This window comes from Lissotriton vulgaris, chromosome 7, assembly GCF_964263255.1.
Source record: "Lissotriton vulgaris chromosome 7, aLisVul1.2, whole genome shotgun sequence".
Classification (NCBI taxonomy): Eukaryota; Metazoa; Chordata; class Amphibia; order Caudata; family Salamandridae; genus Lissotriton; species Lissotriton vulgaris.
This window is the reverse complement of record NC_141695.1, coordinates 1668143348-1668431705: the sequence shown is the minus strand read 5'-3', so window position 1 is coordinate 1668431705 and position 288358 is coordinate 1668143348. Positions and strand designations below refer to the sequence as shown.

The window sequence follows — 288358 nt, the reverse complement described above, 5'->3', positions numbered from 1 at the left end:
TATGCTTTGTTATGCTATGCTATGTTTTGCTCTCCTATGCTTTGTTATGCTATGCTATGTTTTGTTGTGTTTTATTATGCTGTGCTTTGTTTTGCTATGCTATGTTTTGTTATGCTATGCTATGTTTTGATGTGTTGGTATGCTATGCTGTGTTTTGCTATGCTATTATGTTTTGTTATGTTTTGTTCAGCCATGCTATGTTTTGTTTTGTTAAGCTATGCTGTTTTGTTGTGTTTTGTTATGCTATGTTTTGTTATGTTGTGCTATGTTTTGTTATGCTATGATATGTTTTGTTTTACCCTCATAGATGCTATTAAACATTCCTCCCCAGTGCTGCGCTGTCCATTGGAACTAGTGCTGAATGGACGTCCAATGGTCGTGCGCAGCACTGGGGAGGTAGTGCTGCCGTCGGCCAATGCACCGAGGCAGCACTTAAGGGGTTACTATCTGAAGCTTTGTTTTGTTATGCTATGCTATGTTTAGTTTTGCTATCCTATGCTTTGTTTTGTTACGCTATGCTATGTTTTGTTGTGTTTTGTTATGCTATGCTATGTTTTGTTATGCTATGTTTTGCTCTGCTATGCATTGTTCTGCTATGCTTGTTTATGCTATGTTTTGTTATGCTATGCTTTGTTGTGTTTTATTATGCTATGCTTTGTTTTGCTATGCTGTTTTGTTATGCTATGCTATGTTTTGCTGTGTTTGGTATGCTATGCTGTGTTTTGCTATGCTATTATATGTTTTGTTATGTTTTGTTAACCCCTTCGGTGCTGATGACGAACCCCAGCCGTCATGCACTACGGTGCACGTGTGCTGATGACGGCTGGGGTTCGTCACGGCCCGCCCCTGTTCGTGCTGTTTACAGCACACCAGGGGAATCGCGGCTGCATCGAAGGGGCTAAGCCATGCTATGTTTTGTTGTGTTTTGTTATGCTATGCTATGTTTTGTTGTGTTTTGCTAGGCTATGCTTTGTTATGAGATGTTTTGTTATGCTATGCTTTGTTATGCTATGCTTTGTTTTGGTATGCTATGTTTTGTTATGCTATGCTTTGTTATGCTATGTTTTGTTATGCTATGTTTTGTTATGCTATGCTAAGCTTTGTTTTGTTATGCTATGCTATGTTGTGTTTTGTTATGCTCAGACTGCACGCAATGACACACAAAGAATGCAAAGATTGTCTCACACCAAGAACGCAAAAGTGCATATATTCAGTCCAGACTAGAAAAAGAGAAACTCTAAAGGAACTGTGAGTAGTGATTGTGAAACACAGAGGGTAAGAAGCCATGCATGCTGCTTATTTATCGTGTACAACTAACAACCATTGACAAAGTCAATTGTCCTGACTTCTTGTAGGTGTGATATTACTTGCTGTATCATATATCTGGATACAAAGAAAGAATCAGCAAAATAAAAGTCGGACGGCGCACTATGCGAGCAACAGATTTTTAGCTTACATGTTCAAGCCACGCCTTTAATTACATTCGCCATGCCCCTTTGAGAGACCCCACCCAGTTTTTTCATCCCACTTAAAGCCCCGAGTAATATGATGATTCTTGTCGCACTTTGAGCCAAAAGGCTGTGGAAGAAACACAAATTATGTTAAAGCCTAAAAGGGAGAAAATGTTTTAGTGGAGACAAAAATCTGGTGATAGTAAGAAATGACGTAGAAGCACTGGCAGAGCTGATCAGTACAGCAGAGTCTAAATTGTGGAAACTGGCACCCATAGTCATCGGGTGTTATTTCCAGGATCGAAAAAGCTACAGGCAGAACATATTCACTGGAAAAGGTTAATTTCCTGCAAGGTTGTTGCACTGAGCATACAGTTTGTAAACAAATCAGTTTTGTAAGCGAGCGTTCAAATGCGGACAACAGAGGATAACCATTTCCATGATAATTGTGTTGCATTTCACACATCTAAAAAAAGATAACTCTAGTCGAAAGGTAAATGCAAATATCACACCGCGCAACCTACCTACAAGAGTGTCACACGACTCTAAAGTTGGTGAAAGAAAAGCTAATTTGTGAAACAAAAAGGAAGGAAAACAGTGGAACAGAAACAATGAGATGGTATACATCATTAATAATGCTGTTCGAATTATTAAGGAAAGCAGCATACAATGAACAAGAATAAAAGCACTTCTACTGGATGAGCTTCTAAAGAGTTGTTGCTACAGCGATGTACTAAGCAAACATTGCAGACTCTAGATCAACTACAAATACGTTGTAGGATTAAAAAACATGTCTTCAGAGGAGGGCTGATTCTGCAGAGCGCGTGAAGTGGCAAGCTCTGGCATTGCGCAGAGGGGGGCGGGGGAGAGCATTCCTTTGAAATCTGAAGCTCTCGGCATTGCTGTGGCGGGTCTGATGCGATGATGAGAGGCCGCTCGGGGAGCAAATGGCAAGCGCGTGCACGGGCACATGCATTCTGCGTAATCCACCTGCCAAAGCCCCTTGGTCAGCTTTCGTGATCCACCTCTATATGTCTCGAGCTGCAATGCGCTTGCACATTGGCAGGTCGAGACCTAAAAAGGGCCCACTTACACGCATCTGGGCACTCTTAAAGGGGCAAGGACACATTAGCGTCTACCCCTCACATGCAAATGCATACTCAGTCTGCCGACCAAATCCCTCGCGGGACATTTGGTTTCAGTGCTTAATTAAGAGATGATTTCTGAACCTTGTTCACCGGCATCGTGTAAAATGTAAATCACAAATTAGTAGGATTAAATGGCAGAGGACTCCCACAACAAGGACTATCATTTCTCTATCTGTATGCAGGGTGTTTTACGAAACTGCATAATTACAAGAATAATTAGTAGTACAGATGCACGTTGTTGCCACATGATGTTTACAGAGCAAGGCTCCATACGCCCACTCTCTCTGCGGGCACAGTGCAGGCTATGATTTGGAAAGTGCAGCATCACGGACGGGTGCTGCGCATCATGTTAATTTGTTTATGTTAGTTTTGCACGGGGCTGTAAGTGGCAGAGACAGACTCACACATATGCCACACTTTATCTTTAACATTGCTCGCTAAGCGGGCACGAGCTCATACACAGGCATTGTTAAAGATGAAGTGCAGCATATGTGTAAGGCTGTGTTGGCCCACGAAATGCCCACAATAAACAGCAAGCAGAATAAGTACCGATGCCTGCATTCTAACCACTAAAAACTGACTCCTCACCACAGTACTCCCTGCAGGACCCAGTTACCAACTCCAAGATCTTTGAAAGGTGATCCTCTGTGACCCTGAAACCCGACGCTGGAATTGTGGATGGGTCCAACATTTTTATAGCGCCCAGCACTTTTCTTTCGCTGACCCGCCTTTGTAAGCAAAGTTGCACAACGTGAATGGCACAACAGGCGCTTGTTAAACCAGGGCAGGTCGCCAGTCTCCAGCAGGCAAGCTCAGGGAAGCGCGAGAGCTCAGCCTGGAGAAAGCCAAACCAGGAAGTAATAAAAATAACCCTCTCACTGCAAAACATGTGGGGGGGGTGTCAAACATTTCTGCCTTAGAGAGAAGGCCGTGGACAGTGGGTAGGCCTCTGAGGGGTGCACAGTACTCCACACTTGCTACAAGGCCCTAAATATGCTCTTATTCAGTAGCACTGCCACACAGGCCACAGCACAATAACAAGCATTTACAATGCAATGGTCTCGGCAATATTATAGGTAGAGCTATTGGTATTGCTCATTATTTTTTTTATCTTTTTTGTATCCCTAAATAAATGGCATTGTCATTTCTATCGGCATTAGCTTTTTTTGCATATGTGATACCTATTGCATTAGCAGAGAGAGAGTGAGGTAGTGAGAGAGAGAGAGTGAGGTATTGAAATAGAGAGAGAGTGAGGTAGTGAGAGAGAGTGAGGTAGATAGAGAGTGAGGTAGTGAAAGAGTGAGGGAGGGAGAGGGATGTTGTGAGGTAGTGATATAAGCATAGAGTGATGTAGTGAGAGAGAGAGAGGTAGTGAAAGAGAGTGAAAGTGAGTTATGTTATTCTAAACTTTTTAAGCGCACAGACACCCAGGGGTTTCATGGCGAGTTAGTGAGATAGAAAGAGTGAGGTAGTGAGATAGAGAGTGATTGAGGTAGTGAGTTAGAGAGAGAGAGTGAAGTTGTGAGCTAGAGGGTGAGGTAGTAAGAGAGTGAGGTAGTAAGAGAGTGAGGTAGTGATGTTTTGAGAGAGAGAAGTTGTGAGATAGTGAGGTAGTGAGATAGAGTGGTGTAGTGAGGTAGAGAGAGTTATGTAATGAGAGAGGGGTAGATAGAGTGAGGTAGTGAGAGACAGAGACTGAGGTAGTGAAAGAGTGAGGTAGAGGGATGTTCAGAGGTAGTGAGATAGAAACAGGGAGTGAGTTTGTGAGGTAGTGAGATAGAGAGAGAGTGAGGTAGTGAAAGAGAGTGAAAGTGACTTAGTGAGATAGAAAGAGAGAGTGAGGTAGTGAGATAGAGAGAGAGTGAAGTTGTGAGGTAGTGAGATAGAGTGAGTTAGTGAGGGAGTGATGTAGTGAATTTTTGAGGGAGTGAGTCGTGATATACTGAGGTAGTGAGAGTGAGATTGAGATAGAAATAGAGTGAGCTAGTGAGATAGAGAGAGAGTGAGATAGAGAGTAAAGTTGTGAGGTAGTTGTGAGCCAAAAAGAGGGAGGGATAAAGCAGCCCTGGTTGTAATGCAGTGGTTGTAATGCATTCCTATATGAGCCACAGTATTGCCGCCTGATTGTCTGACTTTATATAAACTCTGCAGAAATAATCTGAAAACAAAGGGGAACTTATAGTAACGCATTCGTGGCTCAGTTTGTTCGTCACCAACAGACTGCTTTGTAGATAGATGACAGGGTTAAGGGACCTGTTGCACAGATCTAGTCTAGCTGCAGTAAGCTTCCGGGCACTGTACTGGGGAGGTATGTCCAGCGTTAATGGACTTGCTCTGGTACCACGTTTGAAACAACGTGAAGCAGCTCAGAGTGTTGATGTGCCTGTTGCGGGGGTCGTCTTGTGACCTGCAGGTGACACGTGCCAGGTGTGGTGAAGAAGCTCAGTGGGTGAAGCGCTCACTGCAGACAGCGGCACGTCACCTGTATGACATCATCCGAATTGCTGCTGGGTTTAAGTGCACCCGCGGTGTTGCCAATTCCGCTGCCAGTTGTCTTCCTGCACAACTCCGCAACAGACCTGCAGGAAATAAAAGGAAACTAATTACGGGCCGCCGGTGGCCCCGGATCTGTGCCTGCGGGAACCTTCGTCGCTGCTCAAATTGTTGATGCCATGGCTGGACATAGTCCACGGAGCAACCTGAAACAGAAAAATAAAATTATTTGGCCCCCAGCAGAGGGGAAAGGAGGGAGCCTGGGTGTCCTGTCTGTGAGCTGAGTGGCACAAGTGACGAGTTTTTGAAAAGAGCAGGGGAGTGGATTATCACTGGGAGGGTGGGGGGGAGTTAGGGAGACCCTCGGAGGAGGCTGCTGGGCACAGGGAGGGTGGCAGGCAGGTGGAGAGCGCGGAGCAGGCATTGGGCGGGGGTGAGTGAAGGAAGACAGGCAGGCATGCGAGAGAGAGAGAGAAAATATGAATGAATAAATCAGTAGTACTATAAGTGCTTAGAATTTACTGTGAGAATCTGAAAACTGAGGGAGAAGAGGGGTGGGGGGGGGGCTGCAGGGCGGAGCCAGGAAGGACGGTCATGAATGCAGGATTTATATAAACTCTGCAGAAAGAATCTGAAAACAAAGGGGAACTTATAATAACGCATTTGTGTTCGTCACCAACAGACTGCTTTGTAGATAGATGACAGGGTTAAGGCGCCTGTTGCACAGATCTAGTCTAGCTGCAGTAAGCTTCCGGGCACTGTACTGGGGAGGTATGTCCAGCGTTAATGGACTTGCTCTGGTACCACGTTTGAAACAACGTGAAGCAGCTCAGAGTGTTGATGTGCCTGCTGCAGGGGTCGTCTTGTGACCTGCAGGTGACACGTGCCAGGTGTGGTGAAGTAGCTCAGTGGGTGAAACGCTCACTGCAGACAGCGGCACGTCACCTGTATGACGTCAAGCAAACTAAATATGTCACACAGCAGGACACTACTTCTAAGCTTACATACACATTACTTAACTCAGTCGGTACAACTTGTACTAGAAGGTGTATTTGAATCAATTTAATAAAGCCAGTGTTTAAAAAAAATAAATAAAAGGACATATACTTGTTGAGGTGGGACGAAGTAAAAAAATATAAAGAGCATCCAAGCCAACACAAGTAAAAACTATAATGATGTATCGATACGCAAAGCGTAGCATTTTAAGATAAAAAAATAACAATGGCACATTGTACCATACTGTAGAAAAGAGTAGCATGGCAACCAGTCCATCCCGAAAGTTGTACTTGATAGCGCAATAAATGTGTTATTACATAGCATTCAGATTATTGCTAGATTGAAAAAAAGATTCTCAACCCCTGAATTATGATGCAACGCTCATAGTAGAGGTGAGCCTGCTATTTGTGCCAGCATCACAATCGAGGAGACACTCCACACGTCCATGCCCAGTGGTTGGTACCGCGTCCCAAAAGGACTGCATCACCATCATATGCTGGGGTGGGTGCTAGCTAGAGTGCAAGAGGAGCAGTTTTAAAATATGCCCTAGGACGACTCACTCAACATTTTTAGTGGACACTTCTCAGTGTTGGCAACTACTTTCTTGAACGTGTTTAGTTGAGAGCAGCTAGCATGACATTACTCCAAGGGGGGGGCAGAGCAGGACGACGGAGCTGCGGGCGGAGGGAAGGGGGGGCAGAGCAGGACGACGGAGCTGCGGGCGGAGTGAAGGGGGGCAGAGCAGGACGACGGAGCTGCGGGGGGAGGGAAGGGGGGGCAGAGCAGGACGACGGAGCTGCGGGCGGAGGGAAGGGGGGGGCAGAGCAGGACGACGGAGCTGCGGGCGGAGGGAAGGGGGGGCAGAGCAGGATGACGGAGCTGCGGGCGGAGGGAAGGGGGGGCAGAGCAGGACGACGGAGCTGCGGGCGGAGGGAAGGGGGGCAGAGCAGGACGACGGAGCTGCGGGCGGAGGGAAGGGGGGGGCAGAGCAGGACGACGGAGCTGCGGGCAGAGTGAGGGGGGGGGCAGAGCAGGACGAAGGAGCTGCGGAGGGAGGGGGGGAGCGGGACCGGGACGAAGAAGGGCTGCAGGCGGAGGGATGGGGGAGGGGGAGGGGGGCAGAGCTGGACGGAGCTGCGTGCGGAGGGAAGGGCAGAGCTGGACGAAGGAAAGCGGAGGGAAGGGGGGACGAGCAGAGCAGCTCAGAGCAGCTCTGGAAACCACCACCGTCTTTCTCCGAGGCAATGCAGAAATGCCTCGGAGAAAGCATGGTCATTTTCGCATTTGGGGGCGTGTGTTTTGCTGTTCTGAGTGACGGACAACGTCACTGTCTAAAGAACGCAAAAAATCACGCCCCCAAATCCGAAAAGGACGGGGCTACATTGGAGTGACTGATCTCTCCTCCAATGGCTGGCCTCCTTTTAGGAAGCCAGCCAATGGGGAGAGACAGTGCAGGGAGGCGGGTTCTGAAGCCCCACTAGAGGACATTAATTCTCTGACCGGAAGCTGCTTCACAGCTTCGTCCCGAGACCTAAAAACTAGTTCAGTACGTAGAGTGGTCAACTATGAATGCTTTCCCCGTTATTAAACTAGCAACATACGAAATGGACTGCCATTCAGGCACAGGAAAAGGTCAGTAGGTTGGATACATCAGCTTCTTTTTAGGCACGTTGTATGAGGAATTCTCGGTACCTCCTCTGTCAGGAAGATGGCTCAGTGAGTTACGTGCATGCTGCTGATAATCGCATACACCCTTGAGGGCTCACTTTCTTATCTGCATGTTCATGATGTACTGTCACGGAAAACTAATAGCTCATTGTAATGTGCCGGATGATTGTGTATTGGAGTGTTGCAATACGAACTATTTTGCCCCATTAAAAAATATATATATTTCCGGAGCCTCGCCTGAAATTTCCCTGGAGATAGTCGCGGGCTGCCTCGGATGAGTTTGTGTGCACTCCGTGACTCCCAGCATTTACAGCACGGGAAACAAGCTGCGTTTTATTTACAAGAAGCGGGAGTCATATTGCGCGCGTCAGCTAGATGACACAGATCTGCCTTAAACGCAGTGTGTTGGAGAAGAAGAAAGCGCCTCGTCCGGACTCGGTTATGCGCTTTCAAAGAGAAAACAACTCTGCCTCTGAACGCCTAGAGCGACGAAATTAAACTACCTCTGCGAGATGCTCTCCGTGGTCACTTCCAAATATCTTTTCTTCAGCAAGAATAAACTAGAAAAAAAACAAGTCACAGCATCGAATTCACATAGGAAGTGCCGTGAATCGATCTCGGAGCGGGGTGGGGAGACATAAAACAAGCATTGGCGGCCGCAAAAAAACGGCTGTGAAATGAAGAAACAAGCTTGAGGGCTCACTTTCTTATCTGCATGTTCATGATGTACTGTCACGGAAAACTAATAGATCATTGTAATGTGCCGGATGATTGTGTATTGGAGTGTTGCAATACGAACTATCTTGCCCCATTAAAAAAAATATATATTTCCGGAGCCTCGCCTGAAATTGCCCTGGAGATAGTCGCGGGCTGCCTCGGATGTGTTTGTGTGCACTCCGTGACTCCCAGCATTTACAGCACGGGAAACAAGCTGAGTTTTATTTACAAGAAGCGGGAGTCATATTGCGCACGCCAGCTAGATGACACAGATCTGCCTTAAACGCAGTGTGTAGGAGAAGAAGAAAGCTCCTCGTCCAGACTCGGTTATGCGCTTTCAAAGAGAAAACAACTCTGCCTCTGAACGCCTAGAGCGACGAAATTAAACTACCTCTGCGAGATGCTCTCCGTGGTCACTTACAAATATCTTTTCTTCAGCAAGAATAAACTAGAAAAAAAACAAGTCACAGCATCGAATTCGCATAGGAAGTGCCGTGAATCGATCTCGGAGCGGGGTGGGGAGACATAAAACAATCATTGGCGGCCGCAAAAAAAAGGGCGCGAAATGAAGAAACAAGTTTAAAACAAGCAGCAATATTGAGAGGTGGTGGGGGCAGGATGAAGGGTTAAGGGTAGGGAGAGAAGGCACAGGCTGGACAGGCTGTGATCTGGACGCTTTGATGTGGTGTGCGAGGCGGGCAGAAAGGACGGCCGTGGGAGGTGGGAGGAGAAGTATGGAGAGTGGTGCAGGCGGGGGGCGTGGAGCAAACCCTTTGAAGAGCGTTTGGCTGCCAGGGGGCGGAGAAGCAGATTGCCTTCAAGGCAGGAGGCAGGCAGAAGGCTCGGGCAAGCTCGTGCACGAGAGCACATGCACTCGTCAAAATCCGGATAGTAAAAAGGCAGCTTTGTGGATGGGCGGCAATAGGTCTCTCTACGAGACCTAAAAAGGAATTGATGGGTCCAGATAGCAGATGCACATGTAGGATCGGTTTGCAATGTAATTGCTTGCATATATTAATGGATTGTCAAATATTAGTACTCTAGTGAAAACAGTTTTTACGACCGATTTTCATAAAATATAGTATTAGGTCCCGTCTGCAAGCAATAGAGCTCCTCACTGATATGATTCAACTAGATATCGCCATAGCTGTGGAAAAGTTTATCCAGGCTGTTAAAAGGTTGTACATGGAATAGGGACTGGAGGGATAGATTGAGTAATGAGGAATAGAGATTTAAGGTTTATCCTTTTAACATTTTAAAAGAGGTTTTAGTGCAAGCGATTTTCATATAGGATAATTGAATGGAGGATATGAAAAATCATAGTTCTTAATGGAATGAGATGTTGTTGTAATTATTTTAAGAATTTTAAAAAATGTGTATTCTTTGTGGTTTAAAAATCAATGACCTAAAAAAACTTTATTCTGATTCTGATTCTGATTCGACAAGCGGGGGCTGAGAAAAAAGGGGGTCCCAAAATGTGTTTTCCCCATGTAATTTTCCATAGGAAACTTTAGACACAGCTAAAGCCCGAACTGATGAACGGAATTACATCATATTTGGCAGCAAGGTAGCCCTCGGTTCAGAAAGTTTTTTTTTTAAACCCTTTATTGGAAGAAAAAGCACGTGACATCTGTGGTGCATACACACATCTGGTGCATATACAGAGGCATTACATTTCAGTATTAGACGTTAACAAGCAGTTTTCCAGGACTGGTTAAATCACGATACAGACAAATGTAGGAATAGATATTCTGCAAACGAGCGGCGTACAACACATCAGTAGAGACCAGTTAGGAACCACAGTATTGTAGAACTTAAACACGCATACCACATTGTAGGTAACTAATGTCGATGTAGTTAGTGGTCCCCCATAGTTCGAACCTTGTCCGGCCGAGGTACCACTAGCATCCTTGACAAAGCACTCAGTTACTGATCACCATACCCGCAGTGACTAGACGTCGCCTACCCAGGCACTGTCCCAGCAGGGCAGAAGGTCAGCCCCACCCGTTGTGGCACATGCAATCCTACAGGTATAGCATATTTTCCGTACAGCAGTACACTTCTAACCAATCCCAACCCGATCTTCACTCTCCGATTCAGTATCCTGCACAGCCCTGGTCAGTAAGTAAACCTGCAACGGGCTCCAGAAATCCTTAGGCCTACAACGCACAGGCATCATTTTGGCATATACATTGGACTGATCCTGACAGTATATGACATCGTCCAACCACTCCTTGAATTTCGGCACTTTGCCCCGACCCCATCGACAGGCCACTCGCCGTTTTGCCAACAGTAGAACCACATCAACAAACCTACGATAAAGTGCCGGCACCTCCTTAGTGTATCCCAAAAGCATTACCACAGGGTCAAACAACACCGCATCTTCAGTCATGGCCTGCAGGGCGGCATGGACCTGCCCCCAGTACTCAAAAATGGCCCCACATTCCCATGCCAAGTGGAGGAAATCGGCCCCCGCCGCCCGGCAACGAACACACCTACCGTCCTCCGCCAAGCGGAACCTGAGTTTTCTGGCCGGAGTATAGTAGAATCTTTGTATGAACTTTTAATGTATGATTTTTAGACGGCAGCTAGACGAGATATTGGCAGTCACGCCGCTACAGTAGGCCCATTGCTCATCAGATATGTCGATTCCGAGCTCGAGGTTCCACTGTACGCGCACACGACTAGCCGGGGTAACCTGCTGTCTCCAGATGGTGCCGTACAGTTTAGAGACCAAGTGACGTCCGTCAGAAATTAACATCGCATGAAGCGGTAAAGCCACTCCCGGTTCCTTGGGGAATCCAGGCAGCAGCGTCCGGAGGCTCTGTCGCAGCCGAACATAATAAAACACCTCCAAAGGAGAAGGTTCCACTCTACCAAAAAATTGTTCACGAGTACGAAACGTGCTCTCGTGGAACAGATCACCCCATGTAAGCGTCCCAGTACGCTTGCACATGCGCTGAAACCCTGCCTCTTGCAGCAAGGACAGGGCAGGATGATAAGCTAGGGGTAGCACAGGCGAGTAAAGGAATGTGAGATCCAATGCCTTCGCAATACGTGTCCAAGCATTGATTGTGCAAGTCACTGTGGTCTGGTGTGTATCCACATCACCGACATTTCCCATTACCATGTCCTCCAATGGCAAAGGATGTGCAATCCATTGTTCGGCAGCTATCTGAGGCATAAATGGAGTGGGACGCATCCATTGATATGCATAATGTGCTTGAGCGCTCATATAATAAATTTCAAAGTCAGGGACGTCAAAGCCACCTCTATCATAGGGCAGTATTAAAGTAGACCATGCTAATCTCGGTTGTTTACCCCCCCAGAATAGGCGAAGCAGCTCCGAACTGAGACGTTTAAAAAAATACGCCCCCGGGTGATAGGGAATATTCTGAAATAAATACAGGAAGCGGGGTAGGATCACCATTTTCACCAGTGACGCTCTACCCGCCATAGACAGAGGCAAAGACATCCATCTGGTGACATTATCCGCCAGTCTAGTAATAGCGACGCCATAATTAAGCCTAATGGTTTCCTCCCTGTCTAGGGACACCAAATATCGTAGATCCGAATCACACCACTCCAGAGGGTAATCCAGTGGGAATCGGTGAACCGCTGCAGTGAGTGGGAAAAATTGAGATTTTTGCCAGTTTATGTGTATACCAGATATACCTCCGAAAGCAACAAGCTCTCGTAGTAGCGCATTGAGATTTGCCTGCGGATCTCTCACATACAACGTAACATCATCCGCATATAAGGAAATCCCTATTTGGCGCTAAAAACAATTAAACGCACTTTGTTTATGCAATTGACAAATTCTACAGGCAAGAGGCTCTATGGCAATAGCAAATAAAAGGGGAGAAAGCGGACAGCCCTGTCTGGTCCCTCGCGTGATGGAAAATTGGGGGGATAGCACACCATTCACAACCACCCTCGCCACCGGCTCAGTGTACAACACTTTGACCCATGAAATAAAGATCCAAGGAAAACCCATTCTACATAAAACATCTACTAGATAATTCCATTCCACAGAATAAAACGTTTTCGTAGCGTCTAGGAAGACAGCGGCTACAGGGAGGTCCGGAGCTATCGTCAGGATCAGAGAGAATAGAGTACGAAGGTTATGCGAGGTCGCCCGTCCAGGCACAAACCCGGACTGATCCGGCAGCACGATGGTGGGCATAAGCTCTGAGAGCCGCGCCGCCAGAACTTTCGCCAATATCTTGACGTCGCAGTTAAGTAGTGAGAGAGGCCGATAGGAATCTACGTCCAGGGGGTCCTTGCCCGGTTTAAGTAATGAGGTGATAGCCACCTCTCTCTTGGACCCCAGTAGTATCCCTACCTCCAGGGACTCCTCAAAGACCTCCCGGAGCACCTGAGCCATAATATCCACATAACATTTGTAAAATTCGGCAGGGAGCCCATCCAACCCCGTAGCTTTGCCATTATTCAAAGACATGATGGCGCCTCTGATCTCCTCCACCTCAAGGGGCCTACCGAGGAACGCCCTATGATCGTCCGATAGCCAGCACAACGCCAGATCATCTAGAAATCCCCCATATCGAACTTCTTCCACTTGTTGTGTAGTGTATAACTGCGTGTAGTGCTGCACAAATATCTCCTGAATTTCCTTCGTGTTCCGACACCGCGTACCATCCGGCAAGACCAATTCCAATACATCTGCACTAAACCTCTGGTGTCGCGTGAGCGCAGCAAGCACCTTCCCAGGCCTCTCACCTTCGCAGTACCTTCTCACAGTCCAGTATTTCCCCCTGTGCTTCACCTACCTGGCCGCCTCCTCTTCATACTCGGACAGTTTGTCCCTAAACTGACGCTGAAGTTCAGAGTCAGAGCTAGTCTGCATTCTATACGCCCCCGGGTGATAGGGAATATTCTGAAATAAATACAGGAAGCGGGGTAGGATCACCATTTTCACCAGTGACGCTCTACCCGCCATAGACAGAGGCAAAGACATCCATCTGGTGACATTATCCGCCAGTCTAGTAATAGCGACGCCATAATTAAGCCTAATGGTTTCCTCCCTGTCTAGGGACACCAAATATCGTAGATCCGAATCACACCACTCCAGAGGGTAATCCAGTGGGAATCGGTGAACCGCTGCAGTGAGTGGGAAAAATTGAGATTTTTGCCAGTTTATGTGTATACCAGATATACCTCCGAAAGCAACAAGCTCTCGTAGTAGCGCATTGAGATTTGCCTGCGGATCTCTCACATACAACGTAACATCATCCGCATATAAGGAAATCCCTATTTGGCGCTAAAAACAATTAAACGCACTTTGTTTATGCAATTGACAAATTCTACAGGCAAGAGGCTCTATGGCAATAGCAAATAAAAGGGGAGAAAGCGGACAGCCCTGTCTGGTCCCTCGCGTGATGGAAAATTGGGGGGATAGCACACCATTCACAACCACCCTCGCCACCGGCTCAGTGTACAACACTTTGACCCATGAAATAAAGATCCAAGGAAAACCCATTCTACATAAAACATCTACTAGATAATTCCATTCCACAGAATAAAACGTTTTCGTAGCGTCTAGGAAGACAGCGGCTACAGGGAGGTCCGGAGCTATCGTCAGGATCAGAGAGAATAGAGTACGAAGGTTATGCGAGGTCGCCCGTCCAGGCACAAACCCGGACTGATCCGGCAGCACGATGGTGGGCATAAGCTCTGAGAGCCGCGCCGCCAGAACTTTCGCCAATATCTTGACGTCGCAGTTAAGTAGTGAGAGAGGCCGATAGGAATCTACGTCCAGGGGGTCCTTGCCCGGTTTAAGTAATGAGGTGATAGCCACCTCTCTCTTGGACCCCAGTAGTATCCCTACCTCCAGGGACTCCTCAAAGACCTCCCGGAGCACCTGAGCCATAATATCCACATAACATTTGTAAAATTCGGCAGGGAGCCCATCCAACCCCGTAGCTTTGCCATTATTCAAAGACATGATGGCGCCTCTGATCTCCTCCACCTCAAGGGGCCTACCGAGGAACGCCCTATGATCGTCCGATAGCCAGCACAACGCCAGATCATCTAGAAATCCCCCATATCGAACTTCTTCCACTTGTTGTGTAGTGTATAACTGCGTGTAGTGCTGCACAAATATCTCCTGAATTTCCTTCGTGTTCCGACACCGCGTACCATCCGGCAAGACCAATTCCAATACATCTGCACTAAACCTCTGGTGTCGCGTGAGCGCAGCAAGCACCTTCCCAGGCCTCTCACCTTCGCAGTACCTTCTCACAGTCCAGTATTTCCCCCTGTGCTTCACCTACCTGGCCGCCTCCTCTTCATACTCGGACAGTTTGTCCCTAAACTGACGCTGAAGTTCAGAGTCAGAGCTAGTCTGCATTCTATTTTCTAGGAGCTTTAAGTCAGCCTCCAACCCTGCAAGAGTACGAACAATGGCCTTGAGTACACCACAGCTCCTGGAGATTGTGACACCCCGGATCGTCACCTTAAACGCCTCCCATATCATTTCCACACTGTCTACAGATCCCCTATTTCTTGGAAAAAAACGCCTCCACTTCCTCTCCAAGCTCTGCCTTAAATATGGGATCTAATAGGGCAGAAGGGAACAGCCTCCATGGTGGCCGCGGTCTATGAAGCCCTGGCACCAATAGTATAACCTTAACCGGACAATGGTCAGAGTATGTTCTGGGTAGATGTAACACCTCATGTATCCCTATTACAAGTCCCCTGGACAGGAACACATAAGCCCTCGGTTCAGAAAGTTACCTTTTTTAAATGGTGTAAATCTGTTCAGTAGTTCCTGAGAAATTTGAAAAAGAAAAAGTTTTGATATCTAGGGACATGGTGGAGTCGCGAACCCTCCCGAGCACGAGCTTCACTGTGATTGGCTGCCAACACTCCAAACCAGGAAGAGTTGGCAGCCCTCTTGTGACTCAGTAGAACCGAGTCACAAGAAAACAGTGAAAAAAATGTTTAAAAACAATTGCTATTCACTGCAATGCATTTCAATAGGGTGCTATCATGTATATTGGTCCCAAGATGGCTGCCAACACTTCCTGGTTGAAGTGTCGGCAGCCAATCAGACCCCACCATGAGATCTGTGCTTAGGCTCAGCCCAGATATGCAAATGTGGTTTTCTTTAATATCTCCAAAACTACTAAACTGATTTAGACTAAACAATAAAAAACGTGATCTCCGGAACAAAATCTACCTTTCTGCCAAATTTGGTGTAATTCCGTTTAGAGGTTTGGATTGCAGGCGTGTCTAAAATCGTAATGGGAATTAACATGGGAAATGCACTTTTTTGACCCCCCACGCCCTACTCCCCTTTTTCTCTGAACCAACTTGACACTTTTTTGGGAAAATTTCATGAAGATTTATTTTATTTTATTTTATTTTTTATTTGAAGGGTTTTATATAGCGCTAGCCAGACCTGAAGGTATCGGAGCACTTTATAGCCTCAAGTCATGTAGCAGTCGAGTACAGAGTAAAATACTTTGGAACAATAGTAAACATATTGATTGGTGACAAATCCTATTCAGGGAGGGGGGACAAATGTAGCAATCTAATACAGAGAAAAGCAGTAGAAAACACATTGATATGAGACGAATAATGATCAGGGAGAGGGGACAGAGGGGTGCGTCAAGAGGACCGTGATGTAAGAGTTTTCATTATCGACGTGATTATATACTCCAATGGGTAGGCTTGTGCGTTAGGCGGCAGCTATCCTTTCGGAGGAGTTCCGTTGAGGTACAGGACCTTTGAGCTGGGTTTTGAATTTTATGAAGGAGAGGTTTGTCCTGATGTGGACTGGGATGGCGTTCCAGATTTTCGGTGCATTTCCAGAGAAGGAGCGTGATAAAGTTTTTTTTGCGAGTTTTGGGAGGGATGAGAAGTAGAGTGTTCGTACTCCTGAGATTCCTTTTCTGACCAGCCTTGTTGAGTTTGGATGTCAGGTAGGCAGGTTTGCCAGTGTGCAGAGCTTTGTGTGTGAGACAGGCAGTTCTGAAGCTTGCATGCATTTTGATTGGGAGCCATTTTAACTCCTTGAGATCGTATTTCTTTACTTCCGGGACCATCCTGGCTGCTGCATTTAGAGTTGATCGGAAGGGAGCTAAGTGGGATTTTGCCGTGCCTATGAGGGTTGCATTTCCGTAGTCCAATCTGGACAGAACTAGGGATTGTGTGTTTGTTTGAGGTCATTGGGAGGGTTGAAGGGCTTTATTTTGTTGAGAAGTTTTAGGTTGAGGAAAGCGCTCTTTGCGGTGTGCTTGACATGTTTGATCATGTCCAAGTTAGAGTCCAAAGTGATACCCAGGGAATTTACTGAGTCAGCCGGGATGAGATTGTAGTTTAGAGCATCCATGGTTTTAATCCATTCTGTGATTGGGGGGGTCTGGTCTTTGTTGAAATTAGAAGGATTTCCGTCTTATCTTGTTTGAGTTTCAGGTGGTTGTGTAATAGCCATTGTTGAACTTCTATTAGAGTGTTGTTTAGTCTTTGAATGCCACCAATTGAGGAAGTTTCTAGGTAGCTCTGTGTATCGTCTGCATATAGGTGGAAGGGGATGCTGGCTTTTTTGAGTATGGTGGTGAGTGGCTCCATATAGATGTTGAACAGGGATGGGGAGAGAATTGATCCTTGGGGAACGCTTCTGCTTATGGGAAGAAGGTCAGACGTGAAGTTCTTAATTTTTATTCTTTGGGAGCGGTTCTGTAGAAGGAGGTAAACCACTGTAAGACCACCTCTTCCACTCCAACCCTATCTCGGAGTACATTAATGAGCAATTTGTGGTCTACCGTGTCGAAGGCTGCCAATAGGTCCAAGAGTATGAGTATACAGCATCCATCTGTATTGAGTGATTTGTGGACATCCTTTATGACATTCAGGATCGCGGTCTCCGTGCTGCAACCTTTTCTGAAGCCCGATTGGTGGGGGTCTAGAAGGGTGTTGCTTCGCAAGTGTTGGGTAAGTTGGAGGAGAACACATCTTTCGAGGATTTTGGCTAGGTATGGGAGATTGGCTACAAGTCTGAAGTTGTTGTGATCATTTGGGTCAGAGTCAGGTTTTGTTTAGAAGTGGCGTGACTTGGCCGATTTTGAGACAGTCTTGTATGGTTCCGGTTGTCAAGGAGCTAGGTATGATCTTGGTCCAGATCGGATCTAGGGTGTGTTTGAGCTTTTTAGCCAGTTGGGCCATGATGGGGTCCTCGAAGTGTGACGAAGGGTTGGATCTGGTAATCATTTCGATGATTTCCATTTCAGAGATGGGTTTGAACGCTTTCCAGTTGGTAGGGGGTTCCTGATTGGGTAGTTTCCTTCTGTTCTGTGGGGCGGGCTTTCGATGGGTGGACGGAGGTGGTCGTCCATGGGAGAGCTCGATTTTGGTGATTTTATCATTGAAGAAGTTGGCAAAGTTATCACATAGGTCTTTGGAAGCCTGCACTGAGGTTGAGGGGGGCTTGGTAGTTTGTTGCCTAATGAGATTAAAGAGCTCTTTGGGGCGGTTTTTAGCATTGTCTAGTGCCCCCTGGAAGAAGGAAGTTTCTTCATTTTTTATGTGTTTTTTTAATTCCTGCGTTCTGTTTTGAGTTGGTCGAGGTGGGTTCTGGACTGGTTGTTCCTCCAGAGTCTTTCTGCAGCTCTTAGTCTCCTTCTTTCATCAGACGGCGTCAAAGTTATAGGCAAGTCAAAAAAATGTTTTCGATGGAAACATGGTCTTAACTACAACTACCTCCCTTCGCCCCTTTAGGGTGCTCCATATGCCTCCATTTTTGTCGAAGACATAGTCGAGCAGTCCTGATTCCCTTGTAGCTGTATGTCGCTTTGTGAGGTTTGAGGGTGTCCCTTTAAGATGTGTGCAAAGTTTTTTTCTCTTGAAAACTACATGGAGTTCTAGAGAAATCTCAAAGTTTTGATATTTTACACTTTCCGACATTTGCATGAAAATCTTAATATTTTTGCACAGGCGTATGCGAGAAAAGATAAATGCACAGACACATTTTGTTCACAATTACAATACAGTTTCTACAAACATTGGGAAGTGATGGGGAAGAAGGATATGTAATTGAGACCGTTCTAAAAAGCACAATGTACATCAAATTCTCCATATTCACATTACATATATTTGCAATTTGAGGTATGAGGAAATTAAGTGATTTTATATGAATAATGTTTGGGAAATGCCAAAAGAGAATTGTACATCATGACATTTTGTTGCCAGGTCAACACTGTGACTACCTGACAACACCTGCATTTTATTTGCTCAGAGATGTATATCCTGTTACTGGAATAAAGCCAAAGCATAAAATACCCTTGTTGCAGTGGTCTCTGCCACCAGATTAAATAACTGCTACAATAGTTTTGCAGCTTTATGCGTGTTTGTATATTCTCATATTTTTTACGTTCGCGCCATCTAGTGGTTAGATCTAGAATATGTTTAAACGTTTGATAAAAAGATGTGTTGGATACAATCCCGACGCTGTGTCGGGATCTGGTTTGTAGGAGCTGATGCCCTGTAATTTAACAACCTCTTTGAACTTAAAAAAAAATCAGGTTTGGCCCTGTAATCTACAACTCAGATAATGTTTATTACTGCCTTTCAGAACACATTTTCAGCAAGAAATAAAACTAGGAAGACTGATATGGTGAGTTAGGTAGACAATGCGGTTGGTACATTACTGGATTTACAATTGATTGTTGTACTATTGCATTGTATTGTAGACTTATATAGCGCGTTCGGTCCCTGATGAAGCGCTTTGCGGGTGGATTGTCAGCTGCTTTGCGGATCCCAGTGGTTTCTTACAGCAAGCGAAAACCTGCGCAACCACAAAGTAAATACAGAACTGTAATAAATTCCTTGGTCTTGATTTACAGCAACAACAGAGGACAGTTGGTAAATGCAGCAATATTATTTATTGCGCCAGCCGACACGTGTTTCATTGGAGTGCACTACACTCCAAATCTTCAGGGCCCAATCCAAATGGACAAAAGCAGAATGATCCCCCACGACTGGTGATAATTCCAACCCAGTCCGGGTACTAGGATCTTCAGGTTGTAGTGTCCCCACTACAATAATACACGGACACGGGGATATGCATTCAACCCTTTATTCATGCGTCCACTCAGTTCCCCGTCCCTACTCTAACTAACCCCTTCCTGTACTGTCCCCACCTCTTCCCCTCTGCCCACCTAGCTCCGCCCACCCCAGCTACTGGACTGCTAACCTTTACACAGGTCAGGAGCGCCGGTTGCGTGTGGAATATGCTTGTCTTTTGGTTAAAAAAACTAGATTGGTTATTAGTGCTATTATCAGTATCACTATCACTGGTGGCTGGTTGATTAAGTGAGGTAGAGCTTGCAGAGGAAACGGAGGCTGTCTCAACTCTTACTGGTCCTTTGGGTTTGGGGTTAGTAGACACTATGGTGTCATATTTCTTCGCATAAGTGAAAACCCTCCCATTTCTATAGTCTGTCTCGTCCCGTTTCAATTGTCGTAATTTGCGTTCTTTAATTTCTCTTTGATGTATAGCTAGCATGTCCTTGAGAATGACATAGTTTTTCTCAGTGGCTTCCGGCAAGTTAAGATCTTTGATCTCACTCTCCAGAGTATTAATCTCTGTTTGTAATTTCGTTACCTTCCTGTCTGAACTCTCGATAAGGATGTCCATCAATGTAAAGGAATTGGTATTTAATGAGTCCTCCCATTTACTGAGGAGGTCCTCATCTAGTTCATCGTAGGTGGGTAAAATGTCAGTACTGTCTGGAACGATTTTAGGGAGGAAGGGTTGCAGCCCACATTGGATATTCACTTGACCTATTCAGTAAGGGAAGTTGGTTTACTTATCACTAAAACAGTGGAAGAGTAATTTCCGCTCTTTGTATTTGACAATGGACAGGGATAGAGAAGCCAATGAGCTTTTTGGTAACCTAACCCATGGTGCCTCTAATAGTAACCCCACATCAGGAGGAGCTAGTGGACGAAAAGAAGGCTTAAGAGACAAATTTCTCAAGCTAGAACATTTGAAAAAGACAGAGAATGCACGTTGGTGGGACGGCACCACCCTCAAACAGTATCTTCGATTGAAGAGAATACCAAGAGGGCTGAGGGCTGACATTTTACCCACCTACGATGAACTGGATGAGGACCTCCTCAGTAAATGGGAGGACCTATTAAATACCAATTCCTTTACAATGATGGACATCCTTATCGAGAGTTCAGACAGGAAGGTAACGAAATTACAAACCGAGATTAATACTCTGGAGAGTGAGATCAAAGATCTTAACTTGCCGGAAGCCACTGAGAAAAACTATGTCATTCTCAAGGACATGCTAGCTATACATCAAAGAGAAATTAAAGAACGCAAATTACGACAATTGAAACGGGACGAGACAGACTATAGAAATGGGAGGGTTTTCACTTATGCGAAGAAATATGACACCATAGTGTCTACTAACCCCAAACCCAAAGGACCAGTAAGAGTTGAGACAGCCTCCGTTTCCTCTGCAAGCTCTACCTCACTTAATCAACCAGCCACCAGTGATAGTGATACTGATAATAGCACTAATAACCAATCTAGTTTTTTTAACCAAAAGACAAGCATATTCCACACGCAACCGGCGCTCCTGACCTGAAGATCCTAGTACCCGGACTGGGTTGGAATTATCACCAGTCGTGGGGGATCATTCTGCTTTTGTCCATTTGGATTGGGCCCTGAAGATTTGGAGTGTAGTGCACTCCAATGAAACACGTGTTGGCTGGCGCAATAAATAATATTGCTGCATTTACCAACTGTCCTCTGTTGTTGCTGTAAATCAAGACCAAGGAATTTATTACAGTTCTGTATTTACTTTGTGGTTGCGCAGGTTTTCGCTTACTCAAATTATATGTAAATGTGTGTACTTTACATTGTTTAGGGGTTGTACAGGTCACCCCTTTTCCTAGCTGCACCACCTCTACACAATCATTGTCTAGACCATTCCAATCACCCAGTGGTGCGCATACTATCCCTTCAGCTAAGTACCTGTTCTGTGTCTGGAACGGTTTCTTACAGCGTTACTTGTAAGTGTTGAAATCCGTTGTATATTTGGCAGCAGTTTATACTGATTAGTTACCTGCCGTTTCTAGTGTACAGGATGTCGATGCGTTGTATACAGGATTTCCCCCAAAATGCCTTAATTCCCTTCATAATTTACATAATGTAGCTGGTCGTCTTATTAGAAGCCCCCCTCACCTGCAGCTCCGTAAACCTATTTATGCACTTAGACTAAGCCTGGGCGGAGTTCTACTCCAGCAGATCCGCAAAGTGCCAAAGAAAACTCCGCCGTGCTCTGCAGAGTTCCGCAAGTGGCAAGTTGCACTGCTCACACTGATTGTTAGCGCTGGGAGATTGTCCCGCGCTGTAAAATCAGCGCGAACTGAACCATCAGCCTGATTCATGAACGGTAATTGCGCTAGCAAAGGGCCAGATTCTCAGAATCTGGCCCTTTAGTGCAATTTTTGCATTTGGGATTCATCATCCCAAATGCAAAAATCGCTATTTAAGGACTCGCTAATTTGCGAGGATTAGCATTTAAGGAATCTCTATTAGAGATTCCTTAAATGCTATTCTTGAAACATTTAAAAATTGCGATTTCGCAATTTTGGGCTGCTATTTACCGCGTGGTCAAACCTTGTGGTAAATAGCGAAAACTTAGAAAAATGCTTTTAAAAGCATTTTTCTAAGTTGCATGTTACACACACACATGTCTTTTGGACATGTGTGTGTGTAACATCTGTGTAATTTGACATTTCATGGGTGTTACAGGGTGTCCTTTGGACACCCCTGCACCCTTGAAATCGCAATCTCATTTGCGATTATCTAATTGCTAATCGCAAATAAGGAATGACTCCCCATGCATTCCTATGGGCCTTTAGGCCCATTGGAATGCATGGGGAGTTATTCCTTATTTGCGATTAGCAATTAGCTAATCGCAAATAAGGAATCTGTAGGAATCGCAAGAAATATTGCGATTCCTACATGAATCCCGTTTTGCGAGTCTGGAATAGCGATTCCTTGTGATTCGCTATTTCAGACTCGCAAAACTTCACAATGATGAATCTGGCCGCATGTGCAGAACAAGAGGGCGCTGCTTCTTTCTGCCGCTCAAGTAGATGTTGTACTCGAGCGGCAGCTTCCTGAACGTGAGTGGCAGGTTTCTTAACGCAAGCGGTAGCGAACTGCCGCGACCGCCCGTGTTGAGAAATCTCGCCGGATCATATGATTTTTCTCGCTCGCGCTCACCAACTTAACATTGGCGAGTCACGCAAGTGGAAAACCTCCCCTCCGTGCTGCTTCAGTGAGTTTTTCGGAACTCTCCACGGAGTGGACAAAACTCTGCGAAATCCGCTGACGGAGCGGAATTCATCGCCCACTCCTACTCAGAACTTGACTTTGGTGTTTCAGTGTTGTTTGACAAGGAGCCCAACGCAAAGACTTTAAGACGAAATGCTGGTCTCATTCTTTCCTCTATGTCCATTGTGGGGTGAGTGATGTCATTCTGAACTAGGGATGCCACCTTTGCCAGAAGCAAAATCCAGAGTGTAAACCTTATCCACATGTAAGTGGCAGTTAATTTTACAGAATTTATTTATTTTAAAGTAAAAGTATATCCACACGCATATTTGGATCTTTACATATCACTAGCTCCCACACAGTCTTGCTGCCATCAAAATACATGCATGGGTGCATGGGAATGCCCATGCTGCACCCATGTAATACCTACCCGGTTCACACCAAGCAAAGCCACACTTACCCCTAGATGCATCATTGTAACATTTTGCGATTTCTTAATTGCGAAAATTAAGGAACCGCAATTAAGAAATCGCAAAATGCTATGCATCAAAAAAATCTCAAAATATTTTGCGAATCGGTAATTTTCCCAAATTGCGATTCACAATTTGCGAATCGCAATTAAGGAAAACCCTTCCCATTGATTCCTATTGGCCAAAAGGCAAAATGTGAATGCAATTTCAAGGGTGCAGGGGGGTTCAAAGAACCCCTCCCTGCACCCCTGAAATTGAACTGTAAGTGCAATTTACACACACACATGACCCAAGGACATGTGTGTGTGTAAATTAAAACTTTCAAATATGCAACTAGTGCATTTTTGAAAGTTTTCTGTAAATTAGCATGAAGTTCAACTTCATGCTAATTTACCCCTTCCAAATTGCGAATTCGCAATTCTAAATTAATCATGCATTGCATTTAAGAAATCGCAAAATTGCGATTTCTTAAATGCAATCGCACTTTAAGAAATCGCAATGAAATTGCGATTTCTTAAATTGCGAAAAAAGCAAAATGCTTCATGCATACCAAAAACGGGATTTGCATTCGCAAACGGCCGAATTTTGCGATTCGCACCGTTTGCGAATGCAAAATCCCTTGATGCATCTAGGCAAAAGTGACTGTGCGTGGTTTAGTTATCCCCAGATAAGGACTTGTGTTGCATTGCAACGACTTGGGTCAAGCAAGGACAATGCAAGTCTTTAGTAAATCTACCCATTAGTTTGCATTGTCGCAGAAATATCCAGCATCCTTTTGCCTGTACACTCCAAAGGGGACCCTAGGAATGCAAAGAAAATCAGAGAGCTTTGCTGTCCCGACAGGGCTATGAAGTGTGCGAGAAATCGTGCAATACAATACAAAACCCTATAAATGGCCATTTTAATATCATTATATACAAGTGACTGCACAATATGACCCATTTTTATTCATAAAGTGATTTGAATCAGCATGTTACTTTCCTTGCCTGTGTTGAAGAAATGCTGCAACATCTCTTGCAGTAACTGCTGATGATGAACATATTTTGTTCAGAAATGATGCATATTTTTTTTGACAACGTAAGGCTAGCACTCTTTCACATATGTTTATCTTTTGGCTAGCCACTGAGCACTGTGCGCATTCCTACTTCTCTCTCCTATCCCCTATGCAAGTTTTTGGCTGTGCTGATATCTCACAACTAGCCCAGAACTCACCTCTCACACAGACATGGCTGATAGCCCCTCTAGTGATGGAATTACTGAGTGAGTTGTAGATTCTTACAGATGTTCCTTTTGTAACTATGCAGCAGCGTAGCAAGGATGCCCTGGGCTCTGGTTCAAGCAAGGAGAATGGAGCCTTTGACTGGTTTTAGGCTAGCAAAATAGAGCATTGTCAGGCTCTAATGTGCTCGGTGCCACTGCACCTGCTGCACCAATGGTAGCTACAACCCTTTCTGAGGCCTGATGGGTATTCAAAAGCTTATCTGAGTCAAGTGGGAGTGACTATAAGAGGGGCAAAAGAACTGAAATCAGAGTAACTGGATTCCACAACATAAATAAGGCCCCTTCGGTTTCGGAATCCTCTGTATTTGTATCCCTTTTACAATTATAAATATGAATTTTATATTGTGATTTTACATTTTATATGCTTGTATGTAAAGTTACTATTAAAACCAAGTATATATATATACATGGAAGATGCTTGGTACCTCTTTGGCAGGGCTACCCAGATGGCTGGCACTTTGTTCTCCAAGCCAAGCATTGCCAGCTCAGATCAGAGCAGTCCAGTACACGAGAGAAATATAGAGAGAATGCCCTGAATCATGAGCAAGTCCTAAAATCCACCTTCACTCGTAGTATGTGAGAGAATCTGCATCAAAGGTGACCTGCACCTAGATTCTGACCCTTCTGGCCAAATCCAGATGTCGTCTCCTGAGGGCTGGTTTTCAAAATGTGTACTGTAAGGGAAACAAGTTTACCAGCGGATGAAATTCAGAGCAAGCATTAGCAATGCTAATAGGTCTGGCTTTAATGTGTTGCACCCTGAACTAAGCAAAGCATGTCAGTCGCTCTGCGTTCACATGGATACACCACTCATCCTGCACTTACAAAGACACTCCGTTCTTTTTTAATCACACATGCACACCACTCACCTCTTACTGTACACTCTTTAACTGTGCAGACTGCCATCATTCACCTCCACTTACCCTGCACTTACCCTGTAGCTGCACACTATGTCCCTTGCACTCCTACACCTCAAACTCTGCCCTCACCCACTTCTCACCCTGCACTCACCCACTTCTGACACAAACACTGGTCATCTTTGACCCTGGCATTACACACACACATTAAGCACTCACCAGGCTCGCACACACCATTCTTCCATCTCTCACACCACCCCCTGCACACACTCAGCACTCTCCCTACACACTCACTACTTTAGCTGTACATAGACACATTGCAAACACACCCGCTGTTCACAGCTCATCCTGCACACTCAGAAATTGCACACTCTACTCACACACTACGCACACTGCGCACAAACACATCACTTACCCTGTGCACTCACACACCACTAACCCTACACACCTCTCACTATTAACTGCCACCACTCACCCTGCAAACTCAAACACAACTGACTCTGCACATTGATCCTGCACTGATATCTCTTGTACTCAGATACCACTCAGATACCACTCACACACTGCTCAGCTTGCACTCATTCTGCTTATTCTACATACACTACTCATTCTGCACTTATACATTGCAGACCCTGCACTCAGACACCATTGGCATTCGTCTAACCCAGCACTCGCACACTTCTTCCCTGCATACTGAAAATAATACCAATCACCCTGCAGTTAAACAACTTTTATCCATCACTCATGTACCACTCACCCTTTACAGAGAGCAATCACACACTGCCTGCATTTCTCTCACCTTGCACTCACATTGCTCACCCTGGATTCACACACCTTTCACTAATACACATGTTCCCTTGCATTCACATATCTCTTAATTTGCACTCACACCACTCACCTTGTACTCACACTCCACTCATATGCCTCTCACCCAACAGTCACTCACTGCTCAACCAGCATTCACTCACTGTCCACCGTGCACTCACTCATCTCTCATTCTACACTCACCCACCAATCATCCTGGACAACCTTACAACTCATCCTGCACTCACACACCTTTCACCCTTCACTCACACACGTTCCATTCTACACTTACACACCACACATAACTTTCTGCTTGCACACACACACTGTTCACTTTGCACACACATAACTCTCACCTTCCACTCAGAGAGCACTCATTTTCAACTTAGTCAACAGTTCATCTTGCACTCAAGAACAGCTCCCTCTGCACTCATACACCACTATTTACCTTGAAGGCACTCACTGCTCACCCTGACCTCACACACTGGTTGATCAGAAAAAAACAGCAGGTGATTTCTAGGAGAGAGGTGACCCGCTGCTGCAGGGACAGGGTGGGTTCTTACCACAGCAGCACACCAGAAACTGTGAGGGCCACAGCCAGAGGCCGTGCATTTGATCCAGTACACAGTATTCCTGCAGCATCTCAAAACCATTGAACCGGAGTCTGGACCCAAAGTTTGGACACAGAAGCCATCGCACCAACTGAAATCAAAGCCTCCTGCCACTGTTCGATTAACTTTTTAAAAAATATCTCTGCTCCCTGCACCTTAAGTTAACAATGCTTGTTACTGCCCCCCACATGTGCTGTTAGCACATCGAGCACACTCGTAATCAGCATTGAATCACCTATGAAAGTATACAAAAGGAGATGGATAGAGTGCTTGAATTTATTTCAGCCACTAGTAATTACTCTGGGTTGCATTTTAGTCCATTGTTATTTGTGGTTGGTGATACCTCGAAACATGTCCAAGGATGCTTGTTTCTGGTCCAGGGAAGACATGGCCTGGCAGTTCGGGCTGGACTGTTCCCATGAGGCACAGGGTCAAGACTGATTTGCATATGGCTGGGTCCAAACTGGAATGGCATGGTAAGCAAAAAAACAACAGATTTATGCCCAGATCTCTGACTGGGGGTGAGTGTTTGACATTGTTCAGCATTCCGTCCATCAATTGTTCTTTTTGAATTTATCACCCCGAGTAGAAAGGGTATGCCAGACATGGGTCCTGTGCTTGCTATGCCACAGGATTCAAGCTATCCTGGCCGAAGAGGGGTGATAACCTGAAACCGGCCCCAGGATGCTTGTTTCCAGTCCAGGGAGGACCTGGCCGGGCAATTCGGGCTGGACCGTTCCCATGGGGAGCAGGGTCAAGACTAATTTCCATATTGCTGGGTCAAAACTGGATTGGTGTGATGAGCACAAAAGCAATGGATTTAGGTCCAGATCTCTGACGGGGGTGAGTGTTTGACATTGTTTAGTATTCCGTCCATCAATTGTTCTTTTAGCATTTGAATCACTCCCTGGCAGTCAAGTACAAGAACTCCTCTTATAGCTTTCTTTCTGCTTCGCATCTCAAAACTTATACCTATATATGGTAGGCAATCAATCCAACAATGTGGCTATACATTAGCAATATACGCTAGTAGCTAATACCAGCTGTCTGCTCTACAGGTATTCCTCCAGGATTTGTCCCAGCCACGTTGCATCCAGGTACCAACAATTAGGATTCAGGCTGCTCCTGGAATTGGAAATTGTTAGGAGTGTTAACTATTGACTATAATTGATAAATGACGGACAATAACTTGGCCCTCTCTGGCCCGCATACAGATGTCAACAGCTGGCTGAGCATCTTGCCAGCTATTTGTATAAAAAAATATTTGATTTTGTTGCTACTTGTTTCCTGTCACATAGTCTTCACGTTGTCTAACTCAAGTGGGAACGAATCAGTGAGCCAGTATTTCAGTTTTCGAATTATGTTTTTTTAAATTCACCAATTAACAAGAAAACACTGTGCCTTTTAATATAATCATTGGTTTGTTTTCATCCTGAATCTGCCTTCATCATGTTTACATCAGTAAAAACAAGATAGGAAACCATTCTCTTTCATTTAACTGACCTAAGAAGCTCCAAACCAACCTTATAATATTAGCTTTCAGAAAATCTCCACTCGGGGGGGGGGGGGCCCGTGTGCAGTGAGAGCTGCCAGCCCACACCTGGCTCAGCCAGGAGCTGGGTCACAGCACCCCTTGGCTGTCAGAGAAAGACACCGGTCTAGGGGCGCAGGGGAAGGCAGCATACTCACCAGCCCGGGATAGATGCTAAAAACGACTGCTGGTCACAGGGCTTCACTGCCTGGGCCACTTCCTGAGTTTCCTTTCTTCCTTCCAACGCAAATATTTGAATGCCCAGATCTCTGAGTGGGGAAATTGACAATTTCAGGTGGTACAAGAGCCACACAAAGCACAGAAAATCTTCTTTTGAAACCACAAAGATTCCACAAGAAAAAAACGTATAAACGCTCCTTCTCAGGGATGGCACCCAGGATCTGGAATGCCCTCCCTCCAGAAACCAGACTTATCTCTTCCACGGCATCTTTCAAAAAAGAAGTAAAATCGATCCTCCTGGCTGGATTCACATGAATATAGGCTGAGGAATTCTCGAGACTCATCATTTATCCTTTTACTATATTGTCTGGCCTGACTACCTATGTACCTTGTTGCCTTACATGGTTCTCCACTGATAACCTTCTGCTCCTCTTTGCACCAAACGCCTTGTTAATCACTCTTTTGTCTTCTTATCCCATATGTGTGTAAAGCGCTCTGATATCTGTAAGGATCTTGTTCGCGCTCTATAAAAATTTCTAAATAAAATAAAAAATAAACTAATATTAAACTGCGGTGAGCTTGCGCAGTTACAGACTCTGGCCTGCTTTTTAGGTCTTGCCTAGACAGCGCATGGGCTGTCTCAAAGAGACATGTTCCTTACAATTCAGTGGAGTTCAGCCTACCCATGGACTTATCATTTGTTTGCTCCATCATCACTCTTGTATCCTTCGTTCCTGTTTGTCCACGGCATGCATGCGTCATTCCTCTTCTTCTGTTTATCCCTCCCCCAGAGCATGGACCAAGTACTCTGTACATCCACTGCTCCCATTTTATGAGCTACTTTTTTCTTTGTGTTTGAGTACTCATGTATTTTGCTTCTTGCTCACCTGTACTGCCAACCTGCCAGAAAAAAAAGCACTATGACATGGCGCTAGTGCCGACCTCGTTATGGCGCTCTTTTTAAATATAACTTTAGTTTTAGTGTGCAACAATTTGACGACAGCACGAGAACACCATGCATCTTTTGGGCATCCAGGCCATTATGTTGCCCATCTTCAGTGGACCTGTCACTGATATAATTGTATACCCTTTCCCTGGAATGCCGTTCAAGTAGCTTCCACAAAAATATAACCTGAAGAAAGATTCTTCTCTAAATTTACCTCCCTTAAGTACTGATGCTTAAATTCTAGGTTGGGTAGGTCTGCGCACCCAGCTTCTGAACAGGTTTTCTTACTTGCACCAGCCACCAGCAGTGTCTCCTTCCAGCACACACATTCAGCGCTTTCCCTCTAGGAAGACTGGCTGTATTGTCCTGCCTATTAGAGTAGACCCCGATATTCTTGCATGGACCCCAGAGCGCCTATCAACATCTGAGCCTACACTTCCATAATTATCTGTTTAGATCTCTTAATCACAGACGTCAGTTCCATCCTTAAGTGCAGCATTAGATTCTTTCAACTTATTTTACTTATCAAACTAAGCGGTTTCCAGTTACATCTTCTAATATTTACATAGTTTTGTTCCCTGTTGTACTTCAAAAAAACGTAAGATGGCTATGCTTTGTGTTGTATGGTGTTTTGTTTTCGGACTTTATTTTGAGTAGTTGTTTTGTTTAGTTAGAGTGCATTGGCAATTTGTGGATTGAGTTACAAACTCAAACTACAAAATGTTCTTTCTGACGTTTTATTGTTTTACAAAGCCATGCAATGGGAGATAATATTGGTGCATCATACCTGGTATTTTTTTCAAGAGTTTATTTTTTTGTCGGGTTATTGTTTAAAACAACACTGCATGTGTAGTGCTTACCAAAAAACATTGATCAAAAATCCAATTTTTTGATTTTTATCTCACACACAAGCACCATGTTGGATAGTTCGGACACGTTTCACGTAATGTGGCCAAATGCTGTAAACAACAGGATTGTACTAAAGCTTGTTTCACAACTTGAACTCTTCAGGGTAGATTCACAAACATTTAGCGCTGGGTTGGCATCACAAAAGTCCCACTAACCAGCACAAACTGTTTTTTCCTAATTTACTTTCCAGTGCAAAACTAGTTTTGTGCTGGAAAGTATCCTAAAGGTAATGCAAAGCAGCGCGGAGCACTGCTTTGCGTTATTTAACGCCAAAGGGGTGTTACATGGGTGGTGCAAAGGCATTCCTATGTAGCCACCCATGCCTTTTGATGTAAACCCTATCTACAAACAATAGAAATGAAATGAAATGAAAAATTGCACTTATATAGCGCGTAACTACCCGGAGGCCTCGCAGCGTTTAGTGCAAAAGTTAAAGCCAATTGAAAGGAGGTGTTAAAAAGAGAAATGTTTTTATTTCTCCTTTCTTTTCCATCTTTGCATGCGTGCTGCTGTGTGAAGCACGCATCCAAAGTAAGACAAGCTTTAAAGTGTGTCTAAGCATAGTATTTTGTACTGGAAGGGACTCTCGCACGCACCCTAGCGCTACGGTGTGTAGATCTGGCGCTCTCCTGCTCTCTCCTTCTCACGCAGAGCAGCATTTTTGGAGGCCGCGCTGCGTTCTGTGATTTGTTTGGGAATCTTGGCCTTCAAGTGTTACAGCTTTACCAGTTGCTTTTGACCTGCAGATGATAGAAGACCCAGTGGGAACTCGTTTACATCACACACAGTATATAGTTCTTGTCTGTATGCTCTCTAGAACTCCCCAGTACCCATGGTCTGCTTTCCGTTTTGGGGAAGTGTTGAGAGAAGTGCATGGATTTGCCAAATTGAGCCACCCAGCGTGCAGCCACCACCTCTCTAGGGCTGTTGCTACAGAAATTCCCTCCCGGCACCTCATCGTAGCAGCAGATAAAGAATTGCCCGGCATGCATGTGGTCTGCGTTCTTTATGGGAGGTTGGTAGAGAAGAGTCTGCTACTTTTTAAAATCCCAGGAGAAGGTCTGTGTCTCCACAAATGTCATTGATTTCTTCACCGTAGTTCTTTCTCTATGTACGCACTTAAAGTATAGTGTGCCCTAGTGTTGCTAACAGTCACTATTGAGGCTTCAGGGATGATTGTTATTCATTATCTGCATTGGGTTTTACAGATCTTATACTCATACGTTTTTATTATTACACATCATTAAATTTGCAGCTGTACGGTTGTCTACTTGTGTAATTAAAGCTGACTTTAAAACACACCGTACAAAACAGAAAATAGACAAAAATAAAGGGGCAGATCAGAAAACAAGGATAAATCAAGGTTTCCCTGCTTAAATTGTGTGCTCTTAGGCTACATAGCTAAAAGACCTATTGGCTTTGCCAATGCTTGTTCTATTCTGTTTCCCTCTACCTCACCTCCTCGACGTGGCGGGGCGTGGCGTGGTGAAACCAGATGAGTGTGCCCATCCCCGAGGAGGAGAGTGTGGAAAACAAAAACAAGCGTTGACAAAGTCAGTAAGTCTCGCATATTCAGAAGCTATTTGCTTTGTCAATATATTTTAGTCATGTTCCACACAACGTAGCTGCTGTTCAGCATGGCTAAATGTTAGTGGGGTAAAGGAGAGTGGTGTGGAGGGCCTTAAAGTGGAGTCAACTACAGTGTTATAGAGTGGCATAGAGATTTGTGGAGTGGTGTTTAGTGATGTAAATTAGAGTTGAGTGGAGTGAAGTGGAGTGGAGTAGAGTAGATTGAAGTGGTGTAGAGTGTTGTGGAGTGTCATGGAGGGAGCAGAGTGTCACAGAGTGGAAGGGAATAGATTGGATTATAATTGAGTTTCGTAGAGTGTCAGAGTGGAGTAGAGTGTCTTAGAGAGGAGTGGTATAGAGTGTCGTGGAATTGTGTAGAGAAGAGTGGAATGGCATGGAGGGTGTTGCGTGGAGTGGAGTATTGTGTAGAGTAGAGTGGCGTAGAAAGGAGTAGATTATCAAAGGGAGGAGTGACAGAGTGGAGAAGTGTAAGAGAGTGAAATGCCATAGAGTGGAGTAAAGTGTTGTAAATTGGAGTGGCAAAGAGTGGAGTAGTGGAGTGGAGTGGTGTAGTTTGTCTTAGAACAGAGTTGAGTAAAGTGTCATCGAGTGGCATAGAGCGTTGTAGAGTGGAGCAGTGTCATACAGTGGCATAGAGTGAAGTAGAGTGTTGTTGAATTAAGTGACATAGAGTTTAATTGTAATTAGGATTTGTTAAAGTGCATTAAACCAAGAGGCATCAAACCGCTAAACCGGATAAGGCACCATGGGAAGAGGGAGGAAACCTAAACAGAGTAAGACATGCACACCTAAGCTACTCTTAAGGGTGGCCTAGTCAGAGAATAACCAAGTTTTCACCTGCCTACGATGAATCCGGTGCAAGTTTAAAATCCTAATCTGTTCCGGGAGGGAATTCCACAACCTGGCCACCGCACCGTGAAGTCTTGTCCCCCCACTCCCCCCATCTAACTTTCCTCCATCTAGGAACAATGACCTTGCTCCGTCCTACCGATCTCAGAGGTCTATTAGGGACATACTAATTAAAGGCAGTCCTAAGATAACCCGACCCTTGTAGATAGAGAGTTTTATGACCCACACAGAGGTCTTTGAAAGAATCCCACTTTTGCACTGACAACTTGTGGAGGGTTCTCAATCCTTCCCTGAGTAAGTTGTGTTTTGATAAGAGCCAGGACCAATCAAGTCGCCGCATTTTTGATAATTTGGAGCTTATTTAAGGAACGCTGATTAGCATTTGAATAGAGCGCATTACAGTAGTCAAAGTTAGACTTGATGACCGTGATGACCACTGACATCCTAAGCCCATTCAGAAGAAAAGGAAGAATTTTATTCAGTCTTAATCTAAAGGCAGCTGCTCACCGTTCTATTGACCTGGGTGTTCAAAGTCAAGGTATTATCAAAAATTACACCCAGAATTTTGGCTGCGGGCACCGGAACAGGTAAAATGTAAAAAGTTCCCGGCAACTAACAATTGGCCCAGATCAAGTTTTCCATACCAAAAAAGCACAATCTCAGACTTCTCCTCGTTTATCTTGGGCCAGTTCTCCCTCACCCACATGCAGATTTCAGGCATTCAAGCCCTAAATTTGTCCGCCACCCCTTCCCAGTCATCGGAGATTGACACGATGATCTGGGTTTCTTCCGCATAGGGCGATACCTGGAAGCCAAAAGATTGCACCAACTTCCCCAATGGGGCGACATACAAGTTAAATAAAGAAGGAATGAGGGAGGACCCCTGTGGAACCCCACAGGGAAGTTGCAAATGTTTGGCTCTAAAATCCCCACAGTTAACTGTAAAGGTCCTATCCAGTAGGAAGGACTCCCGCACGTCGAGAGAGACATCCTTCAGCCAAGCCTGGCGCAGTCATTGTCTTAACAAAGATGAAGAAATTGAGTTAAAGGCTGCAGACAGTCCCAACAACACCAGAATAGCCGCACTTCCCTGGTTGACTTGCCTGTGGAAGTTGTGGAGTAGAGTTGAATGGAGTAGCGTGTCATAGCGTTGGGTATCATGGAGTGGAGTATCATAGAGGGGAGTGTCGTAGACTAGAATAGAGTGACCTAGAGTGAAGTGGCGTAAAGTACAGTGGTGTAGAATAGATTGGCATAGAGTGCATTGGTATGAAGTAAAGTGACGCAGAGTAGAGTGGTGTAGAGGGCAGTAGCGTAGAGTGGTGCAGGGTAGACTGCAGTGGCATAGAGTGCAATGGCAGAGTGGAATGGTGCAGAGTAGAGTGGCAAAGACTGCAGTGGTTCAGAGTAAAGTGAAGTGGCATAGAGTGGAGTGTGCCGTGTACAGTGGAGCGGTACAGGGTAGAGTAGACTGGCATAGAGTAGAGTTGTGTAAAGCAGAGTGGTGTGTAGTGCAGTGGTGCAGAACAGATTAGAGTGCCATGGAGTGAAGTGATGAAGAATAGAGTAGAGTAGAAAATGGTGGAGTAAAGTTCATTGGCATAGAGTGGCGTAGAGTTGAGTGGTCTAGAGTAGAGTGCAGTGGCATAGAGTGTAGTGGTACAGAGTAGATTGGCGTTGATTTCACTGGGGGAGAGTATAGTCTTGTAGAGTCCAGTGGCATAGAGTGCTGTGGCATAGAGAGGTGCAGAGTAGAGTGGTGGAGAGAGCATAGTGGCGCAGAATATAGTCGTGCACAGCAGACCTGAGTAGCGTAAAGTGCAGTGACAGAGCGTAATGGTGTATAGTGGTGTAGCATGCAGTTGCCTACAGTAGAGTACAGTGGTGTAGAGGGCAGTAGTGCAAAGTAGTTAGTGTAGAGAGCGGATCACTGACAGAATATCGACAGTCAAAATGTCGACTTGCCAAAATATCGAGGTAAAAATATCGAATGCCAGAATATCGACTTCCTATCTACAAACAGGTAAGTACAAAAATATCGACTCCAAAATATCGATAGGAAAAAATAGAGACAGTCAAAATATCGAATTTTTTAAATATCTTAAAAGTAATTTGAAACTAATATAATAATAAATATAATTAATTTAAACATACTTAAAATACATTAAATTAATAAATAATTAATGTAACTTTGAAAAGAAAAAAATTTAATTTTAAAACAAATATATATATATAGGCAGGTGTAAGAGGAGCAATATATATATATATATATATATATATATATATATATATACATATTATTAACAAAACATATACAATATTTTTTCCGTAGGATGGCGAGAGGATTAAATTTACTATTCCCACTCCAGAGAGTGCAACAGTAGGGAAAGCGTTGGATAGCCGAGGGGTAAAAATTACTATTCCCACTCCAGTGAGCGCAACAGTAGGGAAAGCGTTGGATAGCGTAGGGGTAAAAATTACTATTCCCACTCCAGTGGGTGCAACAGTAGGGAAAGCGTTGGATAGCATAGGGGTCAAAATTACTATTCCAGTAGGGCAAGCGTTGGATAGTGAGAGGGTAAAAATTACTATTACCACTCCAGAGAGAGCAACAGTAGGGAAAGCGTTGGATAAAAATTACTATTCCCACTCCAGAGAGCGCAACAGTAGGGAAAGCATTGGATAGCGTAGGGGTAAAAATAACTATTCCCACTCCAGAGAGTGCAACAATAGGGAAAGTGTTGGATAGCGTAGGGGTAAAAATTACTATTCCCACTCCAGTGAGTGCAACAGTAGGGAAAGTGTTGGATAGCGTAGGGATAACAATTACTATTCCAACTCCAGAGAGTGCATCAGTAGGGAAAGCGTTGGATAGCGTAGGGGTAAAAATTACTATTCCCACTCCAGTGAGTGCAACAGTAGGGAAAGCGTTGGATAGCGTAGGGATAAAAATTACTATTCCTACTCCAGAGAGTGCAACAGTAGGGAAAGCGTTGGATAGCGTAGGGATAAAAATTACTATTCCCACTCCAGTGAGTGCAATAGTAGGGAAAGTAAATACTTCATATACAAATATAAATAACATAAATATTAATACCAATTACAGAATAATTAAAATATTTTACAATTTTATAAAATATATGAATTAATCAATTAAAATTACAAATAAAAATTAACTAATAATAAAAATGACCTACTAATGCTAATTATTTACCAATTACCAATACATTAATTTACAATATAAAAATAATAAAAAATTAGACACAAAAAAAATATTTTAAAAATGTAATTACTTAGAATTAAATTACTTCCCAAGCTATTCCCCTATAAACACACAACCCACAACAGAAAATAATGTAATAAAAGTAACATATTTATCAATTAATCAATTACAATAAATTACAAATTATATTTCAATTAATTACGAATTAATAATTACTTAACAATTAATTCTAAATAAATAACAATAAATAAAATAACATATTTAATTAATTATAATTAAATTACTTCCCACCCCATTCCCCTATAAACCCACAACCCGCTACAGAAAATAAATTACTAAAATTAACATATTTATCAATTAATCATTTAAAATGAATTACCAATATTTTAATTAATACCAATTAATAATTAATTACCAATTAATTCTAAATAAACACCAATAAATAAAATAACATATTTAATTAATTATAATTAAATTACTTCCCACCCTATTCCCCTATAAACCCACAACCCGCTACAGAAAATAAATTACTAAAATTAACATATTTATCAATTAATCATTTAAAATTAATTCAATTATATTGTAATTAATTACCAATCAATAATTAACAATTAATTCTAAATAAATACCAATAAATAAAATAACATATTTAATTAATTATAATTAAATTACTTCCCACCCTATTCCCCTATAAACCCACAACCCGCTTCAGAATTATATTACACAAAAATTAAAAATTAATATTAACTTACCTTAAATTCGATATTCTGTCTAGTCGATATTATGTTCATTCTATATTTTTGATTCGATATTATGTCCATTCTATTCGATATAAAAATTTTCTAGTCGATATTTTGGTAGTCTATATTCTGTCTAGTCGATATTATGTCTATTCTATATTTTTTACTCGATATTATGTCTAGTCGATAATAAAAACTCGATATTTTGACTCTATACCGTAGAGAGCAGCAGTCTAGAGTGCATTAGTTTTGAGTAAAGTGGTGTGGAGCGCATTAACGTAGAGTGTACTGGTTTAGAGTAAAGTGGCATTGAGTGCAGTGGCGTACAGTAGAGTGGTGTAGAGTAGAGTGGCGTAGAGTAGCACAGAGTAGATTACAGTGGCATAGAGGGGAGTCATGCAGAGTGGCATAGAGTGCAGTGGCTTAGAGTAGACTGTTTCAGAGTAGAGGGAAGTGACAGAGTGGAGTGGTGCAGAGTATAGTTCCGTGGTACAGAGTTGTGGATTAGAGGGCACTGGTGTACAGTACAGTGGCATAACATGCAGTTTTGCAGAGTAGAGTGGAGCAGTGTAGAGTGGAGACACCTTTGAGTAAAGTGACAGAGTGCAGTGGCGTAGAGTTCAATAGAGTAGTGTGTTGCAGGGTAGAGTATAGTAGCATACAGTGCAGTTAAATTGAGTGAGTGCAGCGGTATAGGGAGTATTGGTTTTGAGTAAAGTGGTATAGAGTGCAGTGGCATAGGGAGTATTGGTTTTGAGTAAAGTGGGATAGAGTGCAGTGGCATAGGGTGTATTGGTTTTGAGTAAAGTAGTGTGGATTTTGTTTTATATATGAAACGGGGGAGATAAAAGGTATTACAAAAGAGGGCTCTTTCTCCTTACTTGTGAAAGTATATAAAAAACAGGAGCCATACTCGAAACGTGTGGGTTGCTTTTTTTGAATGCCAATCTATTTCTACCCAAACCAAACCTTTTTACTAACATTAGGATAATGAAAGGCTGCAGGCAAGAGGACAAAAAAAACCAGGGGATCTAAATACACACCTCCTCTCATATACGACCTCCGCCCTCCCCTTTTATTGGTCCTTTTTTGTTTATTTTTTTTTCCAGAAAATTGTAAAGGAAACTTTTCTCCTTTAATACATTTTTCTTTACTTTAGTCAATTTTATCAGGCTTCACCATGGAGTGCACTTTAGGAAGCATATATAAGGCTAGTAATTGTATGGTAGGCTACAGTACTGCCTTGACAATAAATACTTCAGTTTCGGTCTTTAACGTATAATTTTCACCAAGACCATCCTCAGGACTATATGTTGCACAAGATATTGCACTGGTCTAGTCCACTCCAATTTTCGTCAATCACGGCTTCACAAGGAAGACCACAAAATACTCCTCTACAGCTATTCCCAAAGAGTAATAGTGCAAACGGGCTTGACTCCGATATTTGGTAGTATCGCATTCCATGTAAATCGTATGCTCTGCTAAGGACGGGAAAAACTCCTCGTCTGTCACAGACCCCTTTTACACGCAGAGTGAGACAACAGGCTCGCCACCGGAGGACCTATGAAAACATATTATTGCTTTGTATGTGTATGTAGTGCCACCTTTATGTATTGTATGTATTGTCCAGTATACCTGTTCTACGAGTGCTCAACCACAGGGGTTGTATCAATGATTATATTAGACGAGTTCACAAAAACACATCACTGAGAATGTTCTTTTTTAGATGCACGGGTAATAACCACATTAAGGTGTATTTTAAAGTGCATGACGCTCCATGACTGCTGCACTGTTGCGGAGTGCATGGTCTTTAGAATGTGCCCTCTACCATGGCAAGCGAATTCTCTTTTTATTTATTTCAGATAATTTCAGAACACAACACGAAATAGGTGTACAGTTTATTTATATTTGAATGCAGAGTGTGTGATGCCATAACACTTTGCAATTATTGTTCTAACTGGGAGTGGTCTCGGGAGTGAATGGTCCTACAGGGAAGCGTGGCAGAAACATGTAGACCGATTAGAAAGTAGGGTCATTAAATCCAAGAACCCTTTCTATTTTTCTTCCCATTTTTAACCATACCGCCTGGAAGAATGAATAATCATAGTTTCTGTTGTAGGGGATCTCTGTGTATAGTCATAATCTTGTGAATAGTCCCGCCCATGTGCAGGGACCCCGGAGCAATCGAAATAGTCTCTTAAGTTGTCTTCTTCTGCAGTCCTGCATAGACACTTAGGAGAAAATCAAAGACAAATAATGCAGCCTAAAACTACAAGGTTACATTAACCAGCATTTCATCTTGAAGTGAAAAAGAATAACCAAATAATATTTAATTATACACATTTTGTAAAGTTTCACACCGGGAGAAACTCCCCTTCACAAAAATCCTTTGTCATGATAGAGAGGAAGGGTTGGACAGACAAGCCCCATAGGCTGCCATTATGTGTCTGGAAAAGGGATACCGTGCCTTTAAGGAGCTCTCCAGAGACCCTCGGTATCCCAGGATGCACAGCCAAAGGCCTTTTACTTTCAGTTCTTTTTTCTGGCTCCTGCTAGCAGGACCATGGAGCATTGAGCTCTACCTTTTTGGGTATACCTTCAGTTTTTGGAGCTTTTCCAGTGTTTTGAGTGTTTCCCTCGACATCTGGGGTCTTCCTCTTCCAGTTGCTGGGTTATTTGACCAGTTTTACCACCTCTGTATTGTCAAATTGCCAGCTTTATTCGACAAGTGCCCTGAGTGTGAGGCTAAATCTGACCCCCACAGAGTGTTCATACTCTGTCTCCCTTCTAGACACGTCCCTGACTCCTGTGATATCTGTCACTCTTTCTCCAGGAGGACCCTGCGTGGCAGGGAGAAGATTAATCTCCAAGTCCTGGAGCAGAGGAGACATCAAGAACCAGGTGGGACGTCTGGGCATGGAGGGACTCTAACTTCATCCTCTGCTCGTGCATCGGCCTCTGGGGGGCTCCCCAGTCAAGAAAAGGCCTAGAAAAGGCACCGGTCGACGTCGGCGTCGAGAGGTATGACTACCATCTGCTCCCCGTCGACCCAGGGCTCTGGGTCGAAGTGACGTCGACGTTCGGCATCGAGGGGTAGGACGTCGAGACCTCGGACGAGGTCGACGTCGAGGACATCACCGGCGTCGACACACCATCAACGTCGTGATGAGTCCCGAAGAGACAGGCGCTCGCCGTCGAGGCGACACCGCCGTTTGCCATCGAGAAAAGAAACGTCGACGTCAAGGCAAAGGCACTCGACGTCAGGGAGTTCGTCGACGTCAAGAAGATCGACGTCGAGAAGAGATACATCAAAGAGGTCGACGTCGAGGAAGGATAAGTCGATGTTGAAGAGGAAGTCGAGGCCTGGAACAGTGTCTAGTGCCTCCGTGGTTCGTGTTTTCTCATCAGCGGCGAGTCACCGGTGGCGGCGGCGCCGGCGCTTGTCCTTAGAGAGATCTTCCTCCAGAGCATCCTCCCCGAGGCCTGATTGTAAGAAGAGGAGAGTTCGTAGGTCATCGGACTCTGATTATTGCAGGACCTATTCGCCCTCAAGGCCCAGGACACCTACGCCTCCTACTATTCCGCAACTTCCTCCACCACCTCCTCCTCCGCCTCCTCCCCCGCCGCCTCTCCTCCTCCTCCTCCTTCTCCTCCACCACCGCCTCGGCCTCCACAACCGCAGCCTTTGGTTCCGGCTCCAACTCTTCCGCTCCCGCAGCCTCCGGGGCCGGTGGCTCCTGCAAGACCCAGAAAGCCAAGGTCAAGATCCAGAGGGAGGCATCGCTCTCGTAGTGGGCATAGATCTTCAATGAGGTCACGTCATCCCCGGCGGAGGGAAAGGTCACGGTCCAGGTACAGGGACTCGTCCATTGACAGGAGATATTCTCTCACTTTGTCGGACTCTCCTCCTACGAGAGTTTCGCCTGTGGATGACATTGTGACAGGATGTGCTGCTGAGAGGGGCAGCGAAGTTGGAAATTACACGGACAGTGCCTACCCCTACCACCTCGGTGATATTTGAAACGTTGCAACGCAGGCACCTTTCTCGCCTGTTGCTGCAGTTGGTGTCAGGACTGGAGGAACCGGCCATGGAGCTGTCTCTGACACCGGCCTCGGTGAAGTCGGTGCCATCCAGGCTTCAAAAGAAGTATAGACCCCCGGATTCGGATCCAACGTTCCTAAGATCAGATCCGGTCCCTGATTCTGTTGTTGTGACAGCGGCCAAGAAGCAGCATTCTACTGCCCCTTCTTCTACGGTCCCTCCCGACAAGGAGAGACGTCAAATGTATTTGGCAGGGAGAAAGGTCTGCAGTACAGCTGCCACCTCTATGAAAGCGGCGAGTGCATCAGCGCTTTTGGGCCGGTATGACAGCGCCTTGTGGGAGTACCTGCAGCAGTTCATTGAGCTCCTCCCGAGGGACAGGAGAGAAGACATCCAGGAGATCTTGAATGAGGGCATGATGGTCTCGAATCAGTTCATCAGTTCGGCGGCAGACGCCTCTCTCCTGGCTGCTCATGGGTATTGTCATGGCATAAACTTGAGACGTCCCTCCTGGTTGCGCCTGACCTCTCTCAAGCCAGAGGCGCAGCAGCGGATTGCCAACTTGCCCTTTTCGGGATCTACTCTCTTTGGGGCTCATGCGGACGAAGAAATGGCCCGCATGAAGGCGGAAGTGGAAAAGCCTAAAGACGTAGGTTTGGAGAAACCAAAGGAGCAGCGAAAGTCCTTCCGCCGCTTCCAGAGGCGTTAGGAGAAACCAAAGGAGAAGCGAAAGTCCTTCTGCTACTTCCAGAGGCGGTATTCTTCCCAGAGATTTCAACTAGGGCAAGGTCGCCAAGCTGGCCAACAGCAGCAGCAACAACAGCAATACCAGCTGCAACACTTACAGAAGCGCCAGAGGCGGCCAGCAGGCCTTCTCGGCGAACAAGGGCCCGGCCGGGTCTAAGCCCTGAGGAGTTACTTACCCCTCATCAGTTACCCGCTCCGCTGGAGGGAAGCATACAGAATTACTTGGCAGAGTGGGGAAAAATTACTCAGGACAAGTGGGTGCTGAATATTGTTTGCAATGGATACAGTCTTCGTTTTGTCAGCCCTCCTCCAGCTATTCCACCGGTTCGTTCGCAATACCAGCTGCGCAAACTTCAGGAAGAGGCCCATACCCTGCTAAGAAAAAGGGCGATAGAAGACATCCCTCTGTCTCAAAGGGGAAAGGGTCTGTACTCAAGGTTCTTTCTGGTACGCAAGAAGGACTAAAACGAGTTCGGGCCCATTCTGGATTTGTGACAAGCAAACAAATGGATCCGCAGGGAGAAATTTCGCATGCTGTCCTTGCACCAGATTTATCCTCAGCTGCAACAAGGAGACTGGCTTTGCGCAATAGATCTGCAGGATGCGCACTTCCATGTGCCCATTGCACGGAAACACCGGAAGTTCCTGTGCTTCCTAGTAGGCGCCAATTACTATCAGTACACCGTTCTACCGTTTGGTCTGAAGTCGGCACCCAGGACTTTTTCAAAATGCATGGCTGTGGTGGCAGCTCACCTGAGAAAGAACAAGGTGTTTGTCTACCCGTACCTGGACGACTGGTGGATCAAAGCCTCCACCTTCCAGGAAGCACAATTGCATTTCAACAGGACCGCCGCTCTGCTGAATCAGCTGGGTTTGCACATCAACATGTCCAAGTCCGTTCCGACTCCTGTTCAGTACCTGCAGTACTTGGGAGCCTCCATCAATACTCTCAGAGCAAGCGTGTCTCCTTCGGAGGAGCGACGCTTATCAATCCTTCGGAAGGCTCAGGCTCTCATGTCCGTTCCATCAACGACAGTGAGGACGGTGTCCTCTCTTCTGGGGTCGATGGCCTCTTGCATCTTCCTCACGCCACATGCACGCCTCCACATGAGACTGCAGCAGGAGTGTCCGGAGGATCAATGGGACCAGAAAAGAGGGAGCTGGGATGACAGGATCCAACTGTCTCTACACGCACAACAGGCCCTGAGATGGTGGTATTCAGCAGAGATTCTCCTCAAAGGGGTTCCGTTCCACAAGGACATTCCCATACAGACTATTGTCACAGATGCTTCTCTCCACGGCTGGGGAGCGCATTCAGACCATCTACAGATTCAATGAACGTGGTCCCAGGCGGAATCCACGTATCACATCAATTTTCTGGAACTCGGAGCTGTTCATTTGGCGCTGAAGGCCTTTCATCCGTCCTTCCAGACCAACTCCTTGCTTGGACAGACGGACAATACGACCACAATGTATTACCTCAACAAGCAGGGGGGCTCGAGATCGCGCACACTGTCCCAGGAAGCGCAGGCGATCTGGCACTGGCTGTTAGCCAGAGGACTAACGATCATGGCTACCCATCTACCAGGTGTACAGAATGCGCAGGCGGTCGCACTCAGCAGACTGGTCTAGGAAAACCATGAGTGGGTCCTAAACGACGAGGTGCTAGGAGACATCTTCAAAAGATGGGGCACTCCAGAAATAGATCTGTTCGCCACCGCCGAAAACAGAAAATGCTGAGACTTCGCCTCCAGGTTCTACCAACCGGGGACTCTGGGGAATGCGCTATGGATCAGCCGGTCGAACAGCTTTCTGTATGCTTTTCCACCCATTCCCCTGATTCCGGCAGTACTCATCAAGCTGTCTCAATCCAGAGCACAAATGATCCTCATTTTTCCGGAGTGGCCTCGACAGCGGTGGTTCATGGACCTGCTTCACCGGTCTCTCCAATCCCATCTGCGGCTTCCATGTCGGCCGGACCTTCTCACGAAGTTCGGGGGGCAGATGGTGCACCCCAACCTCTCATCGTTGAGTTTGGCGGCAAGGCTCCTGAGATAGTTCAATATGGACACTTAAACTTGCCTGACAACTGCATGGAAATACTCAAGGAGGCTAAGAGACCTTCCACAAGGACTTCCTATGCCTACAAGTGGAAGAGGTTCTGCATCTGGTGCACGTCCAAGATTGCTGATCCTACCTCCTGCAAGGAAGATGTCATCCTTCAATACCTCTTGCATTTAGCTCAATCTGGCCTTAATTTTTATTCTATTAAGGTTCACCCCGGAGCATTAACTGCTTATAGGAAATGCCCTTCACAAACAACCTTCTTCCAGATTTCTGTAATTAAAGATTTTTTGGAGGGATTGAAAAAAGTATTACCCCCTGTTCGGCGCCCGTCGCCTTCATGGGAGCTGAATGTGGTGCTGCCCAGGTTGATGAAGGAGCCTCTTGAGCATATTCATAAGGCTTCTCTACAGCATGTATTCTGGAAGGCGGGTTTCCTTGTGGCTATAACATCAGCCCGCAGGGTGAGTGAAATTCAGGCTCTGTGTTGTCAGGAGCCATATAGAGTGTTTCATGCTTCCAAGGTTGTCATGAGGACTCACCCTAAGTTCCTTACGAAAGTAATTTCTGATTTCCATGTTAATCAGATGATACCTTTACCTACGTTTTTTCAACATCCTTCCTCTCCGGCGGAGAGGTCCCTTCTTTCCCTGGATGTAAGAAGGGTGTTGAAATTCTACTTAGATAAGACCAAGGACATTCGTAGGTCAGACCAATTGTTTGTCAATTATGGTTCGGTCAGGACTGGTATTGCCACCTCTAAACAGTCCATCTCTCGGTGGATTGTGTCCTGTATCCAGCTATTTTACCAAAAGGATAACAAGACCTTAGGGGGTAAGCCTAAGGCTCATTCCACCAGGGGCAAAGCGGCTACAACAGCTTTGCTACGTAATGTTCCCATTGCAGATATCTGTAGGGCTGCCACTTCGAAGTCGGTCCATACATTTGCCAAACACTACTGCCTGGACTCTGATGCCTGGGCAGACGCTCAGGTTGGGCAGGCTTCGTTGAGAAATCTGTTTGCACAGTAGTGGTTTTGTCTGTTTCCTCCACCGCTGGTTTGGTTCGTTGGGATGGGCTTGCCATTCTATTCACAAGATTATGACTATACACAGAGATCCCCTACTACAGAAGGAGTAGTTTCTTACCTGTAACTCCAGTTCTGTAGTAGGGGTATCTCTGTTATAGTCATAAGCGCCCTCCCTCCTCCACGGTGGATGGAACAATAATGTACTGAATGCTACAGGCCTGGCTTTATACACCTTCAAAAAGAACTGAAAATAAAAGGCCTTTGGCTGTGCATCCTGGGATACCGAGGGTCTCTGGAGAATTCCTTAAAGGCACAGTATCCTTTTTCCAGACACATAATGGCAGACTATGGGGCTTGTCTGTCCAACCCTTCCTCTCTATCATGACAAAGGATTTTTGTGAAGGGGAGTTTCTCTAGGTGTGAAACTTTACAAAATGTGTAAAATGTAATTTTATTTGGCTATTCTTTTTCACTTCAAGATGAAGTGCTGGCCAATGTAGCCTTGTAGTTTTAGGCTACATTATTTGTCTTTGATTTTCTCCTAAGTGTCTATGCAGGGCTGCAGAAGAAGACTACTTAAGAGACTATTTTGATTGCTCCGGGGTCCACGCACATGGGCGGGACTATTCACAAGATTATGACTATACACAGAGATCCCTCTACTACAGAACTGGAGAGTCTCAGCTTCTCAAAACCCAGCACCAAGTGCCGACCAGTATGGATGACAAGTGACCCGTGCACCCTGTAGTCCTCATTGTTTCATGAAACATTTTGTACATTGTGACTTGCACAATCATGGTTCAGTGTCTCTGTATGATGTGTAGGGGATGTAAAGTGCTATGACAGCCTGCACTGGTAAGAGTAGGGCTATTATACAAATTAAAAACATGTGAGATGGAAAGCTGTTGTCCGGGAATCCGTAGGGGAAGGTCATTTTGTGGGGCCAACCAAGAGTGTTACACCAGACGTCAGCAGTGCTAAAGCCAGTCATGTAGATAGGCTGTTGTTGTTTCAGAGGAATATGTTAACTTATTTTATTGTTGACAACACATGCGTCCATCAAATTGTATAAAAAGTAAGGGGCCTATGTACAACAGAATGAGGGAGGATTGCGTTAAGCTAACCCCACGCCATTCTGAAAACTCAGGGATGCGCCGTATTTACAAAGATAAGATGCACCCCTGCATTTCCCCTAGAGCTGGTGCTAAATTAAGCTGCCTAGCGCCAACGCAACGCCCTTACAATGGTCACACTTTTCATTTCCTCTCAACCCTCCCTTGGCTGGGGGGGAGGAGGAAAGTTTAATCATGATGGTAGTAACCCAGTATAGGCCTGTCAAAGAATAGGCTTATTGTGATAGTTCAGCCTTAAGGGAGACACCATTCATAGTGCACGGTAAAAGCAGTCTCCTTATGTGTCCCTAAGGTTTCCTTATAGGGTCCAACCTTACAACTACTAACTCACTCAGTAATGTCTCACTCATGACTATACATTCTGTGGCATTTATGTAGGTCTCCCTCTCCCTGTCCCAGCCATCATCACAAACTCACTACTTCAAAGTCACTGAATGACAAAAGTCAGCCTTCCAAAAGAAAATATTTTAATTATTTTTATCTCATTAGTACACCAGAAGGACTCTAAAGGAAAACATTTTACAACATTGTATAAAAATAAGGTAATGATAGACAGTAAGAGCCCTGGGCCCTTAAGGAGCACCAGGCTATTTCTGTGGCACTCACCACTCCCCGTCCCTTCCGGCCTAATCTCAACCCCTTTCCCTTTTCACACTATCGCCAATGACTAGATTTATTGTTATTAAATCACACATAGGTGTTGCTACTCTTCCCCATCACTATGGCTCAGCATCCTGCTCACACTGGGCCTTTCTCGTTGCGCAGCCCAGACAGCATGCAGCACACAGGTCACAGCTCTATCAAGCCGAAGTCAAACTAAATCTGCTCATGACACACGAAAGTCCATGAGCCAATTAGAGATCCCAGGATCACCAAGACCAAGCCAACCAAGCAAAAAGTGCATCCATGTTAAATAAGATGGGGCTTGGAGGTTTAAATGTCAAGGTCGTTCCGGTGTAGGTAGACTGGTCCAGCAGCGCAACAATCAAGCGATGTTCCTTGGGTCAATGCCCTGAATATTGTCCCAGGTGAAGCTGTTGGGTCTTCAAGACTGATACAGCTCCCTCAGGATCTTGATTATGCTGTCGGGGGCGCTGCTCTCACCCGGCTTTGCGCCGTTATGTAGCAACTGTGGATTAATCTGCTGGGCATGACGGAACAGTTCCCGGGCAAAGACAGGCTCAACCTGGAAGGAGGACAAAGGAGTCAGAGAGAAGTAGGAAGATGGTGAGAGACCAAAATGGATTTAGGATATTTGGAAGTTACATATAAACAATTTCTTGGCTTGATTTCAAGTGGAAAGCAATTATTCTTTGCTCTACTACTTGTTTTCCTTGGCTGATACTTTTTATCATCATCATATTCCTAGCTGCTTTTTGTTTAATTTTTTAATAACAAATTGTATCAAAGTTTTTAGTACATCTTCATCTTTAGTACATCTTTAGTACATTTTAGACTGACATCTTCCAGCCCTATACCCCTGGGCGCTCCTTGCGCTCCAGTAACCAACAACTACTGAAGGTACCTAGAGTTAAGAAGACCAGGCAAGGTGGCCGTGCGCTGGCTTATACCGGACCAAAACTCTGGAACTCATTGCCGCCGGAACTAAGGTCTCTCACCAGCCACATGATGTTTCGGAAAAACCTAAAAACTTACCTGTTCCCCAGTAACTAACTGTCTTTTTTCACATTGGACACACTATTATACCTCACCTCATTTGCAGCCACAGCGCGGAGATACCCCTTCGGGGGTCTATTCTGGCGCTTTATAAGCATATAAAATAAAATAAAATAAAAAATCAAGGCCTGGCCAGCCCTCACATAAATGCATATACATAAATGCAACAAGTCTCAATGATACTAGTATTACATAATCAAATAAAATGAGCGCAAACATGAAACTACCCCTCAGCTCCCTGTACATCAATAACGCAAAGACATATGTATTGTACAGGGAATAGGGACCGGTCACTGTAGCCTACGCCTATTTGATTGTACCTCCATCTCTATTAAGGCTGTACAGGCGGTAATGAATATGCTACTTACCAGTATGCATCTGTTCTTGGCATGTAGGGCTGCTAACATTCATATCTTTGCATTAGATCGCCACCTAGTGTTGGGTCCGGATGATCGCACATTGTTGTCCTGGAAGAGTCTTCGAAGTATCCTGAGATGGGTGGCTCCTCCCCTGGACTACAGTGCGCATGGGCATCGGCTCCATCCCCAGATTGTTTTTCGCCATTGTGGCAGAGGATGGAGTGGCAAGTATAAAGGATGTCCATGCTAATGATTGAATACAATAGTATATCTGCAGCTGCGACAGGCACCGGGGAGGAGGGCGGGCGATATGAATGTTAGCAGCCCTACATGCCAAGAACAGATGCATACTGGTAAGTAGCATATTCAGTTCGAGGCATGTGGGCTGCTAAATTCATATCTTTGCATAGAATACATAGCAGTCCCTCCATCAGCGGCGGTTGCCCGTGCCAGCTGCAGAAACCTGAAAAAGTGTCTTGAGAACAGCCTGCCCTACAGCCGCTTGCTGTTTGGAATGTACATCAACACAGTAGTGTTTTGTAAAGGTATGTGGTGTAACCCACGTGGCTGCTCTGCAAATATCCTCTAGAGGAATGTTACCAAGGAAAGCCATGGATGCCCCCAACTTGCGTGTGGAGTGTGCCTTTGGGGGTATTGTTAAAGTGCGCTTGGCTTTATGATAACAGATTTGGATGCACTTAACAATCCATCTGGCTATTCCTGCTTTGGAAATTGGGTTGCCTTTGTGTTGTGGTGAGAAGGCAACAAAGAGTTGTTTCGTCTTCCTAAAGTGTTGTGTCCTGTCTATGTAGTACATCAATGCCCTCCGTACGTCCAAGGTATGGAGCATCCTTTCCGCCACTGTTTGTGGGTTCTGGAAGAATGCAGGCAAATCGATAGTTTGGTTGAGATGAAAATGTGACACCACCTTTGGAAGGAATTTGGGGTTAGTACGTAGTACCACCCTATTTGGATGAATTTGGATGAAAGGCTCTTGTATCGTGAGTGCTTGCAACTCACTTACGCGTCTTAGTGACGTAATGGCAATTAGGAAAGCAACTTTCCACGTTAGGAATTGCAGTTCGCACGAGTGCATTGGCTCAAACGGTGGTCCCATCAGCCTGGTGAGGACCACATTGAGGTTCCACACGGGAGCTGGCGGTGTTCTTGGTGGAATGACTCGTTTCAGTCCTTCAAGAAACGCTTTAATTGCAGGCACCCTGAAGACTGAGAGATGCTGCCTATTTTGAAGGTAAGCTGCGATGGCGGATAGATGTATCCGAATAGAAGTGTACGCTAGTTTGCACTTGTAAAGGTGTAACAGATAGCAAATGATGTTAGGGATAGATGCATCTAGCGGGTTTATGTCATTGTTTGCACAGTAAATGACAAAACGCTTCCATTTTGCGGCATAGCATGCTCTGGTTGACGGCTTCCTCGCCTCCTTGATGATGTTCATGCATTCAGGAGGGAGGTTCAGGTATCCAAACTCTAAGACTTCAGGAGCCAGATCGCTAGGTTGAGCTGTTGCGGATCTGGATGCTGAATTTCTCCATGGTTCTGCGTCAGAAGTCTGGGCGTGAGGCGCAGTCTTTGATGCGGGACCACTGAGAGCTCGAGGAACGTGGTGTACCATGCTTGGCGCGCCCACGTTGGAGCAACTAGGATGAGTGTCATGGAGTGTTGCCGTAGTTTCCTCGCCACCAGTGGTATCAGGGGTGTCGGGGGAAAAGCGTAAGCAAATTTGCCTGACCAGTTCATCCATATCGCATTGCCCTGCGATTGGGGGTGTGGGAACCTGGCGGCGAAGCTTTGGCATTTTGCGTTTTCCCTTGTGGCGAACAGGTCTATGTCTGGACGCCCCCACCTTTGGAAGTACGGCTGGAGTACCGATGGATGTATCTCCCACTCGTGCATTTGATGACTGTATCTGCTGAGCAGATCCGCCATCTGATTGTCCTTCCCCGGGAGGTGTTCTGCCATGAGGAAGATGTTCCTCTGAATGGCCCACTTCCACATGCTCTGAGCCAGGTGAGACAGCTGTGGTGAGTGGGTGCCCCCCTGCTTTTGGATGTAGTACATCGCGGTCATGTTGTCCGTCCGGACTAACACCACTTTGTTGCACAGATGTACAATGAAGGACTTGAGCGCCATGAAGATCGCCATCAGTTCCAGATAGTTGATGTGCATCTTCTGTTGCTGCGTCGTCCATAGTCCCTGCACTGTGTAAGTGAGCAGGTGTGCTCCCCATCCCTGGAGAGATGCGTCCGTTGTCAGGATAACCTGTGGCACTGGCTCCTGGAACAGTCGGCCCTTGCAAAGGTTGTGTGGAGTCCACCAATGCAGAGAGTTGTATGCCCGACTGGTAACCAACACTAGGTCTGTTAATTGCCCCTGAGCCTGTGTCCACTGATTTGCTAAGCACTCCTGGAGCGGGCGCATATGCAACCGTGCGTGAGGGACTATGAAGATGCAGGAGGCCATCATGCCTATCAACTGCATGAACACTCTTGCTGGAAGCGAGTGTCCCGGTCTGAACTTCTGGATTAAGGACTGCATGCCGTCTATCCTGACCTGGTTTGGTCGTGCCGAGGCCGTCAGGGTATTGATCGTCGCACCCAGAAACTGCCGGACGTGTGCCGGCTGAAGGTGTGACTTCGGGTAATTCAACGAGAAACCCAGGTCGTGAAGGAGGTGAATGGTAGTCGACATGTCCGCGGCGCACTGCTGTTCCGATCTGGCTTGAACGAGCCAGTCGTCGAGGTAGGGGTAGACATGGATGTTCTGCCTCCTGAGGTGCGCTGCTACAGTCGCCAGACACTTGGTAAAGACCCTTGGGGCAGTCGTGACTCCGAAGGGTAGGACTTTGAACTGATAATGCGCGCCCTGGATAGTGAACCTGAGGTACTTTCTGTGGGACGGATGTAATGGAATGTGGAAATAAGCATCCTTGAGATCTAAGGTTGCTAAGAAGTCTCCTTTGTTTAACATAGGAAGAATCTGCTGCAGTGTAAGCATGTGGAAATGCTCTGACAGTATGTACAGATTGAGGGGATGGAGATCCAGAATTGGTCTGAGAGATCCGTCCTTCTTTGGAATGAGGAAGTACAGAGAATAAACCCCTGTGCCTTCCTCCCCCACTGGCACGAGCTCGATTGCCCCTTTTTGCAGCATCACCAACACTTCCTGCTGCAATAAGTGCAAGTGCTCTGCGGACATAGGTCTTTGCCTTGGCGGAATGTTGGGTGGAGTGGACTGTAACTCTAGACAATAACCGTACTGTATAAGTTGTCGCACCCACCTGTCTGTGGTGATGTTGGTCCAGACGGGCAGGAACTGCTGTATTCTCCCCCCGACAGGTGTTAAATGGTCGGGGGGCAGTGACAGAGAGTCACTGGTTGCTTGGGGCAGAGGAGCGTGAATTGTTGCCTCCTTTGCCACGTCCTTTGTTGCTGTTTCCCCTGTAGCCCCTCTTGTTTTGTTTGGGGTACGAGGACTGTGCTCCACCTCTAGGGAACTGTGACTGTTGACCCATCTGTCCTCTGGTGACTCCACGGGCACCTGAGCGACGAAAATTATTGCCCCGAAACTGCTGAGATTGTAGGGCCCCCATCGATTTAGCAGTTTCGGTGTCCTTTTTAATCTTTTCCAGGGTGGTGTCAACATCTGGACCAAACAGTCTATCTGGATTGACTGGTTGATTAAGTATGGTTGTTTGAATGTCAGGTTTGAACCCCGATATGCGGAGCCAAGCCTGTCTTCTGAGCATGACACTGGTGTTAACGGCCCTAGCGGCCGTGTCCGCGACATCAAGTGCGCACTTTATGGCCGCGTTGGAGATCAGTTGTCCCTCCTGTATAAGCATTTTGGTGCCCTCTTGAAACTGCGGAGGCAGGTGTTCTACAATTTGCTCTAGTGTGTCGTAATGTGATCGATCATAACGTGCCAGTAGTGCCTGTGTATTTGCAATACGCCAGAAATTGGCAGCCTGTGCAGCCACTCTTTTGCCTCCTGCCTCTAGCACTTTGGACTCCTTATCCGGGGGAGGAGCTTCACCCGTTGTTTGGGAGTTGGCCCTCTTGCGTGCGTTTGCTACCACCAAGGAGTCAAGCGGCAACTGTCCTCGAATGTATGCAGGGTCTGCAGGCGCTGGTCTGTACTTTTTTTCAATACGTGGGTTGACCACCCTTGCCCTGGTAGGCTCTTTAAAGATGTCCGCAGCGTGCTTGAGGACCCCTTTGAGCATAGGCAGTGTCTTTACATTTCTTTCTGAAACTGAAAAAGTGTCGAATAGAAAGTCTTCCTCAACTGGGTCAGCATGCATGTCCACGTCGTGATTAGCAGCTGCCCTCTCAATCAGTGCATGAAAACCTGCTGAATCCTCCGTAGGGGATGCACGTGTACTGAAGGACTGTGGGTCTTGCCCCACATCTTGGTTGCCTTGGTCCCCAATGCCATAATAAGAATCTGGCTGTGCATCAGGTTCATTTACTGGGAACGTGTATTGTTCATCTTCACCATAGTCCCCACTGTCAGAGTGGTCTGGAGACGGTGTTGGGCTCCTTCCCACAGGAGGTAGAATAGGTTCCATGAGGCCTGATGCGTCCTGTGGAACCTTCTTCTTCTTTAGGGGAATGATGTAGGATTCCACCGGCTGCGAAGTGATCTTCCTCTTATAAAGAGTTAACTTCCCCGTGTCCGCGTCTATAAAACACTCCGAATCCTCTTCAGGGTCGAGCACTTGACCCGAAGATGTCCCCGCCGTAGAGGAATCCGACTTCTTTGGCGTCGATTTCGAGGAAAAGGCCTTTGGCACCACTTTTGGCGGTAGAAGGAAAAGGAGCTTACTTGCCGGCTTGACCGGGACGTCTGCCGCCTTCTGCGTCGACGGCGTTGGCGTCGACGAGGAAAGAACCTTGTCCTTAATTCTTTGTAGTGAAGCAGCCACGAGAGATGCGTCGGTGACCGATGTCTTTGGCACCGATGAGGTGGCCTTGCCTTCGGATGCGACGTTCCGTTGGTCCTTTGGAGGGATGGACGGCGCCGACCCCGAGTCCCTGGATCGATGCGCAGATGTCCCCGATGGAGCCGGGGCAGTGTCGGTCGCCTTAGCTGGCTTCGCCGGCGCCGGCGCGCTTGTCTTGTGCGTGCCCCCCTTTTTAAAGGATCTCTCCTCCGGCGCCGATTTCGACCCCGTGGAATCGCCGTGCTTCTTCGACTTCTGCGGACCGGAGGTCGACGGAGTCGATAAGGCCGCCGGTTTATTTGTTTTCGCCGTTACGACCGCCATCTTAGGGACGTTCGAGTCCTTAACTTTCGGTTTCGGTTTCGGGTCGGCCATCTTAGGTGTAGTCGAGACCGTTGCTTTCAGTTTCGGTTTCGAAACCCTAGGCGCAGCAAGTATGTCCGTGGCCGGGCCGACAGGCGGGGCCGTGGCTTGCGCTACAGGGTCTTGGGTAAGGCCGACAGGCGATCCCGCGACCCCCTCCTGATGTTCTTCAACTTCGGGGCATAGCTCGTCCCCTGAGCTATCTTCCTCGGCCCCATAAACCATCACGTCGTCCCCTACCTCGTCGACGTATTCAAGGCCCTGACCCACGACTCCGTCGTCGTCATATTCCGGATCGGCCTCGACCTCCGTCTCAGGCGGGGAGATTTGAAGATGATGGCTCTGGTCTTCTTCTTCTTGGTCGCCGAAGATGTTATCCGGATCCGGGGCCGTCTGTTTGGCCACAAGGCGCACCGCGCGCCGAATCGTTAGAGTTTTCTTCGACCTGAACTTCGCACAGGCCCGGCAACTTCCTTCATCATGGTCTGGAGAAAGGCACTTATTGCAGACCGGGTGTACATCTACATGTGGGTATTTGGACCCACAGAGCGGACAGAGTTTAAACGGACTCCGCTCCATGTTGGGAACTTAGTGTCGAGTCGCGATGAGAAGGCCTCGATGTCCGAAGAGTAGTTAGAAACTCCGGTGATTCCGGCTCCGAGAGACGGAAGAAACTCGAGACCGAACGCAAACAATACCGACGTAAAGAAACCCAAAGCCTTTTGGCCGTAAAAAATGATGTTTATTCGGTTCCGACGGAGAGACGTCGAGACCGCATCCGAACCCAATGGCGGAAAAAAACAATCTGGGGATGGAGCCGATGCCCATGCGCACTGTAGTCCAGGGGAGGAGCCACCCATCTCAGGATACTTCGAAGACTCTTCCAGGACAACAATGTGCGATCATCCGGACCCAACACTAGGTGGCGATCTAATGCAAAGATATGAATTTAGCAGCCCACATGCCTCGAACTAGAATGCCTCGAACATTTCACCACCGCTGCCAGATCCTACCATGTTTCTGGGGGCCGCCCCTTGCCTGAAAAACTGCAATCTCCATCCCCATGCAACTATCCATAGCAGTCTTCCATACTCCCATCGAAGGCGGTGACTTCGCCTTCCAGTTCTGGGCTATGTCGCAACTGGCCAAGGTTAGTCCCAAAAACAAAAGATGCTGCTTCTATCAATTTCCCCCGATCGCCTCTGTATTTTGAAAGAGAATCAGTTTGGGGTCCAGAGGTACCTCCCACAACAAATCCCAGGCAAGGCAAGACGTGAGTACCTTCAAGAAATTTGGCAATGCTGCACAACTCCAGACTGTGTGGAGGAAGGCCCTCTCCTCCACACCGCATAAGAGAGACAAGGGGGGAAGATATCACACCCTTCCACCATAGGTGCTGTCTGTTATAAATGGCTCTATGTAGTCACTTGAATTAGATCAGATGGTGGCAAGAGGATATGGCTGCACCACAAGGGTCCGCCAAAGCCTCCGTCCAATCATCGTCGTCCATGCCCTCTATGTCTCCTCACCATATATCCGGCAAGGCTGTCCAGGTGTTGGGGCTAGGTGCAACCAAAGTCTAATAAATATGTGTAATCTTGTGGGCACCTAAATCTTCCATGAACAGCCTACCCTCCAATGGGCTAAACTCTGGCAATTCCTGTAGGTTCCTAATATTTGAGAGTAGACCATGTCGGGACTGTAGGTATTTGTAAAATTGGCTGCGGTGGAGTTGGTATTCGTCCTGTAATTGTCGAAGGATTTCAGAACAGTTCCTCTCATGACATCTTCCAACGTGGACAGAGCAATGATGTCCCAGTCCCGAAACCCCGGCAGAGCAGACACCTGTTGTAGGAAATTCCAGTGCCACAAAGGGGTTCCCCCGGTCAATCTCCCCCACCATCCCAACCAACGAAAAGTCTGCCTACATATATATACATAGACCTATCCAGGTTGCCGGGGGAAGATGCTCCATCCTCCTATATCTTTAGCTGCTTTGTTAAATGGGCAATGTTACTTGAATTCTATCTGAAACTTGCACCTGTATCTGAAGCTGTAATATATTTTATTAAACAGGAAATTTTATTTCACCAGCAACACACAAAAACCGGATCAATATATTTCTGTTTTACTTACACACAAAGGCAGTATTTCAGCAACTGAAACACCCAAAAAGGATAGAATTGTGCTGGGAGGGTTGGGGTGGGTGAGGTGCTTCGAGATGGATCGCACCCGATACGCGAGGGTCCAAATGGCAGACACAGGGTAAAAACATCCATCTAATTTCTTTAGGTGCCTCTTGCAGTAAAGCACCTGACACATTAGGATGGAGCCATGGACATTTAAAAGAGATGAGACCATTTACAATAGAGTCTGTGGAGATACTTTAATTGAATGAATATGTATGAGGCTGAAATACCACTGTATGTGGAGAGCTATGAGTGAAAATCTCCAGTCCTCCTCTTCCAGGACACCTACATTTTCCTCCCCGGCCTCTCATGGATGGGAACAAGTCCCGGAGTTAATGACAAGGGAGATAGGTCCACAATGTCATCTGCATCTTTTAAGTATGCAACAATGGCCTTACGCAGCTGAGGCTAACGAATAAACTGCGATTTGTTAAGGGCGGCTCCTTTTCAGTGGCTCCAGAGCATAGCCCTGCCACCTGTAAGCCCAAGGAGCCACTGCTAAATTAAATGATTACACTTGTAATAATTTAATTTAGCAGTGTTCATGCAAACACGACTTTCATGTTTACGTGGACTCTCTAGTGCGCAGGCCAGCTCTCTCGGCTTCTCCACCAGGCTCCTGATGACAGGACGATGAGGAGGCTGAACGATAATCCAGCTACAGACTGATGTTTGAAACTACAGCACTCTGTAGATGGATTGCGCATGTGAGGGGCGTAGTTCAACTACGATCCCCTAACACAGGCACAATCCTTTTTATTTAGAATACTTCAGGCAGCGCAGTACATATTCTAAAATGGGGCATTCCTGAGGCCAATGAGGGGACACTAAGAGCTGCAGGGGCAGGATCCCTACCACTGTCACGGCTTCTGGTAGGACTGTGCTTCAAGTCCTATCAAGATGCAGGGAGAGGGCTTGGGTGGGTCTTCCTCTGAAACCTGGCCCTGCTGCTCTGTCTGGCTCCTCATTAAGAACCATGCCTTGCTGGTTCCTAAGTCCAGCACCAGATTCCTCTGCTGCTGCCATGGAGCCTTCGAGTTGCCAGCAAAGGAAGAAAGGTAAATAAATAAATACAACATCTGTGTTGTTTTTCTGTGTATGTGTGAGTGAAAGTGTGTTTGTGAGTGATTGAAAGAGAATGAGATTGAATGAGAGGGTGTGTTGGTTTAATAGGATTGTAATTGTCAACGAGAATGAAAGAGTGAGAATCAATGAGTGAGAGTGAGTATAAATTAGGGAAAGTGAGGGAGTGTGTAAAGCAGTGTGGGTGAGTTAGAGTGAGTGAGTGATAGGGATACTATTAGAGCGAGCGGGAGGGAGTCAGGGGTGTCTCTATCAATGGTACAACAGGTGCAGTTGCACCAGGGCACAGAGGCCCTGGTGCAAATACACCTCTGGAGTATTCAAGCAAAACACCTGCACTGCAGGAGTTCAAATCGCAGCCCCTGTATACCAGTAGGTGTGTGAGTGAGGGTCAGTGATTGTGAAAGTGTGAGTGTGTGCAATTGTCTTTGAGAGTGAGAAACAGTGAGTGCAAGTGCATGGGTACATTTGTGGGTGAGGGAACCTAAAGCAAATTTTGAAAACAATGAGGGGAAACAGTGGCTAGTATTACACCCCACCACGTTCAGGGATCACCAGCTGCCACTGGATTTGTGGAGGGTAAACTAATTCTATAGGTTCATGAAAGACCGCAGGCTTGACTGGGTTAGCATGTCCCACAGCCACAAGATAACAATCTGGTCCCTCCCTGAGAAAACCTTGAGAGAAATCACCTTTGATAAGCAAATTCCCACCCACAAAACGGTCATTCTGGTCAGCCTATCTCCCATCCAATAGCATGCAACAAAACTATCCACGTCAATGACAAGCTTCGTGGCACGGAAATGCCCACTGGGCATTTGCTTTCCTATTTATAGTGTAAAGGAGAAGTATGACCCCTGATCTCTCTCTGTCTGGCAGCTGGATCACAGTGGAGGGCCAATGAGCCAATCATGTATTACCAGGAAATGTGAGGCATGGTAATTCAAGACAATATCACTTATTCCGAGCCTTCCATTGCAGGGAGCTCTGGCCGTGTCACACGTTCACTTGAAACCTCAAAATAGGGAGTTGAGGAGTTGAAAGAGGGAGCATGGGTACAGCTGGTTTTGAAGGATATAATACAGCTTTGGTAGAGATACCAGCTTGTCTATAATAACTAGGGGTGGGCGGAATTTGTGTAGTCGCGCTATGCAAAGCTCCGCGAAACGGTAAAAAATCTCCATGAGCAGTTAAAGTTCTGTGAACACGCGGAATTGCTTGTTCTGCCCGTTCGCAATGCTTTTTTCCTGTTCGCGAACGCAGTTTGCGTGCTCGGGGAGAAATATCTCGCGGACATGCATTTTGAAAGCGTAAACAAGCAAAAAATTCTGCGAAGCCGCGGATCGCGTAACTTTTGACAATTCCGCGTTCTCTATGGTACACGAAATTACCCAAATCTCGCGAATTCCGCGAGCGGAACAGAATTTACCACACAGGCCTAATAATAACAACGTTCCCCGTTACGTTTAGGGGAAGCGAAGACCAGCACTTCAGGCCCTACCACAGTGAATCGAGGAAGCGGGTGATATTCCCTGTCCAGCTCCTCAAGACTGAGACGGTAACATGCACTCCTAGATATGTAAAGCCATTTAATTTCAACTTGGGTTTCTGGCTTGAAAGCTCTTCCTCCATTGCAAAGAAAAAAGATTTGCCTTGGTTGACTTGTACGTCTGAAGTCCTTCCGAAGAGGTCCAGTTGCACCATTTATCAATGGGTTAATCATAAAAGCAAACTGTCTGCACTGAATGAGACTCCTTCAACACCATAGATCCACCAGAACCCACCAACAATCCTATCTGCTTTAATGGCATAGGCCCGCGGCGAAATGGCCAAGGCAAAAAATAAAAGCAAGGGAGCAGACCCTTGCCTTGAGCCCTATTCTATAGAGAACGAAGAGAGTAAAACCCCGTTGATGTGAATTTTGGTGGTGGGCTTTGTATAGAATATGTGGATTCATTATAAAAAAATCCTGGTCCAAAGTCTAGCATCACAAGAATGGCAAACAAATAATTCCAGTCAATGGAATCAAAAGCTTTTTCAAAATCAACCATCAGTAATGATAGCGGGTCCTGCAGGCGGGGGCGAGACCACAGGCGATGTTAAGGTACTGAATATCAAGCTAGGTGGATGGCTTCACATAAAACTATGTAGGTCAGCATGAACCAATGATTGAATACAAGGGAATAATCTGTTTATAAGGAATTTTGTGAGGACTTTGATTTCAATATTAATCAACAATACTGATCCGTAAGATTCGCTGAACCTTGCCAGGTATGAGCAGGACCATAAAAACCTCTTCCCTCAGATCTGGTGGTAGTGTCTGGTCCTCGGTGGCCCACTCCAACAAGTTACCCAAATGCGAAGACACCTTGAAGGACAAGCACTTCAAACAATTCTTCCACGAGACAGACCAGCTCCAGCATTTTCCCACAGATAGTTGGGAATTCTCATCTCCCACTTCCTTCCCTGAGATCAGCTGTTCAAGTCTTTCTAACTCTTCTGTTGATAATTATAGTAAAGGCATACTATGCGGGAAATTATTAAAATTTGTGCTGTGGGCCTTAGACGCTGGAGTTGGTCACAGTAGTTTGCAAATCTCTACGCTATTTTGAGGCGCCCATAATGGGGGCTTCCGTTTCAGAGCATATCTCACAGAGATGTCAGGAAACATCTTTCTGTAGCAAAACCTGAAGAGTAGTTTAAAGGTCCTATTGTGCTACTGGCACTTGTATACCCAGACGCCCCGCAGTGAAACAGGTTGAATTGTAGGTCCTCCATTGTGTTTCTAATGCATTCATCTACGGGCGCAACCTTGGCTGAGCAGAGCTAGGCAACAGCTATACCACTAACCATTGGTCACAGGGCTGGCACCTAGGCCATGCTGCCGTGTGATAATACCAGGTGGTCTCATCAGAATGACAATGGCCTATTTCTGGAAACGTGGAGCATTCCCACAAGCCGACGCTCTGGGGATATGAGCAACCACAGCTTCCTTAACTTCTTTCCCCATGTAATTTTCTCTCCAGCTCTTGACTCTACAAATACAAGTATCGATTAGAGACAACGAGCAACATTGCTTCGCTGTCCCTGCAGTCATCCTGGGCAGAATTCTGATAACACATGAGAACTGGAACAAGGAGTAGACTTTCACCTAGCTATAAACAGAAGCAATGCTAACAATCATTTGTCACTGGTAGCGGAGCCATCCCTTGCTTGGCTGCCAGATCCTTCACTCAGTGTAAACAACAGAGCTATCTCACCCTTGGCAGAGCAATCCCAAATTCCGTCTACTGATCCCTTCCTTGGCAGAGCAATTCCTAATTCTGTTTACTAATCATTCCCTTAGCAGAGCAATCCCTACTTAAGTTTATGACCCCTTGCCAGTGCAGGCAGCAGAGATAATTCTTTGTTGTCGGACAACAGTTAGGTGGCTTGCTCTGCTGATTCATCCCTCAATAGGTGGCAACTGTCTGTCTGACTATATGTCTATTTGTAAACCTCTGTCTACCTCTAGTAATATATTATTTGGAGACCTGGGACAGAGGACGCGAAGGACAAGAACTCTCCAGGGACAGTAGGGGACAGGATAATTTGGAAGAAGAGAGTCTGAGAGAGGAGTACTCTGCAGTGGAAGGGAAAACAAGAGACCAAGACATAAGAATAGGGAGATATTCACACCGAGCAACGTTAACACATCGCAGAGACTCTGTATGGAGAACAATCAAAAGAGTGCAAAAAAGGGACAGATCTAATTCAACTACAGGAAGATGTGGAAACAAGAAACCAGGGTAACATGTTTCCCATAGAGCCTAGATCAGGAACCTTACACCCCAGATGAAGAAGAGAGGAGCCAGAAACACTACACTAAGAATTCAAGTTACAGGCAACAATCTACGTCATTTGGAAGGGTACATGGTCGATTGCCATAGGTGGCCAGGGTTACAGAAGGATTGCAAAGTCAGCACCTTTCTGCGAAGACCCCGGCAAGGATAACCCAAGACATACCTCTCTCTCATTCTCACACTTACATGAAGGGTCACAGATCCTCCACTTCAAACAAAACACCCCTTTAAGGTCAACCCTTCTCTAATAACAATACCAAACTCACTTGCATGGGTTATGCAAAGGCCCAACTCCCATAGATATCCTAACAAAGTACCAAGAGGTCCAAGAATTGGTGAATGTTGCTCTATAAAAAGCTGCATGGCATAACGTAAAGGTATGAAAAAGAAACAATGACAAAGCTATTCATTTTTCATTCTGTATCGTCAAAAGGAAGAGGTACTATACTGAGAGCAGCAATGCAGTGGCGTCACTAGGGAGGTGCTGGAGGTGCGGACCGCACCGGGTGTCACCCCATCTGGGGTGACACCAATATGGTTAGTTACGCGCTGGCTGGCCTGGCTCGCTCTCGCTCAGCACTGCACAGTGGAGTGGAGTGGAGTGCAGCCTGAGCCTCGGCTCATCCTCGACCTCACCTGCTGCCAGTGCTGCTTTTTTTATTTATACTATAGTGCGGTGCGTGCAAGCTCCAACTAGCGCACACCACCACCATGGTACGCAGTTGCACAGCGCACCTGCTGCTTACAAATTAAAATTCTGCTGTGTCTGATACAACTGCCATCAGTGCAGTGAGTGAGTGTGTGCACTGCAGCCGCCACGTTGCCATGCACGCACGCACCGATGCATGTGATGATGGTGCTGGTGCGATGCGGATGCGCAGCTTACCCCCCAGTTTGTGGGTCCCAGGGCCGTCAATCTTTAGCGCTACCAATGACGGCCCTGGGACAGCCCCCGCGCGCTCCTCTGCTCTGACGCATCGCGGCGGTCACGCGTCAGGGAGAAGAGGAGACGAGACGGCAGCGCAGGGGAGTGCTGAGTCACGAGTGCTATAATAAATAATTAATTAGATGTCATCGTCTCCCTCTCCCCTTCAAATTTAGGACTGACTAACTTCTTGGGTCCGGACTCCGGAGGCAGGCAGTCGGTGAGAGAGAAATATTATCAGGTATATAATGATTATGAATGAACTAAGTTAGAAATTAATATGGCAGTGCAGTGGCACTAATGCAAAAGAAAAAACTTCAACGGTCATCTGTGTGTCCGATGGATTTTTTTTACAGCCTGGTCTCTGTGGTGCGCATCGGGCGCACAAACGAAAACACGCACCTCTCGAGTCTGGTGCACCTAATGCTTTCTTCCTTAATCCTTGGACAGTCACGATAGGCCTGGGGAGTGGGGACTGCGGTAATGGTTAAATAGAATGCCCTGTCCGGCCCGCCCTTCCAGCCTCCCAGGCTAGTCCTGACCCAGGCGTTCATGTGCTTGCAGTTGCACACGGCCGACGCCGGCCATAGCAACCAACCAAGTTCAGCGTGATTTTGTGCTGATGCTTCACCAATGAAACCCATGACACATAGCTCACTATTTCTCTCACTTGGCACTACACCTGTAACTATAGTGGTGTCACATAATTACAGTCCAATTACCAGGGCACGTGTTGCGCTCTTTCTTATTACACAAATTTCACTATACTGATCCACTAATCCTTTTTGGGATCCGAAATAGCGTGCTACGCGTTGAAAAGCGCTCTGTCACCTCATCAGGGTTCGTAAGCGCAATATAAATGCAATTACAGTACAATACAATAGAGATAGACTCAGTCTTAGTACAAATGCTTCAGCACACCTTTCTTGTGAGATCACATACCTTACAATACCTTGCAGCGCCTCCCTTGACTATGCAGATGGGACACTCTATAAAACTTCAAAGCCAGCAGTCAATTGCAGTGTATTAAAAAGTACAAAAGGTTTCCTAACATATATGCCTTCTGCCTCTCAATCAGAGGGTTGAGTCAAGTTCAAAGTTTCTTTCAACCTTTGCAAGGGTTTGTGGAAAACGTTGTGAAGCTGGCTAGCTTTTCCAATTCACGTTTGCAGACAAATTGCAACTTTTTGGACAATTTATTTGCATTTGTGTCAGACTAAAACAATGGTTGTGCTTAAGATATACTTTGCAAGACACTCGTAGAGGGTCGTGTAGACCTGAGAAAGGTTTACAGGCCACTGGTGCGGTACAAAACTCAACTCATCCTGACATATTTTGGTTACTTGCATCTCTGGCTCGACATGTAGGATTAAGTTGCACCAGTGATATAACTAACGCTCTTTCACCACTATGCCATGGTCAAATGCTCAACAATTCTTTTTTGTAAGTCGTGAAGGGGTGACACCATGAATTACCTGCACCGGGTGACACCAACCCTAGTGACGCCACTGCAGCAATGAAGTGTTTCTTCTCTCTGTTCCTCAAACATGTGCCGTGGACATAGCAAACAGTGTAGGGTGGTCCCTTTATTGTCATCCCCCCTCCCCACCTGGGTCCGGTAGCAGCCGCCATTGGGTGTAGGTTACAAACATATATATATATATCCTTTCTGAAACATTCTTTTTATTGAATCATTGCTTCTTGCACCTTTCAATATATCTGAGGCTCCCTGTTTTACTGATTTTTACAGATAAATACAGACAGAAAACCATTTATTTTCTTGTCTGCATTTGTGTTTAAATGTGGATAAAAACGGAAATTGGGTGCTATTTGAGGGATTCACTTTCCCATGACTGCCAGTGTAGATTGATAGGTAAGGGGGTTAAAAAAGAAAGGAATTTTAGTAAATAGGCTTAAACAGAAGTAGATCTGCACAAGGCTGATACTGAAATGTGCATAATTTCATTATGGGTTTATGGGTTACGGAGCAACGTGCTACTCGCCAAGAAAGTGCTTCAACACCCTATTAGGGGTAACAAGCGCTATATAAATGCAAACCTTTTTTTCCCTCTTCTATCCATTCGCTATCCTTCTCAATCCAAAACACTGACTAATATCCACCACTCAAATTAATTTCATATTTCACTATACTAATTCACCACTTATCCTTTATGGGTTCCGGAGTAGCGTGCTACTTGCCAAAAAAAGCGCGTTAACACCCCATCAGGGGTAACAAGCGCTATATAAATGCAAACCTTTTTCCCTCTTCTATCCCTCGACTATCCTTTTGAATCGAAATAACTGACTAACCTATCCACCACTCAAATTACCTATATATTTCACTAAACTAACTCAACACTAATCCTTCATGGGTTCCGGAGTAGCGTGCTACTCGCCGAAAAAGCACTTTGATGCCTCGTCAGTGGTAGTAAGCGCTATATAAATGCAATTACAATACAATACAATACTACTGGAGCAATGGACATGCCCTGGTGTCCCGAGAGCCTTCCAGGTACTGGGCAGTTTTTCTAACCATTTCAGGTTGTGCTTGTTCCCAGTCCACAACATGATGTGCCCCCTTCATGTCCCACGCCCAGTGCTTAATGTGTTAAAATAAATGTGCAGCAGCCTACCACCGGATCTGCCAAATGCCAGGGCTGCTGAATACCAAGGCGTTCTAGTCTTGATTCCACCTCATACCATTTTCTTCTGCGATCCTCCACTTTCTCCCTCTATTTCACTCTTGCAGGTTCTTTTTCATCCCTGAGGTCGCCCTTTGCCATATTTTTCTATCTTTCTATTTCTCCTCTCTCTTTTTTTCGTCTTACTCTATCTTGCTCTGGGTCAAAGTCTGACGAAGTCTGAAGTCCTGGTCCTCAAAGATAAGTGTTGGTGCCTACCACCTGCACACATTAAGCATTTAGGGGGTCATTATGATTGCGGTTTTTCCGCATCCTCGGGGCCGGCGGAAGCCACCGCCGGCCCCGAGGATGCGGAAAAACCGCAGCGGACTGACCAAAGACCCACCGCCACATTAGGATGGCTGGTGGGTCCTGGTTTCCGTTAGTTGGCAGGAAAGCTGGGTTGGATGAGGTGCTCTGCATATGCCAACCTCCAGACCAATGGGCACTGGCAGGTGGCCTGGCCTCTGGAGCATTTGGTTTGTCTTAGAAGTGATGGTAATCAGGATGCCAGCTCTCGGCCACCTTTCCAGCGCTTTGTGACTTCTATACACAGGACCCACTATTTAAAACACCACTGCCAAACCTTTCCTCCAGTTCATGCCAAAGCATGCAGTAAGTGTTTTTTATCAAGACGCCCTCCCTCCAAAAGTCAAAAATTATTTTAAAACCCATATTTTGAAGCTGTGAAATGTCGTGTATTAAATGAGAGCATAGAATCTACAAAAGACACATCAATATGAAAAAGCCATAGAATCAACACAAATAAGGCGTACAAAAACACCACAACATATGAACTGGATCTACTTGGCACAGAAGGTTATTCTAACAACGAAGCCTTTGCTTTATAATAAAACTTAGCTTTTTATTTGTGCACATTAATGTTTTGCTGCAGATCACTGAGTTCGTTTGGGTGGTAGCCTGCTTTAGTAAACGCAACACTGCATTATATATACTCTGCAAGGTTTGTGAAGTTACTATTTTGTTTCTCTTGGTCTTTTCATGCAGTAATAAATGTATCACCACTAAGATTTGGAGAGGTGTATTTTACAAAGTTCCCTACAAAGAATGTGTTTGCCCGCCACTGCAGGTTGGAGGCACCGCTTCCATCACACAATATGAGTTGTTATTTGAGAAGTGTACTTTTAATTACACAGAGACATTTGTTATTAACCGTGTGGCTCTTTAGGTGCTTTCCTTATAGTTGATCATTAACAGATTAGTTATACTGTACCAATACTTTTGGCAACCAACCCAGGGCTCTTTTGAAAAGATTGCATAACATTTCTGCTTTGATTCCGAAATGTAATCGCTTGTAATCTGGAATGTGCTTGTCTGAGGCCTGGCCATTCCCAGCCATTAATCTGAAGGTTTGTCACAACTGAGGGCCCTGCAAATCTGCGGCTGCAACTAACAAAACTGCAAAGTTGACTGAATTTAGCATTTATATTATAGATATACAGATTTGCTTTACTGAGCAGATTGTGTGTAATTATACAGAAGATAATCAAATAGCAAATACAGTGAAATAAATTAATGTTCCAAATTTTGAAAAATTAAAGGTCATACAACCAATAGCCATTGGAATCTCAGCCATGTTGGTTAGAAAGCACCCAGAACGAAAGCAGGAGATGCTCATCAGGTACAGTGCACTGCACAAAGTGTGGATACAAAATGGCACCCAAACCTAATAATATCTGAAAATCCCCCCTTAACTTGTAGGCCTGTTCCCAAAGAATAGTTAAATCTATGCACATACAACTTGCAAGGATTTCTACGCTTCTGACCGATTAACAAATTACAAACCTGATTTACAAAGAGCTCAAGTATACAATTTGTATGACTTTCCAGGAGTACATCTATGTCAATCCACTCTACGACTGTAGGTTTTCAGCACCGTGGACATGGTGCAGGTATAGGGTTAGTATGTTCGCAAACAGTATTAAGTTATATTCATTGCTTTTCCATTCATTTGATGGTAGCTTTCCCAAGTATTGGCTTCTCTTCCCTCCAAAAATGTATGCCAGTTTTTAAGCACATTCACACAAACCTTCTGGCATCTTTTAAGTTACACCCGAGTGGCCCAGAAGTACATATTGTACTATTCAGGTGAAGCTTTACCAAAACCTCCCATACCAACTGTGAACAAGCACTGGCAAATTCGAGATGTCTCACCATTGGGACCTACTGGCTTTGCCTTCTTTTTGATGTGCAGTATGGACAAAAGTTAAAAAATAAATAAATAAAAAGGAATGATGACATCGTCGGCCACATCATTTTGTGGGTGTGAGCATGCTTCGCTAGAAACGCACGCCAAGGAAATGACATGAATATTATAAACAGTTGGTTCATTTGGGTGCAACGTATTTCTTTTGCTATCTCATAAACATATGTAGCATTCAAACATCTCTTTACTTAAAAGTGTTTCCAGCAAAAAATGTTTTAAGAAACAGAATCCAAACCAGATCAGTATTCCTATAACGTTTTATAAATTGTAATCATTCATAAACACTGAAAATGTCTATCTTTTACAAAAAGGCTGAAAATTGAACAATAAGTGCAATTTGTGACTTTTAGTGCTCTGTGCTCTCGGCGCAAGTGTAACTAACAAAATATACAAACATTATTTACAAGGGGGACACAGGAAGGATTTATCGTGGCCTATACTATTTCTACTATCCAACTGTACACTGCAATTGTCAGTATTAAATACAGGATTTTCATATAATAGGTCCACTATATTGTTCGTCGACGTTTCGACACTCTGGAAGCGCACTTGGGGCGTCTAGGCGGGTCTTCCTCAGGACTGTGTGGGGCGGGGAGCACAGCCTAAGTGATTAAAGGAAGATGGCTTTAAGAATGGATTCTAATATTGGATACAGGCCACAAATTGCCTATGATCATTAAAAGACTCACCTTCTCTTAAACCCAGCAGTGGTGGTGAGAAAACTGTATAAATCAGTTCTGTTGGAAAAAGAAGCCTAATTAGTGCTTCATCAAGAATTTAAGGGCAAGTGTTGATGCTAAGGTTCCTTTCACAATGCTTACCTGTCGGTGCAACAGCAACTTGTGCCCCCGATGGTGGTCCTGCTTATTGATTCGCAGAAATTAATGAAAGCCAGTACTAGTTCCTGGCTGAAAAGGAAGAGGTCACGTGTTTAATAATAGAATACCTACCTTTTAAAATCGTCTAGTAACGATATCAATAACCGGATCCCTAGGCTCATCTTAATGGCGGTGTAATGAATCAACCAAACGATGCTCCGCAGGGATGCTCTGAACAAATAGTACTTGAGGGTTCACAGATTTCAAACACAATCTGTGCTGTTTCCCACTGTAAGGGTCAAGAGTCACATGTGTGTTAAAGGGTTATTCTATGAGGGCTGCTTGTTAATTTACAAATTTTAAAACCAGATTAAAAACGGACTTGTGTCCCAGATATGTAAGGGATACCCGGGATTTCTGGGTTCACCTTTGCCGACTGCCGAGTATTCAACAACGGATGCAAGGACCGGAGGAGAAATGTCTTCTTGATCGGCGTTGCTCCAGCATAGTTTTGCTCGCGACGACCGCAACACCGCTGATATTAGACAGCTGTAACAGGCGTGAAGACGTCGACGGCAAGAAGCGTCAGGTACCGAGCGTGACGCCGGTTGCTAGGCAACCATGAATGCTGGAACGCCCTGATAAACGCAGAAGCTTTGCAGACAACCAATCACACATGGATGTCTGTATGCGTCAGACGTTGTTGAGCATACTTCAATGGTGTCATTTGTTATTATCACGAAACCGACATACTCAACTTAAATTGTGGTGAATATAACTAGTGAATTGTATATGATGGACACAAGTGAATTCAGGAAAATAGTTCGAGATAAAAGCCATAATTACAAGATAGAGCTTAGTTAAACATCAAATAACCCACAATTTTTGGTTACATCATTGTTATGCGCAGTTTACTACGTTGTTTTGAAGTATTCTATCAAGTGGAGACAGGTGTATATTCGTATTTTAAATTAATCATGATCTCATTACTACAACTCCATAAGGTATATATATATCAAGGTATACCACCTATCGATCTTGCTAGTCTGTCTGATCTCTAGTAACAAAATATACGCGGGGATTCAGAGAGGACATTGTAAGACCACTTACAAACCTACAGTTGCCCCATTTGCCTGTTTGTTTCTTCAATTTCGTTCAGCCCATTCTTCAATGAATTTAAAGAGTGAATCCAACGACACTCTTTATATTTCAGGGAGTGTGAAGTGGAACCCCCTCTAGGATTAGTGTGTATTCTTTCTAGCACCCGCCACTTTATGTCTTGCGGGGTATGTTTTTGATTAAAGAAATGTTCCACAAGGGGTGCTCCTGGTGTATTGCATTTCACCCTACTCATGTTCTGTAGAATGCACGTTTCAATTTTCTGTGTGGTTTGGCCCACATATATTTTGGCACAAGGGCAAATAATTGCATAGATAAGATTAGTACTATTGCAATTACTAAAGTCATGGAGTTTGTAGGTCCTATTTTCATGTGTAAAAGTGTCACCTTCCTGGCAGAAGTCACAGGCCTTGCATGATCCACATTTATAGTGGCCAGTAATAGGTGGAAGGTTCAGCATGCTCCTAATGTCTGGTGGCTTTTGGGGTTCCAAATAGGCCTGTACCACTTCATCCCTCACATTCTTTCCCCTCTTGAATGCAAAGATAGGCTTCTCTGTAGTTTTTAGTTCGCCTGCAACCAAATTCCAATATTTTGATACAATTTTCTTCACATCATTGCTTTTGGTGTTAAAAGTAGTTACACACACAATGTTATTGGAGGAAATGACATGGGCATCAAATAGTAAAGCTGACAAAAGGAGGCACGTTGGCTTGTAGTGGAGGCCGTCCTAGTGACTTAGTGCAAAACAAACACAGGGAGTAAGTTCAGATGATTTTTAACAGGAGTGCTTATCAGCTGAGTGTGTTGCTGGCAAGAGGCTGAGTGCAGCAGCATAGCATTCTTCAAGGAGAAGCCCCTCTGTCGCTAATGTAAATATTCCACCTTTTTAGGTTTCGCTGGGGAACGGAGCCTTTAGGCTCCGCCTCCAGAGAAATCTCTTGATTACAGTAAGGACTCTGGAATACGCCCCCCTGTCCCATTGGCTAGCTCCATAAATGGAGGCTAGCCATTGGAACAGAGAGGCGTCCGTCATGGCCGGAGGAGACTCGGGGGCGTTCCCGAGATTCTTTGGCTTTTGGCGACGTCACGCGACGTCAGCCAAAAGCCGGGAACGCCCCCGAATCTGGTCCGGCCGGGCCGTGCTTGCTGCTGTCCTGGGCATCGTGAGTGTTTTTCCCCGGCACGTTTCCCGCCTCCCTCCCGCTGTTCGTGTTCTCTCCCGCCCCCCTCCCCCCTCACGCCCCCTGTGTCCTCTCCCGCCCCCTCCCGCCGTCCGTGTCCTCTCCCACCCCCCCCCCCCATCCTCGTAGGTGCTTGTCTTAAAGAAGCCGCACTGCACCCCATCGGATAAGAAAAACATGTGAGCCGCACTTTTTCGCGCACGCGTGCGCATCACTAACTCTATTGCACAATGGCTTCATTACTTCACTGCGCGGCGGACTCCAACGTTCCGTGTTTGTTTACCATTGGCAATAGCGCTACCCTATCAGCGCATGTCTTACTAAGATCACGTTCTTCGGCACCGTCACTGGTTCTTTTCTATGTGGTTTTCACTATTACCTTTTCAGGGTGACATTATCATCACTATGCAGCGAACGTCTATGCATCGTTATTTTCAGTTTTCACTGTTCTACAATGGCTTCATGACTTCACGACGCGGCGGACTACAACATTCCGTGTTTGTTTACCATTGACAATAGCACTAACCTATCAGCGCACGTCTTACTCAGCTCACGTATGTCCTTAGCCCCCCCCCCCCTGTCCTCGTAGGTGCTTGTTTTGACTCTCCTCTTCTCCCGCCCCCCGTCCGTGTCCTCTTCCGCCCCCCCCCCCTGTCCTCGTAGGTGCTTGTTTTGATTCTCCTCTTCTCCCGCCCCCCGTCCGTGTCCACTCCCGCCCCCTCTGGCCGTCCGTGTCCTCTTCCGCCCCCCCCCCCCTGTCCTCGTAGGTGCTTGTTTTGACTCTCCTCTTCTCCCGCCCCCCGTCCGTGTCCACTCCCGCCCCCTCTGGCCGTCCGTGTCCTCTTCCGCCCCCCCCTCCCCTCCCCCTGTCCTCGTAGGTGCTTGCTTTGACTCTCCTCTTCTCCCGCCCCCCCCCTGTCCACTCCCGCCCCCTCTGGCCGTCCGTGTCCTCTTCCGCCCCCCCCCCTCCCCTCCCCCTGTCCTCGTAGGTGCTTGTTTTGACTCTCCTCTTCTCCCGCCCCCCGTCCGTGTCCACTCCCGCCCCCTCTGGCCGTCCGTGTCCTCTTCCGCACCCCCCCCCCTGTCCTCGTAGGTGCTTGTTTTGACTCTCCTCTTCTCCCGCCCCCAGTCCGTGTCCACTCCCGCCCCCTCTGGCCGTCCGTGTCCTGTTCCGCCCCGCCCCCCTGTCCTCGTAGGTGCTTGAAGCAGGGGGGAGACCTGTTTGTCACCCAGCCCGCGAGCCCCCTACCCTCCCTCCCCGGACGTAAAAGCAGGGTTGATATCCGGACACCACGGGGAGGCCGGGCGGGCTCATCTGCCCGGAACCCCCAGGGTACAGTCTCCAAAAGAGGGCCGCGCCCCCCTACAACGGGGCCTTGGGCAAGAAATAGAATAGATCTTGGGATCTGACCGCGTAGAGGGTCCCGGCAAAAGGAGTAGCACAAGCCACCGGTGTCAGCGTTTCCAACCAGTTACCTGTCTGTTTCCACCACTCCGTAGGAACATGGCGAGCGCCTCTTACCATATCTCCAACCTGCTGGAGAAAATGACATCCAGCGACAAGGACTTCAGGTGAGTGTTGCGCCTCTTCTGTTTACTTGTCACTTGTATGGGCTGTAAAACACTATGACGAGAAACTCCCTCACACTACCCGCCAGCTTCTCAAACTCAAGGGCTGGCACTCCTGATTAAATCTACCTCTTCGTATCTACAAGTGCCATAGAGTACTCCCTATTATTGTAGCCCTACAAATCCATTGCCCTGGCCTCACTCCATCTCACTACATTGCGCCGTGTTATGAGAAGTCAAGAGATAATTGGTACCTTGGACAATGACCCAGTCTCCCTATTTTCAAGTCGCGTACTCCGAAGCACACCGCATCGTGTCTATCCCATACTATGGCAGATCCCACTAGAAACATAGTTCCTGAAACCTGCCACATTCGGGCATTGAACTTTCCTTTTATCTCCTAAACCAGAACCCCGCCCCACCTCCTGTTGGGGTTGATATATCATGGGATGGTTCAACCCCACTTAGCCGGCGCTCTTCTCCCCCTTCTATAAGGCAGCTTATATGAATTGCAAAAATACCCCGCTTATCTGTCCATCCCTGACACCTCCGCCCATAACCACTTTGTACCCTAAATCATCACAAAAACGGTATTGTCGTCCTCTGTTTGCACCTGTAAGCACGAGAAATTTGCATCACAGTAGCCAATGCTATCCGGTCCCATGTATACAACTACTTTACAGAAGTGATGTACACTTAAAATCCTGGTCATGTAGATCGTCGCAACCCCTCCTTCCATCGACTTAATGTCTCTTGTCAAAGACATACCTCCAGCTCCACAGGCAGGTCCCATGGTGAGGGTGTGGCCTGCTTAGCTTCGAATCATGCCATAAGGGAAATTGTGACAAAGACGGTGCTCTGCCTGCCTCCACTTTAACAATTTTTTTCGTCGACGAGTGCAGCTCATGAGGCATGCATCTACTTTTTTTTTTTTTTTAAACTCGCCTATTTTCATAGTGAGTTGTTGTAACTTCATTCATTTCATTGAGTGTTACTTCAGTATTACTGGTAAAAGTCATCATCACGTCGATTATGTCAGGTTAAAGTAGATTAGCCTTGCCTTTTTATGCAATATTGGGCGCAAACTCTTAGTTAGCTTTTTTTATATCTACTATTTTTGGCAGCCTTGTCATTTGGAATAGAAATGCTTTGCAGGTGCGCATTAGCAGTATAGAGTAACTTGGATTTCTAAGGGCATTCAATGCAAATCATATCGTGAGATTGCAATGTCCGTCTGTCTGTGTGCCTGCGGTGATCGGCTGTCTGCCTGCCTGCAGTGTCCGTGGTCCGTCTGTATGTCTGTGTGTGTGCGTGCAGTGTCCGAGGTCCGTCTGTCTGTGTGCCTGCAGTCTCTGTCTGTCTGTGTGCCTGCAGTGTCTAACGTCCGTCTTTCTGTGTGTGTGCTGCAATGCCAGCCTGTCTGTTCGTTCCCCCAGCAAAAAAAAAGTGAGCACCTACTGTCAAGGCAACCACAGTGTCATGGAGCAGCCCCTCTCCTATCTGTTCCTTCCTTCAACAAATCTCGCACCGGGTGAAACGCCGAAGATGCGCCACTCCGTGCCAGCAGGAATAAGAAACAACCCTTGTGTCTAGGTTTACAATGTCAACCGGCCAGGATACGGTGCCTGTCTGTGTGCCTGTAGTGTCCATCTGTCTGTGTGCCTGTAGTGTCCGTCTGTCTGTGTGCCTGTAGTGTCCGTCTGTCTGTGTGCCTGTAGTGTCCGTCTGTCTGTGTGCCTGTAGTGTCCGTCTGTCTGTGTGCCTGTAGTGTCTGTCTGTCTGTGTGCCTGTAGTGTCCCGCTGTCTCTGCGCCTGCAGTGTCCATCTGTCTGATTGCAATGTTCGTCTATCTGTGTGCCTGCGGTGATCGGCTGTCTGCCTGCCTGCAGTGTCCGTGGTCCGTCTGTCTGTGTGTGTGCCTGCAGTGTCCGTCTGTCTGTGTGCGTGCAATGTCAGCCTGTCTGTGTGTCTGCAGTGTCCGAGGTCCGTCTGTCTGTCTGTGTGCCTCCAGTGTCCGTCTATCTGTGTGCCTGCAGTCTCTGTCGGTCTGTGTGCCTGCAGTGTCTAAGGTCCGTCTTTCTGTGTGCGTGCTGCAATGTCAGCCTGTCTGTTCGTTCCCCCAGCAAAAAAAAGTGAGCAACCACTGTCAAGGAAACCACAGTGTCATGGAGCAGCCCCTCTCCTATCTGTTCCTTCCTTCAACAAATCTCGCACAGGGTGAAACGCCGAAGATGCACCACTCCGTGCCAGCAGGAATAAGAGGACTTTGCAAACAGCAAAAAAAAATGGAGCACATTAAAACTTGGCTGCGCAGCCATGTAAGAGGCAGGGCATGTCTGCGCTTGTGCAAAGTAGTATATTATAACCAGCCACGTAAGAGGGCCGATCTGCGCTTGCTCAGAGTCCCCATCTCCAGATCTCACACGCGTCACCCAGCATCACAGGCACTGGTCACGCTCGAACCCACGCCATCTTAAACCTTTGCACCTAGGATCTCCGTGCAAACCAGAGCGCTCCACAGCCCGGGGATGAAGTGCTGTGTAAATGTCACAGTGCAGTACATGGTATAGGCCAATTCTACTACAGTACCTGCTTCAGTGCACACTTGCACTGAGAGCAACTGCTGTGCTGTGAGAGCTGTGTGGGCTGTGAGAGCTGTGTGGGCTGTGAGAGCTGTGTGGGCTGTGAGGGCTGTGTGGGCTGTGAGGGCTGTGAGAGCTGTGTGGGCTGTGAGAGCTGTGTGGGCTGTGAGAGCTGTGTGGGCTGTGAGAGCTGTGAGAGCTGTGAGAGCTGTGTGGGCTGTGAGAGCTGTGTGGGCTGTGAGAGCTGTGTGGGCTGTGTGGGCTGTGAGAGCTGTGTGGGCTGTGTGGGCTGTGAGGGCTGTGTGGGCTGTGAGGGCTGTGTGGGCTGTGTGGGCTGTGAGGGCTGTGAGGGCTGTGAGAGCTGTGAGGGCTGTGAGGGCTGTGTGGGCTGAGAGAGCTGAGAGCTGTGTGGGCTGAGAGAGCTGAGAGCTGTGTTGGGCTGAGAGCTGTGTGGGCTGTGAGGGCTGTGTGGGCTGTGTGGGCTGTGTGGGCTGTGTGGGCTGTGAGGGCTGTGTGGGCTGTGTGGGCTGAGAGAGCTGAGAGCTGTGTGGGCTGAGAGAGCTGAGAGCTGTGTTGGGCTGAGAGCTGTGTGGGCTGTGTTGGGCTGAGAGCTGTGTGGGCTGTGTTGGGCTGAGAGCTGTGTGGGCTGTGTTGGGCTGAGAGCTGTGTGGGCTGTGTCGGCTGAGAGCTGTGTGGGCTGAGAGAGCTGTGTGGGCTGTGAGCTGTTGGCAATATAAATAACAATGCCATTTATTTATAAGTAAAAAAAAAAAAGTCATGAGCAATGCCAATAACTCTAACTTTTCCAAAGGCGAAACCATTGCATTGTAAATGCTTGTTTAATAAAGCCTGCACTGAATAATGAGGGAGGCGGGGTGCCATCTGCCTACACATGGAGCCCAGGCGTGGGTAGCTAAGAAGGAGGGTTCTGTCCACTGCATCTTAAGGGCATCCTTAGCAAGACCTGAGTAAGAACTTAGGGTAAAAAGGGGCAAGAGCTTAACTGCAATGTTTAAATATGTTTAGACATATTCAAACATTGCCAAGTCAGCAAAATAATTGCGAAAAAATTGAGCGGGCCCAAGGATTTTATTTTTTACATGGGGGTGCAGCATTAAGAAGTTTGAAGACCACTGCGACTAGTCCTTGAGGTTAAGGCGGTATCCTTAATTTAAGTTGCAATTTGCCCTCAGTGCTGAAGCCTTAGAGTAAAGGCTGTGCCCCAGTTACTCTGGTGGACAATATTACCAGTACATGTCAGGGTTACACCAGGTCATCGGATGCGCTGGCCCCTTATAGGTAACTATGGGGAACAACTAATTGGGTGATGTCGCACTTTGACACCTGTCCCCATTGCATAGCACGGAGGAAATTTGTGCTGAACTGAGACTCTTTCGCTCCCCAGTAAACTACAAGGTTCTTTACTAAGATGGAATCCTTGTGCAGGGTTTTTGGCAGCAAGTACTAGGAATTAAGCAGGTGGATACTTAGGTTGAAATGCCCAATGTTAAAGCCACAGTCAAGGACCACTGATTCAGGCCTTCAGACCGATTACAGTACAGTTGTTACATTGTGTGCTTTTTGCCATTCACCCTAGTCCAATTCACTGAGACTTTGTTAGTTTGTAGATATTGTAGTAAATTTCTAATTGACCTAAGCACAGACCTATAGGATAACATCTAGTAAATGGGACAACTTTATAGAAAATCTAGTAAGACTGTAAATGCTATACTTTGGTGGATATATCTCTGCCACAGAAGCTGCTTGCAAACTTCTGCTTTACCGATGTTTAGCATAATTCTAACCACTTTTTTTTACTTACCACCCAAGTCCTATTCTTCTTTGAACATATACCCTTTTGCTGCTCATGTAAAGCGCTCTGATACCTTCGGATCGAGTTAGCGCTAAATAAAACTCCCCCTCCCCACCGCCCCACAAAAAGTGCAGGAGTATCCTATCCTGACGATTTTGTCAGTCGACAGCAGTCTGGGTAGTCATGTGTAAAAATCCATCAACGTCGTGCAGTCCTCTAGCCCCGTACAATAAGCAGCAATCTGTAGCTAGAGAGCCCCTCCACCCAGCATATGTGGGCTTCCCTCTGGCACTGGGCAGCCCTTGGCATACTTAGGCAGCATAAATAGTATGGGGAGCAGCCAGCTGGCACATTGTAGAAGCCCAACTGGCATCAATGAAAAGTGCAGCTGACAATAATGTGAAGAAAACCCGTGGCATTCATGATAAGTACCACCTGAAAGGCATAGCATCATTAAGCTGCCCCTGACATGACTGAGCATCAGTGCTAGCATGGCAGAGGGACAATATTGAAATAGTTGAGCAGTACACTGGCACATTTGAGCAGCCCAGCAGAAATAGGATGCGGCAAACTGGAATACTTAAGCTGTTCACTGGCAAAATCGAGGTGCTCATGAAATTATCGAAACTGCTGTGTAGTATATGCACAACACCCAGAAAAGTTAGGGCAGCAGATTGCAAATGGTGCCAGATATGTCTGATGGTATTTTATTTGCTGGCAGAGGTAGGTTAGTTCGTTTTTATTTGTCATGGCAACTGTGATTGACATAGTATTTACAATTGTTTTTATTTCCATTGACACAGGATTGAATAATGGTCAAATTTTTCTGCTGGGGTGCACTGTGTCAGGCGGGCAGTACTTGTTCTGTGACACAAACATTTCTCTGCTGTGCCGTGACACCAACGTTTCTCTGCTGTGCCTCATGTGTCCACCTGACACACAATTTTCTGTAGAGCCACACAAATATATTTGCTGCAGGAGAATTGTGCTCCTCTCTACTGTGGCAGACCTTAAAGTACTGGAACATTTCAAGAGTTTCAATTTAGACATAAGTTTTAACCAATGTTTTTGGAACATATGTTCTTTCAAATGCACAGGTTAACAGGCTAATTTAACTTTTTTAAACTGTTCATGGATATATCTCAAATGTTCCCCTGAAAAGATCGGGCTCCTTCGCTAAGCGTGCTTGCTCATTGAGGAGAAGTTGTGGCCTAATGGCGAGAGATGCTGCCTTTGAAACTGGGGAACCAGGTTTGAGTCCCTGCATCAGCTCAACCTCCTGTGGTACTGCATAAATAACTTATTTATTTATTTTATTTATTTATTTAGTGTTTTATAGAGCGCGAACGTGACCCGTTAGGGTATCAGTGGCGCTTTACAGAGCTAAGCAGGATGTTTACAAAAATTCAGAACAGACGAAATCATGTGAATGTAAATCTCCAAATAATCTGACCTTGTGCAATGTAATATGGTGCTCACATAAAGGCGCTCTGATGCCTTTGGGCCAAACTAGCACTATATAAAACGTTAAAAAAATGCTGTCGCTGCTGGACACCGATAAGAGCATTTCCCAGGGATTTTGGTTACCTTTTCACCTCTGCTACTGTGAAAATCAATACTAAAGCTACAATCAGAGTATTGTTATCAATTCTGGAGGCCTGTAATCCTGGTGGATAAAAATAGACTAGTGACAGTCCAGAAACTGAAGCCCATAATGCGTAATAGGTTAAAAAAATACCTCATCCCGTCCCTCCACCACTTCCTCCTGTGAATTACAGACTTACATGTGCTGTGATCAGTTTTTTGGTGTTCTGTTGGGTAGTTTCTGGAAATTCTTCCCCAAAACAAAGTTGTATCTGGTATTTGGGTGCAGGCTTGCCATTCTTCATGAAATCTCGAAGCTCTGAAAGCAATCAGTACCAGTGAGACATCACTTCTCTAACCTTAGACAGGATTTATATCACATCAAGAGAGATCATCCACCATAAACAATCCAAAGAGGAGTCAGATGCTATACACCAAGAACAAGCATTCATTCACAGAGATGACAGTGCTCGAGAAAGGACTTTTTATAGATAGTATGCTGCAGACTACACACTGCTGCCCCTGAAATAATCCACCATCAGCCACCAGCTCTTCAGACTTACAGGTTCCAGGTAAACCTCTCAGATAGCCCTTGCTATCAACCGACCATACACCCTCCTATAAAGGGTTCTGTGTCTCGCCAGCCTATTCGAATGCCTTGACTTACCTTTCAGGAACTGCATTGTGTCTAGCAGTTTGTACGTCTTCTCCCTCTCCAATTTGTTAGGCTGGTCCTTGCTGGGAGCCATCGGGCCGCTCCAGTAGACACGCCCCTGGCACTGACGCTTTGCAAAGACACCTTCTCCGGCCACCCAAAGCAATACCCCTCGATCCAGGTGTGAAAGCAGGCGTTCGAGGACCACGATGAAATCAGGAAACCCACAGACACTCATGGCCCGAGGTGAAGGGAAAGGAAGCTGTTCAATGCAGGAAGGGCCATATAAGTGCTCATCATCTGCAGGTGTGAGTTGGTGTGTGATTCTGCAGCCTTCCACAGTGCGGGTCGTAAACTCCTTCACTAGGACATCCCGATAGTATAGGCGGATGTGGAGCCAGAAATCTGTAGGTGCAAGGAGAAAATAGGTCAGAGAAAGGCGGGACAAGATGAAGTCACAAGCAGATTATGAGAAAATAGTGTCAATCCAAAATAATCCTATTGTTCACAGGTGTTATGAAGCCATGTTTAGGGAACAAGTGGTTTTTGGTATGCAGGGCTTCGCCATGCTCAACCCTTCCTTCCTCTTAACTGTGTGCAGTACCCTGCTGCTATGTTTGTGCTATACAAATCTTAATAAATATTGTGATGGAGGCTGCTCTCTTGGAACGGGTGCCTTTATCACAACAGTTGTATTCCTCAGGGAACAAGAGAACAAGGTCTGTTGTAAACGGCATTGAAAAACACAGATACACATATTAAGACAAAGGGCCTTATTATGACTTTGGCAGTCTTGGAGCGGTGCCGCCACGTCGCTGCCCCATTCCAAGACTGCCAAAGCCATAAGAAAGCGCCCAACGGATTACATTATTTTGTCACTGGCAGGCGGTTCTTTGGCAGTCCCACTGTGGTGCCTACGAAAAAGGAGCCGCAACTGGAGCGTCAGACAGCTCCTGCATGACATGGATTGTGAAAGTCAAGCCCTGCAGGAACTGGGGGGTGCATGCATACAGGGGGGCACACCATGTGCTCCCCTGCATGCATCTCTGGCACAGAGGCAACAGGGGACGAGGTAGAGCCCCCTTGTTTCTTCACCTCCACAAATGTTATGGTGGGATCACCACCATGAAAACTAAACTATGGCAGGGAGGAAACTCCTAATATGTTTGGCGGTGCTGCAGAGGCACCACCAGCAGATTAGGAGCCTCCGACTGCTGCAAGACTGCCAGGGATTGCGGATCCCTGGCGGCAGCAGCTGTCCCATGGTGGTCAAATCACAATACTTGTAATAGTACGGTCGGACCACCAGTGCCATCGTGGTTTTGTTGGTCCATCGGACCGCCAAACTCATAATAAGGCCCTATAACTTCCATCAAATGGGTAGGTTCTGGTAGAAACCTCTCTCCATGCACATCGCAACATGTTACAATGAAATGCCAATCTGGGGGACACAAGTGACTATGGCATAGCACATGCACCCTTAGGCAGGAGACTGAGATACTGGCATGGGGCCTATGCCATTGCTTGTCTTGAAAGGAGCCCCCACCCCCCAAAAAAGTAAATCTGGTATATTTTTATGAAAATCTCTGTTCGGAACACGAAAAAAGCTGTGACAGAAGCCTCACGAAGCCTCAAGAAGAAAACGTGAAGATGCTGGTCACCTCTCTTCCAGTGCCCCTTTTAGCCCTTTTTAGGTCTTGCGCCTCATGTAGGGAGTTTGATAACAGAGTTAGGAATCGCACACGCTCGTGTGTGTGCTTTTCCTTTTGGGCCACACTATTGGCCTTTGCATGCGTCCTTTTATCAAAGACAGCACGTAATTGGCCAAAGGCAGGCGCATTGCTCCGCCCATGGCCTATTGGTGTCAGTTACACGCACCGCTGCCATGTGGTTTCAATTATCGTGGCCAGACACGGGCGAGATAATTGAAACCACATGTCTCGCTGTGGTGCGCACGCACCACTCGCGGGCTTCTTTTTTTTGATCCATTTCACAGGGAAGCAACTAAATAAAAGAAGGAAAGAGAGGTGGGCTGCTCGTGCGCACCACTCGTTTCCCGTTTCCTTCGGCTTTTGCTAGGTTTATTTTTTTGTATCATTATGGCATGGACCCTAATGCTACCTTGTTAAACACCTGTGGCATATACGCTACCATATTAGTGCAAAAGGGGAAATGATTTGCCCAGAATCACACAAATTGTTGAAGTGGGAAGCCGCGACCAAAGCCCACGTTTCACGTATGGTGCATGGGGGCCGCGCTCTCCGTCGCGGGCTGAGCAGCGCCGCCTCCTCTGGACAAGCGCGGTGCCTGGATGCTACTCTCTCTGCCTCGGACGAGCGAGCGGCTGCGTTAGCAACGCTATTGTTTAACCAAACAGGCTGAGCTCAAACAAGCGCCTTCAAAGAGCCCCGCCTCTCCCTTTCTTCTTCCAAATTTGAATCATTATGGGGATGCAGCGCCTTTGCCTGAAATGTTGAAGACAAAACCTGTTGTTTTCAAACTGGCCAAATCCTGCGCACGAGGGCGCTGGGCTTCTTTTGCGCGAAACTATTTTTGACCAGTTACTGAGCTCAGTGGGTTAAAGAGCAAGAGCTCTGCAATTCGTAACTCTGCAGGTCACAGTTTCGAATCTCAGGAATGTAGTCTTTCATCCTTAAGAGATTCATTACAAGCATTGAAAATGCAACAGGTCTCGTCTTTTGTTAAGTCAAAGCCATTTGCTTTGCTAATGGTATTGTATAGCAAAGCAAATGGCTTTAACTTAACAAAAGGCGAGACCTATTGCATTTTTAATGCTTGTTAGTCTTCTGCAACACTTTTTTTTTGTTTTTTTATAAGCGATTCAGTATTATTCCTGGACATGCAATGAGCTTTTTTACTTTTAACGCCAGCGCAGTGTGGGAAAAAGGATCATAGTAATGCCAAGAGGTAAAGAAACAAACAAGCAACTAAGGAAAGTTGAGTGTTGTAAGAGAAACCACAATACATCGGATGATTTGGCTGGCTGCTGAAAAAACCGATATTCACTGGTTTAATGATACATCGGTAATTGATAAAAAAATAACTATATATACTTTGCTATATAATACCATTAGCAAAGCAAATGGCTTTAACTTAACCAAAGGCCAGACCTGTTGCATTTTCAATGCTTGTTATTGTTAGACACGGGTAGATTGAGTGATTTGCCCAGAATCACAGTATGTTGAGCGTTCCTGCCGAGACTGGGACCCGGTTCCCCAGATTTGAGGTCAAGCGCCGTAGCCATTAGGCCAACTCCTCTCCCCTGTTTATTTAAATTTGTGCAGCTCAAAACATTGTACTGATTGCTAATACTCTGTGTATATTTAGCATATCTTCATATTGAAATGCTCTTGAATCATAAATGAATTTATAAAGGAACGAATATCTGGAAAATATAGAGCGAATGGGAGTCGTTTCGTCATGCTAAGTGTGCCAAAATGTGCCATAACCAAAGATCGCTAGGCACCTATTTACTTGAGAGAGAGAGAGAGACAAAGAGATGGAGAAAATGGGAAGGGGAGAGGAGACAAATGGAGAGAGAAAAAGAGGAAGATGAGAGATAGAAAAGTGGAGCGGAAAACAGTGTGAGATTGAGAGAAAGAAAAAGAGAGGAAGAACGAGAAAATGAGAATAAGCTAGAAATGGATGGAGTAAGGAGATGGATATATAGAAACGGAGCAAGTAAGATGAAGAGCGATAGAGAGGGGTGGGAGAGGGCAGTAGCAAGAAAGAAGATGTGAGAGAGGGAGATATATATGGAAGAAAAGATGAGAGAGGAGGAAGAGGGTTAGAGTGACAGGAAGAAAAGGCACAAGGGAGTTAAGGAGAACAAGCATTTGCAATGCAATAGGTCTCGCATTAGGAAAGATTGAGCTATTGGTCTTGTAAATGACACTTGGAGGGTGGAGTTGGGGTTGGAGGGTGGAGTTGGAGGGTGGAGTTGGAGGGTGGAGCTGGAGCTGGAGGGTGGAGTTGAAGGGTGAGGGTGGAGGGTGGAGTTGGAGGGTGGAGTTGGAGGGTGGAGTTGGAGGTTGGAGTTGGAGGGTGAGGGTGGAGGGTGGAGTTGGAGGGTGGAGGGTGGAGTTGGAGGGTGGAGTTGGAGGGTGGAGTTGGAGGGTGGAGTTGGAGGGTGGAGTTGGAGGGTGGAGTTGGAGGGTGGAGTTGGAGGGTGGAGTTGGAGGGTGGAGTTGGAGGGTGGAGTTGGAGGGTGGAGTTGGAGTTGGAGGGTGGAGTTGGAGGGTGGAGTTGGAGGGTGGAGTTGGAGGGTGGAGTTGGAGGGTGGAGTTGGAGGGTGGAGTTGGAGGGTGGAGTTGGAGGTGGAGTTGGAGGGTGGAGTTGGAGTTGGAGTGTGGAGTTAGAGTTGGATAGTGGAGTTGGAGTTGGAGGGTGGAGTTGGAGGGTGGAGTTGGAGTTGGAGGGTGGAGTGGGAGTTGGAGGTGGAGTTGGAGGGTGGGGTTGGAGTTGGAGGGTGGGGTTGGAGGGTGGAGTTGGAGTTGGGGGGTGGAGTTGGAGGGTGGGGTTGGAGTTGGAGGGTGGGGTTGGAGTTGGAGGGTGGAGTTGGAGTTGGAGGGTGGAGTTGGAGGGTGGAGTTGGAGTTGGAGGGTGGAGTTGGAGGGTGGAGTTGGAGGGTGGAGGGTGGAGTTGGAGGGTGGAGGTTGGAGGGTGGAGTTGGAGGGTGGAGTTGGAGGTTGGAGTTGGAGGGTGGAGTTGGAGGGTGGAGTTGGAGTTGGAGGTGGAGTTGGAGGGTGGAGTTGGAGGGTGGAGTTGGAGAGTGGAGTTGGAGGTGGAGTTGGAGGGTGGAGTTGGAGTTGGAGGGTGGAGTTGGAGTTGGAGGGTGGAGTTGGAGGGTGGAGTTGGAGTTGGAGGGTGGGGTTGGAGTTGGAGGGTGGGGTTGGAGGGTGGACTTGGAGTTGGGGGGTGGAGTTGGAGGGTGGAGTTGGAGGGTGGAGTTGGAGGGTGGAGTTGGAGTTGGAGAGTGGAGTTGGAGGGTGGAGTTGGAGTTGGAGAGTGGAGTTGGAGTTGGAGGGTGGAGTTGGAGGGTGGAGTTGGAGTTGGAGGGTGGAGTTGGAGGGTGGAGTTGGAGGGTGGAGTTGGAGGGTGGAGTTGGAGTTGGAGGGTGGAGTTGGAGGGTGGAGTTGGAGGGTGGAGTTGGAGTGTGGAGTTGGAGGGTGGAGTTGGAGTTGGAGGGTGGAGTTGGAGTGTGGAGTTGGAGGGTGGAGTTGGAGAGTGGAGTTGGAGGTGGAGTTGGAGGGTGGAGTTGGAGTTGGAGGGTGGAGTTGGAGTTGGAGGGTGGAGTTGGAGGGTGGAGTTGGAGTTGGAGGGTGGGGTTGGAGTTGGAGGGTGGGGTTGGAGTTGGAGGGTGGGGTTGGAGGGTGGAGTTGGAGTTGGGGGGTGGAGTTGGAGGGTGGGGGTGGAGTTGGAGTTGGAGGGTGGAGTTGGAGGGTGGAGTTGGAGTTTGGAGTTGGAGTTGGAGGGTGGAGTTGGAGGGTGGAGTTGGAGGGTGGAGTTGGAGTTGGAGAGTGGAGTTGGAGGGTGGAGTTGGAGTTGGAGAGTGGAGTTGGAGTTGGAGGGTGGAGTTGGAGGGTGGAGTTGGAGTTGGAGGGTGGAGTTGGAGTTGGAGGGTGGAGTTGGAGGGTGGAGTTGGAGGGTGGAGTTGGAGTTGGAGGGTGGAGTTGGAGGGTGGAGTTGGAGGGTGGAGTTGGAGTTGGAGGGTGGAGTTGGAGTGTGGAGTTGGAGGGTGGAGTTGGAGTTGGAGGGTGGAGTTGGAGTGTGGAGTTGGAGGGTGGAGTTGGAGTTGGAGGGTGGAGTTGGAGGGTGGAGTTGGAGTTGGAGGGTTGGAGTTGGAGGGTGGAGGGTGGAGTTGGTGTTGGAGGGTGGAGGGTGGCGTTGGAGGGTGGAGGGTGGCGTTGGACGGTGGGCAGCGTGTGAAATCAGACTGGGGTTGAAAGTGTGAAAGAAAGGTTAATTGATAGAAACATCCGAAAGGAAAACATTTTCACAGATAACATAAAAAAAATATTAGAACGCCTGACTGAATCGAACTTGTGCAGCTGAAAGAAGATGTGTTTCAATTGCAAGCGCATCAACAGATAAACCTTACACTTATGGTATGTGTAAAGTGCATTCACAGTTGGAGGTGCAGGTCAGCCACACGATCTGTGAAGGTGCAGAAAGCTTAAAAACTTGTTGGTATTAGGCGCTATAAAAATAAGCTGCACGCTTACATCATGCTCAGGGGTTAAATCTATAGAGCGTGGCTCCTTTCTCACCAAACAAAATACATTTAAATAGAAATTGGATTACCCTGCCAGGACATCACAAAACTGAAAATGATCAAACCAAAATACCACATATGTAAGGTGCTATTAAAACACATTACCAGGTCCCTTTTAATTTAGATGAGGCAGTAACAGAAGCTACAACCCGAACGACAATTAGGAGACTTGCTGGGCAACTCTGGATCAGGTTTGTTTCACCCAGAGATGTTAGTTCCCAAAAGCAGTTGATAGTTCTGAAAGCAGCTGAAATCTCTGCGTGAAACTACAGGGGGGATTCGGAATTGCCAATTCCCATGGTAACTTTATTTTTTTAGTGCAAGATCAGGGGTTAACCTGTGACCCCATTAACTCTGTGACAGTAATCCTATTTATTATCTGCACTTCACGACACTTGGGGAGGGGGTGAGCAGAATTAGCAGGAGGATTACCAGGGCACTGAATATAACTTGGCTCTATAGATGTGGTATCAGTATAGCGCAAACCCGATGAAAGGCTTCGGGGCGCTGTACAGAGGCACCAGGTAAACACACTGTTAGTGACTGAAGGGACAGCAGTGTTTTGAGAGTGGAAGTGGAGTGCTACTGCGCAATGATGAGAGTGTTTGACCGCGCTGTGAAATAGTGTTCTTTAAAAGGGTTCTAAGAGGTATGCATCCAGTTTTACAGGTTTAACAAGCATTTACAATGCAATGGTTTCGCCTTTGTTAAAGTTAGAGCTATTGGCATTGCTCTTGACATTATTTTTATTTGTTTTTTTTAACATAAATAAATGGCATTGTCATTTACAATGCCACTAGCTTTATCTCTCGCAAATGACACACAAAGAGCCCCCCCCACACACACCCACACAGAGCCCCCCACACACACAGCCACACAAAGCTCCCCACACACACAGCCGCACAAAGCTCCCCACACACACAGCCGCACAAAGCTCCCCACACACACAGCCACACAAAGCTCCCCACACACACAGCCACACAAAGCTCCCCACACACACAGCCACACAGAGCCCTCCACACACACCCACATGGCACAAGCAGGCAACAGGGGCACACTGAGGCACAAGCAGGCAACAGGGGCACACGGACGCACAAGCAGGCAACAGGGGCACACTGAGGCACAAGCAGGCAACAGGGGCACACTGAGGCACAAGCAGGCAACAGGGGCACACGGAGGCACAAGCAGGCAACAGGGGCACACGGAGGCACAAGCAGGCAACAGGGGCACACTGAGGCAGAAGCAGGCAACAGGGGCACACGGAGGCACAAGCAGGCAACAGGGGCACACGGAGGCACAAGCAGGCAACAGGGGCACAAGCAGGCACAAGCAGGCAACAGGGGCACAAGCAGGCAACAAGGGCACACGGAGGCACAAGCAGGCAACAGGGGCACACGGAGGCACAAGCAGGCAACAGGGGCACACGGAGGCACAAGCAGGCAACAGGGGCGCACAAGCAGGCAACAGGGGCACAAAAACTGAGGCACAAGCAGGCGACAGGGGCACACGGAGGCACAAGCAGGCAACAGGGGCACACGGAGGCACAAGCAGGCAACAGGGTCAGGAAAACAAGCACAAGCAGGCAAAAGGGTCACAAGCAGGAATTGTAATTTAGACGGGGCTGAAGTGGAGAACGGTCAGTAGGGAAGTAGTGTGGCTGGTGCAGTGGTACCAAGCCGAAAGGTGAGAGGGGCTGCCTGCACCCCATTTTGGACAGTTTCCACTATCTAACAGGGATTGGTGGGAGGGGGGCGTACTTCTTGCTTGCTTTAGGGCTGTTACTTCAGGGACGCAGTGCACGCTCCTGCCTGCTGCCGCCGGGACACGACAACAGGCAGGGAGAGGACAGGCTGGAAATTCTGGTGGAAATGCAAGAAGCTGTCACGTCTAGTTGCTCTCACCTTGTCCAATATCAAACAAGTCTCTGCCACAGCAAAGCCAGGTGGAATAAACACGGAGAAGGTGGTCTCAAAGTCGTAGACCCCCACTTCCGGAACCAACCAGAGCTATCCTCGCGAGATCAGCTTAACCACCTGGGGGGTGCAGTGAGCTCCTGCAGGGAGGGCTGTGAGGTGCAGTGAACTCCTGCAGGGAGGGCTGTGGGGTGCAGTGAGTTCCTGCAGGAAGGATTGTGAGGTGCAGTGAGCTCCTGCAGGGAGGGCTGTGAGGTGGAAGGAGGGCTGTGAGGTGGAAGGAGGGCTGTGAGGTGGATAGAGAGCTGTGAGGTGGATAGAGGGCTGTGAGGTGGATAGAGGGCTGTGAGGTGGATAGAGGGCTGTGAGGTGGATAGAGGGCTGTGAGGTGGATAGAGGGCTGTGAGGTGGATAGAGGGCTGTGAGGTGGATAGAGGGCTGTGAGGTTGATAGAGGGCTGTGAGGTTGATAGAGGGCTTTGAGGTGGATAGAGGGCTGTGAGGTTGATAGAGGGCTTTGAGGTGGATAGAGGGCTGTGAGGTGGGGAGTGCCACGATCAGATCATCAATGCCCCACAGCTTGATTATTATCTTGGAGGCTACATGGCCAGAGGACTACAGCCAAGTGCCACGTACTTTATGGGTATTACCTATGCATGCCTCTTCTAGCCTTTTCTTTAGGGAGAATGTGGTTTTTATCATAAAATGTCCTGTTGGCTTTTATATCCTGATTATTTTATTACTGGAAATGTAGTGTTTTTATATTGCCTTTTAAATCTTGTAAACATGTTAGATACACACTTTGGTCACGTTTATGGTTTTAATTAACTAATAAACTATATTAACCAATCAGTACTGGTGAGCCTATGATACACCAAGTATTGCTGTTGACGAATTAGCAACCGATTATCGTGTGAAGACAGTGAACACTTCTTCTGAAATAACTGATCGTGAGAGGCCGGTCATCTAGCACCCTGCATTTGCCTTTCTTCTACGGCAAGTGACCATGAGAGCCAGTAAATCCATATCCTCCATAATCTGCAATTCTTCAACTGAAGGCGATGCTGCGTGGCCTGTTTGTACTTATACCTTGTATCTGCTGCCCTTTTGTCTGAGAAAATAAGGGTAAACGGCCAACAAGGGGATCATTTACAAAAAGGTTTTCACTGAATACACGTATTTTGTGACTCAAAAAAGAGGACATTCCGACTCAATCATGCATTGTAACTCAACGAAGTGAAATAGAAGAACGGATTGGAACTTATCCAGGAAAAAACAGGCACATGTGGTATGAATGTACTTGAAATAAATTATTTTATGATACAAGTCGGGATTAAGAACAACACATGGGGTACATATTTGCAAAACGTCATGCAAAAATCATGCCTGGCATAGACAACTTATGTGAAAAATGTGAACCATGAATCTATGCATGACAAATTGACTCTTTCCTAAGGTAATATTTGTATCTGTATATTAATTCTGTCCAAACTTGTATTTATTGTTCATTAATGGAAAGCCTTTATTACGATGAGCCGTCTAAGGAAATGTTGTAACCTCAGACTGCACTAACAATGGTTCCAGAAAAAAAATGTGTACACATGGTGTATTTGCAAAACATAACTGCAGACAATGCGCCCTTCCCTGATCCATAATGTGGTACTGTAAACTGCCAGCCAAAGGCTTTGTGCTGCAGGGAATCCGCCAACTTGTCCCAAGGACACAACAAACATGAACTTTTATTGGCCTTGTTCTCAAACAATATGTGCTGGGAATCGGGCTTTAGGAATTAAACGCCTCTGTGGCATGCCAAAAACCATACAAAACGTTAAACCAGCAAACTAAAAAAATCATTGAATTATCAGAGGAAATTACCGCTTTTGGGTATTTTCCATCTATCTTCGATGTGTAGAGATGCGAAGTCTCAGGTATTTTAAGTGATGCATTCAGACAATTGTAGCTATAAAGTGGAAAGAAAATTGTACTTCTCGATTCTTTCCTTCTGTTATTTCAAATATAACCTTAAAAATGCTGCTAACTGAAAGGAAAAGAATGAGGACTGGGTAAATGTGCCCCAAATGACAAGACATACACTTCCCTGTGCATCCATAATGCAGAGGCTTTGATAGCCCTAATGCACTACACTCAGAATGCGCCACTTATGCTCTCATGGGGTCCACCGCCCTCCATCTGCGCTGATAGGGGGCCTAGGGTACAGTCTGTTGCACAGCACCCTGTTTTGCGTCAATGTACAGCACTGTGTCGTGAACTGCAAACCGGTATCCATCACTGCTGCTGTGTGCGCGTGGGAGCCGCAGGTTAATGAGAACAGTGTAACCTCTGCCCAGGCTTTGGGTGTGCTTGCGTACACGTACGCTGTGTCTCAGTGCAAGCACTATACAAAAGTCAAATCGATTGGTCAGTCTGTAGTATCAGACTAGTCAGCATCTTGGCCACATGTGGCCGTTTGCTACATGCCCTCCGTTGTGGGAAGCAGCAGACAATGGTGCTGCAGCTATACCAGTGGCCAGTCAGGGAAGGCCACCAGGTGAGGCAAAGGGTGTTACAATATTGTAATCTACAGGCGGACGTATGATCTCAAGCTAGGGCCCTTAACACAATGCTTCTCTACGGCACGTGCATCACATGGGATGCAGAGTCCGCCACAAGGGCAATGTCTCTTGGCCTTGTATCATTCCCTTTGTAACATAGCTCGCCAAGAAGTAACTCTTTGAAGACTGGCTTCGCAGCACTATAAACTGCGACCATCCAGAGGGCGGGCACACTTCAGCCTCATCATTCATCCATCACAGTGACCTTCACAAAGAACAACTTAGCAGGTACACTAACCCGCTGAGATATATTTGAACCGCACCAATAAACGAGCAGGTACATACACATATGCAGCAGGTGCATTAACCCCGAGTGCTCTTACCGTCTTGAAATGACGCCCACATTACCCAGTCCCTGGCACCGGCTCAATTCACGGACTTGGGAGCTCAGCTCGACTGCCATGAAGCTGAATAGATACGGCACATGCTCATCGCCCGGGCTACGCCACCATCGTTCCTACTGGCCACGTTCAGTGGCACCCCGCCCACACCTTCACGTGCCAGGAAAGAATACCAACGGAACGCTGGGAGTTGTGGTCTTGGAAGAAACGGGAACGTGGTTGAATGGCGGAGGGCGATCACAATAAAATCATGTGTGGAGTGGGTTGGGGCAATCCGCCTCCTGTAGCTATGTGCTTATGCCATACATTTCTTGTTAAATCCTTACACAATAGATCAGTGGGCTAATGCACTGATCGGTGGCCAGTACTGGTAAATCACGAACGGACGGCGGGGGGGGGGCTGGAGAGGACAGAGGGGGAGTTTAAGCGTGATGGGATAGTAATTAAAAAACAAGCACTGTAAAAACCAGCGAGCCGCACAGACTCCCAAATCCATGACCAGTGCAAAAAAAAACAAACAAGCACCTACGAGGACACGGGGGGGGGGGGGCTGAGAGGACACGGACGGCGGGAGGGGGCGGGAGAGGACACAGGGGGCGGGAGAGAACACGAACGGCGGGAGGGAGGCGGGAAACGTGCCGGGGAAAAACACTCACGATGCCTCCGCCCCAATACATCGGTCCCAATGCTGCTCTGGATGTGGTGCCTCGGGTGACACTGCTCTGAAACAAACAAGCACCTACGAGGACACGGGGGGGGGGCGGTAGAGGAACGGACGGCGGGAGGGGGGCTGGAGAGGACACAGAGGGAGTTTAAGCGTGATGGGATAGTAATTAAAAAACAAGCACTGTAAAAACCAGCGAGCCGCACGGACTACACTCTTACATAAACACACTTAAAACTGCCAGCACGCACACAACATACATATATATAAAAGCATTTTTCCCCTTACCTCAGCTGCGAGGGAAAAGCATTCACCAGCTATAAATATGGGGTCGTTGGAGCCCCCCTCTGGGGCTCGACATCCTGAAAAATGGCCCCTCTGAGCCTCAACAGGCTCTCTTCAGCGTTGGGGCGACCCACTGCCATCCGGGGCCGCCCTGACTCTCCATTTACTTCACCAAATGCCCCCCAGAGCCTCTCAGGGCTCTAAATACAAAAAATGGGGCGGGGAGCCTCTCCGGGCTCTGTGCACGTTGGGGCGACCCACTGCCAACCGGGGCCGCCCTTGAAGCCCTCGTGGCTTCACACACCCAAGGAACGCGAGCTCGCGCTACTGCGGGGGAGGGGCGGACACCGGCAATGTGTCCCGGCGCCCCTCCCTTTCGTCGGCTCACTCACCGGCCGGCGGCTCTCTCTTCACTCGGGGCTCTCCCTCCAGTCGGGGAGCCTCACGGGGGGGGGACAGGGGGGGGGGAGGCACCGGCAATGTGCTTCGCGCCCCCTCCGCTCGCTTCTGAAGGCCGCTCCTCTCGCTGCAGGGCTCCCTCCGCTCACGGGGGCCCTGCAGTCCAGCTGCCATCACTCTTCCTCCTCTTCTCCCCGGGCCCGGCGGTGATTACCCGGCACTTCGGAGATTCCCTCGGCGAGGACGGGGTCGAACGGCTGACTCGGCTTCCGGATCCTCGCTGGGGCGGCTCCACTGCTGCGGCCCAATCCGGTCGCGGCTCCTGCGTCGAGCCTCCATACACGCCCAGCTTCTGCGGGCAAGGCATCCAATCAGAGCGCGGCTCTCGGGACAGGCCTACTGCAAACGGCCAATCAGAGCGCGCCTCCTGTCAACAGAGGACCAATCAGGTCGCGGCCCCTTCGTTTCTCTCGCTTCAGCTTCTGATCACTTTCAGGCCCCCGGGCCGCAGCGGTGAGAACACGGGGCAATGCCGGGTGGGCACCGGCTCTTCAGTTAGTTAACAATCGAGGTGGCCACTCGATCGGGCCATAACAGGAGAGCGAGGAGGGGGGAGGGGGGACGGCGGGAGGAGGGACACAAGGCAGGACAGCAGCAAGCACGACCCGGCCGGACCAGATTCGGGGGCGTTCCCGGCTTTTGGCTGACGTAGCATGACGTAGCCAAAAGCCAAAGATTCTCGGGAACGCCCCCGAATCTGGTCCGGCCATGACGGACGCCTCTCTGTTCCAATGGCTAGCCTCCATTTATGGAGCTAGCCAATGAAACAGAGGGCGGGACTAAGAGTACACACTAAGAGACATAAGATTTCTCTGGGGGCGGAGCTAAAAGCTCCGTTCCCCAGTCGAAACCTAAAAAGGACGGTCTCCATGATGAAAAACAGAGTGACTGTGTGTGAAAGCAGCAGTAGCCCTTTAATAGACTAACCACAGAAAGATGAAAAGACGGCCCACTTCCGGTCACTGCCCTCGCTTTAGATAGAGTCCGTAAGCAGCTAACCCAGGCAGTGATGATCTCCCCTTTCCTCACACCCGTCAATTCCTGCTTTTGCCGCTGCTTCTGCGAGATTCCAAACTTTACATTCACAGATGCAGATTGTTTGACGTATGTTTGCAGATGGGGACAGTGATCAACTTAAGCACATGGCCCCAGGGCTTTAAGTGGGATTAAAAAACTGGGGGGACTCTCAAAGAGGCGTGGCAGAGTAATTAGGGGCGTGGCTTTAAAACACTTATGCTAAAAATCTGTGTTTAGCGTAGTGTGCCGCCCGACTTGTATTTTGCTGTTTCTGCCATTGCATCCAGGTATGTGATACAACAAGTAACCTCGTACCTACAACAAGTAAGGACTATTGGCTTTGTCAATTGTTATTAGTTGCATAAGATAAGTAAGCTGCAACTATGGTTTGTTACATATAATATTGAAAACGCTTCTAATTAAACCCTGGTGAACCTACCACAATGTTGCCGCTCTTGTATTTCAGAAAGAGAAGGGAAATCAATAAAGAAAATGTCTCTTTAAAAGGATTTCCCTTCCCCCACAACCCTCACCTGGCATGACGTCATGCCGTAACTTCTCTGCTAGTGAGGAGTGAGCAGTGTGAGAAGTGAGCAGCGCACATCGATGTGCCTGCTCTCTCGTAACGGGTCTCTATCGGGCTGTTTTGCACCCTGGCTCTTTTTTCCAGACTGCAGTGACAGCAAACTGCTGTCACTGCAGTCTGGAAAAAAATGGACCGTCTGTGCCAGCGCACAAAACAGAGCCCGATAGAGACCCGTTTCGAGGCCCCTTTTAAAAAACTGCCGGTGCTCAGACCCCTGGAGACCCGGCCCACTTAAAGCCCTGCATGGCCCTTCTCCTGAAAGCGCCTCACACTGCAAGATGGTCGGGCAATGGTTTCCATCTCACGTACTTACAGGAGTAATGTGCTCAAAACCGGATCACTGCACAAGCTTACATCAATGTGCACTACAACATGGTGCACAATATTGACACAATGTAGTGGTGCACAACCTGCAGCTTCACACACCCGGGCAGGCTGAACTTGTACATAGAGATGTAAAAGCAGACGGACAAGAGACAGCAACACGGATCAGGAAGGGGGAGAGAAGCACAGGAGGGACACAGCTGGGAAACATGCACACACTCTTGGATTGCTTATGGATTTGCAAGAGTTACAGCTATCGAGATGTTAAACATAATAGCCGGAGCCACAAAGAAACAAAGCGCGGCACCTGTCTATATAAATGTTATGGGCATGGCATGCGATAAGCAGGCGCCATGGCGATAAAAAAAATAAACATGAAAGCGGGTGCCGGCGTACTATAACATGAAGCATGACGTCCGTGTATAAAAAAAGTTATGCGCGCAGCGCATACATTAGTAGGAAATAAAATAAGCAACGTTTTAGAACATGAAAATGGGATAAAAAAAAACGGGAAATGTATTTTCTCCATTGATTTATTTAAAAGAAGAGGCAATTTTGGACTGGGGACAGCTGAAATAAAGCAGTTTTGGCTTGAAAAATCGTCAGCCATACTATCAAGAAACCTAAATAACAAGTGATTACAGTATAAGCAGGAGAAGGGCAGGGGGTTTCAAACTGCAATTGCAGTGTCACGCACGCTGTAAAAAACAAGCAGCACAGGGAAATCTGCTGGCGACGGCCCCAATGTAAAAGAAGGAGGGGGAAGCCTGCTGCCGATGGCTGTTTTACCTGAAGGTGGGAAGTGCAGGGCTGGTCGAGGTCGCACAATCATGGGAGGCCCCTGGGTGACCAGTGATGAAATAGAGGGGGGAGGAGAAATCCGAGTAAGGCTGTGTGCGGGGAGAGAGAGGGGAGGTGCTGGAGCTGGGGAACAGATGGCCGTGAAGCAGAGGGCGGGGCAGCGGAACCCTTTGATGTGGCCTGGCAGCCGTGAAAGGAGAAATGCTGCTGCCAGGGGGAAGGCTTGTGCATGAGAGCAGGTCACGTGATTGTGATTCACGTGAACTGTCCAAAATCCTCTGGAGGAGAGCCCTTGGCCTGAAGTAGTGGTTTAGCTGCATTAGGGCTTTTTCCTATTCCTGCGGAATAGGAAAGGGGAGAGCCCTAAAAAAGCAAGGATGGAGAAAGGCAGATAGTTGGCAGGACAAGGGGGCAAGGGCAGGGAGACAGAGAGGGGGAGGAAAAGGGGCAGATGTAAAGAGATTGCATAGGTTAAAGAAAGCATTCGTTTATATTGGGAGGAGGACCTGAATCCAAGTATTAAACATGTTGCAGGGAACTTTGTTTTTTACATTAAGTGGAAAGCAAGCCCCGTCATTGTTGCTACCGTTTGCTTCCTGGGGTTGCATGACTACTTGCAATTTTAGGTGTTTCGTGTTTAATTGCGTGAAATCGCGTTGTGTGTTTTTTTGGTTTTGATCGTGCCTATATTGGAGAATTCCAGAATTAAATAGTAAGTTGTAAATAAGATCGTAACTAGTGCCAACGTGATATATTATTCCTGGTCTCGTTGCGTAATTTATTCCAAAGTATTGCAAGTTTAAATTAAGTCCCTGTATTCTCTGTACTGGTGGTTGCAAATCCTTGACCGGTTCAATTGGATCATTCTTGACCCAGGGGCAGTTGGTAGACAGCTGTGCGGACCCTCTAATGAAATTTGAGAGCAGGAGTATGCGCGGTATTTTGAAGAGTACATTCTTTGCAAGGGACAAGTGCCGATTCAAGTGAGCGCTCAGCTGAGTTGTGCTGTTTTCAAGGGACAAGTGCCGATACAAGTGAGCGCTCAGCTGAGGTGTGCTGTTTTCAAGGGACAAGTGCCGATACAAGTGACCGCTCAGCTGAGGTGTGCTGTTTTCAAGGTGGGTGTATAAGAGTTACCCGTTATTGTGTAAAATCCGCTATCACAGGGAAAACGTATTATCGCGTGGGTTGCCTTTGGAGCTTTATTTTCTAAAAAAACAGCCGAAGGGCAGGAGATAAATAAATAAAACATGATTCTTAGGGAATACCAAATGATTCAAACAGGCACTGCTAATTATGTGCGAGTTGAGCGTCATTGAGCAGTTGTGCAGCTACAGTGGTGGATGGATTTTTACATCCAGACCCATCCCGTACTTGGCAGATTCTGGAAAGTCTTTGTACGTCACTGTTTCGTGACTATGTATCGATGTGAACGTGTTTTGTAGGTATTCCACTCAAATGTCTGTAAATTGGAATGACTGATTTCCTTCCCGATATTCACTTGTCACAAGGCTGTTTCCTTTAAAAGACTTTTGATACTGTATTCAACTAGTTCCTAGGTGCCTCTGTATCAGTGGCGTTTATTTCTGATTGGTGGTTGCTCACTATTCAGTCTTTTTTGTCTTCAGCAGTTTATGCCACTCATAGTTATGGTTGCAACCAGTGATTTAAACGGAAATATAGAAGTGCTGGAACTTAGTAACAACAGTGCCTATTTGCTCCTAAGAAGTGCTGGCATAAATGTATGCCGCCTATTCTAAGAAGTGCAGGTATTCTCTCTTTCAAATTGAAGAAGTGCCGGGACCCAGTACCTGCCCGTTTGAAGCACTTGTTGCAGCATTCAGTACCAGGAACCTCGGAGATCAGGAAATGTACAAATAGTGTTAACATTAGTTTATATTGGCAAATGTGTGTTTCATTTTTCCACTGAGGCCAAAATGCACTTTTCAAGGCTTTTCAAAATGCTTCAAACGGGGTAATAAATATCAGCCACAGACGCACGTCTTGCTGTGACATCTTAGTGCAAAGGGAACAAACTTATACTATTTATATGGTGCTTGCTAGCATATTTTGCTACTTGTGGGAGCTGTAAGAACAAGCATATAGCCAAATCCAACTCAATGGCAATTCGTCTGTCCCCCTCAGGAGGCTGAAAGTCTCAGTTGGCCCAGCCGTTCTTCTAATCAGCACATAGAGGTTGGACACATTTCTCGGCGGCGAGGCGAGCACTTAACTCACTGATTTAACATCTCAGCTTTGCCTAGCTACCAGCGCCTTTCGAAGGAGGAGAAGGAACCAGAGAGGTCCTCTTGCCAACCGATCTAAGTACACGTGCAATGGGAGCGCCTTCTGAGAGAATACAGACTTGTAAGGGCCTGGTCGTCACAAGACTAACTCTTCGGCAAGCCCTTTCACACCCAGGCCTCAGAGCTGGGAGGCCCGGCTTTACGTGTGAAAGCCATCAAAGTCCATCAATCGCACCTCGAGGGTAGGAGCGGAAGGTCCCGGCCCACTCAGCTGCCAGGTGGCAAATGACCCTTAACCTCCCAACGTTGACCCTGCAGATGGTACTTGCTAACGAAAAATACTTAGTAGGCACATGTAAGCTGACAGCAAGATGTAAGACATGTTGGTCCATCCGCACAGAGCCTGCTACACTTTCCTTTAACATAAACAGAGTAACGTGAAAAAAACAAGCGCTCGCCACGACTTTTCTGTTTTTCTGCCGTCCCACTTGGACGGCCTCGGCCTGCTGGCGTAAAAGGTTTATTATCTTCTTTATGGGGCCATCTGTTTGGACCCATAAAGAAGATAAGAAACCTTTTACGCCAGCAGTAAGTTGGGGCAGCCAGTCCAAGTGGGACGGCTCTAAAAGAGAAAACAGTACGTCACTATAAGCTCTTTTCCAATGGCTGGCCACCGTTTAGCATGAACGGTGACGCCAGCCAATAGAAAAGGGGGGCGGGGCTTAAAGCCCGTTAGTGAATCTCCCCAATCTCTCTAAATCTCGCCAGCGAGACTGCGCATGTGCGCAGTCTTACGCTAGGCTTCGACCTAAAAACCGAGTACCACTAAGGTAGATGTTATTAGGACATATTATTAAAGCATTAGAAAACAATACGTTTTGTGCCGTCACTGTTAGTTGTATAAAAGCATATCGGTAGGTAGCCCTGCCCCTGTGACACCGATATGGATCAAGCTGATGGCCAAAGACATTCTGCTTTATGGGACCAGAGGGTCTATGGTAATGATGGGAATGCGGAACTAAAAGTTCCAGAATGCAAAGTGTTAAGAGTTTAAAACAAAAGTGCTGGCTGAAGGTATCCAACTTGAGGCGTGGGCACTGCAGATGTACATTGGGTCAGTATTGCGTGAGAGTAAATCATTCCTGTGCAGTTTGGGGTATGTGGAAGCATTACCTGCCCAGCTGCTATGCAGACATCGATCTACATAATAAGTACCCCGGGGGCTTGTCGGCTCACTGGCATGGCTCTATGGCTGGGGCTTCTCGGATCTCGGAGGGCCTTTCATCCTCCTCCAGCCCGCCTTCAAAATATGCCTGCATGTCTAAACCTGCATCGCTGCTGCCCGGCAGCGGCAGGACGCATCCACTTCACCTGTCATGGCATCTGCGCCGCACCGGTGGGCTGGGCACGCTCCCCTGCCGCGCATGGCTTCCAGGCGCGGGCCCATGTGGGCGCAGGTCGGTGAGAGCTCGGGTGGGACCGAGTGGCAAAGTATGGGAGAGCAGAAGGTTCTGTCAGTACGTCAGGCCCACGAGACCGAAGCACCGAGAGAGCCCAGCCTGGCGCCCTTGAGTGCGAGGCCCCATGGTCGAAGTACTGGGAGAGCACACCACTGAGCCAGTCCTGTGGCCTGAAGTGAACAGAGAGCACAGCTCGGTGTCGAAGTGCCCGGCCCACGAGGCCATAGCACTCTGCACAGAGGCTGTCAGTGAGCGCCAGGCCTATGGACTGAAGTGAAGTGAGAGCACCGCCTGGTGTCAGGGAGTTCATTACTTGGTACCGTGGGGGCCCAACAAGGTGGGAATGTGGAACATTGGAAGCTTCAGCACGGGGTGGGGGCCCACAATAGCATTGGGTGGTCTCTCTTGGGCAGAATGTATATTTTCTATAAAGAAGTATGTTCAGGATGACTGTCTATTCATTGAACTGGAAATTAGGCTTCGGTGACAAACAGCGGATGAGGTGTCCCCACGCCAGTGCCAAGGCCTGGATTTGTGTGAGCAGGTACTGGGGACCCCTCTCCGTGGCCCCCGGAGCAGCCAATGTCGGCGCCTGGGTCTGCGTGAGCAGTTACTGGATACTCCCAACTACTACCCTCCATGGTCCCCCAGAGCAGCCAGTGTCGGGGCATGGGTGGGAACCACACCCTAATTAGTGTTTACAGCCTCGGAGTATCTACCTCCCTCAAAAAGCAACCCCGGATTCCCTTCCTGGCACCTGATGGCATCCCAATTCTGCCTCGCAGTCACTGGTCCTCCGGTTTGGTTTCTCTACTCTCTCACATAGAAATAGTTTTCTAGGTTGGAGGCTGTACAGGTGGACGATAAATGCACTGGGCACCTGGAACTGCAACGCGAGTCTTCCCTCCTCCTTTTTACCCTGTCCATGCTGTCCCTACAGTTCTATGTAGCGCCAACTTGACCCAAAGCTATCAGAGCGTTTTACAGGATCGCCACCTGCATTACAGATGGACACATTTATTTTTGGACCCGGGGAGATAGTCACTCAGCAGTAAGTGGCAGCTACTGTATCCTCTTTCATGATTATTTTTTCAAGCTCCTGATTTTATAACATTGATAATGATCACTGTGCACTTTTTTCTGTCCAAAGTTTGAAAACAAAAATACAACAGAGTATTGGGGGGTCCTAGGGGAGTTAGTTTATAGACAATGTGAGTACCTTGTCCCCCAACTACTACTACAAAAAACAAGAGAGGTACTGAGAGTCTGTGAAATGAAGAAATGACAGGACCAGGTTGTGTCCAGTATAAGTGTTCAGATCAAACCATTGATCTTGAGCACATGACACTATTATGTCATAGAGGTGAGGATAGGAAGATACAGGGTTTAGAAAGTAAGAACATAGTACCCATCCGCCCACTCATCAGTGGAATTTCGTCATCTGGGTTGGTGAAAAGAAAGGTGTCCTATGGGCTTCTCCTCAGGGAGAGTCTGAGGTAGCCAGATGTTGGACCCTTAAGAACCACATCCAACCAGCAGAGGATAGTTTGATGACATAAGAAGACTTTTATTCGGTGTGACCATCAAAGTGGTATCGTTAAAAACAGTAAGCTGATAGCATGTAAGGAATTGCTATCTATCACGTGTATTAATCGGTCGACATGTTTCAGCCTATACCGGCTTTCTTCAGGACCTATGATAAGCTACTGCAACATATACTTATCGTGAGTTGGAGCTTGAACATGAACAATCTCCAACAATTGAAGGTGTATCTCCTCCCCAATTGTAGGGAGAAAAAACCTCACCTCGCCTGGCAACAGCTCAGGTTGGAAGGAGGCCACGCACTCTCCGTCGTTACCTCGGGTAGAATCCTGAGCCGAGGGCTTACTGTTTTTAACGATACCACTTTGATGGTCACACCGAATAAAAGTCTTCTTATGTCATCAAAGTAGGTATTTTTAATCACTAGGATTAGTTTCCTTTTTCTTTTCTGAGCACTGCAAATTTATTTGCCCCTTCCACTCACACACTATCCTCTGCTGGTTGGATGTGGTTCTTAAGGGTCCAACATCTGGCTACCTCAGACTCTCCCTGAGGAGAAGCCCATAGGACACCTTTCTTTTCACCAACCCAGATGACGAAATTCCACTGATGAGTGGGCGGATGGGTACTATGTTCTTACTTTCTAAACCCTGTATCTTCCTATCCTCACCTCTATGACATAATAGTGTCATGTGCTCAAGATCAATGGTTTGATCTGAACACTTATACTGGACACAACCTGGTCCTGTCATTTCTTCATTTCACAGACTCTCAGTACAAAGTTTGAAAACTCCATGTTTTAGAATTTTCATCCTATAATATGGAGATTGGCAATTCTTTTAGCAGTTTACTATTATTCAGCGCCAAGGAACCTGAGTGGGACCGCATGTAAAGGTCATGGCGGCTGCCAGCGGCACACAGGCTATATTTTGAGTATCAGTGACCTAGCTAAATAAACTCTGTCACTTGACTTCATTCAGCTAACTGCTCATATTCCTGAATCAGACGGCATGACCCAGTGTGTAGTAATTGTATAGCCATTCAATCCCTGGCGACACAGCACCCAGGATAATATACTGCATTGCTAAACATTTATAAGGTCCCAAAGGCCACTGCACTGTAAAGGAAAGCACATAGGTAAAAGACATTGTCATTTACGCTGCCAATAGCTCTAACTCTATCAAATGCGAGACCTATTGCATTGCAAATGCTTGCTTTAACAGTGCCCGCCTTCTGCCATCCCAATCTTGGCAGAGTCTCATGTTAACACTGTTCTATCCCTCATAGTGCCCTGAGCCATTCTGTCTCTTCTATCATTCAGTGCGCCAAATACCCTTCCCTTCTTCACTTCCAGACTGGCCTTCCATACTTTTAACATAGTGCTTTACAGCTCAGAACACCTTTTTAGGGCAAGCCTATGGCAGCGCAAATGCGCTGCGTAGGAAATCGACCTCTTGGAAGCACTTCAGCTTGTGAAGAAGCTTGTGCATGTGGTGCTCACACGCGATTGGCCTTTGCGTCTGGCTTTAGTATGCAATTGGCCAAAGGCGTGTGGAGGTCCCAGCTTCTCGTGAAATTTTTACTCCCAGAGCGTTTTGCTCTCGGGAGCCAGCAGCGGCATGCAGGGGGCCATCTGTTTTTAATTAGCGTGCTGCGCTTGTCTCCCACGCAGTGTATCTCCCCCCTCCTGCAGGCTGTGGTTCTCGGACTTTCACTTTCCCAGAACGAACGCGCACACGTGTGTCTCAGCATACTGAAGCGGCGTAGACTCGACTCTGCACTGTATGAAGTCACTCTTTAAGCGATAGGTTACCTTTCATCATTATTACTTTAGCATTACCATTTGTTTGTGGCAGTTTGTAATTTTCGCCGCCACCGCCGCATGAGTAGTTCATCCTGCGCACTTTCTTCACGTCTGGGGGTCTCCGGAGAGGATGACTGGTGTAGGGGCCGCCGGAGGACACACACACAAACACAGGAGTCGCAGCAGTTTGTAATTTAGCCTAGAAGGGTTCAGTGCTTGTTATGTTATGTTATGTTATGTTATGTTAAGTATATTTTTGAGCGCACAGCTGCCCCAGCGAAGGGGCGTCCCGGCGCTATATCTGGAAAGAACATAACAAACAAGCAGAAATCAAATAGGAAGCTAATAGGGCAGGGGGAAAAGATAAGTTTTGACAGCTTTCCTAAAGGCGAGAAGGTTTTCTAAAGAACGAATGTGGACAGGAAGTGCATTCCACAGTTTGGCAGCCATCACCATAAACGATCGACCGCCCAATCTGCATTTATGGAATCGGGGAACAAGTGCCAGATTTAGGCTAGCAGAGCGCAGGCTACGCGAAGGAATATAAGGAGTCATAAGATTGTGGAGGATGGCGGGAGTGTCAGATTGTACTTTGCACACCAGGCGGGGTGCCCTTAGTTAGGTGAGCTCTCTGCCTTTCTACTTCTAATGCATACTCAATACTGTCTTTGCTTCTCTTTTCATGTGACTCAGCCCATTTGAAGTCAAAGAAGGTTCAGAGTGTGGGAACAAGAAAGTTCATGCCTTGGGTCCCGGTTTGGAAGTTGGAGTTGTTGGGAAATCGGCTGACTTTGTAGTGGAAGTAATCGGTGAGGACGTGAGCACTTTAGGTAAGTACTCAGAACAAATCTGTTACAATGCAACTTGCCGAACTAAGTGTCAGCAAAAGCATGTGTCTTCAGTACCCAGTATGGACTTGTCACCGATTAATGCTACTCGCATCAGCTCAGTTTTTTTGGGTGGTTGTTGCTGTAGGTTTCTTGGACAATTCTACACTCCTTCTTGATATTCCCCGGCGCCATGAAAAATGGTTCTCTGCATTGTTCGCATGCTAACTAAGTTATCTGCTTTGGGTTTGAAAGGCTTGTAATGCAACTAAGAGGTCTCAGGAGTCTCAGCAAAAACTAAGTTCTTTGTGCTGAAGACTGCATGAAGCAAACCTGCATCCAGAATAGATATGGGACTTAAATATTTTGTCTAGAAGTCGGATGTGATGGGCATTTAAACAACAACATGTCTGTGATCCTAGGTGAAAGTCTCAACTTGGGTCACTGTGACCTTCAGACTGACTACGCTGAAGAGGCTTCACTCGACAGACCTTGCATGAAATTTGTCAAATGAGTCAGTGTTTTTCTTCCCTTGGGAAGGTTACACCAGATAAGTGGCAATAGGTTTCATTAACAATAGTTTAACACAAGTGCTGCGTTACTGATTTCTGTTTGGAATGCATTCATGGACTAGCTTGTAGAAACCAACGGGAGCCTGAGACAGGTGAGTGATAGCCTGAAGAGGTGTCTGGTAGCCTGAGAGTTTATCAGATGGAGGTAGGCGAAAACAGGCTTGTTCCCTTTAGTCCTTTTCTCTTCCTAGAGGTGACTTCACTTTCTCTTCCATTGTACAGGTTTCTCAGTGGAAGGGCCATCGCAAGCCAAGATAGAATGCGACGACGAGGGAGATGGGCTATGTGGCGTCTGGTACTGGCCTTTAGAGGTCGGTGAATATGCAGTCCACGTTCTGTGCAACAACAAAGACATCAAACACAGCGCCTTTATGGCAGAGATCAAACCTGCACCAAAGGCTTTCTACCCAGAGAAGGTAACTGTGCGGTGTGAGTGGGTGGGTGTCATTAGTGGGGATTATAACTCCTAAACCAATACCTAGTCATCAGGTAGTGGAGCAAGCAGCACTTCATAGATGGGCTACTGATATCTGGTGTGTGCGCGTTAACTCTCTTAATACCAATATGTAAATGCACTGTGGAAGCCCCCTTCCTCCCTCAGCAGTAAATGGTCGCCAATGGTCTACCTTTCTGGCGGAGTAAGGGATTTATTCCGGCTCTGGGTACGGGGCGGACTCGTATACGTGATTGTGTTTACGAGCAGATTGCTCGTCACTGGGGAATTCTCTTTGCTTAGAGTGGAATAGTGATATTTTGGGGTTTTTACTTTCAACTGCGACTGAAATGAGGATTACAGTTTCACTCACTGTGCACCTGTCATAAAGTATACCTGGATGTGCGTGCTTCTCTGTGGTTGCATGCTGTGTGCTAATGGCGATGTTTGCGTGACGCTGTGTGTGTTTGCCGTGTGAGTGCCTTACAAGGGACGCGTGTGTGCGAAGCCTCATGCACACGTGTGCCTTCTGGTGCCTGCCTGCTTATCCACTCAAGCGTGTCTGCACATGTAGTCATGTTTTCTTCTGCCATGACATGTTTTATTGTGAGTTTATGTTATGGCGGACGTGGATTGCTGCCCGTGTGTGTGTCTATTTGAGGTGCTTCGAGTGTTGGTGTGCGTGTTACTGTCAATGATGCTGTGCAGGTGTTGGTATGTACATATACATGTAAGTGTGGCGGTGTGGTTGTGTGTAATGTACTGTGTTGTGTGCCCGTTAGTGATGCTGTGCCTGTGCTATTGCTCGGTATAATATCATGCAAGTTCTGTTATTGTTTGTAACGATCAGTTATGCTGTAAGCACATTGTTGTTTCGGTTTCAGTATCACTGTGTTGTGTAGCTGTGTCAAATGACGTGTGTTGGTGTATGAGATCCTGTGTGTAGGTGTGTCTGTAACACTTGTGTAGGTGTATTGCACAGTTGTATGTATTAGTGATGAGAGCGTGTGCACATTTCTTTGTCAGTGATGTATCTGGGTATGTCTGTATCAATGCAGGTTTTTGTGTTCTCTCGTATATCGGTGTTCTGTATCAGTGGCATATGTCTTTGTCGGTGGCACTTTTAGTGTTGTGTACCTCTCCGTCTTCTCTGTCAGTGACTCTGTGTGTTGGTGATTTTATGTGTGTATGTATGAGTGACAACACAGGTGTCAATGCAGTTCTATAAAATGCCTAATAAATATGTTAGCTTTCACCCACGATAATGTAAAGCATAACAAAAAATTATAAGATCCCAAAGGCGAGACCTATTGGCTATGCCAGTGCTAGTTTAAATATAGCACCTGCATATAAATACAATGCTATGACCGACCAACCGACACAGGCAGATACACAGCAGATCCAAAAACGTGAGTACATTTGGGGGAGTTTTTTTATATAGCGCAAACTAGACCCGAGAAATTGGGTATCAGAGCGCTTTACATAGCACCAGTTTCGTTACACAAGGACACATTCATTTTTCTTAGACACAGGGAGATTAAGTGATTTGCCCAGAATCACAGGATGTTAAGCGTTGTAGGTGAAACTCGAACCCAGTTCCCCCGCTCCGAGGTCACCCGCTTTAGCCGAAAGGCTACATCCTCTCCCAAATAATCCCAAGTAATCAAGTGGAAACATGATTAGATGCTGTGAGACATGTAAGGACCATTTCCAAGTTGTATGGTAATATTGGGTCCAGAATTACAGTTTGCAGTCAGTATTCCTACCTGGTACTGGGCAAATACAACTCTTCAGGTCTGGAATGAGGACTAACATGTGAGCTTCACAATTACCACATCCTTTTGATGATATCAAAGCCCCCCCTCGCCCTTGAGTGCTTCCCTAAGGTTGCGCTATCGGGTAATTCAAGAAGGTACCGGCAGAGATGTGCAGGCTGACGGTGATTCTCCTCTTCCTTGCCAAGTGCAGGGTTGCGATGAAATGGGGTCGACCTGCATTGCCGCTAGCACCTGATTGGCTTAAACATGAAGTGTTTTGCCAAGACCAACTTGCTGCTTTTTGGGAACTCATGCCCATACGCTCCCAGCCCAAGGATATATGGCTTCCTGTTGAACGGTATCTATACGCCCAAGCTGCTGCGGCGGAGTCTGTACAAACTGATGCAGAATCTGTGCCTGCAGCTACAGTGGGTACTGTGTATTTATACTATGTCTCCAACTGCCTTCTAACAGCTGTATTGTATATTTTATCGCATGATATGGTCCCCTGCTCAGCTAACATACTCGCCAATTATGTCTAACCCTGCGTGCTACTCTTTACTTTATTTCCTCAGATCCCTCAACCCCCCCTTTCCCCTCTCCTCTGTTTGGTCTTTATAGAGGACTGTTAAAACCAATTATTGATAATATATATGCAGTTCTGTACATCATTGCCAATATTGTACCTTTTGGGCTCTGTATAGTGCCCGTGTGTTTGTTATCGGAAAACTTAATGAAAATAATTCATAAAAATAGAATTATCACATCCTTTCTGCAAGTTCTTCACGAACTAGGAGCCTGTTTCATCACAATTTCCACAGAGTAAACGAAGAAGTACTTATGAAGTTTAAGTCCACACTTGATAAACATGTACTGGTGTGGGGTGGTGTCTCTGCAGTGATATCATTTCCCACAGCGTGTATTAGGGCCTCTAAAAATCTATGTACAGGGCAGTAAAGACAGCAACATACAAGATTGGTACAAGGCACACTCAGGCAAATACAGGCAGGAAGAGACATACTGAAAGAAGCAAGAGTATGCACACACACATATACTTTCCCTCTATCTCTCTGAACGTAGATACATGCAGTCAATGACACAAATGTGCAAAGACAGAATCACACTGACTTGTGAGTGACTTTAACTGATACCCACTGGCCTTTCAGAAGCATCAGCCTGCCAGGAAATCTCTCGATTTGCCATATAAAGTAATCTGCCTCTCAGAACTCAGGAAGTACTCTCACCCATAGTGACCCTAGCGCTGAGGAAATATATAGAGGGTGCAATATACAAGGATCGGTGAACACAACCATCAACACAATGAGTAGGTGGATCATAGTGATTCTCCTACAGACACCCACAGACTGGCACACACATATTAGTGCAGACAGACATGTACATACAGTTGGCAGTACACATACTGCAACACACAGACTCTTAAACAGAAACTTCAACACACATATGTACATGACACACAAAAACAATTATTCTTTACCTGAGACATTCCTAGATTTGCTCAAAAAACTGTAGCGCTCACACGGGTTTGCACTCTTGCTGACTGCTGTCCGATCGTAAGCAGGTCCCCTCACTCGACACACTATTCAGGAGAACAAATTACAACAGGTTAAGGAGGAAACAGGCAAGTAGTACTTTTTGGCACCTGTTAAATGATATTTTTTTAACTGAGATGGCCCCATGAACACACCCCCTAACCTGCCCCTGTAGACTCAAGGAGGAGAGGGTATCACTGGCACATGCCCACTGTGTCAGGGGAATATTTACTAAGACTCCAGTCATATTGACTGCAACTTATGAACCAAAGACATGTGTCCATCTCCACAGACGGCAAAGGGAGTATGAACTTCCTTGCTGAAATGTGATAAAGTCAGCTACGCTTGTTACATCCTCCAATAGCCAAGAATGTACTGACTGGCCTTATCTCTATGGGTCCCAGGGAAGAAAGAATGTGTTTTCCCTTCAAGTGTCTGCTGGAACCCATTGAATGCCTTCATCGCCTCATAGTCCAATGATATGAATACTGGTGGCCGCCATTTTCTAGGATCCAAAGAGATTCACAATAAATGCTCAGCAGTTCCATACTTACAATATCTGTGGAGGATGGAATCTGCTTTGTGTGGTGTTGTATCTTACCAGAAGAAGATGAGTGGCTTGCTCAGAGCGCTCAGAATTTAGACCAGCCAAGTAGCAGGTCTACCTAGGCAGAGTCAAGATAGGAGACCCTGATGCAGAGGTCTCTGCCCATGAGTTTGTAAATAGCATTTTGTAGCATGTGAGCAGTCCTGCTGTAGTACTAGATACATACTACAAAATGTAGTTTGTGAATATGGCTCTAAGCGTTTAATTACTAAATCAAATTATTAGGTTAAAAAAGTGGGAACAGGACCGGAGGCAAAGAGAGTCACAGTTTATTTTGCCGCTTTTCATATGAATCAAACAATAGCAAGGCAAAATGCATGTAGGTACAAACGAGGTGCCAGCTCTGATCTTGTGAAGCATGTTCCTGATTAAGGGCCTAATTCAGAGTTCGTCAGACCGATTACTTCGTCACAAAAGTGACGGATTGCAAGTGCCATTGGATATAATGCACCTGTAATACGGTGGACGGGATATCCATTATGTTTGTGACACAGTAAACCGTCCGCCAAACTATAAATCCGGCCCCAACTCTCCAAAGCTGCTGCCACTGACTGAAGACACTGGAAAGCAAATTACCTCCCGAGACTGAGCCTTTCATAAGTAAATCACAAACAAATGCAACAGGTTAAAACTGAAAGATCATTACACACTTCTATCTCCATAAGAGGGCAAAAATAACGTCACAGCAGAGCATGATTAATAAGAAATCTCTCATATTAAATAGTATTGCCTTGAAACAGTACCATATAGATTATCTCCATGCAGAGCAAATAATCATAAATAACCCTCAGTCCATTCATAGTTAACTTGCAGTGTGCATAGATCCATATTATCAATAGGGCTGTGCAATAGCAGAAAATAAAGAAATCTAGGAAGAGTGGCCTTAGAAGAGCCTGACCTGTACTTGAGTGTAGGAGTTATGTTATGTTATTTGGACTTATAAAGCGCACTATAACTCCACGGGTATCCTGGCACGGACTTACACTTACAATAGCCCTACTATACGCATATGTTACTATGAGGATATCACTAGCTAGAGATGAAGATCTGAAGTATACTTTTGGGACGATCCAAGTTTTAAGCCTTTTCCTAAACTGCAAAAGATCTTCTATCTGACTAAGACTAGGCAGAAGTCCATTCTAGAGCCAAGTGGCTGCAGAGCTAAAGGCTCTTCCTCCAAACTTTGTTCGTCTAAACCTAGACACGTTAACCAGGTTAGCTTATGATGAGCGAAGGCTTCTGGTTGTGCGTTCAGGAGTGGGGCTGACATGACATGGAGGAGCCCATTAGTGGGTTTTCTTAGCAGAAGATATACCATTTACTCCCCCCCTTCCCCAGCTCAGTACAGTTCATCATGCACCCATCTGAGAAATTGATCTTGCTTTGCCAGGGGTTTGAGAAGGGATGGGAGGTCTTACCATAGTCCAAAGGCTCGCTGGGCATACGTGGAGCTGGAAGTTCTGGAGACGTCCAGCCCAACCCAGGAGGCTTGTCTGTTTTGTCCTTTTCCAGAACTGAAATTGCTTGTACCTGAAAAAGTAATGAATCATTGGACTGGGACAGGAAGAAAAAGGATAAATAATTTCTAAATTACTGGTGAAGATAAAACACCAGGACATGAAGCAACACTGAGCACAAGACACCTCTTGGTTTAACATTCTTCGTATAATCTATTTTCAGTTGTAAGCAAAACAAATGTCAATATGGTTCGCAACTGATTATTAAATGGTTCAAAGTAGGGAAACATAGCTCCTGGATTGTTAGACAAACATGTGGTGCGGTGCATTGAGTAAGGTGAGTTTCTGGTGGAGTACAAAAGTAACCCCCTAAAGCTTCCCAACAGAGGCACAGCCATCACACTCTATACTGTGCCTGATGCAAACCACTTGGAGCATAGAAACAATTACAAAATGAAACCTTGAGTTCATATTAAGATCTCGTTAGATATTCAGTTACTGGTCAGAGTTCACTCTGAGTGCATACCAATCTTCTTTTTTTTAAAAATATTTGTATTTGGTGCATGATTTCAAAGTTGCATATATTACATTTAAATTTTCAAGCAATTTACCAGTTCAGCAAAGAAAAAATGCATATATTAGATCACTAAGTTCTGAATTACGCGTGCCAACTTATCAGATAAAGAATTGCAAGAGAAGAACATATATTAAATCAGCAAAATTTACTCATGCACAATTTTATTAATTTATTTGCACCCTCTCCCACCCATCCCACCCCGCAGGATTTAGGCACACACTTATCATCAGCGTAGAGAGAAGAAGAAAACAGATAAAACAACAGATAAATAAAACAATAGGTCGGAGATGGATTTGGAGCTCCCTCTACCTCTTGAGCCATCTAGTCAGTGGTTCCCAGATTTTTAAGGCCTTTCGAGCAAGACCTTAACCCTCTTTTTTCATAAATAGCTTTTTCAAAGTTGTAGTTCGCCAGTAAAAGTGATAACCATTGAGGATAGCCTGTGGGGGATGGATCTAGACAAGCTGAAGCTAGTCAAAGTTGAAATACAGCCATGCCTATGAAAACCAAATGTTCTCCTGGCTTCCCTTGGAGTTCCTGGTCCATACCAAGACCGATCAGGGAAGGAGAAAGAGAAGCATCCCTCCCTAACACCTCCTTAACCTCATCGCTGCGGATGATATTTTCCTCCAGTGCTGGGCCCCAATGATAATGGGTGTGGTCGTGACGGAACCATTTCGTCATCAGCACAGCTCAACCGTGACTGATGACGGAATGCTTCCGTCACCAGCATCGAAGGGGTTAAAAAAATTAGCAATCTCTTGTTTTAGATTGTTTAGAGCATCGCAGGAGGCAAACATGTGGTTGAGATCCGCCTGATACAGAAGAGACCTGGGGCAAAAAAGTCCCTCTCCCTGTCCCCCACTTAGCAATCTTTTTCGGGGTGTAATAAAGTGAGAAGCAGGATTTATAATACTGAGCTTGGAGCCGCGCCGGAATTAACAGTCTGTGTGCTAGCTCAGTTGAATGAAAAAATAAGTCTTCAGAAATATTAATTTCCTCTTTCCATTTAATGGCACGTGTATTCAGATCATCCGGCATTAATGAGTTAAAGCACAAGTTACTACTTGTGTAACGATATATCTGTAAGAGACATTAGTTAGTGATAGATTCCTTACCTTAGAATATCCCCAGGCGTCAGACTGGATCCGGAAAGTTTTGCGTTGCAGTACCCTTGCGCGTCGGTAGGCGTCGTCTGCGGCTCCGCGTCCGTCGTCGGCGTCGTGGGCGCCGTGATGACGTCGTCGGAGTACTTAGACGCCGGCTCCGCGTGCTGACGTCAGTTCTTAGCCACAGCTTTTCCGCGCCAGAAGTGCAGAGCCATGCCCAAAAACCAACACTGGTGCCAAGAAACTAGGGCCCTGAAAGGGGATGACCTTAACCCTAGATATCGGTTCGCAGAACGGGGAGGATGGGTGGGTCGGTAAGGAATCTATCACTAACTAATGTCTCTTACAGATATATCGTTACACAAGTAGTAACTTGTGCATCTGAAAGAGACACGTTAGTGATAGATTCCTTACCTTAGAATAGATACCCCAGCAACACCATCCCCGTGGTGGTGGGTCTGCGAACCAATAGTTACACCAGAAAGTCCTGGAGAACGGAACGGCCGAAGTAGCCGTCCCTCCGGACTTGACTGTCCAGGCAGTAGTGTCTTGCAAACGTGTGCAACGCGGCCCACGTAGCTGCCTGGCAAATGTCCTGCAAGGGCACACCTCGGCCCAAGGCAGTTGTAGTGGCCGTGGCTCGAGTGGAATGAGCCCTCAGCCCAACAGGGGGTTCCTTCTTAGCCAAGGAGTAACACGCCTGGATGCACATGATAATCCATCGAGAAATGGTCCTCTTGTGCACCGCTTTCCCTTTCTTAGCGCCCGCGTACCCAACAAAGAGTTGATCATCCACCCGGAACTGGCGTGTGCGATCCAGATAGAACGAGAGCGCACGTTTTGGGTCCAGACGGTAGAGCCTCTCCTCCTCTCTCGAGGGGTGCGGAGGCGGAAAGAAGGTGGGCAATGTGATGGACTGCCCAATGTGGAAGGCCGTGACCACCTTAGGCAAGAAGGAGGGCCTAGTCCTCAAAACAACCTTGTCCGGATGGACTGAAAGGAAAGGAGGCTTACAAGAAAGAGCCTGGAGCTCACTCACTCTCCTGGCAGAGGTGATGGCTACCAGGAAGGCAGTCTTCAAAGAAAGAAGGCGAAGAGGACAGTTGTGAAGCGGCTCAAAGGGAGCGCACATCAGAAATGTAAGAACCAGGTTCAAGTCCCACTGAGGCATCACGAAGGGAACAGGAGGAAAAGTATGAGTGATGCCCTTCAGGAATCGATTTACGATAGGGGACTTGAACAAAGAAGGTTGGTCAGGCAGCCTCAGAAAGGCTGAAAGAGCCGAAAGATAGCCCTTGATAGTGCCCAGAGCAGAGCCCTGCTGGGCAAGAGAAAGAAGGAAGAGAAGAACCTCAGAGAGAGGGGCATTGAGGGGATCCACAGCCTTTGCTGTGCACCATGCCACAAATCTGTTCCACCTGCAGGTGTATACCGTCTTTGTGGAGGGACGCCTTGCTGCCAGAATGATGTTGCAAACTTCAGGAGGCAAGTCAAATGGCCTCAACTGTCGCCGCTCAATCTCCATGCATGGAGGTGGAGACTGGACAGGTTCGGGTGGAGGACCGTCCCCTGCTGCTGCGACAGAAGGTCCTCCTGAAGAGGCAGACGAACCGGGGGATCGACTGACATACTGAGTAGCTCGGGATACCAGTACCTTCGTGCCCAGTCCGAAGCCACAAGGATGACTTGTGCCCGGTCGCGCTTGATCTTCTTCAGCACTCTGGGCAGAAGAGGTATAGGCGGAAAGGCGTACAACAGACCGCAGCTCCACTCGCGGCGAAAAGCGTCTCCGAGCGAGTGCCGCCTTGGAAATTCCAACGCGCAGAACTGATGACATTGCGCGTTCTCTTCGGTGGCGAATAGATCTAACCAAGGCTCTCCCTATCGCAGAAAGAGGCCTTGCGCCACGTCCGAGTTCAGACGCCATTCGTGATCCATCGAGCACCGACGGCTGAGTTCGTCCGCCCTGGCGTTCAGAGAACCTGCCAGGTGTTGAACCACCAGAGTCACGCCCTGATGTTCCAGCCATTGCCAGAGGAGCAGAGCCTCCTGGCATAGGGTCCACGACCCCACCCCGCCCTGTTTGTTGCAGTACCACATGGCAGTGGTGTTGTCCGTGAACACCTGCACTGCACTCCCTCGGACAGACGGGAGGAATGCTTTCAGTGCCAGACGAATCGCCCGGAGCTCCAACAGATTGATATGGAGCCGGGACTCCGCCGGAGACCAGAGTCCTCTGATCTCCGCCTATCCCAAGTGGCCTCCCCAGCCCTGGAGGGACGCGTCCGTCACAACCACGTGCTCCGGTTGGGGAAGGGAGAGGGACCTGCCGTTGACCCAATCGCGGTCCGTGAGCCACCACTGCAGCTGTCTCGCAGTGCCCTCCGAGATCAGGACATGGTCAGACAGGTTGCCCCGGTGCTGGGCCCACTGAAACTTCAGGTCCCACTGCAGAGCCCGCATCCGCCACCGTGCGTGATGCACCAGAAGGATGCAGGAGGCCATCAGCCCCAGAAGCCGCAGCGTCAACCTGACCGAAACCCGGGATAACGGCCCGAAGATCGGAATCAGGGCCTGTATATCCCGAACCCGCTGTTCGGGCGGGTAAACCCGAAACTGCGCCGAGTCGAGAACCGCTCCGATGAAAAGGAGCTTCTGAGAGGGGCACAGGTGTGACTTCGGCACATTGATGGAAAATCCCAGCCGGTGCAGGAGATCCGCCGTAGTCTGGAGGTGGTTGACGACTGCCTGGGGCGAGCCCGCCTTCAACAACCAGTCGTCTAGGTAGGGGAAGACTGAAACCCCTAACCTGCGCAGGTGAGCTGCGACCACCGCCATCACCTTCGTGAACACCCGTGGGGCGCTGGTAAGGCCGAAGGGGAGCACGGTAACTGAGAGTGCTCGAGGCCTACCGTGAACCGCACGTAACGCCGGTGGGCCGGCCGGACGGGGATGTGGAAGTACGCGTCCTGCAAGTCCAATGCTACCCTCCAGTCTCCTGGGTCTAGGGCAGCCAAGACCTGAGCTAGCGTCAGCATTTTGAACTTCTCCTTCCGGAGGAAGCCGTTGACGTTCCTCAGATCCAAGATAGGGCGCAGGCCCCCTTTGCCCTTCTTGGGTACCAGGAAGTAGTGGGAGTAGCAACCACGTCCTACTTCTGGCCCAGGAACGCGCTCGATGGCCCCCTTGGCCAAGAGGGCCGACACTTCCTCCTGCAGGAGCCGCAAGTGATCCCCCGATACGCGGTGGTGTTGCGGTGGCATGGCTTGAGGGGTCGTCTCAAAGGGGAGGGAGTAGCCCCTTCAGACGATCTGCAGCACCCACCTGTCCGAAGTGACTGTGCGCCAGTGAGAGTGGTGATGGCGAACCCTGCCTCCCACTGGCGTCACATGGGCCGAAAAGCACGGACTAGGAGGGTTTAGAGGCGGATGCTGCGGGGGCAGGTGTGGACTGGCTCCGCCTGTTTCCCCGACCACCTCCACGGCGGTTTCCACGGCCGCCGCCGCGCTGGACGACAGTTTGCGGCGATTGGCTGGCGGCAGGTGTGGGGGCACCCCTTCCCTGGCCACGAAAGGGGCGAAAGGCACCCATTTGCTGGCGCGGGCCGAGAGGCCCAAGGACTTGGCCGTAGCCCTGGAGTCCTTAAAGCGCTTAAGCGCGTGGTCTGCCTTGTCGCCAAAGAGGCGACGGCCATCGAACGGCATGTCCATGAGTGTATTTTGGACGTCTGCCGAGAAGTTGGCGGATCTCAGTCAGGCGTGGCGTCGTATCGCCACCGTCGTAGCGATCGCTCTGCCCAGCGAGTCAGTAGTATCCAGTCCACACCTGATATTATACTTCGCTGCGTCCCGGCCCTCCAGTAGGGCTTGCCCGAGTTTGGCCCGTACCTCCAACGGACACTCTGGCAGCACTTCCGCCACCGTTTCCCACAGAGAGTGGGTGTAACGGCCCAAGAGGCATGCGGTGTTGGAAGACCGCAGTCCCAAGCTGAGGGACGAGAACACCTTTTTGCCATAGGCCTCGTACCTCTTGGATTCCCGATCGGGGGGGCCGTCGGGAAGGCGGTCTGGGAGTTAGAGGCCTGGATAACCAGACTCTCGGGGTGGGGTGGGTGGACAGGAAACATGGGTCGCCCGGGGCCGGGCGGTGGCGTCTGGCCACGTTCCTATCTACAGGCGAACCTGTAGCGGGCCTGGACCAAGTGCCCAAAAGAACGTCCGTCAAGGCCTCATTAAACGGCAGCAGAGGCTCCATGGAGCATGACTGCGGCTTAAGGACCTCAGTGAGGAGGTTAGTCTTCACGGCCGCGACGGGGAGCTCAAGGCCCAAGGCCTTAGCAGCCCTCATCAACACCACACTATATGCAGCGCCCTCCTCCGAAGCCACGGTCGGAGGAGAGACGAATCCAGTGTCTGGAGAGGTGTCCAGGCCACTGGCCTCCCCAAGGTCTCCTATCCAGTCCATGTTAGACTGACATTCCCTTGTCAGAGGGTCCTCAGACCCCTCCCAATTCTCCTCTTCCCCCATCTCCTGAGATTCAGGGTCATAAGTGAATGAGGACGGTTCATAGAAATGAAAATCTCCGAACGGCGTCGAGAGCGGCGCCGATAGGCGTCGTCCCGACGTCGGAACCGTGTGAGAGGAGGTATCGGGGTCGGTGCCGCCCGAGGACGACGCCGGAGGGGACACCACACGGACCGACCCTGGGGGGGTCGTAAGGTCCACCGGGGACGGTCCATCGCCCGAAGAGGGTCCAGCGGCACCCCACGGCGCCGGGCACGAAGGCACCGACGACGCCGGGGCCGCTGTACCCTGCGGCGCCGGGCCCGAGGGCACCGGCGGTGTCGGGATCGTGGGGCCCTGCGGCGCCGGGCCCGAAGGCGCCGGCGGCGTCGAGGCCGAAGCACCCGACGGCGTCGAGGCCGAAGCACCCGACGGTGTCGGGGTCGCAGCCCCCGACCCACTAGGGCCCCCAGACGGGTTCACTGGGCCCGAAGGCGCCGCGGAACCCGTCAGAGGAGAAAGGGACCTCATGGCCATGAGGAAACGCTCGATCTCCTCCGGCGTCGCGTTCAGCCCAGGGACCGGGGGGTATGAGGCCGGACGCGGCGCCCGCGACTCCCGAGGAGCCGCATGGGCGGTGTCTCCCGAACCCCCGGCCGCATCGCGCGAGCGTCGGGGGGTCGGAAGAGCGATGATGTCTCTTCGACTTCTTGTGCTTCTTACCTGACGACTTGGACCCGGAGGAGTGGCGCCAACTCCCGGAGCTGTGACGGCTCCGTCCCCGCGACCTGTCCCTCGACCTCCCGTGGGACCGGGACCGGGACCTCACACGGCGCAGGGGCCGACTGGCGGATTTCGAGTCGCCTGTGGGACCGCTCCCGCCTGGCCTTCCTCGAAAGGGCCCGACAGTCGGAGCAGGCCTCGTCGTCATGGTCGACGCCCAAACACATCAGGCACAGGCGGTGGGGATCCGTGACCGACATGGTACGGTCGCACTCGTCGCAATACTTGAATCCGGGCATCCCTAACGGCACCGTCGGAGTCGTAAAGACTTCGAAGTGGATCAAAAGATCACAAAAGTTTAGTCAAAAAGTGACTAGGGAACTGCTCTTTCCAGATCTGCGCTGGCTGGCGCGGAAAAAAGAAGAACTGACGTCAGCACGCGGAGGCGGCGTCTAAGTACTCCGACGACGTCATCACGGCGCCCACGACGCCGACGACGGACGCAGAGCCGCAGACGACGCCTACCGACGCGCAAGGGTACTGCTACGCAAAACTTTACGGATCCAGTCTGACGCCTGGGGATATTCTAAGGTAAGGAATCTATCACTATTGTGTCTCTTTCAGATAGAGTTATACACAGCTCTAGTAGGTGGTCTTCGATTCTTTCTCAAGTTATCTATATTAGGGTTATTAACAAATCCTGATGGGCCACCACCTTTTTTGCTTAGAAAATCACGTATTTGGAGGTACTTGTAGAAGTCCCTCCAATCTAATTCATACCGTTCTTTGAAACTTTCAAAAGAGACTATATCAGTTCGAGAATAAAAATCGCCGAGCTTAGACAGACCTTTGTCTTGCCACATATAAATTATTAAGTCTTTAACCATTTCCGGCAGGTTAGGATTATTATAGATCAGTGTATAATATTTCAAGCGACCCAATCCTAGCATTTTGCGAGCCAATTTCATAATTCTGAAACCACCGACCAGCGTCTTGAAGCATACTTTCTTATAATGAGAATCGTTCAAGAACCTCCAAATCAATCCCCATGCGTCTTTGCCCATTATAAGTTCAATGGGTGTAGGTATATCCTCAAGTGGATTATCTATTGGCTTATCAGAAATAAGTGTAAGGTTATACAAAAAAGTGGTTGCCCAATAATAAAATCTTATATTTGGTAGAGCCAACCCACCCCTTTCCTTTGGCAGAGAGAGATATTTATTCGCTCTTCTGGGCTTTTCATATGCCCAGATAAAACAAGAAAACAAATCTATCTTTTTCAAACAGGTATTACTAAATTCTAGCAGGATTGCTCTTACAAAATACAAAAATTGGGGAAAAAAAGCATTTTAATTATATTACATCTACCTATTATCGATAAATGTAAATTATGTAATCTAACTAATTCGGATTTGGTTTTGTCTATCAAGGGGTCAATATTACCATCCACAATATTTTCTACACTGACCATAATATCTACTCCAAGATACGTAGCCTTTTCTACCTATCTGGTGTCATTGCCCATACTAACATTATTACAGATGATTTGGGTTTTAGATTTATTAAGGGAATAACCTGATAATTGTCCAAATCTTGCCGCCTCTGCTCCAACCTCAGCCATAGATGTTCCAGGATCAGAAATTACCAAAGCAATATCGTCGGCATAAGCCAATACCTTAGTTTCCCAACCATGGGAAATGATGGGGCTAATATTTCGATAAGCCTCCAGATGTCGTAGGAAGGAATCTGTATATAGTGCAAACAAGAGAGGTAAGCTCGGGCATTCCTGTCGGGTACCTCTAGTTATTTTAAAAGTATCTGTAAGGGCTCCATAAAAAAGGCCGGGAGACCCTATCAAAGGCCTTTTCAGCATCAAGTAAGATAAGTGCTATTGGATCCCTGGAGATGTGGGCGGCATCAAAGAGTGAAATAGTTCTTCTAATGTGGTCTATGGTGCTGCGTCCTGGGATAAACCCATGTTGTCTAGGTGATATTACTTTATGGATTACCCCAGCTAATCGAATAGCTAAGATTTAAGAATGAATCTTGCAGTCTGCATTTATCAGGGCTATAGGGTGATAAGAGGTAGGGTCTAACGCTGTTTTGTGCTTTTTCAAGAAAACAATAATTTTTGCCTGAGACCACGATTCGGGTGGTCTCCCCCCCGCATACCAATCTTCCTGTGGAAATATCATGAGGGTAGCTATGTTTGAGACAGAAAACACTGTGTGGCTCCATCATCTCTGTATAGATATCACACATTGGATAGATGCCACTGTTTAAGTACCTAGGTAGCTACTACTCCACTAGTAAGGTTGACTTTATGTAGACATGTTCTTCGGTAAGGTGCCATTCTGCGTAACTATGATGACGGTACATTTTATTGTTAGAGTTACCACCTTTACTGTTTTTTACCCTACAGTTGTTTTTCACAGTTTAGGTCAATGTGCCAAGTTGGTCAGACGTCAATCTTTAGATGAATAAGGTGTGTGGTTCAGATAGCACCTGTTCTGAGACTATCTTACAGTGAGTGGAAAGCTTTTATTTACTTACCTGTAAGAGTAGTTTTGCAACTTGATATCGTATACAACTGCATGCTGTGCATATGATTACGGTGGACGCTGACTTGGAAATGTCTGTAAGAAAACTCATGTGTGATATCAAGACACAATTCTGACTTCCTCCAAGCATGCCACCGCTTCAGATTTGCTTTTGCACCAATATTATATGAATATGCCTTTTATGTGTGGGTCCAAATGCTTATGTTCCTGGTGGTGACTAGGTGTATTGCCTGTGAAACTATGCTGTTTCAAGATGCAAACCAGTTGCTACAGTTAGGTAACTAATTTCTTTAAAAACATGAATCAAGCATATATTCACCAGCTGTGCTGATTTGCAAACAGTAGCAAATAGTTTTATGGTGGAGATGGGTTAACAGTTGAAATAGTTTTGTATAAATTCTTAACCAATGCTTACCCACCTTTTAATTTCTTCTTGCAGTGAAGTCACTACAATATTATGCCATAAAGATGTATCTAAAACTTCACCTTGCAGCTCTGCACACTTTTATGGAATGTTTGACCTAGATAGAACAGTTGAGCCCTATGTTTTGCTCGAATGCACCTTTGGTCTAAGCTATAAAGGGTTTAGATGCAAAGTAAGCTTCCTCTTGGTATAATCAGTTTTGTAAAATGGAACCCCTATATTAGTGAAGATGTGGGGAACAAACAGCTGCTTAAACTTTTGTATCATTCTTTGTTTTTCCAAACAGCACATTACAGGTCTCCACACATCCAGTATGAGAAAATTCTGATAAGCGCTGCTTTGTGAATTTATGAATAAAGTAGGTAACTCAATGGACTCGTTGACATGAAAAGTTGATGTAACCTTTGGTATAGCCTCGGGTGCATATATGAAAGCACCTTTAATAGTGAGGGCCTTCAGCTCAATACTCTTCTTTAAGGCACAGTGGCAATGAAGAAATGCAATTGTACGTATAGTCCCATGAGTCTGTGGAGCAGTAAATTCAGATCCAGTTCACTTTTGGTAACATCACTGTGTAAAACTATGTTCAGGCCTTCCAAAAAGGCATTTTTGAGTTCTATGTGAATAATTTTGACCCAGCAATACTGTGACAATAATCTCTGGAGATTAAGTTCAGTGATTGATTTGGCATTTAATTGTTACTGCTTTTGTCATTAAAATTGAATAAACAATTTTAGTTTAAATATTAATTCGTTATTTATTTTCATTGTTATGGCAGTGTTGTATCATCTACTGACTTCTTATGCTTCTGTTTTCCTTTTTACTCTTTATTTACAGTGCGAACCATATAGACTTCTTTTTTTATTTTCTTTGTCCTTTCCAACACACACAAATTATTTTGGCTATTACCTTCATTATCGTCACTCAAACTCATAACCCCTACGGTTTTTTACCGATCTGTCCTTCCCATTTGTTTACCTGACTCTCAACCATTATACTTCCCTGCCCCATTTGTACTGACTTTGTTATCAGTTTTTGATGATCCTGATTTTTTTCATCACATTATTTGTTTATTGAGAACATTATCACATGCCACGCTTTTAGTAAAGCTACCATATATAATTTTATTCTGTCTTCTTTTAAACTGTAAGGCCTACCAAGTCTCATGTGGCAGGGGCATTGGCATGCATTTCTTTATTGGGTGTAAGAGGTAGTTATTGATATCCTGCATCCTGTCATACAGGGGGGATGCATTGCTGTGTTAACACCACACTGCAAACTTCTTGCATTTGTGAGATTAACACTCTCAGCAGTGACGTACAGTCCCTAAGGTCCGATTTCTCTTATGTAGGCCACAATTCCATCTTGGCTAATGGAAGTCACTGTCTTCTACCTCTCAAACAATGGAAGTCAACATCTTTCCGGATTTATGCAGAATCATTGACATGTCTGCCATTAGACACGGATGTATTCTGACATTACCTTTCTTAGAATGCTGAAAGCGCCAAGTCATCCAATTGATTGCGTAGATACCACACTAAACGCAATATTCGTCTATGTTAAATGTCTACCCTTCACCAGGGTATGGTTAAATAACACATACAGACATATAAGAAAAATAATGTAGTCTGCATTGACATCCTTTTACCTTATATGTTCATAAGGAAACATCTTGGAAGCTCACCTTGAAGCACATAATTTATGTCAGACATTCCTAAACTTATGTCAGAAATTCCAATTTCTGATCAGATTTAGTATATAAGGACTGCCCCTTGACCACTTGTCAGTAAAGGTCCTTCATTCTTGACCCAGATTATTGCCTGAGATTCAGACACTGCCAACACACTTTGCAGATGCTACATCTCACCTGAAACTGATAAATTTTAATGTTAATGTTATCAGAGCTTATATAGCGCGCAGCTGGCCCAGCAAAGGGGGGTCCCGGTGCTTCCAGCATCAGAAAACGGGCCTAACCACTACAGAAGGATAGCTCTAGCAAAACGAAAGACCAGAGAGCTAAACTAAGGGAAAGAGGAAGGTTTTAATGGCTTTTCTAAAATCCAACAGACCATCCAAACCACGTATTTGAACTAGCAGGGAGTTCCATAGCTTGGCAGCCAGGCAACGGAAGGACCGTCCTCCCACTCGACAGCGCCAAGTCTCTGAGTAAGACTGACTGACTGCTACTGCAGCGTGTTTGCCCTTCGCAGGGAACAGCCTTCATGACTCCGCCGACTAAGACCGCCTTTGCTTGCTGTCAACAAGGTATGCAGTGCATCCCTTCACCCTAAGAAACTCTAGACTACAAGTTGCTCTGCCTTCCATGCTATCTTAGTATAGCACACAGAAGCAGATGTTAGGATGATAGGTTTTAGATTGCCTTTTTAACAATGCTAGAAATTTTCATTTTAGTCTTGTTATTCATAACATGCCTTCTTGCTGTTTTTATAATATTCTGGTAGCTGTTTTGGACGTACTGAGAAACAGATTATTCCTGCAGTAATAAAAACATTTTACCTAAAAGTGTTCTTTCTTCTTGGTACAGTGTGTGCGATACTGTGACTAACGAAAGAAGATGTGTTACCATTACCACGATGCCCCTGATCACTTTATGGGATTGTTAGTAACCCAAAAGCAATACTTTTATGTCTCCTCTGCCAGCCTTTCATCTACATAAAGATCCATATTTACTCCTTCCCTTTACAAGTATATGGCAACTATTATCAGACAATTTGCAAACTCACTTAAAATAAACTTAAATGCAACTAGTAGTAGTATTGAACTAATAATGCTTTACACCAACCAAACATCTGAGGTACTTTTACTTCTGATGTACCGGGATTAAGACGTGCACATCCTCCAACTAGATGTCTTGAGAGATTTGTATTTTGTCATCACTAGTAGGACATCCTGTAAGATGGTTGTCCTCAAGCTCTGTCACAATCCACTTGTCCTGTCCCCCTTTCTCAGATTTGGGCTTGATATTATTGTTCCATCATTTTTTGGTACCAGGAACTATGTAAAGGAACCTCCTTTATTGCCACCAGGCTTAACAGCTCCTTCAATAGGAGTGGTAGGTGGTCCATCTTGTGCACTTTCTTTTGGGAGTAATCTGTTGTGGTCTATGCACTAACTGGATTCAATATTGTGGTTGTAATGTTTCCAGCGTCATTTAACTGAGACCTGAAAAATGTCCACTAATTTGCAGGGAATGTGGGGGGAGGTGGGATGGGGCACATTGCAACCATTGAGGGTGGGATGTATTACACAGTCATTGTTTTGAGGCCGGTGTTCTTATGTTGGAGTCACCCTCTCAATCTCAATTATAAGAGGTATGGGCGTTCAATCAATTTGTTGCAGTACTTATGAATTGGAGATAATAAGCAGTTGGTAGGTTCAGTGGAGCTTAGTTCTTGAACATAATGATCTTTACCCCGGGAGTAAGTTGCGGCTAGTCAATACTGTTTTGACTAAGGTGTCCAACCCTGTTTTCAGAGTTTAGCGGGTCGCATGTCCCAAGAGAGTTCCCTTGTCGGAACAGAGCATTTCCTCCTTTGAAAGGGAGTTTGGGACACTAATCATGTGGCTTTCAGAGCCAGGATTCTCCTCGCCATACATGCAACACCAGTCCAAATATCTGTGTATCCGAGTATGAAGTGTTCTAAAGCAGATTTTCTTACATCTATACTTAGACGATCCCTTGGTACTGAAAAGTTGAAAACCCAGTACTCACACACAATCAATGTATTTACCATAGCCTTAAAAAACTTCAGTTTCATGCCCCCCACCACCAGTATAATCACAAACATCCTTTCCCAATCAATTTCCCCCCAAAATAATCAAAGTGTTGTCCCCTAAGTGTATGCATCATCGAACAACTGAGTTTTATTTCTTTTTTGCTCTTTTTCCTGCGTTCTTGGAGAGGCTTCGCCTCACTCTTCAGCTGCATACAAAGTCAGCGTGGAAAAACAACTCTGAAGGTCCTGGTGGGCGTATGACAAGGTGAAGTTGGCCTCGATGTCAAACAATAGTTAACGTACAGATGCTCCTCAGTCAACGTCCACCCTGATGACAAAATATTTCCTAAAGCGAACACGAAGTAGCTCTAACATTCCCATCTTGTGAATTTATGCAAGAGTCTTCGTACAAAACTATAATTTTAGGGCCAGATGTACGACCTTTACATTTTGTGACTCGCAAATTGTGTCGCTTTTCAAAATGCAATGTACAACAGTGTCACAGACACTGTTGGCGATTCCTAATGGGGTCTCAAATTGCTTGCCTCATTATGAACGGCTTGCACTCCCAGGAATGGTGGCCTGCTGGGGTCAGCATACCACCATTTCTGTGACTGCTTTTTATATAAAAGTAGTTTTTTTTTTATGTAGCCTGTTTTCCTTAAAGAAAAACAGGATGTATTTAAGACCAGGCAGTGGTCCAAGGGACCATGGCCTGCTCTTAAACAATATTTTTGCACACACTCACAAAGGGTAAGGGGGTCCCCTGGGGACCCCTTCCTATTTGCAAGTGGCTTACTATGGTAAACTGCAAGTGTTTTGCGAGAGCAAATGCGGTCGCAAAACAATCCTACATTGCAGTTAGACTCGCTATTAGGAAGGGACGCCCTTGACACACCCCTTCCTAATAGCGAGTCGCAAACCATATTTTGCGAGTCGGTAATAGATTACCGACTTGCAAAAATGGGGCAGACCAATTCTGCAGTTGCAAACGGGCTGAATTTCCATTTGGGACCGCAAAACACGATCGTATATCTGCCCCTTAATCAGGGAACAGTGGGTCCACACCAAACTTTCAGGGTAACCACAGACTATGTCAATTATTCTGTTTGCCATCTATTGCTATGTAAAAGAAGCCTAGCTGAATATTTGGGAAATCTGGCATTAAAATGTTCTACCTTGTTCTGACATTGGATAGCTCTGCTTTGACAGCCTTTTCATTAATTTGGGCGATAACTTTTTATTCTACTGTGCAGAATTAACACATTCTTCTGAGGTCTTACATTTTGGTTCAGTAGTTTTCTTTCAGTGGATATCAATACTGTGCTGGATTGTAAGGCCAGCTAATAAGCAATGAGTGGGTCTACATGTGGGTGTTCACCCTCTCTGCCTGAAGAGGACAATTCATGGCACACATGCAGGAGGAACTCACATGATACCGTTGTTTGAGGAAAGTAGAAGAAAATGTACCTCGTAACGTGGTTCGATCCGTATTCTATCAGGTACGTGGGGCCGTCCAGGTGCTTCCAGAATGACAGGAGGTTGCTGTGGCCTCTGCTCTCTCGTGTGAATGTGCTCCTTAGGGCTCTCTTCTTTGGTGAAAATAAATTTAAACAGCATTGTTTATAGTCTGCTTCAGATGAATAGCACCAGATTGCACAACCAGAAATTTGTTGACATAGATTAAAGGCTTTGTTGGGCGGGCTGGTTTTCAAACTAATCACCTGCAGGTTCCACCAACATACATTTAGTAGGCACTCAACCTGTTCATCTACCATAGCACAGTTCTAATCAAGTGCCAAGGTGCCTTATTACAACCTCTGCAGCCTCGCCTAATCTCACATAGGTTCTCACACAATAAAACTGCTTGGGTCAGCCACCAAAAGTCCTGGCCTTTGTTAATTAACAGCCAGATTCATCATTGTCCCGTTTTGCGAGTTCTTAATAGCGATTATTAAGGAATCGCTATTAAGGACTTGCAAAACGGGATTCATGTAGGAATCGCAAATAAAATTGCGATTCCTACAGCTTCCTTATTTGCGAATAGCAAACTGCTAATCGCAAATAAGGAATAACTCCCCATTCATTCCTATGGGCCTATGGCCCACAGGAATGAATGGGGAGTTATTCCTTATTTGCGATTAGCAATTTGCTAATCGCAAATAAGGATGCGATTTCAAGGGTGCAGGGGTGTCCAAAGGACACCCTGTAGCACCCCTGAAATGTGAATTTACACTGATGTTGTGCACACACATGTCCAAAGGACATGTGTGTGTGTAACATGCAACTTAGAAAAATGCATTTAAATGCATTTTTCTAAGTTTTCGCTATTTACCACAAGGTTTGACTTTGTGGTAAATAGCGGTCCTAAATTGCGAATTCGCAATTTTTAAATGTCTCATGAATAGCATTTAAGGAATCTCTAATAGAGATTCCTTAAATGCTAATCCTTGCAAATTTGTGAATTCTTTATTGGCGATTTTTGCATTTGGGATGATGAATCCTAAATGCAAAAATTGCACTCGCAAATGGCCAGATTCTCAGAATCTGGCCCTTTTGCGAACGCATTTCGTTTGATGAATCTTGCCGTAAGTCTATAAGGGCCAGGGACGTGCTTTTATTTAATTTTTGTGGTGACTGGGCCTAGTTTTCTTTAGAACTAAATCATGCTTTTTAAAGCAGACACCTTCATAATATTGGGCGTGGCAATGACATGACAATTGAAATAGAATCTGCGGACTAACACAATATCAAACACCTGAAACAAGTCCAACCGAAGGGCATTAAACTATCAAACCAAAATTGCTGATGAAAAACAAAATGTTACAAAAGTACTTAAACTAGTGCCAGAGCGCTCTGAACTCAATACAACAAGATTGTATCCTGGGATTCCAGTTAGCCGAGACCCATTTCACTTACCCTTCGACCGAAATGAAAAGACTATCCAATCCAGGCTAATGGCAACAGTCGTACTTAAAGTCATACTTAAATAAGACTGTGAGTTTGAGTTTAAAGTGAGAGTTATACAGTCTAAACATAAAACCAACAATCCAGGAGTGGTGCAAAATGGAGTCCTTTGCAAAGTAACCCATGTCCGATGACCATCAACCTAACAATAAGCCAGAGAGATTCAGCAAATCAACCCTAACTAGTGACAACATCCTAAATGCAATTCAGTATAACCCAAGAAAATTAACAGGGATTTGTTTAATGGATGTAGTGGCAAAGGCTTGAAGTACAGTTTTGTCATAGTAGCATTGTACTTTATTGCAATAGATAAATAACTATACCCAAGCATGATGTAGTTCCATAATACAAGCCATGGGTCTCAGTGGTAAGAAAGGATTAAAGTAAGTGAAAAGGAACGGATTTTCCCAGACTTGTCAGTGCTGTGAGACAGGTCATAGCAGCGCGTTGCTCATTACTATGCAGCCAATGCAGCTTTCTACTGCGGCCACCGGAAGGCATGGAACTTGGCAAAAGGAGCACATTGGCGGCATGTTTTCGGCTGAACCTGGAGAAAGTACGGTGTGGGGCAGGGAGGTTCTCTTATATGGTTACGCAAATCATTATCCCTATGTAGGGATTTTACGGACTGAGTTTCTAATCGATTGATGGTTGAATAAGATTATGGATTTCTGCCTGAATGCAAGTGGGTAATATGGTGATCTATGGATGCATTGGGTTGTTGTGAATATAAACTGATATATGTGAATACGTATGACCCCTGGAATGCTTGGTGCTAGTTTTATCATAATCTAGACTTTCATCTACATACAAAAAACAGTGGTTTTCAACAGCTTTATAGTTGGGATCATCAACTCTGTGATGGTGTGCACATATAAGCTGCTTAGGTAGGTGAGTATGCATGCTCATAAGACAAGCAAGCGAATTCCTCTGTGCGACCATGTTTGGTTAATTCAGATTTTGCACAGTGACGCAAATGCATATGGTATGACTCGTGCATATTATGAAAAAGGTTGTATAAGCTCCCCTGACCATTGGTCATATACAGTAATAGGAGGCTCTTTTTCTTCACTATGATGAGGAACATATTGAACTAGGATAGTCCATTGAGCAGGTCACTAGCATAAAAATATCAGTTGATCCAGGTACTGGTGCATATGAACATCCTAGTTGTAAACTGATTAGTGGGGGTTACTTGCCCTAGATGAGGAACTCCCAGTAGACCTAGTATGAAGAACATAAGTACATTTCACCCGCCACACGTTCTTGGATATAATGACATTTGACTAAGTCTATAAATGAAAAGACTGTTAGCATTCCTTATGTTGATATATGTAATTGTTTTTCCGTCACACAAGTGTGAGATTACAGGAGGGCTACTAGTTTTGAACCTAATAGCATTAGAGTAAGTAAGTTGCACCTTCAATGGATGATCAGAAGTTTGCAGTCCACTCGTGTTTTGTGTGCAGTGCGTTCGTGCGTGTACCACTGTATCACGCCCTGACAATAACAGTAATTACATATTTTTATATGGAAGATGAGTGAAGCTAATGAAGTAACAAAACATTTTTACCGAACAGATCAATTATTGATGAAGTAGAATTGAGAACCTGTTTGCGTGTTTACAGATGAATTTCAGTTGGACGTGCAGGTAAGACCTATTCTTACCCACATGTACATACATTTTTCTAAAGACATATAGAGTAGTGGTACCTTTAACCTCCCTGATGAAGGCCCAACACCCAATTATTAGGAATCTTATTAAGGCCAACAAATGTTGGCATAAGACATAGGATGTTTTAGACCTGGTTTCACTGCAAACATTTTTGATGTTTTATCCCAAAAAAAGGACTAACCTGGGGTTCACACAAAGGTTGTTTTACATAAAATTCTGGACCCCTGATAAGATCAGGACAATATTTATTCTGATCTCCCTCCCAACGAGGTTGACTGTTGAGACCACTGTGTTGGTATCATCTTATCATGGTGGGAAGGACTAGCCAATGATGAAGCATGCCACAAAAGAGTGTGTGAGACCTTTCCATCCAAATCTTTGGTCCTTCCTGTTTTTTGCTTCTTGTGAGCACAAGACTCATGTTAAACACACAAATACACCCTGTACAACAGCAGTGTGAGCTAACCTCACAGTAAAACTGCACTTGAGGGTGTACGCACATGCACTAGTGAAACTTTATTGAGGGTCTGAGAGTGATGTGAATGTGCGCAAGTGCTATGAGTAGAAAGGCATGGGTGAGACAGTGGACGTCAAGGTATATGTGTGATGAAGTGTGATGTGTGCATTAATGTGTGCATGATCATGTGGGTTTGAAAGTGAATTCACTTGTGTTGGAGTAATATGTGTTTTACTGTGTGTAACAAAATACAATAAAGTAAGTGATCACATCCTTTGTATTGTTGTGATAGTATGTGTATGCATATCGAATGTTGTTATTGCAGTGATTGCTTGTTATTTTGGTTGTTATGGTGGATGTATATTGACTGATGTACTATGGATCGGTGAGATGTGTCTTATTGTATGTGCATGCGAAACTGCGTTGCGCGTGTGTGAGTGAGTGTTTTGATTTTAAGTGTGTGTTGGTGAGGTTGTGGCATGGGGTCCTGACAGCATATGTAGTGTACACAGTGGTTAGAAATGTTACTTTGTGATAGTTCATGTGTGTAATAAGAGTGTGTCTGATTCTATGTGTGAGATGGTGCACATGTGTCGGGTACCCTTTGCTCTGGGTGAACACTGATGATATCCGCCTTTTCACAAAATAATGGATAATTTTCTTTAGTTCAACTCTGAATGTACAATTAAAAAACCTTATATCCGACTCTCAGTATCCAGGCAATTGTTTCTTTTTTTCAATAATTGATGACCCACCTTTAGAGTCATACGGTCTGCCTTTCTCTGCTTCCCCATCATCCAGTGCACATCGGAGTTTCTCCAATTCCTTCTTAACAGGGAGTTCTACAATACTCTTGCTGTCTCCTTGATGAGTCAACTCCTTCTGTGCATGAAGCCTCAAAAGCATCAGGCATGCGCTGTCTCTGCCATTGGTGTGCTCAGCAAGCCTCACGCCATCTTGCTTATCCATTGGACGACAGTCTACAGCCCTCCCATGTCTCAGACGCCGTCCCTCCCTAGCGCTGCCTGTCAAAAGTGAAGAGCAGGCAGTTAAGTTTAAAAAGTTACACATGTTGTTTAGTCCAAAACTTTCCAAGCCATATATTAGATCAACAGAAAAAAAGAACAAGCATTTGCAATGCAATAGGTCTCGCATTTGAGAGAGTTTAAGCTATTAGCATTGTAAATGAGAATGCCTTTTATCTATGTAAATAAAAGGCAATGACATTTACAATGCCAATAGCTCAAACTTCCGTAAATGCGAGACCTATTGCATTGCAAATGCTTGGTTTTTTTAACTTATTAAAATCTTAGTTCCCATCACACTACAGAATTACATAAAACCAACATCCTTCATTTAAATGTCATTTGCTTTGCATGTATTTTGATATATTTGTACAGTTCATAACAAAATATTAAAATGTTGGTGTGTTTCAACACATTTGAGATCTAATAGCCTTTCCTTTCACACTCCTTGTACCACAGCAAGACTACCACTTGGTTCTCAATATAAATTTCCCTCGATTTGCAGTAGGAGTAAAAAAAGTAAACCGCGATCTCCATGTTCAAAGAATACGCACCAATATGTCTGAAGACATGACAACGTTTCTTTGACAATCTGACAGATGCATTTCCTGTCCTGTAAGGCCAAGGGAACACTATCCTTGGGATAATGATTGAAACCCACTACAAGGCCATTAAATTGTGGGTCGCAGATGGGAGTTTTGACATATTTAATGTTATGTAACTAGAGAAACCTCACCTGCAAACCATTAACGCTAACAATTGTTTCAGGGTACCCTTTTCTGCAGAAGATTTCGCTTACGAAGCTTAGTAGTTCTTTGGTGGAGACCCTCTCAAAGGAGACTTCTGGCCATTTTGTGTAATAGTGAACCATAGGAATGGTGTATTGGATGTGGAGTGGTAATTTTTTGATAGGTCGTCAAAGGAAAGGTTTTGCCCGGGCCAAGAAACGAGTTGCATGGGAGAAGAAACATATGAAATTTTTATTGTAACTTGAACATTCTTCATAGTTGCTTACAAATTGGTCTTTCTCTTGGTCCGTCCTGGCCGCCAGAATTTAGTTTATAATCTATTCTTCAAAGCTGACATGTTCATATGCCCTTGGTGAGTAGCACTGATGATATCGGTTCTGACAGTTTCTGGGGTACACATTTGTCATTTCTGAACAAAATATTATTTATCACACTCAACTCACTTGCAACTTGGGCTAAAGAATGCAAACGGATACAGAGGTGTTTACAATGTGGCCAACCTGTGCAAATATACTCCTATACCTTACAAAGGACTTCATCCTTGCTGTCTTCACTGAACCACAATTCTTCAGTGAAGAGTACATCTTCAGAGGTACAGAGCTCATTCACATTTGCAACCACATCAAGATCATTGTCATCACACTCATCATCAGAAATTAGGCAGGGTAATCTATGTAAACAATCTGCATGTTTGTTTAAATTGCCACGTACATACAATATCTCAAAGTAGTACAACTGCGACTTTGCAATACATGCTATAGATTTTAATCCTCCCCGTGGTGACACGATATTTACAAGAGGCTTATGGTCTGTTTTCAGAATAAATGAGTTAACCTCAAATAAAATGTCGAAAATGATTCACTGCCCTAACACATGCCAACAGTTCTTGTGCGATTACTGTATACCGTCTTTCAATTCTGCGGCGTTCTTTTGAGGCACAACCAAAAATCAACTAACCATGTCCCAGTCACTAAGACAGTACTACCCCCAAACCATAGGGTCTGGGGTCCTCTGTAATGATCGATTTCTTCTCAATAGAAAATGGTCTTAAGGTACAGGTACCAGTTATATTTTTCTTTATCTAATTTAAAGCCCTTTCCTGTTTGTATCCAGTTTTGTTTTTCAGGTCCTTGAGTAGGGGCTGCCTGACAAGTTCCAAAACAGCGGCAATATCTTGGATGAATCTCGAACAGAAGTCACACTGACCACAAAATCACAACAACTGTTCTTTATTAACAGGCCGGCCTGCTAAATTTATCACATTCACCAGAGAATCTTTGGGACTTACTTTTTCTGCCGTTAATCTGTGGTTAAGATGCTCACTAAGGCGAATGCCTTGCAATATCGAAAACACTTGCCAAAGAATGTCTCAATGTTGTCAATTGTATTTGATAAAGTACAGTATGTAATATTGAAAACAGCTGACATTATTGTCCATATCTTTATCTTTAAATGGTACATTGCTCACTGAAAAATGGAGCCCGCTGACGCCAGGCCAGATGGCAATGGTTTATACTGGAGGAGGCCGAATGGTCTGATGAAAGCAGTTAGTTGTTTGGAGACCTCTGATAGCTCTACTGGGTGAAATGCTTAGCGTAAGTCAAGCATTCAAAAATAGCTGCTCTGTCAAGTGGAGAAACCAGTTAATTCATTTTCGGCAACGCTTGTGGATAACAATATTTGAATTCACAGATCTGAGATCCACACACAAATGGCTACTACTGCTTTTTTGTCAAGACTGTCGGTTTCCTCAATTACTCCTTTAGACAGTAGATCCTGAGGTAGACCTTGCAAGTCTTTCTGCGTGCATAATGGCGCACCTCTCTGTTTTTTTCACAGCTATGGAACCTTGTTTTAATCTGAGACAATGGACAAATCCAGCTAGTTGACCCAAACCACAACTGAAGATCTTTGTAATTCTTCAATGAGTTTTGCACTCTGAATGGCCAATACTGGACAGGAGCACTGGGGTTTAAAAAAATCTAGAATAGACTCTGGTTCCTCGAGCCGAGAACATACACACCCATGTGTGTTACATGCATTTTAATAGACGCACCCCTTCCTTTGAAACTTGATTTGAAGATGAAATAATCCCACTTAAAATAATTGTCCCTCCATTGAAAGCTACTGCTTTAAGAGGTGGGGCAAGATGGCCGCTACAACACTGTAGAGGGAAGTCGCACTTCACTCTCTCTCCTGCCTTCACAATAAGATGATGGTAGTTTGGACACAGTGATGTTGGTATTGGATGGGCTGATTCAGGCTATTACAGGCGGTGGCACTGGCACGGGACGCCTCAGACAAGCATCTCTAGTGACTCTGCAAGGCTGGAGGAAATATTGGAGAAGCATACTCAGAGTCCTTAGAATACCTGCTGCTGCTGCTGCGATGTCGCAACGTAATAGAGACAAGGATAAGGAGAAGCCTCCAACTGCAGCCGGGATGAGCAAAGGTCCGGCAACAAGAGATGGATCAACTTTAGCTTTAGGAGCGACACCTAAGGTACTAATATCGGCGAGCAAGAAACAGGCACCTGCAGCCGCTTTCCTGACGAAGGCTCAACAAAAGAAAGCCGAGAGAGCAGAGAAGAAATCCGAGACACCGGAGATAAGGCTCAGCACAGCCAAAACACAGAAAGAGATGCAGCCGATCGGAGCTCCTTATGCAAAGGAGAAGGAGACACACAGAACACAACGGACAAACCCCCTCCCCCGTAAGGATATATCCGCCATGAGGCAGCCTACCCTAACCAAGTCCTTTTCCTCCAAAGCCGGTCTCGGAAATCAGATGCAGGCAGCAGACGAGGAAGCAACCGGCAGCAAGATTCACCCAGCCCCGCTGAACGCGGAAATGGTGAAAGACGTCCTCGAGGACGCAAGCGGCACAGTTGCCGAGCAACCAGCGGAGCCTCTCCAATCTACCACGCATCACGCGGGGACTGCCGGTTCTGAAGAGAAGGAGAGACTAACAAGTACGGTGAGCAGGAGGGAACCTGGGGTGGTTCAGGATGATTTGGGGGTGTTTGAGAGGCAGAACAATATCCAAATGCTGGATGCTTTACTGTCAGTAGAGGCCGGGCTTAATATTGGGCTTAACACTGCCACCAACCAACTGCAGACAACAAAATGGGGGAGCTTGGCAAGCTTAGACTCGCAGCAGGAGCGGCAGCGGGCTGAGAACAGAGGTGCTAGAGGGGGGTCCCCCGAGTTCTATTCTGTTAATGAAGGATCAGACTCCACTGATATAAGTGAACATGAGGGGGGAAGTACAACGGATCCCACCACCGGCTCAGACTCAGATACCAGTAGAGGCTCAAGGGACAAAAGTACTCAAAAGAAAAAGAATCCGGGAGCAAGAAGAAACGGAGGGGGCTCCACGGGCACTAGGAACAAAAAATTATCATGGGATTACTCAGCCACCTCAGGGGTATACCAAGAAGCAGGACAAGGAGATGGGGCTTGAGGAGATTCAGTATTGAGAACTACACCCCAGAATATAACAATGGAGATGATGTTTGGCACATTGAAACAGATACAGTCTGAGGCCAGGGTGGAAAGTCGGAGAGCAAGGCGTGACACAAAGAAAATTCAGGCGTCACTCAGGAAATTAAACAGGAAGTACGAAGAGGTCGAGGAGAGGGTTTCACAGGTGGAACAGAGAACGGGGAGAATGGAGGATGAGATAACGGACTGGCAGGACTTCAAAAATGAACAAGGGAAGAAACTGGAAGATCTTCAATGGAAGATCGAAGACTTTGAAAACCGTCAAAGACGGAATAATGTAAGACTCCTTGGCATAGAGGAAGGGGTGGAGGGGCAGGATCCGAGGGGGGTATGTCATCAAACTCTTGAAAGGGGCCTTCCCTGAATCCCAGTGGCAGTGGGAGTCGGAAGTCCAAAAAGCCCATAGATTCCCACTCACAATGAAGAAAAATCAAGGGGCTCAGCAGAATGCACTACCTAGGGTGATGCTGGTGTTTCTAGGGAGTTTTCTTGCTAGACAGGAGATAATGGACAGAGCCAGGCCAGACTCTAGGAAAATATATCATGGTGTTACATTTTTTGCCAGGCCTGACTTCTGTCATGTTACAGTTGAAAGAAGATGGAAGTTAAGGCAACTGATCTCCCCCTTTTCAGAAACAAGGTGCAGAAGCATATTTACTTTATCCAGCGAGATTAAAGTTTATCAATCGGGGGCAGACTAGGATGTTTCTGTCGGAAATTAAAGCAGGGGAATTTCTAGCAGAACTTACGGATCAGAGTAGAGGGAGGAATAATAGAGGGAGAAGCCCACCAAAAACACCATAGGATCTACATAGATTATCACATCAAAAAAATTACTAGATAAGACAGTAGGCAAGGGTAGGAGAGAGAGGCGACACTGCAGCCTATAGAGGCCACATATAGGTCACAATTGACCTATTTGCCTGTAGAAGGGGGGGTGGGAACTCAGAGGGAGGGGAGAAGGGTGCAGGGGTGAGAGGGAGGGGCAGGGGGGTGGACACATGGTTGGTAAATACAACACACAAAGAGGAACTACACAGACATAAAGTTTTTGGGGTAAGAGCAATACACACAGGAGATATTGAGATTATAATCTGGTATAATAGCAAGGAAAGACATAATATTACGTGATGACTAAGGATTGCCTCTATAAATATCTGTGGTCTAAATATTGGTGGAAAAAGGCAGAAAGTGGCTGCAATGTTAAGAATGCTGACATTAGACTTAATCTGTCTCCAAGAGACGCACATAGAGGGAAACAATAAATATCTGTTCGAACAAATGAGATTTGAGGTATTAGCCTATACCATAGACAACACCAATTGAAATGAGAGTCTGAGGGCAAGTTTAACGACTAACCAGGTACACGCCCTGAACCATATATCAAAACACCAAATTGTACCTGGGAGTCAAGAGAATGAGTTATTCACCATGGATCACAAGACTAATACCATACAGATAACACCCGTGGGAACACACCACGCAAACTTTTGTGTGATACTAGCCGAGTTAGGACTCAAGGACGTATGGAAAAAATTCCCATCAGAAGCCACACTGTACTGCCCTCTTTAGCATCATTTGTGTTCTCCTCGCCCAAGAGACAAAACAAAACGGCCGGTCAGATGTTACCGTAACCGATTGTAGATAAAAAGAATGTGAGAGGGAAGTAATGTATGATTTTCAAGTGTTTAAATGGCAACTGAGAAAAGCAGTGTGAAGTGAGAGAAGTGAATAGTGAAGGGTTGTAAAATTAGGTGAGCTGGGTAGAGGTAAACAATTTATTAGTATCTCCCAGTCCCTAAGGCTAAAAGACAAGTGCAAATGCGGGTTTCAAATAATATCCGCAGTCAGTAGTGGTCAACATGTTTCTGCATTTAAAGAAAAAGGTTTTCATGCATTCTTCAGGACCTGTTGTTTCAAAACTACTGCTTTTCGTGAAAAAATTATTTTAAAAAGATATCACCTGAAGTATCCAGGTCATGTGCTCAACCACGTACCATTAATGATGGTTGAGGCGCTTCACCCCACCTGGCTGCGGCTCAGGTATAAGGAGCACCGCTCTGTCCGTTGGTGTCTCCCGACAGTCATCCGAGCTGTCTGGGGGGCATCATTAATGGTACGTGGTTGAGCACATGACCTGGATACTTCAGGTGATATCACGAAACTTTTACTCAGTCACAGAGAGGAAAATCAGTTCCACAATCTTGGGCAGGGGCCGATATTATCGTAATCTTAAAGAAAGACAAACCCCCTTTAGAACCCGGGTCTTACCGTCCGATAACGCTTATGAATGCGGACGCTAAAATCTATACAAAAACACTCGCACATAGGTTAAGTAGGGTTATAGAGCACTTAGTTAGCACATCACAGCAGGGTTTATTCCAGGGAAGGGAACCACACAACACACGAGGCAAATGATCACTATTTTGGATGCTGTGGGGGTTGCAGGAGACCCTGTCGCTGCTATATTCCTGGACGCGGAGAAGGCCTTCGACAGGGTCTCCTGGGATACCTATGGGAGGTAATGGAGTGGTTTGGAATTGGCAGCGGGTATATTAGAGCAATCCAGGCACTGTACTCAAGCCCTACGGCTAGAATAAGAATTAATAAAGGATACACCGAAGCAGTTCAGATAAAGCGAGGGACACGGCAGGGATGCCCAGCATCCCCGCTGCTCTTCGCCCTATATATTGACCCCATACTACGAAGACTGGAAAAAAACAATAGGATTGCCCCAATTGAGCTATATGATAGAAGCTATAAAGTATTCGCGTATGTGGATGATGTGGCTGTTATCACAAACAAGCATTGGAAATGCAATAGGTCTTGCAGCATTAGAGTTAGTGCTTTTAGAATTGTTTATGGGTTTTTTTGTAAATCTTTAGCATTTTTGTTTCCTGTAGCCAATGCTAAAGAATTTAAAAAAAAAAAGCCATAAACATTTCTAAAAGCTCTAACTCAAATGTACATTAATTACAAAAGTGAGAAAAAGGTCACATTTCCAGGATGTGTATAAATCTTTCACAAATTAGAGGTTTGGTTGTCAAAGGTGCATGGGATATTAATCGAGGACACCTCAATAGCAATCTTTGGAGCCATGCACACAATAACAAAAATAGTAGTTCTCCGTCTCTTCTCCAGCAACATCCTTCTGACCAAGAGAGTAGCTAGTGACTCAACCACCCATAAAGCACTTTGTGTTATATTTAAATGATATGGATGTGCTATATAAATGATTTAATACAATCCAGGTGGAAAATGGATGGTCGCTATGCACTCAACGTGTGTAGCCCCTTTAATCCAGTCAACTGCAGAATTGTATCTGAATGTAGAATTACAGTTCTGTAGACTATGGTTTCAAAGATTTGCACTATTCAGATTGGCACAGCAATGCAGAATAGAGAGCCCTGGTAGATGCTAGTTAAGCTTGTCCTGCACACTGTGTCAAGAAAACACATGCTTGCCCAGAAGTTCAGGCTGTGTGGGCCGAGTCCTTGAACTGGATCTTCAAAATTGACAATTAGTCCGTGCACCATTTATGTCTGATGGGTGATGGTGCCAAGGAAATGTTTTGACAAACAGACTGTAGCCTTCAGGTTTATTAAATTTGGAGATCTTTGTAGGTCACAGAATCGACTATAACACATCTGGTGAGGTTTGACATGAATTGCAAACCTGAGAAAAAGACTCCTGTTTCCAGAACGTGCATAATTTGTTCATGAATTTAGCGGCTTCTCTGTCAATGGTACATGAGAAATAAATGCCTCTGTAGTGTAGGATGTAGGGGTTGCATCGTTTATAGAACAGTCAATCAAAAGACATACAGTACAAGAGTACCTCTACAAAGACTTAATAAACAGAAGTACAAAAATGTATCTTAGACTTGTTGGGACCCCTGAACGAGCGGAGATGGTGTGTGATCCCAAACTCTGACTAATTTAATAAAAGTGTGTTGAACAAAGAGGAGGATTTCAATCTGGACGCTGAGGTTCTGAACCCATGCACTTTCTCTATTTCAGAATCATTCTAGTACAACCCCACAGTGATGTCTGATTAACTGAGTTCCTAGGTTAGGGAGTAGATTTTTTTCTCTGCCTTTTAAACATAACCAGCTTTATGCACAAAATGTGTCCATATGTCCCAATTGGTATGTTAAAGTTCATCTCTGACGCAGGCTGACACCAGTCAAAAACGTTAGTATTTAATTAATGATTACTGGTGTAAGTCTAATGGGGTGGTGAGAGTTAAACTTGCAGGACTTAGGCCTCCACTTAAAAATGTATAACTCTCGTGCCCTAATTCAAAAATCAAGACTTCAAAGCACGTTATTAAAAATTTAAAGAAGCCGAAGAAAGCCCCGAAACCAAGAGTGCTGCTTTACAGTTTGGCAGCATTTAGATTTCACAGTCTTATGTGTGCGCGACATAATTGTGCTTTTCTTAGACACACATCGGCAGAGTTTTCTCTTCCTACACCACATTGTGCCCGGTAACATTCACTGCATCTTCAAAAATGACTGGGAAACGAAAAACACTTAAGTTGTAAGAAAAAAAAACTCTCCAGGGAGACAAAGTGCTCCCGAGCCTCGTTTTATTTGTACATCAGTTTCTGAAAAGGCACACTTTTACGTAGAGGTGGAACTTAAAATCGCCACTGCACTTTCCAAGTCTATGCAGAGGTGGTGGAGATTAAACAGACATAGCAGTATTTCCCCACACTCTCTTCCATATTATACGAATTATTTTGCTGTGAGAAGGACAATTAATGGCGGGGAGAAAGCGCTAGTGTGGTGACAAAGCCTGAATAGACAGCATTGTGTGGTTTTTGGCACGCCTCTCCGTTTTTGGGCTTGCATGGTCTCAATGCTGATCGTAATTACATATGTGAGTGTGAAACTACACTTCTCATGTATTTATCTAGCCATGAAACGTATAAGGTCTAAAGATTTATAAATCATAATCAATGTATCCCCAATAATGTATTCTTAAACCACAAGCCTTGACAATTCTTTTGCACAAGGAAGCAAATACTGCGGTAGTTCATAAAGGGCCTTAATTCAATGAGAGGTACACCCAGAGGGATAGGTTTAATCAATGTTTATCTAATACAGCTCTAATCAACAGTAAGTAAAACTCAGTCCGGTGCTCGGAACGACTAACATACTTGGAAATAATCTGCATTGAAATTCACTGCATGCAAACTTCTCTCATACATATTCATTGTGCATACACTCAAAACCTGACTGGAATCACGGGCTCAAAATGCTCGGCCTTATTTTTACCCATTTCTTTTCTCCACTTCAAATGCAGATTTGTTCAGAAACGCCGGTTTGGTTGAATCAAATGCGGATTTAAACTGACACACAAACACAATGACGTTTGTAAAATCAGAGACATTGACCCCACAAGAGTGTTACCCTTTAACAACATTACACAGCCAGAGCTAGAGTTGTGGAGGGTTGGAGGCAGCAAGACACAGATGTATGCAAATAGTAAGCATGATGGGAAGAAAAGATGGCCGCCCCTGAGCTCTGCATGGATAGTCGGATGTGAACTTTGCATAGATAGGATTCCGCAAATGCTCCCTTATTTTCTATTCCGCAAAAAAATGCGTTTTGAGAGCTTTGAAAGGCTTCGTTATTAACGTGCACAAATCTTTCCACTCATGAGAAAGGGTCACACATTAAATCCCTAAAACTAGAGTTATGTATAAAAAAAAACCGAACTTACTTTGCTTTGAAAGGTTTTCAGGGGCTATACAGCACAAAAAGACACGGACATTAAATCAAAAAAATGCGACACGGCGGGCAGGGGAGGGGGCGGAGCGGGTAAAAAAAATAAACAAACAAGACGGAGGGAAGAGAGGGGAGGGGGAGGAGAAATGCGACACGGCGGGAAGGGGAGGGGGCGGAGCGGGTAAAATAACAAACAAGACGGAGGGAAGAGGGGGGAGGGGGGAGGAGAAATGCGAGACGGCGGGAAGGGGAGGGGGCGGAGCGGGTAAACCAAGACGGACGTGCACGCGCTTTTAAGCTCAATGCGCATGCGCATTGAGCTTAAAAGTCACGGGCACTGCAAGGAATCGCCACGATTCCTTGCAAGTTGGGAAAAGAGTTGATAAGTCCCAATACTCTCGCTTGCTCGATGCGCATGCGCATCGACAGGCGAGACCTAATAAACCAGATACAGCGCTCCCTGAGATAGAGAGAGAAGCATCAAACTTTGGGGCAATCTCAGGGTATCGAATTAATAGTGGAAAAACCCAAATAGTACAGAATAGCCACATGTTATTTCAAGACACTAGAGTGGTTAAGGAAGCAACATACCTAGGAATAAAAGTCACTGCAGATCTCGACAACCTGGTATACCTTAACATCAGACCCCTATCAAACAAAGTAAAAGAGAACACAGAAAGGATACACAAATTACATTTGACGTTGATGGGGCATATAAATGTAGTGAAAATGATTACATTTCCAAAGTTTTTGTATTTGTTTAGAGCTATACCGCTATATTTTGATCATATATGGTTTAACAAGATAGAAGCTATAGTAAATAAATTTATTTGGGCACATGGTAAGACCAGAAGAGCATATCGACACCTTACACTTCCAAGGGAAAGAGGGGGATGGGGGGCACCTGATTTTAAGTTTTATTACTGGGCTGTAGCTATGCAGTATTTTCAGGGATTAATCGGTAGTGGCGGTACAGAACAGGGAGATGACACACAAGGGTTCATCAACGTCTATACTGCGGTGTTGGGTGATGGGGCTGTAAACGGATTTCTGAATACAATTGATTTCAGCTATTTCAAACACACAAGATTTAAAACTTTAAAAGCTGCTTATACTGCCTGGAAGGTGATCTCAAAGAAAATAGGTGTGGGAAGACACAATAGCTACACACAGATGTATACTAACAGATCCTTACCTGGAGATATTTTCAGGGTCTCAGTGATGAAGGACTGGGATAATAAAGGGATCAAGAAAATTGGGAACCTCTTCGACCAACAGGGCGGATTTCTGCAGTTCCACAAGATCCAAAGTAAATTTAAGGTAGCAAACAATAGTTTTTTAAAATATCTCTAGATTAGAAGCTATCTCTCAAATAAACAAGGTGGGGATCTGGGTTTTGGTACTTGCCGTATAATGGACTATATAGAGAATAGTACTCACTGTACAATCCGATACCTATATGCTGAACTGGGTAAATCCAAAAGTGATGATAGAGACAAATATGCCAGGAAGTGGACGGAAAAAATTGACCTACAACCAGAGGGTTTCCAGCTATCTTTAGACTTGGGCCGCACAGTCTTTTGTTCTGCGACCTTACAGTCGCAGCACTACAAGACCCTGTACTCGCTCTACCACACCCCAGTAAGGATTGCACAATGGGGGGGTACTTCAGGAATTACATGTCCCAGGTGTGATGCGACCGATGCAGACATAGTTCATGTATTTTCACAATGCCCACAACTTTATTCTTTAAAAAAAGATATTGAGAAATGTATTGATGTATCGCTCAGTCTCAAAATTAAGTTTACTGATGATTTATTACTGCTGGGGGTATTGATAGGGACAGAGGATATTCCTATTGAGTTTATGTTTATGGTATCCGCAGTTTACCGTATATGTATTGCAACATTATGGCTTGATAGGGCACTACCAACTTTTCAAATGTGGATTGCTCGGCTATTGTCAACCTACAACCTAGAAAAAGCAATTTATGATAGAAAAGGTAAAAGAGGTAGAACTCTGGGTAAGAAGATTTGGCATCCAGTTGTAAATTGGAAAAACGGTCCGATAAACCAGCAAGGGGAGGTTGTCGCAAGGGCATATACAGCTGAAGACACAAGCTGAAAAGTATGCAAATTTTTATTATTCTTTGTTTTTATGATTGTATTTCTATTTACCTCCAAAAGAATAATGTCAGTATTGTAATGACTTAAAAGGCTGAAGCGTGTTGTAACTTCAATTTTGTTTTCTTGAGAAAATGTTGTAAAAAATTTCTTTTATAAAAATAAAAAAAAGAAAAAGAAAAAAAGAAAGCTACTGCTTTAATATTCTGGTTACAGGGTGCCCACTATATGGTGCAAATTTTAAAATCAGAAACTTATTTTGCTATGATTGTGAACGGTGATCTGGATTCCATAATTACTTTTAACTTGTGATTTAATACTTGCAAGGTGCACATTGGTGGTTTATCCACTTCTCCATCAGATGTGTTTTTTAACTCTTGAACCTCTAAAATCAGGCTTGGAGGTTTCAATTTGTTTTCCAAAGGTTCATCCACATAGGGGTTGATGTCAGTTGAAATTTGAGCAATTCTTTGTCTCTAAAATGACCTATATACCCATAAATAATACATTCTCTTCCAGAGGGTAGGCAGTACTTATATCAGCAATGTGTGAATTGTTGCAGCATTTGAAGCTGGGCAACTTTGATTCACTTTTCTCCTGTCTGACAGCTTCTATTGTGCTGGGTTTGTTGACAATATCACATATTTATTTGGACTTGTTAATACGTGGTTTCTCATTGACCTCTCGCACCCATGAAACTGACTGCTACAGTTACAGTATTAGTGTGGGATCTCTTACCCCCACAAGCTCTTCTAGATGTCTTTGCTACTGGTGTTGACCACCAATTAGTCATGTATCACCTCATCAGTCGACTCCCCAATACTACAGGTAGTAGATAATCCACACAAAGCTGTAATAAACTCAACAAAAGATTTCCCTTCCCCTTGTCTCTTTGTATAAAAGTGTAAGTGCTCCCGCGTGATGCTTATTGTAAGTTTAAATCTATTTTCAAGCTTCATTGAAGCCTTCTCAAAGTCATCATAATCTTCTTCGCCTTCAGATGAGTCAGCTTTTGGTCGTGTGTGGAACATGTCCGGACCCTCCGACTCCAGGCAATGCAGAAGGATGCCCTTCCTACTTTTCACAAACATGTTATTGGCGTCAACGCCCATGAGATGTGTTTGGAATTTTACCCTCCAACATTTGCAAGAAACAGAAGGATCGACATTATTTAGAAGAAATGTCTTTGGTGGATCAAACTGCACAGTGGGTTAATGCAAGGGACCAAATATGAGAGGTAATGGAGGAGGGAACTACACCAAACACAGGCAAAGGTGAGTAAATGTAACTGGTGTCAGCAACTGGCTGAAGTAACATCTGAATTAGATGGCTGGAGAGAAACAAACATTCCAGTAGAAAAAGTTCAGTTTAATATGAAAGAAATGTACCAGTCAAGTATCACTTTGCTTCACAGAGGAGCACACTTGATCTGTGGCAGATGATTACTAATGTTCAAAATGAGACTTGGACAGCAAGGGTAAAAGATTGGCTCTGAAGGAAGAATTATCCAGTCCCGAACTCCCACCACCCGACCACACTGATGGGCGGCATGCATGTTGGGCTATATCGGCTACATGATGCTCCACACCAATAAAGAGGCGTACAAGTGTGGCGAGAATAGAGGAAAACAGTTGCTGGGCAAGGCAAAGGAGGAACACCAAGGCGCTCTGAACCTACTTCACCCGCCGCAGAGCAGCCCAGTTGAAGCTTCAACCACGCCATTGATGGAGTTCAAGGCGGTTAGAAGCCCCATCATTAGTTGGAGGCGGTGTGCAATGGCACTCCCAAAAGCGTTGAGCGCTGAAAAACAAAACCAAGGAAGCACACTGAAACAATTGCATCCTAGTCGGCAAATTTAGCTCCTGATGCAACACAGACATTGCTGTGTGAAGAGATGGTTTTATTTGCATCAAGTATCAGAAAGAGCTCATCCAGAATAAGGTTTAACATTACAACTGTCCATATAGAACCTTATTATGTTCTATGGAGCGCACAAGTTCTGAGGGCGAAAGGGCGGCAGTAAGGAAAAGAAGGTGTGGAAAGAGGAGACCATGTAATGGTACACTGTACATATATATCCAACAAGTTAAATGCACAAATAGAATGGATAGTAAAACACAACAGTGTGAACAAAGTTGTGCTTCAACAAGTACTCCAGAGTGTTCATGTGATGTATTAAACACTTCTTTAAGACAAGTGTGTTTAGTTCTCTGGGCAGATCTCCTTCCCAAAAGGAATATGCAGTTTTGGGACAGTTTAAGTCAGTTTAAGTCAGGATCCCATGGGGCACTTATCAAGGTTTAAGTACTTCCAGTTTTCCACTTGGGTGAAGGAAATTAAGTGTGAAGAATAGAAGGTGCTCAGCTCTGGATTGCAGAGTGCCAATATTCTAAGTGACAGAACCAAGGAAACAGCAAAAAGGTATCATTTGCTCTAGTACACAAGTAAACTTGACATGAAAAGACCAGAGTAAGCATGGAATTCTCAATCTCCATTGCCTGCCGACACTGAAGATCGAGAATACCTACCAAATACCAATAGACTTATAGCAGCGTGAAAACGGCATCATTGAAGGGGCATCATTTTTAGGTCGAGTCTGCGCTGCTCTGCGAGGCATGTTGTATTCAGGTAGGGACTTGAAGCTCCGCCCAATGTACGCCAATATTTTTCATTGGCTTATGTCATTGTCCACTGCAAACTGTGGCTGTTCATTGCTCAATAGGCTTAGTAGTCCCTCCTTAGTAAGGCCTTGTTTCATTTTGTAACCTCCCATGGCAACATCCCCTGTTACATGTGTTGTTACTCTGTAGGTTTTAATTACAGCCTACCAGCACTGTTATCTCAAACAGGTTTGTCCAGCCAGCAGCATGGTCTCTCCTAACGCTTTAAAAAAATGTATATCACAAATGCATTTGCAATGCAGTAGGCCTCATATTTGAGAGAGCTTAAGCTATTGGCATTGTAAATTACAATGCCTTTTATTTATCTGTTTTAGAAACAACACATAACTAAAAGGCCTTGTCATTTACAATTCCAAAAGCTCAAATTCTCGTAAATGCAAGACCTATTGCATTGCAAATGCTTGTTTTACTACCAACAGGCTGTATTGGTGTAAGCAGATGAAGGCAAATAATACTCATATCTTCGGACCCTGTCCAGCAATGCAATCACACTGGAAAGTAGAAATAAATACAAATGTGGCTACCCTGAATGAAGACTAGAGGCAAACAACTCAATTAGATTGTTTTGTGTGCCAAGGGATCATGCACAAATCTCAATTATGAAAAAGAAACTGTTATTCCATGTAATTTTGTTGGCAAGACAACAGATTTGTAAATACTGGATTAAAGTCTCCCCTCCAAAATGTATTGACTGGATAAAAGCAGTGAAATACACAACCTTGGGGTGGAGGAAATGTCCCATGATTATGCTGAAATTTGCATATCTCAAGGTGAAGAATCCAATAAGACTTCTGCAGCAATAAGGACCCAGACAATTATCTGTTTAACTATCTGAACATCTGTTTCATTCTCGATAGAGGCGCTCCAATGCATAAAGCACAAAACAGAGAGTGCAGGATGTGTGAAGACAAAAAAACGACATGGGGTTTGGCAATGGTGCACATTTATAGAATGATGTGTTTATTTGTTGGTTTATGATAGTAAGTGAGTGTATTGGTTTGATATGTGCGCCGTGTGTGTTACTATAAATCATAAGGTGGGTATTGGTATATGTTTGGGGGAATGACTGTGTGTTGGTGTGTGTCAAGGTATGCGTTCGATTGTGTGATGTGTGGGTGCCACTATACGTTTGTACAGTGTATCTTTGTGCAGCATCCTCTCATTTTCAGTTGAGATGAGTGACGAGTATGGCAGGGATCTTTACAACAACAAACATGTTGTGCGGCATCACCCTCATATCATACATGCTTTGTTGCAGCGTGCAACAGATCTTGTCACAACATTCAATGTACTCCTACTCCTGCAGTCTGAGTGAGTCAACCATCTGGGATAGGGTTTCCGGTCTATTTTAAAGACACTAACATGTTGTCTTATTTCTTTAACAACACTTAAACACTATGTTCCCACCCCAAAGATAGAGGGTCACTGTGTTTGGTACTTACAAAAAGCTCCCCTATATTAACAGTTTGCCTGGCCACAACATGGCTGCCTCTTAAGACATAGGTGCAAATTTGATGAAGTGGTATTGTTCTGTAAAGGAGAATCACTTCACAGGAGAGGGTGCCTGGGGGGCAGAACTGTGCATAGATGGCCAGGCAAATGGTGGTGGTTTAACAAATATGGAGACTATCATGCAATGGTAGCATTTTGTTTGAAGAGGGAGGAAGAAGAGGAGGTAAATACTGGGAGTAGGCTTGCGGGTTCCGTAACCTGTGCCCACTTTCAAATATCACGGCATTACTTTGCCCCAAGTGGTGCTTATGCGGCACTATGCTAAAACTGTAAAAAGGCAAATGAACTGGAAACAATCAAACCTAATCTAGGACAAAAGAAAAACACAATGTTGTGCAAATAGCTACCATGGAATAAAATGAATAGCAATGTTAGTACATATAGGAAGGTATTAAAGGTCAATCAATAAACTGAGATTCTAGGGCTAAACCTCTGGTGTCAACCCAAAGTAAAGTGTAGATTAATTAATACAAAGGTGTGCAGTGTATACCATAAAGGCCTCAAATCCAAGCACCCTGCAATATAATAACTAGGGTCGATTAAAAAGTATATATGATCACTACCCATAAGCCATAAGTAAATGTGATCAAACTTAAGACGCTATCTTAAAGCCATAAAACCTGGATCAATTCACCAAAAATCAGAAGGGAATATTTGTAACTTGAAGCAGCGCTCCTTTAAAGTCATTGAAGGTAATCGTTAGGGTAATGGAGATCTTGGTAATGTCTTTCGTGCAATCTTCTGATACTATGGGGGACCTGGGCAGAGTAGGTCCTTAAGACGTCTCCCCTAGGGTGCTTCGGGCATGTAGTGCAGTACAGGGGGCATGCCGTCAGGATAGGTCAGTGTAGGCCACGTGCAGGATTTGTTGTGATGTGAGTCTAGGGATCAAGGACCATGTGCCACTTTAACTCTTGGTCTTGCAGGAAGGCGTTTGTGGCTGCCCAGTGCTTGGTTGGACTGCATTTAGAGTAGGGATGGAGGACAGAGCAGCAGTAAGGGAGGCACTTCGTGGTTTTAGAGATAAAGGTTAAGGAAGTTTTCATAAAACCTGGGGTGCTCTCCCAGGCTACGGTGGGTCTATCCAGACCCAGGAGGGAGGCGGCAGATGTTGTTGCGGTCGCCGTTTTGGCCTGTTGGCCGCCATGTGGGAAAGCTAAGGGTAAGCTGGGAATGGGAGGGAAGGAGAAATTATAGGGTTAGTCCACTGCGCCTTTTAAACAAGAGAAAAAGCAAGTTGACTCGCTTCAAGAACAGCAGGTTCCACCAGGGTGGCAGAGATGGGCAGGCTGCAGTACAAGGCAGAAGGAGGGCAATTGAGGAGGAGAGGTCAGCTTCATAAGTGGCAGTCACCCGACACCATCATCGGCATTTCAAGGGTGAGTGATCTATGGGTAAGGGGAAATCCCATTTGTGGAACTACAGAAAAGTATGATTTATATGAGAGAGAAACCTTTAGATATTCACAAATACGACATTCTTTCTCAGGGATGCGGTCTAGGTCGAAGAAGACATACCGGAGGCCTCGCCATTGGAAGACAGGCTCCTGTCCGAGTATATGCACCGGATTGGTGGGAGGCGCTGGCATCGTCGCAAGAAGTCGCAATATCATCACGACTGCGACGTGTCCAATTAAAAATACTCCACAGATCATAAATTGCATGCACCAAGTTGGTCAAAATGGGCAAGAATGTAGAGGCAGGGCGCAGAAGGTTATGTGGGGGTATCGGCACCTTTTATCATATTATTTGGGAATGTCCGGCGATCAGAATATACTAGGAAGCAATACTCCCATGTATGAAAGAAGTTCGTGGTGGGGTTGATCAACTGTCCCCTAAGCTGTGCCTGTTGAATATATGGGAAGCAACTGACATGAATTGTGCGGAGCAGCTCTGGACCACTATGGGCCTTATGATCGCTAAACGTAATATAGCTCATAGGTGGGGAGTGGCGGAGTCACCAACCTTAGCTGAAGTAGAGGTCTACAAAAACAGAGGATGTCCCCGGAAGTGTGATCAGGTATGAGGGAAGTGGAACGCAGAGGCAATATATGCAACCCCCCACCTCCCTTGCCTATGGGGACAATATAGGTGGCGGAGGAAACACTATGGAGGTCCAAGATGAGGAAAGGTGGTGTGGTCTTAAAGTCTGAGTTTGTAAGGGGTCCTGGTAGCTGTAATCAATTGCTATGTCTTAATTGATGTTGGTCAAGCTCTGCTGCTGTACTGTTTGTTTATATAATCAATGAAAAGATTCTACAAAAACAAAGTGGCAGTCCCCCGGAGAGACGCTAGTGACGTTGCTGTTGAAGTGAAGGAGAGGGAAGGGGTGGAGGTGGGGAGAGGGCGGCCTGCTTCACTCCCAGAAGAGTGACATGCAGTGCTACAGACCAGACCGCAGGCGGCACCAGAGAGGGCGCTGGCAGGCAATATTAAAAGAATAGGTGAACATGGGAGGAAGGCAAGTAGGTAAGTGGTTTTGCCTCCTCCACTTAAAAAAAACAGCAGATGGGTGAGGAGGCTACAATTCAGAGGGCAACACTTACAACATGAATACACAGCTAAAGTGGGTAAAGGCATTATGGGTCAGTCAGTAGAGTCTGTAGTTAGGCCAGATAGCAGGAATTGTTGATGGGAGATGGAGATTTATTGATGTACCCCCAAATATGGGAGAGTTAGGGGGCAGGTGGAGCCTCTCAAAGAACAAAGTGGAGGAGTGTGGATATGGAGCCCATTTGAGGAAGTAGCGTTAAGTAGGTGGCAGTCTAGTGCGCCTGAGAGAGGGAACAGGACAACAGCACCCCTATGTTGGATCAACCGGGGTCAGCAGGCGAGGCTTCTGGGAAATAAGGCTAGCGAATGTGAGCAGCAAAAAGTATTGTTGGGAGTGACCTCGATGCCCCAGCCAAAGAGAGAGAGTGGGCTGATCGTCCATTCCAGCATCACACCAAATAGAATTGAACAAGCATTGGCATTATCAACAACAAAAGAGTGTTCGGAGCTCATGTAGAAATGGCAGGATTGAGAGCACAGGTAGTATAGGGAAAAAAACACCGACTTGGTATTTTCAGAAAGCCCTCACTCACCGACCTGGTCGGTGACATGCTTCATCATCGGGCCCCACTGGGTGTGGCCGAGTGCCACCCCAGTGTGCTTCAACGCCAGATTTACTGCGGAGCGGGTGATGTGAAGTGGTGAGTGGCTAAGTGGATGTGAAGGTGACTTATAATAAGTGTAGGTGGTGAAAATTAAAAATGCCTTAATTGTATCAAAAATTGTTTAATGACTGATCAATAAGACATGTTAAAAAGATATGTGTCGGGAAACTTAACCAATGTAATCAATGGTTAGTTGCCTCTAAGTGTACGTGTCGGTCAACATGTTTCTGCCAATGTTGGTGTAAATTAACCTGGCATTCGTCAGGACCTTTAGTGTGCTATACCCCGGTGGTATGGACGCGCTAAGGCCCACCCTACCAAGGGACGTGAAAGTAAAAAGTACTGCCGTGAAAAAGTGCAAAATTTGATCGGTACTCACAGTTCTGGAGACCAAACAAAAATAAAATTAAATGCACTTGACAGGTGTAAAAGTTATACACCATAGACCTCAGGAAGGGGGTGGAGATGCATTTGGCACACCGCCCTCTGCACCAGACACCCGTTCGATACCTGCGTCAGCCCTCTGAAACCGGGTCTCGTGGCATTGCCAATAGGTCTCGCTTTTGGAACCTTATAAGTATTTAGTAATGCAGCACAATATCCTTGGTGCAAAAACATCAACTGTTGCATGGCTAAAAACTAATAAGGTACAAGGTTTAGCCATGCAACAGCTGATGTTGTTGCACCAATGATATTTTGCTGCAAAACTAAATACTTATAAGGTTCCAAAAGCGAGATCTATTGGCTATGCCAATGCTTGTGGCCGCAGGGGGCAGCCCGGCGCCCTGCCTGCGGAGGCAACTTCTTAGCAACAGGCAGGACCAGGGCAGGGCCAGCTGGAAGGCCTGGGAGGACCCCACGCTTCAGTGCAGGCACTAGCTGGGAAGATGTCTGCAGACATCAGTGTCAGCTGCTCGGGCCAGCAGGTACAGCCCGCCACTGCAGCTGGCAGAGCCTGTCATTAAAAGTGTCCTGACCAAGGGAAAGGCATCGAAGAGACAGGCAGACCAGAAAACAGATACAAACATAATATCTTGTCATGCTGAATTAAATGTTATTTTGAATTTAACCAACTTGGGTTCTACCAGAAATTCGAGTTTTAATATTGCCCCATGAAAATATTGTACCCAGAATATCGACTTCAACTACTTTGGAAGGTTAGTATATATGTAGTTAAGTATGGATGTATTACTCTTGACGCCACATATGCGTACCATGGGAATATGTGGCTTACATGTATGTTGATGTGAAAGAAAAACTCTGGAGCTATACTTAACTATAGATGCTGACTTTCTCAATATATACTGGCAGCCTTTTTTCTCGATTTTGATATTTTTAGTAGGACGATTGTTATACTGTCGATATTCAGTCGTGCAACTGAGTTTTGAACACACCTCTAACTCTAAGGGGGTACTACTGATGACCCGGGAAACTAAGCTCATTGGCGGACTCACGCACTGACAGTCCTCAACTTTAACAGCTTCTTTCTTGGACCGTGAGATTTCATGCAATGGGTCATTATGAACGTCAACTGCGGATCAGGGGGTGATGGGACTCCCTCAAAGCAAGGAAAAAGGTGCGAAGGGCAACGCAAGGTGTAATGACAAAGTCTGATTGACAATGGAAGAGTAGCAGACAACACAAACAAAATGGACGGACAAAAGTGCAATGGAAAACAAAGACAGTGATGGAGAATACAAAACTTAGATGGAAACACAAAGCGCGTGCAATGGAAAATGAAAAGAGAGATTAACTGTGCACAGGATGAGGGACAGTGTGAAGCAAGATAGAGAAGTAAAGCATTGTGTCAATACAAACAAGCATTGCTTAAAAGCGGATGCCCAGTCTCAGCGAGTGTGCTCAGACAGAGTGCCGCGCGGCCATGAAAGTGGCGCGGCAGCCTGTGAAAGTGAAACGGATTGATATCAAGTGAACAAACAAGGAGGGAGTGGGAGAAGGGAGGGGGAAGAGGAGGGGAGGGGATTCACGCGCTGTAAGGCTGTAAGGCAAGTGACGCGGCCGCCTGTGAAAGTGAAACTGATCGCAATCAAGTGAACAGACGAGGAGGGAGTGGGAGAAGGGAGGGGGTAGGGGAGGGGATTCACGCGCTGTAAGGCTTAATGAGCCATTACAGAAAGCCAGATGGCAGCTAAGCACGTCCACGCGCACGTAACCGCACGCTGGAGGCCAGCAAAAGCCTCTGGTAGCACTTTGAAAACCCAGTAACTAAATGTCTCTCCAGAGCATCGCATGCGCTGGCTGATGATAAACAGCTAGATTAGGAGGAGAATGAGGAAGGACTTGAGGAGGGAGGGATACCTTATTGTCAAAGTGCAGTAAAAGAATATGGGAAGATAGATAGTGCACTGGGGGCAATTAACATTTTTAATCAGAATATTTTTCAAGTTAGAGGACGACAACAGAAAACAAGATTGCATATAAAGAAATGGAGGGAGAAAAGTGGGTGTAGCAGTATGAGAAGATCAGAGCGTCCTAAAGAAATGGCAAACATACAAATGGGTACTAAAATAGCACTCAAATGAGACAGCTTGAAAAGGGAAAGCGAGTGGGAAAAATGAGAACAAGGATCTAAGAAAGAAGCTACTGCACATGGGAGTGTCTATGCCATGGGGGGGGTCACTCAGCTATGGCAACAGAAAACAAGATAGAGAGCAGGCAATTTATGAATGTATATAAATTGCTTCATTATGAAATTCTGGTGAAAGAGGAATAAAGAGGAAGCATCGGAGCTGGCTCGTAGACACAGTAGGCCAGAGAAAATTGAAACTTCGACTTCTGCATTTCTTATTTATACTAGTGTCTACTGTGAAAAGTACCCTGAGAGGTCAGTAGTGATATTTAAATTAAATGATAAAATCAGGAAGGCGCAGATGGATTTTGGTGGCCATGAGATCACAGCCAGCCCAGCATACAGCGAGCAGGTTACTGGTTCAAATCAGGGAGTTTCTTGAGCATCCCGGCCCTTGCAGGGCTGGATGCATGTGGGCGATGGTGAGCACTTTATGTAGGGGTGTGTTAGGGATTTAAGAAGGGTTTTTGTAACAGGGGCTCATGCATGTATTAACAGGACTCTTCAAAATGTGGCTGTGGTACCCAATTACGCAATGCCTTGGGGAACTACCCTTTACAGGACAATTTGTGCAAGGCATTGTAAGAGGCGGAAAACAACTTGGGAACAAGGGCAGTTGCTCCTGTTAAAATAGAGAAGTTGATTGTGTGGCTTTTTTTCTACCCATACATAAATTGGAATGGGGATTCAAGAAAGGCTTCTATTTAGGGCACCAACGTCCTGGGGAGCGGCGGTTCTGTAGACGAGGTTAATAGGCGGGTTCTCCTGGACATTGCGGTGCTGTGTTGCGCCAAGAAAATGGTGTATGTGGGTGTATGTGGTGACAGGCCCTGATAGCAGCGGAGGTGCGAGGCAGACCAGGGAGGTGTGGTGAATGGACACCAGACGATCAGGAACCCGGCATGGGTGGACCATGTGAGGAGCGCTGGAGCGAGTACTCTGTAGCCTGAATTACAGCGCTGAGAGGTGAAAAAAGCACTGGGCCAACCCCACAGCGTAGGGAGTACTGAGCAGCAACTCTGCGGGGAGAAAAGTGGCTGCCAGACTGGGAGTACGTGCCTGTTAAATTACACCGAGCGCTGGACAGGAGGACCACGGCAGATGAGGAGCGCGGCACAGACACAGGGCTGTACTGGGGCACCTGTGACTGGCTAGTAGGGACATATCATTACACCCCTGAGCCCCACTGCTGCAGGAAAGCCTGGGTGGGAACACAGAGATCATTCATTAAGCAGAGGGCTGGTCCAGAGAGCGTGGAAAAGTGGAGGCAATCCTGCTGCCTGTGCTGCGGCCCTGAAACATCCCCTGGGTGTGAAGAGCAAGCACAGGGAGGCTGAGGAGACGACAGGCAGAGCGACTATCAACCCTACAGTAAGTCTTAATTTCCCTGTAACTCCAGGATGGGTGCTGCCAATTGATCTGTGACGATGTCCCCGGAATGAAACCATGAACATTATGCATAGCATGGAGCCGGATCAACATGGCCCATGCCCGGTGGAACTTCAATGGAACTTTCAATGGACCTTCAACGATGCCCCCTGGGCGGATACCAAAACTGTTTGTACTTACCTCAGTGCACGAGCAACCTTGGCCGATTCCCGGTGGAGCTGGCATATTCAGCTATAGAGGAGTCTGGCCCTGGTTTCACCCCCTCGGCAGTCACCTACCCAGCAGGTCATCTGACATTGTTTTCCTCGTTTCCCCTTGGTGTTTCCCTCCCTCCCCCTCCCTCCTTGATTCTTTGATTTAATGATGCAACTATGTAACCTGTAACTCTGGGCGGATACCAAAACTGTTTGTACTTACCTCAGTGCACGAGCAACCTTGGCCGATTCCCGGTGGAGCTGGCATATTCAGCTATAGAGGAGTCTGGCCCTGGTTTCACCCCCTCGGACGTCACCTACCCAGCCGGTCACCTGACACTGTTTTCCTCGTTTCCCCGTTGTGTTTTCTTCCCTCCCCCTCACCTCCTTCTGTGATTTTTTTATTTAATTGATGTAACTATGTAACCTGTAACTCGCTGATCCTCATGTAAAGCGCTCTAATACCTTCAGTTCTAGCCAGCGCTATATAAAACTTTTCAAATAAATGCTTGGAGTAGTAAGGGATAAACTATAAGAGGAATTGAAGGAAGGAAGAATAGCAGGTCATTTTGATTTTTGGCCTTTGCATGATTTGATAATTTCACCTTTAGGAGTAATCTCTAAGAAGACACTGGGTGAATTTAGGCTGATTAATCATCTATCATGGCCACAGAGGGGCAATCGCTGAATTCTTTTGTAGCCAAAGGAGACACTTTAGGGAAATTCGCATCAATGGGTGTGGCAATAGGTCTAATATGACACTGAAATACAGGTGAACTGGCCAAACGTGACAGTAAATCTGTATTCCGACTGCTCCCCCTACGCCCAAGTGATTTGTCATTGTTCAGGACTGCTTTTGAGGGAGAAATATTTGTTGGCAAAGTTTACCTATGTGCTGTGCTATTTCATGCACATTATTTGAGACATTGCTTACTATGGTGTTTTGTAGAAAGCACTGGCCATACATTTGTGACACATTACTTGAATGACTTTCTGTTTGTAGGTAAGGTAGGAAAAGGGGATTGCGCCATGGCGCTGATGGAGTTGATGATTGACCTGGGAATTCCCTTAGCATCTGAGAAAACAGAGTCGTGACACAACCATGAGTTTCTTGGGCTTAAGCTAGATACAGTAAAGAAGGAGGCTAGATTGCTGAAGAAAAATGTTGATAAATGTATATGTTTACTGGAAATGGTAGTAGAGGCTGCTAGATTATATTTGAGGACAGTGCAGAAGTTGCTGGGCCACCTGAAGTTTGCATGGAGAGTTGTAGAGTCAGAATAATCGTTTTGTAAACACCTGGGTTTTGCGATTTCAGGGGAGAAACTGCCACAACAGTACCAGACTTTCCGCAGCAGTAAGTGCAGATTTGATGATCTAGCTTTTGTTTTTTAGAAATTTTTATGGTTTTACAATGTGGTCAAGCGAGGAGGATTTTTGTGCCAGGTGCATATATACACTGATGCCGGGAGTGGATGGTTTTGGTTATTTATGGGAAGGCAGACTGTGCTCTGAACATTGGCACCGAAAATGGCAGGACTAAGGTAGCTTGTCTTGAATTCTTCCCATTGCTGCTATTATTTATTTATTTATTTTATAGTTTTATAGAGCGCGAACCAGACCCGTGTGGGTATCAGAGCGCTTTATAGGATTAAGGGGTAGTATACAAGCGTAGGGACGGGGGGATAAATTGGGACAGGTAGGGGGTGAATTATACAAGAAAAGAACACTGCACGTTTAAAGTCCAGGTTACATGATATAAAAATTAATACAAGTTGATACAATATACAAAAATGTATGCAGTCTCAAGTCTAGGTGGGATGTCCAGGAGTGCAGAAAAGGTATCCTCCGTCTAAGCCAGGGATATTGCCGAGGTGCAGAGTTGAGTAAGCCACTGCGGTAATTGTAAAGTATTTGTTAGGCGAGGTATTTTCTCATTAAGAAGGTTTTGGTTTCCTTCTTAAAGTGTGCCAAGGACGGAAGTCTTCTGATGGAGGGTGGGAGAGAGTTCCAGATTCTTGGGGCGGCCCCAGAAAAGGCCCGATTGTAGGTTTTGTTCTTCCAGAAGCGTGCTGGTTTCAGGGAGAAAATTTAGCCAACAGAGAGGTTACTTTTAATGTTGATAAACAGACAGTTGTAGCACTGGTGAACAGACAGGGAGTAAAAGATAAAATGCTTTTAAAGCTGTTACAGCGCTTCATGTGGGATGTTTGGTGTTTATCATTGTTGTCAGGGCCAGGCATGTGTTGAGTGTGAACAATACCATTGCTGACGCTTTGTCTCGTTCACAGTGGCATGGTTCTGTGGATTGGGTCCGGAGAGGATACACAAAAGACTGCAGTTTCTCAAGAGGTCAGAGCCCTCTGAGATTGAGGGTCTTACAGTTGGCAGAAATTTCTTTAGCAGCAGCTACGAGGCAGTCATAGTTATAATTTCTAGCCTGTGGTGTGGCAGGAAGGAATTTGTCCTTGGGTGAAAGGGCACATAGAAGGCAGGACGTGACTGAGTTCATAATGTGGATGATTTCAAAGAAACTGCCAGCCGTTACAATAACAGGAAAGTTGTGAGGAGTTTCCTTTTATGGAAAGTTGTTTGGGGACATGAGCCATCGGCAGGGGAGCTTGGCCGAAAAAATCTACAAGGATGGGCAAACGAACAAAACAAAAGGTGATGAGCCTGAGACTCCATCACAGAGGTAATGCTGAACTTAAAATATATGCTGAGGGAATTGATGGTGGTTTGCATATGGGAGTTTCAGTATTGTTTGTTTAGGTTATGTGTGTCATGGCTGCTTTTTGGGGTTTTATGGCGTCAAAGCTACTAGGCAGTGCAACGATTGAAGGGATTTGCATGAAAGAAGTTACGATGCCAGGGTTGATTTTAAAATTGTGGCTTTGTCGGTCCAAAACAGCACAAAAAGGGAAAGGAAGAATGGTGTTTTTTGTCAGGACTTCACAAGCAAGGTTGGCACCCCCCTGCAAGTGCAGTGCATTTCTACACAACGAACACTGGCGAACAGCCCGAGACCAACGCCGTCCAGCAAAAATGTATTTCAACCCTTGCCCCATAATCATGCGCAACATCTAATTGGGGCAGTGGGGTGCACAAGGAACACATGTGGCCTCAAACATTGGTCAGGGCTACCGGGTAGTCAAAAGACCGCCCGCTTGCTGCTTTTCTAAATAGGTCGGAGGTCTTCAAATGTGAACACATTTTTTGCCTAAATCTTGCAAGATGTTGGAAGAATAATGTCAGTGGCAGCCATCTTGGGAGAAATCTTGATATAAAAGGAGGGCTCGCCCAAAACCAACCGCCAGTTATTGAACAATACTACCAGCTATCGCATCATGTGTGTAGGAGTGCTGCTGCCCTTTATCTCTCAGAAATACCGTTCATCTGCATGTTGGGGCTGCTTGTTCGCTTAGAGTTGAAGTTGGGGCATGAACTAAGAGAAGGCGAATACCACTGGTCTATTCAGATAGGACAGCTTCTCTACTTCTCCATAGACTTCCATAGAGCCAAGTGGTTGGTACCTTTGGCTATTGCACAGTGAGTCACTAGTGGCTTGTGGAGACTCATAAGATTTGTTGACTTTGAGATGTGCTCAAGGAGAAGAGCCACAATGATCATTCTGAATCTATAGGGCAGATTTAGAGTTTGCATATAAGGGCCAACAATTGAAAATCTGCACGCATCTTGCCATCTACACCAAATTCAAAGTCCACCAGCACGATTTAGAGGCAGACGGACCTTAAATATATCAACGATGGAGCCTACTCTGGCTCTGTCGCTAACATACTCCGATGGAGTACAAGCAGTCAGAGATTACCCATCTAACCACACTCCCAATTTTCAGGAGACAATCCGACACTTTCTTTTTGCTGTCCGCACCGCCAGGTAAAACCTGGTGAAGACGGACTTAAACAACATAAAAGGGAGCATGGTCTGAATGCATGAGACAATGCCCTGATTCTTAGTATGCTTGCAAAGATCTTGATCATGTGTTAACAGTATTTGCCCTTAAAGGGTCTCTGCTCTGCTTCGCAAGTATTCCCATAAGTGCGCCCACACCCATAACTGCCAGGAGATCTGTCATCTTAGTTCTGCCAAATAATCAGACACTTTCGAAGACAGCAGGAGTGTATTTGTTCCATTACTACCTTACCTTCTTGATGATCAAGAGAATTAAGACACACTGGAAGTAATAACTTACAGGAGCTGCTCTGTGGCGTCCCTTCCCTAACCCCCTCCCCCTCAACTTGCTGTGGTTTGTCATTTGATTCTCTAGTGGCTGCTGGCCAAGGTAAGGGCAGTGGTGGAATCCATTTCGGTCCCGACTAAGTATATTGATTATTGACAGTTTTGAGGGCTTTTGGTGGGGCGCTGTGTCCATTGAAAGCAAGGAACCCACGTTTTTTGCCATGTGGATGGCAAGATGTGTACTGCCTTTCAATTGCTTGTGGCTATGCGCAAAGTCCTATATAAACAAGCATTGGCATAGCCAATAGGTCTCGCCTTTGGGACCTTATAAGTATTTAGCCATGCAACACTTGATGTTGTTATACCAAGGATATTGTGCTGGATAACTAGACACTAATAAGGTCCAAAAGGCGAGACCTATTGGCTATGCCAATGCTTGTTATAGATACTTCTAGGCAGGTGTACTTGCTTTGGATTGCTTTAGCCTGAGATATAGTTTATACTCACCAGGACAAAAAAGAATGCAATGGAAAGAAAAAAAAGACACAGTAAAGTAAAATACTTGACCACTAGCAATAGCACTTAAGTGCATTCCCATTTACTTTTTAGAAAGATGTGCATGCGTGATCAGGGAGATGCAATGGCTAAAGCGAGCGATCCCATCATCCCCTGTTGAATGCTGTGGTGGGCGGGAGCAAAAGTGTGGCTTACTGCTGAACACACCAATAAAGAGGGTGGACCCAAAGAACCTCCTATGTACATATATATTTTATTTAAAAGATTTGTTTACATGAGGCAACCAAAACGTAACCTCCTTTGAATACGCTTTGTGCATCCTGGTATCGTAGCGCTTTACCTCCTTTGATTTGCTTTATGCCCCATTATAGTAGCGCTTTGCCTCCTTTTGATAAGCCTTGTGCCCCATTATAATATCGTAGCGCTTTGACTCCTCTGAATACGCTTTGTGCTAGCACTGCTGATCACGCGCTCGACTGCAGGATATTGTATTGCATTGTGGTTTGTTTTGCAGTGTAATATTGATCGACTGCTGCTTTGCTAGTAGCGCTACACCACTGCTGCCTAGACTTAAGATTCACCCATATCGCTCCATTGCTCACTTAGCTTTTTCGCTTTGTTCCCCTAGCTCACCCTGCTTCGCAGTGTTTGTTTTTGTTGCTGCCATTTTGTTTGTTGTGCCGTCCCAGACCGTCCCTCCACCTCGCTCCCGCCTCCCAGCTGCCCCTCCCACGCTCCGCCCCCTACACTCTCCATTTAAGACAGATGAACCTTCGCGCAGCGTCCACGCGCAGCGGTCGCGCCGAAGGTGCGCCAAAGGTAAGCCCGTCTACGCCCGTCCGCGCCTGGACCGCGCCCAACGCCAGACCCCCTGGCCCTCGCAAACCGCACTCATCCCGCATAACGTACGACACCGCCACCCTCCTAGCCCTTAACCCCGGACGCACACCACAATGCTACGAAGCTGCCCCAGGACGTACCCAAGGCCCTTTCGCCTGCCACTCCTGCAAGTTCGCCTGCATCAAGACCCCCACCAAATCCACTAACTCCAAACACAGCTCCGACCCTAACCACCTGAAGTGCATCCTGCTAAACACCCGCTCGATCCACAGACACGCCACAGAACTCTGGGACCTACTCGACACTGCTTCACCGGACATCGCCTTCCTTACAGAAACCTGGATGAACGCCTCTTCAGCGCCCGACATCGCCATAGCCATCCCGGACGCTTTCAAGATCATCCGAAAAGACCGCACCAACCAAACAGGAGGCATCGCCATCGTCCATAAAAACACCATCAGAATCACGACCAGCTTCGACGATAACCTTACAACCGCCGAACACCTCCACTTTCAGATCCACACCGACCCCAGGACCACACTTAGAGGCACCCTCATCTACAGACCACCAGGAACCCGCACACAATTCAGCGAAGACATCACTGACTTCATCAGCCCACATGCCCTCGCCTCCGAGAACTACATGCTACTGGGAGACTTCAACTTCCACCTGGAAAAGAAAAACGACAGCAACACCACCACCCTTCTGGACAACCTGGCCAATCTGGGTCTCAAACAACTTGTTGACACCCCCACCCATATAGCCGGACATACGCTCGACCCAATCTTCACCTCCAGTAAGCACATCTCCTTCGATCACACCACAGCTCTCCACTGGACGGACCACAGCTGTGTTCACTTCAACTACAAAACCACCTTGACCCACAACCCTCCACAACCTATTCCACGAAGAAACTGGGACAAAATCACCACCGACCAACTCCTCACATCGCTCAATCAAAACCCCCCGCCCTCTCATCGGACCCAAACCAAGCGGCCACCAAACTCAAACAATGGATCACTCACAGCGCTGACGAACTAGCATCCTTGAAAAACCACCAAACCAAACAGGGTAGCAAAAAAGCCCCCTGGTTCAACGAGGATCTTAAGAAATCCAAGAAACTATGCCGTACTCTCGAGAAAACATGGAGAAAAAACCCAACCACTGACAACCTGACCACCTTCAAGACAGCCACCCGCAAACACCACCAACTGATTCGATCCACCTAGAAGTCAGCATTCAAGGATCGACTTGACAACAACGCCCAAAACAGCAAGGAACTATTCAACATCGTCAAAGAATTTACCAACCCCACCACAGCTTCAAACGACATTACTCCCTCCCAAGAACTCTGCGACTCTTTATCCTCTTTCTTCTATAACAAAATCGCCGACATACATAACAGCTTTGAGAACATTTCCAAAGAACAGTCAACTCCACCCACCTCCGAACCTAAAACGCCCTCTAACATCCTTAACGCCTGGAACCCAATCACCACTGAAGACACCATCCGCCTAATGAACTCCATCCATTCAGGCTCGCCAACCGACCCCTGTCCCAACCACATCTTCAACAAAGCAGATTCCATCATCGCACCCCATCTCCGTGATGTCATCAACTGCTCCTTCAACTCCGCTACCTTCCCAGAAAGCTGGAAACACGCCGAACTCAACGCCCTCTTGAAGAAACCCACAGCGGACCCCTCTGAACTCAAGAACTACCGCCCCATCTCCCTCCTCCGATTCCCTGCCAAAGTAATTGAGAAAGCCGTCAATAGACAGCTCGCCGACTTCCTTGAATCCAACAACTCCCTCGACCCCTCACAGTCCGGCTTTCGAGCCAAACACAGCACTGAAACCACCCTTATTGCAGCGACAGACGACATCCGAACACTACTGGACAACGGAGAAACAGTTGCCCTCATCCTACTCGACCTCTCCGCCGCCTTCGACACGGTCTGTCATAGCACCCTCATACAACGCCTCAGCAACATCGGCATACAAGGAAAAGCCTTAGACTGGATCATCTCGTTCCTTGCCGGCAGAACCCAGAGAGTCCAACTCCCCCCATTCAAATCAGAGGCCACCGAAGTCATCTGCGGAGTACCACAAGGATCATCACTCAGTCCCACCCTCTTCAACGTTTACATGAGTCCCCTTGCATCCATCGCGCGACAACACAACCTCAACATCATCTCTTACGCTGACAACACCCAGCTGATCCTTTCCCTTACCAAAGACCCTAACACCGCCAAAACCAATCTTCATGAAGGCATGAAAGAAGTAGCCGAATGGATGAAAAACAGCCGCCTAAAACTTAACTCAGACAAAACGGAAGTCCTCATCCTAGGATCATCCCCCTCTGCCTGGGACGACTCATGGTGGCCATCGGCCCTGGGCACGGCACCCATACCCACAGACCACGCACGTAACCTAGGCTTCATCCTGGACTCCTCCCTCTCGATGACCAGACAAGTCAACGCCGTCTCATCCTCTTGCTTTAACGTACTTCGTATGCTCAAAAAAATCTTTCGTTGGATCCCCACCGAAACAAGAAAGACTGTCACCCACGCTCTGGTCACTAGCCGACTGGACTATGGAAACACCCTCTACGCCGGAACCACTTCCAAATTACAGAAAAAACTCCAAAGCATCCAAAACGCATCAGCCAGACTCATATTGGACATCCCGAATCAAGCTCACATTACCGGTCACCTGAAAGACCTCCACTGGCTTCCCGTCAACAAGAGGATAACGTTCCGTCTCCTCACCCACGCACACAAGGCCCTCTACAAACTAGGACCCGAATGCCTCAACACACGACTGTCCTTCTACACACCGACCCGCCAACTAAGATCCTCCAATCAAGCCCTCGCTGCAGTTCCACGCATCCAAAGATCCACCATGGGAGGAAGATCCTTCTGCTACTTGGCGGCCAAAACCTGGAATTCTCTCCCCACTCACCTCCGCCTTACCCAGAACCACATTTCCTTCAGGAAGGAACTTAAAACCTGGCTATTCGATAAATAATGCACCCCCTTCCCCCAAGCGCCTTGAGACCCTCTGGGTAAGTAGTGCGCTATACAAATTCCTGAACTTGAACTTGAACAGTAATGAATGTCTCTATCATCAAGCGTACTTTCACAGACGGTACCCAAGTGATTGTGGACATGCAGATATATTTCTTATATGTAGAACATCAACGTGTTGCACTGCTCTCAATATGCTAAACAACGAGGGAATGCTAATTAATTAACACAGTATCCAGGCACCGAGCTGCAAACTGATCCTGAAAAACAAATGCACAGAGAAGATCTAATAATAGAAAGTGAAACAACAGGTGGTGTTATGGTTCCGAAATGCCATGCAGAGAACAGCATATTATTCCAGAAGGAACAGCAATAATGATGGGGAGACACAGGGAGAAGAGGCATCAACTAAAGAGACTACACTGGCACTGTTGAGGGATGATGAAGTGGGGAGGCTATGGGGCAAAGCTAGCCACAATAATGAAATCACAAAAATGCAGCACTTATACCGCTTGTTCCGAGGAGAGGTGTTTGAAAACTGTCTCATTTATAGCTCTCGGTGCCCACCTGAAATGTAACTTTAGCTTATGGAAGTGAACACAAGGCTGGTGTCTTTCTGGGGGGGAGACAACGGCTGCTGCGAGGGGGTGAAGACCATGCGATAGAGACACTTCTTGAACACTTTACTCGTAGAACAGATTGCAACTACAATGCAGGCTACGGATAGCAGAACCACTTTCCGCCTTGCATACACCCCTCCTCCTTTAACTTGTGTTGCTGAAAACGGCCCGAGTATTAGCTAGTACATGCTTCAAAGCTCTGTTTTGGTCACACCATGAAATCAAAGGTGCAAGGCAAAACGATGGTGTGTATAAAATAGGGGCTCACATCGAGACAATAAAGCCCTAGACAATGGACGAGATGATATGAATAATTCATAAATGTCTTTGATTTCACTCAATGTTATTCCTGAAGCCTTGGTTGGTAGAATCCTTAGAAGGTGGCATAGTTGTGGGATAGCAACATGGAGAGGAAGGCATAGGTCTGGGGAGGCAACAGGAAGTCAGGAGGTGCAAGCCAGATCCAGGCGCAGGTGGGGGTTAACAACACAGAGAGAGGGGGGAATAAGATGAGAGAGATAAAGTAACATGGGGCAGGGGAGAAGCACACGGACTGAGGTGGCACACAGAGATTGAGCAACGCGAGCGAGCTCGGCAGCGAAGTACTCCCGAGAGAGCTGGAAAAAACAAGCACTCTCTCAGAGTGCCTAAACAAAACGAAACAAGCAAAACAGAACTTGGTGATGGTATGGGAAGATGGGTGTTGAAAGGTGGCGAGGAATTTAGAGCCTAAGAGGAAAAGGGCCAAATCAACCAAGAAAGAGGAGGGAAGGAGGACTGGTGAGCCGAGAGGGGGCAGAGCAAAGAAAACAAGAGACTAGGAGAGAGAATGGGTGCGAGGCACAGAGAAAGGAAGGGGGTGTAGAAAATACCCTATGGTAAAAAGAAAATGACGAAAGCAAGCGGAAAGTGGCAGAACGGGCCATAGGAAAGCAACACACAAGCGTGCACCTTGCACTGAAAGTTAATAAAACAAGGCCAAAGCTGAAGAGCAACAGAGCCTAACATTGCAAGGGGGTGAGCGCACAGCCCGCCGCCATCTACAGTTGTAGCCACCTCATTCGCATGTGCGCGTGTGCTAAAAGAAAATTTAAAAAAACAGGCGAGTTGTGCGCGCGCAAGCAGCGACTCTGCTCGTAAAAGCAGCAGCAGTGTCAGATCTGGCAAGTGGTGGGCACGCACCATGATGAGAGAGGAAAGCCAGATGGCACCTCTGCTCGTCATTGTTCGCGTAACGGCACTCTGTATGCCAGCGAAAAAGCTGTGGTAGCACTTTGAAAACCCACACACTAAATGTCTCGCAGTGCATGCGCTGGCTCAGTCGAGACCTAAAAAGGAGAACAAGCAGATCATTTTGGGACCCATTTGTTCAGGATAGGTACATCTACAGATGGTAACAAAATAGGCTTTTCAGAGGATCACATCAAGAATGTATGCAGGTTCATTGGTGTGCATGATCTGAGCACATCCAGACATCAGAGGCTTCAGAGAAATGGGGGAAGCTGAGAGAGGAACACATTTCCCTATATGTTGATGACATCCTCCTATACGTCACAGAACCAATCAAGGCACTCCCAGTCATAATACAATTAGACAAAGAATATGGCCTACATGCAGGATATGACACAAATTGGGATGAATTCAGTATTTATTCTGTAGGAAGGACCCTGGAGAAACAAGACCTTCTGGGCCAACTACGAGTCTTAGTGAAGGGATTCCGATACCTGGGTTTATACAGAACCATTAATATGCAATAAGTATCAATCACAACATCAGACGGATACTTACAGGATTCCATGAAGATGTTGAATGTTGAAAGGTGGAGGAGACTTCCGCTAACGCTGCTATGGAGAGCAGCCATGTATAAAATGATTACGCTACTGAAATTACTATATACTATGCAGAACACATTCAGCAAAATATCAAAGACAATGTTTAAAATGATTGACGACGAACTGTGTTCATTGCTATGGGACGGGGACACAGGAGAGTGGCACTTCAGACATTACAGTGAAACCAATATAATGGAGGGATTGCTCTCCCAGACATAGGCTCCTATTACAGAGTGGCGCACCTAATCACTATCAATGAATGGGGACACATGCCGGGAGACCATCCAACTTATGCTCTAGAAAAACTTCAATTCCAGACACACACTCATCTTCCCTACATTTACGGTGGAAGGGGGTACAGCAACTATTATCTGCCACCCAAAGAATGATTGAAGAATGGAAAAGCGCAGAACGCCAAATGAAATGGGACAACAACAAAAAACACACAAGAAACTCCGTATGGGAGGCAACAAGACTACCAGCAATTAATAAACTACAGGGCTTCGAGCAATGGCATACAATTGGGATTTCTAAGCTGGGAGATCTCATAGAGCGAGACGCCCTGATCTCATTCCGCGTGCTCCAGCGAGAATATCAAATGAGTAACACCCAGAGATATAAATACCTCCAGCTAAAACATGCATAGAAGGCTGAAAACATAGATACTTCCAACATTCCGGAATTGGCACCACTAGAGGGTAGACTACTACAAGAGGTAATACCAGAAAAGGCTGTTTCATGGACATATAAAACCCTGATCAACAATATCCCAGATAGGCTGACAGTGCTTAGATCCAAATGGGAAACCACAACCGGAGCGTTAGAATTCATTGATTGGGAGGCGGCGTTAATGCAACCCATAGAGGTAGCCATTTAAGTTACGACTACATCTGATTCCATTTATGATTCTTCACTGAACATATTTTGATAGGGCACGCTTACATGCAATGGGTATAGCAGAAACACCGAATTGTCTTCGATGTAAGACAGAAAGAGGCACATTTATACACACTCTCTGGGACTGTCACCTCATCAAAAACTACAAATGGGGGTGGGGTCGCACACTACTCACACACCGGCGGTGTCGCCCCAAAGGACTCTGGTCAATGTAGGAAAGTGTTCGCGATGCATCATCTTTCGATCTTCTGCTATCTTCGCTAACCCCGCGCCTGTGTGGTACTAGACCTGGCAATATTTGGCAGCCACCGGCAACCCCAGAAGATAAGAAGATGGCCTATTCCCTGCTGATGAGGGGTAAATACCCCGAAACACGTGTCCAGGGATGGCGAAGAAAGATACATCGCGGAATACAAAACTACACTGACCATAGTCCTTAGGGGCGATCCCGCTGGTGAGTGAGTGGTGTGCGACCCCACCCCCTTTTTGAAATATTTAAGCGGGCTGACGAGCCTGGGACCCCGCACCCGCGCGCCTGTGTGGTACTAGACCTGGCAATATTTGGCAGCCACCGGCAACCCCAGAAGATAAGAAGATGGCCTATTCCCTGCTGATGAGGGGTAAATACCCCGAAACACGTGTCCAGGGATGGCGAAGAAAGATACATCGCGGAATACAAAACTACACTGACCATAGTCCTTAGGGGCGATCCCGCTGGTGAGTGAGTGGTGTGCAACCCCACCCCCTTTTTGAAATATTTAAGCGGGCTGACGAGCCTGGGACCCCGCACCCGCGCGCCTGTGTGGTACTAGACCTGGCAATATTTGGCAGCCACCGGCAACACCAGAAGATAAGAAGATGGCCTATTCCCTGCTGATGAGGGGTAAATACCCCGAAACACGTGTCCAGGGATGGCGAAGAAAGATACATCGCGGAATACAAAACTACACTGACCATAGTCCTTAGGGGCGATCCCGCTGGTGAGTGAGTGGTGTGCGACCCCACCCCCTTTTTGAAATATTTAAGCGGGCTGACGAGCCTGGGACCCCGCACCCGCGCGCCTGTGTGGTACTAGACCTGGCAATATTTGGCAGCCACCGGCAACCCCAGAAGATAAGAAGATGGCCTATTCCCTGCTGATGAGGGGTAAATACCCCGAAACACGTGTCCAGGGATGGCGAAGAAAGATACATCGCGGAATACAAAACTACACTGACCATAGTCCTTAGGGGCGATCCCGCTGGTGAGTGAGTGGTGTGCGACCCCACCCCCTTTTTGAAATATTTAAGCGGGCTGACGAGCCTGGGACCCCGCACCCGCGCGCCTGTGTGGTACTAGACCTGGCAATATTTGGCAGCCACCGGCAACCCCAGAAGATAAGAAGATGGCCTATTCCCTGCTGATGAGGGGTAAATACCCCGAAACACGTGTCCAGGGATGGCGAAGAAAGATACATCGCGGAATACAAAACTACACTGACCATAGTCCTTAGGGGCGATCCCGCTGGTGAGTGAGTGGTGTGCGACCCCACCCCCTTTTTGAAATATTTAAGCGGGCTGACGAGCCTGGGACCCCGCACCCGCGCGCCTGTGTGGTACTAGACCTGGCAATATTTGGCAGCCACCGGCAACCCCAGAAGATAAGAAGATGGCCTATTCCCTGCTGATGAGGGGTAAATACCCCGAAACACGTGTCCAGGGATGGCGAAGAAAGATACATCGCGGAATACAAAACTACACTGACCATAGTCCTTAGGGGCGATCCCGCTGGTGAGTGAGTGGTGTGCGACCCCACCCCCTTTTTGAAATATTTAAGCGGGCTGACGAGCCTGGGACCCCACACCCGCGCGCCTGTGTGGTACTAGACCTGGTAATATTTGGCAGCCACCGGCAACCCCAGAAGATAAGAAGATGGCCTATTCCCTGCTGATGAGGGGTAAATACCCCGAAACACGTGTCCAGGGATGGCGAAGAAAGATACATCGCGGAATACAAAACTACACTGACCATAGTCCTTAGGGGCGATCCCGCTGGTGAGTGAGTGGTGTGCGACCCCACCCCCTTTTTGAAATATTTAAGCGGGCTGACGAGCCTGGGACCCCGCACCCGCGCGCCTGTGTGGTACTAGACCTGGCAATATTTGGCAGCCACCGGCAACCCCAGAAGATAAGAAGATGGCCTATTCCCTGCTGATGAGGGGTAAATACCCCGAAACACGTGTCCAGGGATGGCGAAGAAAGATACATCGCGGAATACAAAACTACACTGACCATAGTCCTTAGGGGCGATCCCGCTGGTGAGTGAGTGGTGTGCGACCCCACCCCCTTTTTGAAATATTTAAGCGGGCTGACGAGCCTGGGACCCCGCACCCGCGCGCCTGTGTGGTACTAGACCTGGCAATATTTGGCAGCCACCGGCAACCCCAGAAGATAAGAAGATGGCCTATTCCCTGCTGATGAGGGGTAAATACCCCGAAACACGTGTCCAGGGATGGCGAAGAAAGATACATCGCGGAATACAAAACTACACTGACCATAGTCCTTAGGGGCGATCCCGCTGGTGAGTGAGTGGTGTGCGACCCCACCCCCTTTTTGACCTCATCAAAAACTACTTGTCACAGATCATAACAGGACTGAACAACGTTGTACAGGCACAAGTACCCAGGGACCCCAAAAACATTCTACTGGGAGTTCCCTCGGACATTAACCTGCCTCCTCCCACACCTCCATCATGCAACCTGGGTCAGATAGTTGCAAAAAGAGATGTAGCCATGAAGCGGGGGCCTCCAGGCCTTCCCACAATCAACAAATGGAATGCAAGCATGGACCTTTACATGGATGCAGAAAAGGTAACTTATGGAGCTAAAGGGTGTCCCAAGAAATTCACTAAAATTTGGAGTGCGTGAAGGAGATACTATGGGTTAGAAATAGGAGAGATAACCGAGGTGTTACATCCACGAACAATCAGAGAAAGGCCAGAATGGGTCGGGGAAACCCCCCCTCCCTTTGATCGGTAGCTAGGCTTTTCAGGTAATATGGAATTGCATGAAGACTGTCAAGTGGGCTCTGATCAATAGGTTTGTCATCACAGTGTGACCTGCGAGCTGGTGACTGTACAAAGAGATATACCTTTTGTGCTGTTGTATTCCTTGATGTGAAATAAATATCAATAAAAATATATATTTTTTTTTAATGAATTTGTGTAGGTGGTCATCAGATGTTGCTTGAGATACATTAGATTGGACCATAATGATTACATGTAGGGCTGTCCGTGTTTTTAATTTCTCTTGCAGACTGTGTTGCAGGACATGGGGTTGTGATATTTATGATATGGATAATGGGTCACTCGTTTGTGTATTGGGCATCTAAACGTTTGGAGAAGGGGAAACAGCGGTTTCAACGCGGGTAATACCACGCGGGTAGGTTACAACGCGGACGTTACATCGTCCGCGCTGTTACCACGCATGGCATTACATCACAAGTTGTTTCAACGACTTGCGCTAGATGGCGCGCAACACCAGGAAATGTGTTGGATTTTAAATCCAACACATTCCCTGCTGTTGCGCTAACTGGAGTAGGAATAGTAATTTATACTATTCCTAAGTCCAGCGCGCCATCTAGTGCAAGTCGTAGAAACGACTTGCAATGAAAAGCCATGCGTGGTAACAACGCGGACGATGTAACGTCAGCGTTGTAACCTACCGCGTGGTATTTGCTTGCGGTGTAAAGCGACATATTCGTGGAGAAGAGACCAGTTGGAAGATCTCTTGGACTGGGAACAGATGCTTACTCAGTTGAATGGTGAGGCATGAATGGCATCTTCTTACCACGATTAGCTGCAATACCGTCAAGGTAAGGCATGTCCAGACATATTTTTATTCAGCTAGAGTAAAATGATTCTAAATGTACAGTCTAGCATTATTTAAAATGATGTAGAGTGATTTGGTCAGGATATGAAGTTTATGGTCAATGGTTTTTGTACCTTAGGCTGAGTTTATTCCGAGAAGGTTGTGGCCTTGGGCAGTCAAACACAATGTAATAGAGAAAGCTAGAAGAAGGTAAACAAATAAATCAGAAGACGTTGTGGCGACAGAAACATTATTATGTGCAGGACAAGAATATTTCACAGAAGGATTTTGGTTGTTCAGACAGGATGGTGTAGGCTTATTATTCATAGGTAACAAACACTAGTTATTGAATATAAGGAAGTTCCCTTTCAAGGAAATTGGCAGCATTTGTATGGTGTTAACATAGTTTAAAGAGGTGGTTTTTGAAGCAAGTCCTTTCTTCTTTCATAGAACTGTTTGTCCTTGTTGGTGTTTGTAAGATAGCAGCAGCTGGTGGACGGGGTTTGTTGGAATGCCACTCTGGGTCAAGAAGCTTGTGCCAGTTTATTGGTAGGCTGTGGCCCCGCCAGGAGATTTTTGAGGCTGCCCCCACCTGCCCTCCCTTTTACAAGGTATGACTTTTTTGGTGAATATTTTAATTTTTGCTTTATGGGGGTTTTTAGGTTTGGGGCTGGCTTTCCTGTGCATTGGGGACAGGTAGCTGCAAGGCAATTCAGGAAGGAGGCACAAAGACCAAGGTGTAGGTGCATCGCAGGGCAGACGCTGACGCATGTGGTGCATGTAATGCAAGATTTGGCCGGTGTTAAAATCTGGTGATTGAGAGAGCTGGATGCTAGTGGATGCTGTGGTGCATCGGTTGGGAGAGCAATAAGTGGTGGGAGGTGTCAGGTGAGACGGATAGGTTCATAATGTATTATTGAGGCAAAGATTTTATAAATATGTACTGCACTTTTTAAGAAGAGCTGTTAACATGTAGTAATAAAGAGGCCATTTTTTCTCTGAAATGGAGCCAATGTTATTGTACAGGCTTGTTCAATACACATATGCAACAATGCCGTTTGTGACCTGGAGAGATGACCAGATTCCTCATTGCACTCGCATTAGCAGCTGGCTATAGAAATGTTCTCCACCTTATTCAGAACTCTCATTGTGTTTTCTTTACATAATTATGAAAACCTGTAGTAGAGACTAGAAATATGCAAAGAAGTGAGGTATATTCAGAAAAGGGCAGAATGAAGTCTGCCTTTTAATCAGCATCTATTACTCCTCTGTGTTACTGGTATGTGTCGCACATTTTTAACTTTGTTTTTATTTACTTTTTGCCTTTCTACAAAGACCTTTTTTCCTTCCTTTTTACCTCTTCCTATCCTGGCCTCCATCTTGCACATCCTTGTTAATGCTGCTCTAGACTTTCCGGTGAATCAAAGTATGTCTTTTTAGGTCGAGCCTGTCCCATTCCACAAGGAATGGATAGGGGAGAATTTTAGTGTGCAAAAAAGTTCTCAAACCATCGGGTGGATTTCCAAGAGTTCACGTGAAATCATGTGAACACAAGCACGTGCATTTCCCCACATCAAAGCCATCAGCCTCCCTCCCACAGGCTTCCCCAGCGTGCGCAGTGCGCGCTGGCCTCACTTCTCTTCCCCCCTAATTGCTTGCACTTTCACGGCCACTTCAAAGGGATCCTTTCCCGGCAGCTTTTTCTTTTTTTCCGGCGATGTTCTTGTTGTATTTCTCTCCCTTCCTCACACTACCCTTAATTCTTGCGAGAAACAGTCCAAAGACGCTCTAAGTGCATGCATTTCACGGCCAATTTTGCAAACTTTACAGCCTGCCTTATCTGCACAGACTCAATCTGGGAGTTTCTTTCCAGCTGGCAGGAAATACAAATTAAATAAATTTACTTGATAAGCCCTCAAAAGCATCTTTAGGTAACCGATTCATTTGCAAATTCAAAGTTATTCACTTCCACGGTGTGAGCACATGCTTTACTTTTAAACCTCTTGCACTGATCCTTTAACGCCGATTCATTTGCAAATTCAAAGTTATTCACTTCCACGGTGTGAGCACATGCTTTACTTTTAAACCTCTTGCACTGATCCTTTAACGCCGATTCATTTGCAAATTCAAAGTTATTCACTTCCACGGTGTGAGCACATGCTTTACTTTTAAACCTCTTGCACTGATCCTTTAACGCCTAAAAAAAAATATGTTTGCGACGATATTTTCGGCGATTTGAGTGCACCGGAGTCTCAGAGAAAGTAAAAGTGCTCCCAAAAATGTGTATGAAACATACTTTCGTGCTTCCCTGAGCTTTAACCAACTCTTTAACACACAAAAAGAATTACTGACTCATGACGGACTTTCCTATTGAAATCAGCCCGTCCAGTCCATTTCACACCCTGGATTCCGAGGGGGGACTCTCGGATGCCTAATGAAGCGGCTTCATTCCCCCATTAGGGCTTTTCATAGGGACTTTTAGCCCTGAAATGTTGGCAAACTCAGCATTTTGTTTCCCGAGCATAGGGGCGAGGGGCGACGGGGGAGGGGGTTGAGAGGAAGCTTTTAGGAAACTTTTGCTTCAAGTTTCTCCGTTTTCCAGCCCCCAAACTAACAAATAATCGTATTTATACATTTTTAAATAGGGAACAAGTTGGATATATTTTATCTCGTAAGTTGTTTTGTCAAAATCATTTTTAATTGCGTTTATCCCAAAAATGCAACATATGTTCTCCGCAGTTAGAAAATTGTTTCTATGATTGGAAAAAAACATGCAAAAAAGTTTGTATAACATTTTGCCTTAGTTTTTTTTAGACCCACCTGTGCCTAGCTTTAGCTTAGAAAATCACAAACTCTTGTGATGGTTTACTTTTGTGTATTGGTGATAGTGCCTAATCTTTGGTGACGCATGGCCACATCCGTGTTTACTCTAAAATGTACCCTCTACCGGAAAAATAAATGAGGAGATAAAAGTAGGCTTTTTAAGTTTGGACGCCACGAATCAGTTGTTTGTGCCATACATCCCATATTTGTTGCGTCTCGTCATATAAATGAGTTTCAATGATTTCATTAAGATTGCTTGACACAATTCGTCTGGAACTTTGCGGGCCAGACCGTTAAAACCTAAAAACGCACCCAGATAAAATGCTAGCTTGTATCCCAGTCCAAAAGAAAGATAGTTCCAACTTCTTCACAGTGTGCACTTCTTTAAACACATTTTAATGCAAATTCATAAATATTTTCTTTTGACAAAAAAATTGCCAAATCTGTTTGAAAGCTGCAGTTTTGCCTGGAACACGGTACATGCGTAAGTGGTCTTGAAAATTGCACATACCCTTCTTCATTATCATCTGTCCCCAGATGATCAACAGAGCAGCTCCCACATGCGGCTTGTCTAATTACATGAAATCCTTTTCTTTTGCAAGGCTAAACCGAGCAGGAATACTAGCCTGCCTGTAAAGGACTTTGCGTAAAAGGCTGCAGCAAGGGAGGGAGCGGGGATCTTCTAAAGAGGAAGAATGGGAGGATGTGGCACAACAACCCGAGCTGCTGAGTTTGGAGTTTGGGAACCAGGTTCGAGTCTCATTGTCGCTCAACATCCACATTATCACTCAGCACCACCACATTATCACTCAGCACCACCACATTATCACTCAGCACCACCACATTAACACTCAGCACCACCACAGCACCACTCAGCACCAACACAGCACCACTCAGCACCAATACAGCACCACTCAGCACCACCACAGCATCACTCAGCACCACCACAGCATCACTCAGCACCACCACAGCACCACTCAGCACCACCACAGCATCGCTCAGCGCCACCCCAGCATCACTCAGCACCACCACAGCACCGCTCAGCGCTACCCCAGCATCTCTCACCGCCACCACATTATCACTCAGCACCACCACATTATCACTCAGCACCACTTAGCACCACAACAGCACCACTCAGCACCAGCACAGCACCACCACAGCACCACTCAGCCCCACCACATTATCACTCAGCACCACCACATTATCACTCAGCACCACCACAGCACCACTCAGCACCACCACAGCACCACTCAGCACCACCACAGCATCACTCAGCGCAACCCCAGGTTATAGGTGTCACATTTGCGAAAGTTATAACTATTGGCATTGTAAATGACAAAGCTATTAATTTAGCTATTTTCAAAACCAACACATAAATAAAAAAATTGTCATTTACAAGACCAATAGCTCAAACTTTCCTAATGCGAGACGTATTGCATTGCAAATGTTTGTTTGTCTTTTGACACATTATCTGCTTCTTTCGTAGTCTTTTGCTTTTGTGTAAATACTAAGCACTACTTTATTTCTGAGATCCACACTTTACCTCCAAACTGTATCTCTTTCTGATTAGTGGATCCTTACGCCTCTTTATGCCTCTTCTGCACAAGGTACTGTTAATTTACAGTCTGCCTCTTTCCTATGGATACAACTGTGTGTCCGCTTCCTGTATCACATGGGAAACGGCCACTACAACGCGGCTGTTTCCACCGAAACCTTAATTACACATGCATTACAAGGCATGCATGGTTATCACGAATAGCCTTTACCACACATACATTTACTCCGAGATACGTAGTAAATGTATGTGTGGTAAAGGCTAAAATTAGAAAAAGGGGGCTTGGGGGGGTCTACCCCCAAAAATAAAAATAAAAAAGAGTGCCCCCCCCCTCCCCGCCCCCACCCAAAAAAGAACGCACCTGATGTCACATCGGGAAGTGGAGGCAATTGGTGTAGTTTGAGAGGAAACGGAAAGAAACTTCCGCTTCCTCTTTATGACATACGAAGTCACCAAGGAAGATGAAGGAGAGGAGACGACGTGAAAAGGTAAGGGGAATTTTAATTTTAAAGAAAAATAAATATAAGGATTGAGGGTTCAGGGCAGGGGTAATTATAAGGATTGGGGGGATGGGGGTCACGTAAGGGCACAGGGGAGGGGTATAACCTTTACCAAGAGTATGCCCTTACCTTGCATAAATTTACAATGAAAATCGTTGTAAAGTTATGCGTGGTAAAGGAATATTCGTGGTAAAGGTTAAGCGTGGAAATAGCATTCCGTTGAAACGCATGCGTGGTAAAGGCATGCGTTGCAACATAATGCGTTGTAACAACATACAACCGCTTCACATATTTAATACCTGATGACACCTTTGCACTCTTTGTTGCCCTTCTGGTTACTTTGATTTTTTTTAATCTATCTTGTGGTGTTGGACATTACTCTTTCACACTGATCTAGACTTTGACATGGAGGGCGCCATCAGCCTATGTATCTCGCTTCTGTTTTTGTCGAATTGCTTGCTATGTCCCTTCTACTAGTTATACCGGACATGGGTTTCTTGAAACAGGTCTTTGGCTTACTCTGATGCTACCCTTATCAATCTCTTGGTCAATACAACTACTCTTTAAACCAGAGCACAATAAGAGCCCATTTCCTTTCCTTTTTTTCTGCTCATCCTGTAATCACGTTAAGATTTCGGGTCAATCCCTGTTATGTGATGCTTCACTACATTGTCTTTTCAATATTAATCATTGTATATGGAGGGGGCGTGGCCAAGCCGGAGACCGAGATGGTCGCCCGGCGTTGAAGCAGCTCCACTCGTTGATGGGGCAATATAGCGGTTTCCCACCCTCCAGCTAGACCATATGACCCGGGAATCACGCCGGAATGCTGCGGAAGGGGCCCGGAATGTAATGCGCCCTGGTAGGCTGCGAGTGTTCTAGTAAAGCGTCAGAATTTGGAGGGCTGAAGGCAGACAGCTGGCTCCCAAGATGGTGGGGACTGCGCAACAGAAGTTTCTGGAGGCCGCGACCGAGTGACGGGGACTGCAGCGGGGGTGCGGCCAGGAAGCAAGCGGCAGCACACGGGCTTTAGCAACGTCCGGTAGCAGTGGGAGGTCCGTATGGGCCCCAGTGCTCCGGGCGCGGCGTTTACACAGCAGGACAGGTCGCGGTGACGTATGGGGACAGAGCCTGCGTCTACCGCCGAGACTGCTCCGGGGACTGTAATATTTAAACGCCATTGGGGTCCCTCCCCCCCCCCCCGTGCTCTCGATAGGTGGCGGCCCGCGTAGCTCTCCCCTCCCCTCCCCCCTGTGTAGACTTCACCATGCAAGAGCTGCACATGGCCTCTTAGCTCTGGGAGAATACACTGGCACCTGACCCTCTTTAAGGCCTCTACTACAACACTACTGCAAGCTGCAGCATCTAAAGGCTGTAACTGCCTGCTCCATCTAGCCCATGCTCCCTACAACAGACTCCATGGCAACACAGGGACTGTGTGGCACAACTATTTCACATGATGACTAGGGGGAAGCAACAGCGACATCCACGCAGCGCCCGCTTGACACCAGAGGAGAGTTACTTACCCACTGGCGTTGCATTGTCCCAGGAAGGGAAACCTTGCGGAGCCACCACACCGGGATCACTATTGCGCACCGTGCTACAAAGGGTGAAACAGTTGAGGGGCATCCAAGATCTTCACAGTTGCTAGGACAGTGCGGGACCGGGTTATCTGACCATTTATGAACAGTGATCCCTCCTGCTTAAAATCCCCTCGCCAGCATTTTACTATTAATCTGCAGCCATAACCAGCAATCTCTGATACTGGGTTGACCTGACGCAAGTGGGTGGAGTAACGGCATGAGCCACGGGGACCCCAGACAGCGTCTTTTCCCCTTCGAAAAGGTTACTGAGACGGCCCAAGACACCACCAACAGCATGGCAGAAGGTGGCCAGAAAGACACAGCTCCGGAGGGGGATGCCAACCAACTAGGCTCCCTTCTGCAAGAAATGAGAGCGGGGTTCAGAGCGCTAGACGTACGTTTTGATACCCTAGATAAGCAAATGGCGGTCCTGGGATCGAAGATCCAAGTTCATGACCGACGGCTAGACGTTGTGGAATCGCGCACATCAGATTTAGAAGATGGAACGGCGCAGTCCTTGAAGCGGCTTGACCGAATGGAACGCCTCCTCAAAGACGTCGCGGTCAAGAACGAGGACTTGGAAGCGCGTAGTCGCCGAAATAACATGCGCATTTTGGGCGTTCCAGAATCAACGGCTTCTGGACGCATGGACACCCTGGTAGAAAATATCCTAATTGACCTGTTTGCCAGAGACGCATTCACTGCTGGCTTTGTGATAGAACGCTCATAGATCACTAGGTCCAAAGCCCAATCCTGGAAGCCCACCCAGGCCCATCATCGCACGCGTCATGAATTTCCGGGATTGAGACACCCCCCTGCGCTTGGCACGTGAATGGGGTGAAACACTATGGCAGGGCTCCAAGCTAGCCCTCTACCCTGACTTTACAGTTATGGTGCAAGAAGCCAGGCGAAAATATACAAGTGTCCAGGCGACGCTTAGAAACCTGGGGCTGAAATATGGCATGCTTTATCCAGCTTGGTTATGTGTGGAAGTGAATGGGAGAACCCGGATCTTTGACGATCCCACAGCGGTACAGGAGTTCTGCCATTCCTACAAACAGAATAACAAACGCCAAGCTGAGGACAACAGATGCTCCCTCCACATAGTGGTTCACACGCCAGCATGGAACTGTTCTCCGGATCTGGGCACGGCTGAACTGTTAATATGGTCATTCTTTCCATGGAGACTTTAATATGTTGGGATTTCCTTCAATCATTTTTTTAGTGTAATATGAAAGTTGCCTCGCAACCGTAAGGGCGTTGCCACCACCTCCCATGGTGTTCACCTTACGATCATTGTGTGAATTGAGCAATTTCCATTTATGGTTATTTTCTGTGATACAGAGGAAATATTGGTACTGCACTGTTATTGGCTAGTAATGGTTTTGCCTCTCTGGTTGGGCAGGGAGGCTGGGTGGGGGGTGTAGAGGGGTATTGTTTAGACACACTGGGACGTCTTTAGGTACACAATTTGTAGCACATGGCAGACACATATGGTTGATGTTCATTAAGTATTTCATCACACCACCAGCATGGCACAGCTAGGGCATAATGCTGGCCCTTCGGAGGTGGTTTTGGCATCCTGGAACGTTCACAGCCTGAATAATACTCGCAAGAAGAGGCAGATAACACAGTACTTGCTACGCCACAAGGTGGATGTAGCTTTCTTACAGGAACCTCATCTACCTCCTAACGATCAGGCCCACTTTGCCGCAACCTGGGGAACACACAGATATTTTGCGAACTACAGCAACTTCGCAAGGGGTACTGCTATACTTATACATAAGAAACCAACAGCGGACCCCACCGACCTCAAGAACTACCGCCCCATCTCACTCCTCCCGTTTCCAGCCAAAGTCATCGAGAAGACCGTCAACATGCAGATGGCCGCCTTCCTCGAGACGAACGGATCCCTCGACCCCTCACAGTCCGGCTTCCGAGCCAATCACAGCACCGAAACCGCCCTCATCGCCGCCACCGATGACATCCGAGCCCTGATGGACAATGGAGAAACAGCGGCCCTCATCCTCCTAGACCTCTCCGCGGCATTCGACACGGTCTGCCACCGCACCCTAGTACGGCGCCTCAGCAACATCGGAATCCAGGACAAGGCGCTGGAATGGATCATCTCCTTCCTCGACGGAAGAACACAGAGAGTCCGCCTACCACCGTACAAGTCAGAGGCCTCCGAAGTCATCTGTGGCGTCCCTCAAGGATCATCTCTGAGCCCCACCCTCTTCAACGTCTACATGAGCCCCCTCGCGGCCATCGTACGCAAACACAACCTCAGCATAATCTCCTACGCCGACGACACCCAGCTGATCCTCTCCCTGACCAACGACCCCACCGCCGCCAGAGCCAACCTGCACGAAGGGATGAAAGAGGTAGCCGAGTGGATGACGACCAGCCGCCTGAAACTGAACTCGGACAAGACGGAGGTCCTCATCCTGGGCCCCTCACCCTCCGCCTGGGACGACTCCTGGTGGCCTCCCGCCCTGGGCACCGCACCCAAACCAACAGACCATGCACGCAACCTGGGCTTCATCCTGGACTCCTCCCTCTCCATGACCAGGCAAGTCAACAACGTCTCCTCGACGTGCTTCAACATCCTGCGCATGCTACGGAAGATCTTCTGGTGGATCCCCACCGAGACCAGGAAGATCGTCACCCAGGCCCTCGTCACCAGCCGACTGGACTACGGCAACGCCCTCTACGCCGGGACCACCGCCAAGCTCCAGAAGAGACTCCAGCGTATCCAGAACGCCTCAGCCAGACTCATCCTCGACATCCCACGAACCAGTCACATCTCCGGACATCTGAGAGACCTTCACTGGCTCCCCGTCAACAAAAGAATCACCTTCCGCCTCCTCACCCACGCACACAAAGCCCTACACGACCAAGGCCCGAGCTACCTCAACAGCCGAGTCAACTTCTACGCTCCCAAACGCCACCTCCGTTCAGCCAACCACGCCCTCGCCGCCGTCCCCCGCATCCGAAGAGCGACTACAGGAGGAAGGTCCTTCTCCTACCTGGCTGCCAAGACCTGGAACTCCCTCTCGACCGACCTGCGCCTGACCCAAGACCACCTCTCCTTCAGGAAGAAGCTGAAGACCTGGCTGTTCGAGCAGTAGCGGCACCCCCCCCCCCCCCAGCGCCTTGAGACCCTACGGGTATGTAGCGCGCTTTACAAGTGTCATTGATTGATTGATTTCGCTTCCATTTGAATTCCGTACTGCACAACAGCGAAGGTAGATATTTCATTGTATTCGGCACCTTAATGGGACGCAGGTTAGCTTTGGTTTGTGTATATGGCCCCAATAATGACTTTCCGGACTTTTATTACACCATGCTTGCTAGATTGACGCAGCTAGACCCGGTGCCTCTACTAGTGGGGGGAGATTTTAATATTGTTCGTGACCTATCGTGTGACACCTCCTCTAGAGCACATGATCCCAAACCACGGGCGCAAAAGGCGCTGAGCTCACTTTGCGACCACTTCAACCTGATTGACATAGGTAGGACACAAAATCCGCATCGCACTGACTACACTCACTACACTAGCTGCCACAATACGTGGACGAGACTTGACTACTGGCTGGTATCCCCGGAACTTCTCCGTTGGTGGACAGCGGTCCATACACTCCCTCAGATCATTCCCCGGTATTGTTTCCTCTGAAGGTCCCGCGTCCTGAGGGTTTTGAGCGACAATGGCAATTCCCCAGTCGTGCATTGGAAGATGAACTCTATCGACAGGAACTGCGAGAGGCAATAGAGGACTACTTTGCCCTTAACACTGGCTCAGTCGACACAGTGGCGGTGCTGTGGGAGGGCTTTAAGGCATACATGAGGGGAGTATATATCTCCAAGAGCGCCAGAGTGTTGCGTGACCTACGGAGCACGTTAGCTCGCCTAGATTAGGAATAAGACGCATTAGACACTGAGCTGCGCCAAGCGACCTGTCCAGAGTTAGACAAACGTAGGCTATCCCTGCTCACAGAATTTAAGGACACGGCTGAGAAGGAAATACTTCATATGGGGAAATATTACCAAGCCAGGAAATATGGTGAAGGTGAACGACCAGGTCGAACACTAGCACAGATGATTAGACCTCCCTACAGTAAGGCGTTTGTCCCTACGTTGAGAACCTCATCGGGACAGCAGATCACAGACCCACTGGACATTCAGGGGGAATTCATGTCCTATTTTAAAACTTTATACACCACCAAATTGGGTAAAGATAGAACAGATCAAGAGAATTATCTCTCTGAAGTATCTTTAGTGTATCTTGTAAAGTTTATGCAGGACTTCCTCGCTGAACCCATCTCGGAGGAGAGCATAGATGAGGCCATTTCTGCCCTGAGGAGCTCCTCGGCTCCGGGGCTTGATGGCTTTACCGTGGATTTTTATAAAGCCTATAAAGATTTATAGCTACCCCGTCTCCTTGACATGTATGCAGAAGCCCTTGAGCGGCAGATACTGCCTCCCACCCTATGTGAGGCAGTCATCCTCCTACTCCCTAAACCCGTCAAGGATCCTCTGCTGTGCGGGTCTTATCGACCATTATCACTATTGAACCTAGACTATAAAATATTGGCAAAAGCACTGGCATGCCGGCTGTCTCTCTTAGTGGAGTTTATAATTTCGCCGGCCCAATCTGTGTTCATAACTCACCGTTCGACTGCCTTCAATCTGGGCACATTGTTTAATACGTTACATAGAATCAACCCTGACATCCCCGCGGTGGCTATCTTATTAGATACAGAAAAGTCATTTGACTCCCTTGAATGGCCTTTCATTCTATCCATCATGCAGCGCATGGGGATGACATTTGGTTTCATTGCTACAACTGCTCTGCTATATTCTCAGCCGCTGGCCAGACTCAGACTGAATGGTACATTGTCGGCTCCCTTCACACTTTCACGCGGCACGAGGCAGGGCTGCGCCCTGTCGCCACTGTTATTCATTTTAGCCATGGACACTCTTATACGGCACTTTCAAGAGAAGCACCTCCACAGGGGATTACAGTTTAATACCGGCACATTATTAGTCTTGTTGTATGCAGACAACACAATATTATATGTGCGTAACCCCCAGAATAATTTGGACCCCCTTACCCGGGAAATTTTGCATTTTGGCTTGCATTCAGGCCTAGGAATTAATTGGCACAAATCTTTAATTTTCCCTCTCACTGCCAGTACAACCCGGTGGGACCTGGAGTTCCCGCTGGAATGGAATACAGAGTCGGTTAAATATCTAGGCGTACATAGCCACCTCGACACAGAACAGATAATCTGCCGCAATTATGGGACAGCCGTTTCCAACTTAGAGATACAAATCGAGAAATGGCTAAAACTCCCACTGTCTATGGCAGGCCGAGTTTCCCTCGTCAAGATGATAGTGGTCCCTACATTTTTGTATTTGTTTCAAAATATTCCCATCCCACTCACAAATAAATTATTTGCAACCATCCGTACCCACTTAATCAGACTAGTATGGGGTGGAGGGAACGCCAGGCTAAAATGGCGGGTGATGACACTTCCCTGCGACAGAGGTGGCTTCGGGGTCCCTGATTTAAGACTATATTACCTAGCTGTGCAGTGTAGTTTTGCACAAACATGGTACCATCCAGACGCCAGAGTTCCATATCTCAGACCGGAGTCTGACTTAGTCCTCCCGGACACTTTGGCGTCGATATTGCCGAAGGGTTTCCCTGGAGACCCTAATGATATCCAACCTCCATCAACCACTAGTTGGGCATGGGAACAATTGCGTCCCGCCACACACACACAATTGCTCTACTCCTCTGACTTCCCACTCCCAAACCCCAGATGGATACACATAACAAGCGAAAAGCTGAGACAGAAGACTTGCACTAAATTCGACATCACTAAGATGCGCGATCTAATTCCAAACTGGCATATTTTTGACCCTGACGACGACTCCTTATTCCCTGATGCAACATTCCTGGACAGATTCGTCCTTTTACGAATCCGTTCTGCGTGCTATTTTACAGGACTACCCTCTGGAGTCACCTTCCTTTCTCCCACTTACCACAGTGATAGGCAGCAAGAGAGGTGTACATCTAGTGTCCCAGCTAATGCGCTGCTATTGCGCTGGTTAATGATGACAAAATACGTAAGGACTGGGAGACGGACTTGGGAAATTCGATCATGGACAAACAGTGGGACGCTTGCTGTGCTGTCACAAAAAAGGTGTCCCTTAATAGTCGACACAAATTACTCCACTTTAAGTTTCTCCATAGGATGTATGTTACCCCCTCAAGACTCCACGTATAGACCCTGCCAGATCGCACCATTGTACCAGATGCAGCGCTCCAAATGCAGACTTCGCTCATCTCGCTTGGACCTGTCCGAACATACACTCATACTGGGTAGCTATACACAAGATGGTGAGCGACATGATCAAGGTTCCAATGACCCCCCTACCTGAGATCGCCCTGCTGGGTTATGTTAATCATTTCCCACAAGCAACTCGTAGGTTTGTGGCCATTAGCTTACTCCTGGCCAAAAGGAAAGTAGCCATACATTGGGGGGTAGAACAACACCCTCGGTGGAAGCATGGCTGAGGAGCATGGCATCCTGCACCACAAACAGTGACATATACGCAACAACACTCCCCACCACCTCCAGGCCCAAGGATGTTTGGGGCCCTTTCAGGGATTATCTACAGGCGCAGCAGCAAGACCCCCCTACACAGAAAGAACAGGGCATGGTCCCAACTGGAGTGGGCTGAACTGTCTCAAGTTTTGTGTCATTACACGCTTACACTTGGGGTTGCATTCTCCCCTTGTTGCTACAGTTGTTGCGCACCCACACCATGCAGGTATAAGCCACCGGGATGGATCAGTGATTGAGACTGTTGTGATCATAGTAATGTTAGGCTCTTGGGGATCCGCTTTGAGTTATGTATGATTATAATGCGCCACTGACTGAGCCACAAGTGATGTATGTTTTTTCTGCCTGTGCATGTCAAATGATTGACTTTATCTGAGTGTACTGTTCTACTTATACCTAAATGCAAAATAAAGTGTTAAAAAAAAACATTGTACATGGAACCTGCATTATGTTTTCCTTTGGTGATGGATCTTGCATTAACTACTCATTTATGTGCATGAGTTTCTAGGGCGGGTTCATGTTTGTCTCTTGCGACTTTGTCCATATACTTTCATTGTTTGTTACTGAGTGAACTAGGTTACGGTATAGGCGAACTTTGCACACTTCTGCTCTCTAGTACAAGTCTTGGCAGTTATGTAAAGCTCCTGTCAAGCACTGAGGTGCAAAATGCATTGAGAAACTATAAGCAGGAAGAAATTTAGAAATAATAAAAAGCTTATCAAAGCACCATTTACTTTATGATAAAAGACTACTCAGTTATTTTAAAAGAATTATGTCCTAAGCCAAAAAGAGGGTTCTGAATAAGTTGGGGAACATGAGTGTAGCCAGATGCTAATGTGGGTGCAAGGCAGAGACTGGACGTCTCTCAAGATCACGAACAATCATGCATCAATTCAGCGAAGCACCTACTCAAAGAACATGGAACTGGATAGTGACACAACATAAACTAGTGCCCTGAGTAAAGTCATTTGAATCAATATGCAACCAGCAAGCAAGTCACTGGCAAAGATCTATCAAACTGCAAATCATACTCATGTGAGCATGTAAAGCACTACACTAGAGCGAGGAAGCTGAACAATTCAACATGCTCTAGTATTCCAGAGCAAAGTAACTCTGTTCATTTCCATACAATCTAATAACTGACCTACGCAACTGGTACCAAACTAACATAAACCAATTACTGGGACCTGGGACCTATCTAAGACTACCATGTGTCAAACAGTCGGTATGTGTTCAATAAACCCAGGCATCTCGATCATATCTGGACTTTGCTTTAAACAAAATCTGACATCAGTATGGGTGAAACCAATACCAAAGAAATGGGATGAAGGCAAATCAACCACAAACCCGTATAATGGTTTCACTGACGTGTCAGAGCTAAAGGAGAGAATTTCCAGTGCCGAAAAGTTGAGCCAAGTCCAAAGGCAAGATATATGCACCATAAAGCCAAAGGATTGGAACCATCAACAAACTCGGGTGAAAAGGATCTAAAAACAATTTGATGAAACAAAATACCACATGGTCGGCTTTAACCTCTTAAGCGCTGCACCTATACCAACGGCCGACGGCACCACTACCTCGGGAGTGCTGCCGTTGGACGTTCCAACTGCACCTGCGCAATGGAACGTTCAGCACTGGAGCTGGACGTTCCAAAGCAGCTACGGTGTTAAGGCAATCGAAAGCAGGACTGTGGACCAATAAAGCCCCTTGAATGTAAAAGGTTGTTTCCCTTACCAGACTTTATGGGTTGTTCGTTCAACACCTGATAGACTTTGTACGGCTCCGAGATATCCAACTGACTGCGTTCCGGGATCTCTTCAAAATCTGTGCTTTTGTTGAGAGCGCAACGAAGACGAGTCTTCCACGTGGAGGGGTCGGCTTTATCAGAACCTTCCCTATATTTCCTTTTATAGACAGCCCAGGCCTAGAGAAAGACACGATAGACAGCCAGGTTAGAAACATATGTAAGCAATTCCTTCTGGAAGTCTAAGTACTGCCACATAGACTGAAAATTATCTAGAAGAGTCTGTCAGTTATGTGCACTGATCCAAAACTGATGTTCTTCCATGGAAGGGGTGGCTTCCTTCTATGCTAGAACCACACACTCCAAATCTGTTGCAACTGTTTCCTGAAAATCACTGCCCGAATAATGTAGAAGGCTCAGTTGATGATGGGATACTTTATACGTGTGTGTTCTATTAATTAAATTGAATCTCAAGTCTGGATGCTTTATATACTGCAGTCATAAAGCAGTTGGAGGGTGTTTATTTACTTTTATAATTTACTTTGAGTTCTAAAAATGGCACGCCTATCCCACTGTTCATTCTTTGCAATCATGATGTTCTATGGTCAAGCGATGCTTGGATGCCCTAGCAGGTACCCGCAAGAGCACATTCAGAGTAATGCTAGCTGCGGAATGATCTTGGGACCTCAACCTGTCACCTATCCCCTTTGCAGTCTAGACTCATACCATGTCTATATTTACATCAAAAATGCGGAAATCACTGGAGCTGTTGATTTAGTTTTTTAGATAAATTGAGGAGGACTCCATTTGGAGTTCCACCAAGATTTCCAGAGCCTTGGAAGAAGATAAACATGAGGACATTTTCTGCAGGTTGCCTCCCACTATCAGTTGAGACAGGCGTTGCCCCAAGATGGCCGTAGGAATGTGCAGGGTTCTGAAGATGCAATGATGGCGTCAGTCTGTGACACCCAGACCAGTCTTAAAACTCAATAAAGGCTGAATGAACACGGAGGCTGTCAAATCCTCTTCTTAAGACTACTGGCTAGGTAAAGCCTTAGTGAAGCTTTTTATCCATGAAGCTTGCAATATTCTGTTTGTCTCTGTTGCTATTGGGCAGTCCGCCACCTCTACATGACACAAAATGGCACAGCCATGTTGAGAGTGAGGGAGTGGGTGGAGTTTGTGGAACTGTTTAAGAATGAAAGGGACAGGTTAGTGACATTACCAGTGAAGTAGTAGAGCACCCCAGGGGATCATTGACTGGGGGGTTGAGTTGTCCATGGGAATGTTGGTCTGTAAGAGGAAGTTATCCATGGAAATACAGCGGATGAGAGGAGATTACTGGTTGGTCTTTGTGTCAATGTGGTGGAGCAGTTGGTAAGTTCGTCGGATGGTGGCCATGGGAATGTTGTGGAGTGGGTCTGAGCAGTCACTGGGTTTACTAGTTTCAAGATGTCCCACAGGAATATTGTGGATGGCTACTTGTCATCCATACAAATTTCAGTGGAAGAAACCTATCCAAGGGAATGGTGGTGGGTGGGTGAGAGTTCATCTTTGGTAAAGTCAGTGATTGGAGGTGGTGGGTCTTTGGGAATGTTGTCGGGGAAGAGGAGGAGGACTGAGCTGCCCACTGCGATATTATTGGTGGAAAGTAGATGTGAGGATGACGTTTGGTGAGATCAAGCTATCTTGGGGAATAGCAGTCAGATTTGTCAGTGGAGATGCTGGCTGACAAATGAGATCTCCGGGTCAGTTAGGGTAGCAGAGCTCTCTCTTGGAATGTGCATGGGTTAGAGCACATATAAAATAAAGTAAAAGCAGTAAAAGAATGTGTAGGTATATGTTAGGGCCTGGCTTTCAGATATGAAGACCCCTTATGGAGGGATCTCGATTAACTTTAATTGTAAACCACATGCCCTTACTTCTTCAGATGTTACTACGGTCAGTCTCTTTGTATGTGGCACGTATGCTTGAAGGGTCTCCGGTCATTTCCCATCACGCCAACTATGTCAAGGTATTTAACACTGTTTGCCTTTGTTGACCTTACTATAAAGAGAGCTTTTCTTTTCCCCTCTAAGATGCTTATGTTTCACCATCGCACATTTCCTGTCTTCTTTCCTTCCTTACCTTAGAGTGGGGTCCTGCTTTTCTGCCCCTTGCCTCATTCATGAAGCAGGTGTTGCAGCTTTGCACATTCCCTGCTTCCCTTAGGTTTTTACCTTGAAGAGGGCAGTTCCCTCCTACTAAGTCCACGCTTCCTATTGGACCTTTACATTGCTTCTTGGCGCATCTTTGCCTTCACCAAGCTCCTTGCCTTAAAGTGGGCTGCGCCCAACTGTTCGCCCCCTGCTCCCCTCTCATGCAGATGTGCTGCTTTGCTCATCCCCAGCCTTGGCTGGGTTCTGTCCCTTGAAGAGGACTCCCCTAAGCCAGGTTCCCTTTAGTACCTCCGACAGCTGCTTTGTTCATTTGCTGCCTTGCACAGGTTCCTCCCCTTTCTGGGGCTGCGGCTTCCACCTCGAGCTTCGCTTCCATTGTAACTTTTGACATCTACGCACTCCTCTCTCAGGTAAGGCCTTCTCTGTCCCTGCTCGCTCTATTTCGCCTCTGCCTCTCCTGTGCACGTACAATGTCTTAGGTTCTTTATGTTCCTTACCTTGAACGCAGTCATGACCTATACTCTTCATACTCTCATACATATGATGCACATGCTGCCACTTCATCAATTTCCTGCCTTCCACAGGGTCCTTACCTTGAAGAGCGAATAAATAATCTTGGTTGCCCCTTGCTGTAATGCTGTGCTGCTGCTCCGTCCACCTCCAGTCTTCTTTAGACCCGTTGCCCTAATGACAGCTACAATGATCTCCTTGGGTCCTGCTCTCTCAGCAAGTGAGCGTTGTTTCTTTGCTCATTTTTAGCCTTTCGTGCTTCCGTTACCTCGAAGAGGGATAACTCTTCCCACTCAGCCCTTGCTCTTCCATTCATATTTTGCTACTTCTTCCACCTAATGCCTTCCTTGGATTCCTTACCCTAGCGACAGATGTGTCGTCCTTCATTGATGCTCCTTGACGCCCATGTTGCTGCTTCGCACATCTCGTCTTCTCTTCCCTGCTTTCTTTACTTTGAAGACAGCCATGAAGTGCTAGGTCCTGGATTCCTTCATAATTCCCATGTTGCTGCTTTGGACACTACACTGCCAGCCTTCAGGAAAGAGAGGACTTCCAGACTGGCCTTCGCTTCTCCTGGGACGTCATGCTACTGTGCCTCAAGTCCCCTGCTGCCCATCAGATCTATTCCAGTCTACCTACAATTCCGCAGGGCCCTTAAGACCTTCCTGTTTTCTCAAGCGTACTCCTGCTGATTTCCTCTCAGTAGAATTCCACTCCTCTCAGCCTTCTACTTCAGCGCCAGGAAGCCCCTAGGTCACAGCGCGCTCTATCAAGAACTTTTAACTTCAACTTTAACTTCAACTTCCTTAAATGTCCTTACCTTGAACAGGCGGCTTGCCCATGCTCCCCCCTCCATCTAGTATGTTCAGTTTGCTGCTTCCCATGTCTCCTGCCTTCGCAGGTCGCTTACCTTGAAGAGCGCTGCATTCATCTGCTCACCCCTTGGTCCTACTTTGCACCTTTGCAAATTTCCATCTTTCATGTGGCTCCTTACCTTGAAAAGGGCCGCGTCCTCATTCTCCCGGTAGTCCTGCTTGGCTGCATGCTTCCATGGGATCCGGAAGATGGTTTTCTCCGCATTCTCCCAATGCAGGCCTGGGTACCGGCCACTGTCCACCTGGGCAATTAGCCATTCCTTTAACTTCATCTGGGTCACCGGTACAGACATGTTACTTACAAACCCCAAAAAGTCTAAAAAAAAAATTTCTCTTAGGAGTCCTTGAATCAAAGATGTCCTCGAACCCCTCCTAATTACAGACAGCCCAGGAACCCTGCCCCCGAAGCCGTCTTGTGTATTGATGTTGCCAGGAATTGTAGTCCAGTCTCTCTCCCGGGTGCAGCAAACCAGAAACACCCATACAACCGCACCACTGGATTCAAAGACACCCCCTGTGGTGGAAAGGGGCTGCTCCCACAAATTCAGACGCTCCTCTGGAATTTTCTGGGGACACGTTGAGGGCCCCGATAGCCTCTAGTCTGCTGCTCTTCTAGGTACTACGGGCTCCGAAACGTATCCTAGTGTTCAACCATCCCCCAAATCTCTGCATCGTTTCAGGGACCACCATCCCACTCTGGCGACCTTCTCGTTCCTGGCTCCGACTTTCTCCCGACTTCTGCCCTTCTCCTGCTGTCGCGCTACTCCTAATTTTCTCCTAAACTGTAAGCAAACTTCTCATGATTTCTTCCTGACTCCTAATCTTCCCCTGACTCCCGATCTTCTCCTGGCTCCCGATTTTATCGTAATCTTCCCCCGGCAGACAATATTCTCCGGATCCTGCCCTCACTCTCGATCGTCCCCTGGCTCCCGATCTTCTCCTCAACTCTCCGCCTCCCGATCTTCTCCTAGCTCCTGATCTTCTCCTGCCGGGGTTCAGATTTCCCTTGCACCCCCGATCGTCCCCTGATTTCCTCTTGTCTCTGCCCTCGCCGGAACCTCGGTTTCCTGCTTCCTGGCTTCCTGGTTGCGTCTCACCGAACCCGGGGCATCTCCCGGGCGTTGCACCCTCCGATCGGTGGAGCCTGAAAGTGAAACCACGCGGGCTCTTCCTCCTGACGCTGCTTTCGGTTCTGAAGGAACACGTGTGCAGACTACAGATCAGAGCCATCTGCCCCCCGCCCCCTCCCCCTAGCACCCCCAGCCCGAGGCAGCTTCCCCTGCACAGACCTGCTCTCGGAGGTTCAATTATCGATCCTGTTTCCGGTGCCTCTGTGTGTCTCCGCTTTACTCTGAAAGTGGGAATTGTACTGAACGTGAGAAAAACACACACAGCTACTGCTGCCTTGGAAGACTGCCAAAAGGGCGCTTACGCTGGCCACAAACCTGCACCTCTGCATTTTCTATTCTAGTCTTTTAGTTTCACTTTCAGCAACGCGCACGACAGCTGGGACAGAAAACTTGTTTAGTGTCTATTTATATAGCGCCAACTCGACCCGAAGGTATTTGAGCGCTTTACACGAGCCCCGTATTTGCTTTACACATTTAGGCACGGGCAGATTAGTGATTTGCCCAGAATTTGACCACAATTTGCGTATTTGGTAAACTGTTGAGGTTAGGGGGAATTAAACGCCTTTGTAAATCGAAGACTACACCTGCAAACTGATGTAGTAACACTCCTCAACAGGAAATCAGAGAGGCTTAAAAAACACACACACACACACCCTGGAAATTGTATTATAGACTGATTGCACCACTGAGGTATTTCGACATCATGGTCTATTTTAACCCTTGAGCATGGCCAGCTGCCTCATCCCTTCCCACTTGATGATTACCTGTCTGGAGCGTAGGTTATATATGAGAAATGACTTACTTGTTGGGGGTGACGTTTAATGTCAAGAGTTCTTCAAAAGAGTGCACTTTATAGATGGAATAAAATACCCCCAGCCATACAGCTGAAGGGTATTGCAAGTTACTGAGAAGTTCTGTGTAGATGAACGAAGTTGAATAAACGCAAAATCTAGTGCAATGTTAAACACACCGTAAACATATATATTTGTAAAGCACACGTTCACCCATAAGTCTCTTGGCGCTGAATAACAGATGTTTATTGTTACCCAACTCAATGGTACTCATTTTTTCGACCTCAGATGGCTGAAAGACCCCGCCAGGATTTGAACCTGTGTCTATGAGATCGAACACAAGCCCCTGCGGTGGATGCATCAGTCCACTGAGCCACCAAAACCGGCACAAAGCACTTAGTAATCTCTTGCTATTAAAATCAATTAAATATGCGCAACATTACAAATGAACTGAAGCTAACAATGTGTGTATGTTTATGTTTTTCCTGCAGTGATAATCAGAGTGTAAAATATTAAATACGTTGCTGCAGATATTTCCTTCCTGCTGAACACTGTTTGTTTTAGAAAAGAAAAACCATAGACTGGAAAGCCAGTTTTCGTTTCCATTGTGTCATTTAAACTGCAGCCGTAACTGTGGTATGTGACCTCCATTTCGTCCTGCCAGGAGGTATTATGGCTGCCAACTAAACTAGAATAGCTTATTACAGTTGAGTAGCTGCATGATTTCATTATTACAGGCGACTAGAGATGTTGCAAGTCACCTGTAAGGTGGAAATTAGAGACACGCTTTTATATAGGGATGGAAGGCGTCCATGTAATAGATAATGTAAAACATATATTTAGTACTTTTGTAACAATATACCTGTAGCACGCATAGGGAGATTAGTTCCAGTCTCTGGGAAGCTATAGGTATAGAAATCATAGATATAAAAAAAGTATAACCTAAAACTGCGAGTTTACGGCTACAGTGATATATCCCATATGAACATGCACATAATGAATTTAAACAGTACACTGTTATAAAATACAAGGTTTAGGAGGGTTTTAAATATATATATTAACTGAATAAAACCAAAGTTAAAGATGTTAGTCAGTGGAAAAATGCCAGCTAGAACGTAACATTTTAAACTAAAAAAACACTAAATTCACCATTTATAATTAAATGAAGTAATTTTAATTCACACCCTAACGATGAAGTGTTGTCATCAATAATGTAATTTCAGATGTCATCTGTGATGTCAAGAATGCTATACAATATGTCATGACTGATGTAATATCTGAGGTCATAAGTAGTGCATGACAAAGGTACCAGTTATAGTTACTTCAGTTTTTTAAATTTAAAATGTTATGTTTTAACTAACATTTTCACTAATTATAACATCACTTTGACCTTTGCTTTTTTCAGTACGTTTCTGAGTTGTTTTTTTTTAACTGTAAAGTAAGATATTATTTCCAGACACAACTATAACGCTACTTTACCCTTTTATTTCCAGTGAATTTCTGAGTTAATTTTAAAGGTAAAGTAACATTATAAAGGGATGTCATTTTGAGCATGGCAGACCTCCTTGCTTTGTCAAAGGGTGAGACACCAAAATATAATTGGCTGACCTATTGGCTTTAGCAGAGGATCATCACATCAACCTATATAAAGCGGGGAACATCACTTACAACGCATTTTTTACAACGCACTACCATTACATCGCAACCATTACAACGCATACCATTACAACGCATTGCGCTGGGGGGCGCTCTAGGATAGGGAATATATTTAATTTACTATCCAACACCTTCCCTGCTATCCACGGGGACTGGAGTTGGAATAGTAAATTAAATAATTCACTATCCAGCGCCTAAAAGCATTATGCGTTGTAATGGACTGCGTGGTAAAAACCGGGTTGTAAAGGCATGCGATGTAAAAGCATGCGTTGTAGTGACACCAATCCATATAAAGCAGATATTGTAGCTTTGTCAAAAAGTCACTAGAATCATTTATTGATAACCATATTCCAAAGTATTCCTCATAAATACACACATGGTAATGTGCAGCGATAATTGTCATAAAATTGATTAAAACAAAGCTTTTTTCATTCCAAAATCCATAAATGTGTGTTTGAGTCTTTCTGTAACATTCTTCAGGCCACAAAATGCAGCCATTAAACCATCCACAAAGGGTCACTGCACTCTGGCTGAAGAGCATACAGCTCCGGCGCAGAGTGCTTTAAAAATGAGGGTAAGGTCTCCTGAGGTCATGTATTCAAGGCCCAGGAGACGCAAAATGTAAAAAATAAACTTCTCTGGGTGGACTGCTGCACTCCTTGCAGCCCCCCCCACAATACGTTTACAAGTTATTGGTTGCACCTGCTCCTCCCTGGGGGACCATTACAATGACAATATTTGCAAATGAAGTCCACACAGTACATTACAGGGCAGTGTCCGGTCGGCTCCCAAGCCAGCACCAAAAGAATCAAAACACCTCCGGTTTCCTGCACGTGGTGAGTACCAATACAGGAGTGTAGACTTGGATAGTACAGAGGATGGGAAATTAAGCATTCCTTTTTTTAAATTCCATCCTCTCTTTTCAGCACCAACTAGCCCTCCTTTATCTTCAGCTGCATGCCTGATCTACAGTTATGGTTATAACCTCAGTGTACTGTAACATATGATATGATGTGTTTAGCTATTTTCTTATCATGTTTTTTAAATAGGATCTTCAAGTGGTTCTCCAGAAGAAGGCGTGTTATACGCCGAAACGCGCGTAGAGACTGACATCTTAACCACTGTGCTGTATTAATTTTTTGTTTAGTATTGAATTTTATCATTCTATGTGTATTGATTTCTATATATTGTCTTCTGTATCATTATATGTCTTATAATTATTGGATATATATTGTTATCATTTCCATGATTGTTTATCACTTTGGTTTTTAAAATGTAATTTTTATTTTGTATGTATGTTTTTTATAATAAATGAAAAATAACTGTTTATTCATTTTGTTATCATTTGTTCAGTACACTGTAGCTCATGTTATCTGTTGTGTTGTTTGATCTGCTATTCTGCGGGCCCTTCAGTTGCCTAGGAATCTGTTATTTGTGAAATATTGTTGCCCTGTCCTAGGAACTTTCATCTAGTTGCAGGGAGTCCCCCTTTTTTATACTCTGAAAAATAAGATGGGGACAGTGACTTGTTGGGGGCCACACAGACTGCAGGCTAACTGTAAGGAAATTTCGATAAGCGCTCCCGGTTATAATTGATAGACAGTGGGAAGCGCCGGGCTAACAGTGGAATATAGCACAGCCAGTTTTACAAAGTGGTTAGAATATATTTGGTTTGAATATAGAACTTTTTAACTTTACAGCGAGGATATAGTAGTAAGCTAGGATTTATGTCATAAACAAATAAGTTAATGCGCGCGTGTGTTCCAATTGGTCTTTAAATTTGTAGCTAAGAAAAGGGCCACAGCGCAACGAGGACCCATAAAAAAGACGGGCAAATACTAAAGTAAGTTACCAATTTTTTTAACAACAATCAGAAGGGGGTACTGATCTTTGTGTTTTCATTTAAAACGTTTAGATTTTAATTACGGCTATCCCACCACCGTGCAAGAAGGAAAATCGGTTATAAGGCAAACTAAACGAGTTGACCGAAGGTGGGTGCAAAAGCATATGGAATTGTAGCAATAATAACTATAACTAATGAGCCAATATTGGGTCCATTACTTAATAAGCGCAATATTTGATTAATACAGGAGGTGACCCGTCCAGTGTATTATGCAACTGGTCTATGAACCCCCACAACCAATTCTGTAGCAGGTTCTCCATCATAGAGAAGTGCATATAAGTAAATAGGTCAACATTATCAACATGACTACAGCTGGGTTATAGTTAGAGGAATTAATAAAATATGGTTTTGTAGACCACCGAATTAAAAATATATATTTCTTTGTTCTTGTATGTGGTCCCCTATTAGGTATAAATCAGTTCTGGGTTCCTTCAAACAGAAAATTGGACCTACATATTAGTGGCCATATAGTGTTTTGACTCCTAAGAATAGCGCACCTTAGGTAAGCACTGTATTATGCAGTGGCATTAAAATCATGTGTGTACAGGATGGTGATGAATGCATGCATGTGCTCGTGAGTAATATTAGTATAATTGGTGGATTGATTGCTACAGATGTTAAAAGGGTACTGTTGGGATCAAGAGGAGAATTGTGTTGGTATCACAAACTGAAGATGTTTTTCCTGCTTCTTTTCTTTCTTATTCTGAAATAATGAGTTAGAATAACTACAGTTTTTTTGTTCATACTTATGTTTTTAATCAAAACAATAATTGTCTTTTAGCATTTACTGATTTAATATATGTGTTTGTGTTATAGATGTTTTAATCACCGTGAGTACAGGTCACTGTAGTCTTGAAAAAGAAGGTTCAACCATACTATACCTTCGAAACGCGTCAACACCTGTTTACCATAAACTCACCGCTCTTAATTTACTCCAAATGTTGATGAATTACGATACATCAGTGTGATTTTGTATAGCTTTTGGTATTGGTTTGGTACCTGATGACAAAGTTTATTGTCTTCACTAACTCTCGTGTTGTTTTTTTTAAAAAATGTGGCATTGTCATTGATATTGTTGTCTGTTGAGGGAAAATGAATTTTTTTTCCCTTCTTGTATGACATTTTTTTAAATCTTGTATTATATGTCCAGAGATATGAAGATTACTGGGACATAATAAGCAGATGCAGTCAAACGACCGGAAACTGTATCATCAACTGAGAGTGGGCTCGCTACCTGTGCGTGGGCTAACACACTCTTGGAACCCAGAAAGTAGTGACAAATGTCTGTTTTGTGTAACGGAAGTAGAAAATATTGAACATCTACTATTCTGCTGTCCAAAGTATTCACTACCCAGAAGAGTCTGGTTAAGACCAGTATGTTGTTCGTTGGGCACTAGATCTGCTATTGCTGCCAGTAGGATTTTGAAAACGGACACTACTGCCTTTATTGTCATCGGTGTGGCAAAGTTCATTAGCTGGGCCTGGTCTATACGTTCCCGTAACCTTAGTCATTGAGTCATAGCTTTTACGTCATCTGTTTTGTAATTGTGTATTGTCGTATGTCGTAGTCATGGTCTTTTTCTGTCCAATTTAATGCTGTTTTACCCAGGTTTTAACGTGTATTGTATTTATTGTCTTAATCTTTTTATGAAATGTATTTTATGCTTGTTGTATATTGTCTTTTATGATATATATCGAAATAAAGACCTTTTTTTTTGACTGACTGTATTATATTTTTAATAAATTGATTATATCAATGTATATATCAATGTAGGTTTCTTTGCCAATATATTGACTATTGATTTTAACAGTGATCCCTCTGGTTGAATGATGAATGCTTGCTGTTTGAAATAGGACTTCATTTGTTATAGAATGTTGTGAAGTTAGGTTAAAATTACTCCCAGAGGACATTCCTTTTTGAGTTCCTAGTTTGCTGCATTTTCCTACCCTCCGGCTACAGTTAATTACTGGGTAATCACACCATTCGTTATGTTTAAGCTTCGAATCCTGGAGGAAGGTGCGATTGAACCTCTAGATTCTTCACAAAGTCAGACCTCTCATGAATGCGTCGACTAAGATCATACCATCCACTATTTATTTTCACCTTAATGCTCATTTCTAGAAGCTTCTGTCATTGAACTATGTTGTCGTGTAGTTCGATTACTTACTTTTTAGGTCTCGCACCTGGCGATTACAGCGCGAAAGCGCCGTCTCGCAGCGAGACCTATAGTCACCGGCTCTGCTTCCCAGGAGACAGGAGATGGGCACGCGCAGCATGCCAGAATCGGATCAGGTCGCACGCGTGAACACGCGCTCCGATTCTGGCATGCTGTTCACACTCACAATGGATCAGGACGCGCGCACGCACACACACACACACAGACACACGTTGGCCGCATGCATGCGCAGTGCGTAAAGACTGCTTGTGTATTCCTGTGAGGTCGCGCGCTTTCGCTTTCACTTTCCTTACCCCCTCTGGCTAAACCCGTCTGCTGGTCCTGCCTCTAAGGAACACTCATCTCCACCCCCAGTGCTCCAAGCTTCTCAACACGACCCACAAGCTTGTTTTCTAACCAGTCACGTGATTTATAGGGAAGTACTGGTATTAGGAACCTCCCAGCTATGTACCTCAGCCTGTCAGCCGCCACATCACTGGCTTTCTGGTTACCTGCATCAGTGCTCACTTATTTCAAGTTGGATAAAGTCGAAAACAGAAGAGAAGCAGTCTCGGTTATTTAACATCTTCTGTCGGGGGAGGAGCTGAGACTGACGTTCGGAAAGCTTCTGGTTGTTTTTGGAGACTTCACTTGCAGAAGAGTGCAAGCAGGGAAATGGAACCCCTAGATTAGGGGCAGAGTGGAAGATTACGGGTCAGGGCGGTGTGCTGTCAGACAAGGCTGCTGGAGGGAGTGCAAGAGTCAGTTTGTTGGGCTGGGGCAGAGGAGGGGGTCTACAGCTTGATGGGGAGTGGAGGGGGTTGGCAGGCTGGGGACAGCAGCGGCAAATGATGGAGTTGAAGATGGAAGACTACAGGTTTGGGTAATCTACAGGGCGATGTGTTAGTTAGAGGATGAAGCCTACAGGCTGAGCGGTAGTGGATGGAGTACAGAGAGGTCACGCAGAGAGACTACAAGCGTAGACGAGGCCGTGTGCATTGCAGGCTGGAGGGCTAGAAAAGAAAGTCTGCAGGAGGAAGTAGTAGACCGAGTGTGCCGATGAGGCTTGGGTAGAGTAGTCAGACTGTATTCATGGGGCCGAAGATGCAGATTTCAGGCCAGGGGTAGTGTGGGGTGGAGGAGGTATCGTGGATCTTAGAGGGCAGCAGAGGGAACTGCAGAGAAGCAAGTGCGTGCTCATGGTTAGAGGAAGGTGTGGACAAGCTTGGGGTGAGCAGAAGGTGGAGTTTGTACGCTGCAGATGTAGACTTTGGATGTGCATGTTTATGTATGTACTACAACTTATATTTGTTGTTCTGTAAAGTGTGAACTTCCCCCAATCGGGTTTCAAAATGCGATACAGAAGAAAGGTGTAAGAGGGCATCAAGTAAAAAGTCATCAGGTAGGAAGTCAACCATGAAATGATCGGTAGTGTATCAGTGTATTACAGAACAACGTTGGTCATGGTTCACAATGACAGGCTTGTTATTTAAGTAGAGGTTTTATATACAAGGACAAAAATCATCCAAGCACAACCTCAAGCATGTTCGGAGGGTTACATGTATTTAAGATTTCCTGAGTGTATTTTGTGTTTTAAGGAGTGTAGCATTTTTGCTTTGTGTTCATATGTTTTCTCCTAATTATAGTAGTAACAGCGGCTTGGTGAAATTTAGAAACTTTAATAAGTGTTATAGCCTAGTGAACCAGCAACCTAATTTGTTTAATAATTTTAGTTACAAATAAGGTCGTAATATTTTGCAGCAATTCGTAAAGATCTATGTTATGTGTCTTAAGAAATGCGTGTATGTCAATGAAGTGCAGTTCGATTTTTTTCCTACTTTTTTGTGTAACTGACTTCAGTTAATTCTGAAAAGAGCCATTTAAAAACATTCCTGTATATTAACTGAGAACAGTTAAAATTGTCGCTTCTCTGGGGGCGTGGCTTAGCCAGCTAACATGGCAGACGTGCTTTAGCGCCGCTCCTGCAGCCTGCCAATAATCCGCCATTTATCCTGTCTATAAGTGGGCATTCTCCTGCCTCGGAGCCTGTAGATGCCTAGTGAACCTGCTCCACAGCTGCAGCAGCCTTTCTGAGCCTGCCCTGTCGAGATGGCCGGGTGACGACCTGACAACGTGGCGGCCTGGTTCTTGCGGGACACACTGCCTGCCCCCCTGCGCCCGCCTCCCCACTTGTGCATCCCCCGCCCTGGAACCTGCTGCTGCCTAGAGGCACCAGGGCGCAGTGACGGAGAATTCCTTGCGCCCACCCAGTCGTGATCCTGAGGCGAGGCCCTGGTGACATGGCGGCCTAGTGACTGCGGGACGCGCTCCTGCCTTGTGGGCACCCGTTGGTACACTCTGCTTGGTGCCTGGTTCGGCGGGGCTGTGGCCGCGGAACTGGCCGTACAGGACCTGGTGGACCGATTAGGGTCATTGCGAGGGCTCCGGGCCACCCCCCCTTGTGTCCGGGCCTTTGCTGCGGTGGACCTTCCTGTTGGAGGGCCTACCTGCTGCAGGTGCGGCCTGGGCCCGTCGTGTGGCGCAGCGGGAGACTGGCCGAGCCTGCAGATTCCCGTCCGGACACCGCCGCCGACCCGGTGAGTGAGGGCTGAGTGCAGCATTGTGGACTGGCGTTTTGGACCGCATAGTGGCAGCTGCGTGGCTGGGAGTTAGGGGAGGAGGCCGCAATTGCTCAAGCTCTTCTGCGCCTGGTGGCCTGCCGAGGTGCATGGTGGGAGCTGAGCAGACTCTGGGGCCTCTACTGGACATTTTTACATCTGGGCTGTACTTTGTTTGGGGCTCTCGAGTGTTGGTGCCGGGGCCTTCGCATGGGCCTGACCTGAAGGGATCACAGCCATTCCTTGCCTCAATGACACAGGGGGCACTTTCTGGAACCTAGGCCAGTCTGGAATGACTGCATTGCCACCTGATGGACAGGCTAATGTCGCTGCCCGCCTCCTGTGCACTTTCAGGGCCTTGCCTGATTGGTGACGCGGGGCGCCGTCACTGTCCACTTTGCGCTCCCCATTGACCTGTGTGCTGCCCTGCTGTTCTACCCCTCTCCTGAGCGCTGTGTTTGGTGCCGGCGGCTGGGGGACACTGACCTACGACCTGTACAGCTACTGCACTGTGGATTGGGAGTTTTACCTGGACACCCATTAGGGGAGGCTGGGGTGCCTAGCTCGCGGAGTCGGCCAAACAAGGGTTTGGTGCGGCTTGTGGGTGCGGTAGCCGCACCTGGTCTGACCCTCCCTCCGCTCGCCATGGGCAAAATACCAGGCCCACGTCGACCGTGACCTTTCCACACACGCAGTGGGAGATTGCAGTGCCCAGACTGTTGGACCGCCCTCTTTGGCCCTGTGAGGCTCTACAATGGCCAAAGTTAAGCCGCTTGGGGCGTCCTCCAAGCAATGATCTTTGGCAAGCAGACGGACCTCTGGGGCGACAGGTGGTGGCCATCGGACCTGGGCCCTACACCTATTCCGGTCGCTCAACTGAAAAATCTAGGGGTGTGGCTTGATCCATCTCTTTCTTTTGAATGCCATACTAAGCGCACGGCGGCCTGTTGTTTTGGCATCTTGCAGGGTCTTCAACCCGTATTAAAATTCTTTGACACGAAAACTAGGCAACTTGTTATCCAGGCCACCGTGATGTCACGCCTTGATTATGCCAACGCCCTTCTATTGGGCTTAAATCAGGCGGAACTTACCCGCCTACAGCGGGTACAGAACGCAGCAGCAAGAGCGATTGTGGGATTGCCCAGATTTTGCTCTACGGCCAATACCTTGCGCTCGCTGCATTGGCTCCCGATCGCTCGGAGAATTCAGTTTAAGGTCCTTTGTCTTGCTTTTAAAATTATTAAGGGAGCACCTGCCTTGATTCTTGCTAACCTTCTGTCTCGTTACACCCCGGGCCGCGCCCTACGATCCTCTGATCTGCAACTAGCGGTTGTTCCCCGGTTCAAGCGCTGCCGGGCCGGCGGCCGTTCATTTCAAGTCCGTGCCGCCGTATTATGGAATTCTCTTCCTTTTGAGATTCGGGCACTCGGTGATCTGCTTTCCTTTCGGCGGGCAGTAAAAACCTTTTTATTTCCTTAGCCCCCTTGTTTTCTTTCGTGCCTTGTTGTGTTGTGCTGCTACCTGGCGGGCGCCAGGACGCTCCTTTGCTGGAGCATCTGTGCGCCTTATAAATTAGCGTAACAAACATGTACGATGGACAAATATGCTAGAACTGTGGCCTCGGGACCCTCATTGGACGGCCCGGAAGCCCATATGCCGGACAATGTGGCACTGCTGGCGGCAATCACGCAGTCGTTATGTTGCTTCGGCAAGATCTCCGAAATGCCGTGCAGCGTATCACAGAGGCAGAATCCCGCATCTCGAACGTGGAGGACACAGTGGGCATGATGCCGAAGAAAGCGTCTACCCTTGAATCACTTACTCGGGGCCTGACAACGCGAGTGGAAGATGTGGAGGGAAATGCCTGCCGCAATAATCTCCGCTTTATTGGGTTTCCGGAGGGGTGCGAGGGAAATAATGCAGTGGAGTTCCTTGCCATGTGGCTCAGGGGTTGGCTCGCACCGACTCACTTTCATCATGCTTTGTGCTAGAACTCGTTCACCGTGTGTTGTTACAGAAGCCGCCGCCGGGCGCCCGTCCTCATCCCATCATCGCCTGTCTCCTGAACTATAGGGACAGAGATGTAATCCTACAACAGGCAAGAGCGAGGGACTCTCTTACCCATGACTCTCAGCACATCCTAATATTCCTGGATTACACCAGGCTCGTACAGCAGCACAGACAGTCCTTCCTTGAGGCTAAGGCTCGCCTTCAAGGTCCTAAGCTTCCATACTCCTTGTTGTACCCGGCTCGTCTGCGGGTGGCGTACCAGTCACGCACCTACGTTTTTGAGTCCCTGGAGGAGGTGTTCCTGTGGCTTGGGGAGACGATGCGGTTTAAACTCAACACTCCACCCAGGATTGACTCCGACTCATCGTCTAGTGGACCTGGACATGGTCCTCTGGGGTCGGGTGGCGTACATCAACATTGTTCGCAATCTATGAAGACGTCCAAGACTCGCAGCAAATCTGAAGATCAACCAGAACCCTCAGCGTCCTGAATGATGTAGCTCCTAGAACTGTAACTATTCATACCATATGACACTTACTGTACGTTATATTGCAGGCTTGCATTGTCTAAAGAGTCCCTGACCTTCTGTTGTTTGTTTCTCTATGGGCAGGAGACTGTTACTGGGGATCCATTGGCTGCTCTTTGGCGCTACCCCCTATTGGGGTCTTGGCCTGGATCATGCCGCGACAGATACGGCCTGCTTAATAAGATCAAGTGGGGAGCTGTGCTGCGCCAAGCTAAGCATCGCAGGGCGAGCATTCTTTTCCTGCAGGAGACCCACTTAGCAGGTACCAAGAAACCTTGCTTGGGTAGGTTTGGATTTGCACACACTTATCATGCAGGATTTACTAGAGGCTCCAGGGGGGTTGCAATCCTTATACATCGCAGCGTCCCCTTTGTTCATAGTCAAACGTGGTTGGACCCCCAGGATAGATTAATTGTGATATATGGGACACTGTATAGGGAATCCATTGTTCTGGGTAGTGTCTACCCCCCCCCTCTCCTGGTCCCTTGTGGAAAAATTGACGACACGCTGGACTGAACTGCCGTCGGGGTTGACCCTGGTTGGGGGAGATTGGCCCGATGTTATGTCCCCGTCGCAAGATAGGTGGCATGCAATGGCCTGAGTAGCAGAGACCAAGTACTCTAGACTATTGCCCCTAGTTCAGGGATTGGTGTGGGTTGACTCGTTGAGGACCCTACACCCCACCATGTGTGCGTACACTTATTTCTCTGAAGCTCACGAGTCCTTCTCTCGCCTAGACTACATTTTCCTCCCAGGGGCGCTCACCCATAGATTGACCGCGGCCGAAATTCTCCTCAGGGGTTTATCAGACCATTCACCGGTATCCCTCCTCTTGTCTCTGGATCCCAGGCGCTCCCACTTTCGGTGGTGTTTGTCACCATGGCTGCTACGTGGCAAGAAATATAGAGCACATATTCATAAACCTCTAGCGGACTATCTTCTACATAAAACACAGGCACGGTGGAATCTCCATTCATTCTATGGGAGGCAATGAAGCCCACTTTCAGGGTAGCGGATATTGCCTTTTGTACTGCGAACCGCAGACAGCGCCGCAATAAATGACTACAACTTGAGGCCCAGTTGCTCGATTTGGAGCGTGCAGGTAGGGTCGCAGAGGGATATGTTGCACGCAGACAACTGTTGAACGTACAGCAGATATACGCCAGAGAGCTTCTGGATGAAGCCCGGCTATATTGGCTCGCCACCCGTAGCCGGATATACCAGTGGGGAGACAAATCTAGTGCCTTGTTGTATCGTCTGTGTCAAGAGACACTGCATCCTCAGGCGCTCCCATGCATACGCGGTCCCGACGGGACTGCTCCTACGGACCCATCCGCCATTGCTGATTGTTTGCCTCAAATTTTGAAGACTTGTATGCTCTCCATGAAGTTCTACCTGCGGCACTCATTCAGAAGTTTATCGATGAATGTCCCCCTCGGGCCTTATCGGATGAGGTGCAATACACGGATGCTCCCTTGTCGGTGGAAGAACTGCTGACTGCCCTGCTTGGTATGCGAGCAGGAAAGGCGCCGGGCCCGAATGGCTTCCCCTGCAAGTTTTCCCAGAAATACCACCCGCAACTGTTAAAACCTTACGTAGTGGCACTTGAGGCTTCTGCAGAGAGTGGTGGTCTCCTGACGGATTGGGGGCAAGCCGAAATTGTTGCGTTCTTGATGCCGGGTCGTCCTCCGGAACAATACTCGTCCTACCGCCCGATCTCTTCACTCAATGTGGAAGCCAAACTTTTGGCCAAGGTGATCGCCAGCTGCCTGGTCCTACATATTACGGATCTGGTTCACCTGGATCAGGCAGGCCGTGCCATGCGGCATAATATCAGGCATGCACATAATGCTATTGCCGTGGTTGACGGACATGGGAGCCCGGCCACACTCCTCGTGGCGGATATGAATACGGCATTTGATTCCCTTAGCTGGACGTATATCTTTGTCTTGCTTGGCCGTCTAAACATTGGCCCCCGGTTACAGATTCTTATTCACCTGCTGTATATTGACATAACTGCTTTGGCCCGAGTGGCCCACTCGGCTTCCAGACGCTTTCCTATTGGGCCGGGGTATGCACCAGGGCTGCCCACTCCCCCCTTATCTTTTTGCGCTCGCCATGGAGCCTTGGATTTGAGTAGACACGCAGATGCGCGGTTTCGAATGGGCACCAGGAGTTTCCGATCGCATAGCGCTCTATGCGGACGACGTCTTGTTTTTTCTCACGAATCTCGATCGGACTGGTCTGTGTATTCTTCGCATTATGCAGATCTTTTGCGAGACCTCAACCTCTATATGAATCGGGGAAAATCCTTTCTGTGGCGGGTGCGGTGTGGGGATCGGCTGGGCGACTGGGTAAAGGTAGTCCTGGACGGCTTTAAGTATTTGGACGTATTTCTCTCAGCATCTCAGACTTTGGGGTGGAACAAGAACCTCGCCCTCCTTTGGATACAGGTGAGTGACCAGACGTGCGTGTGGTCTCACCTGCCCCTATTTCTCTTTGGCAGGTCCGCCATTTTTAAAATGATTTTCCTACCTCGTCTTCTTTATCAATTGCAGAATCACCCCTATCCAATAAAGTCAATGTGGTCTCGCCAATTAAACGCTATTCTAGCCCGTTTTCTTTGGGGGCGGTGCGTTGCGAGTAGCCCTGAGGACCTGCTTCTAGTCTACATACTCCGGGGGATTGGCCATCGCAGGCGTCCAAGTGTACTACATGGCCTCACACATCCTCATCCTCAATGACTGGTGGTACGGCGAACGCGGAGACCCGGCGTATGCTGTGGAGCGTTGGCTGCTGGGAGATAATGCCCTCCACGTGATTCTCTATTCAGTGGCGCTGCTCAAGGGGCTACCGCCCGCTACAGCCACGATCTTCTCGATCTGGAAATCTGCGCTTCCTCTGATGGGTTGGTGGGGGAGACTCACCAGGGAAACTCCACTGTGGAACAAATGACAACTACCATAGCTGGCACAATTGTCCGGCTTTCGGGGCTGGAGACCAATTGGGATAGACACGGTGGTGGCAGTTGTACGTGGCTGCACCCTCAAGTCCTTTCTTGGCATACAAACGGAGTATGATATGCCCCACATGCAACTCTACTGCTATCTTCAATTCAGACATGCCTTCACCCCATACATATCACATCTAACAGAGATACCCGAATGTAACCCATTTGCGGCAAAAGTATTTATGGGCGAATTGTACACTTATCAATAACACGCCTACTACATTACATAAAACTAGAGAGGCATGGCAGCAGGATCTTGGCCCTTAGAGGAGGAGGACTGGTAGAGGACCTGGAGTCCGCGCTCAGTGCAGTAATCGTGGCCTGCCTGCATCTTATCCAGTTTAAGTATCTACATAGAGCCTATTAAACCAGGCACAGACTGTGGCATGCTGGGCTAATTGCATCCCCACATTGTTTACACTGTGGGTCTATGGAGGGTATCTTCCTGCACACCGTGTGGTCCTGCCCTACGCTATCAAGGTTCTGGAGGAGGATGTTTGCATGTCTATCTGAGGTTTTGGGGTGGGACGTTCCATCCTCTCCGAGGCTGGTCATGCTAAATATTACAGAGGATCTGGGTGGAAACAGGTACAAGCGCCACCTCTTCTTTCTAGACCTCACGTTGGTGAAAAGAGACATTGCCCGGGCCTGGAACGATGAATCCCCCCTGTTGATCGGGGTATGGAAGAGGGGTCTGGACTTTTGTATGGGCCTGGAAATCCAGGTATTCGAAGCGAGGGGGTGCCCTCGGAAACACTACAAAATTTGGAAAAGGTGGGCTGATTATAGGGGACTATATCTGGAGCCTCCTCCCCCGTCTGATACTGAAGAACCATTGCTATGAATCTAGCGGACTGGAATATGCGTAGTTCACATGCTGGATGTGGCTACGGTTGGCAAAAACTCTCCCTATATATGAGACATTTCTACTTGTCAAACAGAGGCAATGTGGCTCAGTTGTTGGTCTTTTTGTTACCATTTTTCTTCGCAATTTCTTTTTTGTATGACCGATATCATACCATTGTTGAAAATGTTGATATCCATATATGTCATCTTCTTTGTGTACTTTGGGTGCCCTGTGAGGCTTTCTCTCTGTCTTGGCTGTGAACAATAAAACTATGTTGTGAAAAAAATATATTGTCACTTCTTTACTGAATGCACCTTGTAAGTATGCATATTTAGCCCATATCAGTTTAGGAAGTATATCCCTGTGACTTTTCAAATATTAAGTTCCTGCGTACTGCCCTTAACCTGTAGCACATTTTTGTTACACATTTTCCTATAGCAAGACTGTCCAGAAAAACCTATTATTGCAAATAACTAACAGGGAGTACCTGGATAAGTGGTCCATGTAGACTGCTGGTGTTCCAAGCATCTAGCTGCACATGGTAGGCCCCACCATGGGCAGAATCCTGGATGTTTCCACATCTCATTTTGTTGTGTTCTGTGTTATGTGGCTGAATCAGTACCATATGGAGTTAACAGTCAACAGTGGTATCTTTCATGAAACGGTGTTAGAGAATGTCCACACCAACGTTTTCAGGATAAAGTGTAGTATATTCTTCTAAACTCAAGATTGCTCACTGAAGAGTCAAAGGGAATTTGTAAAAGCCTGGCCCCTACTCTTTACATATACATAAGCAATTTTGCTACTGAGGATGGGGAGTGACATATTTCCACCTAGCTTGGTGCTAAATACATACCCTCAGTATGTTCGTCTGCGATGCTGCATTTGGCTAGTGGTGGTAATTTATCATTTGGGAGTCCATGCTCTGGCCAACAGTCTTGCCCTAAATTTGGAGAAAACCCAGGTAGATCTTTACATTTTCTACACATTCTCATGAACCTGACTGATGGAGGCCAAAAGTCATTTGTCCACAGTTTGTCTGAAGCCCTTGTGACTTTCAGTATCCGATATGTCATGTCAGCTTGTTGTTCTTCTTGTTTGAGAAAGCCTATTTGGCAAGATATAACCTGTTGAAAGAATGGGGCGCCAATATGGTTTTTGGGCTGCATTCTCAACTTTAATATGCCACCAGGGCCCAATCATGAAACGGGCCTTGAGGCTACAGGCTTCTTCCCTAATGACACTATCAATCTGATTATCACAGAAATCTGCATAGCCATAGGGTCTTGTCATGTTAGCATTTGTGTGGCACCATAAAGTGAAGCCAACTTCATGACTGTCATAAAGGAGAAACAATACTGTCTGGGTTAATTCAGTTTAAGGGCCATATGTAATTTTCCAAATTGCGATCGCAAAAGCTGAAATTCGCAGAATTTTGGCATTTGCGATCGCAATTGGGCTTAGTGGAATGTATTGAAAAACTGCCTCACAAAATAAGGAATCGCAAAATTTGCGGTTCCCTATTTTGCGATTGCATTTAAGGAATCATAAATTGTGATTACTTAAATGCAATGTAAGAAGCACGGAAAAAGTGCAATTTGGCCTTAAGGAATCGCTAATTACCACCAACTTCAAGGTGGTGAGTTTTCTTTGAAAAATGCATTTTTTTGCATTTTTCAAAGAGCAATGTGGCGCACATACATGCCCTTAGGGCATGTATGTGAACACATGCTTCTTTCAGGGGTGCAACAGGGTGTCCTTTTGACACCCTTGCAACCTTGAAATTGCATTCTCAATTTGCGATTCTCTAATTGCTAATCGCAAATTGAGAATGTCTTCCCATTCATTCCTATGGGCCTCTAGGACCATAGGAATCAATGGGGAGGGTTTCCTTAATTGCGAATCGCACTTTGCGATTCGCAATTAAGGAATATGTAGGATTCGCAAATCTTTTTGCAAATCCTACCTACATCTCGTTTTGCGATTCTCAAATAGCGGTTCTCTAAAATTCGCTATTTGAGAATCGCAAAACCAAACTTTCATACATATGCCTCTAAGTTACATAGCCTCAGTCTTTCCTGGTGTTGGAGCATCCGTTTATGACACTTCTTTTCCCTGTGCCCATTTTAAGGCCATGATCATTGGATACCAGATATCAGAGATGTAACCTCACTGTTCGGTAAAAGCTCGTTTATCTTTTGTGCTTGAAAGTTCAATGTGTATGTGCTCCAACTGTATCTACAGGTGCACATGTTCCTTAGGTTAATACATACAAATGTTTTTAAACTTTTGCCCTCTTCTGAGGGCATGTACCAAGGTATTTTAATGGAGTCCAGATTTTGCCAATGAAGCATGTTTTTCCCTAGAAACTCTGAATATAACTTGTATGCTCTGTGAACTACAATCATGAAATTCCAGACAACCTGATGAATTGGTATTCTTAAGCCAGTAGATTTAATAATACAGGTCTCAAGGCATATGACGTTTCTTTTGGGAAGATCGTGCTATATGAACTTGAGTGATTATTTATAATGTAAACTAATGGTGGAATATTAGTTCTATAGTAATTTGTGAATTAAGCAGTGTAGTTTTGCCATATGTTGGTCTGGTGTCCAAAATAGAGAGGAGACAGAATGCCAGCACATGCTTAATGAACTGAGATTTATAACATGGGTATAACTTTAACCAGCCTTCGGATGAGAGGCCAGAAATGTATGCATTGGGGTTAAACATCTTGCCAAGATGACTGTAGAGAGGAACAACGTTTCATCTTTAAAAAAACAAAACTCTTTTTATTGAACAAAACAACGAAAATCACAGCAACGCAGATCACCAGGAGCATACATTCAAGTACAGAAAATTTACAGATGACTCTCAATGTATTATTCCAGAAATCGTTCTTTATCCAGTATCTCCCCCTTGATACTTGATAGATCTTGCAATCTTGCTTCACAGTAAGGGACAAGCATATTTCACCCCGTGCATATTCCAGGCCGCCCGCTTCCAATCCCATTTTTTTGGGCATCCCCTATGCTTGAAAACATCCTTCTCCGCAATCATGGCTCTTTCCAAATCTGCAACTCATTCTCTGATAGTTGGTTATTCACCACACACCATTTTTTGTGCAATGTTTTGCTTTGCAAGGGTCCAACCTAATGAAACCCATGATTTCTCAGTTTGGGTTATATCCGTGGCCTCCCATATGTTTAGGAAGCATAATTACAGAGTGGCAATTCGTTTTTTCCCCCTGCTCTCTCCATTTGTTTTGTGACTGCTTTTCAGTATGTTTGGGCAACTGGACAGTCCCATATTGTGTGAAAGAAAGTTCCCTCCTGGTGGCACCGTCTGAGGCAATAAGCATCAGCCCTCCTACCCATCTTGACCAGAACTCCCACGGCAAGATAGATGTGGTGCACAATTTTGAGTTGGACAAGTCGCAGTCTCATGGGAATAGCTATTTCCCTGGGGGAGGCCAGCGCCCCTTGCCAATCATCTTCCTCTAGCTCACACAGGTCCGCCTCCCAGTGCTGCCGCAAGCACATTAACAGGTTAGGTCGGTTATTTATCAATTTTTGGGGTGTTAGTGATATGGCCTTCTTCGTCATGGGGTCAAGTATTAGCCTGTCTTCTAGCGGGGAAGCCTCAGGAAGTGGGCCTCTCCACGGTTTTGCTGTTTTAAGAGCATGGCTGATCTGCAGATATCTAAATGTTTCAGTTTGTGCGAGGTCATAGTCCTTCTGCAGATCTGTGACTGTGGCCAACACTTTGGAATTCTACATGCCTCCCACTATATACCAATCAGATCCCACTTATCAAACCCGGGGCAAGTACTCAGACGGCCCAACTGTTCAGGCTCACAGAGAGGAGATGTATGTGTATTTTTGTTGTGCCAGCCCAATTGTTGACTGCATGTCATATTTCAATTTTGGGGGCAGTTGGTCTGGTAAGGCCCAATTTCCTGGGGTTCGTGTATAATGCCTTGTGATACCCACCTTGTCCCATGAGCCACCAATCTGTATGGAAACTCGGGTCACCCCGATCACCGTGGTCCCAGTGGTTGACCACCACGATTTGAGATGCCCAATAGTATGACCTAAGGTCAGGTAAGGCGATGCCCCCTCCATACCAGCCCGTCGTTAATTTCTGCATTGCTATACGCGGCGCCCGTCCGTCCCACAGCAGGGTGCCCACAGCGCTATCACTGTTTGAGAAGTAAGAGTCAGGGACTCTGTAGGGAGTGTTTTGCAGAGCGCAGAGAAAGCTGGACCATGCCAACATTTTTAAAAGGGCTGCACGTCCCAGGAGAGTCAATGGAAGGGAACGCCAGTGTTTTCCGTCAGTGCAAAAGCGTGTCAGGTGCCCTTTCAGATTTGTTTAGTAGAAATGGGTTGGATCTGTCGTTCTATAAATTCCTAGGTAGCGAAAGCCCTCCTGTGCTACAGGGATGTCATACTCACTTGGTATGCACGACTGCGGGCCATGCAATGAGTAGAGTTGCGATTTAGACCAGTTTATTGTATACCCTGAGTGATTACAAAATATGCAGAAGATGTGAAGAATATGATGGAGGGTAAATGTCAGAGGTGCCATATATAACAATATATCATCCGCATAGAGCGAAATTCTGTCCTCGTGATTCTCGGTACATTTAAGTTCCCAGATCAAAGGATTTCCCCTCACCCAAATCGCCAAAGGTTCTAATACTAAAGCGAATATTAGGGGGGACAGGGGACACCCTGCCGAGTTCCCCTTACCAGCTGAAATTGTTTAGATGTGTGCCGGTTCACCACAATTTGGGCTGTCGGGCTGGTGTATAATAACTTAATCCATTTTATGAAATTGGGGCCGAAGCCCATTCAATAGTATCAAAGGCCATTTTGGCATCAAGGGACAACAGGTCCACATCTTCCCTTATCATGTATTCCCTACCCAGGACCCTGTGAAGGCGAAGTAGATTCAAGGCAGTGTCCCGGCTGGGCATAAAGCCTGACTGGTTCGGGTGTATCAGGCCAGTTATCAATGGGATGAGTCTATCGGCCAGTAATTCTGAAAGTATCTTAGCCTCTGCCATGAGGAGAGAAATAGGCCTGTATGCCTTTCAGTCATTTGTTGGTTTTCCCTGCTTGTGTATTACCACAATCGTGGCTAACCGGATCTCTTCTGGCAACAGCCCTTTCTCATGACTTTCTAAATACATCTGGCAGAGGTAGGGAGTTAGTTTGGTAGCAGTCGACTTGAAAACCTCAATTGAGAGTACATTGGGTCGCATGGCCTTGCCCGAACCTATGTCACGACTAGCGTGTTGAATTTCATCTTCTGTGGGTTTCCCTTCAAGAGAGTCCCTCTCTTCTGGTGATAGGCAATTAACATTGATAGTGGAGAGAAGATTGCGTGCTTGCAGTGGCGTGACCACCACTGCCAATGTATATACCGATTCGAAGTAAGTGGCAAATGTTTCTGCAATATCTCGGGGGTCGGTTATATGTTCCCCCGCGTGCCCTTGTAGTTGGTGTACCCACCTCGAAGCCTGCTCCCTCTTTTCCAACCAGGTCAATAGCTTACCCGTTCTCTCCCCATGTTTATATATCTTGTGGTAGATTGACTCCATGAGGAGTTGTCTGTAGTCTAGAGTCTTGACCGCCAATAACTGCTGAGCAGCATGGTCGGGGGACTGTGCCAGGGCTTTTGCCCCCCTCAGGATTTCTACTTCAAGTTGGTCAATATGCTTCGTTAATTCCTTCTTATGTCCTACCATCAAGGCCACCTCTCTTTCCTTTATGACAGCCCCAAATGCACCCCATAGAGTTTGGGACGAGGTTACACAGCCAACATTTTCCTTAAAGTATTGGATCGGTATCTTTTGATAGTGCCGCCTTGATATGAGGTATTTAAAAATGCCCATAGGTTTATCGTCCGGGTCGTACGTCTAGATTGGGGCTCACCTTCATTTTAGTCAGAATGGGCGAGTGGTCCGAAATACCACGTGCCAGGAAACGAGCCTCACTTAATTCTGGCAAGTGCTCAGCATGTGTAAGCATGTTATCTGTAAGCGATTGATTCTTGTGGGCTCCTGAGTGAAAGTTGAATTGTGTGGTCATGGGGTTAAGTTGTCATCAAATATCCACCAGGCCGAGGGATGAGAGGAATTCAGCCAGTTTAGACCCGGAACCAGGATCTCTGCGCGGGGGCAATCGGTCGAGTGAACCGTCTACAGTGAGGTTAAAGTCTCCTCGCTAGCTTGCCAACCTGGAGGTCAAGGATAAATTTACTGAGATCTTGTAGGGTGGATTGTTGCAGTGCAGGGGGAATGTAGAGTGAGAGCACAGTGAGTGTTTTTCCCTGACAGGAGCCAGATACCGCCACAAATCTACCCTGGTCATTCGTCCATGTTATCTTAACAGTATAGGGGCAGTTCCTCCGCAAGAGCACACCTGTCCCATGGGAGCTGGAGGAAACCCCCACATGCGCTATCAATGGATAACCGCATCTGTTTAGGGCCTTGCAAGTATTGCCTATCAGGAGGGTTTCTTGCAAAAGGGCTATATCAGGAGCCTTGTATGGTGATAGCGGAACACCAGTCACCCAGGGATTACAGTGATATTTCTTTTTACGGGCACTCGTATTGTGTACTTGTTTATAGATTGGACTCACGCTGCTACGTGAAGACAGACACAGATTACACCCCCATGTGAAGACAGACACAGATAACACCCCCATACATTGTTGTAAGGCCGCTGAATATCCAGGAATGAGAATCTAGAGCCAATATTTACCCTCGAGTAATAACACGTTCCTGTGGTAATCTAAAACATGTAACTAAACTACCACCCTCCCCAACGGGAACTCCCTCCACCCCCTCCCTGGCTCCCCGCACAATGGAGTCCACTGACCCTCTTCCCCAACTGTGCAAAGTGCCCGTCGCCCTCCCAACCCCCCCCCCCCCCCCCCCCCGTCGCCCTCCCAACCCTGAAATGAAGGAAACGTAGGCTCCACCCGCCCCTCCCATCCCCTCACCGAATAATCACAACTTAAGCGACAGGAATGATAATGTACAGTGAAATATACTCATTGCAGTCCAGGACAACGTTCCTCAGTCATTGGTGCAGTTTTCCCATTCAATCTCTACCTGTGACTGGACCATACTAGCAGCCAGTAAGGTAACAGTTCCAAGTTGATGTTGCAGCCCGTTTTGCCCCCCCAAGGGTGAGGCGACACAGTTTGAGTGTTGGGATGAATGTCCACCACTCGAGTCTCGGCTCCAGCTCCTGGGGTGATGTAAAAAAAACTGTTGTGTGTTGTTCTCCGGCGTCCTGGTTGGATTCTTGCTTATTTTGCGTCTTCACCTCTGACCGTTCTTGTCGATCCAGGCGTCCCTTCTCACCCACTCTCTGCCAGCCATTGAGCCAGTCCATCACCTCTGCGGGGTCTGTGAAGAACCAGCTTTTGCCCTCGGCCCCCATACACAGTTATGCAGGAAACAGCATGGAGTACTTGACTTCCCTGTCCCTAAGAACCATTTTAACCTCAAGGAAAGAGTGTCTTTGTTTCTGGACTTTGAAATCAGGAAAAAATGTGATTGTGCTGTTTTCAAATTTGGGTGGGGGGAGAGGGGGGGGGGGGGGGGGCACACTGGCCTTATGGAGAAAATGGCCTTGGTCTCTAAAGTTAAACAGGTTGAATGGGCGCCCCAGGCTTGGGCCTACCTCCTGAAATACAGTGGGCTCTCTCAATAGCGAAGTAGTTGGAGAGGTACTTAGGTTGCAGGCACTTAGTCACAAGGTCCTCAACAAGAAGGGCCACTTCTGGCCCCTCAGCCCTCTCCGGCAACCCTACGACGCAGACGTTGGTGGGCCTCAATGTTCCTTGATAGTCGTTTAGTTGAGTCACAAGGAGCTCGGGGCTTTGTTGTAGCTCAGAGACTTGTTTTTTCAAGGTTGATGCGTCGGTGACAAGTTCTTGTGTGACATCCTCCACCTCCTTCACCCGAGAGTCCATTTTTCATAAGTCTGCTCCGAGCAAGGAAATATCTGTGACAACTGATCCGATGCAACCCTTCAAAGATGTGTGCACCCCATTGATAGCCTCCAGGACATCTTGGAGCATGGGTGGTTCTTGCTCCCTCACTTTCTGCTGGGCATCTTATTCCAAACCCAGATTCGTCTGACCCCCATTTTGCACCTTCTGCCATGCAAATTTGTCAGCTTTCGGCTGATGTGTACCACAACCTCGCTTATTCGTCGCCATTTTGTAGGTGAGTCCACGGGCTTCGAAGCAGGGGTAATCACCGCTGCCTACCGTGGCAAATACCACAAGGCCTGTCGATTTCTCCCCCCCCTGCAGAGCCACGGCCTCTCTGTAGTAAGCTTTAGGATATAAGTGTCGGGACAAAATATTTAAGCACCTGCTTTTATAGTGCTGGTCCAGAGGATGACATCTCGGTTCCCACTATAGGCAGGCAGCAATTGTTGGGAGCCTAGGTGGGAGGCACCATCTTCCCTTGAACCCCGGCTCTACCCCCAAACCTTGTGCTAACCTCCAGAGAGAGAACCCCAGTCAGGGCCCTTCAGCTATCTGGCAGCTGTTCCGCCACACCTCGATTGTTCAGCGTGTGTCCCCTTGGGCAAGGCCTTCCTTATACATTGTTCTTTCACTGTCACCCCCACACCTTTCACCTGCATCCAGGTTAGGGATTGTGGATCAATTGTCCCAATGATGCCGCCAGGACAAGCCTCCCAAACAAGGTCCTGAGTCAGAGGAGCTCCCGGGGTCAAAGCAGCTGGGTGGTAGATAGTGCTCTGGCTTGCGCCTCCTGCTCACTCATCCCTAAGGGTCCATATGCATGAGTGCACCGATCTGTGGCTCAAACTGTGCAGTCTTAAAGATTTGAGGGTTGCATATGCCGTGTGTCGCTGGTCGTGCCCAATGTCGGGCCTTGCACGGGGGAAAAAGGAAAATAAGCGTACTTGTTGGCGTTAACAATTGGTGCGCTTCACCAATCTCTCTGCATCCACTGGGAGTGTGATTATTTGCATGGATAACAGAGCGGGGCTCCAGCGAGGCAGACGTCAGTGTGCACCGTCACCAGCGTGAGACGCAATGTAAGTAAGTGTCCAGATCCTCCTCTCCACGTCTGAGCACTGCTCGCCCTGAGTCCGTGGCTGCTCCGCTGGGCCGCAAGCCACCGACGGCTTCTCCCGTTACCGATCACACTCCGGAGCTCGAAAATAGCTCCCAGGAGCCACCAGAGCCTCTCACCCAGGAATTCGCCTCCTGTAGCCGGATGGATTGCAGGATAAGTTAGGGGAAGAGAATAGCCGGAGCCGCGCTAGTAAGCAGCCATTTTCTCTAGCAGTTGGCCGCGCCCCCCATCAATGTTCCATCTTGATGTAATTAAATAATTTCTTCAGGGTCCAAACTGGTTTTCTCTTTGTCTGGTACATTGAGCAAATGTTACAGTAGAATTATATTCTGCTCGATATAAAATTTGAATCATTCAAGCATCACCACGACCCATCAAAGGTAAATACAAATTATTTCCAAATCATGAAAGTGAAATTGCACCATGCGCGCTTTCTTTCCAAGCAGCCCGGGACAATGGCGGCCGCTAATTTGAAATACAATAGGTCCCACATTTATAAGAGTTTGAGCTATTGGAGTTGTAAATGACAATGCATTTTATTTATGTGTTAATTATCAAAACAGATAAATAAAAGGCATTGTCATTTACAATGCCAATAGCCTAAACTCTCACAAATGCGAGACCTATTGCATTTCAAATACTTGTTTCTTTTTTTTCTTCCAGGGAATGGGAAATTAGTACCCAAGTCCTAAAATGAATGCCAAACATCTTGCTTGATGTGAGGCAGTTAATTAGATCTTAATTTTTTATTTACTGGTCCTGCAGTGCTCACATGTCTCTAGCTATCTATAAATTATGAATTTACATTTTTTTAACTACTGAATGGATTTACACCAACTCACAAAATCAACTTTCTGGGTAAAGATCTAGCTTTCTACCAAATTTAGTGTAATTCTGTTAATCTGCTCCGGCTGTACCCATGTCTAAAGTTTCTAAGGGAAATTGCATGTGAAAAACAAATTTAAGCCCTCCCTTATCTCTGCCCTACTCGATGAGTCACCCAAAACTTTCCAGGAAAGAGCTGAGGTGGATGAAGATTTTCTTTACAACATTTTTTAAAGATTTATTAAACAGTGCCAAAGTTATTAGCAAACTAAAAAAATCAATTTCCTATGGAAACCTTATCTTAACTATAACTACACAGTGGCAATTGCACTGTGGTATGTATATATATATATATATATATGTATATATATATATATATATATTTATTTTATTTACTGAAATAAACAGAGGTTAAAGTAATGTTATAGTTAGGTGACTTTCTAAGTGACAACATTAACACTTTGAACTAAAAAGCACATAAATTCAGCAAGTATAGTTAGCAGCACTAACTGTAACTTGCAGCCCGCAACGCACTGCTTATGACCTCATATATGACATCACTCATGACATGTTCTATGACATCAGTCATGAAATGTCAAATGACATCGTTGAGGACATCACTGATCACTGATGGGTGTGTTAGTTTGTTTTTATAGTTTACATAGTGTAGGGTAACTACCATATTACTTTTCTACCTGATTGTGTACAGCCGGTGCCCATCTAATCGCGATAAGTATTTACAAACTGTGCTCCTAATGCACCATAGATGTGTAGAGGCATTGAACATGTTATACATTTTTGTATTGAAGACTAATTCTGTGTGCACATAACAGTTGACTTGTGTTCATTATGTTCCACACAACACAATTATTTTGGTATTTCAGAAAAAGCTTTCAGCAGGACAAATATTTTACATACTACATATTAAGGTTTGTAAGGAGCCTCGAGTTCTTGCAGAGAATTGTCTCAGCATGACAATTTCTACTTAACAAACAATACTGTGTGCACCAGGTACTAACCTATGTACATGTACTTGTTTTGCTTCAGAAGATGGGCTACCTGTAAAGTTTTCACCACAGTATAATGTCTGCAGGTAGTATGATCTTTAGCACCTTCCAACCTTGGTTATTTTAAGTGAATAGTCACTCTTTGGACAATTTGTGCTGGAGTGTACACAGGTCTCAATAGATAATTTATAATACTTTGTGGTGTATCTTTAAGGAGAGTTTCACTGTCTGCAAACAGTGCAGTAAAGAGTAAACTCTCTCCATAGAGTAAACAGTGTCAACAGTACCCACTTTTCTACTCATATCCACTTCACTTCTCATTGTAGGGTTAGTGACTGTCAGGGGTTTGATACAGGTAAAGACTGTCTGTAGTAAGGCATTAGTTACGAAACAGGGCTTCACTATCTGAAGGAACTTGGTTTCCCCTGAATATTTGTATACAGATCGAACACTGTGTGCAGGATAAGTTACCCTGTCATCTGTGGCTAATAATAGTCAACATGAACTCCACCACCCATGAAGTGTATGGTATAGGGTTAATTTAGCAAAGAACACAAGCTTGCTTTACCTATGGTGATTGTATATATGATAGCAGTAAAGACGCTCATATTCTTCTGAGCTATTGTGCACTTACTTTCATAGCTCTAATGGTATACCTGTTTATAGAGCAATGTGTCAAAAAGCTTGGATGAAGTCATCTGTGATGTCATATATGATGTCATGTCATGAGTGATGTCTTTTGAGGTCATAGGCACTGATGGGGCGCAAGTTATAGTTAGTGTTGCTCACTCTAACTGCTGATTTTCCTTGTTTTTCTTAGTTCAAAACATTAATGTTATCACTGAAAAATTCAACTTACTATAACGTTACTTTAACCTTTGATTTTTTCAGTGAATTTCTAGTTTTTTTTATTTTAAACAAAAACAAATCTTTTTATTACACCTAACTATAACGTTACTTTAACCTTTGTTTTTTCATTGAATTTCTAAAGTTTTTTTTTAAACAAAAACATCTTTTTATTACTCCTAAAGATATAGCATTGCTTTAACCTTTGTTTTTTCCGTCAATTTCTAGGGTTTTAAAAAAAACAAATTAATCAGTGTGCGTAGTAGGGTGTGGGGTGGACTGGCCTCTCCTTTCAGACCCCTCTCTCAGATGATGGGTGTGTCTAGTAGGGTCGGGGAGTAACTGAACCCACCTTTCAGACCTGTCACGACAGGTGTGCGTAGTAGGGTGTGTGGAGGCACTGGCCTCTCTTTTCTGACCCCTCTCTCAGATCACAGGTGTGCATAGTAGGGTGTGGGGAGGGACCGGCCTCTCCTTTGAGGCCTCTCTTTCAGATAACGAGTGTCCATAGTAGCGTGCGTGGATGGACTGGCCTCTCCTTTCAGACCTCTCTCTCAAATGATGGGTGTGCATAGTAGTGAGCGGGGAGGGACTGCCTTCTCCTTTCATACCTCTCTTTCAAATGACAGGTGTACATACTAGGGTGTGTGGATTGACTTACCTCTCCTTTGAGACCTCTCACTCAGATGACAGCTGTTCATAGTAGGGTTTGTGCATGGACTGGCCTCCTCTTCAAGACCTCTCTCTCAGATGATGGGTGTGTCTAGTAGGGTGTATGGGGAGCAACAAGCCTTTCCTTTGGAACCTCTATCTTAGATGCGTGTGCATAGTAGGATGTCTGGATGGACTGGCCTCTCCCTTGAGACCTTTATCTCAGATGATGTATGTTCACAGTAAGCTGTGGGAGTGAGACCCCTCTCTTGGTTGATAGGTGTGAATAGTAGGGTGTGGGAATAGCTTTGACTCTACTCACAACTCTTTCCAATCCGATGGGCAAAAATAGTAGGGTCTGATAAACATCATCTCCCCTAAGACTCCCTCCTACAATAACAAGTGTGTATACCAGTGTGTATTCAAAGAACACCTACTTCCTATTTTTCACAATCCTGTGAGAGTCTCGCAAGATCGTACAAAATCTTAAACCAAGAATTAACCTTCAACTCATCACAGTACTTATGTCTTACAATAACAAGGGCCATAATATGCATTTCTATTAGTAGAATATATTAAGAACTCAACTACTCCTTTTTACGTCGAGCCTCAGGCATTGCTTTAGCAATGCTTGTTTGGCGAGATTTCTAGTAAGGCTTTAAAAAGTCTACCCAAACTGCGGATTAGATACAGTTCATGTGAGCCAGGCGCGTGCACATCACCAGCCACATCGCACATAGCACAGAGCCTCGGCGTCAGACTTCAAAGGAATCCGCTCCCCCCCCCCCATCAGAGTTCAAAGGAATGCGCTCCCCCGCCCCAGCAATACAGAGAGCTTGTTGTCTAAAACCCATCGAGCACATCTGCAGAATTGTCCCACACGCTGCCTCCCGGTTTCAAAAGAAAATCATCGTTTGATAAACCGTCCTGATTCACCACTTTCTATTGAGACGGTAGACTCACCTTTGACCTTTCTATTATTTCACATCAGGCCTGCTTCTCTTTGCTCCTCAATTGCTGGAGAAACTTTTAAACGCATGCCTTGCTTTCCCCTCGGCTCTGGCCAGCTGCATTTGCCAGCCCCTGGCTGCACTTTCTGTTCCGAACACCTTTCGAGTTGTGTTTGAAACCTTCCCAGTTCATTGCCTGGTGATGCTCCTCCGTGTGGGAGGGGGGTAGGGCCGAGAGGGACGGCATCCTTTTCACTTTTACCCCTGCCTCCTCCCTGGACCACAGAGTGCTCTGTGAACTCTGCGTTTCCGGTGCCCCACCTTCTGGCCGGTTCTCCTCGTACTGATCACCCTTTGGTTCTCCGGTCACAGTAGAAGATCTGAATTGTGGGAAGGGTGCACCTACCTGTGAGCCATGGCAAGCCACTGAACCCCAATCATACCGCCCCCTTCCCGGATCCATTGGAAAACCACCCCCTTGAAGTTGTTTCCCACCTTTTCTTGCCTTTGACCTTTGCTCCCCGCTCTGTTCCTTCGGGCTTTGTGCCTGTGCACTGACCGTTTCTGTCTCTTACTGCAGCTTCTTTTTCCCAGCTGTGCCCTAGATGCCGACTCGCCCACAGGGTGCCCGAGTGGGCTTCCTCCCCCAATATATCCTTGTAATCCCCCCTCCGGGAAGGCACGTGCCTTGTGCAATGAACCCAGCTGCAGCTATTTACCCACCCAGCAGCCCCTCCGTAAGGGTCTACCTGACTACTCCCCCCTTTCACTAGCTGCTGGCTTTATTGCCCATTGTGGAGTAAGGGACCCAGGCTTCCATACACTCCATGTCAGAAGACGCTTTTCATCCCCCAGAGGCAGGACTGCAACTGATGCAGGAGACAAGGGGGTTCATGGATTGATGTCACAACCCTTGCCTCTCCCAGTGCCTTTTCGAGTTTTCTTTGCTTTAGAGGACCCCAACCCCCACACGATCCACCGTTGGCACCCTTATTAGCGTCACATTGACCCCCAGGGCCCACCCTGGTAGACTTGTTCCCTTGTGTCTGCTCCCAGCCTTTGAATTCCCCACCACAACCCACTGTTAGCACCCTTCTTAGCATCACATTGACCCCCAGGACCCACCCTGGTAGACTTGTTCCCTTGTGTCTGTTCCCTAGCCTTTGAATGCCCCCCCACAGCCCACTTTTAGCACCCTTCTTAGTGTCACATTGACCCTCAGGGGCACAGCTGTAGTAGACTTGTCCCCTTATGTCTGCTCCCAGCCTTTGAATGCCTCCCCACCATCCCTGACCGACCGTTAGCACCCTTCTTAGCATCACATTGAGCCCCAGGGCCCACCCTGGTGGACTTGTTCCCTTGTGTCTGCTCCTATCCTTTGAATGGCCACCCCGACCCACCGTTGGCACCCTTCTCAGCGTCACATTGACCCCCAGGGCCCACCGTAGAAGACTTGTTCCCTTGTGTCTGCTCATATCCTATGAATGGCCACCCCCTCACGATCCACCGTTAGCACCCTTCTTAGTGTCACATTTACCCTCAGGAGCCCACCGATAGCACCCTTCTTAGTGTCACATTGACCCCCAGGGCCCACCCTGGTAGACTTGTTCCTTTGTGTCTGTTCCTATCCTTTGAATGGCCACCCCGACTCACTGTTAGCACCCTTCTCAGCGTTGCATTGACCCCCAGGGTCCACTGTAGAAGATGTATTCCCTTGTGTCTGCTCCCTAACCTTTGAATGCCCCCCCACCCCCTGACCCACCGTTAGCACCCTTCTTAGTGTCAAATTGAGACCCAGGGGCCCAGCTCTCTACACCTCTCTCTCTACACCCTCTCTCTACACCCCTCTCTCTCTACACCCCTCTCTCTCTACACCCCTTTCTCTCTACACCCCCCTCTCTCTACCCCTCTCTCTCTACCCCACTCTCTCTACACCACTCTCTCTCTACATCCCTCTCTCTCTACACCCCTCTCTCTACACCCCTCTCTCTACACCCCTCTCTCTCTACACCCCTCTCTACACACCTTTCTCTGCACCCTTTTCTCTGTACCCTTCTCTCTGCACCCCTCTCTCTGCACCCCTCTCTCTACACCCCCTCTCGCTCTACCCCACTCTCTCTACACCCCACTCCTTACACCCCTCTCTCTCTCTACACCTCTCTCTCTACACACCCCTCTCTCTACACCTCTATCTATCGCCCTCACTCTATCTATCAATCTATCTATCTATCTATCTATCTATCTATCTATCTATCTCACTCACTCTATCGCCCTCACTCTATCTATCTATCTATCTATCGCCCTCACTCTATCTATCGCCCTCACTCTATCTATCAATCGCCCTCACTCTATTTATCGCCCTCACTCTATCTATCAATCACCCTCACTTTATCTATCGCCCTCACTCTATCTATCTATCGCCCTCACTCTATCTATCTATCGCCCTCTCTATCTATCTATCTATCTATCTATCTATCTATCTATCTATCTATCTATCTATCTATCTATCTATCGCCCTCACTCTATCTCCCTCACTATCTATCTATCAATCGCCCTCACTCTATTTATCGCCCTCACTCTATCTATCAATCGCCCTCACTTTATCTATCTATCGCCCTCACTCTATCTATCACCCTCACTCTATCTATCTATCTATCTATCTATCTATCTATCTATCTATCTATCTATCTATCGCCCTCACTCTATCTATCGCCCTCACTTTATCTATCTATCTATCGCCCTCACTCTATCTATCGCGCTCACTCTATCTGTCTATCTATCGTACTCACTCTATCTATCGCCCTCACTCTATCTATCTATCTGTCTATCTAGCTGTCGACCTCACTCTATCTATCGCCCTCCCTCACTCTATCTATCGCCCTCCCTCACTCTATCTATCGCCCTCCCTCTATCTATCTATTGCCCTCCCTCTATCTATCTATCACCCTCCATCTATCACCCACACTCAATCTATCGCCCTCCCTCTATCTATCTATCGCACTCCCTCTATATCGCCCTCCCTTCTTCTATCTATTGCCCTCCCTCCCTCTATCTATCGCCCTCCCTCTATCTATCTATCGCCCTCCCTCTATCTATCTATCACACTCACTTTATCTATCGCATCACCACTGTATCACTCAGCACCTCCACAGCATCACTCAGGGGCACAGCAACATCACTATGCGCTACCACAGCATCACTGCACTCCACACCATCACTCGTTGCCACCACAACATCACTCAGCGCCACCACAGCATCAATCTGTGCAACCATTCAACAACAACTGGTTCAAATCTCAATGTTTCAAGCTTTATTACAAATGTCACAAAAAGATGTGCCCAAAGAAGTGGTATGAGTAAATATATTCGGTAAAAATTCATAAGAAACAAAGCACGCTCTTTCTTTTTCAAATTGGCAGCATCAAGTTTAAAGTATTCAGATTTGTGACCATCACAACAATCTGATGACTTTTGATTATGGAAGAGATTCACACATGCCTAGATAGAGCATAAGTTAAAGAAACAGCCTTGTGTTGTTTTACTTGACATAACTGATGATGGGCAAACAACATCTGACAATGATAAGGACACAGCAAATGATTTCACTATTTTTTTGGGTTGTGGCTCCTTAAGAACCTAAGGTCTACATTTAGAAGGGGTCCAACGGGCAATCACCTGCAATGTTAAAAGTAAGTAAATGCTTTACATTGCTTTGTGCCATGCAAGTATGCCCACAAAATGATAGGAAATTACACCATATAAATTTAAATTTCTATTCTGTTCAAACATGATGCTTCGCAGGGCTCTTCGCCAGATGTACTTGAAACAAATGGGAATTCCATGTTTGTCCCTTCTTTACTTCAACACTAATTCCTTCGACTGGGCTCTCTTTAGACTGTATTGTGGTATTTGTTTGACTTAGAATTTGTTCTCCTATGGATGAGATATTATATATTACATTTAGAGCATAGAGTTACAGACCAATAACTGAGATCGCTTTCCATTTCATCGCAAATGAAATGGTAACACAACCATTTCCCAAGAGAGATGCAAGGGTTTACTGATTAAGCTAGAATCCACACCTGTTGCACTACCAGGTTCTGAGACTGGTCTAGCTACTCAGAATCTTCTGTGTGGGGATCACTTCATAAAAAGAAACGGGCAAATATGTTGCCGCTGTCTCGTGCATGGGCGAGGCGTAATACTCTCCAAGACAAATCGTTGATAGGCATGTTTTGACAGGGCAGGTAAGTTTAAGAACCTTAAATTCTACCAGACCTCTTTTAATTAGGGTCCTTTTCCAATGCATTTTGCACAGAATAATAATCTTTACCTCTAACATGCTTCCTTTATTTTCACATTATAAATATTTTCTCATGACTCAATGGGCCCGATTCGCAGAACTAACTTAGGACAAAATCCTAAACTTACTACTTTTGGTATTCACAGAAGTTAGGATTCTGTCTTAAGACAGACTTAAGTTAGGATTCTGTCTTAAGTCTGTTTTAAGACAAAATCCTAACTTCTGTGAATACCAGAAGTAGTAAGTTTAGAGGAATATGAGGGTGTTTCGGTCGGTGTCACATCTTTCTATGATTTTACTCAACCCATCTGGTGCTTTTTTTGAGAACCATGTTAAATATAGAATGTTATATGTTTTTAATACTATACCTTTATTATCAAAATCCCATAGCCTTGAGTAAGCCCCTTTGCCTGCATGCCACAATAGGGTGAAACACTTGTTGACTGGAAGAAAACCTGTAAATCCTTATGCTGTAACATATGAATAAACAACTGCATACATTTAGACGGAATCCTGTGATGTGTCCTTATTCTTATGTCATGAATTCTATGCACTAACAGAACCATATTTCACTGGCTGATCTAGATCTATACGCTTAGTCTGCAGGACATTTCAGATACAGAGGAAAGTGTTATTTCATCTGAGGGGTTTTGTCAGCAAAATTTATCTGGTAAGAAATAACAGAAATATTCCACCACTGGTTAGCTTGAGGGACTACAATTTAGTCATTATCAATTGCCTCTTTAGGATGGAAATTGACTGTTCACCTCAGAGATTTCCGTCAACTAGGGGACTGGAGGGTGTATGTTGAAATGAAGGATGCCAATCTTTTGGTTCAAATATGTCAGGAATGCAGGATATTCTTTCAATTCCTTTGCGAAAATCTGATTTTTGCGCTTGCTTCCGTCCCCCTTGGGCTTTCCTCCACACACTGGTGCTCTATTTTTTTATTTAATGCGATTTTCTATAGCGCGAACTTTACTCGAAGGTGTCAGAGCGCTTTACATAAGAACCAGTTGCAAAACATAAGGACTTAGGATTACATGCGTTACATAAAAGATACAAACAGAAAAAATTGCAAATGTACAAGATGAAGTCACAAAAGGACGAGATACAAACAGAAAGAAAAATTGCAAATGTACAAGTAGTAAAGTCACTCAAGGAAGAGATACAAATGGATAAACTCTAAGAGTCACATAGGAATGGTAGAGAGTACAAAGATCTACTGCATATACTAGTGATTAGAGTTATCTCTATATACATATATATATATATATATATATACACGCATAGATTTTCTCAGGTCAAGAACCAAAAATCCAGGAGAGCAGAGTTCAATTAAGTGGGGTCGGAGGGGGCACGCAGTCACAGCAGCAAGGGAGGGTGGGAGGGATACACAGGTATGGAGAAAAGGCAAATCAGAGGATCATCAAGGGGGAAACGATGGAAAGGGTAAAGGACAAGATGGCGGCTCAGGGTCCAGAGAAAAGCGGCCGAGAGCAGCAGCAAAATGGCGGCCAGGACAAAAGAAAAAGTTAAGAAGTCCATGGCGTAGTTTCTTTCATTCGAATGTGGCTGCAGGGCTGCTGCCTGCATCCGGTGTTTTCATGGCCCGGCTGCTTTGTTTTGGGGAGGGGTGTGTGTGCCCCGATGGCCGCTCTGCACGGGCCCTCTCTGCTGGCCCAGAATTGCTGGGGCTGCTGCAGCCGTGGGGCGGTCAGGGCTCACCTTTCTCGGCGGGGCTGCCTGGTGATCCTGCAGGTCCGGGAGAACCATGAATCTCTGGTGTGGAGAAGAGCCTCCGGCATCTAGTGGCAATTTTCAGGGCACTGGATCTTTCTGCTCATATATTTAGATGACATGCTCTTTCTCACTCAAGAACATTCCGTTTCTTCACCAAGTTCAGTCTACAATAAATCTTGTCAGTAGAGGCAGCTACAGGGCATCAGTGGTAGTGCGGGAAAGGGGCAGGGGAGGTTTAAAAAAAAGAAAAGAAAGAAAAATGTAAAAAAGTAAACGTACCTTACCGGCGGCCACGTCTCCTTCATCATTCTTCCACGATGCAGGATCAGGAAGAACCCAGGCTTCTAGACTCCTCTAGCCAATCACGGCGCTCAGATCGGGAATGGGAGCCTGGGCATGTTTTTCACCATGCTGTGCATTACAGCCTGGTGGGGACATGCACAATGTGCCTACCACTCCTTCCCTGCTTTTTGGGCAGCCCCGCCCGCTTCACCTGGAGATCCGCTAGGAAAAAATACATTGATAATAACCTGGCGTTATAATTTTATTTTTCTTATAGGGCGACGCCCCTCTGCCTTAGCGGAGGAGCCACCACTGGATCGTATTCAAAATTTCAGTTTCATTATCATCTGGAAAAAGTCTTCACTTTACTGCCACAACAGTTAGAGTTCTTGTGCATCAGAGCAGATTTGGAAAATACTATTACAGCACTAAGATTTAAAAATGACATTGGTAAACACAGAGTTGAAACTCATGCTTGGACGTGCCATATTACACATTTTATATAGTTTCAGTGACTGAAAATGCTTTCTTGCTCTGATCTAGTGCCACTATACAGGAATAATCAAGCACAGATGGGTGATTGGCTCATCTAGATACACGGAGAGGGCTAACATTTTTCAGTATTTACCCACATCTAATCTTAGAGTTTTAGGCAAGCCAACGGGGCAAGGGTAAGCAATGTGGGCCCTTTTTAGCCGGAGGAATATGGTCTCTGGAGGAGTCCACCTTGGGTGTGGAGCATTGTGTGGTCCTGCGCCGAGAATGGGTCGCACTGCCAAAGCAATGCGTCAGTTCCAAAGAGCTGCACAGGTGTGATGTGAGGTCCTCCGTCATCATCGAGGATTGCATCGATGAGGGCTTACAACCCGGAGTCCGGCATTAAAGATGCATCACACAGACAAGGTTATGCGTTGGTTTCAAAGAGCTGCAAGGCTGCGTTGCAAAAAACCTGCATTGTCGTCGAGGCTGCCGTCGATGATGTATTTGCAATGCGAGGGCCTGCATTGGTGAAGTTTTACACAGCGGCTGTTCCGATGCTGGCTGTGAGGTCAATGTGGAGTTCTGGCGCTGGGAGAACCCTCACAGGAGAGGCAATGTGTCAGTTCTGCTCGAATTTGCGCAGCACAAGAAAGAGAATACATTGGTTCTGCTGGGTCCACAGATGGACTGGCAAAGCACCTTTAGGCTCACTTCCAAAGGTCCAGGATGGGGTGGCACCACTTGGCAGGGTAGGATTCACAGATAGCAGAGTTCAGGTACTGAGGCCTAGACTAGAGTCAGTAGGCCAGCCAACTAGCACTTGGAGTCATTTTGGAATCCTGGGTTCCATAGATGCAGGTCCAGTCCTTCTCGCCCAAGCAAGAGAGCAGCAGGCAGCAGGTCAGCACAGCAGGGAGGCATCCCTTCAGAGCAGCAGTCCAGCAGAGTGGCAGTCCTTTCAGTAGGACAGCAGTCATTCTTACTGGCAGAGTAACCATAAGTCCAGAAGTGTACTGAAGAGTTGGGGGTCTGAAATCCAAAATGTATACCTGATGCCCACTTTGAAGTGGAAGAAGCCTCTAAAGGTTTCCAACCCCCTGAGGTGTCAAGCATCCCCTTCCTCTCTGTTCTGGCCCCAGCTTGTCTGGAGTCATAGTAGACTTGTGACAAACCCTTTGTGAGAGTACTCAGGCAGAGCCTTTGAGATGTGCGTGTGTGGCAGGTGACAGCTCCTCCACCTCTTTAACTCAAAGTGGCCTATCCTGCCAACAGCCGTCTTCCCTTTGTCTCGCTGTCCAGGGGCAATACACAAAGACCAACTGCCATCTACACCTAGTCATGTGACTCATGATCTGGCTGCAGACACCAAATGGTTAGGACAAAAAAAGAACTTTATAAAAGTTGTATTTACAAAATTGTGATTAAAAATCTGACTTCATCATTAAAGATAACTTTTAATTACAATTTTTTAGACACCAAACTCAATTTGTGTACCTGATCCCAACTGTAAGGTCCAGTTTATTGAACATAATAAGGTAACTTCAATGTCATCTAATGGGAGAGGCAGGCCTTGCAATAGTGACATATGAATTTAAGAGTTTTCACTATCAACACATATAAAAGTTAAAACTACATGTCCCACTTTTGAAATGCTCTGCACCCTGCTCTCTGGGCTGTTAGTGGGCCTACCCTATGGGTGACCTATAAGTATTAAAAAGGAAGGTTTGGGTTTGGCAAAAGGTTTAATTTACTAGATCGAAATTGCAGTCTAAAACTACTGCATACACAGTTTGCAATGGCAGGCTTGAGACATGTTTAAAGGGCTACTTAAGTGAGTTGTACTAAAAGTGCTATATGCCCACTAGTAGCATTTAATTTACAGGCCCTGGGTACAAGTAGTGCCACTTTACTAGAAATTTACAAGTAAATTAAATGTGGCAATTGGATGTAAGGCAATTGTGTTTTATGGAGAGAGCACAAGCACTTCAGCACTGGTTAGCAATGGTAACGTGTGCCGTCCTAAAGCCAGTAAAAACGGGTTCAGAAAACAGGAGGCAAAACGTCTGGAGATGACCTTGCAGAAAGGGCCAAGTCCCAAAATAATCCCTATTTATTTCAAACTACATTGAATACGTAACCTGAAATCCTAATCCATTTAAACTGCTCCCATTTTAAATACATTAAAAAATGTGTCCTAGCCCTTTATTAATTCCAATTATATGACGTCCTCATCTGTGTACCATGTTTCAGTTCTTACATAATTACATTTTTCCCAATGCACAGACATTCTTTACCTATCCAAGCTAAACTTAAATTGACTCCAATATGGCTTCTTCTTGACTCCGGTAGTGCCTTCCCCTCAAAAGCACTAAAGGAGGAAGCCAACCTGGGTGCCTGCTTGTTTTTCTGTTCCAGGAAATAATGAGATTTGCATATCATTGGGGTGAAATTCTTTCATCAGACTCCAGTGCCCCACTGCAGCCTTCAACACCAAGCACTGAGAAAAGTAACCATGATTATTGAGCAAGGCAGCAATTGTCCCAGTGCCACCAGCAGAAGTAAGTTCAGGGTGCTATTCAGTCCTATTATAGGGGAACAAGGCATCAGGGAACTTCAAACCATTCCTGGTCTTAAAGTTGTGACTTTCTGCACCCTTCATCAACATTTCAAGACTGTCTCCCTTCAGGCCATTCTTCCCTTGATAATTCCGGGGAAATCTCCTGTTTTTGCTGGATCTGCTAGGGTCCTACCTCGATAGTCCAATTCACCCACAAAGATATATTTGTTTCTGCTGCCAGCATCACATTTACAGTCTGGAGTACTATCTTTAAGTTTGGCTTCTGCTCCAAGAGGTTTTCCACAAGTCTTGGAACAGATGGAGGTCATGATTCATAGTCAATGCCATACAGGTATTTCCAGGGCTGGGTGATTGGTTCATCTTTTCTTCTTCTGTTTCTAAAGGCTTCAAGGATGTTCAGCTGCTTTTCAGCATTCAACAAGGTGATGGCTTCTTGCTCAATCTGAAACAATCTCAGTTGATGCCTATTCAGAATCTTCAATTCGTATGTGCAGTCACAGACTTAAGGCAGGTGTTTCTTCCAACTCCAAGAAAACAAAAGTTGGTTGCCTGATGTTCTGCTCTGCTGTTTAAAGCATCTTCAATGGTATGAGACTGGTAGAGGGCCAATGTCTACGTGGTGTGTACTCTGCCAATCCTTACCTGGGCTTGTCGCTATTTACAACCACTGATCAAACATCTTCATAAGTATTGGAACCCAGTGTCTCAGAGTCACAAGGCCCTGATTCCTGAAACTCCCCGGATTCAATGGTGGCTAAATTTAGACATCCTAAACAGAGATCTTTAGTAGTTCACCTGCTGCCCTGATTTTAAAAACAGATGCCTATGTCCTGGGGAGGGCAATCTGGCAACTGATGATCACTAGGACCTGATGGAGAAGGAGACCTCTTCCATTTGGAAAGGCTGTTCATCATGCCCAGCTTCACTTATATCCCGTTTGACAAACCAAGCTGTACGAATCAGAATAGACGACCAGGCCGATCTTACATCAAACAACAGAAGGTATTGAAGATTTCGAAAACTGTTACTGTTGCCACAGAAAATATGCTTTTAGGTGGAGGCAACTTTGCTTTCTCTGTAGGCAGCATTTCTTCCAGGGAAGGAGAGTGAGCCTGGAGACTATATGATCCATATTTCCACTTCCTCAATTATTCTTTCCCTCAACCCCAGAATGTTTTTGCAGGTGGGAGAGTTTGGCCAGCTTTGCTAGATCTTTTGCTTCGCCCCAATTTTTGCAGATCTGGTTCCATCTCAGAGAGCCTTAAGGATGTTGCCCCCGTTGCCTGGCCATAGGGTCTACCATATACATTTCTACTGATCCAATCGATTCCCAGGGTGCTTTTGAAAATTCAAAACAGTCATGCAGAGGTTGTTTTAGTAGACTCGTGTTTGCCTTAATATCAACGGTACCTCAATTTCTACAAATATCGACCACATTGTGTAGTTCCAACTTTAACTACCCCTCTCAGAGCTCCTTGCTTGCCAGAATCTCCCCTCTCTCGCCTACATCTGAGGGGTTTGAGCTTGAGCGTTTAAATCTTCAAGCCCAGGGTTGCTCAACTACAGTTGCTGCCTGTGTCCAACAGCAAAGAAGGTCGTTTGACCATTAAAGTTTACACCCACCATTGGAGTTATTTTAATGATCAATGTTTTTTGAAAGGGCTTCATTTTTCTAGATATTCATCTAGAGTGTAGGATTTTTTTTACAGTGGTTCTTATGGGCTCAGCAATGTCTTCTATGTAAGGTTTCAGGCGGTCGGACGACTAGTCTATTTCATTACTAGGTACTTACCCTCTGCAAATGGATTTTATTAGGAGACTAGTCTGTTATTATAATCCTGTCTTTTCTTGGAATATTGGCTTATTCTACAGGTTTCACAGAGCTTTCCTTTTGAATCACTACATTCTGTTACCTTAAGTTTCCTTTGTTCAAAGTTTAATTTTCTGTGGATATTTGTTCAGACAAGAATTTTGGAGAAACAGATGTCTCCTTCTGTTCAAAACCTTTTTTGCATTTCTTGCCAGATAAAATAGCTTTGCACCAAAGTCCCTTCTTTGCGCCTAAGGTTCCTTCAAATTGTATAGTCACTAGCTGTATATACAGCATCTCCATGTATTTGATTTGATTTGATTTGGTCCAAGTTGACTCTTTTAGGACAGTGAATTATTTGTTTGTAGCTTTTGGAGGTTCGAGGCCTGGGCCGTCATCGTTTTTCTTCAATTCTTAGTCATTGCCTTAGGCAGATCCCTTCTCTTTCCTACAGTTTCGCAGACATGCACCTTTCAGGGCTGCTTCAAGGCATGTCCTCTAGGAGATTGGTGTTTTTAAAGGTGCCACAATGAAAGACATTTGTAAAGTTGGAACTTTAGCAACACTGCATACTTTTATGACACATTACTGTCTACAGTTGGGCAGGGGATTTCTTATCTGAATTTGGTTTTTGCGTTCTAGACTCAGTATTAGCTGAGCGTTCATAATTCTTTCACTGAGTGTTACAGTATTTTTGATCACAGTATTTTTTCTTTGTCGATCTATTTAAGGCCCTCTCTTTTAGATGTCTATATCCTTAGCAGATAAGAGATGGGATGAGAGGGTTACTTAAGGCAATCTTCATTACTCCGAGTCTTGATCTTTCTCTTCACAATCCTATTTTTCCACCAACCAAAACTGGAAATTTGCCTATGAACCCACTGGCCTAATAATTCTTGTTATCAAGGGGGAAGTATGAAGGGCGACTTCCTCCTGTCGTGTTTAGAGATGGTGGAGATGAAGGGAGTATTGAAGTGTATAGGTTTGGCTTGGATATGTAAACAATGTCCATGTATTATGAAAAATGCTTATCAGGAAAAGAATCTGAAGACCAGGATTCGAAATAATAAAAATTACCAGTAAGTAACAAGGCCAATAATTTAGGTTAAATTATATATGAAACTTTATCTTAACCCTGACACAAATTAATCCTAGGAAATTCCAATGTATTCAAATAATTAACCCTTGATTTTTTTAATAAAATATTATTCCGTCCTAACTTGTATTAAATAAAATTAAAAGAAATAATTTACCATAACCCTTAAGTTAAGTCAGAAAGTAAACTAAATAAGCATTACTAACACCGGTAATTGAAATTAAATTGATTTACATTACCCCTTAACTAAATAACAGTATTCTCAAATGTAATTAAATGTTTTTGTACCTTTCTAAATAAACATATTTGTGTTCTCTGTAGTAATACCATCGATGTAGTGCTTTTTAGGTCTCAGCTAGTAACGCGCTGTAAGCGCGTTCTCGCCTGAGAACTATGTCGGCGTCTCAGCAGTCTGAGAACACCGAAGTGAGAGAAGACCTGGCCGCGCGCAGCTTTTCCCCATAGGATAACGTTGTGCACGCGGCCAGGTCTTGTCTCCACAGCATGCCAATGCAGCCCGGATCGCGACGCGCGCCTGCTGGAATGCAGGGGGAGTCCAGCTCTTCCACAGGACAGCTCCCACTCCCTTCACAACCCACGCTTCCCTCCTCGCTCACAGCTTACCCCACACTTCTGACAGCTCTTCTCCCTCCCCACATTTCACCACCTATCCACTCTACCCTCTCTCACCCACCCGTCCTCAAGGCGTACCACTGCTGCCTACAGGCAGACCCCCCCCCTCACAGACCCCCAAAATCAACACCCCACTATTCTCACAGTTCTATCCCCCTACCTTTCTCACAAACCACCCTCCTCACATACCACCCCCATTCCCACAGGCATCTCTAAACTCCACTTTCCTCACATTCTACCCCCGCCCTCCTCACTCACGGCTTACCCTCCTCTTCAGTCAACTCCCATCTTCACCCCCACCACCCATAGGTCAACTCAGCACCCCACATCTCACCCTTTCCATTCAACCCCCGCCGCCCTTCTCTCTGCCTGCGCATGCTTCTTCCAGTAACAAACTCCTTGGACTCTAAGTGCTCTCTAATCACATCGACGTCTGGTTAAGTTAGTGGGATCAAGCAGGATGGATAATATGTGTGCGTGGCTCTGTGTGTGTGTGGCTCTGTGTGAATGACTGGGTGGCTCTGTATGTGTGTGTGGGTGACTTTGTGTGTGTGCGGCTGTGTGTGGGTGCAAATGTAATAGGTCTCGCATTTGAGAGCAATTAAGCTATTGGCATTGTAAATGACAATGTCATTTATTTCTGTTTTAAAACAAAAACATAAATAAAAATAATGTCATGAGCAATGCCAATAGGTCTAACTTTAACAATGCCGAGACCATTGCATTGTAAATGCTTGTTATGTAGTGCTCTCATGGAGCAGTTGCCTCCATCTAATAGGGGTTCACCATATCTATCTAGCCCAAGGTCACAATGCACTTGTGGATGTTTACCCATGCTTAATATGAGCCAGTGGTTTCCGGTGCTCGGCCCCCGGCACTTAATTGTCAACACTGGCGCTAGTGAAAATCTGCTACAAGGTGGCCCTGTCTGACTAACTTAGAGATGACCACAACAACAGTCAATTATTAATTCAATATACATTAAAAATTATTATTACTTGCTGTCCAATCCATTCTTATAGCTTTGAGGGTCTGAAATAGTCCGAACTGTCACCCTTGTAAGAGTGTGATGGTTAGTAGTTGTGTTGTTACTATCATTGACAGCATATCAGTGGCAATGGGTCGTGCACGCTGCAGTGGCCTCCTGACGAGAGCCCTGGCACTTATCATTTTTTACAAATTAAGCACTGAAGTTTACATTACGCTGGCACAAGCATCCAGGGGTATCCTTAAGGTTTACAACGACTGCTCCCCTATCCTCCCGCTGCGACTCGATTTGGGCATAGTCCCTATTTTGGATATAACAGCCAACCGCCCCATTCTTTTCTGGAGATGTCTTTGGAGCACCCCGAGCTCTCCAGTTACAGAGAGGAACTGAAGGACCTGTTATCTATTCTGGGGGTGGGGAAGATACCTTGGATCACGCATGTTAGAAATCTTTGCTACGCAATAAGGAGGGCAGATATCTGACTTTTACCAGAACAGACATGTTCCCTTATCTCAAAAAAATCTCTTGCATCTGCCCTTAAGGATTATCGCTTGGCTAGCCTATCCCGAAATAACACTCTAGGTGTATTGAGTTCTAGATTCTTGGAGGCAAAGTCAGATTATCACTTTGAGCAGTTCTTGGACCATATACAGCCTCTTCTGGCTAAGAAATTATATCTGCAATTTAGATATGGAACACTCCCAGTTAGGGCCTACACTAACAAGTGGATAGGTGCACTTACACCTGCTCAGGGTTGTCCAGGGTGCAACGCTAGTGTAGAGTCTGACTTGCATGTCTTACTATTCTGCCCTTTATATAAAAAGGCCAGAGTTAAATGGATTGTTCAATTATGTAAGAACTTGGGCCTTAGGAATTATCTGGAGGTGTACAGATTTCTAAAATAAGATCCATCCTTTTTGATGGCATTCGCCACCTCCAGATTCCTATTTTCTATGTGGTGTACTAGAAGTGCAAAGATTAAATCAATGGAAATAGGGAGATGCGTGGTAACGGTCTCTCCCTCACAGACCTGAAATGTGGGATGACTATTGGTCCTAATCTGATGGTCACAGTCCTAGCCTACAACATTGTACTTACCTGAGTATCTAATTGTACTGTTTGTCGGTTTTTTAAATGATTTTATGGCATTGTATCCGATTGTTTTAACTTCATATTTTAACCATTTTAGACTTAATTCCGATATCTCATTTATGTAACGTTGCCTTATATCTCTGTTGGTCATGGAATACTTTGAATATTGCTTTTTATTTAAATCCTTGTACTGTTTTTATGGCCGTATGGCCGATAATAAAGCTTATTTGACTTGACTGACTGACTAACTGAAGTGATTGCTGCGGAAATGGGTCTGGAAACAAGTCATTTCAGCTTCATTCTTCCTGTTCCGCCTGTGTTCATCAGCAGTATGGACGCTGCTTAGAAGTTAGTTGCAGCTACGTGTGTATTGTGTGGCATGTTTCTGGTATAGCAACACAACACGCAATGGCAATACCAACAGGTGTGTCTTTAAACCTGTAATGTAAGGTGCTGTAATGTTGTAGAAAGCATCATATTTCAAATGATTGTGCAATTTGGCAGGCGTGACCGAGCCTGTAGAAGCAGCCAGCCCGAGTCTGATGCACATAGTGAAATGTGCTGCAGTATGAAGCACGGACTGGCTTGTTATACTTGCAATGTAGGCAGAAAATTAAACCTGACATCTGCGAATCATATCTACGAGTAATACAGACTCGTTTTCCAAATATAGCTCACTACAGCAGCCTTTCAGTTTCATAGCGCTAAAACAGGAGTTCATCTTGGCTCTCTTAATGCCAGTGAATGCATCGAGCCCTGAAGGATGATAGATTGAACTGGCCATGCTAGGATTTGACATTTCCTCCTATTATTATAAGTGGACATCTATACCAATGTTCAATTCAGTGAGTCCCGTGACTCGAAGAAACGCGCAATTACTAAAGAACATGAGGGGGTTTTGCTGAGTGGCGATCTTCCTGGTTTCGTCATCGTCTACTGAAGCAGAGAAAGGAAGTGGCAGGTGCAAGTGTCTTTGAGATCATAGTGCAGTATGTCTGGCAACTGCGGCTCCTCTGCTATGGCATTGGAGCGTCGCCCCACCCCCCAAGTAGGTTTGGCCAGTTATCTTAGGACGGCCGAACCGACATGCGCACTGAGCTGTCTCAAACTCGAGCTGCATTGCTGGGTTGGAGACAGCTGGCACAAATTTCCAGACTCTCTGGGAGCGCAAATCCAGGCCGCTCAGGCAATCCTGACGCCGCTGTCAAGCTGAAAGCAGCGTCATAATTGGCAGTAGGGGAGTCTGGGAGCCTGTGTGGAGCCAGAGAGGAGAGGAAGAGCAGCAATGCAGCAGGCGTCTAGTAAGTTATTTTATTTTTTTTATGTATTTTTGTTGTCGTTGTTGATTACCTCCTGCCCCCCGCCCTGGCACTTTGCCTTTACACTAGCTGCTATTGGTGTCTGGCTGATTGAACTCAAGAAGCTATTCTGGAGCCGAGCCTGGTATCATTCACAAAAATCGGTGAAGATGGAGACCATGAATCCTGTAAGAGTACATATCAGCAGGGCCACTGGAATTACGAGTTTCTGCAGCCACGGCTTCTTTCGCATAATTAAGAATTTGGCAAATTTGCTACATAATCCGTCATCTGCTGCGTAATCTACAGATTTTAACCCAAAATGTTTTGGAGATTCCAGGTTAAACAGATCAAAGGTTTCTAAAAAGTGGCAATATGTGTTTGCTCAAGTTGGAAGACCCATGGTAAAAATTAACAGGTCATCTTTAAGCTGCTTATTTATGTATTTGTTTGTGAAACCTGTACTAATGATGTGAAATATTTGCCCAGATAGTGATACCATGTGTAAAAAATGGCAAAATAATAGAGCAATCCTATAAAAAAGTGCCACGTTATGCCGCATAATTTGTATTTTCTTACCGCATAGTTTAGTCAACCCTGCCACATATTTGGGGCACCCCTGCCGCACAGTTCCAGTATCCCTGCATATCAGTCACAAAAAAGGCTGGCTAGATTAACGGCGAGAAGCCCAAGAGTGGGAAATAAACCCAAGTACAGTGTGTAGGAACCTAGGGGCATATTATCAAGGACGGCATTAAAATTATCGCCGGTTTAGTGGCAGAAAACTAACGCTAAAGCGGCGATAATGGGCTTGATAATATGCCCTGGAGAATTCATATAGAAACCCATGTTTACACCAGAACATAGACTTCTATTGGAATTCTCAAGGGCATATTATCAAAGCCCATTATCGCCGCTTAAGTGGCAGTTTTCTGCCGCTAAACCGGCGATCATTTTTAACGCCGTTCTTGATAATATGCCCCTTACAGCAGGGCCTCTGTCACGACTGAGACAAACCCCATTCCTCACAAGAAGCAATGCTCTCGCAAAAAAACTCACAGAAAAAAGTGCTAACAAACATTCTTGACTTTGTGGGTGAAAGTGCCCTTGTGGAACATGCTGGAGGCCCTGGGCTGCTGGAATCCGGAGGAACCAGTAAAAACGAAACAAACCCAATTGAGTTAGTTTCGTTATTAATAAGTTGAAGGCGATGATGCCAGTGGCATAGAACTAGCAGTGTGTAACGTGCTGAAGGACAGTCAGATGACCTTGTGGGAGCCTCCTCGGAAAATCAGGAAAAAACAAGCCACTGCCTGTCTGTTTAGCAACATATAATGTGCCAGACATCTTCACTAACCACTGCTGATTTTTTTTAAATAAACATCTGTGTTTGCTCTTCCTTTCTTTCAATCCAAAGTGAGGGAATTTTGCAGTTGAGCCCAGGGACACTCTTGCTGGGGTAAAGGAGAATATAAAAGGAAAGGCTAAAAGCAAGCCACTTTTTTAAAGCATGCAAACAAAAATATCTGCTTGGTTCACAAAATTAACTTTTAAAGTACTTGAAAATATTTCAACAGCAATTAAACACATTAAGGATCGCTATGAGACCCCACTAAACGAGAAAGATAATTCCATACCCAGTTAAAACAAAAGTGGAATTCGGCGCTTGAGGTAACGCAGTCACACTCCCTTCACTTGGTAACAATTGTGCAGGGAAAAGTGAAGTATCCTCTTACAAGTTGGAATCCGTCAGTGACGGATTAAACCCTGTGGTGCCCCCCCCCCCCCCACCCCGCTGGCAAATTATGTCCTAATATATTTTAATTTTAACAACCAAGAATTTTAATGAACCATTTCTATTACACAAGACTAAACAATGCCGACTATTAATGTTATTAAACACATTTTTTAAAATAAACCAGCAAAACTTTTTTTATTCAATGGGTACATTACATTAATACAGTATTTTCTCTATTGAGTATTTAATGTAAAGTTTTTGTTTCTTTGAGTTGATTATTTTTTTCTATCTTTTTGGAAACAATTTAAGAAAGTTTGATTGCAATTTTCTTTCAAGATTCTTTCAAGATCAAATCAATATTATTTTGATCAGTTGTCGCGGGCCCCTAAAAAGGTGTGGGGCCCATGGGCCGGTGCCTGCTTTGCATATTTGGTGATCCGGACCTCGGAATCTCAATTTAGATGCAAACACAGTTTCTTCCTGAAGAAGGCTTTCTGTGGATTTAGATTACAATCCACTACCTTTTAATCCTGAAGTGTGATTAAAACTAACATTTTAGTGAGATCACAACAAACCAAGCCATGTCCATTTCGTTCCACGAATACAAAGTAAAAACAGGTTTGATTTATTACATTTCCATTCTAATGTTTTTATGTTTCACATTTACAATTGTCAAAATTAGAATCCCACAAATGAATGTTTGTGGTAGGACACCTACAAAGACTTGCTGCTTTTGCTGGGGAATCGGTGTCGCATAAGTCAAAAAGCCCCAGGGGAGGAGGGGTCGCCTACATCTCCCTATGCTGTGCGCCTAAAAATCACCCACCACTTTCCGCTGCACGCGACGCCTACAGAGACTAGCCGCTTTTGCTGGGGACCTCTGTGTTTATTAATTTAAAAAGTTCTAGGTGAGGAGGGGCCACCAACATCTCCCCGGGTGCCTTAAAAGTACCCTTGACCTCTGGCAGCGAGGGACGTGCGTGTGCGGCACCCGTTGTAGACCGGAGGATTCTCAGCTGGGCCTCCCCTCTTGATCTTTGGACAGAGCATTCAGATTAAGGTAGGACCTTTTTACTACCTTGGTAACTCTTGTTTGGGGCATTTTAACAAGGGCTGGAGATAAATCTCCGCTTTAGCGTCCGTTTTCTGGCGAAAAGCAGCGATAACTTTATCTCTTCATCAGCAAGGACATCGCTAGCGCATGTTTTGCATACTTAGCGCCCGTTCCCAGCATGCCTAACTTTGCATCACTAATGAGATGCAAAGTAGGTGTGCTTCAAAAAAGCTCCATGGATAAATATCGCGAAGGCAGCGTCGCAATATTTACAACAATGGCCCGGCCAGCGTAGCGATGTACAAAATCGCGCTAGCTGGCCATTATCGCAGGATTTGAACGTCTGGTAAAATCCAGACTTATGTATCCATAACGTTGGGGGTTTATTATGGTGATATGACCACAGGGTTGTATAACCAAGACTATCGCCATTTTGAGTGTTGGCCCATTTCCCTGGATATCGCTGGAATATTATCGCCCTGGAGTAACGCGTTGTTAATAACACCCTAACCGGACGATAAATTCCAGCCATAGACAGCGATACATATAAAAACGCTACGAGCGATTTGCGATATTTATCGCTGTCTGTTGCTAATATGCCCCGTTTGTTTTTTTTCCATCTGCATTTACAAAGATGGGAAAGAAAAAGCCTATTCACCAGCCTAACCCTGGAAACAAAGGTAATTTTTCTCCCCGCTAAAGATATCATATTACTCTCATACTATGGGGCAATATCAATGGAGTTAGAGCAAGTGGAAAATCGGATAGATGCTGTCCAGAAGCTAATTAAGGACCCAATAACCTACTCAGTAATCAGCAGGTGGACCTCCCCAATACATTATCAAATGCTAACCACTCAAGGGACCTTAAAACTGGGTAGCAACACCTAACCCCTGTTCATCTTATGATTTCTTGCGTCATTTACAATCCACCTGATGAGATTTCCATCACTGGTCTAAGCAGTCCTTCCTTAAGTATGCACAAATCCCCACCTCCTAAGAGTAAGTGGAGCGATGGAAAAAACTCAAAGGGTTGCAACTAAGATCCACAAGCCAAAGTCAAAATCTGATGTTCCACCGAACAATCCAGCTATCCCGGTTTTATCCGACCTTAGGTTCTGAATTACTTAATATTTGCAAACCCTTCTTTGACAACTTAGAGTCCCTACTGAAAAGTTTAGCTAAGATGTCACCTCGAAATTATAAAATATTGGTGATAAAGTGCAAATCTTGTTAGATAACCAGCGCAAGCAACACTTCTTGCTACTCCTTAGAACCTACAATACGTGAAAAAGCCCTTCCTCTATCTGTGACGCCAGTGGTGAACACAGATTTGAATCCCAATGACCCCAGCCTGATAAAGACCTAATGCCACATGATGCACCAATATTGAACAAAATGTTGATAGACGCCAGGTGCCTAACATCCCAGATCATCATCATCCAGTGGACTATTTTAGATATGAGTCTGTAAGTAGCGGGCAATTGTCCCGTCTTCGATTACCGCCTGAGTGCACCTTATGTGATAGTTCTTACTGGCGTCCTTCCCCTGGATAAGTACTCATCTGAAAACTCGAGGGATTTAAAATACAAAGCTGCTCAGAGGTACAATAATAAATCAGGCTGGCCTGCTGGCTTAGTAGAAGAGATTTTCATGGTACAGAGGGTAGGATGGCTAGGTCATGGCCCGAAACCTGTACAGATACTGTGTGGTTGTGAACTTCAAAATGTCCTCGGTCAGTGGGCGCACTTCTTCACCATTTAGACTTTCAATCAATTAGGGCAAGATTCGTGCGGCCCCACTGGGTTTTTTTTATCGCCCTCCTTCTACACCAGCCTCAAACAATGTAAAGCCTAGAGAAGCGCTATGTTGGCCAACCCTATTTCTAATCCTCGTATCCATGGGAATCGTTTTGCCCCTCTCTCTGGGCTGTGGGACAATGATTGAGTGGAAACACCTAATCTGGCAAAAACTACAATTAGTAAAGACCTGGAGTTGATGCCTCTGGTAGTCGAGGAGCTGACTGTTAATAATGCGTGATAAGTTTTAACGGGGTACGCCCTAAAACTATCTGACCTGGGTCAATAATTAGGTACATATGAAGGGGTCAGTGTCATTTGCTTTCAGGACATGTCAAAATAATAATGCAACATCTGCCGAAATTACAAATGTGGGCGCTTGTTCGGGTACAGCAACTGACATTGTAGCGCCACTGGTTGTCTCTAAATCTAATCTTAAATGCCTGTTCTGGAATGATGCTGTTCTGTGGTTTAAACTGGACATTGCTGATTGGACCAATTTAGTTAAAGACTTCAATGTAATTTGTCTACAAGAGACCTGGACTCAGGATGTAGTTCACATAAATGGTTTTATGTCTTTTCATACACCAGCTGCTTATTCGAGTGGGAATCATCCCAGAGGTGGTCTGCTGACACTTATTTCCAGTACTTTAGATTGGAAGATCCATACAACACATCTTGACTCACCACATTTCAAATCATCACTTTCCGGCATAAAACCAAGGAAATAGTTATTGTGGCTGATTTCTATCACAATAATTTTGTTGTGAGCAACACAGATCTAGCACTTGCCCTTAACCAATCCTTTAGAAAGATCCTGAACAAGTTAGACAGTCAGACAAGGTTTATATTGTGATTTGGGGGGGGGGTTAAGTGCAAGTTATGCACACATCCAAGCAACCCTGTCTGTGGGGTACCAAGTTATGATACTGATGAATACTTGTACTTCAAACAGAATCAATGTGGACAGATGTTTTATTCCATGTTGATAAAGTATCTTCTTGTCCTCGCCATTGACCATATTTCTACTCCCACACAAGGTCTTATCACCTATACTGGTAGAGGTCGGGGCAGTCTCACTGGTTTTATTGTTCTTCCTTTACAATATAAGCACAAGGTTATTGATTTTCAGACATTACAGATTGGTCGGAATGACCACAATCCCCTGGCGATTTCTTTAGAATTGGGCAAGGAAACGCAGTATTTTAAACTTACCATTGTTCCAATTATTTTTAATAAAAACAAGGGACTTCTTTAGAAGAGGGCCACGGTGGACACAGGGTGTTTGCTGGAAGACCTTGTTGTGAATAACGGGGCACAGTTATCGGTCTGTCTGGGCAATGAGTTAGAACCTAAACTAATCCTGTGGGCATTTAATGGGATCTGTCAAATCCTTATAGGGTTTTTGTTAGACAAAAAGCTCAGTCGAGATAGGCCTCAAAAATGGTTTGATAAAGCTCGTTCAGAAGCACATAAAGATCCCATTTCTGCCCTGAAATAGGTACAGAAAAAGAGAGGTGATAATAGTATTCAGAAGGTATTATAAGCAAGCCATTCTGAATAGGAAAACGGCAATAAGGCAAGAATCATGGGAGAATCTGCATCAAGCCAGTATCAACAATGATGCTCGCTTATTTTGGAAAGCTGTTAATTCCCCGTACTTTGGCGATAGTCACAATGTCCGCTTAGATATTGTTATACCGCATAATAAAAGGATGGAGCATTAGTTAATCTGATTCTGACGTTTGTCACAACACAGAAAAGGTTTTTACACAGTATGCAACTTTTGGCCACAGAACAGATCAAACTAGCAATCAAGCAGAATGTGATGAATATGGCTCCTAGGCCTGATGGAGTGTCAATGGACCTTTTTAATAACAAAATCATCTTATGGACTCTACTTTTCACCAATGTTTTAAGGCACACAGTTACTATTGGCCGACTTAAATGGACTTAAATCAAGGTCAAACTCCATCATTATCCCTATTTTTAAAAAGGGCGATAAAGCAGATCCCCGTTGTTATCGCTCTCTTTCTCTTCTTGATTCTACAAGCAAAAGTTTCGCCCAAATGCATGAATCAGTCAGAGGTTGCATTAGGTATGGAGTTTATGGGCAATGCACTGACTCCATGAACATGAAGTGAGGTTTAAGACAATGGTGTTTTTGGTCTTGTTTCTTTTTTGTCTGTATATTAACGATATGGACACTTCCCTGATTATGGGAGAGGCAGACCTTCATAGGGAGGGATCAAGAAAACTACCTGCTTTGCTAGGTGCAGACAACTGTGTCGTGATGTCACTAAACAGGGTGGGCATTCAGAGGTTCCTAAATAGATTTGCTTTTTACAAGAGTGATTTGGGTCTACTGACAAATACTGCCAACTCATATACTATGGACGTAGGGCACACTCATACTAAGCCCAGATCACATTTTATTAATAAGGAAAAACTTGTACCTGTCTCAAATTTGACCTATCTGGGCATCCCTTATGATCAGAAAGCCACTGGATGTCATGACTAGGATCTACACTGTTCACTGCTGCTCTGCTATGATATATCAGCTGGGGTAAGGGGATTCTGTGATACCACGCTCATACAGGCATTGACAGAGATTTTACCTGATAAGGTTCAGATTCAATATAGTCCATTTCCTGGTTTTGTCTCCTAGTATTTTATGAATATGACCTTGAATCTTGTCCGTGTGACTCAAGTTCTGCCCATACTACACTTTTTCTTCTTCTGTAAATGATAAGCTATACCCAGGCAAACATTCTTACTTCCACTGCTGAGGTCTTTGAACATCAGAAGATGTAGGCCTGCCTTACTCTATCCACAATTATTCCATTCAGAATATATTTGCTTTATGGTCTACAACTTCATCTCTGCTGCAGTTAGCCTGAGGAAATTGGTGGGTAAGTAAATATATCGATGGTTTTTACTGTGGTATTGTAAGCCTGTTGATCTTTTATTTCAACGACCGCACCTGTATAATTTATTCATGTTCTTGTCCTTTGAGGGTTGTAAGTTGATTCAACTGCTGATTTTGTACAAGTATTGAGGAAGTTTTAATTTTATTGCTACCTGTTTAAAATGTTTAATACAGGAACTTTTATAGGTTGGCTTTGTAACGAGAAATGTTGTATGGAAATGTTAATGTACCTATGTTTGCACCATTCTCACCTTGCACTAGGAAGCTGTTTTAATTTATTTCGATCATTAGACGGAACCCCAACAAGGTTTATTGACTTTATTCGCAACTTATGCACTTATTTATAGCTTTTATGGTTTCATTGATTTTAATATGACTGGAAAATGAAAAATGTCCTAGCTATCGTAAAGGAAAGTTTGAATTTATTTAAGGACTCAGACGCGAGGATTAGGCATAACTTTCTTTTTTTTATTTCATCCAGCAGCCATTTTAAAACAGGTACCAAATAAGAGCAAAATACTACATCTCCCATGATGCTTGCTGGAGATGAACTAAAATGCAACAGCCAATCAGCACTACACAGTCTATACTCCTTCCTCTGAAGACGCTCCTTCTTTCTCTTTCTTCGTGTGAACACCGCCGGAGACCTCAAATTAATTCCTGCTTGCCTGCATCGAACCTGGGAATAGAACAGACAATTTTACCCCAGGAAGGATCCAAAGCTATCAAAACACTCAAATAAAATATCATCCAACTTTTACTATGTTTAGAGAATAATACACCTCTTAACATTATATTCCGTACAGGAAAACAGATTACTTACAGTGTCAACGAAGGTCACATAGGGAAGGCAGTTACAAACTAGGGTGGGCTAATCTTCACCTCCGAGTCCTTAATAGAATTTAATTTTTCCTTTATGATAGCTAGGACATTTTTAATTCTATGTCAGGACCAGAGGCGCAGATTAAGCAAGTTCAAAGCTTATCCACCACTAGCGAAGCCAGATTTCTAACCGGCTCAAAGTAGAACCTCTTAAAGGTGGAATCTGATGACCAATCTGCCGCTTTTAGGATATCCTCCACACAAGCTCCAAGTGCAAACGCCTTTGAGGCCATGGCTCCTTGCACTGAGTGCGCGCCAAATCTAGATGTATCAATCACTTCCTCTTGCATAGCCCAACGAACCCAACGGGCAATAGTAGGAAGCCTTACCGCCTTGTGCGGTTTTGAAAGAGCAATAAAGAGTTGATTCCCACCGCGAGGACGAACCTCTTCAGTCATAGTCTCAAAGGCATTGAGAGCCTTAACTACACAGAGTTTAGGGGAACCGGGAAAGGATGGATAAGACACAGTCCTCAAATTAGGATTTAGTTCTTCTGGAAATATGAAAAGTAACCCCCTTCGGGGTAAATACTCTACCTGTAAGATCCAGTGCTCTGACCTCAGACACTTGCCGACAAGAAATCAAGCACAGCAGAGTAGAGCGTTTAGCAGACAATTGTTTCCGGGATAAGTATATATCGTCAGGCCATGATTTAAAGAAACATACAACTGGATTTACATCCCATATCTCAGAATAACGAGGTTCTGGGGGAGAGGAAAGTCTAATACCTCTGAGTAATTTGCAGACTAGGGGATGTTCCCCTGCTGGGTGACCATCTTCCGAAATATGCCACGCAGAAATTGCTGAGTGAAAGGTATTAATCGTCCGGTAACCAAACCCATCGCCACTAAGGACGCCAAAAAATCCAAGATGGGCACAACTCCTGCCCCCATAGGATCCAACTGTTGTTGAAGACACCAACTCCCCCTTCTGGACCAGGCTGACCTGTACCTCTTGTTGGTACCCTCTGCCCAGGCGTTTGTTAGTAAGGCGGTAGCCTCCATTGGAAGTCCAGGCACCGCCCAACGTCGCCTGTAACCCACCATGCCATGAGGTGGAGAGAGTTTGTTAACGGAAGGCAATGGGGATTCCCCTGAGGATCCAGTAGAAGATCTCAAAACAGGGGTAAAGGGATTGGAAAATCCCAAGAAAGTTCCATCAGAAGCGGAAACCAGGCTTGTGACCTCCAAATGGGGATAACAATCACCAGGTCCGCTCCTTGACGCCTCAACTGAGTCAATACCCTCGTTATCATTGCAAATGGAGGGAACACCTGCACAGTTTCGAACTTCAATCCTGAAGGAACACATCCACTGCCACCGCTCCCGGATCTGGATGCCAGCTGCTGTACCTCCCCAGTTGGTTGTCCAGACGAGAGGCAAAAAGGTCTATTGAGAAGGGGCCCCAGCAGCTTTGGAGACTCCAGAACACCCCCGGAAGGAGCTTTCAAAGCCTCAAGTCGTACCAGTGGCGAGAGGGTCAATCTGCCACCTGGTTAGACGTCCCCTGGAGATGTTCTGCCGACAACGCAATCTGGTTGGACAGGTAATATTCCCAAAGATCCCGAGCAAAGTCTGATAGGTTCTGAGAACGAGTCCCATCAAGGTGGTTGACATAGCGGACCGCTGCTACATTGTCCATCTTGAGGAGGACGCAGCATTGAGCCTTGTCTTTGGTCCAGCATTTCACTGCGAAAGACCCTGCCAAAAGCTCTAGACAATTGATATGGAGGGATCGTTCTGCAGAACACCATCTTTCTCCTGTAGAAAATTCTCCACAACGTGCTCTCCAACCTGAGCCGCTGGCATCTGACTATAACAATATCTGGTTGGTACCCAAAAATCGGGCGGCCGTTCCAGGCCTCCATATGTGCAATCCATCATTGGATTTCCGTCCTTGCTTCCTCCGGAAGGGGAACGAACTGAGAATAAGTAAGGCCTTTGCGGAGGTGAAAAATGGTCAGCCCTCGAAGGGCCTGGTAATGAAGAGGCCCCGGTAACATGGCCTGGATTGAGGACGAGAGAAGACCCACTATCCTGGCCAGGTGGCGTAGAGAAATGGTGGATTTGGAGAGTGTCCATCTGAGCTCGTGCCTGATCTTGACGAGCTAGCGAGAAGGGAGGCATTGACCGAGTCCACCATAATGCCCAGAAACTGGAATTTTTGGGTCGGGATAAGAGCCGACTTTGGAACATTTATCAGGAAACCGAGACTCCAGCAGATCTACCGTGAGCTGCAACTGAGAAATTAGACGATGCGTACATTGATTCATGATGAGGATGTCGTCCAAGTAGACAATCATTCTGATCCCCAAAGAATGGAGGTACTGGACCACCAGCTTCGCCATCAGTAAAGCACCAAGGAGCAGAGGATAACCCGAAAGGGAGGGATGTGAACTCGAAAACCTGCGACCGCCACTGAAACTGGAGCAAGCGACGATGTGGCGGGACAATCAGGATCGTGAGATATGCATCACGAAGGTCCAGGTGGACCATCCAATCCTGAGTTGGCATTCCCTAGGAAGACAAACTTCCTCTGCGCCCAATTAGACAACAGATCCGGAGAGATTAGGGCCCCCAACGCTTTCGCGTCTACAGCCATGTCAAGAATGTTGGCCAACGGTCCAGAGATGTCTAAGAGCTTATCTTGTCATGCTCGCCAAGAGCGATCAATGCCTTTCTTCGGGTCCCTTACAAACTTTTCCCAGGAAGGTGGCCATCTTAGCATCCAATTCTGGGGTAAGTGCCACCTTTCCCTCCAAGGCTGGTCTAGGGCATTCCGCCTTTAGGCAGCTCCTCACCTCCTTATCTAGAGGTTTACGCAGACCGGCCACTATGTAAGATGCCACCTTAGGGGCTGGGGTCCATTTGGCCGACCTAGGATGCAGGAGGTTCTCGGGCTCTAGCATGTCAGATGTCTGACCTTGGGGCTCCGTTGGAACCTCTGTTTGTGCCGCTGGAGCGGGACCAGATGGCCTCCAGGGTCTACAGGGCTCCCCATCACCATCTGATGTCTGGGGGGGAGTCTACTAAGGTCTGATCTCCTGGAGAATCATGCGGGTCCTTAGGGACAAGTGCGGGTTGGGCGTCCATGAATGCCTTCTTGAGGCGCGTAAAGGCATCCATGTCCATTCCGGACGCACCCTCCCATTTGCGTTTAGCCACTGCAGTATTATCTGCCGTTGATAGCTGCCTCGGAGGTGATTGGGCCGTGGGCCTTAACATGTCTTCTCTCTGATCGAGAGGTCTCAGGCATTATGCCTGTAGTTGTTCAATTTTCCTGTCCAGAAGCGCAACAACATTGGACAACGCTTTAAAGATGGACAAGTCTATCACTTGTCAAAAATGATCATAGATAGGCAGGTAGGTAATTTCAACCTCCTCATAATAATCATCATATCCCTCTATATTGGAGTCAGAGTAGTCCTCTGTGAAAGACATGGGGAATTAAGGGATAGGGAATACCTGCGTAGCAATAGCCAATCGCCCAAGGATTGGGCCCTTACGTTAAATGGAGTAATGCTGCCTGGGCTGGTCCCCGAGAGACTGCCACACACATATCCTACCCGAAACAGGTGTCTTGCTCCAGGCAGGGGCTCTGTATAATGTGGAAATTCCCCGCCTGCGGTGGAAACAGTAATGCTCCTTAGGCTTTAGGCCGAACTACCCCCGTGTTAACACTCGCTTGTACGCGCCTTCACCAAGCCAAGATCGTGGTGAAATGAAGCAACGGGTGCGCGGGGTTCAAGACGTACAGTGCCGTCAGGAATAGGTTGCGGCTCCCCAAGCGGCTCAGAGCCAATGGAAAAAACTAGCGGCCGCGAAGGGACGACAAGCGTTCCTGCGGCTGAGCTAAAAGAAAAATGTTAGCGCGTCTAAGCAACACCACAGGCAGTAAGAAAACAATTAACGCAGTGAACAAGGTACAACAAGCATTGACATAGCCAATAGGTCTCATTTTTTGGGACCTTATAAGTATTTAGTTATGCAGCACAACATGCATGCAACAACATCAACTGTTGCATGGCTAAACACTTATAAGATCCCAAAGGCGAGACCTATTGGCTATGCCAATGCTTGTTTTTGTAATCAAGGAACACATGTTTTCTTTTGACAGATTAAAACACTTCCTACATGGGCCAGCCACGCAGTCAGACACTTTCCACCAATGCCCTAGCACCTTACAAGACTGTGTGTTTTATCTTGCACACCTTTTAGCTTGGCCACATGCCAAGGCTTAACAATAAAAGCAAACTAGGAATCAAGCTTTGGTCCTCGTGCAGAGCATCAAAACACTAGTATCTCATCTGAGCGCAAGCCCCTGCAGTGGAGTGTAATCTGTTTACAAATGCGCTACCTAAGGGGTGCGAAGCACTACAAACAACTGTAATATAATGCTGTAATGTGATCAGTGTCTGACCCTTTTCAAACTTTCAATGTATAGGATGTACACCACATCGACTTTAACCGCAGCTTGAAGCATTTAAACATTGATCTATTTTACTTGTTACATTTTCTGACGTACTAAAACAGGTCGCCTAATAACTCCAGAGCAATTTGATAAATAATAGTATTGGCTGAAACACAAGCGAGGTTGGCTGTGTCCGTACAAGTTATTCAAAGTTCAGATATGGGTTTCTATCAAGCATGTGTAGCTGTCACATGTGTACAGACGTACAAATGAACACTCGGTTTTGTGCACCAATGCTAATCCTAAATACTGTTTGATGTAATCTCAGCATTTCTCTAAATACTGAATTACAGATAGATACTTAAACAACAAATGAAATTAGTCTACTACAAAATATGCAGTAGAAATAAAAAGTAAAACTTTACCACAGAACATCCCCACTTACAATCTATTTTAAAACTTTCTGAGTGAAAGACAGAACAAAGCAGACTCTAACCATTCATTTTCGAATAAACACACAGCACCTACCTTGACATCTAATTTCTTCCTTCCCTGCATTACCTGACTTGGCAAGTAAAACAACATAATCTGGCTATAACAAAACGTAAAAATGACATATGCAAAATACTCAGGCACTATGTCGCGGATCGAGATAGGCATGTTTCCGGCTGTACAAGTTTCTCCCGAGTAGATTCTCGAAAATGAAGCTACAGCGCTTTCACTGATCTGAGCCGCCACGCAGCATAATAGGAGGGAGGGGAAAGCTGCTGCCAGAGATAAAAGTAGGACGCACTAAAAAAACCTTGGCACATTGTTGTCATTTTTAGTTTTTTTTTTAATACAGCATGTTTTCGAACGTAAAAGGAAATCTTTAAATCAAAGTGGTAAGACAAAATAAATTGCATATTTTACAAGTCTGTAATTAATGCAAATTACATTTCTTACAAACATTTCACGTTAAATATATTATGCAATTTGAGCACGTAATGCAAATATTATTTTAAAATTCTACTCTACTACTGTGCATTTTTTTCAAATATTTTATCTTGTTGACTGCGAATGAGGTTTTCCAAGATGGTGGTTCATTTAACCTATGCCTAAGGGTAAACCGACTTCTCTTTCTAGATCTGAAATGTGACAAACCTCTTTGTTTACATGCTAATTGAGCAATCCCCCAGGACTAGCTTGAAGACCAGGTAATCAGCGATTCAAATTATGCTGTATTGTTGTCAATGGTTACACGCATACAGACATAGGAAAGCTAAATAAACGAGCATTGATGTGGAATTTAGAATACCGGTCGGCGAGTTCTGTTTACCGATGTGTGTGTTAACGGCTAGAGCGGCCAACTTGGAAGCTGAGGAGCCAGGTTCGAGTCTGGCGAGAGGCAGAAACATTCTGTGATTCTGGACAAATCATACTTAAAAAACAAATGTGTCCATCTGTAATGCAACTGGTAAAGCGCTCCGATACATTTGGGTCGAGTTTGCGTATAACTGCAAAAAATAAATTGCATGGACTGCGTGCTTAAGCCCGGTAACTGACGAGGACAAAAAGTGACAGTTTACAAAAACAAGTCCAGGAGATGTGTGCGTGCACGCGCTAAAAGAAACAAGCACTAGTCACGCTGCTGTGAAAGTGATGCGGCCGCAAAAGTGATCGCGATGCACTTAATGGCCCGTGAAGGGAGGAAAGACAGATGGCGGCTGTGTGCGTGCACGCGCAGTAACCGTAAGCTTGAGGCCAGCAAAAGCCTGTGGTAGCACTTTCAAAACCCACTAACTAAATATCTCGCAGCCTAACACATGCGCTGGCTCAGGTGAGACCTAAAAACCATGCCCAAAGAGATGGAGCAGAAAGCATGTATCGCGTTGCTGCTGGAGCAGCGAAGAAAGAGGAAGAAGGAGCGTCCTCAGGGAAAGAGTAGAGACTGTGTAGTGCTGATTTGCTGTTGCATTGTAGTTCATCTCCAGGAAGCATCATGGGAGTTGTCGTTTTTTGCTCTTATTTGTTAACCGTTTCAAAATGGCTGCTCGAGGAAATAAACGGAGAAAGTGATGCCTAATCCTCGCCTCCGGTCCTGACATAAAATTGGCTACACTCTATTGGTGTTCCTGATTTGTACATATCCCGAAAGTCGAGATATGTTCCATAACTTCCTTTGAAGCCAACTCGGCTGAGCTTTAGAGCAGGAATAAGGCCTGTTTTCTGTATATGTGCTTTTTTTCTAAATGCATTTATTATTATATACTGCATTTCAATGGTTTTAATATTCAAGCAATAAAGATGTATCCGCTATTTATACTTATGTGGTTTTTTAACTGAATAAAGCTTGTTTGATGATGATATTTTTTTACATAATTAGTCATTGAATGTTTTTTCACAACACAAAGACATATATCTTTCATCTAATGTATTGGCACTTGAAAACTTGGTATTCACACATTAATATCGGAACCGTTATTAATTTAGTTTATGACAGCTTCTGAGATACCTTTACAGCGCCACATACATGAAAAAAGAACAGGTGTATTCAATTATTTTGCTTGCAATGAGACTGAATGGACTAAGAACAATTTGTACAAGAAAGTACTAGCAATACGATGTTCTGTCGACATGGAGGGATCTGGCAAGCCTTGTTAGGGAGCATGAGATGACATGAACCACAAAACTCTTCTTTACTGGAACTGGCCTGTGACACAATATTTGAAATAATTGTTCTTGACCCAATATTTCAAGATGCACAGTTTCGTGGGGTACATTTAAGGAGCATTATTCCATTGCTGAGCAGTTCTATGTGACATATTTCTCAATAGAGCATAGCTTCTGGTGCTGTTATTCAGCCTCGGCACAGCACTGTGTAGTAACTGTACCCCTTATGTGGGATATCAAAGTTTGCAAACTGTTGAAGGCTGTAAATACGCCCCGTTACATACGATGTTCAATACTGCTTTGTATTATACAAACCAGAGAACAACTTTGATTTCTCCTTGTGCTATCAGTCTATTTGCTTATGGTTATATTTTGGCGTGTGTCCGTAAAATTGACCTTTCATCCAGAATTCTGACCTTCTGTTCCGAAATTTTACATGCTTCCCATCTACATTCCAATGCCAGAACATTCCATTAGCCGCATTGGAAAATAGCCCTTGCCACAATAACCTAGCAGCATAGAATAACAATGCCTCTATGGCAAATGGCCACACTACTATTTGTTTGTTTAGTTTTAAGGAAGCTTCTTCCTTACTTGCTGTCCACGAGCGAGCCAAAACCCTAACACTTGCTCATCTGCAGACTTCCAGGTTGAAGCTCGCTTTCGCCGTAGGGGGGGGGGGGGGCTCTTTCTCGGGTTGAGTGCCACTGGCGGGATCACCCGCCGCCCGCCCCTGGGAGGAAGGCTCTGCAGGGCGGGGGAATTCTTACTGCGTCAGAAACAACGTTCAGCAGAATGAATCCGAGAAAGGGACTTTCCAGCTCGGGTCGCCATGGGGGCCGCACGTCACGTGTATTTATTTCTGGGTTTCAGAAAGGAAAGCTTACGCCTTAAAGCAATATAGGCGCATAAACCAGAACCAAACAATGCGACAGAAAGGGAGCTCCAGTGTCGAACCTATGCCATAAGCCACTATGTTCTCTCGCCGAGCAGTAATGAAGTGGGCCACCCGGGCTGTATGTTAGAGGAATCTACTTCCTGCCACATAACAGTCGTAACTAAGGTTACACGATGACCCCGTTACCAAGGAGGCAGTGCTCCATTCCTGGGCATGTTTATCCCCCCATTGCATTCTAGACGGTTCAGTTATTTACACTGCAGTTGATCCAATTAAAGGAATACAGTTGAAAACAGTGGTTTGTTAGAGAAAGTCCTTGGTGTATGATGTTTTATTTCATGGTGGTATGTTCCACCCTCTTTTGATTTTAACAAATCAAATAAAAGTATCTTATTCACTTCCTTGGTGGCAGAGTCAATCTCAAACTCATAGCTGTATTTATGTGTGACATTTTCATGGGAGCAGATTATCAAGACAGGCGATAAAATTATCGGCGCTTTAGCGGCAGAAAACTGCCGCTAAAACAGCGATAATGGGTTTGAAGCCCATGCTAGATGTCCTTCACATTTAACATGGGCTTCAATTGGAATTCCATAGAGCATATTATCAAGTCCATTAACACCAATTTAGCGGCAGTTTTCTGCCGCTAAAGCGGCGATAATTCTATCGCCTGGCTTGATAATATGCCCCATAGTTTGTTTCAGTTATGCGTGACATTCAATGACCAATGTGTGACACTTAAAAGTGACGCTTTCTCGCAAGCAAATAACAGATAGATACCAGAAGTTACACCCATATGAGCAACAAGAAATTGTAAGAGGATCTTGAAACTGCTGCAAAGCGCCCAAAATGGAAGCGGACTAATCTCTCTTTAGCGGACGGAACCAGTAAAACAAGCCCTGACTGCAACCGCTTACAAATACACAGAACACACGGGCCTCTGCACTACATGCAGTAAAGTAAAAGCAAAGTGAAACACCGTCAAGAGATGGAAAACTGGCTTACACAACATGCGAGCCCCTGCACCACAACAGCTGAAAGAAACAATACTCTATTATTAAAAGAAAAATTATTTCCTACCTTAGAAGTCAAACCAACATAAAAACTATTTGGAAAAGGAGGCCCCTGCACTTTGAGGTATTCCTGCAGCAACATTCACAGAAAGGCAGGCCCATGGTGCCACAACTCCGTGCTGCAGCATCGTGCTGCCCAGAGTGTCCATCTGTTGAGATCAAGGAGGACAGGTGCCAATTTACGATAGAAAGAATAGTTCCCATTGTGATCCTCTGAAGAAAATGCAGCACACAGCCGTCGAAAGGTGTAAGTGGCACTAACCAGGGGTTAGTAGGGTGAGTGCAGCACGCAACCGCCAGAAGGTGTCAGTGGCACTAAGCAGGGGTTAGTGGGGTGACAACATTTGCTATAAAAAAAAAAATAGCAACCGAGGAAGGCACCACCCTCAATTCACTTGGCTGGCTCTATTCTCACTGCTATGACTAAGGTGGCATTGTACACCGTACAAAATGGCAGTGGCGGGTCTTACAGCAGTTTATAATGCAGTCAGCTGATCACAGCCCCCCGCGATAGTACTCGCGATCAATGACGTGTCTCCAGTGGTGTGAAGGAGGTAAAAATGCATGATTAATGCAATTTAGTGCATTGATGCGGCCCACCACACTAAAAAGCGTTAGTGTAATGCCTGATGCGTGGTACTTGGCAGGACTGTAAACTTGACCTTAATCAGAGACTGATGGGTACCACAAACATGCCAACATTTTAGAAGAGGAAAGTGGGAGATTACAAATAGAGAAAAAAAATCAGGAGAATGTATTTCTCCCATTGACTTCTATTGAGGCCTGAATTGGGTATATAGTCATGTGTGGGACTTGTAAGTGTGCTGGTGCAGGAACAGATATAAAAAATTCAAAAATGCAAATATACTTTATTTTCATTATCTGTCAGGAGCACAGAAAAAGCACTGTGGGAGGCAGAGAGATTATGCCAGAAATGTTGTGCACTTCCGTGTATGAGCAGGTTTCTGGCAGTGCATATTCAGATGCACATAGGACCAGTCCCTGTCGGCAGAAGCCCACAGAGGAATCTGTAGTCTCTAGCCTGAATCAGGAGGGTTGTCATGTATGGTTCCAGGACAGCCCAGGGAGCACTAAGGAGGTCAGTGGGTGTGGTCAAGTCCACATTCTGTTCCCAGGCCACTGTACTGGATGAAGGTGGGTAGACAGCAACATGTGACTAACGAATAAATATCACAAAATGCGATAGTGCAAAATCCTTATCCATCAGAAATTCCTCTGCCAAAGACAAAAGAACATCCTCAAATGTCAGAGATTGACTTCCTAGCAAATCTTCATTATTCTCTAGCATAATGCAACCATGAGCATCTGATTCTCAGCAGGAGAAGAAGGTCACACCAGAACCAACAATTAATCCTTGATCCAGCCCTCCATGGCATTCTAAAAATGCAAGCACAGAAACAAAGTTTCTTACAATCTGCAACAATAAGAGGGACCAAGATGGCAGATACGAAACCTTTACAACAGAAACACAATGTCATGTGCACAACCTCAACATATGATACACACCGCCAAAAAGGAACTGATGAATGGAGGAAGGTCAAACAGACAATGCCAGTACAGAGAAGTTCCTCACAGCACTACCCTATAGAAACTCTACGGCAGGACACTCAGGGTCATACTTCTACAACTTCAACAGAGAATGAACAAGGCTACGAAGGAACCCATGAATAAGGAAGGTCGGATAGACTTAAAACATATACAGAGACATCCACAGAGTCACTACCCTAAATGTACTCAATTAGAAGGCACACAGGTCCAGGCATTAAGCTTGACTCACAAACCAATGTTGGGAATATGTAAGGCAACCTGGGGTCGTATTACATGAAGTTCCCCAGGGGTGTAACAGGCATTTGCGCCCCCTTTACGTGGCCCCCAGGCACTTTGTTATTACAGAAGGGAATCCCTTTGCCTCTGTGCCCGGGCCCAACTGCAGACGCAGGCGTAGAGGAAAATAAGCTCTCAGGCTGTGCACTGACAGTGTGCCACCTAAAAGGTGGTGCACCGTCAGTGCGCACCCTGACAGAAGCCCTCTGGAGGGGTGAAACGGGGTCCCATGAACCCACCCTGACATCCCCTTGCAGGCGGGTGTAGTCACTGACTGCACCGACTTGCAAGAGGTTCTCTAATCCCCTTTAAAAGTGCAGGCAAGTTGCCACCTGCATTGTGAAAACACAGAGTGGATTTAAAGCATCCGCACCATTTTTCACATGAATGCGCTGCGCTCAGCATGAGTTTGCGGCTGCCCTGGGAGCAGCACTTTCCATGTAATAGGGCGCACCTTCCCTGTTTGCAGCTGGTGCACCTGTGTTAAGGTTCCACCAGGGCGCCAACAGGGAAAGGGCGCCCTATACAAAATAGGGCCCCAGATGTCAATCCTATTCATTTTTTAACTGCCCAAAGATGGTTCTTGGAAGGACTCAGTTTTCCATAGAGTGAAGATGCTCCTAGGAATTCAGCTGCAACCAGAGAACTATATGATCATCGCAAAATGTATGTCAAATGTAACTAACTTAGGCAAACCTGAAATTACAAAACAGGCAGTAGTTCACATCAACTTCTTTGGTATAAACATTGTTCTGTTTATTGAAAGGTGAAGGTCACTTCTCTGCTGGAATGTCAGGTTATTTCATCTCGTAATCAGTTAACACTATTAGGGGCAACCCTTTACTCTTATTCTTGTTTAACTATGAGAAGAACAACTTGATCTTGCTGCCTCATATTGTAACTTTCATTTAAACACCAGGTTCTAGAGACAGGTGCAAATCCACTTTAGACATCCATTGTAGATATTTCTTCCCTGTAACCTCTTGCAATGACATGCTAATAGGTGGTCTTTGTATTGCTCCCTACTTAGTGTTTCTAGTTGTGCTTAATTTGTGTCAGCCTTTGCCACCTGCATTTATTGATGGGGGCAGGGCTCTTGCCGCAGTCCCAGAGGCTGCTGTCCTGATAGTAAATTTGCTACTTGATTTTGCAAGACCAGGTATTGGCGGCTTCCTTTTAACATGTAACGTCACCACCGCACACTCCTAGGGTTACAGCACACTTCCCTTAGTCCCAAGGACTGCTGATCTTGTTAGCAGTCATTCACTTCCACAACCAATGACTGGCCGCCCTGACAAGAAATAGGATGCACATATGATTATTTATGATCATTAATCTCCTGGTGAGCTCATTTCCCAATACTCAGCTCGGCTCAGTCTCTTAGTGAATAATCTTCTGAACTGGACTACTGGGTTTCCTCGGCGGGGCATACTTCTGGAACTGCTGCCTTTGTGCGCGCTGCCCTGGCATGTCCTGCTTCTTGCATCCTATCCATGTATCACAGAGTGGACTGTCCCTGCTGCTTCATCTGGGTACAAGAATAGGCAATGCCAACAGGTCTGGATACAAAAATAAAGTGCCTTTGATTCACTGATGGGTTAAGGCACTCAATAAGTCATCATCATCAGTACTCTGGCGCTCATCTTTGCACTCATGTATCCAGTTATTAATCCACAGACTCATTCTTGCATTCACGCTGTGACGCAACCACAATAAAGCACACAAACTCACCATATGCACGATAAATTAAAAGAACAGAAGTAGAACAAACAGCAAGGTACCTTAAGACAGCATCAGTTTCTGCTTATCGCCACCTTGGTAGCCATATCTTTAATTTTGCAAAGGTGAAGTCCCCTGAGGTTCCCACTTCTAACTCATTTGTAGGCAAAATGAAGAAGATTAAGCAACACGAAATTCTCTACGCTCAAACAATTGGGGTCGTTAAAAAAAAAATTTGGAGAGATTTGGTGTGATGTGCCAGAGTTATTGCAGTATTACCACCTAGTGTGCTCGTGATATGTAATATCAAGAGATATGTAAGAGAACTTTATTCCTACATCACAATGGCATTGCGCAAGAGAGATCACCGTTGGTCAGTTCTACTGCTTTCATATTCATGTTATGAATGTTGGTGCTATATTTTGCTAATGTGTATGAATTTTGAATCATGGCAATTGTTTTGTAATGAACTTCTGCCTGATCAATAAAATATATTTTTTTTTAAAGAAGAAAAAAGAAAACATAGTACCATCTAAATATGGTGGGCATATGCTTGCAATAACAAAACTAAACATAGCAGTGGGTTTCCGTCTTGCAGTGGTGTTTCCCATGAAGTCTACCATTGCCTTAAAGTTCCAGCATTACCACCATGTTTAGAACCAAAGCACTGTGTTAGCCATCTTGGAACAGTAAAACTACAATACACTTGAACAACTCCATACCATAATGGTCGCATTGTATAGAGGAAGTAGCAGCACAGTATATGGCATATTGTAGATTTAATGAGCTGCAAACAAGATGCCCGTTAGCACTACTTGGAGTTGTAGCATCCTTTGAAGAACAATTTACAACAAAAACAGGAGAAGAAAGGAAAAGGGAACTATAAAATGAGAAAACTAAAGGACTGGCAAACATTTAAAAAACTGAAGCATGCTCATTTTCAGGTGGACGGGCACATGATCAGAAATTGTGTCAGAGACTTAAGTGGATGAACTGTTAACCCCAGGCAGCTCACCATCATGGATGGAAGCAGTGTAAATGACACTGAGATAGACCAATGGCAGAACAAGGCGGACCCAGGCCCTCAATGTATCCATATGGATATATATGTCTCTATATGGATGTAAGTATTATTTATTGTATTTTGTACTACAAGATCGTTGCAGACAGCTAACCAGGTCAGGCCTTCCAAAGACATTCTAGCATGAATTATTACAGTGCAAACTTATGTGACTAAGGTTTGACAAAGGGTATAATCAACATCAGAATACTTCCTTGCAAAGTTAATCTGAGATTTCTAGTAACCAAATACCGGACTACACCCTCTAACATATTGCGAAAAACATCAACTCAAAGTTTTTGGGGGTTTGAAACGGGTGTAACATAATGAATAAACCAGGCCTACTACCTTTCTTGTAACGTTTTGAAATAATAAAATCAGACCTATGAAATACCATTTCCTAGTGAAATAATCCATTCCAATAATCCATAGCTCGGTCTAAACTGCTCATCGGGACCCGACAAGACACTGTCTGGCTACTCGCTGCTGAGTGCTTCTATAGCGCTGGGACACCTCTGCCGAAGGTAACTGTTCGCGCTCAACAAATTGCGTTTTTATTATTATTATTAAAAGTCATAATCATTGAAATGTCCCTTTAACCAACCCCCTGGCTACTGTATTGAATTTAGCGTCAAGACAATACTTTTTATTGAATAAGACCACGACCGGGATCTACAATATAAAATGAAATAAAATTACCAGAATCAAACAGGTGTATAACCTTTATCATTAGTTTATCACTATAACTTTCTCAGACCTACTCTGTTGTGCATAAACTTTCCCACAAAGCAATATTTGTAATAAAATTACAAATATGGTAAAAAAAAAAAGTTGTTAAAACAATATAAACCCCCCTATGAAAAATTCATAAGGATTATCGCAGTGCACATTTTCTATCTCTTTGGATTTTACAGGTGGGTCACAAATACCCACGCCTACTACGATAATCCTTGTGATTGCATGTAACAAAATTACCACCTACAGGCTTTATCAAAGTATAAGAACAGACCATAATGGTCAGAAAGGGGGTAATAATTCACACAGGAGAAACTGGTGCCTGCAAAATAACGTAATGTAGAACACAGCATAAAAATCTAAACGGTGCAACAAGTGAGGGAAAAACCCCTAAAACCCACAATTTGGGACCAAAAGGTCCAAATAAATATAGTCCGATCCTGTGTACAAGTATACGTGTACTTCGAAAGTTCGCCGGCAGTGGGAATGAGACCAGCGTACTCGCTGTAGGTCCCGTGGCATACTTCGCCCAATTACTGAATAAGGATAAGCGCACTCGTCTTAGATTTGGAAGACAATTTGGCTGTTGCCAACTGTGTTATACACGTCGCTACAAATTATTGACATTGAAGAATTATAATTTTGAGATTGGCGAGCCCTACTCTCCAGATACATAGTACATAATTGGAAAGACCTAGCTGGGTCGGAAGTATAACCGTAAACTAGGCTTGATTTGACATAGCCCTGAAGAAGTCGAGGGTTATTATCCCGGAGACGAAACACGTGTTGGCTGGACCTTGTGGTGTTCTTAGAAATAAAGAATAAGGATTCTTACAAAACACTTACCGGCTCTATTTTCAACCTTGGAATGAACTTTCGAACTACACGTATAAGTGTGCACAGGATCGGACTCTAATAACAGACCATCCTTACAGCCTACTGCATTTAACACATGCTTTTCACTTTTAGTCAGGCCTACTGGCTATGTCATAACGTTTCATGATTAACAGATCACACCTTTGGAATCGGACATAACGTTTCTTCATGATCCGATGAGGCCTTTAGCCTTCACCAATGGCTTGACACCACAACCAACATAGGCCTACTTAAGTGTGCATAAATTGGCAACCATCATGCATACTGTTATAAAATTAGAGTTATGTAGAAAAACAGTTTGAATAAGAATATACATCAATATCTCAATAGGGCCTAACTAGAATCATCACCATAAAACACACCACGGTTTGTCAGAGTGGGTGGCCATTACCAACTTCTGGCCTTCTACATTAAACTCCACGATCATGTGTTAAAAAATACCTCTCTATAGCTTGTAGCACAGTAGGTGAAAGCCCACTGTTAAAGGTCTGCTTGATTTAACAAATGATTTTTGCAATAAATAAGCTAGGCTCACTGCCTTGGTCAGGACTTTCATAATACACAGATCAGACCTATGGCATTGAATATTACTTTTTCCAGGACACCAATCGAGCCTCATGCTCATCGCCATAATCATCTCTGACCTACTGTTTGAGCACAGGTTATCCCACAATGCAACCGTCAGGCAGGCAATCATTACATGATGGTATGGGATGCAAAATCACAGTTGACTAACCAAAATACTATCTCTCGTGTGAGGGCCCCCACAAATATTCACAGAGGGCAAATCTTTTACATCCACAGTTTATCGCAGAAGGGTAAGCAGCACCAAAACTCTTCTCTACTACAGAAATTTGCAAGATTCCATGAAACAAATTCTCTCTTCTCTACTACAGAAATTTGCAAGATTCCATGAAGCAAATTCTTTCTCTGTAGGGCATCTGACAGAGTAATAATACACCCATAAATGGATTGGTTCCATCATATGCGTTTCACAATAAATACACCAGGCCTACTGACTTTATCATAACTGTTCATAGCAAAAAAATCAAGCCTATAGCCACCGTAGCCAACTCAGTCCTGCTGTACCGAGTATAAGCATTGCTACAAGCCAAAAGCGCAATACAAACACTCTTTTCAGTGGTAACGCACCACTTCATCACAATCAAAACTTGTACTCAGGGGACCCAAAATGTGTGAGGAATCTAAGCCACTCTCTCAGTAGAACTCTGAAAGCTCTTTTGTTAATCACATAAGGTCTGTCAACAGCTGTGTCATTGAGCCTAAAATCGTAACTTGACTTGGAGCAATGTGACATTGTGGTAACATATTTTGCTTTCGCTCCCCTAAGCTGTATGGAGTAAGGCACCCCAAGTAAGAGTTCTAATCTTCTCTCACATGCAATTGGGAATACACCACATGCTCCCCTACATGTGATTGCGTGTTTTCTGTCTAGAGGACGAACTAGGCCTGGCACTAGGGACATTCTCCTATTAAGCCCTTTGCAAAGTGCTAAATTTGAGCCCGTGGTTTCCAGTGCTCAGCACCGGCACTTATGACAGCTGCCACATTGTATCGCTGTTTGTGTAATTTAAAAATTAACACAAAAACAGCCATTTACTAATTCAATATACATTTTAACAACTAATACCTACCTCTCAAGCCATTCTTATAGCTTTAGGGCCTCAAACAGTCTGAATTGTCACACTTGCAGCAGTGTGATGTTTAAGAGTTGTGCAGGTGATAGAGCGCGCAGGTTACCGACACTTAATTTTACCAGAACATGCACACTTGGGCCCATGAAGTGTTTACTTCTATATTTTCATTTGTCAGGCAACCTACACACTATTATCAGTAACCCTTGTTCCATATTATTTATTTCCGTGTACCTGACTTACCAATCCTTGTCACAGGTACCGAAGATCACAATGGATCAGGAGCTAGCTGTGGGAGCAAGTGGATAACACCATACCATGTACGTTTAAATAATGTTTATAATTTGCATTAACCACAAACGCAAAAAAGTTTTCAACACCTTTATCTAATCATCATTTTCTTCGTATGCCAAGAGAATGAAATTTACACAGATCAAACTATCTATAACTAAGATCAGGAATATGGTATAGCTATGAATGAGAGTAAGTAGCATCTATATTACGAAAATAAAGGAAGGGGAAAATAAGGAACACACTATTTTAGCCTAACAGACCTTCACAATTTGACTAAAGGTGGGTAAAGAAAAGGAACATACTAATCAAAGTAAGCTTTCGCAACTACACAAACAGTTCAGAGGAATTGAAACTTATGCATTCGGGTTTATCAGGATATGCTTGTTTTCTATAGGGAGGTAAGAATGGAACATACTATATATGTAAACGATTCTGTATTTGACTAAAGGTAGGGAGAAAAGTGGAACATGCTAATAGACAATTTTGCATGAAAGTCTAATTTATAGAAAAACAGGGAAAAATGACATAGGCAATTATGCTTTATTTAGGACGGGAGAGAGAAAAGTGTTTAGGTTAGACGAACACCCACATGGATTATATTACCTAGAACAGAATGAGGACTAACCCTGGCCACGGGTCAGTTGGAAAGGCGGGAAAGGACCCTCAAGGACTTGGGTTGCCAGTAGGCGAGCAGGTACAGCTCATGGACAGTCAGGACAGGATAACCCCAGGATTTGGATCAGGACCGGGCTCACCAAAGGGTACGACCAACACCTGCAGCTTTGGATGCAATGCCTGCGCTACTCCCTCTCTGCAAGGAATCTGCCAATAACCCCGATTGGGTTCTCGAATCTCCCAGCAAAGTGCTTCGCCAGCACTTAAGGTTTCCCAAACCCCGACTGAGTCTGTGGAAATTACGGACAGAGTGCTCCGCAGCTCTCTGTATCCATCACCTATAGAGTTCGTTGGGTCAGTGACAGGTCAGCTATTCGGACAAGTCGGACAATTTATCTAGCTAAACCTAGGCTAGTTATACTGTTTTCGGGTCAGTGGACCACCCACTAATGTTGCAAGTGAAAGGATCCCCAACTTCGGATTGGACAAGAGAGGTGGTTAGGTCATGACACCACCTAAAATTTAGACTTTCTCAGACTTAATATTCAATTTTTCGAACCCACCCCTTACATTCCAGTTCCCATGGCATAGAAATTCAGAATTCAATAGAGTACACAGTAGAACATTACAAATGTAACAAATGCAGGTACGAGTTTGAGTCTTCTCGCTGGGGCACAGTTCAGGTTCCCATGAGCATCTTAGCTTCTGCTGCCAACTGGCTGGGTTCCACTGCTGCTAGACTTTTCCCCCATCACGTGATTAGTACGCACGGGCTTCTAAGATGGAGTGGCACACCTCTCCCAGGCCCACAAAGATCGATGCATGAAAAGTAAACAAAAGCAATTTAGAGACACAGAAAAATAGAATACACTGTATACCATGATTGGGTATACTGCACCCCTTACTTTATAATAACTATAGCATTAGGAGTTAAGCAGAACAAACGGCTTTTGCTAAAGCAGCAGTGGCAAGCACAGAGCATGTGAAAAACAAATTAGCCATATTTAGCAATACTGCGCATGAGCGACAAGTTCCCTCCAGAACTGCGAGTGCGTCACATCACATGGGTATGACTGACGCATGCGCAGACTAGAATCCTGCAAAGCAGCGACCATATTAATGCAAGCGTAGTTACTGTTAATAAACACATAGGCAAGCGTCACTGGGACACCCCTGTGTAGTGTAAAAGTGCAATATTAATAAGACAAACATGTTGGTTATGAAGTTAACGTTATTCGAGGTTCATGAATACAAGCAAGTCGCGTAACGTGCGAATACTTGCTCCATCACAGGTACTGCCAATGGCAGAACTGACAGTGACAATGTGTGGTGCAAGCTACCATGGCCTCCTGATGAGGGCCTTGGCATTTTTTTTTTACAAGTTAAGCACTGCCTCTTTACCCTCCTTGAAGGTGCGCTGCAACTACAGCTCGGGCTCTTCAGGGACTAGGAGAGGCTGAGCCTAACAATTGTTTGTCCGCATAAACGCCTGTGATCTGTCGGATATGTTACGATGTCACAACCTAGCTGGCCTTCTAGGGGCACAACAGAATCATTTGGTACCTGACTGTTCACCTGCTTTCCAGTACCACTAGCTTGACATGTGACTGACATTGGCCCAGCCTTACAAACTTTACTGTGCTGGCCTCAACTCCTTAACATGAGTCACTTCCATACACCTGACTTTCTCAAGCACCGGCCTGACAATATGACTGACTGTGCAAGCGTGGTTGTCTTTCAGAAAGAAGAAGCTGGAGGGGCATTTGTAGGGCTCAGGTGACATTGCACCCTTGACGAAAGTTTGACCACACGAGCACAGGGGCGGCTCCTCAATGTGGGCTGAGGAGCATCGCCCCACTGCTTTCTCGCAGTGCGGGACCCGACCTGGAACTGAGATGGCACGAGAACCGGAAGGGTAATTTCTTTTATTATTAACCCCCCCGCATGGCCCCCCACCTGCGAGTCAGGCCGGTCAAAACTGCACAAGCATGTCAGCCGCATTCTCCCAAGAGATCAATGAGATATAGGCGTAGGGCACCAGTTGTTGCCGAGTCTGCTCCACGCTATGTTAGCCTGCAAGTTTTTATATTTCCCACAAACCAACACATACACCGGACTGTGGCGGGGGAGGGGTAGGGGGGGTAGAAAACAACAATAACAGTGCTAGGTGTTTATTTAGACGCAGGGCCACTGGAATTATGCAGTAGGAGAGGGTGAAATTATGCGGTAGGGTTCAGTAAATTATGCGAGGAGAAAAGTCAAATTATGCGGCATAATGCGGCACATTTTAAAAATAGTATTCCTTCATTAGTTGGCCATTTGTGAACTTAGTAACACTGTCTGGGCTTTGGTTGCACCTCATTAGAAGTATTTTAATACCCAAATATAGCAATAAGCAACAAAACCCCCTTCATGTCAATTTTCCCAACCGGGGACTGTTCTCAGATTTCTAAAATGACAGCCGCAACTTTGTACTCCGGTTGAGACAACCCAATCCCTGCATTGCTATTGACACATGGACTTGCGAAGTACTGCAAAGGATTTGCAAAGGGTCTGCAAAGGGTCTGCATCCCTATATATAGCTGCCACCGATGACATCCGAACCCTGATGGACAACGGAGAAACAGCGGCCCTCATCCTACTAGACCTCTCCGCGGCCTTCGACACAGTCTGCCACCGCACCCTAGTGCAGCACCTCAGCAACGTCGGAATCCAGGAGAAGGCGCTGGAATGGATCATCTCCTTCCTCGACGGAAGAACACAGAGAGTCCGTCTACCACCGTACAAGTCAGAGGCCACCAAAGTCATCTGCGGCGTCCCTCAAGGATCCTCGCTCAGCCCAACCCTCTTCAACGTCTACATGAGCCCCTTCAAGGCCATCGCACACCAACACAACCTCAACATAATCTCCTACGCCGACGACACCCAGCTGATCCTCTCCCTGACCAACGACCCCGCCGCCGCCAGAGCCAACCTGCACGAAGGGATGAAAGAGGTAGCCGAGTGGATGTCGACCAGCCGCCTGAAGCTGAACTCGGACAAGACGGAAGTCCTCATCCTGGGATCCTCGCCCTCCGCCTGGGACGACTCCTGGTGGCCCCCCGCCCTGGCACCGCACCCAAACCAACAGACCACGCACGCAACCTGGGCTTCATCCTGGACTCCTCCCTCTCCATGACCAAGCAAGTCAACGCCGTCTCCTCGTCATGCTTCAACACCCTGCGCATGCTACGGAAGATCTTCCGGTGGATCCCCACCGAGACCAGGAAGACTGTCACCCAGGCACTCGTCACCAGCCGTCTGGACTACGGCAACGCCCTCTACGCCGGAACCACCGCCAAGCTCCAGAAGAGACTCCAACGGATCCAGAACGCCTCAGCCAGACTCATCCTCGACATCCCACGACACAGCCACATCTCCGGACACCTAAAAGACCTGCACTGGCTCCCGGTCAACAAGAGAATCACCTCCCGTCTCCTTACCCACGCACACAAAGCTCTTCACGACCAAGGCCCGAGCTACCTCAACAACCGCATCAACTTCTACGCTCCCAAACGACACCTCCGATCAGCCAGTCACGCCCTCGCCGCCGTGCCCCGCATCCGAAGAACGACAACAGGAGGAAGGTCCTTCTCCTACCTGGCCGCCAAGACCTGGAACTCCCTCCCGACCGACCTGCGCCTGACCCAAGACCACCTCGCCTTCAGGAAGAAGCTCAAGACCTGGCTGTTCGGGTAGCAGCAGCAACCCCCCCCCCCCCCCCCCCTTAGCGCCTTGAGACCCTCCGGGTAAGTAGAGCGCTCTATAAATGCCTATGATTGATTGATTGATTGATTGATTGATACAAATGTGTTTTTCCTTTAATATCTCAAAAAACTATTGAACAGATTTACAGCAGATCACAAAAAGCATGCTTTCTGGACCAAGAGCGGGCTTCCTGACAAATGTGGTGTAATTCTGTTCAGCGGTTCGGACTATAGTCGTGTCTAAAATATCTATGGGAAATTGCATGGGGAAAAACGTTTTTTAAGACCTCACCTTTTTTTGGGCCCTATTGCAGAGGAAAGGGGGGCTACAAAACCTTTTAGCCCCATTAATTTTTCCAAAATGTAGCTCCAGCTCAAACAGCTGAATGGATTTATACCAATTAGGTAGAAATCTAGTTCTTTTTTGTGATTGTGTGTATATGAGCAATTAATGCTCAAACACTTTGTATATATCACGACACAGATCTTTTAAGAGAGATCAGATTGGCTGCCAGCAAATCAACAATGATATGACAGCAACCATCTTAGAACTCTGTACTCAGTCCAGAGTCCTAAAAAAAAGTGAAATAAGACAGGCGGGCCCTTCCGGCAAGGCTGGCGGACCTGATCCAATCCCATTAGAATTTTATAACTTTTTTTTCCAGCCTTGGAGGATGATTTAAGACAGGTAATGCGCCAGGCACAGAAAGGGGAGGCACCCTCGGAGTCATGGGCCGAAGCTAACAAAGTTAGCATCTTAAAGAAAGGGAAGTCCCCTAATGAGGCCGGATCTTATAGACCCATTAGTCTTATGAACAGTGACAAAGATTTTTTTCAAAAATCTTAGCAAATTGCTTTAGTATCATTATAGGGAAAGTGATCTCAACCCAACAGCATGGGCTCATCCCTGGCAGAGGAACGGCCGAACATATTTGCAGAGTTACTACCATGTTTGATGGCACTGCAGTCACTGGAGACCCTATGGCCCTCATCCTACTTGACGCTTGATAGGGTCTCGTGGGATTACCTATGGGCTGTACTCAAGAATATGGGGTAGGAAAGGTGTGTATAAAGGCCATATAGAGACTGTATAGAACTCCACAGGTCCGATCCGGTTAACGGATGGACAGAGTGAACCTATTTTTTATCACACGAGGGACAAGACAGGGGTGTCCATGTTCCCCCCTTCTATTTGAATTTTATATAGATCCTCCAATTAGGAAAATTGAGGTGAACATGGGAATCCAGCCTATCCGACTGAATAGATTTGAAACTAAAATTCTAGGGTGTGTGGTTGAATTGGCAATAACAGCCGCAAATCTGCTTGCGGCCTTCACAGAATTGGAACATGAGTCAGAATGCTTTGGGGTGTTCTCTGGCTATCGGCTTAACCGAGAAAAGATACAAATAGTAATCAATAGCAAACGTTCTTTGTCTGACTCATGGGTGACTGAATGCACACCTTATCTTGGGGGCATGATAAGCTCAGAATTGGGTGAAGTTGTGGAAAAAAACCTCATCCCAGTTATACAAAAAAGTTAAAAAAAAGATCTGGAAAGGCTCTATAATTTGCATCTCTCAATTGTGGGACGATGTAACATTATTAAAATGATACTTCTTCCAAGAATTTTATATTTAATTAGAACAATACCCCTAGCGTTTGAGAACCATTGGTTTAAGGAAATGGATACAATGATTAATACATTTGTTTGGGCCCTAGGAAAGTCTAGACGAGTTCGTAGATATATGTCTTTACTCAGTGAAAGGGGGGGCTGGGCGGTCCCAGACCTAAAAATGTATTACTGGGATGCAGCTATCCAATACTTTCGAGGGCTATTGGGAGGGAAGGTTGTGGACCGGTGGAGAAGAGATACTCCTCCGGATGTATACGAATTGCTATTATTGAGAGATGCCCCTACTGGCTTTTGAGATTCAGCGAAGCAAGCTACTACAAAAAAGTTACATTTAAGACTCTTGGTGCATGTAGCAGCAGTGGTGGTTTGGACCAGTGTCAGGAATAAGCTAGGACTAGGAAGGATGAATTATTATACTTCTCGGTTTGGAAATCCATCACTCCCGGAGGAATTTCATGATGGGGTTAAGTTGCACTGGGATGCATTTCGGGTGAGGAAGATGGGCGATCTGCTCGACTCAGACAGTGTAATTTTATTTGAGAATGCGCAACTCCTTTTTAATCTTGATTGGAGGGATTTTTTTAATTATCTCCAGATACGTAGCTCCATCACAAGGCAGAAGGGGGGCCTCCTCTAAAGACCCAGTTATGGAGGCAATAGGAGATCCAGATGGCTGTATTATTACAAAGATTTATGGTGGGCTGAGGCACTTACTGGTTGACGATTTAGATAAGTATGGTGAGAAATGGCAGCAGAAGCTGAATAGTGAAGGAGACGAGTTTGTGGCCTGACTTAAGCTTGGCTACACCGTATTGAGAGTAGCAGGTCTACAAGCACAACATTTTACTACACGCCAGCCAAGATTGCTCAATGGGGTAGTATGGAAGGGATTCTATGTCCCCGCTGCCATAGTACAGATGCAGATATATAGTTCACATGTTTGCTTCTTGCCCGGCTTCAGATCCTTTAAAAAGGGGCCCAAGAAGAATTCTTGGTCCAAACAAAACTCACTGCTTAGTTGATGTTACTTGGCGTCACGAAGAAAGGAGCACCATTGGTACAACGTGAGTTTGTCTTCTTAGCCATGGCTGTAGTAAGGATTTGCATCTCATCCGCCTGGGTGGATCCTGGACCCCCCACTTTTCAATAATGGCTTCCACGGCTCTTAGCTGTGCACAATCTGGAAAAAGGTTTCTATGAGAGGAAAGGATGGAAGGCTCGGAAACTAGGGACTCTGATCTGGGCTCCTATAAATGATTGGAAAACCAGAGTCGAAATCAATCCAGGCACTATTTAATGAACTAGGGCTCTCAGGGTATCATTTATCATGCGCAATTTGTTGCGCTCTTATCCAATGAAAGATATGTATAATGGTTTTTGTTCCAATATTTACTTTATTTATGATAGAGCATGCTTCCTCGGATATTTATTCATTTACTAATGTATTTTGCCGATGGTGAACAAAAAAAATAAAGACAAGGGGGTAGAGTAGGAATACTCAGACCCCCTAGGTCTGGTGGTGGGGTCAAAACGTTTCTTTTGTTTTTTTTATATATCCGCAGATTTGCAGAGGATCTTCACAGCCACTGTAAAATAAAAGAAAAAAAAGCCTGTGCTCCCGCAAGATATATAAAATACCCACTGGGTGGGCCAGAGCCCGGGGAAGCCGCATATATATCATTTAGGGGAAGCACGTGGCCCGCAAGCCTCTAAGAGACCAGGGCAGATATTTAAATGAAGGTGAGAGGGGCTCTCCTCTCTGACCTTGAAAAGATCCCGGGCACCCGCCCGTACTGTATCAACTAACTACACAGCCCACCACCCCAAGCCTAAAAACAGCCCAGGGAAAGGATACATCATAGGATTGCTCTGGCTGGGGGTGCATTTTTAAATTTCCTGTTGGGTGGGAGAAGCAAACATGTCTAACCTGTGGTCAGGGAAGGTATGTCTGCTACCACCCAGTGGGAGCTTTAAAAATGCTCCAACAAGGTGGAAGCAGACTTTTGTATGGGGAGGAAAATAGATTGCTCCTTCCTGGCATGACCATGCAGAAATATCTGCCCCTGCAGTGTGTGGGAAACCAGCTGAGGGGGCCTAAGTTCTCCCCAGCCTCATGACACCCATCTTGCTGCTATAATTAAGACTGTTCCTTGGGGATGGTGTTCCCGGAGCCACAATAGTCTTGGTGAGCTGGTTCTTGTGGTCCCCCACCCCCTTATTATGGCAATGAGCCCTGGGAAATGGGGTCCCTCGGGCCCTATTAAGGCTTGCGAAGAGCGCCCCTCCCCTTTTTTATGGCATTTGGCCCCCATGGGATGTGGTCCCTGAGGCCTAAAGAACTTGGGGGTTGGGGTTCCCAGTGGCGTTTGTGGGCAGGAATACAGCACCCCCCCCTTTACAAATATGTTTGGACCCCGGGGCCCGAAGTGGCTTGAGGAGGGGCCTGTGCTAATGAACTGAATGTTGAGGCTGCGGCCAACCCCACGCTAAGTGTGGGGTTGGGTTCGCCGACTATGGGGGAGGAAGGTTTGGAAAACTGCACGCCGTGCCCGGCTGAAGTCCATGCGCAGTGTGGGGTTGGCTGTCTGAATGGGGTTGGCTTCGCATATGGAAACAAAAATTTTATTTACATTAAAAAATCCTAGAAACTCATAGAAGAAGAAAAAAACGATTAAAGTAACGTTATAGTTAGGAGAGAATTTCGATGTCAATGTAACATTTTAAACATACAAAACCATTGAAAGTCACCAGGTCTAGTTATTTCTGGTAACTATAACTTGAGCCCTAAGCTAACTAAGTTGTGCCCTCGCCATGCACTGCTAATTATCTGACATATTACACAATTCCTGACATATTCTATGAAATCATTGATATCACTGCAACATTTACGATTACATTATTGGTAAGAAAACTGTGAAATGTAAGGGAATGGTTAGTTACCAGAGATAACTATAGCTGGTTGATTTCTGTAGATTTGTATGTTTAGAACAGTAGGTTGGCACTCAAATTCTCACCTACCTGTAACGTTAATTTAACCTTTGATATAGAGATACATAATATATATATATATATATATATGCGGACAGCCATCATCCCGCCCACTTAATTCGCAGCATCCCCTATGGGGAGATGCTGCGGGTCAGACGTATTTGCAGCAGTGAAAACCAGTGCCGTATAGCGCAATTGCAGTGTAGGGAGCGATTTCTACAGCGTGGCTACAAACCAGCTATCTTGGATGCTGCCATGACTAGGGCTAACAGGGCTAACAGGATGGAACTCCTTGGTTTAGGAGGTGAAAACCAGCCAACTGTCCCTGCTAGAGTATGTGACAATGATACTAAATTGATCATTGGTTATAGTAACCAGCACAGAGTAATTGAAAAAATAATCAGAAGCAATTGGTCTCTGATTTCAACGGATCCTGTGTTGGGCACTATTCTGCCTCAACATCCCAGCATCACATACAGAAAAGCTAAGTCAATGAAAGATAGCCTGGTATCAAGTAGCCCAGAAGTTGTAACTAGCTCTTGGTTAGACGACAGCAAGGGGTTCATACGATGTTCTAGCTGCAAAGCATGCAAGCATGGTGTGAGTAAAACCGAGGTAGTTACACCTTTATCTCCCACACCTATTAAGATCCAACAAAAACTTAGCTGCAAAACAGAATTCGCAGTCTATGTTTTAGAATGCCCATGCGGGCTCCGGTATGTAGGCAGTACTCGACCTCAGGTCCAAAAGCGCATATTACAACATCTTCGTGCAATTGCACATGCTGATCCTACATACCCAGTAGCCAGGCATTTTGAAATAGCACACGGTAAAGATGCATCAACGTTGCGCTATTATGTTATAGATTGCATCCCCCCTCAAAGGAGAGGTGGTGACAGGGAGGCCCAACTCAGGAAGCTGGAGACCCGCTATATTATCTCCCTTGACACCAAGACACCTCAGGGTCTCAATATGGGAGAGGATTGCTACACACATCTATAACCTGTACATACCCATTCTGCTGTTGCATTCCAGTCTAACCTGAACTAATTTCATATGTCCTGTAACTTGAATTTAATATGGAAATGGTGGTATGGCTATTATTTAACATGAACCCTGGACCTTCACACTGTTTGACCAATGATTTTAACCTATCACTTACAAAATTAATGAATTAACATTACTTTTTGCACAATTCACTTTACAGTAGCACTTTTTTGTCATCAAGTCATGTGATGTGTTTGTAATAACTGTGTTGCACAATTGATTATCAGGCGGTTAACATTTTATCTTGTAGTAGCCCACATGGGCAGTATTTCTACATGCATTATCCGATCATTTGATACTTTGGTACAAAATGAATTGTGGTTTGTACTAAAGATACAACAGTACTTGTTAACTAATAATGGTGATAATGAATTTTCCCGACAAGTACATAATTAGCGTGGCGACAGTTTTAAATTGTAATATGAACAGTTAAAACTATTTATAGGCTTTTAAATGTTTTTAAACTTTTTGTATTATCAATAAGTTTATTTATTTATTTATTTATTAGCCATGCCATGAACTCTTACTTATGCAATTCTAATGATTGTTGATATTTGCCTTTATGTGACTCATGCATTCATGCAGTTATTGTACATCTATATTGTATTTCATTAGAAAGTAGAGTATTTCTTCGCTTTCTATCACATGTGATGACTTGTATTGCACTTTAAAAGGGGTGGTCATCCCCCGTGACGTTTGTCATGTGATCAAGGCTATCTCTAGCCGAAACGCGTCATGGCGGATTGGTGCTGGGCTGAGAACTAAATAAATTCATTTGCACCACGTTTGGGTCTTGCCTGTTCCTGACTAGCGGTGTGGCTGACTGCGCTGCGCTGTACTGGGAACTACACGTACCTCATATATATATATATATATCCAAACGGGTCCTCACCAAGGCACTCAGAGCAACGTTCAGCCACGCTACCTTGAAGAAAAACAGCAGGACCAGGTATTCCGTGAGTTGATATTTTTTATTTGGCAACAAACGGCAGCATAACGTTTCGGCCTCTCACAGGCCTTGATCACATGGTGCTATGCAGTCGAAAGGCAGAATTTAAAGTGCTGGTGCTAAAAAAACGGTAACCAACCAGAGTGGAGTAAAGTGCATGGTGCAATAAACATAGAAGAAATACTATGAAATTTCATTATTGCCAAAAATCACGCACTCAACAGTTTCACCAATGTACAAAATTAATTAAAAGTTTTATCAGTGTTGGGATAAATCCCCCTAACAGATCACTAAACAAGTGTTAGTCTGTATATCTTGAAGGTGTGTATATGCACATGTTGATTACATAATAACCGGATAAATCCGTTGGCAGAATCAAACACATTCGGATGAACACATGGACAGACAAATACTGTATATATTTGTGCAAAGAATTTGAAATAGGCAGCAAGAATAACAAAGCTTTTGTCAATGTATGGATAAATCCGCATATTATCTATTAAAACCAATGTCAATTTAATAGATGCACATATTAGTCTGAGCCATTGTTAAAGTGCATACACCCTTAGACCAGGGAACCTGATAGTGAGATACACTTGGATCTGATTAAACCATTGGCTAACTGTGAATTCACACTGGTTGGATAACCGAAATGTAAACCAAAGTGCAAGTGAATGTGATTAAAATCTACGAACAGATCACAAATCGATTATAAACATGATCATGATGTTAAACATAATATAATCTGATCTGTCGACTAAAACAGTAGGATCACTAGGCGAAATAATTATGACATGTGGGCACATATATCCCTAGACAAACCACTGGCCAAGCTGGAAATACTGAACACAAACCATATTGTGGGATATCTAAATGAGATACATATTATAGTACCACAAGGAACAAACCAATAGAGATAATCTGTACAGAAAGCAAAGTTATAAACAGGTGTAAAAATCTTCTGATGCATTCAACCCATTGGGAAATTTGCTATCTAGCATGAGAATATAGCGTGTTTCCAATCTTCTCAGCGCTGCTTCCCTGTTACCACCCCTTCTCATAGGTGCAATAGTGTCTATGGCATAATATTTTAAGAGAGAGCTGTTGCTGTTATGTTTCTCTCTGAAATGCCTAGCAACTGGGTATGCTGGGTCGTTGGACTTTATGGCCCGTAGGTGTTGAAGGACCCTTTTGTGCACCTGTAATTTGGAACTGCCCACGTAACGAAGGCCACATGGGCATTCCAAAACATACACACAGAATTCACTTTTGCATGTGATTTTTTTCTTGATTTTACAAGGGGTGTCTGAAAAGGGAATGCAATACTCGGTCTTGTTCACTCCCTGAATACAAGCTTTGCACGAAGCACATTTTCTGAAGCCTTTGCTCCCAGCCAACCAATCTTGTTTATTCACTAACTCAGGGCTTGATTTTACTAGTGCGTCCTGTAAGGAAAAGGCTTTTCTATACGTAATCGCCGGTTTTGTGGGCATGTATTTACCTATAATGGGATCGCATTTGACTAGACCCAAATGCCTATTTACAATTTTTCTTAGCGCACCATGCTGGTTGTTAAAGGCCCAAATAAGTCTGGTAGGTTGTTGCGTTGGGGCTATGGTGGAATTACGTGTCCCCCTATGTTCCAGGGCTTCAGACCGGGGTATGGCATTGGCTTTCCTGATGGCAGCCAGGATCACCTTTTTGTCATATCCTCGGGCCAGAAATCGTTGTTTGCACTCTTCCTGGACTTTCTGATTCTGTGCTTCAGTGCTGCATGCTCTTCTGATCCGTAGCATTTCCCCATAGGGGATGCTACGGATCAAATGGGGAGGATGGTGGCTCTGTGCATGCAACACTGTATTGCCAGCCGTGGGCTTTCTGAACAGAGATGTTTGAATTTCTCCATTGATGATATTAATGGCAATATCCAAAAAGGTGGCATTAGTGCTGCTGATATCAGAGGTAAATGACAAGTTGTAATTGTTCTTGTTCAACTTGTCGATAAATTCTGTGACCTGCTCGGTGGTTCCTTTCCAGATCATGCATACATCATCGATGTATCTGAACCACCGAACAATGTGATTCCTGCAAGTTTCAGAGTGTTCGCCAGTGAGGACCTGCCTCTCCCAGTACCCCATGTGAAGGCAGGCGTAACTGGGAGAAAAACAGGCCCCCATGGCTACACCCCTGACTTGCTGGAAATGCTGTTTATTAAACATAAAGTAATTGTTGTTCAAACAGAATTTTATCATTGATAACAGCATTTTGTTGTGTTCTGCCAAAGCAATCGGGCGGAACCCCAAGTAATAGGCCACTGCCCTGAGACCATCCGCATGGATGATGCTGGTATATAGGGCAGAGACATCAAGTGTTACAAGCAGGTATGATGGATCCCACTGAACAGTGCTTAGCTTTCTTAAAAAGTCACTGGAGTCTTGGACATAAGAGGGTAATCCTAACACATGTTCCTGCAAGAATGAGTCCACGTAGATTGTAGTATTCTCTAGCAACCCCCCACATGCAGAGATGATTGGTCTTCCGGGGGGTTTCTGCGAGTTCTTGTGGATCTTGGGGATCAGGTAGAGCACGGGCATGATAGGGAAATCATTTTTTAGATATTTAAGTTCATCCATGCTAATGAGACCTGATGAACGCCATCCCATGAGCAATGAATAAAATGTACTTTGGGCATTCTTGATGACCGCCAGATCGCAGTGTCTATAACAGGAGATATCATTCAACTGGGCAGTCGCCTCTTCTAAGTACAAGTCCCTTGCCCACAAAACGATGTTGCCCCCCTTGTCCGATTGACGGACAATCACATTGCCAGCCTTTTGGATCTTTGCCACCAAATCAGTGTATTTTTTGTTACAGTTATTTCTGTAATTGTCGTTCCTCTGTGTCTGTGAGTATAGTGTCTTGATATCTTTCACTATGGCCTCCTGGAAGATATCTAAATTATCGTGCAGCATCTGTGGAGTATATGTCGATTTAGGCTTGAATTTTGTGAGGTTACCCATGGCGTTGCCAGCTTGGGAAGCACTATCAACATCCGTCTGTTGAGACACAAATTGTTCTTGTCTTAGGCTTTCCATATCTTGGACGAGTGGCAAATCATGAACAATTAATGGTGTACTATCATCACTGTTACTAACATCCTGATTCCTGGGCTTATTATTTAAAAAATGTTTTTGCAATTTAAGTTTCCTTGTGAACTTAAATAGGTCGATTCTAGTGTCCGCATAATTAAAATTTCGAGGCGGACAAAAAGATAAGCCCATAGACAATGTTTTAAGTTCGGAATCTGTTAGTTGTAAGGAGGTATATATATCCCTTCATGTTGCTTCATTTGGACCACAGACCCAAGTAAGGTGGTGCGTTCGCCGGTGTAGCAGACCAGCAGAACAGTTCCATGTAATCAAGCCCAAACGGGAATAACACACTCACATTACGTAAAGCGAAGAAAAACTTGAGAATTTAGTTAACTATTGTGTGTCCTGAGAGTGTGTTATTCCCGTTTTGGCTCGATTAAATGGATATATATAATTTTTAAATGCATTTATTCTTCAGCAGAGGAGATCACAACCAAATCTACACATTTCAGCTGTTCCATAGCCTTGTTCTGCATGCAGGTCACCATATTCGAAGGTTCTTTCTACAGTGTGCAATTAACAATGAAGACATACTAACACGTGTGATTCAGATACAATACATTGCAGTCATGGCAAAATCAGTTACCAAAAATATCCCACCAAATAAAAAAGCTAATCTTTCAGATATCAACCAGACTGCATTTAAAAAGATCTTAAACCAGTGGGCCAACACGTTTTAACTGGTCAGCAACCTATTAGATCATTTGCACTGCCATATTGAAAGGTAGCTTATACAACATATAGCAGTGAAAATAATTACACAAATTCGGTATGAACCTTACAAAATATGGCTAAATTATCTATACATCAACAAAAACTAAAAGAATCAGCTCATCCTTTTGGTAATCAATTGCAAACCTACGGCTTGCAATATAAATCACGTCCTTGTGAGCTAAATATCCTATTAGTTGGGCGCTAATCGAACAGCCACCAACCGACTCCAAAGGGCCCAAAATGCAGCTGCGCGCGTTTTGTTCGCCCTACCAAAACATTGTCATACGTCGCATATTCTGCGGCGCTTACATTGGCTTCCGGTCATACAACGTATTCAATTTAAGTCCCTCTGCCTAACTCATAAAATCCTTCATTGCTCTGGCCCCCGAGTTTTGCGAGGTCTGTGTTCTTCCTATGTCCCTTCACGCGCCCTCCGCTCGGAGGACCACCATCTTGCCTGCACCATCAAAATCCAAAGGAGCAGAGCTGGTGGCCGCTCTTTCAGGTATTTGGCCCCGAAACTGTGGAATTTGATTCCCTCGGAGGCGCGTGCTACAAATAATTACCTGTCATTTAGAAAACTCATCAAAACCTGGTTGTTCCCCTCTACCCAGGGTTCCTAAGTGACGCTACCCGCTCCCCCCTGGAGTAGTTCGCCTTTCTCTCAAACTGTCTGCAAGCACTGGGACTCCCCGTCACTGGGGTAGCCATGCGCTCTATAAGCATTTTTAACATTAACATTAACATTAACATAATACATTGGATTCTATAATCTCTGTACCAATACCAGTTTCTAATTTCTTTAGAAATTGGTGACTTGTGACTCATCCAGTCGCTGATTATACAGAAAAGATGTCAGAACTTGAACATTATAAGTTAATACAGTAGAGTGCCGACGTTACAATGCAGAGTCAGCAGCTGAAGGAAAGATCAGGTCACAGAGCATTACTGGAAGCAGCTGATTAAAGCAACAAAAACATAGGTGCTTTCCTATCTTCTGCTCTTTTTTTTAGCTTACAATGACAAGCAGAAAGAACATTTATTTTTTGGACTCCTTTAATAGTTGGAGAAAACCTAGAATCTTTCTGCATGTTTCTACACATGCCGCGCTAGTAGTGTCCCCCCCAAAAAACTGACTTCTATTGAACTGTTTCTAATATATCGTTTTGCAACAAATAACAGGTTTTTGATGTGTTAATTAAATAACTCTCTGGCGTGCATGATAAGGATATTGCAAGTCACCTCAGAATTCCATAATCTTCATCCTCGTTACTTTGTATGGGTATGGAACGCCTCTGTAACCTGCAATATCGTTAACATGTACAGCAAGGGGTACTTTATCCCTTATATCTCAGTTTCATATCGAATCCAAACTACACCTGTATCTAGTCAAGAACTGCATTGGTGTAAGCTTTCATACTTACCACATATCAAAAGAAAAATGTCTTTTCTGAATATCTGAAAACAAAACTCAGATTAAGACCCCTCTGTTCCAATTCTTATTAAAACTAGATTCAAAATGTCTATATAGCTGTAATTTCAAATTAGCGTATGGTTCTTGCGCACAGTTTAAACCAGGAGGTTCTTTAGAGCCTTTTGCTACAATATACTTAGACTGAAATCGGCCCAATGGGTTGTCCCAGTTTCTCCTGCTGATCCTAATGGGGATACTGTAATTTACACTGTATTTCATTAAACAGTCTTCACTGTGGACTTCGTTAAAATGCTGGACTATCGGGTACGTGCGGTCTATTTTTTATGGCCCTCAGTTGTTGAAAGATCCGCTAATGGCTTGGCAAAACAGTCCTGTCGATGTATATTTTTGGGTTTGGGCATTTCAGCCTATATACCACACAGAAGAACAGATCCGTACTACACTTGCGTGTGCACAGGATCTGTTCTTCTTCCTTTTGGTTTAGGCCTCCCTATACCATTGCAGGGGTTGTTTTTAGGTCGAGCTGATGTGGCATTCATGCGAAGCATGAATGCATCAGCTCGACAACTTATGCTGCCCGTATTTAGGAAAGTGGACAGCAATCAGACGCGCGCTTTCCCATTGTCAGATTTCATCTCGGGAGCGAGCGTCTGATAGCTGCGCATGCGCGGTGCAAAGCCCTGGCTCTCACACAGACACAGGCAGCCCCCACCCCTCTGCATGCACGCACGCACTCACACACACACACACACACAGGCGCGCGCATGCACACGCAGGCACACATGCAGGCACACGGCACACATACAGGCACACGGCACACTATCCCCCGCCTCGCATTCTCTCTCAATCACACAGTCACGCATGCGCACACACATTCCATCGCGCACACACGCGAGCGCACACACTCCCCCCCTTCCCTCCCCTCCCCTCCCCTCCCCTCCCCCACAGGCATACACACAGGCACGCACGCACTTCACATCAGCCCTGGGCCCCACTCACCGACTGCGCTCTTCCGGCGGGGCTCCTCTCGCGCTCCGCTCCTCGCGTCTCCTCTTCTAAATCGGGGCTCCCTCAGGTCAGAGGAGCCCCGCAACAGGCGCCACACTCCTCCTTCTCCCCGGCCCCCTCCTGGGGACCCGGGCTACCCCGGACCGGCAGGGCGCTCCATGCGCCGGCAGCTCGCGGACCTCGGGAGGCGGGACTTCCGGTCAGCCGCGAGCGGATTGGTCGGCCGGCCAAGAGCTTCCGGGTCGCCGCGGGCAGCGCGGCGGCACCCTATCATATGAACTTGTCCTAGAAAGTGTTTACATTTCGCCTATGAACACGGGATCAGGAACAAAAACCCTGGCATACTTAAAGAAACTGGAATAGGCGGGAAAACGAGTCCTCCTTTGACATGAAAATGGTTTGTTTTAGTTTCACAGAAACACTGGTGAAAGCAGAAACTATATCAGACTTTCTTCTCAAAGCTGTACTTATTTCAAGAGGGCACACGAAAAATCCCAAACATGTTGCGTCTCTTGGGTTTGTTTTAAATACAGAAACGCCACCCGATAAGACACTTGAACGTGATATAGATGAACAGTAACATACTCCTTAGAGTTACTTGGAAAGACCCACTGTGTGAACACAGAAACCCCACCAAAACTGAAATAAAGGTTTACAAAAGAAACAGTATTTTGATTGCTAGGCTTCCTGCGTGTTAGTGCTTCTGTTTACAAGGAGATGGCTGCTTTAACCTCATCTTTGACCACCATCAGCCTCACTAATAAACTACCGGGCATGTATCCCAGCTTGAATTATTTTCGTGGCACTTCTCTTCTCTCTGTAGTCTGTCTTCAGCCTCTATTACTCTAGTTGAGCCCTGCCTGGCTATCGACTTTTGGCCTGTGACCTCATCCCAGGCAACTATTGGTTCTTAGGTCCTCCCATATGTGTTAGTTGGGAGCTTTGCCCCATCCCCCATCTGTCGCTATAGCCACCCCAGCTGTTTAGCTTTTTCCACAGTCCTTCATTTTGGCTTGAGTTGTTCCCATTGTTTGGGTTGCTGCTGTTAAGCTTCTCCCACTGTTGATTAATTGTGGTGGACTGTTGTCTTATTTGTTTTTTTTGGTGAGGGGGGCTCAGCTGCACAACCATTCAACAACAACTGGTTCAAATATGTTCTCTCAATGTTTCAAGCTTTATTACAAATGTCACAAAAATATGTTAATATTTCACTTCTGTTCTTGGATTTTCGTCACAATAAAATACACTGAACATAATCTTCACAAAAGTTATTTACAAAAGTTTAAGGTATTGCCATTAAAAATAACAATAACTTTTATTTAAGTATTGATTATAAAAAAATAAATAAAAGCCATTGTTATTTGTAATATCAATACATCTAAGTCAAGTAAATACAAAACATGTTGCATTACAAATGCTATAGGTGTCACATTTGCAAAAGATATAACTATTGGCATTGTAAATGACAAAGCTATTAATTTTGCTATTTTCAAAACCAACACATAAATAAAAAATGTCATTTACAATACCAATAGCTCAAACTTTCCTAATGCGAGACCTATTGCATTGCAAATGCTTGTTTCCTATTGGGTTTGTGTTACCCTGTCCTGTTTTGCACCGAGTGCCCACCGCACAAACATTTCAGCAGCAAGATCACACTGCTCAGAGCGCCACTGCTTCCTGCCCTCTCAACTCAAACCCATTCTCTCTCAAACTATATACCACACACATGGCCACTTCCACATGTCAAGTGCCCCCCGGTTTTAAATGTTTCCTTAAATGGAGCTACTATTTTAGTTATCCCCTGGCAACGTCTTGCATTTATTGCACTTGACAAACCCATTTTGCTGTTTCAACGATATAGTACGTTGTATTTTTAACTTGATCGCACTCTTTACTAGGGTCTCTCTCATGGTACATGCTCTCCTGTATGTAATAAGCAGCCTCCTTTTCAATAGATGCCAATGTTTATTCAGTATAGACCTTATTATTGCATGCAATCATTTGTAATGAATCTACATCCACTATCTTTGTTTTTCGGTTTGTTCCGGTTGAAAAGAACCTCTTCTCTTGGACATTGTGTTTTGCAGAGTCTAATACTCGATCCGATTATCCTGTCATTTTAAATCTAGCCAAAGTATTTGGTTCATTCCTGATGTAATATTTATCCATTCGGCAAGTCCTTCTGACTCTAAATTCTCAATAAGGAATGCTGGCTTTGAGTGGTTTAGGATGAAAACTGAGCAGGAGATGCAGTAATAACACTTGGTTGTCAATACAGTGTGGTAACTTGCCTTGTTCCACAACTAGTTTCACATCAAGGAATTCAGATACCTCTGAACTAATGTTAGAAGTAACCCGAACAGAGATAACTTTCATTGATTTCAGTAACAAAACTTACAGCCAGATCCATCCCACCTCTCCAGATGAGGAATATATAATCTATGAAGCAGACCCATAATATTATATGTTCGGTCTATTTCAAGCATCTGCTCCTTCAACCAAGAACCAGAGGGTCAGCACTACATTAAGTTGCTACTAGTGAATCGTATTAGGGTGCTACCATAAGGAGGCATCAGACGGTAGCCCTTAAACACGGTCCTGCTAGGGGCACTATAGTGAAACTGCAATATCTCCTCCAAAAACCTTGAGCAGCCTATTGGTAGGCCCTCCCTCAGGTGATTGCAGTAGATCCGCGGCACTTGGAAGTGCATCAGATGGTGCTTTAGGCATGCGTCAGTTTTTAGGTCACTTCTTCCAACCCCAAACTTACTAAAGCGTTGAAACATCCAATAATGCCTCAGTGTTGTCCCATCACTCGTGCCAGTTCACATCAATGAGGAAGCGCTTGGGAATCTCCAATATGCGCTGCTTGAAGATGCGTCAACATCATACTTTGATTTAAAAAAATATACCAAAATAGTGGTCGATGCCAGCTCCTTTCACCTAGTTCTTGCTCTGGTTTAACAAATTTCCAGTGGCCACACACAACTGGTGAGCACTCACCCGTAAATTAAGGTTTCTATGGGATGGACGTAGAGGCCATTGGTCTGGGGTGTCAACAGGGTACTTTACTGTAACAGATCAGAACCCTCATCCCACAAGGACCAGCTCGAACAAAGAAAAGACTGCAGCTGCAAGTAGTATTGAGAACCCCATTGATCCTCTGTCCAGGTATCTCCAGGTTGCCACAGTAACCGAATGGAAAGATGCAGGTGACATTGAAGGGTATGTATACTTCCGAGCGACTAAGTCAATACCCCAGGCTCAGTCCTACATGTGCTTACCCACTCAGCCTCACATTAGTGCCAACAACTGTTTATTAATGTCTCAATAGTGAGAAGTAAGAAAAAGTTAAATAAATTGGGGCCAAACATTTGATAAACAATATCCAAGTTCTAGTTTAGAACTGGACTGGTTATAACAAAAGACTGGCTATAATTGAGGAGTACTAAGACTGGCACAGAGAGCAACTAAAGACCCTGGTCATGAAAAGGCATTTTACTGTCGCGATAATCTAGCAGGATGGGTGATAGCCTGGTGGCCCAACTACTGCAAATCTAACACAGATCTGCACAGAGGGCCAGCCACCCTTAGAAACTCTGCAATGATCTATACAATGTACCCAATGATACATGCATATAGGTCACAGGGAATTTCTAGCAAGCTGCCTCTCATGTTCCAGATTTTATTTAAAGGCTTCAGTGGAGATTATGAACCTACTGACCAGGCCCACGTACATGTAATCTGCTTAAGTGAGTGCATTTTAATTTTAAAATTCTCGTATTAGCCGTCCGTGCAAAATGTTACAACGCAGCTGTCAAGGTTACAGAAAAATGGACATCAGCTACAGAAGATAAGGTTACCCCAGCTGCTTTTAAAACTAGAAGTGGTTTTAGCCCACATGGGTTTGACTGCCATTTGTAAAGCGCCTGAATCACCCCAGGTGGGGTATCTCCGCGCTAGGGCGAGACTAGGAGGGAGGCAGTGAATAGTAGGCAAGTGGGGCAAATTCGCAGCCTGGTCTGAAAAGCCACTGTTGCAGATAGATTGAAGTTACATTTTTTTGGTGTAGTTTAATATAGCGCGAACTCGACCCGAGGTACCTTTACATGAGCACCGGTTACATTACAGAAGGACACATTCATTTTTGGTGGTCACAGCGAGATGGAGCGATTTGTGTGTCAAGGACTTGATGAAATATTGTTTATTTTTTTAAATAAATTAACCATGAATAATACTCTTTCTTATTGTCAATAATTGTATGTGCACTACTTTAGGTTATTTACTATTTGGCTACAACAAGTTGATGTTCTTTAGTACCTGTTACCCTCTCAGGACCGTTTAGTTGCCTAGGATAAGTTATTTATATAATATGTGTGCCCTGACCTAGGAACTATCTAGCAGTATCAGGGGGTCCCTTTTGCTATATATTGCGATTTCCCCAGAATCACAGGATGTTGAGCCGACGCAGAGACTCGGACCTGGTTCCCCAGCTCCAAACTCGGCAGCTCTGGCCGTTAGGCCCTCCACACATGTAGTGGTTTTCATACATGACATGTTATGCGCCTGAACGCTATCAGTGCATGCAAACGGTGTGTGCATTTCTGGGCGGACTCCCAGCACATCACACCTTTTAATTTTGGTTCAAGTCTTCAGAGTTCTAGCACAAAGCAATAGAGATGAGCATGCCATACCCGAGCCTCTCAGGTAAACATCTGAAGAGAGCTCCACACAGCCTCACCAGGGCTGGGTCAGGAGGTAATTTTAATGCAAAGGGGCCTGGGAATCATCTGTGCCACGAGGCACATTTTCAGATCTAGAATTCGATCTCCCGGCCACAAAATTAGAAGTTAATTAAAATAGGTTTCGAGATGATCAACCATCAATCAACCGATCTACACTTTGACATCCTGACTGGACCACCAGGGAGAGAGCGGGCAATGAGATGGGCCTCCTGCTTTCCAGAAGGGAAATCCAAGTTTGTCCGAGAGCAGTGCTTTAAATGGGCCGGTACTGTCCGGTACGGAGTGCCGGCACTTTATTTAGAGCGGGAGAGTACTAAATGCTATACTTTTAATTGGAAAGTACTGGGAGACATTTGGATAGAGTTGCCCCCTGAACTCTTGAACATCTCCTGCGTGGTATGGAGACTGCAGATAATGTATTCTCTTTTGGGTCTTCAGACAAATTTGGACCTCTCTAGGAAAGTAGCCGCCTACTGGAGCCCTGCACCGAACAAGCATGAATCTGTGGGGGCAAGAAGAGCCTGCCAGGTGGAGGAACTTGCCTTATAAGCCAGAGGTTTATGGGGCAAAAGAAGATCCCAACACTACAGGGAGCTGCTACTGGTGTTCAGCACACACACAGGGCTAGGATTCAGTGTACCAGCTTTGATGAATTCTAAAACTCACACTGTGGCTGTGGGCTGCCCGCCTAAATTCAAATCACAATCACACCTTGTGGTCAACCAAAGACCTAGGAAAGCAGTGCTCGCAGAGACAGCAGTAGGCTACAGCCACAGGTAGGGAGCACTTAGCCGTCTTCACAATATCTGAGCTGATCGGCTTACAGCCAGATACTCAAAGCCACCTGTACCTGCGTCCAACACCATCACGACCAACTGCAGTCTGTGACTGGACCCACAGTTCAATGATTTGATGCCATCAGGCTTCCTTGGGTCAGAAACTCAACATCAAACTGCCCATTTGTTCTCGAGCTCTGTGCCAAATGACAACACCAGCAAATGGGAAGTTCGATTACTCATCAAGAGGATCAATGCAGCACCCAACAAGTTCGGTCAGTTTCGCTGCAATTTGACTTTACTACCACACTGATTTGACCTGATGACTTGGTAAAACTGCCAAGTACAACAAAAACAAATATCTGACAACTTTAGACAACTTTTTCTCCCCATGTGCCACTTCTTACTTTAATTAGGATTCTGTCTCCAACTAAACGGGATTTTGCATTTTTTATATCTTACCTTTTTATTAAGCAACTGAGGCAATCCACATTTGATGAACCAATCACATATCAAGTACAAAATGACATTGTGTACCATACAGAATATTGCAAGGAAAAACAGTGGTGTACTCAGTAGGATTGCGTATTTGACCACAGATAATGATACAAGGAGTGTATTTTCTAATAAGGCAAAAGAAATTTACCAAGAACATAATGGATAACACAACAAAGGAAAGCAAGATAAAGAAACAAAAATCATATCTACAAGATTGCAAGACCATATCTTACCTTCATTGTTTTTTGGTCAGCCACTGAACACCTACCACATGCTCGGAAGATGCCTTGCTCGTGCCACCAAAGGAAAGGCTCCCAGAATCCAGTCTACCTTGGCAGGTCAGAAGATATGGGCCTGCTGGGAGCTCAGTCAAAAGCTCAAGATTGACCTTTCTCAAGACTGACCTCTTTCTCACCCTTGCCTAGCAATTCAATCCCCGAGCTAAGTGATTAAAATTTCCCCTGTCCCTAATAAAGAAACTAGACATCCAAACCCTGCTAAATGTAGATCCACTGGTGAGCTGGTGATCCCAAGTTGAAGAAATGTATTCCCATTATAATGAATTCATTACTTGCCCATCTTCCAAGCCATCATTAGCTATATAAAAAAGCCTTTATTTCAGCTTCCAACTCCCTGGCCAGCAAACCTTGTCTGAGGTTGCTGGGACCTTATATGGTCTGATATTGTTTGGTACATGTGTACACTGATTGGTGGTTGTATCTGATGTTTCTATTGGATTAGGGTTAGTGTCCTCATTGGTTGGGTATTTGAGTGTTCTGATTGGCTTCTGGGTCTGTGATTCAATCAATGTAGGGTTGGGGCTGGGGTTAGGAATTCTATTGGAAGTAGGGACTAGTGGTTCTTGTGTTATTGGTTGTTGGGACGAGGGTGGGACTAGGGTTAGGGTTAGACTTAATTGGAAGTAGAGATTAGGGCTTCTGGTGTGATTGGTTGCTGGACTGGTTGTGGGACTAAGAGTAGGGTTAGGCTTTCTATTGGAAGTAGGGACAAGGGCTTTCTGTGCCATTGGTTGCTTGGACTTGGGGTGGGACTACTGGTAGGGCTAGGGCCACTATTGGGTTTTTGAACTGATTGGGTGCTTGGACTAGGGCCAAGATTGGCTGTAACGTCCTGGTCTCCTATTGGTTCTAGATCTTTAGGGCTAGTGTTGTGATTGGATAGTGTTAGGGCTAGGGTTCCCATTGGCGGACGGGGTCACCCGATTACTAGGGCTATAAAAGACCAGGCTTAGGGCATCTCAGCCCGGGCGTCGAGGCTAAGGGCGGAGAGGACAAGGACAGTTGCCTGTTTGCGCCTGTTAAGGGCAGTGAGGACAAGGGCAGTTGCCTGTTTCAGCCTGTTAAGGGCAGAGAGGACAAGGGCAGTTGCCTGTTTGAACCTGTTCAAGACTGACCAGGGCCAGAAATGCTGCCCAATATACATACCTCCATTATGCATCTATATACTTTAAATGTACTTATGGATCTATATATTTATCACTTTCTTCTAATTTAGCATTTCTAATGCACTTCCCCATTTCATTGCCTTTACTTCGCTCAATATATCCTCTACATCCACTCTCTAATTTAACCCCAAACCACATACTTCTATGATCCAAAAAAATCACCCTTTCTAGACTCTCTCCTACTCTACCCTTGCATCATCTTACACCTCTTTGGCTATACCGATCCCCCAAAACAAACCTTTCTAAACTCTTCCCTCTTTTCTACCCCTCCCCAACCCTTCTCAATCTAAATAACTCACTAACATATCCACCACTAAAACTACTTTCATGTTTCACCATACTAATTCAACACTAATTCAACACTAATCCTGATGGGTTCCAGAGTAGCTTTCTACTTGCGCTTCAAAACCTCATATGGGTAACATGTGCTATATAAATACAAACCTCTTTCCCTTCACTATCCCGCCACCTACCCTTCTCTACCCAAATAACTGAACAACATATCCACTACTCAAATTACTTCATATTTTACTATACTAATTTTCAACACTAATCCTTTATGAGTTCCAGAGTGGCGTGCTACTCGCCAGAAAAGCGCTTCAACATCCATCAGGGGTAACAAATGCTATATGAATGCAAACATTTCTTCCCCTTTTATCCCACCGCTATCCTTCTCACTCCATATAACTAACTAATATCCACCACTGAAATTACTTTCATATTTCACCATAATAATTCACCACTAATCCTTTATGGGCTTCCTGAATAGCATGTTTCAACACCCCATCAGTGGTAACAAGCGCTATATAAATACAAACCGTTTTTCCTCCTCTATTCTTCTATCATTTCAAATAACTGACTAACCTATCCACCACTTAAAATGTACTTGCATGTTTCACTATACTAATTCAACACTAATCCTCTATGGGTCCCAGAGCAGCGTGCTACCTGCCGAAAAAGCGCTTCGACTCCTCGTCAGGGGTAGTAAGCGCTACATAAATGCAATTACAATACAATACAATCTGATAGAGACATCTAGCCGCAGGTTCCTTAACTTAGAATAAATACCACAGCTGTACCGCAAGGGGGAGGTGGGTCTGCTACAGAACAGAAAGTGCTAGAGAGCACAGAGCTGGCAACAGGGTGACAGACCACGGGGAAAGCTGTGGTGGAGCAGTCAATCAGCATACCAAGCAGCTCAGAAGAGCAGAAGACAAGATAACCAGAAGGGCACAAGACCTCACCAGTGTGAAAACGGAATGGAATAACGGCACTAAGCCACAATCCCTGAACGGAAGAGTTTAAAATGAGGGAAGGAAGAACTACTCCCAGAGCCCAATGGGCGCTACGGTGTCACCAACCAAGACCCAGAGGAAAACATGGAGTGACATAACCAGAGCCTACCCGGTGGGCCTACGCAAGGGAGGCCGGACAGGCAGCAGCCAGGAAGAGGAGGACAAGGGGCAGGGACTGAGCTACGTCCCAGAAGAGCAAGAATGAAACACAAGTCACGCCAAGTGCAATACTCAGTCACAAGAAAGTGACAAGGGTGGACAGCTACATGCTGAAGTTCACTGAGGAGGACCACAACGAGGAACATGCACATAGGAGACCGCTATGGAGACAAAGCAAATGGTGTGGCTAAGACGATTAAGGGACTACTCAACAAGGCAACGTGAAGGCCAAGGGGAAGAATGCACCCAAAGACACAGATGCAGGGTGCAGCACCCGGGACGACCCTCTAGAGGAGGAACTGTCCTGCAGGCACACCAGAAACAGAGAAGGATGAAACCTAAAGGAAAAAAGACTCATCCGAAGGGTGTGTCCTCAGAGGCACCGAAGGTGCCCATAGGGACCATAAAGAAGTGGCTGCAAAGCTGTGGAGAACAACCTCAGATCTCCGGAACCACCACCTCCGACTGGGAGCAGAAATGCATCCCCACAGAAGAGAGGCCCCGTTTAGCACATGAACAGGACAGACAAGATCCCCAAGAAGAAGAGCAGCCAGAAGCGAAGGCTCACCCCAGTGAGCGGAATCACAGGAACCCTGGTTGCCAAAGCAACATGAAAAGGCACCAAAGCACACAAAATAAGCAAAAGAAAAAACGCTGCATGTAGAACAATGGCAAACTTGAGCGCAAGGCACCGAACTGCTCCCCAACAAACGGGGATATAGGACCAGACCTCCCTGAGGCGAAGAAAGGCAGAGGCGTATAAAAGGGATACCCAGTGGTAATCAACATGCAGGTATATATAGAATGGGCGAGCCACAAGACCAACGCAGTTGTGGGCACTATAGCAGGAACCCGCCTAATGCACCGGTGGCAGAGTGGCAGCCTCGAAAGAAGAGTGTGTAAACACACTGAAAAGACGTCCCAAGAGACAACGGCTGAAGAACATTTAGTAACAAGGGGAAACAACCTCTAGAAGAAAAGTATGAGACACACAAAGGGCACAGGCTATGGCCTGTGGGAGGCAGTGCCAGAAACGAACAACCTGTGGAATACCGCCACAGTTGGGTTACTGTCAGCCCAAAAACGCACAGCCTAACTTGTGGACGCTGAATTAAAGCTGCAAAAAGGAGGAATAACTGTAGGAAGGTGGAATCGGACTATATGGTTACCCCAACTTTTTTCCTGGTGTTTTGCTGGTTTCGACTTAGTTGGCCTGGGACCCTGCTATTTAGGGCCCCAGACTATCTGCTTTCTCTATAAAATGGACTCCATGGACTTTAGGTACATACCAGACTGGTTACTGGGTCACCTTTGTGAGCCCCTGTACAGTATACCATAGGTACCCAGGGCATATGTGCATCCAAGGCCTACCAGGGGCTGCAACATGCATTATGCCACCCCTGGCTGGCCCTCCAAACTGACACCACAGGCTGATCACTCAGCTTGGGTAAGGTGGTGTAATCACCCCTACTTAGCTATAGTATACCTATATCTACCTTATATATAGACACATATGCACCTTTAAGTCACTCCTATGGTAGGCCTCGAAAATCCTGGAGGCAGAGTGCTTGGTATTATGTGAGAGGGCGCCCTAGCATGAGCTGAGCCACTCTACAGCTTTCGGAACCATCTCCTTATAGCTGTCCTATGATAAAGCCATACCATATACTCTCAAGTGCATTATAATCCTTGCGGTTAATCCTAACTTTGGTTTGGCTTTATCAAAACATGTTGTGTAAGGTGTCAAACACTTTGGAATACTACCCTCCGCCAATTCTGGTGGTGGGGTAGCAATCCACCCTTCTAGAGGGAAAAGACATGCATGTTACTGTTTTACCTGGTTAAGGTTAAACAGAGCCCCAGCATCACAAAATGGATGCTGCTCCACAGACACAAGTCTGACCACCTGCTGCTGGACAAAACTCCAGCAGGGGAGGCCTGGACAATAGGTTTCCTGTCCAGGGAGGTGTAGGCACCTCCCCAGACAGGCAGATGTGTATTGGGACAGGGAGGGTTGCATCAGCAGATGCTTTTTGAGACACTGCCTGGGGCACACAAGGTGCTCCATGCATAGCCGGGTTCAAACCAGTTGCTGGGGCACTCCAGCCCCGCTCTGGCACGAAACTGGACAAAGGAACAGGGGTGTAACCACCCCCTTCCCAGGTCCACCCATAGGAGGGACCTAGGAAGTTAATCCAGCCCCTTTGCTTAGTATAAGTATAGGAGCTGTGTCCCCAGGACTTTAGACTATCCTGGAAAGAAACTTTGATACAGAACTCTTGGACCTTCGACATTCTATTCTGACTAGAAGACGGAAGACATCTCCCTTGTGGTCAAGGAGTGACCACCCTGTGCAAACAGGCACCACCAGTAACTTGCCGGTCTGCTTTGTTGACGCTCCCGCCGGAACCCGAAGACTCAGCGACACAGAAACTGGACTCAGACTTCTCTAACTCCGACCCACATCCACAGCAAAGCTGAGACCCGTGGCGGACACGAGACACCGGACACCCTGGACATCATTTTGCTAACTGCTAGACTACCGAGGTACCCTCGCAGTTGTGCATTGGGGTACGAGAAGCCCCAGACCAGAGCACCATTTGCACCGAGTGCCACGTGGGGCCTGCTCTTGCATTTCAGTTTGACACTTCTTCCTAGTTCCTTGCCCGTTGGCTAGGGAGCCCTCTGAAGACTTTTCTTTTGAACTAAACTGCTTTCCTGGCTGCTCCAGGCTTGCTCCAGGCTTGCTCCAGATTCCATTCAAAGGAGAAGCGCCACAGACCTTGCTGGTCTGCAATAGCCAATCTCGACATCCTGCGAGGGTTGCGGTTGCCAAGGCTTGTTGGGTCCAATCAGGATACCAACACCGCAGGCAACTAGATCCTTCGTGGAACAGCTCGAATCCAGTGCCTGGTCATAGTCTATGCCTCCTGGACCTTGTGGCTGTAGAGACAAACTCACCTTCACCTACAAGCATGAGACATCGCCTGGTTCCTTCCTGGTCACTGGCTAGTGACCCAGACTCTGTCCCCTCTGCATTCAGGTTCTTCACATCGCCGATCCACCCGGACACTTTTCCTTTGGTCGCCTTCAGCACTTCTTTGCAGATCTCCATAGAAAACGACAACGAAACCAGACATGAAAAGACACCTATGCAACTGGCTTCCATGGGTGAGGTAACACGAGTACTCCGGTGGGTCTTGACTCTCGAAGTGTCCTAGTTTAAAAGGGTTCCATCCTAGTCCATATGGAAGTGTCCTTAAACAGTAACTTTGTAACTTGTTCGTTTCCTATTACAAGTCAATAGTAACTCGCAACTGTGTTTAGACACTGCACGAGTCTCCTGTGGACCTCCTACTTCCTAAACTTTGGTTGTTTAATGTAGTCCCAGCGATTCTACAGGCCCTAGGCCTGCTGGCTAACTCTCACCTGGTTCTTATACCACTTTCTTAGTATATGGTTCGTTAGGGCATAACTGTTTATGTGCAACTTATGGTATGCTAATTGAGTAACTTGTGATCTACTTTGACCTCTGACCTCAAAGCGTGCAGAGGGGTTGTGTTAGAAATAAATACATATATATTTGATATATACCTTGTGTGGCATCCTTTCATTTGGTACTCAAGGGATTAGAATTGGTAAAACAGCTTGCTTCACATGCTCTCTGAAGTATTAGCCTATGACTGCTGGTCCCTGCTACCACTAGGATAGCTTGTCTATAAGGTTGACTTTACAACCACCATCAATAAGGGTTGATTAAACTGATGCAAGGTGCTCACTAGAATAGTGGACACCATATAACAGGCTAACTTCTCACAGTAACCACCCCAGGGTAGGATGACCTGAGACCTGCCAAGGACAAGCCTATGGGAGGGGGTCAGCCCAAAAACGTGAAGTCCAACTTGTGGTCGCTGCGGCCTCAACCACAGCAGGCTCTGGTTTCGAAGTAAGGAACGGAGCCGGAGCTGGGGAGGCAAGTCTATGGCGCCCAACCGGTGCCAGCTCTGCCTCCAAAAAGGTAGCCACCTGTTCGGAGGGCCGAGGGGGACTCAGATGAGCTATGAGCATCAGCGACCACCTGTGACGCCACAGGGAGCCCTACTGGACTATGCGACGCGTTAGGGGTGCTATGGGCTGAAGAGGGGGACCCAGCCGGGCCGCGCCCTGATGTCATACCTCTATCACCTGAGGCAAGTTGCTCAGTCTGCGCGAGGGGGGGGGGGGCGAACCACCGGCAAGTCCACCGGAGACCCTGCACGCAGCAGTGGGTCAGAGGACACCCCAGGGAGAAGAGAGGACCCAAGGGAGGCCTCCAAGGCCGCAGCATAAGCCACCATCTGTGTCAGAGTTACCCCCGCGCCAGGAAATGGCGGATAGCGGAGGGCAGACCCTCGGGGCACACGTCCAGAGAAGTACAGGAACTAGTGCCCCCTACAACAGGAGGAAGAGAAGTAGATGACTTCGGCAACAGGACTTACCAGGCACGGGCGAGCGACACACATGGGAACCAGACTGCGACCGGCGCCGCAAACTGAACCCTCTGCTACCGGGCCTGCAGCCGAAGGAGGCCAGGGGCCGTGACGACTCCAGACAGGCGAGCCAAAAGTAGCTTCATCCCGGCTTGAGTTGTTGACAGGCGTCACAATTATTCGAGTCGTGGTGTTCACCCAGGCACCATATGCAGATATGGTTTGGGTCCGTCGCAGTCATTTGCCATGAACAGGAGGCACACGTTTTAAAGCTCAAAGGCGTTGCACACTGTTCCATACGCAAAAGCATCAAAAGGGGCCTGAAAACAGGCCAGAGGACCCGCTTACTCCGGATCCTCATTGCACGCGGAAAAGGAAACTGACGTCAGCGCGCACCGGGAGGGACTTATATGACCTCGCTGACGTCCCATCCGTGGGCGGAGTCGCGTGGCGCCGTTCCCCAGCGAGCAGAAGTGCTGCTGCAAAATTTTTCAGGATCCAGTCTGACGCCTGGGGATAATTCTACATAAAGGAATCTGCAGCTACATGTCTGTCAGACACTCCAAGCCACGCGACGCATAGCAGGAGGCCCTTTGGGTGCTAAGCATGCACAGTCACGCGCACCCTAACAGACCATGAAAAACAGTCACCATGCCTGTTGGAAATGGCCCTTTTTGCAGGGTTATCCCCAAACTTTTTGCTTCTTCCTCCCTTGTTTTTCCTGACCTGTGGTTGTTGGTAATAGGACTCTGGGCACTTTACCACTGCTGATCAGTGCTAAAGTGCATATGCTCTCTATGTAAATTGTTATTGTAATTGGTTGTCCATGATTGGCATATTTGTATCACCAAGAAATCCCTAGTAAAGTGCACTGAGTGTGCCAGGGCTGGTGATACAAATGCTATTAGTGGGCCTGCAGCACTGATTGTGCCACCCACGCTGTTTAAATGTAAATGTGTGTATACTTGTAAAGCGCACTATCACCTAGAAGGAATCTTGGCGCTGTATACCGCTGTGGAACCCTTCCTGGCTTTCCCTGTGAGATGCCCCTTACTGGGCACCTCCAAGGTGAGGCCAGGCATCCTAGCGCTTTCGGGACATTTGAGATTAAGCAAGCTATTGCCCAGAGTTG

The 288358-nt window shown here is 45.8% G+C and overlaps 1 protein-coding gene across 3 annotated transcripts; it reads right to left on the bottom strand.

Annotated features, from left to right (window-relative positions):
- Positions 1-46249: 46249 nt before the first annotated feature.
- Positions 46250-185760, bottom strand: LOC147706254 (interferon regulatory factor 4-like). Of its 3 annotated transcripts, none has more exons than XM_086932684.1 (9): positions 184663-185695; positions 180990-181179; positions 126479-126748; positions 122095-122216; positions 106952-107063; positions 104872-104973; positions 77452-77844; positions 76985-77103; positions 46250-46989 (listed from the first exon to the last, which is right to left on the bottom strand). In XM_086932684.1, exons 1-9 carry the CDS (start codon positions 184834-184836, stop codon positions 46849-46851), a joined length of 1623 nt encoding a protein of 540 aa, XP_086788810.1. In that variant the 5' UTR covers positions 184837-185695; the 3' UTR covers positions 46250-46848. The 3 variants fall into 3 exon arrangements, with proteins under 3 accessions (XP_086788810.1, XP_086788811.1, XP_086788812.1); XM_086932685.1 differs by having other exon boundaries at positions 122095-122213; positions 184663-184984; XM_086932686.1 differs by lacking the exon at positions 126479-126748 and having other exon boundaries at positions 184663-185760.
- Positions 185761-288358: the final 102598 nt, after the last annotated feature.

Bases quoted from the DNA above. Each gene is read 5' to 3' on its own strand.
- LOC147706254 (XM_086932684.1), bottom strand. From the start codon at position 184,836: ATGTCTGTACCGGTGACCCAGATGAAGTTAAAGGAATGGCTAATTGCC. The intron at 181,180-184,662 runs GTAAGGAGCCAC...GTCTTTCTCTAG, and splicing joins AGGACGCGGCCCTTTTCAAG to GCCTGGGCTGTCTATAAAAG. The intron at 104,974-106,951 runs GTAAGACCTCCC...TCTCCTGAATAG, and splicing joins CAGCGAGCCTTTGGACTATG to TGTGTCGAGTGAGGGGACCT.